General features: G+C 48.1%; 68 protein-coding genes across 68 annotated transcripts; 30 read left to right on the top strand and 38 right to left on the bottom strand.

Moving 5' to 3' along the window:
- Window positions 1-3,710: 3,710 nt before the first annotated feature.
- Window positions 3,711-6,319, bottom strand: H6S33_012794 (uncharacterized protein; the record flags this gene model as incomplete). The annotated part of the gene is made up of 3 exons (XM_044844605.1): window positions 3,711-4,167; window positions 4,228-6,121; window positions 6,181-6,319. The coding sequence occupies 3 exons, from the start codon at window positions 6,317-6,319 to the stop codon at window positions 3,711-3,713; spliced, it is 2,490 nt and encodes an 829-aa protein (XP_044694503.1).
- A 1,557-nt stretch (window positions 6,320-7,876) lies between these two features.
- On the top strand, window positions 7,877-9,363 carry H6S33_012795 (uncharacterized protein; the record flags this gene model as incomplete). The annotated part of the gene is made up of 5 exons (XM_044844606.1): window positions 7,877-8,339; window positions 8,404-8,572; window positions 8,636-8,860; window positions 8,919-9,171; window positions 9,232-9,363. 5 exons carry the CDS (start codon window positions 7,877-7,879, stop codon window positions 9,361-9,363), a joined length of 1,242 nt encoding a protein of 413 aa, XP_044694504.1.
- Window positions 9,364-10,313: 950 nt separating this feature from the next.
- Window positions 10,314-12,866, bottom strand: H6S33_012796 (uncharacterized protein; the record flags this gene model as incomplete). The annotated part of the gene is made up of 1 exon (XM_044844607.1): window positions 10,314-12,866. The coding sequence occupies one exon, from the start codon at window positions 12,864-12,866 to the stop codon at window positions 10,314-10,316; it is 2,553 nt and encodes an 850-aa protein (XP_044694505.1).
- A 4,054-nt stretch (window positions 12,867-16,920) lies between these two features.
- On the bottom strand, window positions 16,921-17,418 carry H6S33_012797 (uncharacterized protein; the record flags this gene model as incomplete). Its single annotated transcript, XM_044844608.1, has 1 exon — window positions 16,921-17,418. The coding sequence occupies one exon, from the start codon at window positions 17,416-17,418 to the stop codon at window positions 16,921-16,923; it is 498 nt and encodes a 165-aa protein (XP_044694506.1).
- A 993-nt stretch (window positions 17,419-18,411) lies between these two features.
- Window positions 18,412-21,092, bottom strand: H6S33_012798 (uncharacterized protein; the record flags this gene model as incomplete). The annotated part of the gene is made up of 3 exons (XM_044844609.1): window positions 18,412-19,230; window positions 19,285-20,700; window positions 20,784-21,092. 3 exons carry the CDS (start codon window positions 21,090-21,092, stop codon window positions 18,412-18,414), a joined length of 2,544 nt encoding a protein of 847 aa, XP_044694507.1.
- A 2,388-nt stretch (window positions 21,093-23,480) lies between these two features.
- Window positions 23,481-24,498, top strand: H6S33_012799 (uncharacterized protein; the record flags this gene model as incomplete). Its single annotated transcript, XM_044844611.1, has 3 exons — window positions 23,481-23,894; window positions 24,006-24,229; window positions 24,357-24,498. 3 exons carry the CDS (start codon window positions 23,481-23,483, stop codon window positions 24,496-24,498), a joined length of 780 nt encoding a protein of 259 aa, XP_044694508.1.
- Window positions 24,499-25,061: 563 nt separating this feature from the next.
- Window positions 25,062-25,856, top strand: H6S33_012800 (uncharacterized protein; the record flags this gene model as incomplete). Its single annotated transcript, XM_044844612.1, has 5 exons — window positions 25,062-25,076; window positions 25,260-25,394; window positions 25,449-25,469; window positions 25,704-25,734; window positions 25,783-25,856. The coding sequence occupies 5 exons, from the start codon at window positions 25,062-25,064 to the stop codon at window positions 25,854-25,856; spliced, it is 276 nt and encodes a 91-aa protein (XP_044694509.1).
- Window positions 25,857-27,882: 2,026 nt separating this feature from the next.
- On the bottom strand, window positions 27,883-30,974 carry H6S33_012801 (uncharacterized protein; the record flags this gene model as incomplete). Its single annotated transcript, XM_044844613.1, has 10 exons — window positions 27,883-27,894; window positions 27,968-28,599; window positions 28,657-29,116; window positions 29,167-29,234; window positions 29,292-29,432; window positions 29,489-29,591; window positions 29,641-29,760; window positions 29,808-29,927; window positions 29,981-30,728; window positions 30,889-30,974. 10 exons carry the CDS (start codon window positions 30,972-30,974, stop codon window positions 27,883-27,885), a joined length of 2,490 nt encoding a protein of 829 aa, XP_044694510.1.
- Window positions 30,975-34,983: 4,009 nt separating this feature from the next.
- Window positions 34,984-37,064, top strand: H6S33_012802 (uncharacterized protein; the record flags this gene model as incomplete). Its single annotated transcript, XM_044844614.1, has 7 exons — window positions 34,984-35,120; window positions 35,181-35,207; window positions 35,264-35,433; window positions 35,495-35,581; window positions 35,636-35,858; window positions 35,910-36,904; window positions 36,964-37,064. The coding sequence occupies 7 exons, from the start codon at window positions 34,984-34,986 to the stop codon at window positions 37,062-37,064; spliced, it is 1,740 nt and encodes a 579-aa protein (XP_044694511.1).
- A 1,239-nt stretch (window positions 37,065-38,303) lies between these two features.
- Window positions 38,304-39,636, bottom strand: H6S33_012803 (uncharacterized protein; the record flags this gene model as incomplete). The annotated part of the gene is made up of 7 exons (XM_044844615.1): window positions 38,304-38,384; window positions 38,460-38,474; window positions 38,533-38,551; window positions 38,622-38,924; window positions 39,157-39,367; window positions 39,422-39,555; window positions 39,617-39,636. 7 exons carry the CDS (start codon window positions 39,634-39,636, stop codon window positions 38,304-38,306), a joined length of 783 nt encoding a protein of 260 aa, XP_044694512.1.
- A 668-nt stretch (window positions 39,637-40,304) lies between these two features.
- Window positions 40,305-41,944, top strand: H6S33_012804 (uncharacterized protein; the record flags this gene model as incomplete). Its single annotated transcript, XM_044844616.1, has 7 exons — window positions 40,305-40,398; window positions 40,495-40,579; window positions 40,627-40,770; window positions 41,047-41,100; window positions 41,163-41,481; window positions 41,540-41,585; window positions 41,670-41,944. The coding sequence occupies 7 exons, from the start codon at window positions 40,305-40,307 to the stop codon at window positions 41,942-41,944; spliced, it is 1,017 nt and encodes a 338-aa protein (XP_044694513.1).
- A 466-nt stretch (window positions 41,945-42,410) lies between these two features.
- H6S33_012805 (uncharacterized protein) lies at window positions 42,411-43,871 on the bottom strand (the record flags this gene model as incomplete). Its single annotated transcript, XM_044844617.1, has 5 exons — window positions 42,411-42,461; window positions 42,536-43,026; window positions 43,080-43,326; window positions 43,478-43,578; window positions 43,697-43,871. The coding sequence occupies 5 exons, from the start codon at window positions 43,869-43,871 to the stop codon at window positions 42,411-42,413; spliced, it is 1,065 nt and encodes a 354-aa protein (XP_044694514.1).
- Window positions 43,872-45,053: 1,182 nt separating this feature from the next.
- On the bottom strand, window positions 45,054-45,854 carry H6S33_012806 (uncharacterized protein; the record flags this gene model as incomplete). Its single annotated transcript, XM_044844618.1, has 6 exons — window positions 45,054-45,061; window positions 45,162-45,200; window positions 45,273-45,321; window positions 45,384-45,464; window positions 45,528-45,548; window positions 45,636-45,854. 6 exons carry the CDS (start codon window positions 45,852-45,854, stop codon window positions 45,054-45,056), a joined length of 417 nt encoding a protein of 138 aa, XP_044694515.1.
- Window positions 45,855-46,579: 725 nt separating this feature from the next.
- Window positions 46,580-47,616, top strand: H6S33_012807 (uncharacterized protein; the record flags this gene model as incomplete). Its single annotated transcript, XM_044844619.1, has 5 exons — window positions 46,580-46,848; window positions 46,938-47,058; window positions 47,217-47,331; window positions 47,400-47,508; window positions 47,565-47,616. The coding sequence occupies 5 exons, from the start codon at window positions 46,580-46,582 to the stop codon at window positions 47,614-47,616; spliced, it is 666 nt and encodes a 221-aa protein (XP_044694516.1).
- Window positions 47,617-48,354: 738 nt separating this feature from the next.
- H6S33_012808 (uncharacterized protein) lies at window positions 48,355-49,884 on the bottom strand (the record flags this gene model as incomplete). The annotated part of the gene is made up of 1 exon (XM_044844620.1): window positions 48,355-49,884. One exon carries the CDS (start codon window positions 49,882-49,884, stop codon window positions 48,355-48,357), a length of 1,530 nt encoding a protein of 509 aa, XP_044694517.1.
- Window positions 49,885-50,289: 405 nt separating this feature from the next.
- On the top strand, window positions 50,290-51,997 carry H6S33_012809 (uncharacterized protein; the record flags this gene model as incomplete). Its single annotated transcript, XM_044844150.1, has 3 exons — window positions 50,290-50,809; window positions 50,868-51,678; window positions 51,766-51,997. The coding sequence occupies 3 exons, from the start codon at window positions 50,290-50,292 to the stop codon at window positions 51,995-51,997; spliced, it is 1,563 nt and encodes a 520-aa protein (XP_044694518.1).
- Window positions 51,998-53,375: 1,378 nt separating this feature from the next.
- Window positions 53,376-55,847, top strand: H6S33_012810 (uncharacterized protein; the record flags this gene model as incomplete). Its single annotated transcript, XM_044844151.1, has 5 exons — window positions 53,376-53,571; window positions 53,924-54,479; window positions 54,552-54,997; window positions 55,054-55,192; window positions 55,256-55,847. The coding sequence occupies 5 exons, from the start codon at window positions 53,376-53,378 to the stop codon at window positions 55,845-55,847; spliced, it is 1,929 nt and encodes a 642-aa protein (XP_044694519.1).
- A 623-nt stretch (window positions 55,848-56,470) lies between these two features.
- On the bottom strand, window positions 56,471-58,548 carry H6S33_012811 (uncharacterized protein; the record flags this gene model as incomplete). The annotated part of the gene is made up of 9 exons (XM_044844152.1): window positions 56,471-56,688; window positions 56,841-57,008; window positions 57,063-57,311; window positions 57,380-57,497; window positions 57,564-57,618; window positions 57,775-58,114; window positions 58,216-58,302; window positions 58,377-58,440; window positions 58,501-58,548. 9 exons carry the CDS (start codon window positions 58,546-58,548, stop codon window positions 56,471-56,473), a joined length of 1,347 nt encoding a protein of 448 aa, XP_044694520.1.
- A 775-nt stretch (window positions 58,549-59,323) lies between these two features.
- On the bottom strand, window positions 59,324-61,083 carry H6S33_012812 (uncharacterized protein; the record flags this gene model as incomplete). The annotated part of the gene is made up of 5 exons (XM_044844153.1): window positions 59,324-59,728; window positions 59,791-59,947; window positions 60,002-60,334; window positions 60,400-60,925; window positions 61,002-61,083. The coding sequence occupies 5 exons, from the start codon at window positions 61,081-61,083 to the stop codon at window positions 59,324-59,326; spliced, it is 1,503 nt and encodes a 500-aa protein (XP_044694521.1).
- A 1,294-nt stretch (window positions 61,084-62,377) lies between these two features.
- Window positions 62,378-64,814, bottom strand: H6S33_012813 (uncharacterized protein; the record flags this gene model as incomplete). Its single annotated transcript, XM_044844154.1, has 8 exons — window positions 62,378-62,838; window positions 62,892-63,081; window positions 63,247-64,194; window positions 64,256-64,313; window positions 64,368-64,447; window positions 64,506-64,578; window positions 64,634-64,650; window positions 64,749-64,814. The coding sequence occupies 8 exons, from the start codon at window positions 64,812-64,814 to the stop codon at window positions 62,378-62,380; spliced, it is 1,893 nt and encodes a 630-aa protein (XP_044694522.1).
- Window positions 64,815-69,031: 4,217 nt separating this feature from the next.
- Window positions 69,032-69,858, top strand: H6S33_012814 (uncharacterized protein; the record flags this gene model as incomplete). The annotated part of the gene is made up of 5 exons (XM_044844155.1): window positions 69,032-69,179; window positions 69,264-69,329; window positions 69,389-69,492; window positions 69,562-69,766; window positions 69,824-69,858. 5 exons carry the CDS (start codon window positions 69,032-69,034, stop codon window positions 69,856-69,858), a joined length of 558 nt encoding a protein of 185 aa, XP_044694523.1.
- Window positions 69,859-71,023: 1,165 nt separating this feature from the next.
- Window positions 71,024-72,410, top strand: H6S33_012815 (uncharacterized protein; the record flags this gene model as incomplete). The annotated part of the gene is made up of 9 exons (XM_044844156.1): window positions 71,024-71,122; window positions 71,192-71,227; window positions 71,280-71,412; window positions 71,501-71,593; window positions 71,647-71,703; window positions 71,753-72,076; window positions 72,135-72,249; window positions 72,308-72,328; window positions 72,386-72,410. The coding sequence occupies 9 exons, from the start codon at window positions 71,024-71,026 to the stop codon at window positions 72,408-72,410; spliced, it is 903 nt and encodes a 300-aa protein (XP_044694524.1).
- Window positions 72,411-72,964: 554 nt separating this feature from the next.
- Window positions 72,965-73,455, top strand: H6S33_012816 (uncharacterized protein; the record flags this gene model as incomplete). The annotated part of the gene is made up of 2 exons (XM_044844157.1): window positions 72,965-73,057; window positions 73,117-73,455. 2 exons carry the CDS (start codon window positions 72,965-72,967, stop codon window positions 73,453-73,455), a joined length of 432 nt encoding a protein of 143 aa, XP_044694525.1.
- Window positions 73,456-73,775: 320 nt separating this feature from the next.
- H6S33_012817 (uncharacterized protein) lies at window positions 73,776-75,909 on the bottom strand (the record flags this gene model as incomplete). Its single annotated transcript, XM_044844158.1, has 3 exons — window positions 73,776-73,993; window positions 74,053-74,464; window positions 74,521-75,909. The coding sequence occupies 3 exons, from the start codon at window positions 75,907-75,909 to the stop codon at window positions 73,776-73,778; spliced, it is 2,019 nt and encodes a 672-aa protein (XP_044694526.1).
- Window positions 75,910-77,148: 1,239 nt separating this feature from the next.
- Window positions 77,149-78,886, bottom strand: H6S33_012818 (uncharacterized protein; the record flags this gene model as incomplete). The annotated part of the gene is made up of 6 exons (XM_044844159.1): window positions 77,149-77,236; window positions 77,290-77,629; window positions 77,690-78,060; window positions 78,117-78,489; window positions 78,545-78,559; window positions 78,619-78,886. The coding sequence occupies 6 exons, from the start codon at window positions 78,884-78,886 to the stop codon at window positions 77,149-77,151; spliced, it is 1,455 nt and encodes a 484-aa protein (XP_044694527.1).
- Window positions 78,887-88,299: 9,413 nt separating this feature from the next.
- H6S33_012819 (uncharacterized protein) lies at window positions 88,300-89,529 on the bottom strand (the record flags this gene model as incomplete). Its single annotated transcript, XM_044844161.1, has 1 exon — window positions 88,300-89,529. The coding sequence occupies one exon, from the start codon at window positions 89,527-89,529 to the stop codon at window positions 88,300-88,302; it is 1,230 nt and encodes a 409-aa protein (XP_044694528.1).
- A 518-nt stretch (window positions 89,530-90,047) lies between these two features.
- H6S33_012820 (uncharacterized protein) lies at window positions 90,048-91,304 on the bottom strand (the record flags this gene model as incomplete). The annotated part of the gene is made up of 1 exon (XM_044844162.1): window positions 90,048-91,304. One exon carries the CDS (start codon window positions 91,302-91,304, stop codon window positions 90,048-90,050), a length of 1,257 nt encoding a protein of 418 aa, XP_044694529.1.
- A 90-nt stretch (window positions 91,305-91,394) lies between these two features.
- On the bottom strand, window positions 91,395-92,519 carry H6S33_012821 (uncharacterized protein; the record flags this gene model as incomplete). The annotated part of the gene is made up of 1 exon (XM_044844163.1): window positions 91,395-92,519. One exon carries the CDS (start codon window positions 92,517-92,519, stop codon window positions 91,395-91,397), a length of 1,125 nt encoding a protein of 374 aa, XP_044694530.1.
- A 3,875-nt stretch (window positions 92,520-96,394) lies between these two features.
- On the top strand, window positions 96,395-98,449 carry H6S33_012822 (uncharacterized protein; the record flags this gene model as incomplete). The annotated part of the gene is made up of 1 exon (XM_044844164.1): window positions 96,395-98,449. The coding sequence occupies one exon, from the start codon at window positions 96,395-96,397 to the stop codon at window positions 98,447-98,449; it is 2,055 nt and encodes a 684-aa protein (XP_044694531.1).
- An 18,507-nt stretch (window positions 98,450-116,956) lies between these two features.
- Window positions 116,957-119,635, top strand: H6S33_012823 (uncharacterized protein; the record flags this gene model as incomplete). Its single annotated transcript, XM_044844165.1, has 1 exon — window positions 116,957-119,635. One exon carries the CDS (start codon window positions 116,957-116,959, stop codon window positions 119,633-119,635), a length of 2,679 nt encoding a protein of 892 aa, XP_044694532.1.
- Window positions 119,636-120,730: 1,095 nt separating this feature from the next.
- Window positions 120,731-123,376, top strand: H6S33_012824 (uncharacterized protein; the record flags this gene model as incomplete). The annotated part of the gene is made up of 1 exon (XM_044844166.1): window positions 120,731-123,376. One exon carries the CDS (start codon window positions 120,731-120,733, stop codon window positions 123,374-123,376), a length of 2,646 nt encoding a protein of 881 aa, XP_044694533.1.
- A 5,218-nt stretch (window positions 123,377-128,594) lies between these two features.
- Window positions 128,595-129,671, bottom strand: H6S33_012825 (uncharacterized protein; the record flags this gene model as incomplete). Its single annotated transcript, XM_044844167.1, has 1 exon — window positions 128,595-129,671. One exon carries the CDS (start codon window positions 129,669-129,671, stop codon window positions 128,595-128,597), a length of 1,077 nt encoding a protein of 358 aa, XP_044694534.1.
- Window positions 129,672-130,711: 1,040 nt separating this feature from the next.
- H6S33_012826 (uncharacterized protein) lies at window positions 130,712-131,680 on the bottom strand (the record flags this gene model as incomplete). The annotated part of the gene is made up of 1 exon (XM_044844168.1): window positions 130,712-131,680. One exon carries the CDS (start codon window positions 131,678-131,680, stop codon window positions 130,712-130,714), a length of 969 nt encoding a protein of 322 aa, XP_044694535.1.
- A 295-nt stretch (window positions 131,681-131,975) lies between these two features.
- On the bottom strand, window positions 131,976-133,831 carry H6S33_012827 (uncharacterized protein; the record flags this gene model as incomplete). The annotated part of the gene is made up of 2 exons (XM_044844169.1): window positions 131,976-132,209; window positions 132,266-133,831. 2 exons carry the CDS (start codon window positions 133,829-133,831, stop codon window positions 131,976-131,978), a joined length of 1,800 nt encoding a protein of 599 aa, XP_044694536.1.
- Window positions 133,832-142,613: 8,782 nt separating this feature from the next.
- On the bottom strand, window positions 142,614-143,283 carry H6S33_012828 (uncharacterized protein; the record flags this gene model as incomplete). The annotated part of the gene is made up of 1 exon (XM_044844170.1): window positions 142,614-143,283. A coding segment is annotated over one exon (670 nt), but the record flags the coding sequence as incomplete, so codon positions are not given.
- Window positions 143,284-143,933: 650 nt separating this feature from the next.
- Window positions 143,934-145,787, bottom strand: H6S33_012829 (uncharacterized protein; the record flags this gene model as incomplete). Its single annotated transcript, XM_044844172.1, has 1 exon — window positions 143,934-145,787. A coding segment is annotated over one exon (1,854 nt), but the record flags the coding sequence as incomplete, so codon positions are not given.
- Window positions 145,788-146,088: 301 nt separating this feature from the next.
- H6S33_012830 (uncharacterized protein) lies at window positions 146,089-151,007 on the bottom strand (the record flags this gene model as incomplete). Its single annotated transcript, XM_044844173.1, has 2 exons — window positions 146,089-149,801; window positions 149,834-151,007. Coding segments are annotated over 2 exons (4,887 nt in total), but the record flags the coding sequence as incomplete, so codon positions are not given.
- A 1,502-nt stretch (window positions 151,008-152,509) lies between these two features.
- On the top strand, window positions 152,510-154,564 carry H6S33_012831 (uncharacterized protein; the record flags this gene model as incomplete). The annotated part of the gene is made up of 1 exon (XM_044844174.1): window positions 152,510-154,564. One exon carries the CDS (start codon window positions 152,510-152,512, stop codon window positions 154,562-154,564), a length of 2,055 nt encoding a protein of 684 aa, XP_044694540.1.
- Window positions 154,565-159,319: 4,755 nt separating this feature from the next.
- Window positions 159,320-161,077, bottom strand: H6S33_012832 (uncharacterized protein; the record flags this gene model as incomplete). The annotated part of the gene is made up of 1 exon (XM_044844175.1): window positions 159,320-161,077. The coding sequence occupies one exon, from the start codon at window positions 161,075-161,077 to the stop codon at window positions 159,320-159,322; it is 1,758 nt and encodes a 585-aa protein (XP_044694541.1).
- Window positions 161,078-161,097: 20 nt separating this feature from the next.
- H6S33_012833 (uncharacterized protein) lies at window positions 161,098-162,788 on the bottom strand (the record flags this gene model as incomplete). Its single annotated transcript, XM_044844176.1, has 3 exons — window positions 161,098-162,020; window positions 162,050-162,457; window positions 162,779-162,788. The coding sequence occupies 3 exons, from the start codon at window positions 162,786-162,788 to the stop codon at window positions 161,098-161,100; spliced, it is 1,341 nt and encodes a 446-aa protein (XP_044694542.1).
- A 739-nt stretch (window positions 162,789-163,527) lies between these two features.
- On the top strand, window positions 163,528-165,579 carry H6S33_012834 (uncharacterized protein; the record flags this gene model as incomplete). Its single annotated transcript, XM_044844177.1, has 1 exon — window positions 163,528-165,579. The coding sequence occupies one exon, from the start codon at window positions 163,528-163,530 to the stop codon at window positions 165,577-165,579; it is 2,052 nt and encodes a 683-aa protein (XP_044694543.1).
- An 11,037-nt stretch (window positions 165,580-176,616) lies between these two features.
- Window positions 176,617-180,174, bottom strand: H6S33_012835 (uncharacterized protein; the record flags this gene model as incomplete). Its single annotated transcript, XM_044844178.1, has 1 exon — window positions 176,617-180,174. One exon carries the CDS (start codon window positions 180,172-180,174, stop codon window positions 176,617-176,619), a length of 3,558 nt encoding a protein of 1,185 aa, XP_044694544.1.
- A 77-nt stretch (window positions 180,175-180,251) lies between these two features.
- On the bottom strand, window positions 180,252-182,303 carry H6S33_012836 (uncharacterized protein; the record flags this gene model as incomplete). Its single annotated transcript, XM_044844179.1, has 1 exon — window positions 180,252-182,303. One exon carries the CDS (start codon window positions 182,301-182,303, stop codon window positions 180,252-180,254), a length of 2,052 nt encoding a protein of 683 aa, XP_044694545.1.
- Window positions 182,304-183,341: 1,038 nt separating this feature from the next.
- H6S33_012837 (uncharacterized protein) lies at window positions 183,342-184,853 on the top strand (the record flags this gene model as incomplete). The annotated part of the gene is made up of 1 exon (XM_044844180.1): window positions 183,342-184,853. The coding sequence occupies one exon, from the start codon at window positions 183,342-183,344 to the stop codon at window positions 184,851-184,853; it is 1,512 nt and encodes a 503-aa protein (XP_044694546.1).
- Window positions 184,854-186,118: 1,265 nt separating this feature from the next.
- On the top strand, window positions 186,119-189,613 carry H6S33_012838 (uncharacterized protein; the record flags this gene model as incomplete). Its single annotated transcript, XM_044844181.1, has 1 exon — window positions 186,119-189,613. The coding sequence occupies one exon, from the start codon at window positions 186,119-186,121 to the stop codon at window positions 189,611-189,613; it is 3,495 nt and encodes a 1,164-aa protein (XP_044694547.1).
- A 1,564-nt stretch (window positions 189,614-191,177) lies between these two features.
- H6S33_012839 (uncharacterized protein) lies at window positions 191,178-192,104 on the bottom strand (the record flags this gene model as incomplete). Its single annotated transcript, XM_044844183.1, has 1 exon — window positions 191,178-192,104. One exon carries the CDS (start codon window positions 192,102-192,104, stop codon window positions 191,178-191,180), a length of 927 nt encoding a protein of 308 aa, XP_044694548.1.
- Window positions 192,105-199,091: 6,987 nt separating this feature from the next.
- Window positions 199,092-200,294, top strand: H6S33_012840 (uncharacterized protein; the record flags this gene model as incomplete). Its single annotated transcript, XM_044844184.1, has 1 exon — window positions 199,092-200,294. One exon carries the CDS (start codon window positions 199,092-199,094, stop codon window positions 200,292-200,294), a length of 1,203 nt encoding a protein of 400 aa, XP_044694549.1.
- Window positions 200,295-212,348: 12,054 nt separating this feature from the next.
- Window positions 212,349-213,612, bottom strand: H6S33_012841 (uncharacterized protein; the record flags this gene model as incomplete). Its single annotated transcript, XM_044844185.1, has 2 exons — window positions 212,349-212,393; window positions 212,452-213,612. The coding sequence occupies 2 exons, from the start codon at window positions 213,610-213,612 to the stop codon at window positions 212,349-212,351; spliced, it is 1,206 nt and encodes a 401-aa protein (XP_044694550.1).
- A 2,670-nt stretch (window positions 213,613-216,282) lies between these two features.
- H6S33_012842 (uncharacterized protein) lies at window positions 216,283-217,199 on the bottom strand (the record flags this gene model as incomplete). Its single annotated transcript, XM_044844186.1, has 4 exons — window positions 216,283-216,331; window positions 216,385-216,816; window positions 216,930-217,101; window positions 217,166-217,199. 4 exons carry the CDS (start codon window positions 217,197-217,199, stop codon window positions 216,283-216,285), a joined length of 687 nt encoding a protein of 228 aa, XP_044694551.1.
- Window positions 217,200-219,888: 2,689 nt separating this feature from the next.
- Window positions 219,889-220,513, top strand: H6S33_012843 (uncharacterized protein; the record flags this gene model as incomplete). Its single annotated transcript, XM_044844187.1, has 3 exons — window positions 219,889-220,054; window positions 220,111-220,195; window positions 220,252-220,513. 3 exons carry the CDS (start codon window positions 219,889-219,891, stop codon window positions 220,511-220,513), a joined length of 513 nt encoding a protein of 170 aa, XP_044694552.1.
- Window positions 220,514-222,334: 1,821 nt separating this feature from the next.
- Window positions 222,335-223,494, top strand: H6S33_012844 (uncharacterized protein; the record flags this gene model as incomplete). The annotated part of the gene is made up of 5 exons (XM_044844188.1): window positions 222,335-222,530; window positions 222,594-222,768; window positions 222,828-223,077; window positions 223,128-223,416; window positions 223,469-223,494. The coding sequence occupies 5 exons, from the start codon at window positions 222,335-222,337 to the stop codon at window positions 223,492-223,494; spliced, it is 936 nt and encodes a 311-aa protein (XP_044694553.1).
- Window positions 223,495-223,729: 235 nt separating this feature from the next.
- On the bottom strand, window positions 223,730-224,794 carry H6S33_012845 (uncharacterized protein; the record flags this gene model as incomplete). The annotated part of the gene is made up of 3 exons (XM_044844189.1): window positions 223,730-224,272; window positions 224,331-224,572; window positions 224,626-224,794. 3 exons carry the CDS (start codon window positions 224,792-224,794, stop codon window positions 223,730-223,732), a joined length of 954 nt encoding a protein of 317 aa, XP_044694554.1.
- A 1,579-nt stretch (window positions 224,795-226,373) lies between these two features.
- H6S33_012846 (uncharacterized protein) lies at window positions 226,374-228,547 on the top strand (the record flags this gene model as incomplete). The annotated part of the gene is made up of 5 exons (XM_044844190.1): window positions 226,374-226,524; window positions 226,626-226,677; window positions 226,841-227,024; window positions 227,083-227,244; window positions 227,327-228,547. 5 exons carry the CDS (start codon window positions 226,374-226,376, stop codon window positions 228,545-228,547), a joined length of 1,770 nt encoding a protein of 589 aa, XP_044694555.1.
- A 3,048-nt stretch (window positions 228,548-231,595) lies between these two features.
- H6S33_012847 (uncharacterized protein) lies at window positions 231,596-232,380 on the bottom strand (the record flags this gene model as incomplete). Its single annotated transcript, XM_044844191.1, has 7 exons — window positions 231,596-231,628; window positions 231,708-231,716; window positions 231,827-231,868; window positions 231,942-232,022; window positions 232,119-232,224; window positions 232,281-232,300; window positions 232,366-232,380. 7 exons carry the CDS (start codon window positions 232,378-232,380, stop codon window positions 231,596-231,598), a joined length of 306 nt encoding a protein of 101 aa, XP_044694556.1.
- Window positions 232,381-233,165: 785 nt separating this feature from the next.
- H6S33_012848 (uncharacterized protein) lies at window positions 233,166-234,050 on the bottom strand (the record flags this gene model as incomplete). Its single annotated transcript, XM_044844192.1, has 7 exons — window positions 233,166-233,189; window positions 233,262-233,327; window positions 233,388-233,441; window positions 233,579-233,648; window positions 233,713-233,775; window positions 233,865-233,884; window positions 234,048-234,050. 7 exons carry the CDS (start codon window positions 234,048-234,050, stop codon window positions 233,166-233,168), a joined length of 300 nt encoding a protein of 99 aa, XP_044694557.1.
- A 59-nt stretch (window positions 234,051-234,109) lies between these two features.
- H6S33_012849 (uncharacterized protein) lies at window positions 234,110-235,255 on the top strand (the record flags this gene model as incomplete). The annotated part of the gene is made up of 6 exons (XM_044844194.1): window positions 234,110-234,117; window positions 234,176-234,189; window positions 234,456-234,636; window positions 234,694-234,764; window positions 234,820-235,002; window positions 235,095-235,255. 6 exons carry the CDS (start codon window positions 234,110-234,112, stop codon window positions 235,253-235,255), a joined length of 618 nt encoding a protein of 205 aa, XP_044694558.1.
- A 342-nt stretch (window positions 235,256-235,597) lies between these two features.
- Window positions 235,598-236,990, top strand: H6S33_012850 (uncharacterized protein; the record flags this gene model as incomplete). Its single annotated transcript, XM_044844195.1, has 2 exons — window positions 235,598-235,671; window positions 235,739-236,990. The coding sequence occupies 2 exons, from the start codon at window positions 235,598-235,600 to the stop codon at window positions 236,988-236,990; spliced, it is 1,326 nt and encodes a 441-aa protein (XP_044694559.1).
- Window positions 236,991-239,026: 2,036 nt separating this feature from the next.
- Window positions 239,027-243,538, bottom strand: H6S33_012851 (uncharacterized protein; the record flags this gene model as incomplete). The annotated part of the gene is made up of 14 exons (XM_044844196.1): window positions 239,027-239,094; window positions 239,150-239,305; window positions 239,376-239,477; window positions 239,573-239,717; window positions 239,799-240,158; window positions 240,219-240,982; window positions 241,031-241,367; window positions 241,421-241,624; window positions 241,688-241,779; window positions 241,829-242,217; window positions 242,300-242,351; window positions 242,409-242,667; window positions 242,716-243,449; window positions 243,502-243,538. The coding sequence occupies 14 exons, from the start codon at window positions 243,536-243,538 to the stop codon at window positions 239,027-239,029; spliced, it is 3,699 nt and encodes a 1,232-aa protein (XP_044694560.1).
- Window positions 243,539-244,356: 818 nt separating this feature from the next.
- H6S33_012852 (uncharacterized protein) lies at window positions 244,357-245,853 on the bottom strand (the record flags this gene model as incomplete). Its single annotated transcript, XM_044844197.1, has 2 exons — window positions 244,357-244,546; window positions 244,607-245,853. The coding sequence occupies 2 exons, from the start codon at window positions 245,851-245,853 to the stop codon at window positions 244,357-244,359; spliced, it is 1,437 nt and encodes a 478-aa protein (XP_044694561.1).
- Window positions 245,854-248,591: 2,738 nt separating this feature from the next.
- On the top strand, window positions 248,592-249,788 carry H6S33_012853 (uncharacterized protein; the record flags this gene model as incomplete). The annotated part of the gene is made up of 4 exons (XM_044844198.1): window positions 248,592-248,612; window positions 248,700-249,095; window positions 249,170-249,308; window positions 249,370-249,788. The coding sequence occupies 4 exons, from the start codon at window positions 248,592-248,594 to the stop codon at window positions 249,786-249,788; spliced, it is 975 nt and encodes a 324-aa protein (XP_044694562.1).
- A 1,242-nt stretch (window positions 249,789-251,030) lies between these two features.
- On the top strand, window positions 251,031-252,294 carry H6S33_012854 (uncharacterized protein; the record flags this gene model as incomplete). The annotated part of the gene is made up of 7 exons (XM_044844199.1): window positions 251,031-251,132; window positions 251,194-251,272; window positions 251,372-251,391; window positions 251,553-251,648; window positions 251,762-251,921; window positions 252,004-252,085; window positions 252,147-252,294. The coding sequence occupies 7 exons, from the start codon at window positions 251,031-251,033 to the stop codon at window positions 252,292-252,294; spliced, it is 687 nt and encodes a 228-aa protein (XP_044694563.1).
- A 715-nt stretch (window positions 252,295-253,009) lies between these two features.
- On the top strand, window positions 253,010-254,192 carry H6S33_012855 (uncharacterized protein; the record flags this gene model as incomplete). The annotated part of the gene is made up of 3 exons (XM_044844200.1): window positions 253,010-253,045; window positions 253,101-253,187; window positions 253,254-254,192. The coding sequence occupies 3 exons, from the start codon at window positions 253,010-253,012 to the stop codon at window positions 254,190-254,192; spliced, it is 1,062 nt and encodes a 353-aa protein (XP_044694564.1).
- Window positions 254,193-255,312: 1,120 nt separating this feature from the next.
- Window positions 255,313-258,989, bottom strand: H6S33_012856 (uncharacterized protein; the record flags this gene model as incomplete). Its single annotated transcript, XM_044844201.1, has 5 exons — window positions 255,313-256,335; window positions 256,387-257,274; window positions 257,336-257,987; window positions 258,117-258,520; window positions 258,570-258,989. The coding sequence occupies 5 exons, from the start codon at window positions 258,987-258,989 to the stop codon at window positions 255,313-255,315; spliced, it is 3,387 nt and encodes a 1,128-aa protein (XP_044694565.1).
- A 631-nt stretch (window positions 258,990-259,620) lies between these two features.
- On the bottom strand, window positions 259,621-262,624 carry H6S33_012857 (uncharacterized protein; the record flags this gene model as incomplete). The annotated part of the gene is made up of 12 exons (XM_044844202.1): window positions 259,621-259,760; window positions 259,825-259,978; window positions 260,033-260,523; window positions 260,568-260,619; window positions 260,683-260,877; window positions 260,939-261,032; window positions 261,093-261,100; window positions 261,211-261,263; window positions 261,462-261,724; window positions 261,776-261,834; window positions 262,462-262,520; window positions 262,621-262,624. 12 exons carry the CDS (start codon window positions 262,622-262,624, stop codon window positions 259,621-259,623), a joined length of 1,572 nt encoding a protein of 523 aa, XP_044694566.1.
- Window positions 262,625-264,611: 1,987 nt separating this feature from the next.
- On the top strand, window positions 264,612-265,546 carry H6S33_012858 (uncharacterized protein; the record flags this gene model as incomplete). The annotated part of the gene is made up of 3 exons (XM_044844203.1): window positions 264,612-265,040; window positions 265,138-265,294; window positions 265,368-265,546. The coding sequence occupies 3 exons, from the start codon at window positions 264,612-264,614 to the stop codon at window positions 265,544-265,546; spliced, it is 765 nt and encodes a 254-aa protein (XP_044694567.1).
- A 4,209-nt stretch (window positions 265,547-269,755) lies between these two features.
- H6S33_012859 (uncharacterized protein) lies at window positions 269,756-270,135 on the top strand (the record flags this gene model as incomplete). The annotated part of the gene is made up of 3 exons (XM_044844205.1): window positions 269,756-269,806; window positions 269,871-270,041; window positions 270,103-270,135. The coding sequence occupies 3 exons, from the start codon at window positions 269,756-269,758 to the stop codon at window positions 270,133-270,135; spliced, it is 255 nt and encodes an 84-aa protein (XP_044694568.1).
- Window positions 270,136-271,066: 931 nt separating this feature from the next.
- Window positions 271,067-272,638, bottom strand: H6S33_012860 (uncharacterized protein; the record flags this gene model as incomplete). Its single annotated transcript, XM_044844206.1, has 11 exons — window positions 271,067-271,150; window positions 271,225-271,348; window positions 271,415-271,450; window positions 271,518-271,745; window positions 271,808-271,837; window positions 271,892-272,039; window positions 272,106-272,179; window positions 272,247-272,325; window positions 272,388-272,411; window positions 272,495-272,525; window positions 272,612-272,638. The coding sequence occupies 11 exons, from the start codon at window positions 272,636-272,638 to the stop codon at window positions 271,067-271,069; spliced, it is 885 nt and encodes a 294-aa protein (XP_044694569.1).
- Window positions 272,639-272,916: 278 nt separating this feature from the next.
- H6S33_012861 (uncharacterized protein) lies at window positions 272,917-273,961 on the top strand (the record flags this gene model as incomplete). Its single annotated transcript, XM_044844207.1, has 4 exons — window positions 272,917-273,045; window positions 273,122-273,306; window positions 273,370-273,757; window positions 273,818-273,961. 4 exons carry the CDS (start codon window positions 272,917-272,919, stop codon window positions 273,959-273,961), a joined length of 846 nt encoding a protein of 281 aa, XP_044694570.1.
- Between the last annotated feature and the right edge of the window lie 2,291 nt (window positions 273,962-276,252).

The raw sequence follows: 276,252 nt of genomic DNA on the forward strand, positions 1-276,252 counted from the left end.
AGTTTTTTGACGTTGCACCATACCCCAGTGAACGCGTAGTCTTTTTTGGACTAGTGGTAGATAGACGCACCCGAATGCGAATCCATGATTCTGAACAACAACCCGCGCGAACCTACCGACCTTGCCTACATGTACCTTGCCTCCTGGGCACCTCTTGGGTAGAACACGGGTACTATCCAGCTAACTTCGGCATCATAGAGCGATATTTCCCTAAAACGCTGGTAGCAGCTCTACACACTAGTACTACGCTACGGAGAACCCAGTCTCACCGCCAGGAATCATGAGCCATCACTCGGTCCTGGCAGTTTTACGGTTTTCAAATTTCTACGGCACCTCTAAGAACTGAAGGGACGGGGCGGGGAGGGGAGAAGAGGGAAGAGGACGGACAGACCTAACGCAACGCAGGCCCCTCCTGGTCCTTGAGCGGAAGGAGCTCGAGGACCAAGAGAGGCCTGAAACGAAGTGGTGGACGAGGAGGAGGAGGGGAGACAAACCTAACGCCAGAAACTACCAGCAAGAACGAGAGGGGAGAAACAGACCTAACGCAATTTAGGCCCCTCCCGATCCCCAGGCAAAAGCCCAGAGACCAGAAGAGGCCAGAAAAAAAAAAAGAGGGAAGAGAACAAAAGGAAAGGAGGGAAGGAAGGAGGCAAGCCGAGAAAACGCCCTAACGCAAATTAGCCCCCCCTGGACCCTCGGGCATCAGCCCAGCGGGTGCCAGAGGAGGCATAACCTACGCTGTCCTGGGGGCAGTTGATGTAGATTTGCACTCACCCCGCTGGCTTGAGACAGGGGGTGAGTGCGGGTGCAGTCGAGTAGCTTGGGGGAAAAAGTTGGGGTGGGGGGGAAACCGTGGTTTATAAAGAAATCGGAACTGGTGCCAAGACTGGTTTTTCGTTTTTCGCCGGCAGAGGGGGAGGGCTGCGCTGGAGAACCCTAGCCTAAGCTAACGCAAATCAGGCCCCTCCTGGTCCCTGAGCTGAAGGAGCTCGAGAACCAAGAGAGGCCTGAATTGATTTAAACGCAATGGTGGAGAGGAGATCGAAACATGTAGACCTAACGCAAAAAAGGCCCCTCCTGGTCCCTGAGCTGAAGGAGCTCGAGAACCAAGAGAGGCCTGAATTGATTTAAACGCAATGGTGGAGAGGAGATCGAAACATGTAGACCTAACGCAAAAAAGGCCCCTCCTGATCCTTAGGCAGAAGCCCAAGGACCAAGAGAGGCCTGAAACTAAGGGGAGAGGGAGAAAGAGAAACTACAGATCACCTAACGTAATTTAGGCCCCTCCTGATCCCCAGGCAAAAGCCCAGGGGCCAGAAGAGGCCAGAAGCAAAAAAGGGAAGAGAGGAAGGAGCAAGGACAATTAATGGCAAAGGGGGGAAGCAGACCATGAAAACGACCTAACGCAAATTAGCCCCCTCTGGACCCTGGGGCGTTATGCCCAGCGGGTGCCAGAGGAGGCTAATCTACGCTGCCCTAGGGCAGATAGTGTAGATTTGCACTCACCCCGCTGGCTTGAGACAGGGGGTGAGTGCGATTGCAGTCGTGTAGCTTGGGGAAAAAAGTTAGAATGGGGGGAAACCGTGGTTTATAAAGAAAAAGTCGGAATTGGTGCCAAGACTGGTTTTTGATTCTTCGCCGCAGCGCTGGGAAAAATTTGCTTGGCCGGAGGCACTGGCTAAGTTATTTTCTGAGCAGGGTGGTGAAAAATTATCTTATCTGATAAGCTGTGCTGATCTGGGTCGCACTGGGTTGGGTCACGGAGTCTCTAGATCTGAGTCCAAGAAGAGACTTGGAATTTTGGGCTATGTAGCTGACTGTGGAAATATAGATATTCCCACTTTAATTTTCGATCGAAAATTACGTGGGTTTAAAAGTAATGACTAAGTTGCTTCTTAAAACTAGTAAAAATTGGTATATTTTAATGCAGTCTACGAAGACGAGCGTCCTTGTGTTCTTCCTTCGAGGACATGGCCTCGAAGTCAAAAATGGAGGGAATTTATCGTAGCTTAGATCATGATAAGATAGGAAGGAAAAAATCATTTTACTGTACCATGCATACTAATTAAACTAAGTGAAAAATCCCTATACCAGCTTATTCAGCTTCCATGGATTGACCATCACATGGCAAGTCTCGAGCTGCCACCTCAAGACCAAACTCCTAGTACTATCTCGGGGCTATGGAGTACAAGCGTCAATGATAGAGAACGAGGCGCCCCAAGGACACCCTGAAATCTCGCCTTGAGTGTCCCCATGCAGGGACCACACTAAGTATCTGAACCACATCTCGATCATGATGATGAACGTGGTGCTAAATAGCGAATGATTAGAGACGTGTGTAAAAAGATTCGTCCCAACCATCAAGTGAAGGAACTTGGAGGCAAGTGACTATAATATATGTACTCTAAGATTGGCAACTGATTTCCGCTGATCCTCAGTCAATAAACCACACACTTTGAGACTGTAGCTCCAGTTGGGAAAGCCAGAGCAATGAGAGTCGAAAGTACTAAGCCGAATATCCCTTAGGCCGTCTGGTCTGATCTCAATCGTGTTATTCAAACCTAATAGGGAAGTTATGATACAAGCATGGCAGAGATATGAACCTACCCAGGCCCTGGCCAGAATTAGGCACCCGTGATAATAAGTACACCATCACTGGGTAATTTATATCTCGGCCTATCTAAATAATTCCTCACACTGGCATCTCTCCTCTCTCAAGCTGGCACACCTTCAGAAGCATTAATCTGTAAGATAACTTGTATCTATACATGTATCGAGTGCTCAAGAGAGCCTAGACACTCAATTTCCCCCATCCGCACACCCCACCGGCCTCACGGTAACGTGATAGAAGAGGAAAGCACATTACTCAAGTTCTATCTTTAATTGGCTCAATCCCAAACCGTGAAGGCAAAACCTCAAAATGTTTCCTCATGGCGAACAACAAAACGCTCATAGGGATGGATAGACACAATTTTAAAAAGCCAGACAGTGCCCGAACCAGCCACGCCCCCCCCCCCCCCCTAAAAAAAAAAAAGAAAAAAAAGAAAAGCCAGCTTCATAAGATGCAGCACTTACGTGTCCACCATGATAGATAATTCCTCGCTACTGCGAACTAAACTCAACCTAATCCCCGACCCAGCCCATTCTATATGCCACCCCGACCCAGAAGCATCGTGGCTGATAAACCCTGATAACATTGAAATTAACGCTTTCTACCCCTCTCTTCATCCTTCAGAGCTTTTAGCTGATGAAAAGATTTATTTCATCGTTTCATCTTCTTGAGACGGCCATCTACGACGAAATGAGGGTGGATGGGCGAGGCGTTAATGCCAAGCCAGGCGAGTGATGTTCTATGATCTACTCGATCATCCTTCATCACTCGCTTCACCACACCACACCACAGCACAGCACAGATTGGTCCCGACTACGGTCGTAGGTTCGATTATGAAGTTTCTGCAAGTAATTATTCCTATTATCAACAACCCGACCATCCCATCTACCTATCATCTCATCGTCTGAAAAGTAGAAGCAAAAGCAGAAGCAAAAACAGAAAAGACAAACTTTTTTGTCGATATCAAGACTATCTTCCCCAATCCTATCCCATTCTAAGGGAATTTCATCTGTTTACCAGCATTGAAAATACACTACTAAAATAAAATACAGCGAAGGAAGAAAAGGAAACAAAAGTATAAAAACACGCCCGTACCATATTAGCCCAGCCCCGCCTTCGAGATCTTAACAATCGCAGCGACAGGAACAACAATCCCCTTATTTCCATCGATACCCAGGGCCATTCCGGTCCTGTACCCCATCTTCTCGAGCATCCTGCGGCCCTTGTTGTCTTCTGCAATCTCTGGGGCCGAGCCACCGACAATGTCACCTTCACGATGGTGTACAACGCCACCTGCACCACCACAGCCACGACCACCACCACCACCACGGCCGCCGCGGCCGGTGTGGACGTCGGGACGGCCAAAGAACCTCTTTTTGGCCATCAAATCGTTAATGGCGTCTTCGTCTTGGGCGAAGCGACCAGAGGTGGATGTTTTATAGAGGGTTGTGTAGCGGGCTCTGGCTTTGCCGGCTGATTTGGACTTGAGCCCGAAGGCGGCGGCAATTGTGTGGGCAATCTTGCGGTCCGGCTTTGACATGGGGGGAAGGGCGATGCTGGGGTTCGTTAGCGTCCGTCCCGCTCTCATTTACAGCCTCGGAAGAAGGGGTAATTACCTTGACAGTTCACTAAGCAAGAATTGTGTGATCTCGTCCCTAAGATCACCCGAACTCATGCCCTCTTTCCACTTCGCCTTCGGGTCGCGTACAGTACGATTGCGTCCTAGGAGTCCTTCGGCTCTCAATGCTTCACGCTCCTGCTTCCGCGCCTTTTTCTTCTCACGGTCCTTCTGCCATGTATTGCGGATATTTTCCTCAATCTCCGAATCGCTGATTCCCAGAACCTCAATCTGCTTCCCTTTGCCCTTCTTGCCCTTGCCCTTCTTTGTCGACAAGCTTGGACGCTCCCAGTCCATCGGGTCAAAGTCGTCATAGGCTTCGGCGAATCGAGTCGCGCTGGGAAACCTGCCTGTGCGTCGGTCAAGAACAATGTCGGCGTAACGGGACTTGCCCTTGCCCTTTGCCTTTTTTTTGCTGCTGCCACCGCCGCCGCCACCAGGGAAGGAGAGCTCCATAAGCTCATCCAACTCAAGGTTCAATTCTAGGTCAGACTCAGTGATCCCCATCTCCTCCTGATGCTGCAGGAACCGTGCTAGCTTCTCGTCTTCATCCAGGTCTTCATCGTCATCCTCGTCATAGTCATCACTGCCATCGTCGCTATCCTCTGAGCTTGCAGCGGCATTCGCAGCGTCAGTAGCTTTCTGCATGAGGATCTTCTCATAAACGGCGATTTTTGCGTCAGCGGCAGAGTCCAGCGTCTCGGCGAGTACCCAGGTTGCGTCGTCGGTCTCGTACCCTTCCCACTTGATGAGATATTGCACGCCACTAGGCCGTTTACGTTTCCCGATCACGATTTTGACGGGCCCGCGTGGACCCTCGCTGGCAGTGCTGAGTGCGTCAAAGTCCTCGAGCTCATGTTCTGACCAAATGGACTTGTAGGCATTGACGGCATCGGAGTCCTCCGCCTCTTCTTCTGAATCTGTAGCGGAAGACCAGGCATCCTCGGGGTCGTCATCACCGCCGAGCTCTCGCACGCTAACAGCAGGAGCAGCTTCGCCGCGTTCCTCGGCGTCCTCGGCGTCCTCGGCACGCATGGTTGCAGCAACGTTCTCGATGTAGTCGCGGATTATTTCCTCTTCCTCATCCTTCTTGCGTTGACGGGCGCTACGACGTTTGTTGCCTTTTGTGGAACGGGTGAACGGTTTGGAGTCAATAGTGGGGGCGACGGGGAGTTTGTCGTTAACGGTTGTGATGGTGGTATGGGATACGACAGTTTCAATGACTTTCACCTCTACTGCCGGTGGCGTAGGTTCTTTTGGAGGTGGCGTTGGCTCCCGCTTCAGGGGTGTGGGGGTCTTCTTCTGCTTTGATGCTGAAGAGGCGGGTTCTTGTGATATTGATAGGTTGGTGCCAGTGCGTGAGAGGCCAGGCCGCATTTTACGTGGAATGAACACAATACGCTCGCTACTAGAGGAGGATGAGGAGCCCGGTCTCTCGGGTGATATTTCGCGGGCCGGGGAGTAGATTGGCATTGTGAATATGCTCTTTCCCTTTGGCTTGAGTGAAGGGTCTCCAACGACGTCTACGACAAACGGTTTCTCTGATGGGGGGTCCAGGTCGAGCTTCTCCATATCCAGGTCCTCTTGCAAGTCTCCGGTGGCGGTGGGTTCAGCAGGTGAGTCGCTCTCGCCATTCTGCATATCGAAGTCCTCGTCCTCTGCCTCTGTTGAGTCAGACGTCGTTCGTTGAGCCCTGGGTTGCATAAGGTTCTGCCCTTCTTCGACGGGTGGGATATTGGCATTTAGGGGCTTTAGCAGATCCGCGGGCTCGAGGTGCCCAGCAGCGACGAAGGAGATCTTGACATGGCGTAGTGAGCCCCCGGCATAGTTTCCATGGTGCCGTTCTGTGTTTTTGGCCTCGTCTGCTAGTGAGAAGCTGTGCTTTTCGTCTCCTGCTACTATTTAGCCCACTGGTGCGGGAGTCAGGGAAAGAAGGAGAGTCAAGATGTACCAGCCATTCGAAAGAAGCCTCCACGACCGCCGCCACGACCTCTACCACCTCTGTTACCTCTGCCACCACCGCCGCCTCCGCGGCCGCTGGCATCGCCGCCGCCTCGGAATTTATTTGCTCCACGTCCCCGGTGGACCATTGGGTGTTGAGAATGTGTTGAGACCAGTGCTCAATTGGATGTGTGGTGATGAAAGGGAGAAAGGTGGAATATGAAATAGCTGGGTGGGAAGGTGAAGAAACGGGGGGTGGGTCGTCATGGTATGGTAGGTTCTCACATAAGCAGGCAGGTTGTGTCCCGCCTTTTTCTTTCACATCCACCCTTATCTTATCAAGAGGCCGCGGGAGGAGCGGTACTTGCTTGCTGCGCGGTTGCCTGAATTGAAGAAGGGTGCGCGGAGAAATGGGGCAGAAATTGTTAGGCATCCAGCTTTTCAGATGCCCTTTTTTCTTTTTAATATGAGATGCTACAGCCTACAGGTAATGTTATCGAGGTTATTGGATGTGTATTTGCAATTGAAACTACAGCATGATTACGGGCTTTGAGTCCGTCTGGATACTACGTGATGGAATATACGCAGCAGGCATGTAACAATCCATGAACAATCTTATCAGATCAATCGATAACTAACGAGGCTGGCGGAACAGCAAGGGTGGAAGCTCTGGCAGGGATTTAGGGTGGGGCCCGAGGAGCTTCAAGGTACCACCAGGAGGGAGGAGAGTGTGTCTCTCCGAGCAGAGTCATCGTGATGATCATGATGAGCCATTTTGAGAACTGGACCAGCTGTGATTCTGATCCAATCTCTGCCAGCGTTTCAGAAACTCAATTACGAGTAGAGATGCTAAAGCAGTTTTACGCAGAAAACAACACGGGACTTGGCTGGGACCCCCGGTAACGAGACCAACCTCCCTCGTGAAACACACAACTGCTGCTATTGCTGTCCACGTTCATTCGTCTTGTGAACCGTGCTCTGCCCTGCCTGCTGTGGGAGATAGATACATGTACTCAACTTAGAGTAGCAGCATCGCGGGACTGTACCTAGATAGGAGTATCTGACATCACAATCGCCCCTCGCCCCTCACCCCTCTCTTCGCTCCCCGGGTCTTGGCTCTCTTCACTCGCGTCAACGGCGCATTCAGCAGCATCACTCACCATCGCAGACTGAAGCTCTGGAGTAGTTACTCTGGAGTTACACAGCTATCCGTACATATCATACTCTGTAGCCATCCAGGACCAAACCAAACCAACCCCTTCTGTCTACTGTGTTTCTGACACAACGATTTCTTGGTATTGCATGCTACTACTGCTGTTGTGCCTGTAGACTTTGAAGGTGAAGAAGAGAGTTCAGAGTTCAGAGTAAGTGACAGAAGGAGCTACACTACCGGCAGCTTCATCTACAAAAAAAAGTTACAGACAGAACACGTCTCTCCCAGCCCCTTCACCCCCTCTCCCTCCCTTCTCAACTCAACTTCCAGTCAGCTATCCCCCCCACACTCCACACTCCACTCCACCCCCCCCCCCCCCTTCTTTCCCTCCTACTTTACTCATCGGCCACCAACATCTCACAAAACACCCTACATCTGCAGCGGACCTTCGATCCATTCCAAACACCCCCTCTCCTCCTTCCTCGCCTTTCCCTCCCAACCGCTGCTGCTGCTGCTGCACCTAGAAAAAGCAGCCGCCTCCCCCGAACAGAACATGTTCAGTTTTAGCAACGAGGGAATCCACCGCCTTGTCCAAAAATTCCTGTGGGACCCCGAACCAAAGAACACCGACGCCATGAACTCCATCTGGCTCCTCGGCCGCGAGTACCCGAGCGTCCTTCCGCAGTGCCCCGGCGCGCCTCCTCCCTCCGCCGAGACAAGCGGCATCTTGAACTCACCCATTCTCACTTCACGTACGGATACAGAGGGGGAGTCGTCGTGGCCAAAACCATTCCTGGATGACTTCGAGTCCCGCATCTGGATGACGTATCGCAGCGACTTTGCGCCCATCGCAAAGTCGGCGGATAACGCCGCAGGCCTCTCGTTTATTACGAACCTGAGAAGTCAAATGCCGAATCAAGCGGCGGGGTTTACTAGCGATAGCGGGTGGGGGTGCATGATACGCTCGGGGCAGTGTGTGCTTGCGAATACGCTGTTGGAGCTGCAGCTTGGTCGGGGTGCGTGTTTGCTTAGTGGTTTAACCTTATATCCACGGATTTGAAAGCTAATAGTAGTGTGTAGATTGGCGACGTGGACAAAACCCGGCGGCAGAGAAGAAGCTATTAGCGCTATTTGCAGACGACCCGAAGGCTCCATTCTCTATTCATCGCTTTGTTAAGCATGGGGAGGAAGCTTGTGGGAAGCACCCGGGAGAGTGGTTTGGCCCGTCAGCGGCTGCGAGGTGTATTCAGTAAGCTCACCGACCGAATAATGCGGCATGTTTTTTCGGAAGGAGTTGTCTAACGGGCCACAGAGAGCTATCAAATAACTACGAGCCCGCCGGCCTCCGCGTGTATATTACCCGCGATGGTGGCGACGTCTACGAAGATGCCTTCCGCAAAGTCGCAATTGTCGATGGGGTCTTCAAGCCCACGCTTGTCCTCGTTGGGATCCGTCTCGGCATCGAGCGGGTTACACCAGTCTACTGGGAGGCTCTAAAGGCCTGCGTACAGATGCCGCAGTCCGTCGGTATCGCTGGGTAATCCTCTGCTCTCCATTTCATCCCCTATTAGCCATATTAACACTCCCTACCACAGCGGTCGCCCATCATCATCGCACTACTTCGTCGGCGTCCAGGGCGACACCTTCTTCTACCTCGACCCACATCAAGCCCGTCCGCTTCTCCCCCACCGTGAAAAACCGGAAAACTACACTTCCGAGGAGATTGAGACATGCCATACTCGCCGCTTACGTAGACTGCACCTCAAAGAGATGGACCCCAGCATGCTTTTAGCGTTCCTGATAAAGAACGAGGCAGACTGGAAAGAATGGCGGCGAGGCGTCAGTGAAGTATGGTCATCCTGCCCAACATGGGGGATTCGGGGCTAATAACCGTGGCGGGGGGAACAGGTGCAAGGCAAGAAAGTCATCAATGTCGCCGACTCGGAACCAAGTGTACATGGGCACACAGGCGGCCCTAGAGACGAGGCAATCGCCGAAGTAGAGGCTTTTGACGACGATAGTGACGAGGGACTGCAGTAGAGCGGACGTAGAGATGCTACTAACCTTACTTGTTTGCTCTTTTTTTTTTTTAACTAAATTGATAGCTGTGGTGTAGAATTGGCGTTTCCTTGTGTGCTTTTTTTTCATTTTTTCTTTCTTTTTCTATGCTTATGTTGTGGGTTTCTTTTTCGTTCGTTTCTTGCTCTCATTTTTTTTCCCCTCCCGTGTGTGTGGTTGAGCTCCGTGGGTTTCCGGGGAAAGCGGGGTGACGGGTGGTGGGGTGACGGTACTTAAGGCTTGATACGGATACGCGGATATGGATGGATAGTGGGGTATGGACTGGATGTGCTTGGTGTAATTGTTATGTCCTTTTTTCTTTCGCATTTTTTTCTTCCCCATCTTTTGTGTTTTTTCTAGCTTTTTATCGTGGTACCATGTCTTACAGCAGATGACTTGAAATGTTATGGATCATTTTCTTGCCGCCACGGCGCACCTTTTGAGTCTCTGCGCGGTTTGGCTGCTAAGGCAGAGGTAGCAGTGTATTGGTTGGTGGCGGATAGCGAGTGAGAGGTAATGATGCATTTGATTCATAGGGTGTCACTCGGGTGGCTTGGCGTACGTGCCATACCTAACGCAGACCTTTGACTAAAGTAGCTATAATAGCTAAATTAATACCAAGATCAAACACCCAATTGCCAACCGTAAGCTTGGTGTGGTTATTTGGCCACTGTGGATCTTTTGTTCTTTGATGGTTGAAGTCTACATATACTTTTAACTATATACATTATGCACAATATTACTACAATGTCCCAAATCTCGCGAGCTCTCCTCTAGCCTGGTCAGCTGGGTGGATGGTTTCCTCCACCGTCACCAAAAGACCTTCTGCAGTTTTCAAGCATTGCCCGGCCCGGATTTCTGCTATAAGAAAGAAACGGCAACCCGCAGGCTATGCGAGAGCCGAGCAGTGTTGGGATGTATTGTTTTTGGTATCACGGTCGTTCCCGATGAGCACGATGATACCCCTTCATCTCACTCCTCTCCACTGCACTCAGCAACACCCTACTCATCGCCTCGGGCCACCACTCACCGCCCACCGCACCCTTGAACCCAACCCGCTCACAGAACTGCTTATATCCATTAACCTCATAGATCTCCTTGATCCCCCTCGTAATCATCGCCGGCACCTCCGGGCCCGCAAACCCGTACTGGCTGTCCATCTGCCGCGTGATATGCTCGGCCGTAAACGTCTCCAGGAAAAACACCTGGAACATCACCAGCCGGAGCGAGGTCCTGCTCGCGTCGAACGACTTGCGGATCCGCTGGCTGGGGTCGACGCTGTACTTGTTGGCGAGGATTGGGTACTTCTGGATTGCCCAGCGCGCGTTGCGGGTGAAGACTTCGTCGGTGAAGGGCCCGACGAGGTCCTTCCGCCATGAGATACTACTCCCTGTTTTCTCGAGCTGGCGCTTTTTCTGCCCGGCGATAATCCAGCCCTCTTCGGCCTCGGCTTTACGCCCGCCGTTGAATGGCGCTAGGGTGGTTGTACCAGCTGAAGCTGACTTGTCGCTGCCTGCAACCACTGCAGCCATTACTATAAACTCCCCAAGATCAGGGACTGAAGACTTTGACCTGTTTTGATCATCGGCGCAGAAGGCCTTTATCCTCTCCACCGCTCTCTTGCGGAGCTCTGGCTCCTGGCGCATGATGCACAGCAACAGGTGGTATATCTGGAGATATCCGATACACGCCTTCTCACTCGCAAACAACAGTGTCTTACCCGCCTTTCCCTCATCCCCCACAGCCCCGCCAGAGTAAAGCTCATCTGTAGCACGCATCAACGACACAACAATGGAGTTACAGAACCTATACAGCACATTCATGCGTCTCTCGGCCCCATTGAGCGCGAAGAGGGTGTTGCCGGGCCCCGAGACCCCCCTCTTCTTTGTATTTTTGGCGTCGATCAGGTCAATGTACTCAAACAGCTTTTTACTACTGTAAGCCCTATCGAAATGAGCTGGGCTGAAGCCGAGTGGGAGAAAGAACTCGAATTCCTTCTTATCGACGCTTTTTCGCACCTTGAACTTCTCGAAGGCGTCCATGGAGAGCCAGTCGAACGAGCTCTCGAGCATGCCCGTTTTCTCGTCGATGTGGACTCCTACGCCGAGTAGATTCGAGGGCGTGTGGAGGGGCGTGCGGAGAAAGAAGCAGCGAAGCTCCCGCTGTAGGAGGATGTGGTGGTGTGTGGTGAGCTCTTGTATGCGCGGGAATGCCTTTCCGAAACTTATCAACGACTCCGAAGGCAGGGTTTCTACGATGGCAAGGAGAACATCATCGTGGAGATCCCCCAGGTAACAAATTTTACCTTTGCTTGGGCTCTGCTTCTTCGCCTCAGGGAGCTTTGGGGGCGGCGGTGGTGGTGGTTCCTTGGCTATATCGGCCTCGACCTTCCGAATCGCCTCGGCGAGATCATCATATGTTGCCAGCTTACAGATCTGGTTCCCTTGTAGATGTTCTCCGGCCAATTTTCTCTCCTTGAGTGCATTGATTGGCCGCAGCTTCCGCTTCAGCTTCACGAGCTCCCTCTCGTTCGCAGATATACACCCCACCATTTCCTCCCTGAACGGGCTGTCTTGGTCCATGTACTCCTTGGGAACCTTGACAGGTACCGTCCTCGACATCGAGGGCGTCCCATACCCGCACTCCTTACACGTAAACTGACGAGACTGACTCCGCGTCTCGAGAAACCTCTTACTCTCCCGGGTGATCTTTACATTCGCAAACGGGCCGTTGGCATTTGGCCGCCATACAGTCACCAGGCTTTCACGCCCCTTACTTGTGTAGAGTCGCTCAAGCACGCGCTCCTTGCGCCCGCCGGCCTCAAATTCTGCCATGTAGGCTGCGTCGTCGTCGAAGCGGCCTGGGGTGCTGGCGGGACTGTCATTGGACAAGACGAAAGTGGCGATTCCGATGCTCTGGAATTCGCCCGTGGGGACAAAGATCTTTTGGAAGCGGCCGCCGATGTAGACGCTGGGACCATGTTCCTGCTCAACCTGTTTGTGGAGAATTGCTTTATCAGCTATATTATTCTTTGATAATATTTCTTGGAGGGAGGGGGGGAGGAAGTTCTCAATTACCTGCTCCGACGAAAAGAACGACAAGAACTGAATAAACAGCCCCTTGAGTGTAAACGCCGGCGTATACCCACCAACATACCCCTCCGGTGCGCCATATTGCTCATGCCTCAACAGATCCGAACAGACATACCGGCCATGGATATTCGGATGCCTTATATAAGCTGAGCTCGTCAACACCGGCGGGTCCGCGGGCCACGTCTCTGGCAGGCGGCCGGCAAAGTGAAGACGCAGCCCCAGGAACGGCCCGCTCTGCGGCGCCAGGACGAGACAGAAATTGCGCAGGTTTTGCTCGTGAGGAATCATGTGGATCCCCGGGTAGGGGTTTTCGACGAGGTCTTTGTAGTCATTGTGCAGGCGGGAGAGGAGGCGAGTGTTGATGGGGGTGGGGACTTTGTTCCGTGGAGCCATAGGGTGTAGATACGGCTTGATCGGGGGGAGCGATGGGGGGAGTGGGAGTGAGAGTGGTGAAGGGTGGTTATATACCTTTCAACCATATCAGGCAAGCTATTGATATAGACTTACTTATCCCTAGCTGCGTAGAGGTCCTTGAGTTATTATTTTTTCTGTTCCTTTTGATACAGGCCTGGCTCTAGCTAGCCCTGAGTACTGCTACGGCGCTGACATGATGCTGGTTGACTGATCTACTAAATATTGAAACCTGTATTGGGACTAGCGCACTTTCGGCATGAGTCAAGCTGCGGCTGAAAGCTGTGCCAGAGTCATACTTTCATATCGTCTTCTAAAAGAATACGCTTGGAGACCGTGTGCCGAATGTAAGCGGCCAGAATTCTTTGTTTGTGGTCTAAACGTTGGCTTGGGGACGTTGCAAAGCTGGCTACGGCGTGCGAGTGCTTGTTGGTGATTGGGATTGCAGTGGTGAAATTACCTAGATAGTATTCTACTAGGTTAAACCACCGACCAACGATGTATCCACAATAACGTCGGTAGGAATTGGTTTTATTGCGCTTGGTATTGGGCACAATTGAAAAGTCTGTTTCCCTTATGACTTGAGGCGTCAATTAGTAGTATTTCCTCGAATCAGAATCAACAAGTAGGTACACTAGTGTCAGTACCTTAAGCTCTACTATTCACCACCACCACAACCACAACCACAACGTACCACAACCACAACTACAGCAACCACCGACGGCCCGCCCTTCAACACGACATGATACACTGTGCCGTGAAAATGTGGCTACTCGACTGGCGATGACACATGCGCAGGCCTGGTCCCCCGACCGCAGCATCACATAAGCTGTGCCGCTACGTTCAGAAGCGCGGGATTTTATGTGTGTCATAAGTAAACGCCCAATTGCGTTAACGTCATCCCGACCCAAACTCCATACATGGTAGGGTAGCCGTGGAGTATATTGGCTCCTAGCTAGCTAGAAGTGTTCCTTACATTCTTCTCTCTGCAGGAGCTGACCCTGAGTATGATGTCGTATGCTTGATGCTCACAAGGCTGAACCAACGGATGTTCGGAGAGAAGAGGTTAGACTGTCGCAATCCCTTGTCCGAGTCTACAACGGTGTCCGTAGATCTAGGGCCTCGCGCACGAACCCATGTCAGCTTGACCATTATATGCTTGATATTCTCAAGAGCTGCTTTGAGTGGTTAATAAATCTCATGAAGACGTTGTGAGCTGCGCTCTTAGTGGGACGTAGTTAATAAGAGACTATACTATATGTAGTTACCACAGAGAAATCGGTGAAAGCTGGTATCTTTTTTAGGTAAACAAGAAACCGCTCACGAGGGGGCGTAAAAACTGGCAGGATACTGCCAGATATCCCGCCAAGCTCATAGGGTATGGGGGAGAGAGTTCTCTGTATTCTTTTCCCTCGAACTTAAGAGCCTCTCCCAACACTCCTACAATGTGCTTTGCCTCCTGTAATCAATTCTTCAGTTAAAACCAAGATATTACCACCAAATATCCTAAAAGTCAGCTCCAGGTTCAATCCTCTTCCCTCTTGATATGCAATAGAGCCATTATAGGAAGGTCTTACCTGAACGTTATAGCCTACATGTATACCTTAAGACGTTGAGCCAAAAGCTCAATAGAAAGCTGTACAATGAATTCCAGCAGTGAATAAAGCCGCTCTCCTGTCGCCCCACCTCGAACCACTGTGGGCGATAGGGTCCTCGCTGAAGAAAAGTGCCGCTTCCCATTACTTCTTCTTCAACTACCGAATCGTGACGATGCTTACTTAGTGGCATAAATACAGTGCCTGGTAAGATCTAGGGTAACCAGCCAGCTGCAGGGTTTCCTTGGAGAATGCTCGCTGCGTAGTTCTGGGCCAGCGTTCTTTCTGGGCCTCGAGCTTTGAGAGAGAACAGTCCTTAGTTCAAAGCCCCATTTCTTCTCATGAAGGTGGTTAGTATTAACCCAAATCTCCGGCCGAAATAATGATGGCACGAGGCTACGGCTATTTTTCTCGTCTCGGGATGTAAATTGTAGGTAGTTGATCTTAAGGCACTCTCCTCCATAGAGCCTCCTTATCCTCTTCATCTCCGATGCCGTGGTATTGAATTCCTTGAGACTGGACATCGTGAAATTTCCCCACCAAATTGGGTGTTGAGCATAAACCCAATGGCTCTCGATAGTTTAAGATTCGTGGAGAAGAAGACTGAAGGTACCCCTATATGCCCGGCGGAATAGCTAGGGGACACGCAGTGATATAAGGGAAGAATAGATATTCCACCGACCACAGTTAGGGGGATATCTGGCTTTTAAGAGCAGGGACGTGGCAGAACACCCACTTGCGAGGCCTTTTCTCAACTAGCAAGAAAAGACGGAGAAATGCGTTATGTATAACCGAGTAAGCCCCTACTCCTCCCCATCTCGTTCAAGCTATGACCTAAGAGCGCTGTCTTGTATTGCCAACGATCCAGACAAATCTTGGGAGCAGCAGCAGGTGTGGTATTCTACCTTCATACAACACTACACATACCTAGGGGGCAGATGGCGAGTGATAGAGGGACTAGATTTGCCTACCAATATGACCAAGATACATTTCCTGAGCTGATGGCTTTTACTCTCTACAGAGTATACCTACCGGGGCCGCGCGGGGGAGCAAAAAAGCCGGCCGTAGATTTAGCAATGTTAGAGACATGCAGTATTACTTGTGAGTGATGCGGGCGACTTCACTCGCCTGTTGTCCTGAGTGGCATATATTCCTAGGTAGCCTGGGGCAGCATTGTTCATGGGAAGTTCACAAATACTCCGTCCCCGACCCACCGGGCATGTAGTAGACCTGAGATTTTCAGCTACACGTATTCACCTCATAGGAACACTCCGCAACAGAAAGTAAGAGAAAAAACACAGCTTAAATGTCCTACACTCACTCATACACGACCCGCACCGGGCATCCCGGGGACCACACAAGCCGCGCAATAGAGGGCAAATAATACGAGTGATAATCCATGATGAAATTACCACACCAGCGCACCCAGCAGAAAGCTTAAGACATACCTAACCCTTCAGATAGTCACACCCCCGACGGACAGATACAGCGAAAGCTTGCTATAACGGTACGCTCGGGACCGGAATTTGGTACCGTTATAGAGAGATTACCCTTATATAAGAGATTACCCTTATAGAAGGTACCGTTATAGCAAGCTTTCGCTGTAGCCACAACTCGCAACCACATCCCGAATACTACAGCCCGTCCGAGGCCTAGGTTTCAGCAGAGACACTACCAATTCACCCCAACCTCACCCCAGCGTCATCCCCCTCCCTCTCCCGCCTAATCACCACACTCAGCTCTCCTGACTACAACCCCACGTCACGTCATATGACCTGACTAACTACACCCCAACTCTATTCCGGGACGGGCCGTCCCCGTGATCATATGACCTGCTGACATGCCTGAATCATGTTATGAATCCCAGCAGATACACTTTTTGAAAAGAGAGGCGTTTAGCTTTGGAGGCTTGTTATTTGTAGATTTAGACGGATGGACTGACTATATGGGCACGTGTCTAGACTGTGTTGATTAAGCATAAACATACCAGGAACGAGTTGGTATGGGATAAAAGTCTGGGAAGGAGATGTGTAGGCACAGGATTACATGGGTGTATGTTTCTTGGGATGATATGGATACTACGCACCGATATTATCCATATAGATGCAATGACCGAAGGCTAGAGGGTCAAGACTCAAAAGGCCAGACAGCGATTTGTGGCGCAATAGGCGAATGAAAAGGTTATAATTCAACCTCGGCGTCCATCACACCGCACCATACCCTATCTATACTCGCCACAAAGTAGTCTTACCAGCGTCCCTACCAGCACTACCAGTACCACAAGTACCCTCTAAAATAAAATACAAGCCCCATCCACGCACACACTCACCCTTGCCACCACAGCACCAAAACACAAAACCACCACACCGAGTGACCAACCATGACCCACCGTCAATGATCACCACCACCACCAGCACCACCCCACACCCCAACAATCTACCCTAATAAACCACCACCCTCCTCCCCACAACCCTCACCACCCCAGCCACCTCCTCCATCCCCACCTCCACCACCCCTCCTACCCTATCCCCGGGACACCAGTCCACCAACCCCCTCACCACCCCCACCAACACCTTACACTGCATCCTGCTCCCAAGCGCCCCACATATCGCGACCCCCCTCGCCACCTGCGTGCACCTACTCCCACCGGGGTTCTCTTGCTCGCACCAGAACTCGCCTTTCTTTGCTAGCAGGTCGTCCATCGCCGCCAGCACTTCCGACGTCAGCGGCGAGGCTACGGACGTCTCGCAGGTGAAGGAGGTGGGGAGGTATTTCGACGGGTAGTAGCAGGTGTTGCTGGTGTGCCATTTGGTACCGAGGGGGGAGGGGGGTACGGGTGGGCAGGAGGGGCTGGGGAGGGTGTGGGGGACGGGGTGGACGGGTGGGGGGAGGAGGAGGAGGAGGAGTAGGAGGAGGAGGATGTAGAGGGCGTAGGACATTGATTTTGATATGTAGTATGGTAAGCTTATGGGTATATATATAGAGGTAAGACCAGAACCCCACGATTCAATTCGATTTGAAACAGGCGACGAGCTAGGCGGCCAGCTGTCTGTTTTATCACCACGTATATAAAGGCCCCGTCCCATCCCATCCATATACCCCCAGCTGGGCCGCGTGTTCCGACAGTAACACACATCTCGGAAGCCCACCGCACACATGATTGAAACTAGGGCAGCTAAGTTACACCACCGGCCAAAAAACCAAACCCTATATGCCCCCCGGAAAACCCTATCTATATCCTCTATAACACAAAAACAGCAAGCAAGCTCTACGGTACAATAATCGACTGCCACTAGTACAAGGGGACAAAGAACCGGACAGACAAAGAGCCTTTGATGCGGAACTAGAACTAGGCTGGCTAGTTTATTTACAGTACTAACAGACAGTTACATACTGAACCCCAAAAAGGAAAGAAAAAAAAAACAGACAAGTATATGAGAGTTTTAGATCTAACGAATGTAGTAGGTATAGTAAGAGAGAGCCAATGAGAGATGGATAAATGAATGAGTGAGTGAGAGTGAGTGAATGAGTGAGATCAGATCTGTGGTATAGTGAGCGTGTGTAAGATGTCGCGATGGGCCACCGATTGTAAAAAAGAGGCGCGCGCATCCGTTCGAGGAGAGTTTCATAGTCGCAGTAGTAGCAGTAATAATAGTAAGAAAAAGAAATGCGGGAAAAGAGAAAAAAAAAATATAAAAAAAAGGTAAAACGCCTCGCAGACCCGCCCTAACAGACTAGGAAAACAAAAAAAAGAAATACCAACCAACCAACTACACACAATACAATAATCACAGGTTACAAGATACGATTGAACGATGACAGACTGTGCCTCCCCGGACCCCTTCCACCAACCACTACGCCTAAAAGAAAAATAACACTAGACTAGGTATATAAGGTCTCATAATAATCCTCCACGTGGTGTCTAGTCTAATCTAGCCTTCCATATCTAGATCAATAGCATCTGGGTTGCTATCAACTTTTGGTGCATTCTTGGGCGCACTTGGGATAATATTGCCCTCCTTTGCAGCCACAAAGCCCTGTGGCGCTCTTGCCTCCCTCTCAAGCGCAGCCATGGCGTCCGCCTTCTCATCATCTTCGTCATCCTCATCCTGTGCGCCCTTCTGCTGCCCTCTTGCCAAGGCCTGGGACGCAATGAAGTTAACGTCGGTATTATACTGTGCCTGCACACTTCTCTTAATTCTAAGCATTTCCTTGAACGTGTCCTCGTTACCATGCTGGATCTCAAAGCTCTCCCACTTGCTCCAGAACTCTGGGCTGATACGGGGATCACAGAACTGGGATGCATGGCCGTAAATGGCTCTGGCACGGTCAATCTCGCCAAGGCGGCGCTCCATCTCGGCGAATTTGAGGCACATTTCCTTAGCCTCCTTGTCGGGAAGTGCTTCGATGGCACGTTCGTAGATGGGTCTCGTAGAAGTAAGACCAAAGTTAGAGGCAGACTTAGTAATATAAAAGTCAAACATCTCAAAGCGATCTTCATCGGCAACGGCGCGGGTGGCGCGTTCGTAGATTCGCATTGCGTGGCGAGCGAGACCGCGCTCCTCCTCGAGATTGCCATACATGAGGTAGAGAACCTTTGCGAACTTGGGTGGAACGCCCTCGACAGCTTGCTCGAAGAGGTCGCGGAGTCGCTCAATATCGATTTGACGGTTGACGGCTTTGGTGAGGTACAAGTTCCATAGTTCGAATGCAACGGGGTAGGAGAATAGATCCAATCCTCGTTCGTAAACCTGGTAAAGATCAGCATACGCCTATTTATAGATCAGACACATCAGAATTCTTACCTTGAAACTCTCCTCAAAGTACTTGTTCTCCTCAAGAAGATTAGCATAATTCACAACAGTTTGTGGTGTCGCAATCCTGAGCTCAAAAATCCTCTCATAGACCTTCTTTGTCTCCTCCAATGAGCTAACACTCTCCACCAGGTCAACGTAGAAACTCCACAGCTTCCAGCTCTTGTGCACCCTCTGCTGCGGAGTCAATGTCTCGTCAAAGTAATCGACCGTGCTTCTCTTCGGCGCCTGAGTGGCCTTAGCCATAATCTTGACGGCCTCGTCGAAGTTATCATTACGGAGCTCCAATTCGGCCCACTCCACCCACATTTCTGCAAGTTCCTGTACCGACTTGAACGGGACCCGAACGGCCTTCTCCATGATCATCCGTGCCTGCCTGATATCCCCGTGCTTCTCGTAGAATTTAGCGTACCCAGCCCAAAGCGAGTGGAATTGTCCCACCGCCTTTTTCGGACTAACGGCTGCCACGGCATCGGTGTATGTCTGCACAATCTGTGTCTTGTTATCACCCCAAAGCGCAACCCGCTTCTCCCACTCAATAACGTTGTTGGGGTTCTGTCTTAGCAACACATCGTTAACCAAGAACGGTCGTCGGTCCATTAGCTGCTCAAAGCGCATCATGCGGATATCAAGGTCGAAATCCGCATCTTCGTCAACCTTCCCCTTTATCTGCCGCTCAGCAGCATCCTCCATTAAAGTCCCAATAACGGACTCCTCAAACTCGGTGTACGAGTCGAAAATCTGCGTAAAGTCGCGCACAGTCATGACGGTGGTAACACCCTCCTCGAACGCATCTCTAGCAGCTTCAAAGTCGCCCTTTGAGATCCAATAAGTTCCCAGCGATGTCCATAATTTCCCCCGCTGGTCGCTGAACTTCCCAATCCCGCTCCGGACAATCTTCTCCACGTCGATGTTCTTGATCTCCCTTGCATTGTCAACGAGGAGATCGCACAGCTCGCTCCACATCTGGAAATGGCTCTTTCCCTGCTTGCTGCGGAAGTTTGGGTTGTCCAGCACCTGGATCCACTTCTGCGCTGCCTCCTCGTATCGCCCCATCTCGACCAACAGTTCGATGAATTCCTCGGCCTCCTCCGGGTGCACCTGCATGTACCGCCTCCATATCCTGATAGCGGTTTCTCCGGAGGCCGAGTTGGCGAACGGGATGTAGAGGGCCCAAATGCGGTTGTGTTGAGTTAGGGGAAGAGCACGGAGGGCACGGTCGAAGGTACGTCTGGTCTTGGTTACATGGCACTGCTTGAGTAAGAAAGAGAGGTAATCGGTCCAGATGCGGGGCATCTTGTTGAGCAGGATAAGTGAGCGCTCAAAGCAATCGTTGACCTTCTCATACTCCGCTCTATACCTAGCCGGGTTAAGGGACGAGACGTGCTTAACTCTAATATCAAGATACTGCCGTGGCCAAGACGCGTCAGCAAAAACAGTTGCAAAAAAAAAAGAGAGAAAAGTATTCCGGGACGTGAAGCAAAACACACCATCTTCCATAATTTATAAGACCTCGGGAGCGTTTTGCAAGCCCTCTCAAAGACAAAAACCTGCTCCTGGATGGTGCCAGTCTTCATCTTGTACTCGATATACCTCATCCACGGCTTCAGCGAGGAGTAGGGATCCCGCAGGATCTCCTGCTCGTAGTGCGCGTCCTCATCGGAGATCAGGTACAGATCGATCGTGTTCTTCGCGACATTTCCGGCAAGCTTCTTTTGGAGCGTGAGCGTTGTAGTGCTGCTGCTGGATGCAGAGTCGACCTCCATTGGCGCGGATGATACGAGGAGCTCTCCGGGCATTGGGGGGTTGCGTGTGGTGGAAATGTTGTTGGAGTGTGAGGGGAGTTGAGTAGTAGTGACACCCGCAGGAGATGCAAGGCCGTGCAGCTCTCGTGCCAGGGACTCTATCTCGCTCGCTCTCGCTCTCTCGTTTCTTTGTGGATTATAGTCCACTGCCCATGGGTTGTTATGAATGAAAAAAATTGCCGTGGGAGGGTAACGATAGCGACCAAGAGAGTGAGGGGAGGGGAGGGGGGCTGGAAATAATGAAAGGAGGGGGATCTAATATTGTTGCAACGGGAGAGAAGATCGGAGAGATGGGGTGGTGGTTATTGAAAAAGTAATGGTGGTGGTGATGGTGGAAGAGATTTGGGGGGTGGACCGTGGAGGGGGTACGAGATGAGATGAGGTAAGTATGTATCTAACTCTACCGTTGCAGTTAGCAACTTAACTCGGGACAAAGATACCGGGGGTGACGAACGAATGAGTGAATCGAACCAAACTATTAAGAAGGGTGAGGAGACGAAGAGTAAGAACTAGAAGGAGAGCCAAAACGAAGAAGAAGAATACGACGAGAGAGATATCTACATGGAGTTTTCAATTCGTGGCAGACCCATAAAGAAAGAAACCCCGCTAGTTACGTCGTGACGTCTACTTTCCCGGAATGTTTCGCAGCTGAATGACGACGTTGGGGGGTTGTTTCAATAAATAAATAAATACAACCACAACAACAACCATGACCCCCGTATCCATCCACACCTTGCAGCTGGGCCATCGCACCCACCCACCCAACAGAACGAGAGCAAAGAGTGAAAGAAAAAATAAAATAAAAAAACGCTTGTGGAGATAACGCTCTCTCCCCTCCCGCGGACCCGTAATCCTGTCCAATTCCCGATTAAGATCTCACTCACTTCTCTTCCCTCTCCCTGGGCCCACCGTCGCCGCTGCTACTCTACCGTATTTACCTACTGAGGAAGCGCCAGGCTGCATAGTACACAGCCTCAGCATATTACTGGTCCCTCCTAAATAACACGGGCCCGGTGCCCAAAAATACCGTTTTCCTGTGGAGAGAGGAGGGGGAAGGGAAGGGAAGGTCTCTACCCAATTGCCAACACCCAATGGGCCAATCGCTTGAAACCTCTCTCTCCATTGCACTGGGTCGGGTTTCGAATGACACCCACTCGACTCACTTTCTGTGACTTGCCTTCCTTCCTCCCCTTCCCCTTCCCTTGCCCGTCCCCGTGGAGCTCAGATCCGACCCAAATGGTTATTACCGGTCCGTGTGTCGCCACTCTGTTCCCAATTGCCGTCGATGGATGGTATGACGGTAAACAAACCTCCTGGTGAGCATTGAGCCCGTGACACATGAATAGAGTAGGCTGTAGGTTAAGTAGGCAATTGTATGTTAAATATTATTAATTGCACAATTGGCGAGAAAAAAAAGAAAAAACAGCATGCGAGGCATCACCACTCAGACTCTGAATCTCGTGTAATGACATATGCTTGAGTCGACCTTGAATCTACCTTATCTCTATCTGCCTGCCACATGCTGCTTGCTGCTGCTATGTGTATGTATATGCAGCCATAGAAAAAAAAGTCAATCTGTGTTGTGAAACGTTTATTAGGCAAAGGCAAATTGAAGGAAACGCCCAGAAGACACAAATACTACTGGCTTCCACCTTAAAAGTAGCTAGCGCTACAGAGAGAGAGTGAGAGCGAGAGAAAAGCTCCGTTACGTCCATGTACGTAAGACTTACAGGCACAACAACAACGCCTCTGCTTCTGCTGCTACGCTGCAACCATAGAGCATTATCCATTATACCATGTCTGTTCGTCTGTCTCTGTGAGGTGATTCATATAATTAGAGCATGGTGGAGCCTGTCGACAGAACACGACACCGGAAATATCGTGGCCTCGCAGCTAGCAAGCATCAGTCAGTCAGAGGTTAGCACTACAATCCTCTACAATCCTCTACAAGCACCTACATGCATACATAATCTACCCTACATATATATATACTCTATACTCTACATATAATTACAGCAAGAGGTACGGTACTATCACACATACATACAAGTCCCAGCTACATAGATAGCTAGCATTCATTCACTCGAGGTACTTGCAGCAGGCATCATTGATCATTGATTACCTGGCCCCTTCGATCCGTTTTCAATTCCACAGCTTTAATCGCCCCCCCTCTTCAAAGGCCCTTCTTCCTCTTTCTTCCTTGTAGCTAATCAAAGAAAGAAACGAAAATCCCCGGCCCCCAAACTCCCGGAGTACCTACAGAGCCAAAATAACCAAAATAACCAAAAAAAGCAAGAAAGAAAAACCTCCATTGAATCTACATCACCTCCCAGCGACATACATCATACCCCTACCATACCATTACCACCCACCGGAACAATCATGAGCACTGCATCAGCCTCATTACCCAGTATTCCCGGCACCATCACCTCCGCCCTCACATGGACATTCCACCGCCTCACCTCCGACGCCTCCACCACCCCCGCCGCCGCAAAGAAGAAGAAGATGCGGCCCGCCTCGCTCCCACCAGCCCTGACGTCGCCCTCGTCATCCTCGTTCTCGCCTCCGCCGCTCGCGCCGCTTCAGCTCACCGGCTACGTACCGTCCACAAACTCTCGGCTGCTCTCCCGCGCCCTCGCCGAGGAGATCCGATTACTGCTGCCGCCGCGCCTGCAGCTGCATGAGAACTGGACGCTGGCCTACTCGCTGGAGCAGCATGGCGTCAGCCTGGCGACCCTCTATCGCCGCGGTATGAAGGGGAGCTTTGTCCTCGTGGTTAAGGATTCTTCTGGCGGGGTAGGTTTCCCCCCCCTCCACGGCATTGCTTTTGATTGTTGCTGCGCGGATGGGTAGCTAGTATAGTAGAGTGAGGTCTTTTATTAACTGGTGTTATATATATATTTGTAGATCTTTGGCGCCTTCGTCAACGAGCCCTTCCACCCGTCGGGACGCTACTACGGCACCGGCGAGTGCTTCCTGTGGAAGGCGTCGATACTGCCGACCCGGGCGTCGGCGTCGGGAACGTCGACGCCGGATAATACGGACAGGATTCGGTTCAAGGCGTTTCCGTATAGCGGTATCAATGATTACATGATCCTGTGCGATAACACGTCGTTATCAGTGGGCGGAGGGTAAATATACCCCCTTCCCCTTCCCCTTCCCCTTCCCCTCCCACCTTTCCCCTCCCGATTTTAATTAACCCCCCTTCTACTCCTCTCCCGGCAGATCCCGAGCTGATATGGGTTTGTTTTATTCTAGTGACGGCAAGTACGGGCTGTGGCTTGACGACATCTTCGAGAAGGGGGTGTCGCAGAGCTGCATGACATTTGGCAACGAGCCGTTATCGGATGACGGGGAGAAGTTTGAGGTTATTGGGGTGGAGCTCTGGCGGATTGGATGAGATCCTCCTTCCTTAGACCTTCCCCCCCTTTACTTTCAATTTCCCCCCTCCTCCTCCTCCGCACCCTCCCCTTTTTGAATATCTTCCCCATCCTCTTACTCATCATCATATCTTTCTTTTTGTGGCTATTCTTGGGTTGTTATCTACAATACGGCGTTATCTGCTTTCTTCCTCTTCTTTTTTATCCCCCCCCTCATCCTTCTGCAGGAGGAGTCTTTATTCTACCTTACAGACGTATATGACGAAACCACGAACCTGACGTGATAAGAGTGACCATGACATGACATGCATCTACCACAGTACAGCTACGATTCATGTATGGCACGCACAGACATAATTATCTGCCTTCATAGACATTACCTTTCTCCCTACTCACCCCAACCATACTTGTTCCCCGCCCCCCTCTCTATTATCTCAGAATTATTCTATTCATTCTTTCCAGAATTCATGTATGTAGGTAGATAATATTTACCAGTCAGCCCAGCCGCTGTACCACCAGCTCATGTAGCTTACAAACGGCCCTGCAGCCCCTCTATGCTTGCCTTGCAGTCCACTCTGCTCATATGTATCTTCCTGACGTTTGTAAAAGGAACCGCTATTGCATACCATGCTAAATTATGGACTTAGCGCGTATTTATATGTATGCAATAGTGGTTCCTTTTTCAAACGTCAGGAAAATTAAGAGTAGAGTAATCAGCAGCACCTGTGATTATTATATATATAGCGCCCCCATGATTATTATATATATAGCGCCCCCATAGCCCCTCCGCGGCTTCCGTAAGTGCAGAACCAAAACATCACTTCCCACAGGGTTAGGGCTCCCACTACCCCCCTCATATCATATCAGATCGGAGGCGTATTTTACACGCGCGGGCGATAAGAGATCGGTGTTAGAGGTGCCAACACCCCCCCCCCCCCAATGCAGGCGACGCTTATTTCCGACGGATCAGGCTTTTGCTCGCAGCGACGACGTATGTAGGGAGGAGAGATGTATGTAGGGAGAGTAGGGCAAGCTGCAAGTCATGCTTGTTTTCTTGCGGATCGGCGGTCATGTGCGGGTGTGGAAGGAGTGGAGAGAGTGGATCGAGTGATGGTCTATGATGCGAGTTATCTGATGGGCCATATGATGAGGGGGGCTCCTGCCGCTGGTGTATGTTAATTCTGGTGCGGGGTCTCAATTCCCCGTGGGCCTGGGTATGTAACAGGCCGTATTTCCCATCGAGTACGATTATTCTGGTGAGCTCGCCCCCCTAATCCTTTGCTCTAGTTTCTTATTTCCCCAAGCGCGGCCTCGCTACCAGCTGCAGAACCACGTTACATTTGCCGTCGAGACCTACCATTGGCGACGGCGGTACTGAATTTCCGACTGCGAACCTACTTGCTACTTAGGACAAGCACTGGCTATCCCCTACGACGCGAGGATGATACTGTCTGGCTCTTGCCATCTGAGAGACCGAACACTTTGCGGGATACTCTAAGCATTTCACCACCTTGAAACAAGATACCGGGCATACGCGTACCCGCGGTAGATCTAAACTCACCTACATAACTTCCTCAATACACAGGGACACCAAAGACGCCTAATATCTAGGTAGTTGGGTGAATAGTTATAGATATTAGTACGTTGTAGTCGCCCACGTCAAGAGTTCGTGATGCGGAGCCCATAAAGATATGTGTGCAGTATTTCCACCTCGACGTTACACCCCCAAGAACGCCCGGCGTTGCTTTACGCGTAGTGCCGGTGAGTAAACACAGCTTACTCCCCATAACCAACAGACACGGGACCAGCGTAGCACAGTGCGCCCCTAAAGCTAGACACAATGAAATTCTCACTCCGGATATGGACCCGGCGCACAAACACTGACACACCGAGATGACATCATCAGAGACGGGTACGATAAGTAAAGATTACATATCACCCTCAGCCACCCGGGTCCAGCAACTCTTGCGGCCGGCGTGGATATAGAATCTATGGATGCGCCGGTGTTTTAATTCTGAAGTGTGAGTGACGAGTGACTGTAGTAACGTTAAGGAGTGACACTCGAGCTCCCGAAGAGGCGCTGATACCGGTAGGTTTTTGTCGTATTAGTCACTGACCTAAGCACTGCGTGAAAGAGGTATATTATAGATTTGATAACCCGTATGGATAACCACCGTAAGGAGTGTCGACGCTTTAGAGCATGGAGAGTCGTGTTCTTGGCAATCGAGTGATGAGATATGATGCGATAAAAGCTACGACTTGAAATGCGCGCAACTTAAGCAAACGTCATAAAGGCAAAGCTCTTATCAACATAGAGAGCCTAAGCGAGAACGCCATATTTGACGCTTTGAATCTGGAAATCTAATCTTACGCAAAACTGAACCATGGGAAGGACTCTAGCATGATAATTACTACGGAAAAGGTCTAAAATGACACAGTTTTCGGTAGACGTGCTCTACAATAACACATGAGATGGCTGAGCATTGACATCGAAGGGTTAGGGGTTCTGCTTTATCTTGGTAGTGTGCCAAGCTTAAGTACCACTTCCAGCGCAGCATCCACTATGGGCGGGTGGTCTAGCGGATAGACTGCTCGTCGGGTTAGAGTTCGGCGCTGGTGTTTGAAAATAATTAAAAATGCTTATGATATTGTCGAAGAGAGGAAATGTGAATTGTATACACAATTACATACTTAATGAGATTGACAACGAAAGTGTAGTTATTGCATCACAAGATATGACTCGGTCACGCTCCGGGCAACAAGTTCAACCAGCGGAAACTACCAAGATGGACACATGGAGGTACATACTATATTTGGTTTTTAAATATTTACAGTGATCATTATAGCCTCCTTTGTTTTCCGTCAAGATTGGTCACGACAGAACAAACTTTAACATTTGCGATTAAGTAATTTTTCCAGTCTAATTATCTCAAAAACTCCATTCTATAAAAAAGGTATTCTTACTGCAAAATGAGAAGGAAAAAAAAGGTAAATGCAATATAAAATCATTGTACATACAGTGAAATTTGGGGGGGGGGGGGGGGGGGAATAACCAGAAAAGAAAAGCAAGATCAGGTACATAATAGTAGCCCACGCCGTTCATTTGATAAAACCATATTTATTTTATTAAACATGGCAAATGAGAGAAATTAGGCGGCAAGAGATGAAGCGAAATTCAATGGGGTGTGGATATAGAATAGGACAAAACAAAGAGAAAGAGAAAGAAAAGAAGATGGGACAAAAACCCATCCGATGGTAAGGCGTCAGAACCACGCTTCCACTCATCATAGATAGCTCTCAAATATTAATTATGCACCGTACAACCAATTCGCCAGCCCGATTTGGGCACAAATACAAAAAACTGGGATGAAAAGGATGGGAAAGGACCGAATAGATAGTTTGCTTCACATGATAATCTAAACACACAGGAATATTAGCAAAGCGCACATTTTTCAATTTATCTAGCTTCTCGAGATAATGGACACTTACGCAATCTCCATCTTGTTTGGGGGCCTGAGGGACGCCCATATCTTCAAAAGTCTTTGGCCCCTTGCCTGGGGGTTTAGGAAGTGGTGCCGAAACTGGTTTTGGTGTCGACTCGGCTGTGGTTGGTCTCTGAGTTTTGTTTGTAGGGGTGGGCGGACCATCAAAAAGTTCATGGCCAGCCTGCCCACCTCCATGTTGAGGCGCCATGGGCTGCTGCTGCTGCTGCTGCTGCTGCCTTGGTGGGGCTGAACCTTGAGATGTTCCCGGCCGACCAGAATTTGAAGTAGTAGAAGGAGGAGGCGCTATTGGCCCACTAGGAGGAGCGGTCTTTGACGGTTTGGGTCTCTCAGGTGCTTCGAACCCAATATTAACGGGAGCAGGGCCTGACGGGAGTCCCGGCGGTTTTGGAGTATGAATGCGGGGAACTGTTTCACCGTTAAATCCTCCAGGATAACCAGCTTCTGGCGAGTGTGGTGGGTATCCTTGTTGTTGTGGAGGGCCGTATGGCTGTCCTCCGGCACCGGATGGTCTTCGGCTAGGGCTGCTGTCGCTCATGGCAGTGAACGGGCGAGGTGGGCCAGCGGGATATGTACCTGCTGGGGGGATCATTCCAGGAGGAGGTCCTCCACCCATAACTATAGAATAAGGTCTGTTAGTCCCATGCGTTCCAGTATTCGGTCGGGGCTGCGGACCAAAAGCACCTGGTCCACGCGGATGGGGTCCAGGTCCAGGTCCGGGGCCGGAGAGAGGGTAGGGGGCAGCGGAACCGGGCCTTGCTTGGGCAGGAGACTGGGGTACACCAAAGGGTTGCAGATGGCTAGCTATTTCTGGCGAAATAAAACCTGGATTGATGTTGGGCATGGTGGCCTGTCTTGTGGGGCGTTGACCGGGTGGGGGACCAGAATTATAATTGTAATTACCTCCAGGAATTGTGGGATCCGGCATATCTACGGCCTCCTCTAACGGACTCATAATGGGGGCTGCAGCCGATTGCTGCCTCTCCGTGAGGGGATTGTTGCGGAGTCTTTGGGATCCGTGTCGTGCTTTAATTTTTGAAATGGCAACAGCCTCGTGGTCCTTTCGGGATAGTGTTTTTGAGCGTGATATACCGTCAATTCGGCCGCTAGCATCCTTGTTACCATGTGCCGCAGCCTGATTCTAAGTTAGCGATGTTTTTATTGTTAGTGTCTGTTTTTGCTTACCTTCGCATACCACCGTTGCGCTTCTTTATAGTCGACTTGGACGTACATCCCGATTTCGTAAAAGTATCCTTCAAAATGTGAGTAACTATTCAGGAATTTTTTGAGCACCTAAAACGGATTTATACCAATTGCAAATTCGGCGGTTCCGAGTCCTGCTGCTGCTGCCCGTTGGGCGTACTTGAATGCTAATTCTTCGTTTTTGTCGAATACACCTTCATGACCACATAGAAACCATTTACTAATGGCCATATCCGCCTCCGGCTCGCCTAGAAAAGTCGTCAACAATTATTCTTAAAGATTCTAGAATCTCGAAGATAATTACCTTGCCTTGCGGCCAGGGCATTGTAATGGAGAGATAGCGCTGGGTTGAAATCACACCCTAATTGACACAACTCATACGCTGTTCCCATCTTAAGTTGCGCACGCTGCGTGACTGTCAGTAGGTAAACCGTTTATAGGAGTTGTACTTCTTACAGCAAACCCGAGAAAAGCTGCTTTCTCGATCATCTCTCTTGCCTGTCTAATATCAAGAGGCAAGAAAAGATCCGGAATTTCTATACCGGGAAGCTCTCGAGCTAACAACATGCCATAAACCTATCACCAAGTTAGAATTGATCATATACCATCTTCCGTAAGCTTACATATGCCCCTTGGGGTGCGTTTTCGTCGGCAGTGTTAGCTGCTTGCTTAATGAGATTAACACCCCTTGCATAGTCTTGCTTTTGGCCATGTTGCCCCAGCAATGTCATCATTCCAAGTCTCTGCCAAGGAGTTAGCAACTATTAAAACCCAATCCATAAAGATATTAACCTACGTAGTTGGATGCTGAGTCGCCCAAATTCGCTCCCTGATTGTAATGCTTAATCGCTTTCATAGGCTCATTAGAATTCTCAAACTGCATCCCCATCCTATACTCAGCGCGAGCAAAGTCTTTTTCCGCTGCCCGGGCATAACACCTGAAAGCCTCCTTTTTATCTATCCTGAATCCAAATTTTCCGAACTCCAGCCAGTTTCCCCTCATAAACTCTGCCCTTGGATGGTGTTGATCAGCTAGAAAGCTTACAACACTAATGGCATCTGTTTTGATTTGATGCTCAAGCGCAGGAGTCATTGGTCTTTCTGAGCCTTCATAGATTCGGTTGTGGTATGCTACCGAAACTTCGACATAGCTCAACGCGTCCTGGGCCCATATCAACTGCATCTCAGGGTCGTTCGATGAGAGCACCTCCAAACGAGCCCCCTCAATCTGCGCTTCCTTCTCTTCATCTGTCGGGGGGATGTTTGGGCCAGGATTGATGAGCCTTGGAAACGGAGAGAATACTGGATCCTCCATTCCCGAAAACCGGTAGTCATCTCCTATCGATGAGTGGTACGACGAAGCATAACTAGATCGAACCCCTCGGTCGTCGCTTAAAGGTCGACCTTGCGATGGTGTAGAATAGGGATCGACATAGTTTCCCTGAGGATAGTTTCCTTGGTTTCGTTGATTCATCATGTTGCTGCCGTCGATTTCAAGATGCTTCAAACTGTCTGTTATGTGTCCAGGAACTTCGGGCATTACTCTGGCGGATATCAGCAAGTTGGCAGCAATAGGAGGTCGGAGGGGTTGCGGGGGCAACAACAGAAAACGTTAAAACAAACTTGACAGTGAATAGTCACCAAATGAAAAGAGAAGACCAAGAAGTATATATGCACTAGTAACAGAACAAAGGAGAAACAAACCTCTGAGGGGCTGGAGACACGATATTGAGTTCGGGCATCATGTAATCATCATTTCCGGGATAGAAAGTGGCGCCCATGCCGGACATACTCCGTCGTGGATCTGTGCGGCCAAAGGATGGTCGGTCAACTCATGAAGAAAAGTCAGGGCGGAGCCCCAAGGCAGATGAAGGCAAAAATGCGCATCAAAGCTCACATTTTTTTACTCACCTGTTTATAAAAAAATTAAGTCTACTACCCAAAGCAGTACTTCCGCACCGGAACTGCGTCTCAGCCGTGCTCCGGAAGACTACCAGAAAAAATAACCCTTGAATTATTTATCTAGAAAAGCGATGCGATGGATGTTTTCACCCCGCAGTATGGCAACCAGGAGGAGCTTTGGTCCTTCCTTCTGCTGTCGGGATGGAAGCAGAAGTGGTTTCGTTGTCCAGGAAAGGAGTGCTGCAACGATTGGATGTGGGATCTCACAAAAAACACGCAGAATCGGGATTCTATTCCGACTAGACTCAAATTATTAGATGACGACTTGCCGACCGGGCCGCAAGGCAAAAGGGCAGTTGTTAGATGTCAGAGTTGCAGTCTGCTGCAGCAGCTGCCGCTGGGATAGTAAAAACTGAGTAGTAGTAGGAAAGACCCGAAGCTGAGCAGCAGGTAGGGGTTTACGAAGTAAAGAAAATAGCACGACAATAATGAGAAGAGTGGCGATGATCACCGGCTTTTGTGGTAGGCTTCCAGTTGAGTACTCGCTATAGAATACAGTCAGTCAGTTGCTGCTGGTTGGCCCTTGAGGGGATGAGGAGCAGGCAGCATGATATTTTTCAACCTTTTCAGGCCCCTCTTCTCTCACACGTGCAAGGGACAATCATCTACTGAGCGGGAGGCTGAGCACAGGAGCACCTAATTTGCCATATTCTTCTGGGTATCCTATTATTACATCTTCTGGGTACACAAGGTTGCATGTGGAGCACCCAAAAGCATGTAGGAGGGGCTTAGGAACAACAAAAAGAGTACATGTATGTACATAATGTATCACACACTACGAGTACAATATACTTTGCTGCGCCTTCTGGCTTGCTTATCACTAGGAGCAAGCCAACCCATCCAAACTTGCCATGTACCTCATCTACATGGGCGTTTCCCCAAGAAGACTGAATACTTCTGCCAGATGTACAGTACATGTATGTACTCGACTAATTACAACTTGAGGATACCTACCAAAAACAGCGTAGTTAACCTCCAAAGGCTTCAAACGTGCGGCGATGAGCCCTGTACAGATGCCCTCCAAATCTCGGAGGGGTTTCTGATACGTACAGTATTACGCGTATGGTAGACATTTTATGGGTTCGAGTCTTCTTGGTTTGCGTATCAGCGGAAAACCCCACGCCTTTGCCCGGTTTGGTGTAACACGTCGACGTCTAACTGAGACCGTAGATGTCATTAATACATATTTGAGTTTTTGAAATGCTTATTCTCAGCCTCAATTCTATTGGAATACATGTACCTATGTCATCTCCGAAGTGCTTTAAAAGGTCGTATCGAGTCTATGGTTGAGTAGCTTAAGCTACAGCGAATGCTGCAGGGTAACTAATGCGGGGAAGAACCCTACTCTACATATACCTACATCTACAGTTTCCGGTAGAATTATTGCGAAAATCAGAGCTAAAAGAGTGGATTTTGTTGGTCTGTGCTCGTAGCAAAAATCTTTTAAGGGCCAATAGGACTATCGGGTCACGGGGAACCCACTTTCGCAATAATTCTACCGGAAACTGTAGATACCGCAACACAAGCATTTAAGAACTACATGTATTATCTACATGATGTACCTATGCATCATCTAGGGAGAGGGCTTGGAGCTCTGATGTGTACAAGGACCACAGCTAAGCTAGATAAGTAATTTACATACAGTCGCAACTCGATATGCCGGATTGCCAAGATTCTAAGGATTTCGTACGGGATAGCAAAAAATCCGGGATAGCAGATTGATTTTGCAGTAGGAAAAATAATATTCTCAGAGGATCTCGTACGGGACAGCAAGGGATCCGGTGTATTGAGTTCCGGCATATCGAGTTGCGACTGTAAAGCACTAATACCGAACTCTAAGTTTACTAATCACCACAGCTAGAGTAGAATATGCTCTTAGTCTATGCACATCTGCATTGGAGCAATCTTAAAGCCGGCAGAAAAGTTGCTAGATCTTTCTGTAATACAACATGGACCCTCTCAAAGATCGCGCTATCCCACAATAGAAACTCTGGAATTCGGAACACTCTTCGGCCCGGCGGTCTGTGAGTTAAGCGGAGTGTGTAGATACAAGATCAGACCGCTGCCTCTTACATACCTACTGCATCATCATTGACTTCAAGTTAAAGCTTGGCGAAGAGCATGTGATGCCAAGATTACCCTTCATGAAACGTGCCAAACCTTATTATTTCCACGTTTCACGGGTCCGCTTTAAATATCCTTAGTGTGATATACGAACCTATCCAAAAAAAAAAAAAAAAAAAAAAAAAAAAAAAAAAAAAAACTTATTGAGAAAGTAAAAACACCATAGATCACGAATACTACTGAAATTCTTCTTGTATAAGCCTATATTCACCGGGTACCAGTGCTGACATTTTCTCTGGTATGTATGTTCCGGCGAGATTTAAGTTTAATGTATTATGTACATACATCCTCGAAAAGTTATGTCATTTCTTGGGGCCCGGGAGACTCTATAATCCTTCGAGCATACGATTTTGGAAAGTAAACGTCGAAATAGTTGGCGCCTCTATACTGCAGTATCTCATGTGTAGGAGTCTGAGGGTAAGATGTACTTTAGTAACCTCGTCATAATGTCTATCTTATCCTTTTAGAGGTTCTTGAGGGCCAGACAATAGGAACTTCTCAGACCTCACAAGACCGGTCATTGTACCCGGCGGGAGAAGCCCATTTCCGCTAAGACTTGAATCCGATTTCTTGCATAAAAACGGCACATTCTGGAGGAACTTTGACGCTCTTATCGTTTCCGTGTCTCAGTGGGGTTTTGTTTGAAGCTGGTTAACAAGTTCAGGACCCCTGATCTCCTCCAGGGATAGTCACGAGCTTTGGAGGGGAAGGTAACACACGTTGTTTTCTCTTGGGAATCAAAGAATGGGTCTAGAAAAAGGCAGGAACGGAGAATTGATTGGAGCTAAAGAGGATGATGACATGTAACCCTCACCTGAGATAAAACCTTTCGCTTAAACTGCTCGTATTGTTGGTGTTTGGGGTCTCATACATGAAACTTCGATTCTTAACCGCCCAGGATTTAATGTAGACATAATAAGCCATTTTCACCGTTTGAATCAACAAAAGCTGATAGGGCAAGCGGTGGAGCGTAATAATCGCCCAGGCATGTAGAAAAGACCCACCAACCAGGAGGTACCGATGGCGATATTTGCAGAGAATGCACAGCATGCCGGATGGCCCCTCCCCTCCTGTCACGGATACAGACAATAAGCCCTGGCCTGAAATATTAGAGCATATACCTAGAGATTTTGGACTGCAACATCAGGCGATTACTTAGAGAAAGAAGCTGATTCCAAAGTTTTATCTCATCACTAGCGCGCAAGCTCGCAACCCTGGCTCAGGCATCTTTTGCGCCTGTGGTAACCGCTACGAAATAACTCCAATAGAAAAACAAACGTAGCCGACTCCCGCTCGCCTCCTTCAGACCATCCCTTACTTGAATCAGTTCATTGGATCCCCTTTTGTCTCTCATTATCCCCACTAGCGGTTCACACTCCCTCTCCCTTTTCTTTTCTTCTCCTACTCCCCTCACTAGTTCCTCATCTCTCAATAATTTCCACTTCTTTCGTTCAAACCTTCGAGTCTCTCCTTTGGCTTCTCGGCGTTTTCCATTTTCACCCCACACGTTCAACTCAACCTAAGATATCCTACCGAGGAGTATCGCGGGCGAGCAAAACCAGCATACATAGATCGCCCCTTGCCAAATACACTTGCGCTTCAGCTGGTCCTGAACGAAATCGCGAAAACCTTATTTGAGGTCTCGTCCTCACGCGTTGATCGCCCAACCCACCAAAAAGTTCTAGACCGGGGCGGAGGGGAAAAGAAGCAGCCATGAGTAGCGGCTTCAAAAAACTAGGCTCCCAGTCAGAGCGGTCTCGCTGGCCAGCTCTGATGGCAAAGATGAGCTCCGCAGATATTAGTAAACATGATGTCAAGCTGCTCACTTTGCAGCAAAAGATCGACCGCTGGTACGTGCACTTTAGAGGAATCTACATTGTTGCCGCATGAAAGAGCTAATAAATTGTTAGGATGGTCAACGAAGGTTACCGACGAATGTAAGTCACAAGTTTAACGCCTTATTGGAATCCCATTGTTTCTGACGTCCAATCAGTTTTGTCGGGCTGTTCATATTGCTACACATGCTGGTGTTCGGGTTTGGTTTTATTCACTATACCCTCAAGGACACTCTCGTTGGGGCTCGAGAGGTGTTTGGAATCACATTACCTATAGCTCGAGCTTCTGCGTTGGTGTTGCATGTAGATGTAGCCCTGATCTTATTGCGTAAGCAAACCCGCCAATCAACCTTTAGATGTCCCTCAAGCTAATGATTTTATCTACATAGCCGTTTGCCGTAATCTTATCTCTATGGCTAGACAAACCGCCCTTAACGGGATTATTCAATTTGATAAGAATATCACTTTTCACAAGAGTATTTGTGCCTCCGCCAATTATGTGAAATACAGCAACTAATAGTCTTTGATAGTGACCGCGTGGTCTATCGTTTTCTTCTCATGGCTTCACACAATTGCCCATTGGAACAACTTTGCCCAACTGGCAATAAAGAATAATCTCGGGTTTGTAGGATGGCTACAAGCTAATTTTGTTTCGGGTCCTGGCTGGACTGGATACATTATGCTTATTTCCCTGATGATTATGGCTGTCACGGCGATGGAGAAGCCCCGTAGGGCCAATTTCGAGAGATTCTGGTAAGTTCTTATTCCTTCAGGCCTTATATATAAAACACTAATAATTTTAAGGTACTCTCACCATCTCTTTATGATTTTCTTTTTTTTCTGGTCATTCCACGGTGCCTTTTGCATGATCAAGCCTGATCGTCCTCCTTTCTGTGACGGTATTGGTGTTTTCTGGAAGTTCTGGATGGTTGGCGGTGTCCTTTACCTTGGAGAAAGGACCATGCGTGAGATCCGTGGTAAACACAAGACATACATCAGCAAGGTCATCGAGCATCCTAGCAATGTCGTTGAGATCCAGATCAAGAAGGATCGCACCGTCACCAAAGCCGGACAATACATTTTTCTTTGCTGCCCAGAAGTATCAATCTATCAGTATCACCCTTTCACACTAACTAGTGCTCCGGAGGAGGACTACATCTCTGTCCACGTCCGTATGGTTGGAGACTTCACTAAACAACTTGGTAAAACCTTGGGCTGTAACATCGATAAAAAGGCTCCCAGCGGCGCTGACGCCAAGGCCGAAAAATCGAAGCGCAGAGAGTCGAGAGTTATTGGTGTGGATAAGAATACCAAGGAGGATGTTGATCCGGCCATTCGCAGGGTTTTGCCCCGAGTCTATATTGATGGGCCTTTTGGATCCGCTTCGGAGGACGTTTTCAAATACGAAGTCTCTGTTCTTGTTGGTGCTGGTATTGGTGTTACTCCTTTTGCATCAATCCTGAAGAGTATCTGGTATAGGAGTAATTACCCGCAGAAGAAGACAAGGCTCCACAAGGTTTATTTCTTCTGGATCTGTCGTGACTTTGGATCCTTCGAGTGGTTCCGCTCTTTACTTTTGGCCATTGAGGCTCAGGATATTGGCCATCTTATTGAGATCCACACATACCTAACAGCCAAGATCAAGCCTGATGACGCTACAAACATCATGATTAACGATGCCAACGCCGAAAAAGATGCCATTACAGGTCTAAGAGCTCCTACAAACTTCGGTAGACCGAACTGGGACACCGTATTTAAAAGTATCCGTGCTATGCACACACCTGCAGATGTTGGAGTTTGTAAGTTTTTACACTTTTGTTTTTAATACCTGGAGCTGTTGTTAACTAGTTTCATTTAGTCTTCTGTGGACCCAAACCCCTTGGTTCAGCACTCCACGTTAAGTGCAATCAATACTCCGAGCCAGGTTTCTCCTTCGTTTGGGGAAAAGAAAACTTCTAAGTTTTCTTTGTGTATTTTTGATTTTAGAGACCCTATACGTGTACGTTCTCAGGAACAGTTGGCATTCGGGCGTCTACTAAATTTTCTATTTGATTTATCGATATATCCATTTGTATTATGCTTTCTTCCTTTTGGGCTGGTTGATTTGCAACGAGGAAAATACGGTGCATTATAGGATGGGACAGGGCAGGACAGGACAGGATTTGACGGCAGGCGATGGCACTTTTTTAAAGTGGGAATCATCCCTTTTCTTTGGCATCATGGCGAAGCATTATCAATTTTATTTCATAATTTTATATTACATTTTCTGCTTGTGCTTTCACCGTTGATATCCCCTCACTCGAAAATCTTTTCTCATTGTACTTCTACATGAACTCAAATTTCCTTCATCAATTATCACTCATATCCGGGGAATAGTATGATTGGTTAATTATCCTATATACCAAGCATTGAACATGTGTACGGCTCTGAGCCTTGTTTTCTGAGTGCTGCCTGTCGATATATTTCTGGCAATGCTAAATAAAACCATTATTTCCACTGCACAGTCTCAAATATATATTTGAATGGATTGATTCGTTGATTGTTTGACCTATGTACTCTACCTACAGCCAGCATATCTTTAAGCCGGGACAAAATATTAACCGCAAACCATTTCAATACGCCCCACGCATACTCTTCTCTACTTGTGGGCGTATAGGTTGCATCCTCAACCCCTCGGACAGCACCCAGAGACGGAGTGAGACCCTCCCCTTAGCTCGTAAGGGGCCTAGCCAGAGCGAGCTGATAACGCAAAAAATCCCAGGTTTTATGGGACGTTCGCGAGTGATATACGAAGTGAGGAGTTGTGGGTAAGTTGTTACCGAGTGATATTTCATGATTCAAATAATACTAGACTAGATCGAGACTCCCAATAGAACTCTGAGAATTTTAATGTCTAGCCAGTAATGCAATATAGGAGCTCTGAGTTAGTCCTCGTTATATCATCATTAGGGCTACCGATATTATCTAGGTTTACTAGCTAGGAATGGCGGGATTTTCGATAGTCCTAATACATATAGTTATAACAGCAATACCCTTAAGCTACATATTATACGATATTTCACATCCACGACTTGACTAATTTGAACACAACTGGCGCTGGAGAATGGCGAAGCAGATTCATCATATAAGCTCCTTCAAATCAGCAACGCTCTAAGTCAAGTCAACTCTAGTTATATCTACAAATCTATCAAGCCACAATTAAGCTTGCGTCAAATCGCTCCCATATCCCCGCGACCTCGAAGGCTGGAGCTGGGCCAAGGCCCATTCATACACAAAGAACTATTCAATTATTTTAGTAAAACCGCAACCGACGAGGGAGGGATAAGAAGAAAAATGCTGATTATCTGAACATACCCCTGCTGCGTTTACCTGTAGATTATAGGTTATCAATAGTGTCTCATTACAGATGGGGGTAGTCGGTACTTACCAGAAAAGCTCTCGCCATGCTATTCCGAAGGGGTGGGTGAATAAGAATCTCATATTATACACTCATCCTGAACAGTGAATAGGACTTACCATATTCCTAGTCCATCGAAGAAAATCTTCCTTCCACCTTCTCTGTACGCCGCTTTCGCGCACTCCCAAGTACTCATCTCGGCGCCCATGGGCGCAACACCCCGGTTCTGATTCGGAAGCAACGGTGCCTCGGAAGCGGTAAATTGCGTCTGATATCGAGTCTTGACGAGATCCAATGGATAGATAGAGGCCCAAGAAATGCACCCTGCCAACCCTCCAGAAAGTAGGATCTTGAAGGCATAGTGGTCGCTCATATCAAAATTGCCGTCTAGGACCTTTTGAATGTATTGGTAAGGCAGGAAGCTACGGTGACTGCGTCAGTAGCTATACAGGGTAGGTGGGTGCATGGTAGGTAGGGTACTAGAAGCCGTATCCAATCGAGTCCCGAAGACTCGTTACCACTCCCCCGAAATATAGTCCCCGAATTCCTTGTGAGCGTAGGATCTGCTTGGTTATACCCCAGGAGGATTCGGCGCTCGCGCTTAACTGGGCGCGGCATTTTACTAGCTATTGTTTTACTACTTGTAAGCTTTACAGTTTGAACATGCTAATAGGTGAAGGCAGGCAGACATCGGTAGGTGAATTAACACAGAAAATAGCCAGTCCTCCGGCTGCTCCTGCAACCCAAATCTTCCAAAGACTAGAGGGGCTTTCAGGCGTATCTCCAAGGAGTTCGAGCGTGCGGTTGTAGGAGACAAAAAGAAGGGCGTTTAGAGCTCCATACCCGACGAGCGGAGCTGCTGCGCCTATGGGTGCGTTAGTGTCTGGTTTGGGTAATTGAGATCATGTCATGATAAGACCTCTAACTAAACTGCCGGCATTCTCGAAACTGTATGTTTGGGTAGGACTAATATTCCGGGGACCGGACTGGAGGCGAACTTTGATTATATCGAGGGGGGACCCAATTATTATAGAAGCTACGCCAGAGATGTAACTGCGAATTGTTAGCAACGTTACAAGCTAGGGCCCGGGTGGGATAGCTGAAGTTATTATACCCGGCCCAAAAGTCTGCCATCCTTTCTGTCTCAGGAACGAAGTTATGAATCTAGGAATCCGGGAATTTAGGAAGAGGCTAAGGGGGACCTTTTAAAGAAAAAACGGTACCTACATGCCTAATTGACAGCTACGCCTCAAGTATTTATCCCATATGCAGGTGAGATGCGATGGCCCCGGGTGTGACAACGCGGGGGAAGCCTAGGCCTACGTACGTTTGCCTAGTCTTATCTGGAGTATGACAATACGCGCAAGAGGGACAGCCTTAGGTACGATCCAAGCTACATCGTATATATCAAAAGTATATTTGAGACATCTTGGGTAACCCTAGCCCTGTGCATATTTACACCCGAATCAATCATTACCGCTACATCATTGGCTAGAACAAACCTCATGTCTCGGATGGTTCCGGTCGCCCGGCTCACGAAAGAGGCACCACTTCGATTCTCTATCAACATTTGTTTCGGGGAACACGATAGATCTATGCCATTTGCCGACAGATTTGTGAGATTTTTTCTTTGCGCTTATCGAGGTACCATTGGCTGTGGCCTCTTCAAGTACCCCCTAGAGCTGGAATCGTCAGATGAACACTTGATCATGTTGAACAAGAAGGAGGGGGAATGTCGATTCGCAGCGCCATGATGGAAGCTTGCAGTGTCAAGGTTTCCTCCTGACGTGTCACTTACCAGAATGGCACATGGCACCGAATACTGTGAAGCAAAGCCTTCAATTCGAAGGCCAACTACATATTATCTGGGTCATACGAGCACTTCAAGGCTTTGCTGTAAGTAAGGAGACGGGCTACCTAATGTAACATCAGGACGAGAAGAATCTAGCACACTAACAGCAGTTGAAACGTATCAATGATTGTACAATCCAGATATTGCCGGTCCTCAACTACCGTCTCCAGCAAGCACCCGTCATCTAGATCAGAACCTTGGAGTATCCAGTAAAGATTTGCTCAAGTATGGTTAGTTAGTTTATCAAGCTTAAACCACTCACGAAGTCTCAGGCACGGCTCCAACTATACCTCACACCGCTGCATTCCTGGTTACGGGAGCTCTAATACTCTACCACCAACTTCCATACCTCCCATAAACAATTACCATTGCCATAACTCCCTTCAGACTACAAACCTGCAAGAGGCTCCGTATTCGTATCTAAATGCCTCAATCTTGCGGCTCAAATAGAAGCATTCTTGGCATCTGCACGGCACAACGGTCATTGACCTGCCCATAGCTCTCATGTGGTACTTGCTCTCCATAGGCCCAACCTCGAGTCACGCAAGCCCCTCTTCCAGCGTACAAGCAAGCTGAGCTCACCTGTACCACCCACTACATGTAACTATACCATGATAATATAACGATACCAACGAAATAATGTAAATATCCACCTACTTAAAGCTTGAACCAGACTAACCTAATAATAATAGGATTGAAGTCTCCATCCGCCTCCGCCACGCCATCCTCGCCGGCGACCTCCTCCTGTCAGTTCCCCTCCCCCACAAAATCCCCCCTCCCCTAGCCGCAACCACTAATACCCCACTAGAACCAAACGCATCCTCAAAAACCACTCCAACGCACTCTACAACCCCGACCACGCCGGCAACACCTCGCTCCACCTCGCCGCCGAAAAGGGCCATCTCAGCATCGTCCAGCACCTCGTCACCGAGTCCCACCACGAGGACGCCGGGATCTCAAAGAATGCGGCCAGCGACACGCCGCTGATGCTGGCGGCTGGCGGCGGCCATGAGCAAATTGTTGTGTTCCTGGCGGGCGCCTTTGAGCGCTGTATTGACTGGCGGAACAAGGCGGGGCTGACGGCGATGATGCATGCGGCACAGAAAGGGTGGGACGAGGTTGTCAATGTGAGTTTTATCATGAACACGGGGAGAGGGGGGAGAGGGGGCTAATTGGGTACGGAAGACATTGATAGACTTGGGCGCAGATATAGACATGACCGATGCGCTGGGTAATACCGCACTACATGTACGCCCCTCCACCCCCGCCTCCTACTTACTCGCGGCCCGGGCCCTTGGTTACTGCAGCTGAACAGAGAACTTCAAGTTCGCCTTCGCCTACGGGCACCACAACACCATCAGCACGCTCGTGGACCGGGGCGCAACAACGGATAAGCGCAACCGCCAGGGCTTCATCCCGCTGGACTATTCGTACAACATCCAGGTCGAGCAGTACTTTGAGAACGTCGTACCCGACAAGCGGTATGTGGCCGAACGGGAGACAACGCGCAGTAGAGCTGCGACGCCGATCTTCGGGAGGAGTGAGAGGACTACGACGCCGCAGAGGCAGAGGGCTAGTAGTGGCTCTTGAGGTGGCGCTGGATAGGGGTATAGATATTGATGTGGAGTACGATATATATATATATGGTAGCTAAGACTAGATAGATTGTACCTTGGCTTGGGAACAATGAGTGTGTCTCTTCTTTGGCTGTTATTCAATGAATTCATTATGTTTTTCTTTTCTTTTCGTGAAGAGAATACCAGTACTCCTCCGCAATTGGATTGGGCGGATAGCAACGCAAGAAAGAAGGATCCGAGAACATAACTAGATAGAGAATCAAAGCACATACACACACGCGCACAAAAAGACAAACACCCATTCATTTTATGTTTTCAAACAGCATGCCAGAATCCCAGAACTAAACATCTCGCTTTTTCTCTTTTCATCAGGGCTCAAAAAAGGAGGAATAATAGAAGATAATAGCAAGTAACAAAATCAATTACACTTGGAGAAGATATGCGCAAAAAAAGAAAAAAGCAATCACTAGAGTCTGCCTCTACAGGAGCGAGTCTAGCCTGGTAAAGACGCTCAAAACAGCTGATACTACCTGTAAATGGTAAAGAAATGATAATTAGTTATAACTCAAAGGGTAATGATTGCAGTGTCAGAAAAATAGCCTACCTCCAACTGGAGCTCTCTGTCCTTATTATTATTCACCTCCTCACTCGTAGCCTGCCCCAAGTTCTGCCCAACGCCGCCGGCCGTATTCCTCTTCCCAAATGGCCACTGGCTGTACTCGGCCAATAGCTCATCAACATGCGCGAACGCTCGTTCCCTAGCCTCATGTCCAAGTGTCGCCAGCGCATTCTCCAGTACGTTCGCAGCATACGCCGCACAGACCATCGCTACGGTGCGCAGGAAGCGGAACTCCATCTCTTCGGGCAGGAAGGGGTTTCCCGGTAGCACGACCGTGCGGGATGTCAATACGTTTCTGACTCTCCGGCGGATCTCGTCCTTGGCGCCCCCGTCGGCGACTGGGTGAGTGGCCATATCGAAAAGCAAAAAGTTGCGCTTTTCGGTGCGGAGGATCCCCTTGTCTACCAGGCCCTTTGCGAGCCGCTCGCGGACCTGCTTAAGCTGGTAGCCGATCTTCATGAGGTTCCATGTTTCACCTGTAATAATAGAGTCAGTAATGAAACAGGGCGAGTGCGGCTTGCGGTCTTACCGCTCATAAGGTCGATCCAGGAGCTTACGCTCATCTTCTCGGATGCCTTCATCATCTTGAGAGCTTCGTCGAGCAGTACCTCGCCGGTTTGCGTGTCGTCGATCACCTCAATGATGCGGTCCGCCAGTGGGAAACGCCGGCGGGAGGAGTCCTTCTGCATAGAGATGCGTCCGCGGAAGGCAAGCTCGAGGACTATACAGCCTCGGAGGGCATACGAGATATTGTCGTTCCAGAATGACAAGTATCCCTATTTGCGCGGCTTCAGCGGTCAGAACTGCAGATACCTCAAAGCCAAGTCCAAACAATACAACATCCTCTACCTCTGAGCAGAACTGTATATAGGGTGATGGATAGAAGGGATTTGGGGGGGGGGGGGGGGGGGCGGAAGAATGTCACACCTGTTTGTCCTTCAGTCCCAGCAGCAGGATCTCCTCCATCAAGGTCAACTTTGGCTGCTTATTCCTCTCCTGATTCTCACTGATATCTCTCGGGTCGAACGCTGCAAATCCCCCCCAGATTCATTCTCCCTGCATTAGCCTTCTGTCTTTGTCGCCCCAAGCCCGCCGCCATCATATATTCACACAAACACACAAAAACGGCGATTCAATTCCGCTCACCAATCTTGTGTCCATTCTCCGTAGTGTACGATGTTTCCCCGCCACTTCTCGCTTCGCTGGGCCTTGTGTTTGTGCTTGGTGATCCGCTGCGGCCCTCCTCGTCATTCCCGGCCGAACCGCTGCCGCCTCCTCCACCGCCTCCTCTCCGTCGTGTCAGTCCTGCAGTCGAAGCCATAGTGCGGGGGTTGGTAGGCGGTGGGGTCTCGTATTCGTCGTAGAGGTTGCGTTTGAGATGTTGGATGTGGGAGAGGTTGTAGGTAGTAGGTTGCACTTTGGTGCAACGCGACGAGGAAGAGTAAGCAAGCGACCGGTGAGTGCTAAGCAGTTGCCTAGGTATGTAGGTAGGTTGAAAGAGCTATGGGGAAGACGTTGGTAGTAGTGGACGCGTGGAACAGGAAGGAAGGAACGGGGAACGGGGGGGGGGGGGATTACGGGGGTATGGATATATGGATATGGGCCAGAATCTATATACCTAGATCGATGAATGAATGGACGGACGGGGGAGGGGGCTGTGCTCTGCTAATCGGCGGAGATATAATTTTGAATCGCGCACTGAAATTATAAGGGTAAGGGAACGATTATCAGATTCTCATGTCTGAAGTAAAGGCACTAGGAATGGGCCTGTAACTCGTAGCCCGTAAGAAAGCTTGAAAAAGGGGACACTCGGCTGCAGCACATTGCGGGATGGTGATGCTGAATGGACCAGTACCTGCTACAATATTAATGGTATTCGGCTGTATTCAATTCACTACGCTCTACTGCTACTGCTGCTCTGATTTCTATATGTGCGCCATGTATGATGATGGCATTCTACTGTGGTTTGTTGACTGGAAGGACGAGATTTGTCAAAGCTCTATTCATGGCACTGCACTCACTCTACAAAGCTGCCCCACGAATAGATACTGGTGATCCTCTACCCCCAATCATCTTTGACGCCGCCAATGATAGGGTGACGCACGTTACTTTTGCTCACGCCGAATACTCACGGACACCATAGCTCATAATCCCACCTTACCTACAAACCCTCACCGCCAAATCTCGGAAATTCGCCTCCTCATCCCTCCCTGGTGAAATCGGACCCTCTACTCGCATCTTAAAAATTAATAAATAACTTCCCATGACGACTACAACCTCAACAAGGAACCTTGCGACTATTTTGAGTAGCATAATATTTTTTGAAGGCTTTTTTTTTCCCATTCCCATCTTCTAAGCAATCTCAACAACATGGCAAAGTTGTCATTGCCTAACTAACAACGACTATCTGCCGGACATGTACAATATGGAGGGGTGTGGAATACAAGAGAGTCAACCAACCGAGCTGGTCTCACCCATTAAGGAAGAACGGACGATCAATGATTTAGTTAGCTAGATTATTGATAGGCGCTGTCAGTAACAACCCACAGGAGAAAAAAAAAGCCGTTGTACGCACGGACGGGCGGGGGGAAACGGCTGGATTACTACTGACCATCGGGCTGAGACACGATGTAGTTGACGGCCTGCTCGACTGTTTTTTTTTAAGAGATAGGTTAGTCTGCGGACACTGGCAGTGTGAGGGTGAACATGGCGGTTCACATACCACTCTGGATAGCATCGGCCTCCTTGTCGGGGATCTCAATGCTGAATTCCTATAAAGGTTGTTAGTTCTGGCAATTCTCCGCAGTGAGATCATGGCCGATGGATCACAAACCTCCTCAATGGCCATGACGACCTCGACAGTGTCGAGACTATCCAGGCCAAGGTCGTTCGTAAAGTGAGAAGTACCAGTGACCTATACATCACAACCAATTGGTAAACTCATCACTGACGTATGTGCAATCATCTAAAAAATTACCTGAGTGTCCTTGGTGGTGACCTATAATATAATAGCCAACAATCAGTGACCCCATTCTACACAAAACCAAACCCCTCCAGGTCCACGCAATCTCCAGAATAAACGAACCTTATCGAACCCCTTGAGCAGTTCAATTATCCTCCCCTCAACCTCGTCCTTGGACAACGAAGCCGGCGCCGAGTAGCACCTGATGGCGGCGAAGGGCTTTGCCGGGAGCACCGCACGCACACATGTTGGTCGGGCAATAGCGATCGGAGTAGAAACCCTGGCACCGAGGACAGCGGTGGAAAATGAGCGCGATGCGCGAGCGGCAGCCGTTCTGAACATTGTGGTTGTGGTTGTGTGGTGGAGGGGTTGTTGAGTGTGGTGTGGGGTTGGTGGTGGTGGTGGGGGGTGGGTAAGTTGTTTGGTTTGGAGGGGAAAGGAAGAGATGGGAAGCGGAGGATGATGGTGTCGGTTGGCTGGCTGGGTTGTTGCTAGTGACGATTATTTTCGCGATGCAGCGTTTCTCGAGTCTCGGCTCTTGATGTAAAGCCCCGGAGGTCCAGCTTTTTACTCTAGCCCCCACCGAAAGAAAGGATCCCCCTAGTCCTATCTACAAGCCTAAGTTCCACCTGCAAGAAAAATAGAAACAAAAATTCTCTCAGGCAGAAAAATGATTTATAATTCTCGATTCTGATGAAATATCACTCGTCTAATTTTCCGTAGGAAAAAACCCGTTGGCCCCCCCAGGATCCCGACGTCGCTTCCAACCAATCAGGGCCCTCCCGTATAAGCAGCAGCAGCAGCAGCGGTCCTAACAACCCCCCCCAAGCACTCCACCCTCCACCGCCGCCTCCCACCGCATCTGCCCGCACCTCCCCAATCTCCACTCTCGGCCCCTACAAATAACCCTCCAGCCCCCCGGGTGTCCATCCACGCCACAGCGCCAATTGCTCTCGAGCACCCAAACCCTCACTTTCTACGGTTCCTACGCTTCACACGGAAACAATTTACCCCACCACCACCCCCAAATAAAACACACACACATATATATATAACCGCACGCAACAATGGCCTCCATCAGAACCCTCGCTCTCGCCGCCGCCGCACGCCCCTCCCGCCCCCTCCTGCAGCGCACTGTCGCCCCCGCGGCCGCCACGCACCTCGCTGCCGTCAGGAACTATGCGACGGCCCGCTCGCCCATCCCGGGCTACCGTATCGGGCGGGCGCAGACCTGGGAGGAGGGCGAGAGTTCGCTGGATAAGGCGGCGAAATTCTTCCTCATGTCGGAGATGGTGAGGGGAATGTATGTGGTGCTGGAACAGTTCTTTAGGCCTCCGTAAGCTGCCCCTCTTCGAGAATATTGAGAATGTTGTGTAGTTTGAGTGTGGGATGGGAGTAGAGTGTTAATGGGTGGGGATGCAATAGGTACACTATCATGTACCCCTTCGAGAAGGGTCCCATCTCGCCCCGGTTCCGTGGTGAGCATGCGCTCAGACGGTACCCCTCTGGCGAGGAGCGCTGCATTGCGTGCAAGTTGTGCGAAGCTGTAAGTGGCCCACGCATTCGAGACACACATATATCTGGTTATGGTGTTTCTCGCCGGATCTGGCAGATATATCATTCACCCTTCCTTGCCACCCCGAATTTGAATTATGTTGTGGAAATAGTATACTAGCAGCGGGCTAACACAAACACACATCCCAGGTGTGCCCAGCTCTGGCCATCACCATCGAGGCCGAGGAGCGTGAGGATGGCAGCAGGAGGACAACCCGCTATGATATCGACATGACCAAGTGCATCTACTGCGGTTTCTGCCAGGGTATGTCTAGCAACACTATTTCTGGGCCCTGTTTGGGAATTTATATTGATGTTGATATAAATGTGCAGAGTCTTGCCCCGTCGACGCCATTGTCGAGTCCCCCAATGCCGAGTACGCCACCGAGACCAGGGAGGAGCTGCTGTACAACAAGGAGAAGCTGTTGGCAAACGGTGATAAGTATGATTGACCCTCTCCCTTCACCCAACCCTGAGATACTAATAACGATACTTTAGGTGGGAACCCGAGCTTGCCGCAGCTATCAGAGCCGACTCCCCGTACAGATAAGCTGTACAAAGACAATTTTTGTTCCGGGGGTTGGTGGGGAGGGGGGGCTATCTTTCTAACCCCCTCCGTTTCTCTCTCTCTCTCGCTTTCTATGTGGATAAATAAATTAACCAGCTCTCTCTCTCTCTCTCTCTCTCACTATCAATCGTTCTGCCATCCATCCATCCCATCCCATCACATCCTTGCCTTACCTTGCTTTGCAATTGAACAAAAAAAGGAGAGCGGTACATATATCTAGCACGTCTTTTTTTTTTTGAGGTTTTTATTTTTGTTTATTTTGTTCTTGTTCCTTGTTTCTTAATCAGTTTGTAGATACAGTTTTCAATCAACCCAGCCTACATATAGCCCCCCAACATATCTAATCGGAAAGCAGTGCATTTCAATGGGGGTTCTGAAAACGAATGGAGATGGATAAAATAAGAGAGGGGCGAGTACTTAGTATACAAGTTAGACCTTTTTTTTTTTTCTTTCTTTTCCTTTCTGCATCCCTATAATACCTACTTGAAGCACCAGGATGCAATTGAAGCTACCACCACCACCTGATACAAAACATGCAAATATGCAAAAAAAAAAAGAGAGAAAAATACAATAAAAAAAAAGAATGATGAAAAAACAGCAAAAGAACTCCATCCCATTTTTGTTCCCGCCACAAGCTTCACCTAATATCCTACCTACTATACACACACACTTATCTATATACACCCCCCCCCCCCCCCCTTTCTTCCTCCCCTCCACCCACTACACCCCCATACTCCTCAACGCCTCCTCAATATTCCCCCACGCAGGCCTCGGCTTCTCCCACACCTCGACCCGTCCCCTCAGCCCGTCCACGACGTCCCCATTCCCCTCACTAAACAGCTCATGCGTCCACATGCCATTAGTATCGACCTTGGCCACATCCTGCATGATCTCCCTAATCGTCTGCAGCGTCTTCGAGTTCCCCTGGATCCCATTCGTGTCCATCTCGTCCACCAGGTCCTTGACCTTATACAGATCCCGCGTGCCCTCCCACTTGGCCGCAATCACCTGGTTGTACACGTCCACGCTGCAGCCCACCACATACGACTCGGCGCCCAGCGTCTTGATCTTGTTGAAGATCGAGAACACGCCCTGCAGGTCGTTGAACGTGCTCCTTAGTATCCTCATCCCCTCCGCAAGCAGGTACGAATACGTCCCCGGCGGGAACGCCCGCTTCTCGGCGCCCCCGCCGCCGACCATGGAGAACACATGCGTCTCCATCCAGCTCCCCAGCTCCAGGTCCGTCTCGCACCGGTTCATCTCCAATATCTTATCGCCCAGCTGCTCCTTGATCTCCTCCATCTCCCTCGACGTCCACACGCTCCCCACCACGCCCGCCGCCTTCGCCGCCGCCGCGCGCACCGCAGGACTAAACTCCTCAAAGTTGCTCGCCAGCGCCAGCCTTGCAATCATGCTATCCCTATCCACACCCTCTCTCGGGCCGAACGAGATCTCGTGGCGGTGCTGCTGCGGGCCCACGGCGGACTCAAAGAGCGCGTTCAGCGACGGGCTGGGGAAGGGCGCGCCGTTGGGCTGCGGCGCGAAGACGGTCTTGGAGGACAGGATCTGCTCGAAGATTTCCTTGAAGACGAGGCGCTCGCGCTCGCAGAGGGTCATGGGGTCCATGAGCTGCTTTGGGTTTGAGTTTGGGAGGGCGCGCGGCGCGGTGAAGGGGTTGGTGGTGAAGGGGTTTGAGGTGCGGGTGAGCGGGGAGAGGGAGGAGGGGTGGCGGTAGGAGGGTACGATGTAGGGTGTCTGGTGCGGCCGCTTGGGGTGCGCGCCTTGCAGGAAGGCCCAGGGGTCCTCGCGGGGGGGCGGGGGGTGCGAGAGGTCGAGGGGGATGTCGTCGTCGGCGGTGGAGGGGGAGGGGGACGGGCTGGTGAGGTGGGTGAAGGGGCGGGTGGGTGGCAATGGCAATGGCAATGGCAATGGCAATGGGGGGAGGGCAGCGGTGAGGTGGAGGGGCCTGCGGGCGGTGAGCAGGAGGGGCCGCTGCTTAAGGAGGCATGAACTCATTGCGGGCTGCTGCTGCTGCTGCTGCTGTGCGGCGTGAATTGGCTGTGCAGTTGGAGAGAGCGAGAACAGCTGTGGTTCGGAATCGTGATATTTTTTCCAACGTCGCAACGCTAGCGCCACGGTGGTGGGGTGCGTGAGGCTCAACGCTGCACGGTGGCGGTGGCGGTGGCGGGTGCAGCTACACACACACACAGCTGTGGCCGTGCAGCCCGTGTTTCTAGAACGTCGTTTCATGCGGCACGGCCATTCAAGCTGTGGACTGTGGACTGTGATTTGTGATTTGCAGTGTGCTTTCATGTGCTCTGAATATCGCGTGTACGAGACTTCAATGGCGGCAAGACGGAGCAGGATTCCCGAAAGTGCTGGTTCGTGTGTCGCTGTGCTCTTCTTACAGTGTTGTCGTCCCTCGTCACGCGCGCGTAAAGAGCACTGCTCAACACCACGCAGGGGATCGCGTCGCCCCGGGAATCAGCCAGAGCGAACATTTCCCCAACGCACCCACCATCCACAACACCGCCCCCAAAAAAACCCCATAATCACGAGTAAACCAATTAAAATAATAGATACATAATAAATAATAAGCACCACATCCACCCACATCCACCCACATCCACATCCACATCCACATCCACATCCACAATGAAGCCCGACCCCGACGCCGCCGCCGAAGAAAACGCCTACGAGCTCCTCCGGCAGCAAAACATCCTCAAGAACAAAGCCCTCCTGCAACAACTCTCCCTCGACGCCGCCAGCGTCTCCGCCAGCCGCCCCCCCAAACCCTCCTCCTCCTCCACGCCCGCCTCCTCCTCCACCCGAAAGCGCGCCCCGCGCAAGCCCGCCGCCGAATCCACGCTCCCGCGGCGCACGTCCAGCCGCCTGGCGGGCCTGCCCGCGGACTCCGAGGCCGCGAAGCGCAAGGCCGAGGACGACGATGCGGCGCTGAGCGCCAGTCTGCTGGAGAATGCGGCGAAGCGCATGAGGGTGCCTGGGGACCTGAGCTTTGAGCTGAAGAAGGGCTTGCTGGATGATGGCGGGGCGAGGGGGGCCCGGGGGAGGACGTTTACGGAGGAGGATGTGAAGGGGACGACGGACAAGGATCTGAGGAGTATGAGGGAGAAGATGAGTGCGCTGAAGCTGTATGATCGGTTTGAGGTCAATGGTGTGTTCCCTCTTCCTCCCCCGTGAAGTGGATTGGAGTGGCTTGGAGTGGATTGGAGTGGAATGGACTGACAGCGGTGATGGTGCGGCGGCAGACATCAAAATCACCCCCGAGCGCATCTACGCCCTCGCCTTCCACCCCACCACCACCAAGCAGCTCCTCTTCGCCACCGACAAGACCGGCAACCTCGGCATCTTCGACGCCACCTCCACCAACCCCACCCCCGACATCTCGACCTACAAACTGCACGCGCGCACCATCTCCGCCTTCACCATCCCCGCCGCCTCCCCCACCACCCTCTTCACCGCCTCCTACGACGGCAGCATCCGGTCCTTCAACCTCACCACCGGCGTCGCCACCGAAGTCCACGCCGGCGACGACGACGACGACGACGACGCCCTCTCCGCCATCGACCTCGCCGACCCCCACACCATCTACTTCACGACCCTCCTCGGCCGCCTCGGCCGCGTCGACACCCGCGCGCGCGGCGCAGAGCAGTGGACCCTCAGCGAGAAGAAGATCGGCGGCTTCGGGCTGCACCCGCGCGCGCCGCACCTGTGCGCCACGGGGTCGCTGGACCGCACGGTGAAGCTGTGGGACCTGCGGCGGATGGTGGGGGAGGGGGAGGGGCGCGCGCCGGCGCTGCTGGCGAGCCACACCAGTCGGCTGAGTGTGAGCTGTGCGCTGTGGAACAGTAATGGGACCTTGGCGACGACGTCGTATGATGATACGGTCAAGCTGTACAAGTTCCCCGACGCGCACACGTGGGCGGCGCCGCCGGCGGCGAGGGGGAAGGGGAAGGAGAAGGAGGCGGAGGTGAAGGAGATCGAGCCGGCGCATGTGATACGGCACAATAACCAGACTGGCCGGTAAGCCCATTTCCAAACAACCCCCCTTTCGCAATACCTCCCTTCCGCCACACATTGACTAACACCCCCCGCCCCCCCCACCGCCAGATGGGTCACCATCCTGCGCGCCCAGTGGCAGCAGACGCCGCCGGGGGGCCAGCACAAGTTCGTCATCGCAAACATGAACCGCTACCTCGACATCTACAGCGAGTCCGGGGAGCAGCTCGCGCAGCTCAGCCACGAGAGCATCACCGCCGTGCCGGCCGTGGCCCAGTTCCACCCCACCATGGACTGGGTCGCGGGGGGCACCGGGAGTGGGAAGATTGTGCTCTTCAGTTGAGGGTGGGTTAGGGTTTAGGGGGGCGAGTGATGGGGGGTGATGGGCTGTGGTGGGCTGTGGGTGGTGGGGTGTATGATGAGAGGATGGGGTATTGGGGATGGGGTGCGGTGGGGTTGGGGGATAGGGGGCATAGAGGGGGAGGGGCCAAGGGGGGCTGTATTATTATTAGAGGAAAAAGTTGTAGAAATAGATAGATGTAGAGTATGTAAGCTAGTAATATCACAGCATTATGATTTCCAGACCACATGCAATTGTAAGTGTCTACCTGTAGTACTTCCGCAACACTGCAGTGTCTGATCAATTGAATACCCACCTGCATCAATTGCAAGTTAATCAGAAGTAGTAGTAGTAGTAGTAGTAGTAGTAGTAGTAGCTGCACCCACGTTCTGTGGCCTCAGCTAATTCTACAGATGTGCATTTGTAAGGATATACAATATTTATATCCAGACGTAAACCCTTTTGTTCTGCGCCCACACAAATGCCGTACGTAAATACCAACCACATACACATCCTTTTATGTGTCCTATTAAAGGAGGCCATGCCGATGATCAAAGTCAGTCACTCACTGACTAGAGTACATGTAGGCCCCACATGAATCACCCATCCATCCATCCATCCATCCATCCATCCATCCATCCATACCGCCATTCCACCCACCCACACGCCCGCCCACCGGTACTTATTAACTCGCCCACTGCACACCAGATCCCAGATCCATGTCACGCAGCAGCAGCAGCAGCAGCAGCAGCAGCAGCTGGCCTCTTGGCAGCCAGGAATAACTCAAGTACTTAAGGTTAACCCGTTACTGTCGTTACACACTCACACTCACCCTACCTGCTTTCCACTTTCCACTTTTCCACTTGCTCTACCTACTTTGCTCTAATCTAGATAACCGCTCCCCCGGACCGGAACAGACGCGACTCACTTTGGGGAAGAGTCTTTTTTTTTCTTTCTTCTCTCTACGCGTGTTCTCCCATCACGCACTACATACATACATACCTATACCTATTACTTATACATACCTATCTATCTACATCTACATCTACTACTTACCACCCTCCTGTCCTTTCCTTCTGGAAATATATTTTCCACAACCTTAACCACCACCGCCGCCGCCCCAGAAACTAAAACTAAAACCTCCTTACCTACCATACATACCCACCCCCCCCCCCCCCCGGGATTAACGATCCAGCAACAACAACAACAACGCGCTCTACCAATAATAGAATATACTAAACTACTATTCTCAATCAATTTTCTCTCTCTCATCCTACCACCCACCGCCCCCATCCCCACCATATCCCACCGCACAACTGCTCCAACCCACCTATAATCCGGATAGATAGATAGATAGCCAGACACAGTATATCACTCAGCAATGGCTGCAACTACCCTGATGTCTCCGCCGCCTCAACAACCCTTGACAGAACTGGGGAGCGCGAACATGATGGATATGGATTTGGAGTTGGCAGCAACAACGCCCCAAGAAAAACCCACAAAAAAACGTAAATCGGAGCTCAATGGCGAGGCCTCAAAGAAAAAGAAGCGCGAGACTGTGCCTGGCACCCCGAGCAGTAAACATTGCCACCAGTGTCACCAGACTAGGGATGTATTCCTGGAGTGTACATATCTAACCACTCGGGGAAAGAAAACTGACAGATGCGGGAAGCTGTTTTGGTATGTGCCATCCAAATATCATGACGGAGATACTCAACCCACCCCCCCTCCCCGCCCAGCATGCCGTTCATCCTTTCCTCCAGTAATCTCGGGATAATCTAGTGACCTGTACTGATATGTACCCGCCCCCCCCCCCCCCCGTATATAGTCAAGATTGTTTAAAACGGCGATATGATGAGGATACGACAGCAATTCTTGCGGCAGGCCGCCCAAAGGACTTTAATAAATTACTCGGCCATGTTCACACAGAGCCATATGTCTGGCTCTGCCCAATTTGTCGCAAGATTTGTAACTGTGCGCCACATCGGAAGCAGTATGGCCTCCCCCCAGCGGGCTTCTTAACCTCCTTTGCGAAGGAGCAAGGACAGTCGGTCGCACAATTACTGCAGGACCCGAATGCTGTGGAGGCGGCCAGGCTCGCAAAGGAGAAGCGAGATGCTGCGAGAAAGGAGAAGGGGAAGGCGCCGGGCAAGGACAAAGATAAAGAAGTTGCGGATGGCGGCGCCGAGAAGGAGAAGAAGGAAAAGAAGGAAAAGAAGGATACGGAAAAGAAGAAACCGGCAGAAAAAAAGGAAAAGGTGGATAAGTCTGCAACGGAGAAGGGAAAGGATAAGGTGGCCAGCAACCCAATCCCCAAACCCTCAAAATCAGCGTTGGAGAAGAAAAAGGATGATAAGCCAAAAATGTTGGCGTCAGCAGCTCCTGTGGTGATCAAGCCTTTTGTGAAACAACCTAAATATGTCTCGGATCCCGAGTTCGAGTTTATTGGAATTTCATACCCCCTGGAAGTAATTGAAAAAAGACTGTGAGCTTAAACCCCCCCGGATTTCGTCATAGCAGCCCGGTAGATGAATCCAGCTAATCCACATCATTGCAGCCGTGTTCGCGAATTCCTTCTTCGTTTCGAGAAGTTGATGTATAAGCTCCCCCCAAAATACTTTCGTACAATCAATGATCCCAATTCAGAATGGACGGATCTCACATACCGTAACCTCATTACCAACTTGCTTGCTATAGTTCAAGCCGATGCAAACCAATTCATGAACGGAGATATGGTCTATGAGGCTATTGACAACGTAAAAAAGGTCACCGCTGACTCTCCGGACGTCTGGAATATCTTGAAAAACTTACTGGAGACGGTATATGAGGCTGAGGACTTGAAAATTGACTGTACTGAGGAGGATGGTAAACTAAATGTGATTATGCTAGTAATGCACTTGGCATTACAGTCTAGTATTATTAGAGCAATGATTGAGGACGACGGAGAAAAGGAAAGGGAAAGGCACAAGTCGTCAATTGCCCAAATAAAAAGATTAAAGTCTGGTATGTTTGTATATGGTGGCGGGGGTGCCGGAATATAAGACTAACTTTGAGTACAGATTGGGAACAGACAAGGGGCGAATTGCAGAAGGAGCGGCTGCTTCTCAAGCCCGGTGATCGGACAGACTGGGATGACCGCTATGCAAGTGCTTTCAATGCGCACAAGAAGCTCGTAGCTCGTGTTGAGGAGAAAGAATGGTAAACTTTATCAGGCCCCTTATGAAGAAAACGAATAAAAACCTAACCGTCTGCCCATCGTAGGTTCTCTTCCCGAAAAACGTCGGTTAGAAATATCCCCCTGGGAATCGATATCAAGGGTAATACCTATTGGCTATTTACCCAGCGTGACAAGCGTGAAGAAGATTGGGGACAATGGATTGTCGTCCAGAAAAACCCTACGCTTCCCCACCCATCTGGCACCTTACCACCATCCGATGAGCCCGCAAACCCACTTGACGATGATTCCTCCCTCCCTGACGCCCCCGAAGAGGATGATGAGGAAATTGCAAAAGCACGGATATGGTATGCCGTCGAGGGTGCCAGTAACATTCGACATCTTGCGAAGTGGATCAGGTATCAAACCGATTTATACTTTTTCAAAAAGGTCAGTGAAAGCTCAGCATTCGCTGCAACCCCGCCAGACACCCCGAGAAAGAAGAAGAAGGAAGAGATCATGCCAGATACACCTAGTAGACAGCTCATGGTGGAGGTCCGCATGCCGCATCGGGCCGCAAGCCCTAAGCTGAGACCCGAGGAACTCGTCACAAAGGAAAACACCGAGGCCTTCTATTCACAACTGCTGAAAATCGCAGGATTCATGGAACTGAACGGAGAAAGCGAGAAGTTGATTTGATTTTGTGGATGAACTTCAGGTCAATAGTTCATTTCTTTTTTTTCTCTTTTTCTCTTTTTTTTTTCCCCTCCGTTCTTCCCCCCTTTCCTTTGGTTTCAATTGATCATAAACATTTTTACTACATTACACTTCTAGCTTCATGATAAACTGTACTAACACATTTCTTGTCCATCCCCTGTTTAAACTTGAGTTTTTTTTTTGGTTTTGGTTTTGGTTTTTATTCTTTCTGCGTGTAAATCGCTCTGTATCATCATGTATCGCCACATTCTTTACCTTAAATTCTAAAGATGAGCTTTATTTGCACAAAGGCAGATTTGAAAAAACAATTGCTTTGGTATATTTTCTGTTGATAGATTACTATCCCTCCTCTCTTGGTAAGTTGAGCTTTTCACAAACCTTCCTATTTAGAGGACAACGGGTGTCTATCTGTCATGGATTTTTCAGTTTGAGAGTCTACATGCCCAGGATGGGATGTTGAAAGGTTGAAATCAACCGGTGCAAAAAAAAAAAAAAATTGAAAAAAAAAAGAACTCAATTACTAAGGTAGAGGTAAGAGGGGGAAAAAAAAAAAAGAGCGGCGTTTTCCAACAGAATCCACGCTTCGCAATATGATCTATGAGACATTATTCGTAGAGTTCAGTCATAAAGGACATGTCTTGGGCATTAAAGGGCCGCGAGAAACCTCCGTGGTGACCCCTTCCGCCTCCCCCACCACCCCGCCCACCCCGTCCCTTACCTCTATGACCCCTTCCGCTACGATTGGAACCGCTGTGGCGACTGGGTACCCCACGCCTTGATTGATGGTGGAATGATCTATAGCTATCGGCTTTATATTTGAAATCTTCGCCCGAATTAAGCTCCTAAAATGTAAGTTTTCATGCAAAAAAAAAGTTGGGGAATATTTATAATTTTGTGTGGATGTGTCCGTTATCTCGGTGGCTGCTGGGCCCCTAGGTTCCAATTCCAACTGGGAAAAGAGCGATTTCTACTCGCCTTCTGGAGTGTTCTCCTCGATTCGAAGTAGCAATTTTTCTCCGACAATTGTGCTTATCCTTAGCACCTGATCTTCGGGGAGTGGCTGCCAGTTTGTGATCTTTTGGGCATCGGCGGGTCTAGCATCCCAGCCGCGTAAAGCCAAAACGATGATTGGTGTTGAACTCTCTGGCATATGTAGTTTAGTATCGGATATCCACACAGGAATAGGCTGAGGCATACCAGTATAGATCGGTATATCACGATCAGAAGGTCTTACACGCGCAGCCCATACTTTATTTTCCCAATATCCCCACTCAAAAACATCGAAATCGACTTTGTTACCTATTCCTCCAACTCTTGAAAGAATTTGTTGATTTGCTGGCCTGGGTGTGATAAGGATATTATTGGCCAGAAATTTCATTCCCGGCTCGTTGGCAAGAGGTAGATTTTTTAGTAGGTTTGATGTTGTAGACGGCGATAGGAGATAACCTTAGCCCGAAGATAAAGAAATGGATTATTTTAGCAATCATATCAAGATGGCGGGTTACTAGACTCACCTGTATAAAAGACATTCTTCTTGATCTGTAGGGGGGGAACGCCTGGCTCCAAGGCGGTATTGTGATCGTCAATGACTTTTTGCGTAATGGTAAGCTCGGCTACGGGGTCCAGCGTTTTCTATAAGATAGAAGGCCACTCTCATTAATATCAATATCTCTCGAGGACGGTGAGGGCAGCAGTTACAGCTATTTCGGCAACTTGGATCACTTCCGCGACTAACGGCTTCTCCCCAGGGCTCCTTGGGCTTGTCAATATATATTGAGCGAAGAATTCCTCAAAAGATCTAACGTGTTTTACTCTATCTTCATAAACTCTTAAATTGTTAATTTCCCCTCAAAGGGAAGGCTAGTGTTAGCCAGATGAGGAGTATGATCCGTCTAGGAATTTGGTTTACCTAATCTCTTCGACACCGTGGTATGTATTGAGAACATCTTCCAAGAACATACACTTGAAAAGTATTGTGCTTCTGATATGTTCCAAATTTGGACCAGTTTCTGGTTTGAGAGCAATCATGTCGAAATTCAGCCTTTTACTTGCGACCATTCGTTGGATAAGATCTGAAAAGCCGCTGACTGAACGGCCGGTAAGTAAAATTGTGAGAGCGTCATTTTGTTTTCTTGAAAGCTCTACAAGATCGACAATTGGTTCGTTCCACCAGCCTTCCCATGCAAGATCCTCTTCAATCAAGAGACCTTTGCCTGTGGCAGCCAGGAAACGTGAATCGTGCCACCATCCTAAGAAATGGGTTAATGAATATTCTTTGAAGTTTCTCTCCGGACCAAAGAGGTGTTCTTTTTTTCTTTTTCTTTTTTTACTGTGAAATTTGGTTTCAAACCTCCACTCATGAAGCACTCTTGCTGCTGCAAAAGACCAAGTGTGGGCGAGGTCCATATTCTTGTATTCGGGAGCGGGCTCATGAACACTGCGGGGCTTGTATTAAAGAACATTAGCTACCTGTTTCGCCGTGCCATGTAAAGAGAAGGAAAGACTCATTACGTGTGTTATCAAAATCATAGACATGGACGGTCTTGATGGTGTCTGGTCTGGGTAGCGACCTATTCTGAATACTCCAACGGGAAAGATTACTGAGGGTATGCTCAGAGGTTCTGCTGAAACCAACCATCGCACGGCTCCCATTGATAGCTGGTCCAGCTTGGGGATTCCTCATGGTATACATGGAAGAAGCCGTTGGTATGTAAGTTTTGGCCTTCGGGAGATGATAGGGCATGAAGATAGCTAGACGCGTTGTCTGGATATTTTGCACGTGGGTACGTACATACATGACTACCACTATGGTAACTAGCCAAGGGATCGTTCCGCAGAGCCGCCATCTTCTAGAATGAAAGTTTACAATTCTGCGACTTGAAGAATACCACACTTTATATTTTTCTTAACACCTGCTTAACCTTTAAACCTTCAGCTGAACACTAAATCAGGAAACCGCATACACTGGGCGATTATACAGAATACGGATAAAGTGAGTTCGGTGTAAATCCTGGCGGAATAGATAAAATCACTATAATTTCAAACTGCTTGCCACAAAAAAAAAATAGATTGTACCTCATCAATCATGTCCATGCTAGCAGAATGAAATCAAGACACCACCGAATACCAATGACCAATGAGATAAGAACGAAGAGAAAATAGATGCAAAAACGACACAAGAGAATCCAGACCCTAAAAGAAGAGAAGAGAAAAGAGAAATAAGCGAGGAAACCAATGGTTCCCACATGTTATTATCACGCTTTATGAAATCGTGCTTTGATTCAGAAGTAGAAAAATCAGAATATAATACGAAGAAACAATCGAGATGTTTCAAGGTATCATTCCTAGCTCTATCCGGAGAAGAAAAATAAATGTTATTATTTCAGATCAACAGAGAATTTCCACCTAATTGCCGAATTAGTCTTACTATTATTCTCTTGAAAGCTCAGGAAGGGAATTTACTCTTCCGCCGCCAAGCTTTTAGCGGTGTAGTCAAGCAGGATCATGCGCCTACTCTTGACGTATGCCGTCTTGTCAAGCATATCATTTTTGGCGGTTGAAAGTTGATCTGTCGGCTTCTCAAAGAGCTCACTTAAATGTTCAACGGCCATTTCCAAATCTTTCTGATTATCCTCGAAGATGTAGGTGTGGTTGTTTCTTTCAAGGTAAAACGCAAAAGCATAGGTCCATTTTAGGGTTTGACGGCACTGTTGGAGAACTTTGGATGCTGCTTCAAGATATTGAACTTCGATCCATGACATTCCAGAAGAAGACTGGAGTGTTGTCATTTTCTTTTCCGTCTTAACATAAAGATCCTTGTCTAGCTTCGCTGAAAGATCGTGGTTGGCATAGCGATTGTAGTACTAATTATGGAGTTAGTCTATCACACTGGACCGCTAAAACCAAAGCACTAATTAGAGCTTACATGAAGATATCGCTCTAATGAAGCACGTGATTTTGCTTGTTGGTCACGGGCTTCCGAGCCGCTCTTTTCCTCAAATCGATTGCAGTTGTACCAGCTCGTTCCGTGTTCTGCCCAGGGCCCCATACAGACCCAACAAAATTCGTGCTTACATTTTCGACTGTATTTTGAGATTTGTTAGCTGTGAAGTGGCGTTGAGGTTCGATGAGCTCACCAGGTCATGTGATTACATCCTCCGTTCTTCTCAATCGTGGAGACACATTTGGGACACTCTTTAGTGTTTGCAGATATCCAGTTCGCAGTCTCCGAATCATCCTCACACTTCTTCAACCACTTTTTGACAAGTGCGCAGGGACAGGGCTGATGTTCGGAAAATCCGCACCCAAAGCAAAAATTATGGCCACATCGACAGTTGACAGACGGAACTATAGTGTGAAGCTGGACCGGTCGTATTGCGCAGTCCACAGCGTATTCGCAGTTGGGCGCTGGGCACCAACGTAGGTTGGGCTTATCATCTACATATGTCCTATTCAATAGCTCCTTATATCTATAACCTCGTGAGCCAATGTTCGACCCGAAAGCGTAGAAATAAGCTTCATGAAGTAAACGAACCTTTTATCTATCTCTACGGGAACCAATAGGTCTACCGTCTTTGAGTCCACTATCATGGAGCAACCCTCGGATGGGCACTGTATACGAGTTGCCTCCCCTTCGTCCTTTATTTTTGATTCCAGATACTGCCGGTAACAGTTCACACAATACCGATGGTTGCATCTCATCGCGTAAGTATCTAGCCCAACTTCATCGTCACAACAAATATCACACACGAAGCCCTGGACCGTCTCTAGCTTTGGTGGTGTGTCGTAACTTGGACCCAGACCAGCTTCTTCAAGTACTTCCTCACCACTGTCCATGTATTTCTCAATAAGGCGGTCCTTCTGCCATTTGAAGTGGCGTAACAAAATTGCGACCTGTTCCCCAGGTAGTCCGAGTATGCTTGCTACCTCCTCGACCTGGTTTTGCTGGCTCTTCCGAATTTGATCATCAGAGTATACTTTAAATTCAACCTCGTAGGACCTTTTCGTTGGTTTTTCCTCTTTCCCTTCATCAATGTATTCACCGCCATCTTCCTCATAATCTGTGCAACAAAAGGTTAAGTCAGCCCTGAGAGCCATAGTGATCTTATAACCCGAAAGCTATTATCCGTCGCATACCTAGCTCGCCTAAGCTATCCTCGTCGTCGTCACCGTACGCATCAGACATCTGGTCAGACATAAGCTCATCGTCGCTGGACATTGTATAGGACGCAGTGGGAGTCGATGGGCCGATAAGATTTAATCGTTTTGAGGCCGGGCTGGAGTCCGGTTCAGTCTGCTCTGCTGCCTTCCGTTTTTTAGCGGAGGCAACCGTTGTGATGACTAAATGGGCAGAGGCTCGTTGCTTGGATCTCTGGCCAAACAACGACACCACTTATATCTGCACGGAATAGCACGGAAGAAGTGGAAGGGAGGCACGTAGGAGGGGTAAGCGAGTAAGTAGTAAAACCGATGGGAAAGGGGGATGTTGAGAGAGAGTAATGAGGTGGAGATTCAGAAGTGAGGAGGGGTGTGTAAAGTGGATGGGATGAGATGGAAGAGGGGAAAAATCGGGGCACAAGGAGGAAGGGGGGGGGGGGGGGGGTAAGAGTAGATAGTAGAGTAATGAGGTTCGGATCCTGAAAGAGCACCGTACAGCAACGAGGAGGAGGAGGAGGAGCGACAGCAATTGCTACCTACACTTCTGGTTGTGGCTGTGGAGGCTGCAGCTGCAGCTGCCTACAACACACCTGGGCATTATGTGGCTTACGGTAGAATGACTCTGAACATGCATACATAGTACTGTAGACATGTGTTTAGCTAGGTACTCTGCATACCTACATGTACATACTATAGACGTTCGTTCCTGTGACTCATGTGAGTAGTAAGAAGTTACCAAGGGGCTTATATTTCCCAAGGTAGGGCAAACATGAGCATCCAACCAATATACTGCATTATCGTCATGAAACGTAATGTACAGAAAGAAATAAGGACTGAGGTAAAAATGGGGGGAAAAAAAGTGTTGTAGCCTCGCCATGGAATGTTTTCCAGACTCATCATCGACATTGGAAGCACTTGTGCAGGCGCTCTCTATTCAGGCCCTAACACCAAAGAAACGACACCTAACCCCGTACAAACAATAAATAGTATGAAAAGAAAAATTACATGTACAGATGCAGGAGTAATATCTAGCCCGAAGGGAATCTCGTCGATCACGAAGGATTGTAATAAAGTTGGGAATTGCACACTTGCCAACGTTTTGGTAAACTCCCCCAAAACTTGAAAGAAAAGACAGAATCCAAGACACTAGTAGTCAAAAATAAACAGAATGAAATGAGATAAAAACCACCCACGCCATATCCGATCCCAGAAAAGCATCCCATCAAATTAAGTGAGTATATGCTGCAAAATAAACAAAAGAACAAAACAAAGCTGAATCGATTCTACGAAATCAACTGAGTCGCGGTTTTAACTAAACAAAGGCGGGTGGCGAGTTGACGAATAGTGAATAGGTTTCATGGCAGGTACCGTGCCTTTTTTATATCAATTCCGCCTAGATGAGATGGATGATCATCCATCTCAGAAGCCCCACGCCGAAGGCCACGTGAAGAATTGGCTGGCGAGGAGTAGTTGCTTGCTTGGTCGTGAGTATTATTATTGTCCACATATGGGCCCATCATGTTGAGGTATGAGTTGTCTAAGGCAGATGCCGCTTCTCCGATCGGGTCTTCATCAATATCGTTAGGCGAGCGCCCATATATGGCAAGGTTAGGGGATTTAGAGGGTGAATGAGAGTATTTCAATGAGTTTGTCGGTTTAACCAATGGCCCGCCGTTATCATTGTCAGGTCCGTTGAAGCTCAACTGATGCGGGATTTGCCCCGTATTTTTGTTTACTTTAAGATGACTTAGGCATCTTTCCAGCAGTTTCAATAGTCCCTCTTTTGTGAAAGGTTTTGGCAAGACATCATTCATACCTAAAGAGTCAACCAATTTTTTCACTATAGTTCTGGGCGGAGTTCGAACTTACCATTGCTAAAATAAGACTGTATATCGTCACGTCGAATGTTCGATGTCATGGCGATGATAGGTGTATCTTTGTCAAATTGTCTGATTAATGCAGCTGCTGATACCCCGTCCAAAAGTGGCATGACAATATCCATGAGCACTAAATCATATTTATTGCTACCAAGCTTCTTTACGGCGCCTAACCCATCAGTCTGAATTGGTTGTCAGCTTTTCAATCATTGTAATAATGTAGCGAGAACATAAGGTCTTGATAATGACTGAAATAGTAAGAGCCTGTCTCGACTGAGAGCTTGATCTTCATAAAACCGTCAAGAAAAACCATCTATGATTGGTAGCAAAAGGTGGGAGAATCTGACCGCCATATCAACCCCGCACTGTGCAGTTTGAAGAAACTTGGTTCCAATCCGTGCGCATGTGGGATCATCTTCGACCAGCAGAACCCTGGGAGGGGTAGCCCAATTGGTGACGAATGATGAGCTCTTTTTACGACCGGCATTTGGTCTTGCAGATGAATTTAATGTCCCATTTTCGGGGTTAGGAGCAGTAATGGGAAATGTGATATTCCCCACCTGCCCACTCCCGTAAACATCGCTCATTCCAGATGACGCCCCTATGTTGTACATATGATTCCCGTCAGGCCCTACACTTTGGATACCTCCATTCTGCATTGAATTCGACCGATGGCCATTTTGTAGATGTCGACCCAGCTGACTATAATCTTCATAACCACCAACAGACTCTGGTTGGTTAGGCTGCCCAATATCACTCATGTTCTGTAAAGAGGAGTTTCCCTTTGTAATTTCCGCAAAACTGCTCATGAGTCTCTGCGCCTGTTGCAATGGAGTCGACGAGCCATTCTGGTCATTTGACGAAGTGGCCGGTGCACCGAACCCTGTGTTACCACCGGTAGGTGAAACAACCTCCGAATGTTCCCCATCCCGTTTCCCACCCACTCCTCTTAACTCTTTGATCTCTGCATCCATCTTCCACAGAAACTGTATCAGTTTGTGTAAATATGAATCATGTGAATGTATCATATGCTGATGGGCTTGAAGCATTTCCTTCGTATTTTGCAGCTCTCGCACGACTGCATGGTTCTCGCTGGTCAAGCTTTGTACCCTGGCATCCATTAAGCTCTGTGACTTTAGAAGATCCCGAACCTGGCTTTGTAGTACTTCAATTTGCTGCAAGCCAGCCTCATCACCCTGTGATTGCTGCTTCCGTGGAGCAGGTGCTTTCCTCCTAATGTTGTCAAGATTGTCTTTATTATGTTTCTGGAAGTCCGGATGTTTAAACTCCCAAGCCTATTTAAAGTTATAACCGATCCAGGACGCTCTTGTCAAAACACAAGGATATAATAAAAACCTGATGCTGATTTCCTCCACCCCCCGCATCGTAATTTCGAATCTTGTGAAAGTCATATCTGTCGAAATATCAGTGCTGTGCCTTGGTTATCCAACATAAAGTGGAGACCAACTTATTTAACTGTCTTACAAAACTAGCAAAATTGCAATGTTTAAAGTGGTTAGGCAGAATCTTTTTCGTGAAATCGTTCGTCTGTCCATAAAAACTGTTAGAGAAGCGTTCTAAAAAGTTCCGGGTGGCCATGTCACACATCAACCACAATAAAGCTATCGCCAGTCTCATTCCATCTAACTATATCCTTGTGCGAAGGGTCCTCAAGCATCCTGGGGGAAACGGTCTCATTAAGGTGTGCTCAAGCAATTGGAGGTCGAGACGTACTTGAAGAGTTTCCGGACCTAATAAATGAATTTATTAGAATACATCGTCTCGCTAGGATATGTACTAACATCCGCATTTACGATAGGAACAATCGCGGGAATTTTCCAAAACTCACAAAATCGCTACTGTTGGAAGATGCTCCTATCCCTCCGTCACCGCCGGCGGAATTGGCAGCATCCATTATAATGTATTTTGTGCGAGGAATGCCGGGAGGAAAGGTTCAAATCAGGGAGCTCAAAGTTTCTCCAAGAATCGACGAACTTAACGTCGAAGGGAGCTTGGTATTACACAGAGGTGCAGTGCCACAGAGCTGTAGTAGTAAAAATAAAAATCCAGAAGTCCGAATGAGGTAGTTATTGAGGATGTGAGTGATGACACAGGGAACAGGATCCCATCACAGCCTGTAAGTGGAGCAGAGGCGAATGGTGGGAGGAGAAAGGGTCGAGAACGAGTTACAGAAGGTTGAGGTAAACGATATTTGGGTCGGACGTAGTCTAGTAAGGTTTCTCTGGGGTGGGGGTAGGGTAAGAGAAAAGAGAAGCAGCAAGGAGGCGTCCGGTGGGGTGGGAAAGGAGACGGGTGGGTGTGTTGAAATAAGCCCAGGATGGGCGACAGAAGCGAAAGATACAGAGCGAGAGAGAGGAAGCCCAAGCCGCTAGTAAGAGCCAATACCAGTGCCAAGTACAAGTAGAGTACCTACTGTAGGTACACTATGTACATGTATGTAGTGGAGAGTTGCTAGAAATGATACCTATTCTGCTCTTTTTAATGACAAACATGGGCGTTCCTCACATGCAGTGGTATGAGCTGCAGAGTGGTACAGGCAGGTATTAGGTTGGTGCTAAGTACAGTTGGTTGTGTATTTTATCCTGGGCAGGAGAAAGAGGAGTAGGTACATGTACCTACACAACCTACAGATGCCTTCTTCTGCTGTGATTTCTGCTAAAGCCCATACACATGTAATGTGCTCTAGATGCCCCCCGATTAGGACTCGAGCGCCATGCCACCATAGAAGAAACATTATAGAGATCGTGAGGGCATGTTCTAATCATCTGGTTGGTCCACTTCGTATGATCCTAGGGAACTTATCATCTCAAATGTCGCGCCCCGGGATTTAAAAGACCAGACCGGGAACAGTCTCAGGGTATTCTGTTGCTATATGCAAGCCTACCGGTAGGATCATAATGTATTTACATGCACGGCCTTAACTACATGTAGAGCATTTAGTTGGATACATGTAGTACAGGTAGCCTTGCTTGGAACACGATGAAAACCACTGTGTAAAGAAAGAACTTAGAGTACTGTGTACATATTCGTCAAGAATTTCTATAAGTTGAAATACCGATATTCCACAGTATTGAGGAAATGGTGCGTATCATCGTCTCCAGTGTTCTTCCACTCTAGGTCTTCCGCTTGGACTCGTGCACAGACAGCATATCCCGCTGTGTTGGGTTTCTTTTTGCAACCCTTGCCTGCCTACCCGCCTAGGGTATCCACGAGACGAGGAAAAAAGAAACCATGGGAACATCGAGATGTGTTGAGCATTTATTCACCATACATCTTACAATTTACAGATTCTTTCTTGTCGAAAGCGTAGACCAAGGCAGGTGAAAAAAGTAACAATCATATCAAGCGCAAAACAATCTAATCGTAAGTGGGTCTTTTTGAGTGTTTTCATGTAGGTACTGTGCGAGCAGATACCATGTTCCAAGCTCGCAAAGTAAGACCTACGATATGAATCTCCGCGGTGTAGGCGCTACAGAACTTGTTGGATCGTTAGCCCATGACGGGAGCGGACCAAGTTGATCTATTGCCCCGGCTTCGTCCATCCCTTCCGTAAGTGTATGTACGCGACTCCTCAGGTCGCCGGCGGGTCCGATTCTGTAAGCAATTTCCCGTTCCATCAGCCGCCACTACAGTTGCAACTCGATATGCCGGATTGCCAAGATTCTAAGGATTTCGTACGGGATAGCAAAAAATCCGGGATAGCAAATTGATTTTGCAGTAGGAAAAATAATATTCTCAGAGGATCTCGTACGGGACAGCAAGGGATCCGGTGTATTGAGTTCCGGCATATCGAGTTGCGACTGTATTCAGATACGGCATGTTCCAGTCCCAAGTGGGTATAGGGTCATGTGACCTCTTATCGATAACTGCCATGTCAATGATGGTGGCTAATTGTTGACAGGATCAGCCACTGACTGATCTGGGTACCTACATGTACATTGGCCCAGACTGTAGGTACATACCTCTACTTCAGGGGCTAGATGCCTGAATCTATGGTACTCCTTACATCTAGATTTAGGGCCTGTTCGGTTGACACAGAAGTCCATAGATTAGGCTCAATAAAACAATTACCTCCAGAGGTGTTTTTTTTAGTCTAATCCAGGATTTTTGTGTCAACCGAACAGGCCCTTACTATTCTACGTGCTGTACTCAGGACTACATGTACCTACATGTTATGGCGCCCAGCGTCTGAAACCCACACCTCGCTCTGGTACTTGTGTATAAACTGCAAATTCCTAAGTAATTACAGTCGGATCTCCTTATAAGGGTAGCCTATATAAGGGTTCTCGCCTTATAGGGGTGCGAGTTGGCGGGCTATTTATTTTAGTATGTAAAATTAAGGGTAAATGACAGAATAACCTCTATCCCTTGGACGGATGAAAGTTGTCAAATTCGCGACCACACTCTTTCAGCTATCACTAGCCTAATATAGCAATTGTTGGAAATTCTTGATTGGTTCTGTTGTTGTTGCCAACCGTAAAAAGCAAGATAATTCCCTTACCAAGTGGTGCACGGTCCAGGTCGCGAATTTGACAACTTTGATCCGTCCAAGGGATAAAGATACCGTAAGGATAGAGGAGTTTCGATTGTATGCATTACCCTTATAGAAAATGTAGGATTAGGGGTTAATAAGGCCAATGACGGGGTAGTATTTTTTTTCTATGCCCGCTTCCCAAACAGTTCAATCAACCAAGAACCTTCAGATGTAATGAATCAGTGCTCTATTCCAACCAGCGCCGCCCCATCAGCAAAAAAAAAAAAAAAAAAATCACCGCTCCCCTTCTCTCCCCTCAACTCCACCATCCTAACCCTAACCCTCAACATCATAAGGGTTCCTTCCTTATAAGAGTACGACTTCGCGCCACTTTTGTACCCTTATCCCTTCGTCTGGCAAAAAATGCTGACCCCCTTAGAAAAAGCAAATTCTTCTGTGGCTTTACTAACAGATCTTGTTATCTCTCTTATCAAATAATAGATCTCCCATACAAATTTCATTCCTCTATTATAGGGTGGTCAGCATTGCCAGACTAAGGGATAGGGAGATCCGACTGTACCACGACTCAAATAATTATAATTGAAACAAAATCTATTTTCTCATGAAGTCAATCTGCCCCCAAGGGAATATAGTTCTTTTTTTCCTCCCTAAAAATATGACTTGCTTCTGAGGAGCTGCTAACTTCAATATTAACTGAATTCTAGTGTTCTCGGCGCCGAGACTCTGATTCATAGAGTTAATCAGGTGTGGGTGTTAGGCTCCGCCATATATATCCGCAGAATCTCAGGAATAGAAACGAACTGGGCTGGAATACTTACTCATTGGTCAAGACAACAAAAAGTTACGCTTTGGGTCAGTCGGATTGAGGCCCAACAAGCATTTGACCAATCTGAAGCCCAATATTCCAGTCCAGTTCGTTTCGTTATTCCTGAGATTTTGCGGTACACGTACCTACACATACTCTCTAGAGTATATGTAAGTACAGTTAGACCAGCTTACCCATCAGCGAGCGCGGCCCATCACCGAGCGTTGCCCGCTATTTTGCCTGCTGCAACGGTTGCTACTCACCAAATTTTGGCTGGACGCTCGCTGAGGGGCCGCGCTCGCTGATGGGCAAGCTGGTCTACTACACTACATTTATCTAGTACATACACACTAGGGGTGTGCCAACTCGCGACCGCGAGTTGTACGTTGAATTATGGGTATCAAATAAAATTTAATTCTCCCTCTACAATCATGAGGGGCCTTCGGTCCCATCCTCCTCCTCTCGTGAGTGCTCAGTACTTTGATGTGTCGTGCTGACTAATCAACATCCCTGCACTCAGCAGCCAATCAGACCGTTCCAATAATAGAAAAAATAGAGACAGTACATTATAGACATCTATGTAGATGTAGGTACATGTACTGACCTAGAGTACTCCGGTGCCTCGAGTACCTGAGTGCATGTATATGTAGCTGTTGTAGATTATACCTTGTTGTCAAGTGAGGAATTAAACATACATGTAGTCAAACCAAGGTGGTGTATACATATATGTAGTGTGTAAATCAAGGCCTAAGGCTAAGATAACATATTTGTCAACCATCCCTTCCGCCCATCATAAAACACAGCCATCAACATGTCCCCCAGATTTATTTTCCGCAATGCATCTCCACAATTCTTTCAAAGAACCTTCTCAGCAGCACGTTCTTTCCATGTTTCTGCGAGTACTTTCATTAAAGTGAACGACAGCATCCCTGAAATTGAGGTCATGGAAGATTCCCCAGGTACGATAAATAAACTTCCTCAATCATTAATACCACTACTACATACCTGATAAGACATCAGTGATTAATGGTTTTGTGCTACAGGTAACAAAATATCAATCGGAAAAGAGCTCAAGGGAAAGAAGGCAATTCTACTCGGGGTTCCTGCTGGTACATTCCTTCGGCCCAAATCGAGAAATTTTATGGCGAGAAATAACTGTGTTTTACAGCCTTCTCACCCGGGTGCAGTACGTCGCATATACCTGGGTATATCTCGGCGGATCGCAAGATCCCGATCTATGTTATTGCCGTTAACGATCCTTTCGTTACAAAGGTAAAGGCCTATGCCCTGAGGCTTAGAGCTTTATGAGATAGTGGAAAGCTCACATGAAATCATACGCAGGCATGGGGTGAATCTTTACAAGGTAGTAAAGAGGCTGGAATTCGGTTTTTGGCAGACCCTGCCTTGAAACTTACAAATGCATTGGATTTAGCCTTTGACGGGACAGCAATATTCGGCGGTCCTAGAAGTAAAAGGTATGCTTTAATAGTGGATGATGGCAAGGTCTTGAAGACATTCATTGAGCCTGATAACACTGGAATCAAAGGTAACACGTTCGAAATATTAAATGATTTCTATCTGCCGATTGCTGACTTAATGACAGTGTCTGCCGCTGAGAACGTTTTACGGGAGTGGTAGTAATTGCGTAAATTAAGAATGCTCTGATGCTCTTACTTTCATTTTTAAAAACAAGTAAACTCAAACAGCCCAGGCTTCTTCTTCTCCCTTTTTTCTCTTCAAGCCCCAGCATAATTCATTCACCGATTCGCTTCCCCTTTCACAATCGCCTTTCGGAGATATGGAATTGGCTTAGTAGTCGAGCAAGACTTTGCTCACTGTGTGCCTCAAACCACCGGAATACGTGTGCTTACCTACGGTCGTGAAAAATGGAGTCTTGCAATTTTAAACCGTGATGATCTGGTGTTTTGAAGAATTCCTGGGAGGTAAAATACATTGGGATCAGACAGTGGTTTTATGAGTAATATTAACGTCTTATTCCCGTTTAATGAGATGTTTCCAGCCTTGTATAATCTTCCCTGAGGTTGAAATACCTTGGTTTGAACTCCTGAGTTGCGCTTGATTATCAAGAAACGTGCGTATTAATAGCTGTAATTCTAAATGGGAAGAATCAGAGAGCTGACCTCTTCTAAAAGAATCATAACTACAAATAATCTAGGAGCTTGAAAATAAGGTCACTTATATGTACACGCGTGTATGCACGTATTCGTATGTGTTTGTGTGAATAAATTCGCATAACTTACTATTTTTTGAGACCTTGAATTTTGGCGGAGTAGCCACTTGTCGCGCGGGGTACAATCAAGCGAAACCGCACCCGCGGAAACGTGAAGACAAGAAGAAGGAGGAGGAGGAGAAGAAGAAGGAGAAAAGGAAGAGACAAAGAACTCTACAGACATAAAAACGATATAGGATAAAAGAGCAACGATAACCTTGGCGAGCTTTACTTTACTTGTGGTTGTTGTCTTGCCTCTTGCAACTCTAGAAAAAAAAAAACTCAACGTTTCCCCCACGAAATTCTCCGTCACCGCCTTTTCACTTCAACTTTCGCCCAACGTCACGTTGCATCTCGCCGCATCTTAGTGACTTTACGATCTCCCTCACTAACAAACTTCCTTACTCCACGATTTTCTACTTATCTCAGTAGGCATTCTACCATCTTAATTCCGGCATTCCTGCTTACCGGATTTCGAACGCAGCATTAGTAAAAAGGAACAGCTTAGTTCCTTGGAAAACCCAACCCGGATCTCCACAAATACCAGTTTAGTAAAAAGCTTGGTCAATTCCTATGGCCGACCATGAACCGCTTCAGGAGATCGAATACGAGGGTCTTCAAGGCGGAAGTCTGGCTTCGAACCTCGTCGCCGGCGCCTTTGCTGGAATAATGGTTTATATACCCTTTATACCAACTTGATTGGATTCTGTCTGGGGCTGACGAATACCTATCTACTCTCAGGAACATGTTGTTATGTATCCTGTGGATGCCATAAAGGTTTACCAGCAAACTTCAAGATCTGTTGCGGCAAGGGTTAACTAGTGTTCAGACCCGAATGCAGATCGTCAACCCCACACCAGCAGCGATGTATTCAGGTATCACAAACGCTGTTGCTCAAATATCATCTACAGAAGGCGTCCGTTCACTATGGAGAGGGATTGCGAGCGTTGCGTTGGGTGCTGGTACGTACACGTCGTTTACATGTCGAGTTTGGGTTATGAGCACAGTGAGAGTTTAATAAGGAACGCCTATAACCGGGTTTTCTCGCAGGTCCTGCTCATGCAGTTTATTTCGGAACATACGAGGCAGTTAAGCAAAAGCTTGGCGGTAATGATGGATCGGAACACCATCCATTCGCAGTTGGTATAGTACCGGTGGCTATCCCTTGCTCGCGCTGTGCTGATTATAAGTAACAGCCACTGCCGGAGCTTGTGCCACAATTGCCAGTGATGCTTTGATGAATCCCTTTGATGGTGAGATATTCCAGTCATTGGATTATACCTTCGCTAAAATGGGGCACAGTCATCAAGCAGCGCATGCAGGTTCACGGATCAACATACGAGTCAATCACCGAATGCGCTCGTACTGTATATCGCAATGAAGGGTTTCGAGCGTTTTACATCTCATATCCGACAACTCTTGCAATGACCATCCCATTCACTGCAATTCAATTCACGGTATACGAAAGCTTATCTAAGGTGTTGAATCCCGTTAAAAGATATGATCCCTTTTCGCACTGTGTGGCTGGTGGAATGGCAGGCGCCGTAGCTGCAGCGATGACCACTCCTTTGGATGTTATCAAGACCTTATTGCAGACCAGGGGAACTTCGACCGATATGCGGATACGTAATTGTGGGCAAACCTACACTTAAACTGGCGTTATAAAGAGTCTGACATGTTGTAGGTGATGGTCTTGTCAACGCCGCAAAGATTATTTACGAAAGGGAGGGGATGAAGGGATTTGCCAGAGGATTAAGGCCTCGCATTGTCACCACTATGCCTAGCACAGCCATTTGTTGGTATGTTTGAAACACCTCCAACCCACGATTTATCACTAGAAAATTAACATCTTGACAGGACATCGTATGAAATGGCCAAGTATAAATTTCGGTTCCCTCTAGTTTTGTGCGCCATTACTAATAACTTAATTTATAGATACTATCTTCTCCGCAACAATTAATTTGTCTTGTCCAATAAGAATGTATAGCGTTAAAAATCCTCGTTCGACGAATTCTTACTTGTCCTTGGTTAGGACCATAGCTGCTCTTTTCAATCATCATAAATTTAGAAGCGGGTAAACTTTTGCCGGGTCGGTGTGAATCAAGTGGAAACCCTTTTTTTTCTTTTTCTTTTCTTGCATTTATACAGGTTTGAACTTATTAGGGGAATTTACCATGAATGATTTGTAGTCTTATGGCCCATGTAAATATGCAATTTTAGGGTTAGGAGAGTACAAAAAAACTATTATTAGATTGAGTCCAAATAATCAATAGCTACATGTACCTATAAGATTGCCATCAAGTTAAGCCTTCGCTGATTGGATAGGAATGCCATCGAAGTAACTAAACTATAACTGCATATAATTACATCCTTATTCGGCTAAGTCGATATCGAGAAAGTGCCGTGGGCGCCCCACTAGTGCATCAACTTAATTTCAACCTCACGTCCTGTCCGATTTCTCACACTGCTATTTGATCTCGAAACCTCACCAAAACCAATCATAATCCTCCTACGATGCCGGTTGGTGTTGTCGTTTCGTGCGGACGGGCTTTAAAGACCATCAGGGTACGCGTGTCTACGCTACAATGGGAGAAGCATATTCGAAAGGTCAGATATCTACATCTAATCTTTCTCCCACACACTGCAATGCTAATAATTTTGTACAGGATTATGTACGACCAAAAATCCTCCTCGTCCATGATGAATATCAAGCATGCACTGAAGGCGACGTCGTTCGTGTCGAGCCCGAAACCTCTTCGAAAATGAAAAAACACATGGTTGCCGAGATTATCTCGCCGGTTCTAACGGCTGAACCCCGAAAGCCAGTTGAGACACACGAGCAATGGCTTGCTAGGATGAAGGAAAAGCGAGCTGCGAAAGAGGAAAGGAGGGTTGCAGCGAAGCCTTGGTTATGGGAAAATTCTCTTGTCTTGAAGGAACTAAGACCAGAGAAATGGCTCGAGGCAAAGGAAAAATCTTCAAGTCTCAAACAAACAGGGGTTTAGGGCGACAGTCTACGGTGGGGGTCACTACCGACATGTAGGCACGGGGTCTTGTACAAATATCATGGGATAGAAACAGCTGCCTTGAGATGTCAGTGTCGCCGCTGAAACATCCAATCTATAACTATAACGCCCATTGCGGAATTTCACGAAAGACTTTTGGCATACTAGCGTAGCAACCAATAGGGCGCGTGCCAGTCCACTCATCATCTTTCAAAGACAGAAAATAATTGTACATTTTCAAATTCATGCCTTGAGTTCTTTCAAAAGTCCTGAAGTTCAGCTGAATTTCAACTAGTGGTCCCATGATAAGGAGTATCGTCTCACACTCGCTCTCCATACTTTTTTGACCAATCTTCAAACAATTGAAGTCCTTCTTTACTTACGCTGGGTCTTATCGAAGTAAGGCTGGCTTCAAAGTCTGAGAAGATTATCGGTCGAATGTCATCTTTCTGCATCTGAAGTAATGCCTCCCCGAGACTCCGTAATGGCCCCATAGCAGCATCCTTTGCCAATGCAGTCAAGTCTGAGCCGGAAAAGCCTTTATGTGGATGTAAGCCCAATGTCTCAAGTCATCGAGAATGCTGTTAACAAACTCACCGTCAGTAAGCCCAACAAGATGCTCCATTTCTTCGTGATTAAGTTTATATTTCTGATTGCTCAATAATCGTAAAAGTTGTTTTTCCCGCGTCAGTCCTTCCGGCAAAGGAATATACTGCCTACGAACGAACCTTCGCCTAGCAGCATCGTCAATCGCCCAAGGTAAGTTTGTAGCAGCCAATACTAAAACCCTTGAGGCATCTCCTATTTTAGTGTCATTCCCGGCGGCAGCTCTTGTTAAATCAGACCACTGGATCAAAAATTCCGTCTTGATTCGTCGGGTGGCCTCATGTTCACCGCTTCCATTCCTAGAAGAAAGAAGGGAATCTATCTCATCCACAAATATGATACTTGGTGCAAGTGCTTTGGCTAGAGCGAAGAGAGCTCGAACAAGCTTCTCCGACTCACCAAGCTGCAAGACCCATTTAGATAGCTGGCTTCCTATGTGAGGAATAAGGTAATGCTTACATATTTAGACGTCAAAGAAGATGCCGATATCGAGAAGAACGTGGACTTCGATTCTGTTGCAACAGCTCTGGCAATCATTGTTTTACCAGTGCCTGGAGGGCCGAACAGTAGCATCCCTCTCACAGGCTCCCTTAGGCCACTAAATAGGTCAGGTCTTAAGAATGGATAGACGACGGCCTCCTTCAAGGCTAGTTTTGCGGCGTCTAGTCCGGCAATGTCATCCCACTTGACCTCATCCCCCTGAATGACTATCTCATTGGCTACTTGTAAGGCAGCCTGCATATCGACCCCTTTACCAATCATCTTAAGTGCATTAGCTATTCGATTACCCTCTTCTGTTGCGGCGTCATCTTGGGATACAGTCTCTTGGGAAATATTCCCGGCACTATAAGTATCGTTATCTCTCTCGGGTATTTGGCCAAACTGCTGAGAGCTCGTTTGATGGAGATCATCTTTGAGAGTTGGCAGGTTTCGCTGGTTGTTCCGCTCGATTGGAGCTATCTTCGGAGTATGATGAACTGGCTGTCGGGGTAGAGGTGAATTCACGTTCGTTATCATTGAACGTTTAACGCTAGATTTAAAGAGGTTCGGTTCTGGCGTAGTGGTAGTAATGGGTACTGGGAGATCTAGGTCTACCTGATGGTAATGTTTGGAAGTGTGGACATCTCCCAAGCCCATAGGGAATTCATGAGATGAAGTCAAGGATCTACCTAGGGGACACTTATGTGGCGGAGGGGGTGGAGGCAAAGGACCAAAGGAGGATTGACCAGAATCTCCGAAAGGAACCATCGTATTATAAGAGTGGTGTTTTTCCTTGGGTGGTATAAGACTAGGCAGGCTACGCTGTTGATAGGATGTGATAGATGGGATATGTAGGCTGTTAGGAAGATCAGATGTTGATGCAGAAGCCCCATCATGATTTCTGGTATGGTGCACAGTGTCCGCTAATGGGACTGAAAGCGAACGAGCGAGGGATTCTCCCTCGGCTCGCGATAGAGAGTTCCAAGCAAGGGCAGCTGCTTTCACAGCTGTAACGCCCTCTGGTTTAGGTGAGATCTCACTTTTCCTTTCCTTTTTGGAAGATCGTAGGGTTGATAAAAACGTTCTTTTTTCTGGGCTAGGTGTTCGAGATAATCTTGAGACACCCACGAGGGGAATCGTTCTGGTCGAATGAAAGCTACGCGTAGAATGCACCCCAAGTGACGACGGAGAGATCGTAGTAGAAGCCCGAGGCGCATGTGGCCGCTCTGGTAGTGCCGGCGGGATAAGAGAAGGTGTTGCACATTCTGTGGGGTTTGTAGGTAAAGATTTAGTAGGATCAGTCCTCTCCAGATAGCCACCAGTATTTCTCATTTGATTATTCTCGATATTTGTTTTGCTCATCAACATTGTTTGCAAAACGTCAACCTTTTCCTGACAATGATCTTGCATTATTTTTAGCGAATGCAGGAGTGTTCGCTCAGTTTCGGTGCAAGGTCGATAGCCTGCAGTATTATGACCTCGGAGTTGAGAAAGACACTCGCGCCAACATCTCAGAGCCTCGTCGTCGTTTCCCTGGCTTTCGTAGTATACCTAACGCCTCGCCATCAATAGATACACAAGGAAAAGAGCTTGATTAAGCGGGGAAGTCTTTTGGGTAGATGGGATATTTACAGCCGTGGAACATATAAGGTGCGACTGGTCATACGTCTTCTGTAATGTAGAATATGCTTTGGCCTTCATGGCATGTAGTGAAAGGTTCTGATATTTCCGATGGCTAGTTTTGTATATGAAAGTATTGGTTTGGGGGGTAATATAGCAAAAGAGCTCCTTAAAGCCAGAGTAGGGATGAAGTAGAGTAGTGGGTGCTAGAAACTACATGTACTCTAGACGAATTTCATCATACATACTTCTAATTTTGGATCTGAGCCGGATTACTGGTTAGTACGTGCGTGTGTGGTTATATATGTAGAGTACCTACTCTCCTCTACTGGTGCCTTACCGTACCTACATGAGTACCTACATTTCTATTTATATGTACATATCTCATCCTAAACCGTAGCCAATCTTTCAAACGGAGATGAAACGCTGCACTCCTGACCATACTTAAGAGCATGCTCGGCTATAAAATTAGGTGTGGTAGAGGCCAGGGTTAGGTTTTAATGTCCGCTGTCGTTGTGGCGCTGAATATTTGGAGTAGGGCCAAGCCACGCCCAACTTTGCCAAGAACCACACTCTGTGGCTTGCTTGTGAAAGTCGTTTTGTAGTGCCATTCTCATGATGGCATCTGCAAGTAGTCTTCAACTCGCATTTTGGAAGCGTTTGCTTGTGTGCTCCTTGAAAATTTATTCGTGGAGTTAATAACCCATGTGTAACAGCATTGTTGAATCGATAACGCCCGAACTGGTCTCACCGTTCTAAGCTATTTCCCCCTCTTCTCTCTATCAATTTGAAGTTGCAAATATGGTTCGGCTACATAATTATCAAGTTTGTACTTAGAAATCGGGACAGTATCTACTCCTTCACATGCCCTCCATCCTGGGTCTGAAAAGAATGCTGAATAACTTTATCAGAGATGAGGACAAAGCAGAAAAAGTAAAAGAATAAAAAAACTAGAACAGGTGAACAGGTGAACACATTTTCCTAGGGTCATGTACTTGCATCCACTTGGGTCGATTTATCGGCTTGTTCAGAAATGGCAGTAAGCTCGCCGACAAAGGATTGACCCCAGAATGAGCTTATTTCTCCTTGTTAGTATGTAGTTGATAAGGCAGTGGCAAGAAAGCTCACCTTGTATACTTTGTAACATACTCATAAAGCTTTTTATGATTTGCCTCTCGCAGATCAGGAGGAAGTGTTATAGCCTCGTGTATAGCGTTTGCCAATTCCTCTGTGTTCCATGGGTTGACAACGATACTTCCGTTCAAACTTTGAGCTGCGCCAGTGAATTCGGAAAGAATCATGACTCCATGTCGTTTTTGCTGAGTCGCGATGTACTCGTAAGAAACGAGATTCATGCCGTCCCGAGTGGAGCTAACAAGACAAACATCGGAAACGGCGTAAAGGGAGATAAGTTCTTCAAAGTTGACGCTCTTGTGCATGAAGTGAATAGGCATAAATTCAACAGAGCCTTAGGTTGAAAGAGTTAGCACCTATTATGAAGGATTTCTACTTGGACGTTATATCCTACCGAATCGGCCGTTGATACGGCCCACAAGCTCGTTTACAACTGCTCGAAGATTTTGGTATTCTTCCACATCGCCTCTACTCGGGACGGCGACTTGAACAAGAACAACTTTCCCAATCCATTCCGGGTGCTCGGTCAAGAATACCTCCAATGCATGCAGTTTTTGAGGAACGCCCTTAATATAATCTAACCTATCGACGCCCACGATAAGTTTTACACCCTGGAATTTTTTTTCGAGTTGAGCAATTCTATCTTGGACTGATTGTTTTTGCAAGCCTTCAGTGAACTTGTCGGGATCTATGCCAATGGGGAAGGCGCCTACGGTTCGTAGTTTCCCTTTGAATTCTACCCCGTTTGGAGTGGTTGTCAACCCTCTAACAGAATCAGTATGGAGCATTCAGATATTGTGCGCTTGAGGTAGGAAACTTACAATATACGAGAGCAGGATGATAGGAAGTGTCTGGCGTAGTCAAAAGTATGAAAACCTAGCAAATCGCAATGCAAAACTCCTTCAAGAATTTCCTCCCTGACTGGCAAAATTCTATATATTTCACTGCTTGGGAATGGTGTATGCAGGAAAAAGCCAATCTTCACATTCTTGACCGACGTCCCGATCTCCTCCCTTAGCATAGCAGGGAGCAGCATCAAATGATAATCGTGGACCCATACTAGGTCGCCATCCTTAACAGACTTGGCGACAGCCTTGGCAAATAGTCTATTCGCATCTCTATAAGCGACCCACGCATTCTCATCGAAGCTGATTTCGCCGGGATGGTAGTGGAACAATGGCCAAAGAATGGAGTCTTTAAAAAAACTTATTAGGAACAGCTGTGATAGTACCAGTTGTGACTGACTTACTTGAAAATCCGTTATCTTGAGAAGTGTTAGTTACGGTGAAAGGTCAATAAAGATGTACAAAATGAAAAACTCACAATGTCGATCGGCCATCTCATCAGGAATCCAAATAGGTACCGCTTGATATTTTTCTTCCAGCTCTTTCGTGACCTTATCTACATCTCCCTCTGGGACCTCTAATCCTGGCCAGCCAAACCAGTGGAAAGTTGTGTCTTTGGTCATCCCAGACAGGCCACTGACCAGCCCCCCGGAGGACATGTTGTAGGAGTATTCACCATTGTCTTTTTTCTTTAGTGATATAGGCAATCGATTGCTCACCATAATCAGGTTTGATTGCGTAGCCATAGCGGTGTGGTGCTATATGAGATGACGTTTTACAAGTAGGTGTAGTTCCCTTGAGTGTTGCGGGGTGAATAATGACTGTTGCGGGTTGAATGATAAGACTCAACAGCTGCTTCAGTCGGAACGAGGAAACAGACTGATTCCCAAGAAGTAAATAAATATGTGAGAAGTGGAGAGAGGTGGGAGGGAGGAAAGATAAGTGAAGAGAATCAGGGAGGGGTAAATACGTCAGATATGTACACAGGTACCTAGATGGACGTACTACTTCCCTACTCTAACCATGAGGGTGTTCTACCGAAAGAGTGCAGCAAACAAATCTCTAAGCAAACAATACAACCGAAAACAGGGGTCTGAATTTTTGACTAGCGCGTGCTTTAGCTGTACATAGGCTATGCCATGCAGTGAAGTCGGGATTAAAATAGTATGTATGAGGCCTTACAAAAACCACATACGTCATGAGTATGTATACCTAAGGCGGAAATAAGTTTCCGCGAGAAAACTCGGCTGTAAAACAAAAGTACATGTAGTATTAAGTAGATAAGTAGGGGCTTTCAAGTATTAGTATTCTCAACTGGGTTAACACCCATGAGTAAGATGTAAAATTCGTCGAGTGCCGTCCACTTTCAGAATCATCACTGGCTCGCGACGTTACAAATATCAAATGAGATAAGATCGAGTGACACCTTGTGAAGCCTAACATACTCGGCTTGCTGAACATTGAACTGCAGATAGTCTACACCGGAGGACGAGTGATGTTTCATGACCACATAAATTCGTCATGGAGATAGAGCACACGTACACTTTCGCCATCCATTATACTCCATTCTGGAACACCCCGATATCACGATGTTTGGCTGAATATCGTGATATCGAATATTGTTCTAGTGGTAGCGTCCTAGCCACCTCGACATTTAGATCTGCTGTCCGCCCAATATTGCGAGAAAAAATATTGGGCTCAAACGTAAATAATTGAACTGACACTTTTAGAAATGGCTCAACTCACCAAATGCACACCCGTAACACCCAGCTTGTGGTTCCAGCCGAACATATTAATTGTAATAACGATATTCACAAATATAGTGGCTCAAAAGATCAAATATTTGTTTTTAGTTAAAATAGAGTCTATCTAACAATTTGCTGTTGTAAGGCAGTGCATTCTTCTTGTGATGGGTAAACAGTATCAGCACTAGAATCGATATGGAAGACTAAAGAATTAGAATTACATTCTTCGGTAGCTACAGTAGCAAAAAAGAGTGTGTTATTCGTGCCATAGAAATACCGTAGGAACGCCGCATTTTGCCAAGCTATGTTAATTCAAATTTATGTATTTATTTATAATTCATACTACTTCCACCCGAATCCGGGTATGGCATATAAAGAAAGAAAATCCAAGATCTGCAGCTACAAACATGGGTAAATGCAAAATAAACTAAAACAACCAGAATGCCAAATAGATATAGGAAATTCTATGTATATCTGTTACGGGCATGCCAAGCATTTTATGAGAATCAAGAGAAAGGCTAATAGACACTCCCCATACCCTCTAACACTGACGGGAACACCAAAATCAACTCTGATTCTGTAACGGGGGTCTCTTCTAAGAGAAATAGAATAGGATAGAATAGAGATGGCCGTGCAAGATAGACAATCAGGTTGCAGATTATTCAAAGATACTATCGCTAGAACTCAATAATCTTTAAGGGCTCTGCTACCGATAAGAACTTGGTTTTCTTTCTGATGAAGACTCGAGAGAACAGGACTGAAGAGCGAGAATGAACCTGAGTACTTATACTCCAAAGGCCTCTATTCTCTGCTCCTAACTCCTTACTAAGTTCCGGTGAAGCCTTTCCTCGGTCCGGGAAACAATACCACCGCTATCCGGCTTTTCTCTAAGCATCAGCAGGTGTTTCCGATACCCAAGGCAACTACCCTTAGTCAAAGCCTTTGGAACACCTGCAGCCTTGGTTGCCACACAACCGGGGCCTGCATGAATGAGCTGCCGATGAGGTGTAAGCATAATCGTTGCTGTAGAGCTTTCGCTTATTGTAGACTTCCCTAGCATAGTCCCTGCTCTTCGGTGGACTTACAATGCTCAGAGGATACAGAGGATCACCGGACAATCAGAGCTTCACTCTGGCCGGCCTTCTAGTCACTGGCGAGGCATAGACTCGTCAGTCATTGCTCCCATGAATAGATCCCCTTCCTAGCGCCCGGAATGTAGTTACTCTAACAGCTGGTAGCTAACCACACTGCCGGTACTTGCATACCACCATGCAAATGGCTTCTAACAATAACTCTCAGCATGTAACCGGGCCCTGTGTGTACTCATACACCAGACAGTTGACATGGCTCCGTTACTGTGAGGGATGCGTACCAGACCACAAGAGTACACTACGCAGAGCTCAGAGTTCGGCTAACAGCTACAAAGGTAGAAGTTGTAATGGGGATCCTTTCTAAGAGAAATAGAATCGGATAGAATAGAGACGGCCGTGCAAGATAGACAATCAGGTTGCAGATTATTCAAAGATACTATCGCTAGAACTCAATAATCTTTAAGGGCTCTGCTACCGATAAGAACTTGGTTTTTCTTTCTGATGAAGACTCGAGAGAATAGGACTGAAGGGCGGGAATGAACCTGAGTACTTATACTCCGAAGGCCTCTATTCTCTGCTCCTGACTCCTTAGTAAGTTCCGGTGAAGCCTTTCCTCGGTGCCGGAAACAATACCACCACTACCCCGCTTTACTCTAAGCGTCAGCAGGTGTTTCCGATACCCAAGGCAACCACCCTTAGTCAAAGCCTTTGTAACACCTGCAGCCTTGGTTGCCAAACAACCGAGAGCCTGCGTGAATGAGCTGCCGCTCAGGTGTAAGCTTAATCATTGCTGTAGAGCTTTCGCTTATTGTAGACTTCCCTAGCATAGTCCCTGCCCTTCGGCAGACTCATAATGCTTTAGAGGATACAGAGGATCACCGTGCAATCAGAGCTTCACTCTGGCCGGTCTTCTAGTCACTGGCGAGGCATAGACTCGTCAGTCATTGCTCCCGTGAATAGATCCCCTTCCTAGCGCCCGGAATGTAGTTACTCTGACAGCTGGTAGCTAACCACACTGCCGGTACTTGCATATCATCGTGCAACTGGCTTCTAACAATAACTCTCAGCATGTAACCGGGCCCTGTGTGTACTCATACACCAGACAGTTGAAATGGCACCGTTACAGAAGTCTCCAAGGTCTCTTCAGTCAACGCCGAGTAGGAGTCTCCTCGATCCGATACGGGCCCCGCGAGCTACGTTATCAACAAAGATTCACTAGAGTTAGCGGATGGTAATCGATCGTCTTCGACGTAATAGTTCAGGTAGAGTATGAAGTCACAATAGAGTAAAGTAGTTCAAAAAGTATAGTCAAAAAGATAGAGTTGTAACTCGCGTATCAACGATTTATATTGTTAAGACTCTGATTTCGCTGATGATGGTTTGGCTAGTCAGTGAATGACACCGTATTTATATCCCTCGCATATGTCTCGAGGACCCAGTCTACTAATAATACAAAATACGCTCGGGGCCTGCCCGAGACCCTGAAAAACAACCAAGAATATTTAACTCCTAAGTCCGTAACCCAAACTCCTAAGTTCGCTGAAACCCCTCAACCTATTTACCCATTCTAATGCACGTTTCCCTGTCGATGTTTCTTCTCCATCGGCCCTCTGGTGGATAATCGTCAGCGTCGGCTACTCGTAGGTCTCAGACGGCAAGCCTACCTACTCAGGCCTCTTCCCACATCGCTTTCCCACATAGCAGAGTCCTCTCATGCCCACAGGTACCGCCAACAGGTACCGCCAAAACTCGAAAAATTGGCTATCTCCGCCCCAGGATTCTGGGGATGCCTTGCATGCCGGAAGCCAATTTTGGGCGAAACCGAGTGATTCCTCATGGTTGTTGGCACTCCCAACATGAGTTTAATTTAGAAGTTGTTGGTTTCAGATTGCAAGGATAAAAAGACGTAGTTTGACCTCCGTTTGTTGTGTTGGTAACAAAATGAACATTGCCGTTTGCTTAATTTTTCCGTTTGACTCAGAGGATCCGATGTAAAAGAATGAAAATTGTCGTGAATTTGAATGATCAGGAATGCGACTACAATGCCTAACGCGATACTACAACAATTGACTGACAGTAAAGTCAATAGCAATTGTCAATCTCTTGCCACTCAGGTTGCTATTGCACCGCACGCTAGACGGGGTCCTAAACCAAAAGCCATCAAGGACCGTACCCTCATTTTGAAAGCAATTAAGCGAGCAGAAAGGACATGGAGTCAAGGACAAAAAATACGGGTCCTAGTATTTCTTTTCCACCACCGAATACCTGTACACACCGAAAAAGAATCATATCTACGGCAGCCAACACAGCAGGAGGCATCTGAAATATTTGGTGTCCCACAGAGAACAATCAGCAATTGGGTTCGGAAACAGGAGGAAATTGAAAAGTTAGGGTTTGCAAGCGGGATTCGGAGTAGGCGGACGGAAGCTGCAGTAATCTGCAAGTGGCCCGAGTTGGAAACAAGACTTTACCATCTATTCCTATCCAGAAGAGAGAATGGTCAACCAATACGAAGAGGCTGGTTTCGAATTCATTCCAATCAAATATTCCGTGACATCTACCCCAATACCAACGTCAACCATTCCGTATTCCGATTCTCAAATGGATGGTTTGAAGCGTTTTTAAGACGGTTCCGTGTTAGTCTACGATGCATTACAAAAAAGGCTCAGAAAGTGCCAGAAGACTACCGAGTACTGGTAGTAGATTGGATGCAATTCAACCGCCGCAATTCACAGATACCAGGTGGTAGTTGGATGGAAATTTTGCTTAATAGAGCTCTTGGAAGATTTCTATTAAGCAATATATGCAACCTTGACGAAACACCACTGCCTTTTGAATATCTCAATGGCCGGACATACGAATCAATCGGTGCAAGGACTGTTTGGGTTAAGGAGACTAGGAGCGGTTGGGATAAACGACAGGCTAGTTTAGTACTATGCATCTTTGCAGATGGCATCAACCGGATACCACCCTTAATCATCTTTCACTGTACCGGCAGGGGGAGCCTTGTTCTACGGGAAGCACCTGAATACCACACTGGTGTCATTGTTGAATTCAATGAAGAGGCATACATGAATGATCAACTATTTCTCAAATATATTGAACAACACCTACTACCTACTCTCGGTGGACAACCAACTCTATTTGCCATGGATCATTGCACATCACATAAAACGCCCGCGGTACTAGAAATGCTAAAAAATCATGATGTCGTTCCGAGTCTAATCCCAGCTGGATGCACAAGCCTACTTCAACCTTTAGATATATCAATTAATAAGCCTTTAAAAGATAAAATAAGAGATTTGATGTACAAGGCTATTATTACTTCAGATATCGATAAATAGACGGTACGGGAAAGGAGAATACTCACAACTTGGTGTGTCGGCGATGCTTGGTATGAATTTCCTTTGGAAAAGGGAGATATTATTAGGAGAGCATTTCGGAATGTAGGACTGTCATTAGCAGTAGACGGTAGCGAAGATAATCAGTTGGATATTAAAGGGTTTGATGGAATAGAGGTTGGAGATTGGTATCGAAGAGGTGATGGAGGTGAATTAGATAGGAAAATATCTCCCTCAAGCGCGTACGAGGATATTGGATTTGAACATGACAACAATGAGGCTGTTGAATTTGTAGCATATGGAGAATAAATATTGGATTATATTTGTATACCAACTTGAACGCTCGCGAAAAGTAATAAGAGTTTTCTTCACAGGTTACTAATTTCTTATGGTTTCTTCAACCGTGACTCTAATTATTCAAATCCCCTTCCGTCATCTTATCATCAACTAATTTCTTCAATGCCTCCTCGGAAAATTCTCCAGCTCTTCTCAACTGAATTTCACATTTGCGCTTTGCTGTTCCCATAGCTGATGACCGCTTTGCTTTCCTAGCATTCCTTGCTCTCCACCTAGCCGAATTTCTTTTCTCCCGGGTTTGCTTATCACCTATCATTGTAAAACAAGTAATTAGTAAATATTAAAAAAAAATAGAACATTAAATCATACTCACCGGCTTCTGTCTTTCTTTCTTCTTTGATAGCAGCATGTGCAGCCTTGTGGGCTGAGTCTCCTACAAACCTGAAGCTATTTGCATGATGCAGGAGATGTTGCCAAACAGCTTTGTGGGGATCCTTCCGGTGCTGTGTAACGGGGGTCTCTTCGAAGAGAAAATAGAATAAGATAGAATAGAGACGGCCGTGCAAGATAGACAATCAGGTTGCAGATTATTCAAAGATACTATCGCTAGAACTCAATAGTCTTTAAGGGCTCTACTACCGATAAGAACTTGGTTTTTCTTTCTGATGAAGACTCGAGAGAACAGGACTGAAGGGCGAGAATGAACCTGAGTACTTATACTTCGAACGCCTCTATTCTCTGCTCCTAATTCCTTACTAAGTTCCGGTGAAGCCTTTCCTCGGTGCCGGAAACAATACCACCACTACCCCGCTTTTCTCTAAGCGTTAGCATGTGTTTCCGATACCCAAGGCAACCACCCTTAGTCAAAGCCTTTGTAACACCTGCAGCCTTGGTTGCCACACAACCGAGGGCCTGCATGAATGAGCTGCCGCTCAGGTGTAAGCTTAATCATTGCTGTAGAGTTTCCGCTTATTATAGACTTCCCTAGCATAGTCCCTGCCCCTTCGGCGGACTCACAATGCTTAGAGGAAACAGAGAATCACCGGGCAATCAGAGCTTCACTCTGGCCGGTCTTCTAATCACTGGCGAGACATAGACTCGTCAGTCATTGCTCCCGTAAATAGATCCCCTTCCTAGCGCCCGGAATGTAGTTACTCTGACAGCTGGTAGCTAACCACACTGCCGGTACTTGCATATCACCGTGCAACTGGTTTCTAACAATAACTCTCAGCATGTAACCGGGCCCTGTGTGTACTCATACACCAGACAGTTGAAATGGCGCCGTTACGTGCTGAAAGTCTTTGTTGCAGGTGGTAACAGGACACCTAACAAACTTTTCGGGTTTTTGGAGGTTATCTACTGGAACTGGTTGCGGGGTAGGAACTGCTAGAGGGGCAATTCCTTTGATAGGTTTTTTTCTGATCCTACCAGTCGCTGTATAGCCATAAGGAGCTTCCATTTTGTAGGGGCGGTTGTGGTTGTGGTTTGGAACCGCAACCAACCCCGGGTTATAGGGTCATCCGGTCAACTACCAGTGATTTGCAATCAACATCAGTTGCCCGGGTCAACCAAAAATGATTTGCAACCTACAATCAGTTGGTCGCGTCAACCAACACTGATTTGCAGTTCATCGCGTCCGCTACCAACTCTCTCAACTCACCAAACCTTCAAACCCAACCTAACCCTATAGTACGCCACCACTTCGCCTACTTCGCAACGCTGTGCGGAGATAGCCAATCTTTCGAGTTTTGGCGGTACTCGGTCGGCTGGTAGCTTGCGCCGATTCGCTCTGAGTGATCCGATCTTCGATCCGATTGCTTCCAGCTGTCCCTCGTATATCCACCGGCCCAAAAGCACTCCCCTCTGGCGGCTTGACGCTGCGGGAGTTATTATTAGGGTCGAAAACATGTTTTTTACAACTCCGTATTTTGGTCGTATATTGATCGCACCACACCTCGTGGGTGCGAACCAGAGTTGATAGTGGTGTTCCCATTAGTATTGGAGGGTATTGGTGTCTCTCCTAGTCTTTCTCTCACTCCCGTAAATGCTTGGCATGCCCGTAACAAATACAACCTAGTCCCCAACCCGAAGAAATCTTTCTTCAAGCTCACCGAAATCGAATTCCTCGGATACATCCTTGCCCCAGCAGGCGTCACTATGGCACTGGATAAGGTCATGTCTGTTATGAATTGGCAAGCCCCGCACAGCGTTAAGGAAGTACAGATCTTCATGGGCTTTGCCAACTTCTACAGAAGGTTCATCCACAATTTCTCCGGAGTCTGTAAACCCATTACCGATTGTCTCAGGGGTGATGCTAAGAGCTTTGTCTGGTCTATGACGGCCCAAGCAGCCTTCGAAAAACTTAAAACCCTATTTACGTCTGCGCCGATCTTGGTCTACTTCTCTCCAGATCGCCAGACTATCGTGGAAACGGACGCAAGTGATTTTGCTATTGCCGCAATTCTATCCCAGGTTATTGACGGAAAGACTCACCCTGTGTTACGGGCATGCCAAGCATTTACGGGAGTAGAAGAAAAGCTAAGTAGATACCTTAATACCCTCTAATACCAATATCAACTCTGGTTCGCACCCACGAGGTGCGGTGCGATCAATATACGACCAAATGCGGAGTTGCGGTTTTCCTAGTTAAAAAACACGTTTCGATCCCAATAATAACCCCCGGAGCGTCGAACCGCCGGAGGGGAGTGCTGTTGGACCGGTGGATATATGAGGGACAGCTGGAAGCAATCGGATCGAAGATCGGATCACTCGGAGCGAATCGGCGCAAGCTACCAGCCGGTCGAGTACCTGTCGGCGGTACCTGTGGGCATGAGAGGACTCTGCTATGTGGGAAAGCGATGTGGGAAGAGGCCTGAGTAGGTAGCCTTGCCGCCCGATACCTACTAGCAGCCGAAACTGACGATTATCCACCAGACGGCCGATGGAGAAGAAACATCGACAGGGAAACGTGCATTAGAATGGGTAAATAGGTTGAGGGGTTTCAGCGGACTTAGGAGTTTGGGGTTACGGACTTAGGAGTTAAATGTTCTTGGTTGTTTTTCAGGGTCTCGGGCAGGCCCCGAGTGTATTCTGTATTATTATTAGACTGGGTCCTCGAGACGTATGCGAGGGATATAAATACGGTGTCATTCACTGACTAGCCAAATCATCATCGGCGAAATCATGGTCTTAACAATATAAATCGTTGATACGCGCGTTACAACTCTATTTGACTATACTATTCTTTATACTTTACTCTATCGTGACTTCGCACTCTACCTGAACTATTACGTCGAAGACGGTCGAATACCATCCGCTAACTCTAGTGAATCTTGGTTGATAACGTAGCTCGCGGGGCCCGTATCGGATCAAGGAGAATCATACTCGACATTGACTGAAGAGACCTTGGGGACTTCTACCTTTGTAGCTGTTAGCCGAACTCTGAGCTCTGCGTAGTGTACTCTTGTGGTCTGGTACGCATCCCTCACAGCACCACACCCCACGGGTGCGGTCCAGAGTTGACATTAGCGTACAGAGGGTATTGGGGTATCCACTAGCCTTTTCTCTCACTCCCGTAAATGCTTGGCATGCGCGTAACAATTTCCATCCATTTCCTCCTCTGATACCGAAAAACCAGAAATACACATCCTAGAAAAATCCTTAAATGGTCCCTGTGCTAAGCCACTTAGTGCAGGGACAAATCTTTTGCCGACTCGTTATCACTTCCGGCATTTTCTTCCACCGTCAATGCCGCTCCTCTCATCACAGGCCTCCTTGGTTGATTTCCAGTTGCCCTTGCTCGGGGGCAATCCCTAACCATATGTCCAACACCTCCACAATAGAAACATCGGCCCTCAACTAAGCGGGTATTTCTTTCGGCAGGGGTAGGGCGACGACGTCCTCCAGATGGATCCATTGGTACATCACCTCCTGAGCGGAACGAGAGATGATTTTCAGTAGCAGGTACATTGGCGACTGGGGCGGCGGCACGTGGAGCAGGGACAGGGTTCGCTGGTGGGGGACGAGGGGCCGGAGTAGTAGTAATATTCCAAAACTTTTTATTTCCTCGTTTAGCTTCTGCCGCTCGATGGCGATTATCCAACCGTTGCAAAAGTGTCGCACAGGCATCTACCGTCGTAGGAGTTTCATGGTGTATGATTGATTCATCGAGTTCCGCATTAATACCTTCCATCAAAGCCTCAATTCGAGAGGTTTCATCCATGCCCGACTCAGCAGCATACCGTTGAAATTCAGCGAAATAGTCGGCGAAGGTTCGAGTTCGTTGACGGATATTCCGGAGGTTCCTTCTAGCTGTACGCATTCGATCGGGGTCCCCAAAGGCTGTATCCAAAATTTCATAAAACCGTAGCATAGAAGGTAAGGCAATACCTTCTTCTCCGACATACTGTAAGAACTGACTGGCAGCAACGCCTTCCAATCTGCTGAACGCATAGGATAGTTTAGACTGTAGTGTAGGATAGCGATCGGTGTTTCCCAGTAGCTTAACTTTCATTTGTTGCTTGAATAAGTGTAACCTTTCTCGATCACGATCCCCCCTGAACACCTCAGGATCTGGAAGTTTCTCCGACCGATAGATGGTGCCTGTAGCTGGTGGTACTGGGGGTACAGGTGGGGCATTATCTCCAATGGGTTCTTCATCAGGGGCCACAACCTGAACAGCAGTTCGTTGAGCTCGGGCAGCAGCAAGATCTCGTTCAAACATTCCTCTTGCCCTCTCAGCCTCCGCTTCTACCTCCTGTAAATCCGTTGCATATTGAGCAAGGCCATGTTGACACTGCTGGAGAAGCGCATAGGCTTCAGTTCCGACAACATCATCGACCTGTGGGTGCGCTTGAAAAAACCTTTGAAGGTTATCGTTGAGTTGTTGATAATCAATAGAGACGTGTTCCGACATTGTAGACTAAGGTGTTGTATTGGTTGGCGATAAAGGACGCAACCTACGTATAACGTGGGTCTATGGACGATGGACTATAGTGCCAAGGAATACAACCAACACGAAGACGTAGTAGAAGATGTTCGTGACTATGGACTATGGGGCGGCTCTGTTTGGGTCTGCTCACCAAACTGAACCCTATGACGTAGCATAGAACAAGAATAATATTCGTGGAGTAGAATACAGAGGAAGAAGAAGAATCTTATATTGCTTTGAAGTACAAGACTTATCGCACGCCAAACCAACCGCCTAAACGAAACCGAACAAAACCAAACAAAACAAAGGAAAGAAAACAACGAACAAAGCAAGAAATAAAACAAACACGAACAACGGTAAGGAAATTCAAGAGCAGAACACAACCGGAAAAGCCCAACAACAAGGAAAAATAACATATCTCAGCGAACTCGGGCACTGGATCCATCAAAACAACGAAACAAGAAGTAAAAGGTAAAAGGAAACTATCCTTCCTAATCCCGCCTCTAATCATTTTCTTCCATCCCCTCTTCCAGGTCCGCCTCCACCTCCAACGACTCGTACCATTTCGAGAGTTGAGATTTCTTTGCAAATTGTAGGATAAGGTCCGTTTTCAGGTTTGTGAACATCCAATTTTCCCAGGTCATCGCTCCGGGGATTTCCTCTATCAAGGGGGCGCGGATTCGAGCCCACGCTGGGCATTCCATAAGTATATGTTTCGCTGAGTTTTCCATCCCACACTGGCATGGTTCGGGGTCTGTGTGTGCTGCATATTTGTCGATCCGGGTGGTTTGACATCGGATTCGAAATACCTTCTTTGCTTCTGTAAGGGTGAGTTTTGCAATCTTGGGAGGGGGGCGAAATTCCCCCCGATGGTGGTAGTTAGGTATTGGTTGTATATTCCATTCTTCTAACAGTTGGTCGCGTAATAGTTTGTTTTGGTTCCACTTGTCTCTCATATTTCCGGGGGTTTGGTATGGAAGTAAGAGGGAGGCGATTCGGTGTAGGCCTGTTCCTTTGATGTTTGTTTCTCTGTATGGGAGGAGCTCGATCAGGGATTCATTGTTGGGGTGGGTTGCCTCGGAGCAGAGTATTCTGGTTCCGTACTTTCTTGAGCGATATGTCAGGAGGTATTCTAGGGGGGGTAGTCCTGCTTCTCGGAGGAGTTTAGCTCTTTTGGTCCATCGTGGTAGGCCGGTGATGACCCGGGCCGCTTCATTGTATAGTGGTTCGAGGGATCTTATAATGTGGTCTGCACCAGTCCACCAAGCCTCGGATCCGTAGAGCAGGCTTGGAAGGAAGCCTTGTGTTATTAGGTGGTGGATTGTCTTAACTGTTATGCCTGTCAGGCGGGCAGTGTTTCGGATTTGGTGGAGGGCTTTAAGGCCTTTCGCGATCGCTGCTTCGATATGGGGCCGGAAGGAGAGGGTCAGATCTATCCAGACTCCTACGTATTTCAGCCTCTCCTTGGGGTATATAGTGGTGTTATTGATTTTGACTGGAAGTCGTGGTTGTTGTATGGATGATGTGGTGGGGCGGAAGAAGATCAGGTCGGATTTATCCGGATCGTATTTAATTTGGAGTGGCTCGGCTTTTATTAGTCTTTCTCTCATACGTTCCTCCATTCTTTTAATTATGAAGCCTGGTGTTTTGGATATTTGCACCAGCACATCATCATCGATGTATGTAGTATCCATCTCTTTCGGGCTGTGTGTTGGGTCCAGGATTACTCCGGCATAAATCATGAATAATACCGGGGACATGGGGCTACCTTGCGGCACTCCAGAATCATAGGGCTGTGGTTCCTCTAGCTCATGGTTGAATTGGAACTGTAGTTTTCTACCGGTGTTGAATTACTTGCACCATTCTGTTAGGTAGGTGGGGAATTTTTGCTGGTGCATGATCTCTGCGAGAAGTAGGTGATCTACACAGTTAAATGCTCCCTGGATGTCGTTGGTTAGGATCGCTGGTCTGTCCCGCCGGGCGACTCCGGTGCTGTTTTTCAGTAATAGGTTTTGTTGAATTGGTGTTAGGGTTCTCAAGAGGGCGTCGACTGCTGAGATAGTTGGTCTTCCTTCAAATTGATTCGCTGAGAGTGTGCCTAGGATTTCTCCGGAGGTGCAGAGTCTTTGAGCCACTATTTTCTCCAGGATTTTGCTGAAGCATTGTAGGAGGGAGATGGGCCGATATGCTTTCGCTTCTTGATAGTTTGCCTTGCCGGGTTTCGGGATCGGGATGCACTTTGCAATTTTCCATTCCGCTGGGTGTACTCCGTGCCGAAGCATGGCGGAGAACATGTCTTGGATTAGAGTTGTGTTCGCTTTAACTATTGCTTTGATAAAGGTATAGGGAATGCCATCCGAGCCGGTCGCCAAGTGCGCTGGGCAGGAGTCGATTGCTTTCTTGAGTTCTTCAGGGGTAACTGTGTCGAAAGTATTGCTTAGGTCAAAAGAGGGGGGTCTAATGTTCAGGGGGGGATGGTCGGGGGACGTCCGTTTCGAGGGGAAAAGTTGGGCTCTTAGAGCTTGACACTTCCCCGCAAACGTTTCTTCACCTTGTATGATTGGTATGATTGTGTCTCTTCTCCTTCCTGCATTAAGGACTCTCCAGACCTCACTACCTTTCGCTTCGTTCATCGTCTTTTCCCGCTGGTCTGCTTTTGCTTTCCGGATCATGACTGTCCATTCTCTGCATGCCTTCCGGTGCTCCTCCACATGGTTTAGGTTCTTTGTATTTCTCGCCTTCCTTCCTGCCGAGTTTACTTTTGCCTTCATTTGTTTCAGTTCGTCTGACCACCAGGAGTTAGCTCTTACCCCCTCCTTCGAGAGTGGCGTAACTATGTTGATTGTTGACTTGATCAGCTCTAGGAAGAATTTAACCGTTTGTTCCGTGTGTTCCTTGGTTTCCCATGCCTCTGCGGGGAGGGAAAGGTTTGATATGTGGTTATCCAATAGCTTCCAGTCTGTTTGTCGCCACATTCGTCTTGGTACAAAGGGTGGTTTTTCCAAGTGTAGATGGACAGAGTGTTACGGGCATGCCAAGTATTTATGAAAAGGCTAGTAGATACCCCAATACCCTCTGCACGCTAACGTCAACTCTGGACCACACCCGCGGGGTGTGGTGCGACCAATATACGACCAAAACACGGAGTCATAAAAAACACGTTTTCGACCCCAATAATAACCCCTGGAGCGTCAAACCGCCGGAGGGGAGTGCTTTGGTACCGGTGGATATATGAGGGACAGCTGGAAGCAATCGGATCGAAGATCGGATCACTCGGAGCGAATCGGCGCAAGCCACCAGCCGACCGAGTACCTATCGGCGGTACCTATGGGCATGAGAGGACTCTGCTATGTGGGAAAGCGATGTGGGAAGAGGCCTGAGTAGGTAGCTTTGCCGTCCGAGACCTACGAGTAGCCGACGCTGACGATTATCCACCAGACGGCCGATGGAGAGGAAACATCGACAGGGAAACGTGCATTAGAGTGGATAAATAGGTTGAGGGGTTTTAGCGGGTTTAGGAGTTTGGGTTACGGACTTAGGAGTTAAATGTTCTTGGTTGTTTTTCAGGGTCTTGGGTAGGCCCCGAGTGTATTCTGTATTATTAGTAGACTGGGTCCTCGAGACATAAGCGAGGGATATAAATACTGTGTCATTCACTGACTAGCCAAACCATTATCGGCGAAATCAGAGTCTTAACAATATAAATCGTTGATACGCGAGTTACAACTTTATTTGAATATACTTTTGGAAATACTTTACTCTATTGTGACTTCGAACTCTACCTGAACTATTACGTCGAAGACGGTCGAAGCATCATACGCTAACTCTAGTGAATCTTTGTTGATAACGTAGCTCGCTGGGCCCGTATCGGATCAAGGAGATTCATACTCGACGTTGACTGAAGAGACCTTGGAGACTTCTACCTTTGTAGCTGTTAGCCGAACTCTGAGCTCTGCGTAGTGTACTCTTGTGGTCTGGTACGCATCCTTCACAGTATATTGTTACTCACAAGTTCACTTGGAGTAACGAAGTCACCTCAAAAAAAAAAAAAAAAAAAAAAACTATCATCATTATCCCCTATTACAATGACTACCCGAAGGGATAATTATTTCATAGATACCTCGGCCGTAAATGAGGAGGCCGGGGAAGATTCTATGGTAATATCGAGGGCTGCTAGCCCAGATCCCCTACTCCAGGGAGGACCCTCTACACAAACTAGGCAATCGAGTAAACGCTCTGCTCATGCCCAGTTTACGAGGAATATGCAGGAGTTTTTGGATACCCATGAGGCACAAATGAGGTATCTTGGTACAGCTGGACAGGCCATGTGGCAGCAGCTACAAAACCTCCAGGAACAAGTGCAAGGGGGCGGGCAAGTCCTGGACAAGAAAGTACGACAAGAAGCCATTGCACACAAGCAACATCTCGAATCGCTCTTCGAACTCGTCGCAAATGTCCGACAAGTACACGAAGCTGCACGAGCCGCCGACCATGAGGTTCTGGACCGAAGTCATCAGCAAACCCAGACCCAGCTATTGGAGGCGGAGCGACAACTGAGGATGGTAAGAGAAGAACGGGAGCAGGAAAAAGGGGAACAACGAGCGCTATTTGGGCAATTCAAGCGGTCCGATGAGGAAAGAAACCAACGGATAGCCGAGATGGAGGAACTACTGCGACAACATTTGTCCGTAGCACCTTCTGTGGCTAGTGCTCCTTTGGACCCCAATGCACCTCGAACGGTTCCTGTTGGCAATGGCAAGAACCCCCAAAATGCTGGCCCCCAAACATCAGGGAACGGCAAGCAACCAGAAGGAGCTGGCCCAGTAGGAGGAAATGGAGGCAAGCAACCGGAGGACGCCGGCCCAGTGCAGGGAAACAGTGGCAGGCGACCGGTAGGAGCTGCTCCAGTAGGAGGGAATGGTGGAAATCAACCTCCCTGAAACCCACCGAGAGGTAATATTGGGGGAGACCCAGAACCTTCCGACGACGATGACGATGATAATAGCGAATGGTCGTATGGTCGGAAGAATTGGAGAATGAACCGAGGCGGGAACCGGAATTCGGCGCCGCCTGAAGACGACGATATGGTAGACTCGCTCGCCAAAATACACTTTGAGTTCGATAATGCCAGAAAGCATAATCTGCGGCATTGGCTCATGGAGTGCGAGATCTACTTCGAGCAGAAGCCAAAGAAATTCCGAACGGACAGGAACAAGGTACTGTTCGCTGGAACGTATACGTGTGGGTTGGCAAAAGAATGGTTTATGGAATATATCGAGACCAAGATGCTAGGCCCGGCCGCCGCGGACTACGCCACTTGGACTCGGTTCCGTCAGGAGATCAGAAAACGGTTCCTAAGCACTCAGGAAGCTATGGAAAACGCAATGAAGATGCAGCAGTTTAAGTACTCTGCTAACATTGGGGACTACTTGACGAGAATGGAGATTATGAACCAGCATGCTCAGATGAAAGGGGCATCCTATCGCGCCGCCTTGCTCCAAGGGCTACCAAATGAAATCCGGGAGCGCCACTCACGCTTCGATCCAACAGAGGACCACTCCGAGTACATCCAACAGTTGGAACGAGCCGGTAAGGCTCATGAGGCTTATCAGGAGCAGATGAAAATGTTGGGGAAAGCGGAGTCGAGAGGAAAGGAGTCGAACCATGGTGGGAACTCGCGGCAGAAGGAAAAGGGGTTTAAGATCAAGGGAAGGGCTCAGACTGAGGAGAAGGAAAAAGGACAAGATAAGAAGAGCACTAACAAGAACAAGTCGGGGAATAAGCCAATATACCACTGTTACGGGCATGCCAAGCATTTACGAGAAAAGGCTAGTAGATACCCCATTACCCTCTGCACGCTAACGCCAACTCTGGACCGCACCCGCGGGGTGTGGTGCGACCAAAATACGACCAAAACACGGAGTCATAAAAAACACGTTTTCGACCCCAATAATAACCCCCGGAGCGTCAAACCGCCGGAGGGGAGTGCTTTGGTACCGGTGGATATATGAGGGACAGCTGGAAGCAATCGGATCGAAGATCGGATCACTCGGAGCGAATCGGCGCAAGCTACCAGCCGACCGAGTACCTATCGGCGGTACCTATGGGCATGAGAGGACTCTGCTATGTGGGAAAGCGATGTGGGAAGAGGCCTGAGTAGGTAGCCTTGTCGTCCGAGACCTACAAGTAGCCGGCGCTGACGATTATCCACCAGACGGCCGATGGAGAGGAAACATCGACAGGGAAACGTGCATTAGAGTGGGTAAATAGGTTGAGGGGTTTTAGCGGGTTTAGGAGTTTGGGTTACGGACTTAGGAGTTAAATGTTCTTGGTTGTTTTTCAGGGTCTCGGGCAGGCCCCGAGTGTATTCTGTATTATTAGTAGACTGGGTCCTCGAGACATAAGCGAGGGATATAAATACCGTGTCATTCACTGACTAGCCAAACCATCATCGGCGAAATCAGAGTCTTAACAATATAAATCGTTGATACGCGAGTTACAACTTTATTTGACTATACTTTTGAAATTACTTTACTCTATCGTGGCTTCGAACTCTACCTGAACTATTACGTCGAAGACGGTCGAAGCATCATACGCTAACTCTAGTGAATCTTTGTTGATAACGTAGCTCGCGGGGCCCGTATCGGATCAAGGAGAATTATACTCGACGTTGACTGAAGAGACCTTGGAGACTTCTACCTTTGTAGCTGTTAGCCGAACTCTGAGCTCTGCGTAGTGTACTCTTGTGGTCTGGTACGCATCCCTCACAGTATATTGTTACTCACAAGTTCACTTGGAGTAACGAAGTCACCTCAAAAAAAAAGAACTATCATCATTATCCCCTATCACAATGACTACCCGAAGGGATAATTATTTCATAGATACCTCGGCCGTAACCGAGGAGGCCGGGGGGGAAGATTCTATGGTAATATCGAGGGCTGCTAGCCCAGATCCCCTACTTACGGGAGGACCCTCTACACAAACTAGGTCAACGAGTAAACGCTCTGCTCAAGCCCAGTTCGTGAGGAATATGCAGGAATTTTTGGATACCCATGAGGCACAAATGAGGTATCTTGGTGCAGCTGGACAGGCCGTTTGGCAGCAGCTACAAAACCTCCAGGAACAAGTCCAAGGGAGTGGGCAAATCCTGGATAAGAAAGTACGGCAAGAAGCCATTGCCCAAAAACAACATCTCGAATCGCTCTTTGAGCTCGTTGCCAATGTCCGACAAGTACAAGAAGCCGCACGAGCCGCCGACCATGAGGTTCTGGAGCGAAGTCATCATCAAACCCAGACCCAACTACAGGAGGCGGAGCGACAACTGAGGATGGTGAGAGAAGAGCGGGAGCAGGAAAAAGGGGAGCAACGAGCTTTGTTTGCGCAATTCAAGCGGTCCGATGAGGAGAGAAACCAACGAATAGCCGAGATGGAGGAACTACTGCGACAACATCTGTCAGTAGCACCTTCCGTGGCTAGTGCTCCGCTAGACCCTAATGCACCCCGAACGGTTCCTGTTGGCAATGGCAAGAAACCTCAAAATACTGGCCCCCAAACCTCAGGGAATGGCAAGCAACCAGAAGAAGCAGGCCCAGTTGGTGGAAACGGAGGCAAGCAACCGGAGGATGCCGGCCCAGTGCAGGGAAACAGTGGCAGGCGACCGGTAGGAACGGCTCCGGTAGGAGGGAATGGTGGAAATCTACCTCCCCGAAACCCACCAAGAGGAAACTTTGGGGGAGATCCAGAACCTTCCGACGACGATGACGATGATAACAGCGAATGGTCGCATGGTCGGAAGAATTGGAGAATGAATCGAGGCGGGAACCGGAATTCGGCGCCGCCTGAGGACGAGGATATGGTAGATTCGCTTGCTAAAATACCCTTCGAGTTCGATAATGCCAGGAAGCATAACCTGCGGCATTGGCTCATGGAGTGCGAGATCTACTTCGAGCAGAAGCCTAAGAAGTTCCGAACGGACAGGAACAAGGTACTGTTCGCTGGGACGTATACGTGCGGGTTGGCAAAGGAATGGTTCATGGAATATATCGAGACCAAAATGTTGGGCCCGGCCGGTGCAGACTATGCCACTTGGGCTCGATTTCGTCAGGAAGTCAGGAAACGTTTCCTAAGCACTCAGGAGGCTATGGAAAACGCGATGAAGATGCAGCAGTTTAAGTACTCTGCTAACATCGGCGACTACCTGACGAGGATGGAGATTATGAACCAGCATGCTCAGATGAAAGGGGCATCCTATCGCGCCGCCTTACTCCAAGGGCTACCAAATGAAATCCGAGAACGCCACTCGCGCTTCGATCCAACCGATGACGACTCCGAGTACATCCAACAGTTGGAACGAGCCGGCAAGGCTCATGAGGCTTATCAGGAGCAGATGAAGATGTTGGGGAAAGCGGAGTCGAGAGGAAAGGAGTCGAACCATGGTGGGAACTCGCGGCAGAAGGAAAAGGGGTTTAAGATCAAGGGAAGGGCTCAGACTGAGGAGAAGGAAAAAGGACAAGATAAGAAGAGCACTAACAAGAACAAGTCGGGGAATAAGCCAATATACCACGACTACGACGAAGCCACCAAAGGAGTTCCACAGCCGGTCCGAGAACAGCGAAAGACCGATGGCGTCTGTGTACGATGCGGCCGAAAGGGTCATCTTTGGAAATGGTGTCGTTCAGATGTTAATAGTAGTGCATCTATCTCCTCCTTCTCCCGAAAGCGTACCCGCGATGACGATGGCGACCACGATATGGAACCACCGGAACCCCAACCTCAGAGAAAGCGAATGAGGCACCGTGCTAGAAAGCCGGCTGCTACGGCTGCTGCGGAATACACCACTGGGCAAGCGTTTGTACGAGAAAGCGGATCGGACTCGGAGATGGATTTCGATATGGATTTTCAGTAGGGGACTCTGATGAGTCAGGTCAGGAGTATCCCCAGATTGCTATGTTATCACTGACGGAAAACAACAAAAAAAATATGAAAAGAAAAAGGCAGGAAGGGAGAGCGTCCCAACCGGAGAAAAAACAGAAAATTTTGGAGGAACCCATTCACGGTCCTCGACCTATCGTTAATCAGTTCCTTTGTTTTGCGGAAAAATGTTTACCCTGTAAGGTGTTGTTGGATACTGGTGCAACTGGTCCTGTTTTGTCTGCTGTTTTTGTTGATAGTTTTGAGGTCCCGAAGGTGAAACGAGACGTCCCGGCCCGGGTATTTGGATTTACGGGAGAAGTTATGAAGGGCACGGGACACGCCTTTACACAACCATTAATTATAATGTCGAGGGGGCATCAAACACAGTTGTCATTCGAGATCGCCCATCTCCCACTTGGTATCGATGCAATACTACCGAACTGGTGGTTGAAAGAACATAGGCCGGTTATAGGGGCAAACGGGGAAGTTTCCTACGATGGCGAGAACTGTAAGAGCCGATGCTTCACTGACAAGGAACCTCAAATAGAAATGGACGAGGGTGTATTGGACGATCCGGAGGCCCAATTCATCGGTAGCATTTGCCTTTTGGAAGATGAATCGGTCAACCTCCGTGAAACTCTTCCCTCTTGGCTCCATGGGTTTCTTAAAGTCTTCCTACCATCGGAAGCAGATAAATTACCACCGCATCGATCTTACGACCATGCGATAGATCTCGAACCAGGGAAGCAGCCACCATGGGGACCCGTTTACTCCCTATCCGAAGTCGAGCTGAAGGTGCTTCGGGAGTACCTGGACAAAATGTTGCGATTGGGAAAAATTAGGCCAAGCAAATCCCCGGCAGGAGCCCCAATCCTATTTGTGAAGAAGAAGGACGGTAGTCTGCGACTTTGCTTTGACTACAGTGGACTTAACCATGTTAACATTAAGAACAGGTATCCTTTTGTGAGGGATGCGTACCAGACCACAAGAGTACACTACGCAGAGCTCAGAGTTCGGCTAACAGCTACAAAGGTAGAAGTCTCCAAGGTCTCTTCAGTCAACGTCGAGTATGGTTCTCCTTGGTCCGATACGGGCCCCGCGAGCTACGTTATCAACAAAGATTCACTAGAGTTAGCGTATGATTTCGACCGTCTTCGACGTAGTAGTTCAGGTAGAGTTCGAAGTCACGATAGAGTAAAGTATTTCCAAAAGCATAGTCAAATAAAGTTGTAACTCGCGTATCAACGATTTATATTGTTAAGACTCTGATTTCGCCGATGATGGTTTGGCTAGTCAGTGAATGACACAGTATTTATATCCCTCGCTTATGTCTCGAGGACCCAGTCTACTAATAATACAGAATACACTCGGGGCCTACCCGAGACCCTGAAAAACAACCAAGAACATTTAACTCCTAAGTCCGTAACCCAAACTCCTAAACCCGCTGAAACCCCTCAACCTATTTACCCACTCTAATGCACGTTTCCCTGTCGATGTTTCCTCTCCATCGGCCGTCTGGTGGATAATCGTCAGCGTCGGCTACTCGTAGGTCTCGGACTGCAAAGCTACCTACTCAGGCCTCTTCCCACATCGCTTTCCCACATAGCAGAGTCCTCTCATGCCCATAGGTACCGCCGATAGGTACTCGTTCGGCTGGTAGCTTGCGCCGATTCGCTCCGAGTGATCCGATCTTCGATCCGATTGCTTCCAGCTGTCCTATAATGTGGGTCTATGAACGATGGACTATAGTGCCAAGGAATACAACCGAGGCAAGAACGTAGTAGAAGATATTCGTAACTATGGACTATGAGGCGGTTCAATCCTGATCTGAGATCCAAGATGAGCCCTATGACGTAGCGTAGAACAAAAGTAGTATTCGTGGAATAAATACAGAGGTTGCGTAAAGAAAGAAGAAAAAAGAGAAAACATATAAAGACACAAGACAACGCCTCCTTATATACCCAACCATAGTCCAACGATGACTAATACCTTCGCATAACAGAAACTAAAAGAACATAACAGAAACTCCAATTACAAATCCTAATCCCACTGCGCAATACCTCCCCTTCCCGTTCCAATTCATCACCTAACCGAAATCCATAGTTGCCGTTACAGACCACGCCCCTCTCTAAGGCCTACCTCCTGGTAGGCTTAGGCTTCTCTGGATAACGCTCATGGAATCGTTTGACAATGTTAGGTGAATGCTTAAGGTCCGATAATGGTTGCCAGGAGGCTTCATCATATCCTGTATATCGTACCAAGTACTCAAACCTCCCTCTTCGTTCCCTCGAATCCAAAATATCTTCGACTTCCCATTCTTCCTCCCCTTCGATCTCAACCGGAGGTGGTGGCGACTGTTGTTGTCCAGGTAGAGGATTACCTGCTTCAGGAGACAATAATGAGACATGAAATACTGGATGTATTTTCATTGACCGGGGAAGTTCCAATTCGTAAGCATAGGGGTTAACAATCCGCTTAATGTTATAGGGTCCAATACGTTTCCAATCGAACTTCTTGGAAGGTCGCTTCGTGAGAATATAGCGTGTCGATAGGAATACTTTATCTCCCAAATTGTAGCGAGGGGCTGGAGTTCGGTTCGCATTGGCGGATTCTTCTTGTATTCTTTGCGCTCGGAACATCTCGTCCTTTAGGAATCCCACTATCTCTTTCATTTCCCGTGCAATGCTATTAGCTTGGTCTTCCGCTGTCGTTCGACCATGTTCCAAAGGACCAAAAGTCATCCTTGGATTTCTTCCCGAATTAGCATAAAAAGGAGAGACTTTTGTTGTTTCCGAAGCATGGTTGTTTGTCGCGAATTCGGCCATTGGTAACAATCGAGCCCAATCGTTCTGTTGATAAGATACATAGCTTCGGAGGTATTGTTCCATTACGGCGTTAATTCTTTCCGTCTGTCCATCTGTCTGAGGATGAAATGCGGTAGAGAATTTCGGCGATATTTCCAACCGATCACAAAGCGATTTCCAAAGCTCCGCAACGAACTGTGTCCCTCGATCAGATACAATAGTATCAGGTAATCCATGTAGCTTCCAAACATTATCGATGTATAGCCTTGCTACTTCCTTTGAATCTACCTCTTTAGTCATCGGTATTAAATGTCGCATTTTAGTTAATCTATCCACCACAACCAAGATTGCATTGTATCCATCGCTCTCAGGGAGATCAGTAACAAAATCCATCGATATATCCATCCATGGTCCCTCAGGTATCGGCATAGGACGGAGTACTCCATAAGGTGCATTGCGTGGTGCCTTGCTACGGATACATACATCGCAATTCTTAACGTACTGGTCGACATATTTTCGCATTTGTGGCCAATAATATTCTCGGTTCAGAAGTCCCAATGTCTTTGCTCTACCCGGATGTCCTGCGGATGGTTTGTCATGATGTTCTTTTAAAAGCCTTAGTCGAAGGTCATTGTCGTCTGGTACATATAGCGCGCCTCGATAAAGTAGCCGACCGTTGTTATCTTCCGTACATTCGGCAAGTGAAATTTTATTCGAGTGGCGAACGCCGTTCCGAAGCATAGCGAGGATCTTGTTTGGGAAACTATCAACTTGGTAAGCTTTTGAAAATAATTCCTCTACAGTGAACGCTCCTTCAGCGGATTCATTTGACAAAGAACCCGCGAACAAACTTAGCTTGGTATCCAAATTTTTTCGCTTCAAAATCACCTGACTCTGATGCGTCAACCGTTAATCCCCCTCTTTAGGTAGGTCACCTGACTTTCTAGTCAATGCATCTGGTTTCGCTCCTTGTTTTCCTGGCCGAAATTGTATAACGAAATCGAGGCGTGAAAGGAATTCGGACCACCGCGCTTGTCGACGATTTAACAATTTTGTTGTCATAAAATATTCAAGATTTCGATGGTCGCTAAAAACTTCGATTGGAAATTGAGCTCCCTCCAGGTGATGTCGCCATTCTTCAAAGCATCGTATGATTGCTAAAAGTTCTTTATCATAGATTTCATAGTTGCACTCTGCAGGAGAATGTTTCTTAGAGAAGAAAGCAACTGGATGTAGGATTTCTTCGTCGTCTCGTTGAGATAGGATTCCTGCTGAAACATAATCAGACGCATCGGTTTCTATCACAATCTTTCGGTCCGGATTAAAATGAACTAGTGTCGGTGCCGTGGTAAACATCTTTTTCAAAGTTTGAAATGCTTCCTCCCTATCATCCGTCCATTCAAATTTAACGTTTTTCTTGGTCAAGGCTGTAAGTGGAGCAACAATTTTCGAATATCCTAGAATGAATCGTCGATAGAAATTTGCAAATCCTAGAAATACTTGAACATCATGGAGATTCGTCGGTGTAGACCATTCCAAAACATCGATAACTTTCCTCGGGTCCATTCTATTCCCATTCGGGGTAAGAATCAAACCAAGATATTTCGTCTCTTGAACCATAAATTCACATTTTTCAGGTTTAAGGTGAACATGATTCTCATCAAGTACCTTTAGAACCTTTCGAATATGTTCTTTATGTTCCGATAGAGTCTCGGAGTAGATAAGGATATCGTCTAAATATGCCGTTACGAATTGATCGAGGTAGGGACGTAAGATATCATTGATCCAATGTTGAAAGGTAGCAGGGGCGTTAGCTAATCCAAACGGCATTACTGTATATTCAAAATGTCCATATCGAGTCCGGAATGCCGTCTTCCATTCGTCCCCTTCCGCTATTCTGATTTGATTATATCCCCAGCGCAAATCCAACTTAGTATAGTATTGTGCTCTTGACAACTTGGCTAGAGTTTCCTTTAACAATGGTAGTGGGTATCGATTCTTGATTGTAATTGCATTTAGACCTCGATAATCAACACAAAGTCGAAGGGTTCCATCGTCTTTCTTTACAAACAATATAGGTGCTCCCGCTGGTGACTCACTAGCCCGAATAAATCCTTTAGGTAAATTTTCATCAAGATATTCCCGTCGTGCTTTCAACTCGATTTGAGACAACCCATATATAGGTCCATATGGTGGCCGTTTGCCTTCTTCTAATACTATTTCGATATCATGGGATGGTCGATGTGGTGGAAGAATTGAAGCGTCATATTCTTCGAACATATGGAGATGACGGTAAAATTCCTTTGGTACTAGTTGTTTAATGTCAATGGTAGATTTCTCGGTTGCTGAAACGATAACTGTATGGTGTTCCGGTAAAGGAATTGAGATGCCATGAACAATAACTGTAGTCCCATCAAGTGAACAGTATTGACAACAGCTTCGAGAATCAAAAATAAGTAGGTTTTTCTTTGGTTGAATCGTAACGTCATGACGTCGCATCCAAGGTATCCCCATCACAATCGGATAATGTCCTAACTTTGTTACAAAACATGGCGCAGTCTCCCTATGACCATGAATGTCCAGCGAGACATCGACAATATGGGTAATTTTTCCTGATTTGATAGGTCTTCCGTCTATAACGTCCACATGGCGAGGTATTTTGAGGGGGGTCATTGTAAGATTATTGTGGCGTACAAAAGATTCATCAATGAAAGCGTATCCTGATGCTCCGGTATCAATAAGAGCGTAGGTGGGGATGAAAGAATTTTTATTTTGTGAAATCGAACAAGTTACTACAAGTTGATTTCCATCCATTTCCTCTTCTGATACCGAAAAACCAGAAATACACATCCTAGAAAAATCCCTAAACGGTCCCTGTGCTAAGCCACTTAGTGCAGAGACAAATCTTTTGCCGACTCATTATCACTTCCATCATTTTCCTCCACCGTCAATGCTGCTCCCCTCATCACAGGTCTTCTTGGTTGATTTCCACTTGCCCTCGCTTGGGGGCAATCCCTAACCATATGCCCAACACCTCCGCAATAGAAACATCGGCCCTCAACTAAGCGGGCATTTCTTTCGGCAGGGGAGGGGCGACGACGTCCTCCAGACAGATCCATTGGTACATCACCTCCCGGACGGGACGAGGGATGACTTTCCGTAGCAGGTACATTAGCGGCTGGGGCGGCAGCACGGGGAGCAGGAACAGGATTTACTGGTGGGGGACGAGGGGCCGGGGTAGCAGTAACATTCCAAGGCTTTTTATTTCCTCGTTTAGCCTCCGCCGCACGACGACGATTATCCAACCGTTGTAAGAGTGTCGCACAGGCATCTACCGTCGCAGGAGTGTCATGGTGTATCATTGATTCATCGAGTTCCCCATTAATACCTTCCATCAAAGCCTCGATCCAAGAGGCTTCGTCCATACCCGACTCAGCAGCATACCGTTGAAACTCAGCGAAATAGTCGGCGAACGTTCGATTTCGTTGGCGGATGTTCCGGAGGTTCCTCCTAGCCGTAAGCATCCGATCGGGGTCCCCAAAAGCAGTGTCCAAAATCTCATAAAATCGTATCATAGAGGGCAAGGTAATCTCTCTTTCCCCGACATACTGTAAGAACTGATTGGCAGCAACGCCTTCCAATCTACTGAATGCATAGGATAATTTCGACTGTAGGGTGGGATAGCGATCGGCATTTCCCAATAGCTTGATTTTCATTTGTTGCTTGAATAGGTGTAGTCTTTCTCGATCACGATCTCCCCTGAACACCTCAGGATCCGGAAGCTTTTCTGACCGATAGGTAGTATCTGTAGTGAGTGGTACTGGGGGTGCAGGTGGAGCATTGTCCTCGACAGGTGCTCCCTCAGGGGCAACAGCTTGGACAGCTGTCTGTTGGGCTCGGGCAGCAGCAAGATCCTGTTCAAACATTCTTCTCGCCCTTTCAGCCTCCGCTTCTATCTCTTGTAAATCCGTTGCATACTGAGCAAGACCATGTTGACACTGTTGGAGAAGTGCATAGGCTTCGGCTCCGATAACATCATTGACCTGTGGATGTTCTTAAAAAAAGGTTCGGAGGCTGTTGCTGAGCTGTTGATAATCAATAGTAGCGTGTCCCGACATTGTAAACTATGGTGTTGTATTGGTTGGCAATAGGGGACGCACCCTACGTATAACGTGGGTCTATGAACGATGGACTATAGTGCCAAGGAATACAACCGAGGCAAGAACGTAGTAGAAGATATTCGTAACTATGGACTATGAGGCGGTTCAATCCTGATCTGAGATCCAAGATGAGCCCTATGACGTAGCGTAGAACAAAAGTAGTATTCGTGGAATAAATACAGAAGAAGAAGAAGAAGAAACTTATATTGCTTTGAAGTACAAGACTTATCGCACGCCGACCCGACCGCCTAAAAACACGAACCAAACAATAGAACGAAAGGAAAGAAAACAACAAACGCGAACAATCAAACAAGAACAAAAGCGAACACGAACGAACATCAACAAGAATAAGGAAATTCCAGCACGACACTCAACCAGAAACAACCCAACGACAAGGAGAAATAACATATCTCAGCGAACTCGGGCGCTGGATCCATCAAAAACAAAGTAAAACCAAAGTTAAAAAGGTAAAAGGAAACCGCCCTTTCCTAATCCCATCCCTAATCATTTTCTTCCATCCCCTCTTCTAGGTCCACCTCCGCTTCCGCCGACTCGTACCACTTCGAGAGTTGAGAGTTTTTTGAAAATTGTAAGATAAGGTCCGTTTTCAAGTTTGTAAACATCCAGTTTTCCCAGGTCATCGCTCCGGGGATTTTTTCTATCAGGGGGGCACGGATTCGAGCCCACGCTGGGCATTCCATAAGTGTGTGTTTCGCTGAGTTTTCCATACCACACTGGCATGGTTCGGGGTCTGTATATACCGCGTGTTTATCGATTCGGGTAGTTTGGCACCGGATTCGAAAAACTTTTTTTGCCTCCGTTAGGGTGAGATTCGCAATCTTGGAGGGGGGGCGGAACTCCCCCCGGTGATGGTAGTCCGGTATTGGTTGTGTATTCCATTCTTCCAACAGGTGATCGCGTAGTAGTTTGTTTTGGTTCCACTTGTCTCTCGCATTTCCGGGGGTTTGATGTGGGAGTAGGAGGGAAGCGATTCGGTGTAGACCTGTCCCTTTGATGTTTGCTTCTCTGTATGGGAGGAGCTCAATTAGGGATTCATTGTTGGGGTGGGTTGCCTCGGTGCAGAGTATTCTGGTTCCGTACTTTCTTGAGCGGTATGTTAGGAGGTATTCTAGGGGGGGTAATCCTGCTTCTCGGAGGAGTTTAGCTCTCTTGGTCCATCGAGGTAGGCCCGTGATGATCCGGGCAGCTTCGTTATATAGTGGTTCTAGTGATCTAATGATGTGGTCTGCGCCAATCCACCAGGCCTCAGATCCGTAGAGCAGGCTTGGAAGGAAGCTCTGTGTTATTAGGTGATGAACTGTCTTGACTGTTATCCCTGGCAGGCGGGCGGTGTTTCGGATTTGGTGGAGGGCTTTTAGGCCTTTTGCGATTGCTGCTTCGATATGGGGCCGGAAGGAGAGGGTTGGATCTATCCAGACTCCTACGTATTTCAGCCTCTCCTTGGGGTATATATCGATGTTGTTAACTTTGACTGGAAGTCGTGGTTGTTGTGTGGATGATGTGGTGGGCCGGAAGAAGATCAGATCGGATTTATCCGGGTCGTATTTGATTTGGAGTGGCTCAGCTTTAATTAGTCTTTCTCTCATTCGTTCCTCCATTCTCTTGATTGTAAAGCCTGGTGTTTTGGATATTTGCACCAGCGCATCGTCATCGATGTAAGTTGTGTCCATCTCTTTTGGGCTGCTAGTTGGGTCCAGAATTACTCCGGCATAGATCATGAATAGTACCGGAGACATGGGGCTACCTTGCGGCACTCCAGAATCATAGGGCTGTGGTTCCTCTAGCTCATGATTGAATTGGAACTGTAGTTTTCTGCCGGTGTTGAATTCCTTGCACCATTCTGTCAGATAGGTGGGGAATTTTTGTTGGTGCATGATTTCCGCGAGGAGTAGGTGATCGACACAATTGAATGCTCCTTGGATGTCGTTGGTTAGGATCGCTGGTCTATCTCGCCGGGCGATTCCGGTGCTGTTTTTTAGTAGTAGGTTTTGTTGTATTGGTGTCAAGGTTCTCAGGAGGGCATCGATTGCCGAGATGGTTGGTCTTCCTCCGAATTGGTTTGCTGAGAGTGTGCCTAGGATTTCTCCAGCGGTGCAGAGTCTCTGGGCCACTATCTTCTCCAGGATTTTGCTGAAACATTGTAGAAGGGAAATGGGCCGGTAGGCTTTTGCTTCATGATAATTTGCTTTACCGGGTTTCGGGATCGGGATACACTTAGCTATTTTCCATTCCGCTGGATGTACACCGTGCCGGAGCATAGCGGAGAACATGTCTTGGATTAGAGTTGTGTTTGCTTTGACTATAGCTTTAATAAAGGTATAAGGGATGCCATCCGGGCCGGTCGCTGAGTGCGCTGGGCAGGAGTCGATTGCTTTGTTAAGTTCTTCGGGGGTGACTATGTCGAAGGTGTTGCTAAGGTCAAAAGAGGGGGGTCTAATGTTCAAGGGGGGATGGTCGGGGGACGTCCGTTTCGAGGGGAAAAGTTGGGCTCTTAGAGCTTGACACTTCCCCGCAAATGTTTCTTCACCTTGTATGGTTGGTATGATTGTGTCTCGTCTCTTTCCTGCGCTTAGGATTCTCCAGACTTCACTACCTTTCGCCTCGTTCATCGTCTTTTCCCGCTGGTCCGCTTTTGCTTTCCGGATCATGACTGTCCATTCTCTGCAAGCCTTCCGGTGTTCCTCCACGTGATTGGATTTCCTTGTATTTCTCGCCTTCCTTTCTGCTGCATTTACCCTTGCCTTCATCTGTTTCATCTCATCTGACCACCAGGAGTTGGCTCTTACCCCCTCCTTCGAGAGTGGTGTTACTATGCTGACTGTTGACCTGACCAGTTCTAGGAAGAAATCGACAGTTTGTTCCGTGTGTTCCTTGGTTTCCCATGCCTCTGCAGGGATGGAGATGTTTGACATGTGGTTCTCCAATAGCTTCCAGTCTGTTTGTCGCCACATTCGTCTTGGTACAAAAGGTGGTTTTTCCAGGTGTAAGTGGACGGAGGTTCTCCCGTGGTCTGAGCCCGCTCCGTAGGGTTCAGTACTCCATCGTAGGTTGTGGTCGAGTGTTGGGCCTTTTACAAATGCAAGGTCGATGGTTGTGGGCCTTTTCCCTCTGTCTCTGGGGAAGTGCGTAAAGACGCCTGGTTCGTTCAGGAGGGTCAGTTTCTGTCGGGTTATCCATCGTTTTAACCGTGCGCCATTGACGCGGTCTGCTCGAATGTTGTTTCTGTATTCATGTGAATTTACTCCGTACCACATCTGATGGTGGCAGTTGAAGTCTCCCATTACTAGACAGTTATCAAGAGTTTGGATTGTACTTGCTATTTGAGCGAAGGGGCCACTTCGGCCTGGGGAGTATATGTTTAGGATTTGGGTTTTTTTGGTTTGGATTTCTACCGTGATCGATACTATAAAATTATCGTGTGTGTAGTGGTGTTTTGGTTTGAGATTAGCATGTTTGCGGACGTATGTTGCACATTTTGTATTGGTGTTGCTGGCCGTAAAAATATAAAAGAGATTTGATTCTGGTGGGTATCCCTCTGCTGAGGTCCATGGTTCTTGTAGTAATAGGAAATAAATACTAGAGTCTGTTTCCGCTTCTTCTACCGCCGCCTTGGTAATAAGTTCGCTCCGTGCACAATTGAGTTGGTGTGCGAGCGCGGTGGTTCGAGGCCTAAGCATTATTTGTCATGGGTTGGTCGTCTTCGGGAACGGGTGTGGCTCCGACTGGGGCGGTGGCTGGTACTTGAACTATCGGAAGCAACTCTTGAACGGGTGCGGCCGGTGGGTCTTGAGCGGGTGGGGCGTTTTCCTTTCCTTTGTTGAGGAATCGGCGTTTAACTCTCTCGGGGCATGCTGGGTCGGAGGCCTTATGGATTCCTTTACAGTTCAGACATCTGATTGGGGTGTGGGTGCATCTATATCCTCCCTGGCATTGATTGCATGGGTGGAAGCTGGTGAGGTGATCTCCGGCACAGTGACCGCATCTCCCATTGTTTTTGCATTTCTCCTGGCGGTGACCGTATTCGAGGCACTTCGCGCACTGGGTGTCTGGGAAGGTTGGGAGGAAGGCCTCGATGTGGCAGCTTCGGTTAAAGAGGGATAGGAACTTAACTCCTAATGTTTCCATTGTGACTTGTCCTGGGAGCGCGATGACCATTGATGAGTGGGTTTTCTCCATTCGTGTCTCTGCTCTGGAGATCCAGCGGGGAATCTGGGCAAGTTGGAAGTTCTCTCCATAGTTGCTTCTAATTTCGGATGCTACCAGTTGTCCTGCCTCGGCGCCTTCTCCGACCGTTGTGGGGATTCCGTGAATGAGGAACTTTGACCATTTGGAGTTTGCCCGGATGATGGCGACTGGTACTTGTAGGGTGAGGAGAGCCTCCTCAATTTCTTTGGCGTATTCCATTGCCTTTGTTGCTGGGGTGACAAACTTAGTTTCCAGGATAAAATTATCCTTGGGTGTTCTCCTTGCTGAGATGAAGTGGCAGGATTCGTCCTGAATTCTTGCATTGACTAGGGTCCTGATCTCGGAGGGATTGACGTCGGATGGAGCAGTGGTTTCAACAATGATTTCTCTGTTGATTTTGGTATATTCTGGCTTGAAGAGAGGGTCCGCTTTTGGCTTTGCGGACTTCTTTCTTCTCTCGACAACCTGGAAAGTTCCTTGAGCAGGACCGGGTGCCGAGGCCACGGCAGCCCAGGTGCCTGCTTTCCATCCACGGGGTGGGGCTTGTTGGGGGGGTGCGGGTGGGGGGGCCTGAGGGGCTGCCTGAGGCGCTGCTTGGGGAATTATTTGAGGGACCGCTGGAGGGGGCATTCTCTGTCCCTGCGGTTGGTGTTTTCGCTGTTGTTGCTGTTGTTGCTGTTGTTGGTTTTGTTGTGGTTGTTGCGGTTGCTGCGGTTGTGGTTGTTTGTTGAGGAGAAGATGGATCGCCGAGTGCATACTGGTGATCATAGTTGTCTGCGCCTCGATTTGATGCCTCAGTGTATCCACTGTTCTCCGGAGTGTGGTCGTTTGCTCTTCGAGGGTTTCAATCCTGTCGGTGGGTGGGCAGATTCGGCTGGTGGCATGTCTGATGGCCCAAGTAATATAGTTCAGGTCCGTCTGGGTGTGAGTATCCTGGGGGACAATGCTCGGGTAGAGGTAGTCGACTCTCGGTTGGTAGGGGTCGTTGTAGTCGGATTCTGTTGCAAAGGTCGAGGAGAATTCCTGTTCTTGAGCTCCGGATGGGATTGGGTCGGGAACCTGAGTGTTCCTGATCTGCGAGGGGGCTGTCCCTTGCTGGGAAGACTGAGTGAAAAAGGACTGGAGCGAAGCTTGCTGCGACATGATTGAATGTCCAGTTCTCCTGGCGGCGTAGAGTGACGTTTCGGAAAGGTTTCTTTTCCTTCCTTTCGGGAGGTCAAGGCTGGAGAATTCTTCGCTAGAAGCCAGTTTTCGTGGTGTTTCTTTCGCTAGGAACAACAAACGCGACCGTACGATCGGGGGCGAAGTGGCTCAACCTGGTATGGTATACCAGGGTAAACCGAGGGGAGTAAAATAAAAGTGTTTTTGAAGCGAGGTTTGATATCAGGAAGTTTTGCGAGCCTTAGCGAGCAAGGAGAATACAGAAGAAGAAGAAGAAACTTATATTGCTTTGAAGTACAAGACTTATCGCACGCCGACCCAACCGCCTAAACACAAACCGAACCGAACCAAACAAAAAGAAAGAAAGAAAGAAAAGAAAAACAACGAACGCAAACACAAACGAACAAGAACAAGAACAAAACAAGCACAAGCGAACACGAACAGTAACAAGGAAATTCCAGAACAATACTCAACCAGAAGACCCAACGACAAGGAGAAATAACATGTCTCAGCGGAATCGAGCGCTGGACCCATCAAAACAGAACATAAAAACAAATTTAAAGAGTAAAAGGAAACTGCCCTTCCTAATCCCGTCCCTAATTATTTTCTTCCATCCCCTCTTCTAGGTCCGCCTCCGCCTCCGCCGACTCGTACCATTTCGAGAGTTGAGATTGTTTTGCAAATTGTAGGATGAGGTCCGTTCTCAGGTTTGTAAACATCCAGTTTTCCCAGGTCATCGCTCCGGGGATTTTTTCTATCAGGGGGGCACGGATTCGAGCCCACGCTGGGCATTCCATAAGTGTGTGTTTCGCTGAGTTTTCCATACCACACTGGCATGGTTCGGGGTCTGTATATACCGCGTGTTTATCGATTCGGGTAGTTTGGCACCGGATTCGAAAAACTTTTTTTGCCTCCGTTAGGGTGAGATTCGCAATCTTGGAGGGGGGGCGGAACTCCCCCCGGTGATGGTAGTCCGGTATTGGTTGTGTATTCCATTCTTCCAACAGGTGATCGCGTAGTAGTTTGTTTTGGTTCCACTTGTCTCTCGCATTTCCGGGGGTTTGATGTGGGAGTAGGAGGGAAGCGATTCGGTGTAGACCTGTCCCTTTGATGTTTGCTTCTCTGTATGGGAGGAGCTCAATTAGGGATTCATTGTTGGGGTGGGTTGCCTCGGTGCAGAGTATTCTGGTTCCGTACTTTCTTGAGCGGTATGTTAGGAGGTATTCTAGGGGGGGTAATCCTGCTTCTCGGAGGAGTTTAGCTCTCTTGGTCCATCGAGGTAGGCCCGTGATGATCCGGGCAGCTTCGTTATATAGTGGTTCTAGTGATCTAATGATGTGGTCTGCGCCAATCCACCAGGCCTCAGATCCGTAGAGCAGGCTTGGAAGGAAGCTCTGTGTTATTAGGTGATGAACTGTCTTGACTGTTATCCCTGGCAGGCGGGCGGTGTTTCGGATTTGGTGGAGGGCTTTTAGGCCTTTTGCGATTGCTGCTTCGATATGGGGCCGGAAGGAGAGGGTTGGATCTATCCAGACTCCTACGTATTTCAGCCTCTCCTTGGGGTATATATCGATGTTGTTAACTTTGACTGGAAGTCGTGGTTGTTGTGTGGATGATGTGGTGGGCCGGAAGAAGATCAGATCGGATTTATCCGGGTCGTATTTGATTTGGAGTGGCTCAGCTTTAATTAGTCTTTCTCTCATTCGTTCCTCCATTCTCTTGATTGTAAAGCCTGGTGTTTTGGATATTTGCACCAGCGCATCGTCATCGATGTAAGTTGTGTCCATCTCTTTTGGGCTGCTAGTTGGGTCCAGAATTACTCCGGCATAGATCATGAATAGTACCGGAGACATGGGGCTACCTTGCGGCACTCCAGAATCATAGGGCTGTGGTTCCTCTAGCTCATGATTGAATTGGAACTGTAGTTTTCTGCCGGTGTTGAATTCCTTGCACCATTCTGTCAGATAGGTGGGGAATTTTTGTTGGTGCATGATTTCCGCGAGGAGTAGGTGATCGACACAATTGAATGCTCCTTGGATGTCGTTGGTTAGGATCGCTGGTCTATCTCGCCGGGCGATTCCGGTGCTGTTTTTTAGTAGTAGGTTTTGTTGTATTGGTGTCAAGGTTCTCAGGAGGGCATCGATTGCCGAGATGGTTGGTCTTCCTCCGAATTGGTTTGCTGAGAGTGTGCCTAGGATTTCTCCAGCGGTGCAGAGTCTCTGGGCCACTATCTTCTCCAGGATTTTGCTGAAACATTGTAGAAGGGAAATGGGCCGGTAGGCTTTTGCTTCATGATAATTTGCTTTACCGGGTTTCGGGATCGGGATACACTTAGCTATTTTCCATTCCGCTGGATGTACACCGTGCCGGAGCATAGCGGAGAACATGTCTTGGATTAGAGTTGTGTTTGCTTTGACTATAGCTTTAATAAAGGTATAAGGGATGCCATCCGGGCCGGTCGCTGAGTGCGCTGGGCAGGAGTCGATTGCTTTGTTAAGTTCTTCGGGGGTGACTATGTCGAAGGTGTTGCTAAGGTCAAAAGAGGGGGGTCTAATGTTCAAGGGGGGATGGTCGGGGGACGTCCGTTTCGAGGGGAAAAGTTGGGCTCTTAGAGCTTGACACTTCCCCGCAAATGTTTCTTCACCTTGTATGGTTGGTATGATTGTGTCTCGTCTCTTTCCTGCGCTTAGGATTCTCCAGACTTCACTACCTTTCGCCTCGTTCATCGTCTTTTCCCGCTGGTCCGCTTTTGCTTTCCGGATCATGACTGTCCATTCTCTGCAAGCCTTCCGGTGTTCCTCCACGTGATTGGATTTCCTTGTATTTCTCGCCTTCCTTTCTGCTGCATTTACCCTTGCCTTCATCTGTTTCATCTCATCTGACCACCAGGAGTTGGCTCTTACCCCCTCCTTCGAGAGTGGTGTTACTATGCTGACTGTTGACCTGACCAGTTCTAGGAAGAAATCGACAGTTTGTTCCGTGTGTTCCTTGGTTTCCCATGCCTCTGCAGGGATGGAGATGTTTGACATGTGGTTCTCCAATAGCTTCCAGTCTGTTTGTCGCCACATTCGTCTTGGTACAAAAGGTGGTTTTTCCAGGTGTAAGTGGACGGAGGTTCTCCCGTGGTCTGAGCCCGCTCCGTAGGGTTCAGTACTCCATCGTAGGTTGTGGTCGAGTGTTGGGCCTTTTACAAATGCAAGGTCGATGGTTGTGGGCCTTTTCCCTCTGTCTCTGGGGAAATGCGTGAAGACGCCTGGTTCGTTCAGGAGGGACAGTTTCTGTCGGGTTATCCATCGTTTTAGTCGTGCACCATTGACGCGGTCTGCTCGAATATTGTTTCTGTATTCATGTGAATTTACTCCGTACCACATTTGATGGTGGCAGTTGAAGTCTCCCATTACTAGACAATTATCAAGGGTTTGGATTGTACTTGCTATTTGAGCGAAGGGGCCACTTCGGCCTGGGGAGTATATGTTTAGGATTTGGGTTTTCTTGTTCTGGATTTCTACCGTAATCGATACTATGAAATTATCGTGTGTGTAGTGGTGTTTTGGTTTGAGGTTGGCATGTTTGCGGACGTATGTTGCGCATTTCGTATTGATATTGCTGGCTGTAAAAAGGTAAAAAAGATTTGATTCTGGTGGATATCCCTCTGTTGAGGTCCATGGTTCTTGTAATAGTAGGAAATAAATGCTCGAGTCTGTTTCTGCTTCTTCCACCGCCGCCTTGGTGATTAGTTCGCTCCGTGCACAATTAAGTTGGTGTGCGAGCGCAGTTATTCGCAGCCTAGGCATTATTCGTCATGGGTTGGTCGTCTTCGGGAACGGGTGTGGCTCCGACCGGGGCGGTGGCTGGTACTTGGATTATTGAAATTGGCTCCTGGGCGGGTGCGGCAGGTGGGTCTTGGGCGAGTGGGGCATTTTCCTTTCCTTTGTTCAGGAATCGGCGTTTAACTCTTTCAGGGCATGCTGGGTCGGAGGCCTTATGGATTCCTTTACAGTTCAAACATCTGATTGGGGTGTGGGTGCATCTGTATCCTCCCTGGCATTGAATGCATGGGTGGAAGCTGGTGAGATGGTCTCCGGCACAATGACCGCATTTTCCATTGTTCTTACATTTCTCCTGGCGGTGGCCGTATTCGAGGCACTTTGCACACTGGGTATCCGGGAAGGTTGGGAGGAAGGCCTCGATATGGCAGCTTCGGTTGAAGAGAGATAGGAATTTAACTCCTAGTGTTTCCATTGTGATTTGTCCCGGGAGCGCGATGACCATAGATGAGTGGGTTTTCTCCATTCGAGTTTCTGCCCTGGATATCCAGCGGGGAACCTGGGCAAGTTGGAAGTTCTCTCCATAGTTGCTTCTGATTTCTGATGCCACTAGTTGTCCCGCCTCAATGCCCTCCCCGACCGTTGTGGGGATTCCATGGAGGAGAAACTTTGACCATTTGGAGTTTGCGCGGATGACAGCGACCGGTACCTGTAGGGTGAGGAGGGCCTCCTCAATTTCTTTGGCGTATTCCATTGCCTTTGTTGCAGGGGTAACGAATTTTGTTTCCAGGATGAAGTTGTCCTTAGGTGTTCTTCTTGCCGAAATGAAATGGCAGGACTCGTCTTGGATTCTTGCATTGACGAGGGTTCTGATCTCGGAGGGGTTAACGTCAGATGGGGCAGTAGTTTCCACGATGATCTCCCTGTTGATCTTGGTATACTCTGGTTTGAAGAGGGGATCCGCTTTTGGCTTTGCGGACTTCTTTTTCCTCTCGATGGCCTGGAAGTTACTTTGGGCAGGACCGGGTGCCGAGGCCACGGCGGCCCAGGTGCCTGCCTTCCATCCACGAGGTGGGGCTTGTTGGGGGGGTGCGGGTGGGGGGGCCTGAGGAGCTGCCTGTGGCGCTGCTTGGGGAGCTGTTTGTAGGACCGCTGGAGGGGGCATTCTCTGTCCTTGCGGTTGCTGTGGTTTTCGCTGCTGTTGCTGTTGTTGCTGTTGATGCTGTTGTTGCGGTTGTTGCGGTTGCTGCGGTTGCTGCGGTTGTGGTTGTTTGTTGAGGAGCGCGTGGATCGCCGAATGCATATTGGTGATCATGTTTGTCTGCGCCTCGATCTGATGCTTCAGTGTATCCACTGTTCTCCGGAGAGTAGTCGTTTGCTCTTCGAGGATTTCAATCCTGTCGGAGGGTGGGCAGATCCGGCTGGTGGCATGTCTAATGGCCCAGGTGATATAGTTCAGGTCCGTCTGGGTGTGGGTGTCCTGGGGGACAATGCTCGGGTAGAGGTAGTCAACTCTCGGCTGGTAGGGGTCGTTGTAGTCGGATTCTGTTGCAAAGGTCGAGGAGAATTCCTGTTCCTGAGCTCCGGATGGGGTTGGGTCGGGAACCTGAGTGTTCTTGTTCTGCGAGGGGGCTGTCCCTTGTTGGGAAGACTGGGTGAAAAAGGACTGGAGCGAAGCTTGCTGCGACATGACTGAATGTCCAGTTCTTCTGGCGGCGTAGAGGGATGTTTCGGAAAGGTTTCTTTTCCTTCCTTTCGGGAGGCCGAGGCTGGAGAATTCTTCGCTGGAAGCCAGTTTTCGTAGGTTTCTTTCGCTTGGAACAACAAAACGCGACCGTACGATCGGGGACAAAGTGGCTCAGCCTGGTATGGTATACCAGGGTAAACCGAGAGGAGTAAAATAAAGTGTTTTTGAAGCGAGGTTTATTGTCAGGAAGTTTTGCGAGCCTTAGCGAGCAAGGAGAATACAGAGGTTGCGTAAAGAAAGAAGAAAAAAGAGAAAACATATAAAGACACAAGACAACGCCTCCTTATATACCCAACCATAGTCCAACGATAACTAATACCTTCGCATAACAGAAACTAAAAGAACATAACAGAAACTCCAATTACAAATCCTAATCCCACTGCGCAATACCTCCCCTTCCCGTTCCAATTCATCACCTAACCGAAATCCATAGTTGCCGTTACATGTCCCTCATATATCCACCGGTACCAAAGCACTCCCCTCCGGCGGTTTGACACTCCGGGGGTTATTATTGGGGTCGAAAACGTGTTTTTTATGACTCCGTATTTTGGTCGTATTTTGGTCGCACCACACCCCGCGGGTGCGGTCCAGAGTTGACGTTAGCGTGCAGAGGGTATTGGGGTATCTACTAGCCTTTTCTCATAAATGCTTGGCATGCCCGTAACACCTTTACCGCTTATGGACGAGCTGCGAGACCGAGTGACAGGCGCGGTTATCTTCTTGAAGATTGACCTGAAGGAAGGTTACAACCTCATCAGGATCAAAGACGGCGACGAGTGGAAAACAGCATTTCGTACACGGTACGGGCATTTTGAGTACCTCGTCATGCCTTTTGGGCTGGCAAATGCGCCGGCGACCTTCCAGAACATGATGAATGATGCGCTGAGGGAATTCCTGGATCAGGGTGTAGTAGTATACCTTGATGATATCCTAATATATAGCAAGTCTCGAGAGGAGCACAGAGAGCTGGTCGGCAAAGTACTTAGTAGGTTACAAGAATACAACCTAGTCGCCAACCCGAAGAAATCGTTCTTCGAGCTCACCGAAATCGAGTTCCTCGGATACATCCTTGCCCCAGCAGGCGTCACCATGGCACTGGATAAGGTTATGTCTGTCACGAATTGGCAAGCCCCGCGCAGCGTTAAGGAAGTACAGATCTTCATGGGCTTTGCCAATTTCTACAGAAGGTTTATCCATAATTTCTCCGGGGTCTGTAAACCCATTACCGATTGTCTCAGGGGTGATGCTAAGAACTTTGTCTGGTCTATGACGGCCCAAGCAGCCTTCGAAAAACTTAAAACCCTGTTTACGTCTGCGCCGATCTTGGTACATTTCTCTCCAGATCGACAGACTATCGTGGAAACGGACGCAAGTGATTTTGCTATGGCCGCAATTCTATCCCACGTTATTGACGGAAAGACTCACCCTGTTGCCTTTTATTCTCGAAAACTTAACCCAGCGGAACTCAACTACGACGTCTGGGATAAGGAGATGCTAGGAATTGTGTCAGCCTTCAAGCAATGGCGTCACTACCTCGAAGGACCTAGCCGAACGGTCCTCGTTTATACGGATCATAAGAACTTGGAATATTTCTCAACAACCAAGGTTCTTAACCGACGACAGGCAAGGTGGGCTGAGTCTTTGGCGGAATTTGACTTCAAGATTATTTACCGCCCGGGAACCAAAAATGGGAAGGCAGATGCACTATCGCGACGGCCGGAGTACCGTCCTGAAGGGGGAGGCACGCTTGGGAAACAGTCGGTAGACAGGTTCTTTAAGCCCGGAGAATTGGCGGAGGAAGAGTTTGTGGTATCAGCGGTGTCGCTTGCCTCCAAGGGGGTGATTGACTGGTCTAAGAATTTTCTGGATCATGTCAGGCAGGCGGCATCGGGAGACCCGACATGGGTAGGATTGAAAGAGAGAGTTGAGCAGGGAGAGAAGCTGGGGGAAATGAAGGATATCGTTGAGAAAAACGGGCTACTCTTCTATAAAAACCGACTCTATATTCCGGCAGACGACCGTATCAAGATCCGAATCGCACAGGCAGAACACGACTCGAAAGTGGCAGGACACTTTGGACAAGACAAAACCTTGGAACTCATCACGCGCAACTTCTATTGGCCAAAAATGAACGAGTGGATTGATGATTACGTTCGGTCATGTGACGAGTGCCAGCGCAACAAACCCAGCCGCCATAAGAAATACGGTGCGCTTCTACCACTGTCCACACCACATTCTGTCTGGCAATCGATATCGATGGACTTCATCGTGCAGTTACCGGAATCAAAGGGATACAATCAAATTTGGGTAGTAGTCGATAGGTTCTCGAAGATGTCGCATTTTATCCCCTTAGTAGCAGAAACGACCGCGCAGGATCTAGCGAAGATATTCCTCGGTCAAATCTGGCGACTCCATGGGCTGCCTCTTGATATAGTTTCCGACAGGGACGCCAAGTTTACTTCAAGCTTTTGGGCATCCCTTATGGAATTATTGGACGTGAGGATAAGAATGAGTACGGCTTTCCACCCTCAGACCGATGGGCAAACAGAGCGGGTCAACCAAACCCTCGAGCACTACCTACGAGTGTTCTGCAACTACGAGCAAGATGATTGGGCAGAGCTACTTCCATTGGCGGAGTATGCTTACAACAATTCGGTTACCACCGCCACGGGTCAATCTCCGTTCTATACTAATTACGTTTACAACCCAAGAACCAACTGGCCGACAGAAGCCGAAGTGGTCAACCCAACCAGTGACCTGTATGCTCACTTTATTCGAGGAGTTCACGACTCTGCTCTTGCTCGTTTAACAGACACCAGGGAGAAGATGGGGAAATACTATGATCGGAAAAGGGACGAACCGCCTAACTTCAAGGTGGGAGACATGGTTATGCTTAATGCGACCAATATCAAGACACGTCGCTCTACTAAGAAACTCGATCATAAGAAACTCGGCCCGTTTAAAATCATTCGACTAGCTGGAAAACGAGCCTGCGAATTGGAACTGCCACCACAAGTCAAAATCCATAACGTGTTCCATATTGAACTCTTGGAACGTTACCGACAAAGCAGTATCCCAGGCCGCGAACAACGTCCCCCGACTCCCGAAGAAGTCGATAAGGAAGGAGAGGTTCTGTATGAAGTGGAAAGTATTGTGGGAAGCCGGAAAAACAGAAGAGGATTAGTGGAATACCTGGTGAAATGGCGGGGCTATTCGATGAGCGACTGCACGTACCAAATTATGGACGCTATGAATGAGGAGGTACTTGATGTAGTCCGCGACTTTCATCGAAGGAACCCCAAGGCCGTGAAGGATCAACGCCTGAGACTATAGAGGTACCCTACGGGGCTAAGTCCTTCCCCTCCACAGACACCGCGGGTGATATGTGGAGCAGGTTTACTGGAACCATAGTCTGTCAGAAGATGTCCCGAGACGTGACACCCTGGAAGGGGGGTAAGCTGTTACGGGCATATTAAGTATTACGAGAAAAGGCTAGTAGATACCCCAATACCCTCTGCACGCTAATGTTAACTCTGGACCGCACCCGCGGGGTGTGGTGCGACCAAAATACGACCAAAACACGGAGTCATAAAACACGTTTTCGACCCCAATAATAACCCCCGGAGCGTCAAACCACCGGAGGGGAGTGCTTTGGTACCGGTGGATATATGAGGGACAGCTGGAAGCAATCAGATCGAAGATCGGATCACTCGGAGCGAATCGGCGCAAGCCACCAGCCGACCGAGTACCTATCGGCGGTACCTATGGGCATGAGAGGACTCTGCTATGTGGGAAAGCGATGTGGGAAAAGGCCTGAGTAGGTAGCTTTGCTATCCGAGACCTACGAGTAGCCGGCGCTGACGATTATCCACCAGATGGCCGATGGAGAGGAAACATCGACAGGGAAACGTGCATTAGAGTGGGTAAATAGGTTGAGGGGTTTTAGCGGGTTTAGGAGTTTGGGTAACGGACTTAGGAGTTAAATGTTCTTGGTTGATTTTCAGGGTCTCGGGCAGGCCCCGAGTGTATTCTGTATTATTAGTAGACGGGGTCCTCGAGACATAAGCGAGGGATATAAATACTGTGTCATTCACTGACTAGCCAAATCATCATCGGCGAAATCAGAGTCTTAACAATATAAATCGTTGATACTCGAGTTACAACTTTATTTGACGATACTTTTGGAAATACTTTACTCTTTTGTGACTTCGCACTCTACCTGAACTATTACGTCGAAGACGGTCGAATACCATCCGCTAACTCTAGTGAATCTTTGTTGATAACGTAGCTCGCGGGGCCCGTATCGGATCAAGGAGAATTATACTCGACGTTGACTGAAGAGACCTTGGAGACTTCTACCTTTGTAGCTGTTAGCCGAACTCTGAGCTTTGCGTAGTGTACTCTTGTGATCTGGTACGCATCCCTCACATGAGTGAACTCAGAGACAGGTTGTTCAAGGCCAAGATCTTCACAAAGATAGACCTGAAGAACGGCTTCAATTTGATCAGGATAGCTGAAGGTGATGAGTGGAAAACCGCTTTCAGAACCCGCTATGGACTGTATCAGTATAATGTGATGCCTTTTGGTCTATGCAATGCCCCTTCCGCCTTCCAGGCAATGATCAATGATGTGCTAAAGGAACTACTGGATGAAGGAGTGGTAGTCTATATCGACGACATCCTCATCTACTCGGAAACTGAGAAGGAGCATGAGCTACTGGTCAAGAAGGTTCTACAGAATCTTAGGGAAGGAAAGCTCTGTGCCTCGATCAGTAAGACATCCTTCCATGTCCGAGAAGTAGAATACCTAGGTTATCACATCTCGGAAAAGGGAGTATCTATGTCAGAAGATAAGGTGGAGGCAGTTAAGGAATGGCCGGTCCCTGAAAATATCAAGGCTGTACAGGCATTTCTCGGATTTGCAAACTTCTATCGCCGCTTCATTGAAGGCTTCAGTAAAGTTTGCAAACCATTAACTGATCTCTTGCAAAAAGACAAGAAATGGTATTGGACGGCAGCACATGAGCAGGCCTTTGAAGAACTCAAGAGGCTGTTCACAAGCGCTCCAATCCTTCTTCATTTTGACCCTAGTAGGAGAACGGTGGTCGAGACAGATGCCAGTGATTTTGCCAAGCGAGCGGTGCTCTCTCAGTATGGGGACGATGGAAAGCTACATCCGGTGGCATTCTATTCTAAGAAGTTCTCCCCTGCTGAGATCAACTATGACATTCATGATAAGGAAATGGGAGCTATTGTAGCCTCTTTCCGGGAATGGGAACATATGCTCAAATCTTGTGAGCAAGAGATCACGGTTTTTACAGACCACAAGAACTTGGAGTGCTTTAATTCTACCAAGGTTCTCACTAGGCGGCAAGCTAGATGGTCTGAGGACCTCGCAGGCTACAATTTTAAAGTTGTCTACAGACCGGGAGAAAAGAATGGCAAGACTGATGTGCTATCTAGGCGCTGGGATCACCGCCTTGGAGAGGGAGGTGAAACTCTGCAGCCGGAGCCACAGATCTTTTTTAGGCCAGGTCAATTGGTTTTGGATCCTGCAAAGCTAGTGGCTGTCAGGGTGAATCAATTGCAGAATACATTCTTAGAGTGCCTATATGCGGCAGCTAAAGAGGATAGTTTCTGGCAGGAACTGCACCGCTCCCTGGTCGAAAGGAAACCAAATTTGGACCAGAACTTGTCGGTCAAGAACGGTCTCATCTTCTATAAGAATAGATGGTATATACCCAAAGACAAGAAGCTTCAGATGGAAATACTGTCCGATACCCATGACTCTAAGGTGGCTGGTCATTTTGGCCAATTTAAGACACTAGAGCGGGTGAAAAACAACTTCTTTTGGCCCAACATGGATAAGGATGGTGAGGAATATGTCCGGAGCTGTAACAGCTGCCAGAGGAATAAGACCTCAAGACACAAGAAGTTTGGTATGCTCCAACCGTTGGAGATACCCTATCGGCCATGGACTTCCATCTCTATGGACTTCATTGTGGGATTACCGGAATCTAGTGGGTTTACAAAGATCTGGGTAATAGTGGACCGTTTTTCGAAAATGGCACACTACATCCCTCTTTCTACCCTCAATAAAACGGAAGATTTGGCCAAGTTGTTCTTGAAGGAAGTTTGGAGACTCCATGGTTTACCTGATGACATAGTCTCGGACAGAGATAGCAGGTTCATCTCTCACTTTTGGCAATCTCTCATGAGTCTCCTCAATGTGAAGCTGAAGATGTCCACATCTTTCCACCCCCAAACGGACGGTCAAACAGAAAGAGTTAACCAGACCCTGGAACATTACTTGCGGAGTTATTGTTCATATCAACAGGATGACTGGGCAGAACTCTTGCCTTTGGCAGAGTATGCATATAACTCGGCGGTCTCTGAGTCTACCAAAGTATCGGCTTTTTATGCCAACTATGGTTATGAACCCAGGACCAACTGGCCGGCCCCAAAGGAAGGAGTAGAATGGAACAATCCAGCAAGTGAGGTCATGATATCTCAATGGGAATCTATCTGGCAGGCTATGAACGCCAGCTTAGGTAAAGCTAGATTAAGGATGGCCCGGTGGTATGATGCTCATGCCCTGGCACCGCCCAAAATCAAGCCCGGAGATGAAGTAATGTTGGACCGGCGCAATGTGCAAACAAAGCGGCCTTTGGGAAAACTGGATCAGAAGAAGATGGGACCCTTTAAGGTCTTAGAAGCTATTGGTACTCGTGCCTACAAGCTCTCTCTTCCCCCTCAAATGGGAATCCACCCGGTCTTTCATGTCTCTCTTCTGGAACCTTACAGAGAACCAGTAGATCCTGAGAGAAGAGTTCCACCACCGGAACCTGAAGAGATTGAAGGAGAACAGAACTGGGTTGTCCGAGAAGTAGCTGATAGCCGGGTCAATAAGAAAGGGAGACGAGTGGAATACTTAGTGCTGTGGGAAGGTTATGAGAACGAAGATGCTACATGGGAACCTTGGGAGCATCTCCAGAAGAGTGCTGAAGAAGCCCTTCGGGATTTCCATATGAGGTATCCTAAGAAACCCAAGGACAAGCGGATTGTTGGGGTGTAGTTTTCTTTAGGTTTTCATTCCTTGCATATCACGGAATTTCTTGTCACATAGAATGGATGGTAATAGAATGGTTATAGACCTCGGAGACCAAGATCCTGGAAGAGGGGAGTGGTGTAACGGAGCCATTTCAACTGTCTGGTGTATGAGTACACACAGGGCCCGGTTACATGCTGAGAGTTATTGTTAGAAGCCAGTTGCACGGTGATATGCAAGAACCGGTAGTGTGGTTAGCTACCAGCTGTTAGAGTAACTACATTCCGGGCGCTAGGAAGGGGATCTATTCATGGGAGCAATGACTGACGAGTGTATGCCTCGCCAGTGACTAGAAGACCGGCCAGAGTGAAGCTCTGATTGCCCGGTGATCCTCTGTGTCCTCTGAGCATTGAATGTCCGCCGAAGGGGCAGGGACTATGCTAGGGAAGTCTACAATAAGCGAAAGCTCTACAGCAATGATTAAGCTTACATCTGAGCGGCAGCTGTTAGGGATGCGTACCAGACCACAAGAGTACACTAGGCAGAGCTCAGAGTTCGGCTAACAGCTACAAAGGTAGAAGTCTCCAAGGTCTCTTCAGTCAACGTCGAGTAAGAATCTCCTTGATCCGATACGGGCCCCGCGAGCTACGTTATCAACAAAGATTCACTAGAGTTAGCGTATGACGCTTCGACCGTCTTCGACGTAATAGTTCAGGTAGAGTTCGAAGTCACGATAGAATAAAGTATTTCCAAAAGTGTAGACAAATAAAGTTGTAACTCGCGTATCAACGATTTATATTGTTAAGACTCTGATTTCGCCGATAATGGTTTTGGCTAGTCAGTGAATGACACGGTATTTATATCCCTCGCTTATGTCTCGAGGACCCAGTCTACTAATAATACAGAATACACTCGGGGCCTGCCCGAGACCCTGAAAAACAACCAAGAACATTTAACTCCTAAGTCCGTAACCCAAACTCCTAAACCCCCTGAAACCCCTCAACCTATTTACCCACTCTAATGCACGTTTCCCTGTCGATGTTTCCTCTCCATCGGCCGTCTGGTGGATAATCGTCAGCGTCGGCTACTCGTAGGTCTCGGACGACAAGGCTACCTACTCAGGCCTCTTCCCACATCGCTTTCCCACATAGCAGAGTCCTCTCATGCCCATAGGTACAGCCGATAGGTACTCGGTCGGCTGGTAGCCTGCGCCGATTCGCTCCGAGTGATCCGATCTTCGATCTGATTGCTTCCAGCTGTCCCTCATATATCCACCGGTACCAAAGCACTCCCCTCCGGCGGTTTGACGCTCCGGGGGTTATTATTGGGGTCGAAAACGTGTTTTTTATGACTCCGTGTTTTGGTCGTATATTGGTCGCACCACACCCTGCGGGTGCGGTCCAGAGTTGACGTTAGCGTGCAGAGGGTATTGGGGTATCTACTGGCCTTTTCTCGCACTCCCGTAAATACTTGGCATGCCCGTAACAGCTTACCCCCCTTCCAGGGTGTCACGTCTCGGGACATCTTCTGACAGACTATGGTTCCAGTAAACCTGCTCCACATATCACCCGCGGTGTCTGTGGAGGGGAAGGACTTAGCCCTGTAGGGTACCTCTATAGTCTTAGGCGTTGGTCCTTCACGGCCTTGGGGTTCCTTCGATGAAAGTCGCGGACTAGGTCAAGTACCTCCTCATTCATAGCATCCATGACTTGGTACGTGCAGTCACTCATCGAATAGCCCCGCCATTTCACCAGGTATTCCACTAATCCTCTTCTGTTTTTCCGGCTTCCCACAATACTTTCCACTTCATACAGAACCTCTCCTTCCTTATCGACTTCTTCGGGAGTCGGGGGAAGTTGTTCGCGGCCTGGGATACTGCTCTGTCGGTAACATTCCAAGAGTTCAATATGGAAGACGTTGTGGATTTTGACTTGTGGTGGCAGTTCCAATTCACAGGCTCGTTTCCCGGCTAGTCGGATAATCTTGAACGGGCCGAGTTTCTTATGATCGAGTTTCTTGGTTGAGCGACGTGTCTTGATATTGGTCGCGTTGAGCATAACCATGTCTCCCACCTTGAAGCTAGGCGGTTCGTCCCTTTTCCGATCATAATATTTCCCCATCTTCTCTCTGGTGTCTGTTCAGCGAGCGAGAGCAGAATCATGAACTCCTCGAATGAAGTGAGCATACAGGTCACTGGTTGGGTTGACCACTTCGGCTTCTGTCGGCCAGTTGGTTCTTGGGTTGTAACCGTAATTGGTATAGAACGGAGATTGACCCGTGGCGGTGGTAACCGAATTGTTGTAAGCATACTCCGCCAATGGAAGTAGCTCTGCCCAATCATCTTGCTCGTAGTTGCAGAACACTCGTAGGTAGTGCTCGAGGGTTTGGTTGACCCGCTCTGTTTGCCCATCGGTCTGAGGGTGGAAAGCCGTACTCATTCTTATCCTCACGTCCAATAATTCCATAAGGGATGCCCAAAAGCTTGAAGTAAACTTGGCGTCCCTGTCGGAAACTATATCAAGGGGCAGGCCATGGAGTCGCCAGATTTGACCGAGGAATATCTTCGCTAGATCCTGCGCGGTCGTTTCTGCTACTAGGGGGATAAAATGCGACATCTTCGAGAACCTATCGACTACTACCCAAATTTGGTTATATCCCTTTGATTCCGGTAACTGCACAACGAAGTCCATTGATATCGATTGCCAGACAGAATGTGGCGTGGACAGTGGTAGAAGCGCACCGTATTTCTTGTGGCGGCTGGGTTTGTTGCGCTGGCACTCATCACATGACCGAACGTAATCATCAATCCACTCGTTCATTTTTGGCCAATAGAAGTTGCGCGTAATAAGTTCCAAAGTTTTGTCTTGTCCAAAGTGTCCTGCCACCTTTGAGTCGTGTTCTGCCTGCGCGACTCGGATCTTGATACGGTCATCTGCCGGAATGTAGAGTCGGTTCTTATAGAAGAGTAGCCCGTCTTTCTCTACAATATCCTTCATTTCCCCCAACTTCTCTCCCTGCTCAATTCTCTCTTTCAATCCTACCCATGTCGGGTCTCCCGATGCCGCCTGCCTGACATGATCCAGAAAGTTCTTAGACCAGTCAATCACCCCCTTGGAGGCAAGCGACACCGCTGATACCACAAATTCTTCCTCCGCCAATTCTCCGGGCTTAAAGAACCTGTCTACCGACTGTTTCCCAAGCGTGCCTCCCCCTTCAGGACGGTACTCCGGCCGTCGCGATAGTGCATCTGCCTTCCCATTTTTGGTTCCCGGGCGATAAATAATCTTGAAATCAAATTCCGCCAAAGACTCAGCCCACCTTGCCTGTCGTCGGTTAAGAACCTTGGTTGTTGAGAAATATTCCAAGTTCTTGTGATCCGTATAGACGAGGACCGTTCGGCTAGGTCCTTCGAGGTAGTGATGCCATTGCTTGAAGGCTGACACAATTCCTAGCATCTCCTTATCCCAGACGTCGTAGTTGAGTTCCGCTGGGTTAAGGTTTCGAGAATAAAAGGCAACAGGGTGAGTCTTTCCGTCAATAACCTGGGATAGAATTGCGGCGATAGCAAAATCACTTGCGTCCATTTCCACGATAGTCTGGCGATCTGGAGAGAAATGTACCAAGATCGGCGCAGACGTAAACAGGGTTTTGAGTTTTTCGAAGGCTGCTTGGGCCGTCATAGACCAGACAAAGTTCTTAGCATCACCCCTGAGACAATCGGTAATGGGTTTACAGACCCCGGAGAAATTATGGATAAACCTTCTGTAGAAATTGGCAAAGCCCATGAAGATCTGTACTTCTTTAACGCTGCGCGGGGCTTGCCAATTCGTAACAGACATAACCTTATCCAGTGCCATGGTGACGCCTGCTGGGGCAAGGATGTATCCGAGGAACTCGATTTCGGTGAGCTCGAAGAACGATTTCTTCGGGTTGGCGACTAGGTTGTATTCTTGTAACCTACTAAGTACTTTGCCGACCAGGTCTCTGTGCTCCTCCCGAGATTTGCTATATATCAGGATATCATCAAGGTATACTACTACACCTTGATCCAAGAATTCCCTCAGCGCATCATTCATCATGTTCTGGAAGGTCGCCGGCGCATTTGCCAGCCCAAAAGGCATGACGAGGTACTCAAAATGCCCATACCGCGTACGGAAGGCTGTCTTCCACTCGTCGCCGTCTTTGATCCTGATGAGGTTGTAACCTTCCTTCAGGTCAATCTTCGAGAAGATAACCGCGCCTGCTACTCGATCTCGCAGTTCGTCCATAAGCGGTAAGGGATACCTGTTCTTGATGGACACACGGTTAAGTCCACGGTAGTCAACGCAAAGTCGGAGACTACCGTCCTTCTTCTTCACAAATAGGATTGGGGCTCCTGCCGGGGATTTGCTCGGCCTAATCTTTCCCAATCGCAACATTTTGTCCAGGTACTCCCGAAGCACCTTCAGCTCGACTTCGGATAGGGAGTAAACGGGTCCCCATGGTGGCTGCTTCCCTGGTTCGAGATCTATCGCATGGTCGTAAGATCGATGCGGTGGTAATTTGTCTGCTTCCGATGGTAGGAAGACTTTAAGGAACCCATGGAGCCAAGAGGGAAGAGTTTCGCGGAGGTTGACCGATTCATCTTCCAAAAGGCAAATGCTACCGATGAATTGGGCCTCCGGATCGTCCAATACACCCTCGTCCATTTCTATTTGAGGTTCCTTGTCAGTGAAGCATCGACTCTTGCAGTTCTCACCATCGTAGGAAACTTCCCCATTTGCCCCTATAACCGGTTTGTGTTCTTTCAACCACCAGTTCGGTAGTATCGCATCGATGCCAAGTGTGAGAGAAGCGATTTCGAATGATAGTTGTGTTTGATGCCCCCTTGACATTATAATTAATGGTTGTGTAAAGGCGTGTCCCGTGCCCTTCATAACTTCTCCCGTAAATCCAAATACCCGGGCCGGGACGTCTCGTTTCACCTTCGGGACCTCAAAACTATCAACAAAAACCGCAGACAAAACAGGACCAGTTGCACCAGTATCCAACAACACCTTACAAGGTAAACATTTTTCCGCAAAACAAAGGATCTGATTAACGATAGGTCGAGGACCGTGAATAGGTTCCTCCAAAATTTTCTGTTTTTTCTCCGGTTGGGATGCTCTCCCTTCCTGCCTTTTTCTTTTCATATTTTTTTTGTTGTTTTCCGTCAGTGATAACATAGCAATCTGGGGATACTCCTGACCTGACTCATCAGAGTCCCCTACTGAAAATCCATATCGAAATCCATCTCCGATTCCGATCCGCGTTCTCGTACAAACGCTTGCCCACTGGTGTATTCCGCAGCAGCCGTAGCAGCCGGCTTTCTAGCACGGTGCCTCATTCGCTTTCTCCAATTCTTCCGACCATGCGACCATTCGCTGTTATCATCGTCATCGTCGTCGGAAGGTTCCGGGTCTCCCCCAATATTACCTCTCGGTGGGTTTCGGGGAGGTTGATTTCCACCATTCCCGCCGACGGGGGCAGTTCCCACCGGTCTCCTGCCACTATTTCCCTGCACTGAGCCGGCATCCTCCGGTTGCCTGCCTCCATCTCCTCCTACCGGGCCAGCGTTTCCTCCTACTGGGCCAGCATTTCCTCCTACTGGGCCAGCATTTTCGGGTTTTTTGCCATTGCCAACAGGAACCGTTTGGGGTGCATTAGGGTCCAAGGGAATACTCACCATGGAGGGTGCTACCGACATATGTTGTCGTAGTCGTTCCTCCATCTCGGCTATTCGTTGGTTTCTTACATCATCGGACTGCTTGAATTGCGCCAACAGTTCCCGCTGTTCCCTTTTCTCCTGCTCTCGCTCTTCTCTTGCAACTCTCAGCTGTCGTTCCGCCTCCAGCAGTTGGTTCTGGGTAATCCGATGGTTACGATCCAGAACCTCGTGGTCGGCGGCTCGTGCGGCTTCCTGTACTTGCCGAACATTTTCGACGAGCTCAAAGAGTGATTCGAGATGTTGCTTCTGGGCGATGGCTTCTTGCCATACTTTCTTATCCAGGACTTGCCCGCCCCCTTGCACTTGTTCCTGGAGGTTTTGTAGCTGCTGCCACATGGCCTGTCCAGCTGTACCAAGATACCTCATTTGTGCCTCATGGGTATCCAAAAACTCCTGCATATTCCTCGTAAACTGGGCATGAGCAGAGCGTTTACTCGATTGCCTAGTTTGTGTAGAGGGTCCTCCCTGGAGTAGGGGATCTGGGCTAGCAGCCCTCGATATTACCATAGAATCTTCCCCGGCCTCCTCATTTACGGCCGAGGTATCTATGAAATAATTATCCCTTCGGGTAGTCATTGTAATAGGGGATAATGATGATAGTTTTTTTTTTTTTTTTTTTTTTTTGAGGTGACTTCGTTACTCCAAGTGAACTTGTGAGTAACAATATACTGTGAAGGATGCGTACCAGACCACAAGAGTACACTACGCAGAGCTCAGAGTTCGGCTAACAGCTACAAAGGTAGAAGTCTCCAAGGTCTCTTCAGTCAACGTCGAGTATGAATCTCCTTGATCCGATACGGGCCCAGCGAGCTACGTTATCAACAAAGATTCACTAGAGTTAGCGTATGATGCTTCGACCGTCTTCGACGTAATAGTTCAGGTAGAGTTCGAAGTCACAATAGAGTAAAGTATTTCCAAAAGTATATTCAAATAAAGTTGTAACTCGCGTATCAACGATTTATATTGTTAAGACTCTGATTTCGCCGATAATGGTTTGGCTAGTCAGTGAATGACACAGTATTTATATCCCTCGCTTATGTCTCGAGGACCCAGTCTACTAATAATACAGAATACACTCGGGGCCTACCCAAGACCCTGAAAAACAACCAAGAACATTTAACTCCTAAGTCCGTAACCCAAACTCCTAAACCCGCTAAAACCCCTCAACCTATTTATCCACTCTAATGCACGTTTCCCTGTCGATGTTTCCTCTCCATCGGCCGTCTGGTGGATAATCGTCAGCGTCGGCTACTCGTAGGTCTCGGACGACAAGGCTACCTACTCAGGCCTCTTCCCACATCGCTTTCCCACATAGCAGAGTCCTCTCATGCCCATAGGTACCGCCGATAGGTACTCGGTCGGCTGGTAGCTTGCGCCGATTCGTTCCGAGTGATCCGATCTTCGATCCGATTGCTTCCAGCTGTTCCTCATATATCCACCGGTACCAAAGCACTCCCCTCCGGCGGTTTGACGCTCCGGGGGTTATTATTGGGGTCGAAAACGTGTTTTTTATGACTCCGTGTTTTGGTCGTATATTGGTCGCACCACACCCCGCGGGTGCGGTCCAGAGTTGACGTTAGCGTGCAGAGGGTATTGGGGTAGCTACTAGCCTTTTCTCATAAATGCTTGGCATGCCCGTAACAACTCATGATAGGCAGCGGGTACTTGTCCTTGACAGTGACCTTGTTCAAACCTCTGTAATCCACGCAAATTCGCAATGTCCCATCCTCCTTAGGGATGAACAATATGGGCGCCGCAGCAGGGCTGTTGGATCTAGAGATCTTTCCTGAAGACAATTCTTTGTCCAGGTACTCTCGGAGGGCCTTCAACTCTGGAGCGGAACATGGGTACAGCGGGCCAAATGGGGGAGTGGTGCCAGGCAAGAGTTTGATTTTCAAATCATTATGGGAATGCGGCGGCATTTCCCCAATCTTCTCTTGACTGAACACATCTGCCCATTCCCGATATAGGTGGTGTACTTTCTCAGCAATATCACCTCCGTCCTCATCATGCCATGCTGAAGCAACCAATTGATAGACTGTCTCTTCTTCTTCCAACATCTGGTATGGAGAGATCAGTTCAATCTTGGTGGCCGCTGGGAGACAATTCTGCTTGCAGTAGTCACTCCTCCAGCTCATGGTGTTGAGTTCCCAATTGATGTCCGGGTTATGCTTCCTAGCCCAACTAATTGGCAGGTAACCGGTCATTCCTTCTTCCAAAGTAGCCACTTCCCATCGGAGTGTCTCCTTATGATCTCCCATAGTCATGCGGACCGGGTGAGTGTAATACTCGCCTCCTCCCATCATGACATCTCCTTGAGCATCAAACATTGTCAGAGGTTGATCCCGCCGCACTAAGGGAATCCCATGTTTTCTGACAAAACTCTGGTTGAGGATAGCTCCTGTACAACCGGTGTCAAACAGGAAAGACCCTTGGGCGCCTTCATCTTTTCCTTTGACCATCCATGACAGTCCTGCCTTCAATATAGGTCTTTTTCCATGTACTGGTAAGGAGGGAAGCCTCTGTTCCAACCTTCTTTGCTTAACAGCGGATTCTAAACTCGTTTCTCTTTGTCTTTTCAACATAGCTAATAGCTTCGGGCACTACTAAGATCAAGGATCCTTTGGTTCTATTCCCAAGCGATAATATAGCAGGTATGATGTGTAGTAGTCTTGGTAGCGGTTGGAAGTGTCTTGGTAGCAAATGTAACTTTGGTAGAGCACTGACAGACCAGCTGTTTCGGGTCTTAAACCCATCCTCAGAGTACTTGAAGCAATCAAATAGGCAGAAACACAATCATAATTTATTCAAGAGAAACATAGAAACCGAGAAACCCATATAAAAGAAAACTAGTAAACATAGACTCAAACAGACACTTTTCTACCAGATGATTTCATTGTCCGAGTCTTGCTCAGGCTGGAAAACAAAATCTTCTGTAACCTCCGGGAGTACAACAAGTGGATTTTCTGCTACAACAGCAGCCACTTTAGCCTTCTTTTGAGAGCTGGACTTGCCATTCCCTCTTTTCCGCTTTTGTACTCTCACTGCTGCCACTCGGACAACAGTAGGTTCCTTGGACCAACAATCGGTCCATTTGTGTCTGGACTTGCCGCACTATTGGACAAGTCAGTCTATGCACTCTACCAATAGGGAGTACCAAAAGGTCATACCTTCAAGCATACTTCTGCTTTCCTTCTTTCTTCTAGAATATCCCCCGGGATACCCTTCAGCTCCACCGCTCTGTCCTTAGATCCAGGGGCCTTCTGAGGACCGGAGGAGCTTGCAGCTTCTCTTTTCCTCTTGGGCTGCTGGTCCTTCTGAGCGGGAGGATCTTTCTTCGTCCGAGGGGGCGCTTTCTCAGCTGCCAACCCTTGGTACCTCTCATGAGTGTGCCCTAACTCTCTGAGAGCAGCTATCCGCTCCATTAAGGACTTTGGCTTGGGATTAAAAAGAGCCCAACTCATGCCTAGGTCCGGAAGGAGGGAATTGTTGATCTTATCATCCACCAACTGACCCTCATAGCCAGTCTTCCACATCAGCTGAATAATAGTATTGAGGAAGAGGTCTATTCCTCCTCGAGCCGTGTGGGTAAGGGTATTCCATTGGGCTACAGCATTGTCTCTGGAGATGGCTTCACCGAAGGCTGCTCTAAAAGCATCCACAAAGGAATCCCAGCGCTTCCATCTCTGTTCTAACTTCACCGGCATTCCAGCAAGACGGTTGGCAGAGGTTTGATCGATTGAGTTGTGGTATGCCTCATACCATCGGATCGCTGTCTCTCCTTCCATCAAGTTGCCTGCATATCGGATTTTAACCTCCTCAGAGGTGAATGATAGGCTCTCAATGGAGAACACATTCTCACATTGACGGATGAAGGTCTCCACTTGCTCCGCTTTGCCCTGGAACTTGGAGGGTGGTGGTGCCTTTGGTTCTCGGGCCCTGGTTGATACAGAAGGGGGAGAGGCGGCCGGAAGTCGGTACTGCTGGGACATCATAGCCAACAGATTTTTCTGCTGCTTCTCCAACTTCTTCTTGAGGTATCTTCGCCAACCTCTCCTGTCACCACCTTCTGGTTCCGAGTCTGAACTGTTAGAACTGTCTGGATCTCCTGGAGCGGGAGCGCGGGCCACGGGAGGTGGAGGGTTCTGGTTTCCACCACTTCCGCCTTGGGCAGCAGCTGGAGGGGCCACAGGTGCTACTGGTGCCGGGTTGCTAGCCAACGGTGAGGTTGGTGCTGCTTGAGCGGCCCCAGGCATAGTGAACCTTCCTGGGTTCCTGGCTAGTGGACTGGGAGGTCCTCGGCCTACACCCGGGAAGAGCTCTCCTTCATAGTCGAAGGATCGGTCGACTCCTCCAAGATATGGGAGTACTCCACTAAAGCGACTGGGAGGTAAGGGAGATGCTCCCACTGCTGGCTGCACAATAGGGATAACTCTCCTAGAGGATCGGACCGGAAATGCTGCGAAGGGACTGGTCTTTCGCTGCATTGTTCTGGTGGCTGCCCTAGAAGAGGATCTGGAGTGAGGATTTGGTGCCGGAGTTCCTGGCCTAGCCACCACCAGCCTTCCTTCATCGAGTGCTCTTTGTATCTCGGCAACAAAGTCTGGTGGGGTGGCCGGATTTTTCCACTCGATCTCCATGGCATCATTATCCAGTTCATCCCTTTGCGCATACTTCCGGAGTTCTTCCTGAACAGAGTTGACCTCCATCTTCATATACTCGAGAGCTTCTGCCATAAGCGCATTCTGTGCTGCCTGGCGCTCTTGAATAAGGAGGAGTGCTTGACTGCCCCGGTGTTACGGGCATGCTAAGCATTTACGAAAAGGCTAGTAGATACCCCAATACCCTCTGCACGCTAACGTCAACTCTGGACCGCACCCGCGGGGTGTGGTGCGACCAATATACGACCAAAACACGGAGTCATAAAAAACACGTTTTCGACCCCAATAATAACCCCCGGAGCGTCAAACCGCCGGAGGGGAGTGCTTTGGTACCGGTGGATATATGAGAGACAGCTGGAAGCGATCGGATCGAAGATCGGATCACTCGGAGCGAATCGGCGCAAGCCACCAGCCGACCGAGTACCTATCGGCGGTACCTATGGGCATGAGAGAACTCTGCTATGTGGGAAAGCGATGTGGGAAGAGGCCTGAGTAGGTTGCTTTGCCGTCCGAGACCTACGAGTAGCCGACGTTGACGATTATCCACCAGACGGCCGATGGAGAGGAAACATCGACAGGGAAACGTGTATTAGAGTGGGTAAATAGGTTGAGGGGTTTTAGCGGGTTTAGGAGTTTGGGTTACGGACTTAGGAGTTAAAGGTTCTTGGTTGTTTTTCAGGGTCTCGGGTAGGCCCCGAGTGTATTCTGTATTATTAGTAGACTGGGTCCTCGAGACATAAGCGAGGGATATAAATACTGTGCCATTCACTGACTAGCCAAACCATCATCGGCGAAATCAGAGTCTTAACAATATAAATCGTTGATACGCGAGTTACAACTTTATTTGACTATACTCTTTGAAATACTTTACTCTATCGTGGCTTCGCACTCTACCTGAACTATTACGTCGAAGATGGTCGAATACCATCCGCTAACTCTAGTGAATCTTTGTAGATAACGTAGCTCGCGGGGCCCGTATGGGATCAGGGAGATTCATACTCGACGTTGACTGAAGAGACCTTGGAGACTTCTACCTTTGTAGCTGTTAGCCGAACTCTGAGCTCTGCGTAGTGTACTCTTGTGATCTGGTACGCATCCCTCACACCCGGGTCAACTGATTCTGCAGGCTGTGCTGAAGGTAGGTCTGGAGCTCTGTGAAGAACTGCTGAAGGGAAATCTCGTCGGTATCTTGCCAGGCAGGCTCACAACCGGGAATATAGGTCTGTAGAGCGGTCCTGGGCTTCTTGACAAACTGTGTCTGCCCGTTGGCATCAAGCTGGAGGGGCACCGGCTGCCATTCAATCTGAAGGGGCACATCCGGAGCTGGGAGGGCGGACATTTTGTATAGAGGAAGAATAATCTGAAGCTGACTTGAGCCTTAAAGATTATCTGTAACGGGGGTCCTTTCTAAGAGAAATGGAATCGGATAGAATAGAGACGGCCGTGCAAGATAGACAATCAGGTTGCAGGTTATTCAAAGATACTATCGCTAGAACTCAATAATCTTTAAGGGCTCTGCTACCGATAAGAACTTGGTTTTTCTTTCTGATGAAGACTCGAGAGAACAGGACTGAAGGGCGGGAATGAACCTGAGTACTTATACTCCGAAGGCCTCTATTCTCTGCTCCTAACTCCTTACTAAGTTCCGGTGAAGCCTTTCCTCGGTCCCGGAAACAATACCACCGCTACCCCGCTTCTCTCTTAAGCGTCAGCAGGTGTTTCCGATACCCAAGGCAACCACCCTTAGTCAAAGTCTTTGTAACACCTGCAGCCTTGGTTGCCACACAACCGAGGGCCTGTATGAATGAGCTGACACTCAGGTGTAAGCTTAATCATTGCTGTAGAGCTTTCGCTTATTGTAGACTTCCCTAGCATAGTCCCTGTCCTTCGGCGGACTCATAATGCTTTAGAGGATACAGAGGATCACCGGCAAATCAGAGCTTCACTCTGGCCGGTCTTCTAGTCACTGGCGAGGCATAGACTCGTCAGTCGTTGCTCCTGTGAATAGATCCCCTTCCTAGCGCCCGGAATGTAGTTACTCTGACAGCTGGTACCTAACCACACTGCCGGTACTTGTATATCACCGTGCAACTGGCTTCTAACAATAACTCTCAGCATGTAACCGGGCCCTGTGTGTACTCATACACCAGACAGTTGAAATGGCTCCGTTACAACATGGAAGGATGTCTTGCTGATCGAGGCACAGAGCTTAGCTTCCCTAAGCTTCTGTAGTACCTTCTTGACCAGTAGCTCATGCTCTTTCTCAGTTTCCGAGTAGATGAGGATGTCATCAATATAGACAACCACTCCTTCATCCAGTAGTTCCTTTAGCACATCATTGATCATTGCCTGGAAGGCGGAGGGAGCATTGCATAGGCCAAACGGCATCACATTATACCGATACAGTCCATAGCGGGTTCTGAAAGCGGTTTTCCACTCATCACCTTCGGCTATCCTGATCAAATTGAAGCCGTTCTTCAGGTCTATCTTTGTGAAGATCTTGGCCTTGAACAACCTGTCCCTGAGCTCACTCATGATAGGCAGCGGGTACTTGTCTTTGACAGTGACCTTGTTCAATCCTCTATAATCCACACAAATCCGCAATGTCCCATCCTTCTTAGGAATGAACAGTATGGGTGCCGCAGCAGGGCTATTAGATCTAGAGATCTTTCCTGAAGACAATTCTTTGTCCAGGTACTCGCGAAGGGCCTTCAATTCTGGAGCGGAACATGGGTATAGCGGGCCAAATGGGGGAGCGGTGCCAGGCAAGAGTTTGATCTTCAAATCATTATGGGAATGCGGCGGCATTTCCTCAATCTTCTCTTGACTGAACACATCAGCCCATTCCCGGTATAGGTGGTGTATTTTCTCAGCAATATCACCTCCATTCTCATCATGCCATACTGAACCAACCAATTGATAGACTGTCTCTTGTTCTTCCAGCATCTGGTATAGAGAGATCAGTTCAATCTTGGTGGCCGCTGGGAGACAATTCTGCTTGCAGTAGTCACTCCTCCAGCTCATGGTGTCGAGTTCCCAATTGATGTCCGGGTTATGCTTCCTAGCCCAACTAATTGGCAGGTAACCGGTCATTCCTTCTTCCAAAGTAGCCACTTCCCATCGGAGTGTCTCCTTATGATCTCCCATAGTCATGCAGACCGGGTGAGTGTAATACTCGCCTCCTCCCATCATGACATCTCCTTGAGCATCAAACATTGTCAGAGGTTGATCCCGCCGCACTAAGGGAATCCCATGTTTTCTGACAGAACTCTGGTTGAGGATAGCTCTGTTACGGGCATGCCAAGCATTTACGAGAAAAGGCTAGTAGATACCCCAATACCCTCTGCACGCTAACGTCAACTCTGGACCGCACCCGCGGGGTGTGGTGCGACCAATATACGACCAAAACACGGAGTCATAAAAAACACGTTTTCGACCCCAATAATAACCCCCGGAGCGTCAAACCGCCGGAGGGGAGTGCTTTGGTGCCGGTGGATATATGAGAGACAGCTGGAAGCGATCGGATCGAAGATCGGATCACTCGGAGCGAATCGGCGCAAGCCACCAGCCGACCGAGTACCTATCGGCGGTACCTATGGGCATGAGAGGACTCTGCTATGTGGGAAAGCGATGTGGGAAGAGGCCTGAGTAGGTAGCTTTGCCGTCCGAGACCTACGAGTAGCCGACGCTGACGATTATCCACCAGACGGCCGATCGAGAGGAAACATAGACAGGGAAACGTGCATTAGTGTGAGGGATGCGTACCAGATCACAAGAGTACACTACGCAGAGCTCAGAGTTCGGCTAACAGCTACAAAGGTAGAAGTCTCCAAGGTCTCTTCAGTCAACGTCGAGTATGATTCTCCTTGATCCGATATGGGCCCCACGACCTACGTTATCAACAAAGATTCACTAGAGTTAGCAGATGGTATTCGACCGTCTTCGACCTAATAGTTCAGGTAGAGTGCGAAGTCACAATAGAGTAAAGTATTTCCAAAAGTATAGTCAAATAAAGTTGTAACTCGCGTATCAACGATTTATATTATTAAGACTCTGATTTCGCCGATGATGGTTTGGCTAGTCAGTGAATGACACAGTATTTATATCCCTCGCTTATGTCTCGAGGACCTAGTCTACTAATAATACAGAATACACTCGGGGCCTACCCAAGACCCTGAAAAACAACCAAGAACATTTAACTCCTAAGTCCGTAACCCAAACTCCTAAACCCGCTAAAACCCCTCAACCTATTTACCCACTCTAATGCACGTTTCCCTGTCGATGTTTCCTCTCCATCGGCCGTCTGGTGGGTAATCGTCAGTATCGGCTACTCGTAGGTCTCGGACGACAAAGCTACCTACTCAGGCCTCTTCCCACATCGCTTTCCCACATAGCAGAGTCCTCTCATGCCCATAGGTACCGCCGATAGGTACTCGGTCGGCTGGTGGCTTGCGCCGATTCGCTCCGAGTGATCCGATCTTCGATCCGATTGCTTCCAGCTGTCCCTCATATATCCACCGGTACGAAAGCACTCCCCTCCGGCGGTTTGACGCTCCGGGGGTTATTATTGGGGTCGAAAACGTGTTTTTTATGACTCCGTGTTTTGGTCGTATATTGGTCGCACCACACCCCGCGGGTGCGGTCCAGAGTTGACGTTAGCGTGCAGAGGGTATTGGGGTATCTACTAGCCTTTTCATAAATGCTTGGCATGCCCGTAACAGCTTACCCCCCTTCCAGGGTGTCACGTCTCGGGACATCTTCTGTGTAACGGGGACTATGGGCGTAGGAACTATGAAGCCAAGGAATACAACCGAGGCGAAGACGTAGAGGTAAGGAGGTTCGTGGACTATGGACTATGGGGCCGAGGTATGCTACCAAGTCGGGAACGTGGACTATGGACTATGGGGCCGAAGGGTACACCTAAGGCAAGGACGGGGACTGTGGACTATGGACTATGGATGGTTGTACCTGGTCTAGTATACCGGGTAAACCCTATGACGTAGCGCGAACCAAATAGTATTCGTGACTGTAAAGAACAGAGGTTGCATAAAGAAAAAAGAGAAAGAAAGAGAAACAAAGAATCACGAGACAACGCCCCCCTTATATATCCATACCCTATCCCAATGCTGACTCATACCTTCACATAACAGAAACAGAAAGAACATAATAGAAACCCGCTTCGCTAAACCCAACCACACTGCATAACCCTTCCTCTTCGTACCGCAACACCTCGCATAACCAAACCACATGGCTGCCGTTACAGACCACTCCCCCCTCTAAGGCCTATCTCCTGGTAGGCTTAGGCTTCCGTGGATATCGTTCGTGAAATCGTTTGACAATATCGGGCGAATGTTCGACATCCGACAATGGCTGCCACGAAGCTTCGTCATAACCGGCATACTTAACCAAGTATTCAAATCTTCCCCGACGATCCCTGGAATCCAAAATATCCTCGACTTCCCACTCCTCCTGTCCTTCAACTTCGACCGGCGGTGGTGGTAACTGTTGTTGTCCTGGTAAAGGATCGTTTGCTGCAGACGACAATAAAGAGACATGAAATACGGGATGAACTTTCATAGAACGAGGAAGTTCCAACTCATAGGCATAAGGACTAACGATCCGTTTCACGACATACGGTCCAATGCGTTTCCAATCGAGTTTCTTCGATGGTCGTTTGGTGAGGACATGGCTCGTTGATAAGAAAACTTTATCCCCCACACGATAGTGAGGTGCTGGAGTCCGACGTATATTGGCGGACTCTTCTTGAATCCTTTGCGCTCGAAATAATTCATCCTTTAAAAAATCCAATATATCCTTCATCTCTCTTGCAATACTATTGGCCTGATCCTCCGCTGTCGTTCTACCATGTTCCAAAGGACCAAAAGTCATTCTTGGATTCCTCCCTGAGTTGGCGTAAAATGGAGAGATTCTCGTCGTTTCAGAAGCATGGTTATTTGTTGCAAACTCGGCCATTGGCAACCATCGAACCCAGTCGTCCTGTTGATAAGAAACATAACTTCGAAGGTATTGTTCCATCACAGCATTGATTCTTTCCGTTTGTCCATCCGTCTGGGGGTGAAACGCTGTAGAGAACTTTGGCGATATTTCCAAACGATCGCAAAGGGACCTCCAAAATTCCGCAACAAATTGTGTTCCTCGATCAGATACCATAGTTTCAGGGAGTCCATGTAATTTCCAAACATTATCGATATATAGCCTCGCTACTTCCCTCGAGTCTGCCTCCTTAGTCGTTGGTATTAGATGTCGCATTTTGGTTAGTCTATCTACCACAACTAGAATCGCATTATACCCATTGCTTTCGGGGAGATCGGTGACAAAATCCATTGACACATCCGTCCACGGTCCCTCAGGTATTGGCATGGGACGGAGTACTCCATAAGGCGCATTACGTGGTGCCTTACTACGGGCACACACATTGCAATTCCTAACATACTGGTCGACATACTTTCGCATTTGTGGCCAGTAGTATTCTCGATTCAAAAGCTCTAGGGTCTTTGCTCTACCAGGATGTCCTGCTGATGGTTTATCATGGTGTTCTTTGAGAAGTTTTAGCCGAAGGTCGTTGACATCTGGTACATAGAGTGCGCCACGGTAAAGTAGCCGACCGTTGTTATCTTCCGTACATTCGGCAAGCGAGATCTTATTCGAGTGACGGACGCCATTCCGAAGCATCGCGAGTACTTTGTTCGGAAAACTGTCAACTTGGTAAGCATTTAAAAACAACTCTTCTACAGTGGACATTCCTTCAGCGGATTCATTTGAAAAAGAACCCGCGAACAAACTTAGCTTTAAATCCAAATTTTTTCGCTTCAAAACCACCTGGCTTTGATGCGTCAACCGTTCATCCCCCTCCTTAGGTAGGTCACCCGACCTCCTAGTCAATGCATCCGGCTTTGCCCCTTGTTTCCCTGGTCTAAATTGAATGACGAAATCGAAACGTGAAAGAAATTCCGACCAACGGGCTTGTCGACGGTTTAATAACTTTGTTGACATGAAATATTCAAGGTTCCGATGATCGCTCAAAACTTCAATTGGGAATTGTGCCCCCTCTAAATGATGTCGCCATTCCTCAAAACATCGTACGATCGCCAGGAGTTCTTTGTCATAGATCTCATAGTTACATTCCGCAGGGGAATGTTTCTTAGAGAAGAAAGCGACTGGATGTAGAATTCCTTCGTCGTCACGTTGGGACAGGATTCCAGCAGAAACATAGTCGGATGCATCGGTTTCTACCACGATTTTCCGATCCGGATCAAAATGCATTAGTATGGGTGCCGTTATAAACATCTTCTTCAATATCTGGAATGCCTCCTCCCTCTCATCCGTCCATTCAAATTTAATATTTTTCTTGGTCAAAGCCGTAAGCGGAGCAACAATTCTTGAATATCCTAAAATAAACCGTCGATAGAAATTCGCAAATCCCAAAAATACTTGAACATCATGAAGGTTCCTTGGTGTAGACCACTCCAAAACATCGACAACTTTCTTCGGATCCATTCGATTCCCATCCGGGGTGAGAATCAAACCAAGATACTTTGTTTCTTGAACCATAAACTCACACTTCTCAGGTTTAAGATGGACATGATTCTCATCAAGTACCTTCAAAACCTTTTGAATGTGTTCCTTGTGTTCCGATAAAGTTTCGGAATAAATCAGGATATCGTCCAAATACGCCGTTACAAATTGGTCGAGGTAGGGGCGTAGAATATCATTAATCCAATGTTGAAAGGTGGCGGGGGCGTTGGCTAATCCGAACGGCATTACTGTATACTCGAAATGTCCATATCGAGTTCTAAATGCTGTTTTCCATTCGTCTCCCTCCGCTACCCTGATCTGATTGTATCCCCAACGTAGATCCAACTTGGTATAGTACTGTGCCTTCGAAAGTTTAGCCAAAGTTTCCTTTAACAGTGGTAACGGATACCGATTTTTGACCGTGATCGCATTGAGACCTCGGTAATCCACACATAGCCGGAGAGTCCCATCACTTTTCTTTACGAATAGTATAGGTGCTCCTGCCGGTGATTCACTAGCTCTGATAAATCCCTTTGGTAGATTTTCATCGAGGTATTCCCGTAGCGCTTTTAATTCAATCTGGGACAGGCCGTATATTGGTCCATATGGAGGTCGTTTACCTTCCTCCAATACGATCTCAATATCATGGGACGGTCGATGTGGCGGCAGGACAGAAGCATCATATTCTTGGAACATATGGAGACGATGGTGGAACTCCTTTGGTACTAGTTGCTTGACGTTGACGGTGGATTTCTCAACTGCTGAAACGACAATAGTATGATGTTCTGGTAGAGGGATCGATATTCCATGGACAGTGACTGCAGTTCCATTGAGTGAACAGTGTTTAACACAGTCCCGAGAATCAAAAACAAGTAGATTATCCTTTGGCCGAATGGTGACATCGTGCCGTCGCATCCACGGTATTCCCATCACGATCGGATAATGTCCCAACTTTGTAACGAAACATGAAGCAATTTCTCGGTGGCCATGAATATCTAGTGAAACATCGACAATGTGGGTGATTTCTCCTGACTGGATAGGTCTTCCATCCATAACATCTACCTGGCGAGATTTCCTAAGGGGGGTCATTGCAAGATTGTTGTGACGTACGAAAGATTCATCGATAAAAGCATATCCTGATGCTCCAGTATCAATGAGAGCGTAGGTGGGAATAAAAGAGTCGGGATTCTGAGAGACCGAACAGGTAACAACAAAAGAGTCTTCGGACATCTTATCCTCAGACACAGCAGCAGCAGGGAGAACAGAAACAGGTGGCGGGGCTGGCCCCTTTGGTTTGCCATTTTTTACCAAAGGGGCTGACCTTTTAACGCCGGCTTTGGGGACCCATTTTCAAGTGGCCTCTCTCGCCAATTGCTAATGGAACGGGGATCTTGGGCGCGAGGACCCAGGTAACGAGGCTTGGAGACATGGCGAGATTGGGTTTTAACTCTAGCGGCAGAGACGGAGACACGGGAGCGAAGATCAGCAATGGTGGTATTGGCTTGAACTTCCCAAGCTTTTGCAACAGAAGTGATGTGAAGAATCTCATCTTCAGCATCAGCGAGGTTCTCGTCGGCAATGGCGAGACTTTCCTGGTGTAGTGCCAGACGGAATCGAAGCTCTTCTTCTTCAGCCTTCGATTCCTCCAGCTCAATCTTCAAAGCAACGATAACCTCGTCGCGACCTCGGATGATCTCGGTAGAATCTTCCTGGTTATCGCACAAGGTTTGCCAAAAATCGGCAGCCTTTTCGTTGGCTGCTTCTAGTTCTGTGGTGAGGCCGGCAATGACCTCTTCCTGAGCCGTATCAATAACGGGTTCTAGTGGCGCGGGGGTTTCAAGAGGCTTGGTGAGAGCCTCCAAACACTCAGCAATAAGACCATGAGCCTCCGTAAGTTCTTCGCCGAAGTCTATATCGGCTGGGAGGGGACCATAGGTAATCAGAAATTCTAAAAGACGCTGCAACAGCGTATCCTGAGTGGTGTCGGACATAGTCACGACCAGAGCTAAGCAAGGTGGTGTTGTATCGGTTGGCTGTAGAGGATGCAACCTAAGTGTAACGGGGACTATGGGCGTAGGAACTATGAAGCCAAGGAATACAACCGAGGCGAAGACGTAGAGGTAAGGAGGTTCGTGGACTATGGACTATGGGGCCGAGGTATGCTACCAAGTCGGGAACGTGGACTATGGACTATGGGGCCGAAGGGTACACCTAAGGCAAGGACGGGGACTGTGGACTATGGACTATGGATGGTTGTACCTGGTCTAGTATACCGGGTAAACCCTATGACGTAGCGCGAACCAAATAGTATTCGTGACTGTAAAGAACAGAGGTTGCATAAAGAAAAAAGAGAAAGAAAGAGAAACAAAGAATCACGAGACAACGCCCCCCTTATATATCCATACCCTATCCCAATGCTGACTCATACCTTCACATAACAGAAACAGAAAGAACATAATAGAAACCCGCTTCGCTAAACCCAACCACACTGCATAACCCTTCCTCTTCGTACCGCAACACCTCGCATAACCAAACCACATGGCTGCCGTTACATTCTGACAGACTATGGTTCCAGTAAACCTGCCCCACATATCACCCGCGGTGTCTGTGGAGGGGAAGGACTTAGCCCCGTAGGGTACCTCTATAGTCTCAGGCGTTGGTCCTTCACGGCCTTGGGGTTCCTCCGATGAAAGTCGCGGACTAGATCAAGTACCTCCTCATTCATAGCATCCATGACTTGGTACGTACACTCGCTCATCGAATAGCCCCGCCATTTCACCAGGTATTCCACTAATCCCCTTCTGCTTTTCCGGCTTCCCACAATACTTTCCACTTCATACAGAACTTCTCCTTCCTTATCGACGTCTTCGGGAGTTGGGGGACGTTGTTCACGGCCTGGGATACTGCTCTGTCGGTAACGTTCCAAGAGTTCAATGTGGAACACGTTATGGATTTTGACTTGTGGTGGCAGTTCCAATTTGCAGGCTCGTTTTCCGGCTAGTCGGACAATCTTGAACGGACCGAGTTTCTGATGATCGAGTTTCTTGGTGGAACGACGTTTCTTGATATTGGTCGCATTAAGCATAACCATGTCTCCCACTTTGAAGTTAGGCGGTTCGTCCCTTTTCCGATCATAATATTTCCCCATCTTCTCCCTGGTGTCTGTTAAGCGAGCGAGAGCAGAATCGTGAACTCCTCGAATGAAGTGAGCATACAGTTCACTGGTTGGGTTGACCACTTCGGCTTCCGTCGGCCAGTTGGTTCTTGGGTTGTAACCGTAATTAGTATAGAACGGAGATTGACCCGTGGCGGTGGTAACCGAATTGTTGTAAGCATACTCCGCCAACGGAAGTAGCTCTGCCCAATCATCTTGCTCGTAGTTGCAGAACGCTCGTAGGTAGTGCTCGAGCGTTTGGTTGACCCGCTCTGTTTGCCCATCGGTCTGAGGGTGGAAAGCCGTACTCATTCTTATCCTCACATCCAATAATTCCATAAGGGATGCCCAAAAGCTTGAAGTAAACTTGGCATCCCTGTCGGAAACTATATCAAGGGGCAGGCCATGGAGTCGCCAGATTTGACCGAGGAATATCTTCGCTAGATCCTGCGCGGTCGTTTCTGCTACTAGGGGGATAAAATGCGACATCTTCGAGAACCTATCGACTACTACCCAAATTTGGTTATATCCCTTTGATTCCGGTAACTGCACAATGAAGTCCATTGATATCGATTGCCAGACAGAATGTGGCGTGGACAGTGGTAGAAGCGCACCGTATTTCTTGTGGCGGCTGGGTTTGTTGCGCTGGCACTCGTCACATGACCGGACATAATCATCAATCCACTCGTTCATTTTTGGCCAATAGAAGTTACGCGTGATGAGTTCCAAAGTTTTGTCTTGTCCAAAGTGTCCTGCCACCTTCGAATCGTGTTCTGCCTGTGCGATTCGGATCTTGATGCGGTCATCTGCCGGAATGTAGAGTCGGTTCTTATAAAAGAGTAACCCGTCTTTCTCAGCAATATCCTTTAGTTCCCCCAGCTTCTCTCCCTGCTCAACTCTCTTTTTCAATCCTACCCATATCGGGTCTCCCGATGCCGCCTGCCTGACATGATCCAGAAAATTCTTAGACCAGTCAATCACCCCCTTGGAGGCAAGCGACACCGCTGATACCACAAACTCTTCCTCCGCCAACTGTCCAGGCTTAAAGAACCAGTCTATCGGCTGTTTCCCAAGCGTGCCTCCCCCTTCAGGACGGTACTCCGGCCGTCGCGATAGTGCATCTGCCTTCCCATTTTTGGTTCCCGGGCGGTAAATAATCTTAAAGTCAAATTCCGCCAAAGACTCAGCCCACCTTGCCTGTCGTCGATTAAGGACCTTGGTTGTAGAGAAGTACTCTAAGTTCTTGTGATCCGTATAGATCTCAAGGGGGTGAGTAGCGAGTGTTCCGCAGGGTACGAAGAGGGTAAATAGGGGACGGTATGGGAACTCGCAATAGGGGTACTACGGGACTCTAGCGTCGATAAGGTTCGACGGGGCACGAAGGAAGCGAGGCGGTGGTCTTCTTTAAAGAAAGAAGAGGACGATAATATTGTATAGCAATAGACAGCGGAGATACAGAAGACGTTGCGTAAAGAAAGAAAGAAGAAGGAAAAGAACGAGAAATACAAACAACCCCCCTTAATATACTCAAGGAAATCCCAGCGATGACAAATCCAACATAACTCATACATTAACAATCAACAGAACCCGATAGAACCCAATAGAACCTTTCTGACTAATCCAACTCTTCGTAACCCCGTACCTCCACTAGTCGATCCATGAAAGTAGCCCCTCCCTTCAAGCGCGAGCTCCTGCGAGCCTTAACCTTAATCTTGCCTTCCAACGGTCCAGGTTTGTCGGGGTAATGTGTATGGAAGATATCGACGGCGGCGGTATTATCGTGGTATGCGGCGGGTTCCCAGGTAGGGTCGGTATAGCCTGTCCATTTGACAAAGTATTGCAGGCCACCATTCCGTGTTTCTCGCGAGTCCAAGATTTCCTCAACTGCATACTCCTCCTCTTGCTCGACGATAACCGGTGGGGGTGGTGGTTGAATTTGCCCCGGTACAGGATCGTTTGCAGCGGGGTCTAGCAATGATACGTGAAAGACAGGGTGCATCTTCATACTCCTAGGCAGGTCGACTCGATACGCATAGGGCGATATAATTTCTTTAACGGGAAACGGTCCCAGCTTCTTCCAGTCCAGCTTCCGGGAATTACGCGTGGTTCGGATGTTTTTTGCTGAAACAAACACCATATCGCCGATATCGTACCGTGGAGCCGGCGTTCGTTTGGTGTTGACGGCCTGCTCTTGCTGATCTTGTGCTGTGCGGATGTTGGAACGTAGGTGCTCATGGAGTTCTTTCATCTTCAAGGCGAAGTCTTTAGCATTGAGACTCGGTGGTGTCCTATCAAGCGATTTAATCGTCACTGTAAACCGGGGGTGGAATCCATAGTTCGCAAAGAATGGTGTAGCTTTAGTGGATGCGGAGACCTGATTGTTGGCGGAGAATTCTGCCATAGGAAGCCATTTTACCCAATCGTCCTGTTGATAAGAGACATACCCACGTAGGTATTGCTCCATCACAGCATTCAGCCTTTCGGTTTGGCCGTCGGTCTCCGGGTGGAAGGCGGTGGACATCCTTGCCTCGATGTTGAGGTGTTTACAAAGGGCCTTCCAAAACTTAGCTGTAAATTGCGTACCGCGGTCGGAGGTGACGTGTGTGGGTAGCCCGTGGAGCTTCCATATGTTTCGCAGGTATAGTCGGGCGACGTCTTCGGAGTTGACAGTAGTATTGCAGGGCAGGAGATGTCGCATCTTTGTTAGCCGGTCAACTACTACCATAATTGCATCGTACCCTTCACTTTCCGGTAGGCCAGTAACGAAGTCCATCGATACCTCCTGCCATGGTTGTTCGGAAATCGGTAAAGGTCGAAGTACGCCGAGTTTTCCATGGGTGTTGGGTTTGCTTCGTTGACAGGTGTGGCAGTTCCGAACGTAGCGGGCAATATAATTTCGCATGAGGGGCCAGTAGTAGTCCCGACTGACGAGTTCGAATGTTTTTTCGCGTCCCGGGTGTCCAGCAGAGGCAGCGTCATGGTAAAGTTGGAGGATTCGAAGCTTAAGGGGGTCGTAATCAGGGACATATATGCTGCCTCGGTAAAGCAATCGGCCTTCAACCTCGGTGCATTCGGCTAGTGATATGTCCTTTGACTGTCGATCGCCTTTATCCCGCATATCCAGTATCTTTTGGGGAAACGGGTCAGCACTATATCCTTCATCGAATAATTCCTGCAGTGAGGCGTTCTTTTCAGCGGGCTCGTTTGAGAAAGAACCCGCCAACAAACTTAGCTTTGCATCGAGATTCTCCTTCTTCAACACGACTTGACTCTGATGTAATTGTCTTTCATCCCCCTCTCCAGGGAGATCTCCTGATCTTCTTGTCAACGCGTCCGGTTTCCCTCCTTGTTTCCCTGGTCGGTATTTGATAACAAAATTAAACCGTGACAGGTATTCTGCCCACCGTGCTTGTCTCCGGTTGAGTTGTTTGGTACTCATAAAGTATTCGAGATTCTTATGATCGGATATGACGGCGATTGGGTGTGCAGCCCCTTCAAGTTCCGGTCGCCACTCCTCAAAAGACCGAATGATTGCCAGTAATTCCTTGTCGTAAATCTCGTAGTTGCATTCGGCGGGGGAGTGCTTTTTCGAGAAGTATGCAACAGGTCGGAGGATACCATTGTCATCATATTGGGAGAGTACACCGGCGGAGACATAGTCAGATGCATCGGTTTCCACAGTAATTTCCTTCTCCGGGTCGAAATGAGTAAGAATAGGCGCCGTGGTAAAGGCTTCTTTCAGGGCGTTGAAGGCGGTTTGGGCTTCGGATGTCCATCCAAATGATATGTCCTTACGTGTCAGTCTGGTAAGAGGAGAAGCCAGTTCCGAGAACCCGCGTATGAATCGGCGGTAAAAGTTAGCAAAACCTAGGAATGCTTGTACATCTTTAACTGTTTTGGGGACGGTCCAATTCTTCACCGTCTCCACTTTCCTTGGGTCCATTTTAATACCATTGGGTTCGATAATCAGGCCGAGATAGATGGTGCTTTGTGTATGAAATTCGCATTTCTCCGGTTTCAGCAGTACTCCATTTCTTTGTAGGGCTTCCAGGACCTTTTCGACGTGTATTTGATGTTCCTCGAAGGTATCGCTGTAAATAAGGATATCGTCAAGGTAGGCTGTGCAGAACATATCAAGGTAATCACGGACGCAATCATTAATAAAATGTTGAAAGGTGGCTGGTGCATTGGTAAGGCCGAAGGGCATTACGGTGTATTCGAAATGTCCGTAACGCGTTCGGAAGGCTGTTTTCCATTCTTCACCCTCAGCCATTCGGATCTGGTTGTACCCTTGGCGAAGGTCAAGTTTGGTGTACCACTTGGCTTTGGAAAGGCGGTCGAGAGTTTCCCGGATGAGTGGCAGCGGATAGCGATTTTTGACAGTAAGTTCGTTGAGGCCACGATAGTCGACACAGAGGCGGAGTGTTCCATCGGCCTTTTTAACAAATAGGACAGGGGCACCGGCAGGCGAAGAGCTGGCCTGAATGAACCCCTTTTGAAGGTTGTCCTGTATGTACTGTTTCAGCACAATGAGTTCCTCGCGGGACATACCATAAAATGGCCTAAAAGGGGGCTCTTTCCCTTCCTTGAGCGGTATCTTATGATCATAGGGACGGCGAGGTGGCATCTCGTTAGCGAATTCTTCATCCATCATTTTATGAAATCTCTTATACCGGGTTGGGACCCGGTTCCTCCAGTCTTGCTTAGGGGCCTCGCCCGTTGCTTGATCTATTTCCTCAATAGTTTTACTAAAGATTTGGAGTTTGTCTCTCCGGGCAAAGCGGCAAAGGGCAGCTGAACTGACAAGGTGAAAACGAGACGGTGGTGCAACCCCTCTAATAGGAACGGGTATCGGGGAAGAGTTGCACTTGCGTTTACAGTACTCGGAGTCGAATAGTATGCTATTGTCCTTGAACCGTAATGTTGCATCGTGCAATTGAAGCCAGGGGATTCCGAGGACGAGTGGGTACGAGCCGAGTTTGGTAACAAAGAAGGGGGTAGTTTCATGGTGGGAGTCAATGGATAGCGACAGATAGCAGAGGTGGGTAATTTGTCCAGAAGATATGGGCCGACCGTCGATGACTTCAAGAGTGCGGGGTGATTTAAGGGGGAGAAGTGGGAAGTTGTTATGGCGCGCGAATGTTTCATCAATGAATGCGAATCCGGAGCAACCGGTATCGATCAGTGCGTGAGTTTGAATGGGTGTTTTATTGTTTATAATTTTACAAGAAGCAACAAGATGATCCCCATCCAATTTATCCTCCACAGACGATACCGAGAAGCCAGAGATAGAAAACGCAGACAAAGGAGAAACATTGAAAGGTCCCGGGCAGGGGCCATTAATCAAGCCCGGGACTACTGAAAACCTGACTCAGAGGAGGCGGGACTAGCGACCGGTGGAGCAGCGGGGTCGACGGCCGTATGGCTGGGTGCGAGGAGGGCGCCTCTCATAACCGGTTGGTTACCGCGCGGGCGATTGGCAGAGGGGCAGTTGGCAAAAACATGACCGGGATTGGCACAGTACATACAGAGATTGTTGTCCCTTCGCCATTGCTTTTCAGCGGCAGAGGTTTTGCGTTGTCCATTGACAAAAGTGTATCGTTGTTCAATGGCAGGACGTTGAGTGGGGCGGCTTTGGAGAGCGGAAAGATCCATTGGGGCGAGGCCTCCGGCGGTATGAGATGGGTGTGCGACAGCAGCGGGGGCGGTGAATTGTCCCATTGTATTCCGAATGGCCCTTTGTTCAGCTTTGCGGCCCCGTACCTGGTTATCGATTGTCATCAACATGGTGGCATAGGCTTCGACAGTGTTAGGCCTGTCTGTCCGGTAGGTCATAGCGTCCTTCAAGTCTTCTGACAGTCCTTCGGCCAGGGCATCGATCTTGGCTCCCTCGTTATAGTCCAGGTATGCCACGATGCGGAGGAACTGCGAATAATATGTAGCGAAATCCCCTTTGCCTTGCTTCAGGGCAACGAGTTGGCGACGGGCGGTACCCCGGGGGTCCGGGTCTCCAAACGAGGCTTCCAGGTGGGCAACAAAGGCAGTGACGGAGGAGAAGGGGGCGGCAGGGTTAGCGTTGACGAGTGGAACGACCTGGTCAAGGGCCCTTCCTTCCAAGCGACTGACTGCATAGATAACCTTTGCTGCCTCGTTTCGGAACCGATGGTGGTTGACTTCAAGTTTCATTCGAAGTTGGGTGGTGAATCCGGGGAGCTTGGTGCGGGTGCCATCGAATTTTTCAGGGTCTGGAAACTTTTCGGACCTGAAGGCGGGGGCAGGAGCAGGTGGGGGAGCAGCGGGAGCGGGGACAGCGACGGTAGGGGCGGGGGCAGCGCGGGCGACATTGAGGTCGAGGTTGAGCCGGTTTATCTGCTCCTCGAGGTTGTCAATGGTTTCATTAGCGGCGGTGAGTTGTGCATGGAGGGTGTCCCTTTGGAGGCGGACGCGCTGGACGAGGGTGGCGATGTTATCGAATAGTTCAGTAGAGTCGTCCTCATACATCTGTCTGAATGCTTCTACGTCGTTGGGTGCGGCCCATACAGGTGGGTCGGGGGTGGACATGTCGTACGGTGCGGATGACGACGCAACGTAATCTCAAGGGGGTGAGTAGCGAGTGTTCCGCAGGGTACGAAGAGGGTAAATAGGGGACGGTATGGGAACTCGCAATAGGGGTACTACGGGACTCTAGCGTCGATAAGGTTCGACGGGGCACGAAGGAAGCGAGGCGGTGGTCTTCTTTAAAGAAAGAAGAGGACGATAATATTGTATAGCAATAGACAGCGGAGATACAGAAGACGTTGCGTAAAGAAAGAAAGAAGAAGGAAAAGAACGAGAAATACAAACAACCCCCCTTAATATACTCAAGGAAATCCCAGCGATGACAAATCCAACATAACTCATACATTAACAATCAACAGAACCCGATAGAACCCAATAGAACCTTTCTGACTAATCCAACTCTTCGTAACCCCGTACCTCCACTAGTCGATCCATGAAAATAGACGAGGACCGTGTTACGGGCATGCCAAGCATTTATGAAAAGGCTAGTAGATACCCCAATACCCTCTGCACGCTAACGTCAACTCTGGACCGCACCCGCGGGGTGTGGTGCGACCAATATACGACCAAAACACGGAGTCATAAAAAACACGTTTTCGACCCCAATAATAACCCCCGGAGCGTCAAACCGCCGGAGGGGAGTGCTTTGGTACCGGTGGATATATGAGGGACAGCTGGAAGCAATCGGATCGAAGATCGGATCACTCGGAGCGAATCGGCGCAAGCCACCAGCCGACCGAGTACCTATCGGCGGTACCTATGGGCATGAGAGGACTCTGCTATGTGGGAAAGCGATGTGGGAAGAGGCCTGAGTAGGTAGCTTTGTCGTCCGAGACCTACGAGTAGCCGATACTGACGATTACCCACCAGACGGCCGATGGAGAGGAAACATCGACAGGGAAACGTGCATTAGAGTGGGTAAATAGGTTGAGGGGTTTTAGCGGGTTTAGGAGTTTGGGTTACGGACTTAGGAGTTAAATGTTCTTGGTTGTTTTTCAGGGTCTCGGGCAGACCCCGAGTGTATTCTGTATTATTAGTAGACTGGGTCCTCGAGACATAAGCGAGGGATATAAATTCGGTGTCATTCACTGACTAGCCAGACCATTATCGGCGAAATCAGAGTCTTAACAATATAAATCGTTGATACGCGAGTTACAACTCTTTTTGACTATACTTTTGAAAATACTTTACTCTATTGTGACTTCGAACTCTACCTGAACTATTACGTCGAAGACGGTCGAAGCATTATCCGCTAACTCTAGTGAATCTTTGTTGATAACGTAGCTCGCGGGGCCCGTATCGGATCAAGGAGATCTCTACTCGACGTTGACTGAAGAGACCTTGGAGACTTCTACCTTTGTAGCTGTTAGCCGAACTCTGAGCTCTGCGTAGTGTACTCTTGTGATCTGGTACGCATCCCTCACAGTATATTGTTACTCACAAGTTCACTTGGAGTAACGAAGTCACCTCAAAAAAAAGAACTATCATCATTATCCCCTATCACAATGACTACCCGAAGGGATAACTATTTCATAGATACCTCGGCCGTAACCGAGGAGGCCGGGGGGGAAGATTCTATGGTAATATCGAGGGCTGCTAGCCCAGATCCCCTACTTACGGGAGGACCCTCCACACAAACTAGGCAATCGAGTAAACGCTCTGCTCAAGCCCAGTTCGTGAGAAATATGCAGGAGTTTTTGGATACCCATGAGGCACAGATGAGGTATCTTGGTGCAGCTGGACAGGCCGTTTGGCAGCAGCTACAAAACCTCCAGGAACAAGTCCAAGGGAGTGGGCAAATACTGGATAAGAAGGTACGGCAAGAAGCCATTGCCCAAAAACAACATCTCGAATCGCTCTTTGAGCTCGTTGCCAATGTCCGACAAGTACAAGAAGCCCAACGAGCCGCCGACCATGAGGTTCTGGAGCGAAGTCATCATCAAACCCAGACCCAATTACAGGAGGCGGAGCGACAACTGAGGATAGTGAGAGAAGAGCGAGAGCAGGAGAAAGGGGAGCAACGAGCTCTATTTGCGCAATTTAAGCGGTCCGATGAAGAGAGAAACCAACGGATAGCCGAGATGGAGGAACTACTGCGACAACATCTGTCAGTAGCACCTTCCGTGGCTAGCGCTCCTTTAGACCCTAATGCACCCCGAACGGTTCCTGTTGGTAATGGCAAGAAACCCCAAAATGCTGGCCCCCAAACATCAGGGAACGGCAAGCAACCAGAAGAAGCTGGCCCAGTCGGAGGAAATGGAGGCAAACAACCGGAGGATGCCGGCCCAGTGCAGGGAAATAGTGGCAGGAGACCGGTAGGAACTGCTCCAGTAGGAGGGAATGGTGGAAATCAACCTCCCCGAAACCCACCAAGAGGAAACTTTGGGGGAGACCCAGAACCTTCCGATGACGATGACGACGATAACAGTGAATGGTCGCATGGTAGGAAGAACTGGAGAATGAACCGAGGCGGGAACCGGAATTCGGCGCCGCCTGAAGACGAGGATATGGTAGATTCGCTCGCTAAAATACCCTTTGAGTTCGATAATGCCAGAAAGCATAACCTGCGGCATTGGCTCATGGAGTGTGAGATCTACTTTGAACAGAAGCCTAAGAAGTTCCGCACGGACAGGAACAAGGTACTGTTCGCTGGAACATATACGTGCGGGTTGGCAAAAGAATGGTTCATGGAGTATATCGAGACCAAAATGTTGGGCCCGGCCGGTGCAGACTACGCCACTTGGGCTCGGTTTCGTCAGGAAGTCAGGAAACGTTTCCTAAGCACTCAGGAGGCTATGGAAAACGCGATGAAGATGCAGCAGTTTAAGTACTCTGCTAACATCGGCGACTACCTAACGAGGATGGAGATTATGAACCAGCATGCTCAGATGAAAGGGGCATCCTATCGCGCCGCCTTGCTCCAAGGGCTACCAAATGAAATCCGAGAACGCCACTCGCGCTTCGATCCAACCGATGACGACTCCGAGTACATCCAACAGTTGGAACGAGCCGGCAAGGCTCACGAGGCTTATCAGGAGCAGATGAAAATGTTGGGAAAAGCGGAGTCGAGAGGAAAGGAGTCAAACAATGGTGGGAACTCGAGGCAGAAGGAGAAAGGGTTTAAGATCAAGGGGAGGGCTCAGACTGAGGAGAAGGAAAAGGGGCAAGAAAAGAAAAGCACCAGCAAGAACAAGTCGGGGAATAAGCCAATATACCACGACTACGACGAAGCCACCAAAGGAGTTCCACAGCCGGTCCGAGAACAGCGAAAGACCGATGGAGCCTGTGTGCGATGTGGCCGAAAGGGTCATCTTTGGAAGTGGTGTCGTTCAGATGCTAATAACAGTGCATCTATCTCCTCTGTCTCCCGAAAGCGTACCCGCGATGACGATGGCGACCACGATATGGAACCACCGGAACCCCAACCTCAGAGAAAGCGAATGAGGCACCGTGCTAGAAAGCCGGCTGCTACGGCTGCTGCGGAGTACACCAGTGGGCAAGCGTTTGTACGAGAACGCGGATCGGAATCTGAGATGGATTTCGATATGGATTTTCAGTAGGGGACTCTGATGAGTCAGGTCAGGAGTATCCCCAGATTGCTATGTTGTCACTGACGGAAAACAATAAAAAAAAATATGAAAAGAAAAAGGCAGGAAGGGAGAGCGTCCCAACCGGAGAAAAAACAGAAGATTGTAGAGGAACCTATTCACTGTCCTCGACCTATCGTTAATCAGTTCCTTTGTTTTGTGGAAAAATGTTTACCTTGTAAGGTGTTGTTGGATACTGGTGCAACTGGTCCTGTTTTGTCTGCTGTTTTTGTTGATAGTTTTGAGGTCCCGAAGGTGAAACGAGACGTCCCGGCCCGAGTATTTGGATTTACGGGAGAAGTTATGAAGGGCACGGGACACGCCTTTACACAACCATTAATTATAATGTCAAGGGGGCATCAAACACAGTTGTCATTCGAAATCGCCCCTCTCCCACTTGGCATCGATGCGATACTACCGAACTGGTGGTTGAAAGAACACAAACCGGTCATAGGGGCAAATGGGGAAGTTTCCTACGATGGTGAGAACTGCAAGAGTCGATGCTTCACTGACAAGGAACCTCAAATAGAAATGGACGAGGGTGTATTGGACGATCCGGAGGCCCAATTCATCGGTAGCATTTGCCTTTTGGAAGATGAATCGGTCAACCTCCGTGAAACTCTTCCCTCTTGGCTCCATGGGTTCCTTAAAGTCTTCCTACCATCGGAAGCAGATAAATTACCACCGCATCGATCTTACGACCATGCGATAGATCTCGAACCAGGGAAGCAGCCACCATGGGGACCCGTTTACTCCCTATCCGAAGTCGAGCTGAAGGTGCTTCGGGAGTACCTGGATAAAATGTTGCGATTGGGAAAGATTAGGCCGAGCAAATCCCCGGCAGGAGCCCCAATCCTATTTGTGAAGAAGAAGGACGGTAGTCTCCGACTTTGCGTTGACTACCGTGGACTTAACCGTGTGTCCATCAAGAACAGGTATCCCTTACCGCTTATGGACGAACTGCGAGATCGAGTAGCAGGCGCGGTTATCTTCTCGAAGATTGACCTGAAGGAAGGTTACAACCTCATCAGGATCAAAGACGGCGACGAGTGGAAGACAGCATTCCGTACGCGGTACGGGCATTTTGAGTACCTCGTCATGCCTTTTGGGCTGGCAAATGCGCCGGCGACCTTCCAGAATATGATGAATGATGCGCTGAGGGAATTCTTGGATCAAGGTGTAGTAGTATATCTTGATGATATCCTAATATATAGCAAGTCTCGAGAGGAGCACAGAGAGCTGGTCGGCAAAGTACTTAATAGGTTACAAGAATACAACCTAGTCGCCAACCCGAAGAAATCGTTCTTCGAGCTCACCGAAATCGAGTTCCTCGGATACATCCTTGCCCCAGCAGGCGTCACCATGGCACTGGATAAGGTTATGTCTGTTACGAATTGGCAAGCCCCGCGCAGCGTTAAAGAAGTACAGATCTTCATGGGCTTTGCCAATTTCTATAGAAGGTTTATCCACAATTTCTCCGGGGTCTGTAAACCCATTACCGATTGTCTCAGGGGTGATGCTAAGAACTTTGTCTAGTCTGTGACGGCCCAAGCAGCCTTCGAAAAACTCAAAACCCTATTTACGTCTGCGCCGATCTTGGTACATTTCTCCCCAGATCGCCAGACTATCGTGGAAATGGACGCAAGTGATTTTGCTATTGCCGCAATTTTATCCCAGGTTATTGACGGAAAGACTCACCCTGTTGCCTTTTATTCTCGAAAGCTTAACCCAGCGGAACTCAACTACGACGTCTGGGATAAGGAGATGCTAGGAATTGTGTCAGCCTTCAAGCAATGGCGTCACTACCTCGAAGGACCTAGCCGAACGGTCCTCGTCTATACGGATCACAAGAACTTAGAGTACTTCTCTACAACCAAGGTTCTTAACCGACGACAGGCAAGGTGGGCTGAGTCTTTGGCGGAATTTGATTTCAAGATTATTTACCGCCCGGGAACCAAAAATGGGAAGGCAGATGCACTATCGCGACGGCCGGAGTACCCTCCTGAAGGGGGAGGCACGCTTGGGAAACAGCCGATAGACAGGTTCTTTAAGCCCGGACAGTTGGCGGAGGAAGAGTTGGTGGTATCAGCGGTGTCGCTTGCCTCCAAGGGGGTGATTGACTGGTCTAAGAATTTTTTGGATCATGTCAGGCAGGCGGCATCGGGAGACCCGATATGGGTAGGATTGAAAGAGAGAATTGAGCAGGGAGAGAAGCTGGGGGAAATGAAGGATATCGCTGAGAAAGACGGGCTACTCTTCTATAAGAACCGACTCTACATTCCGGCAGATGACCGTATCAAGATCCGAATCGCGCAGGCAGAACACGACTCAAAGGTGGCAGGACACTTTGGACAAGACAAAACTTTGGAACTTATTACGCGCAACTTCTATTGGCCAAAAATGAACGAGTGGATTGATGATTACGTTCGGTCATGTGATGAGTGCCAGCGCAACAAACCCAGCCGCCATAAGAAATACGGTGCGCTTCTACCACTGTCCACGCCACATTCTGTCTGGCAATCGATATCGATGGACTTCATCGTGCAGTTACCGGAATCAAAGGGATACAATCAAATTTGGGTAGTAGTCGATAGGTTCTCGAAGATGTCGCATTTTATCCCCCTAGTAGCAGAAACGACCGCGCAGGATCTAGCGAAGATATTCCTCGGTCAAATCTGGCGACTCCATGGGCTGCCTCTTGATATAGTTTCCGACAGGGACGCCAAGTTTACTTCAAGCTTTTGGGCATCCCTTATGGAATTATTGGACGTGAGGATAAGAATGAGTACGGCTTTCCACCCTCAGACCGATGGGCAAACAGAGCGAGTCAACCAAACCCTCGAGCATTATCTACGAGCATTCTGCAACTATGAGCAAGATGATTGGGCAGAGCTACTCCCATTGGCGGAGTATGCTTACAACAACTCGGTTACCACCGCCACGGGTCAATCTCCGTTCTATACCAACTACGGTTACAACCCAAGAACCAACTGGCCGACAGAAGCCGAAGTGGTCAACCCAACCAGTGACCTATACGCTCACTTCATTCGAGGAGTTCATGATTCCGCTCTCGCTCGCTTAACAGACACCAGGGAGAAGATGGGGAAATACTATGATCGGAAAAGGGACGAACCGCCTAACTTCAAGGTGGGAGACATGGTTATGCTCAACGCGACCAACATCAAGACACGACGTTCTACCAAGAAACTCGATCATAAGAAACTCGGCCCATTTAAAATTGTCCGACTAGCCGGTAAACGAGCCTGCGAATTGGAACTGCCACCGCAAGTCAAAATCCACAACGTTTTCCATATTGAACTCTTGGAACGTTACCGACAGAGCAGTATCCCAGGCCGTGAACAACGCCCCCCAACTCCCGAAGACGTCGATAAGGAAGGAGAAGTCCTGTATGAAGTGGAAAGTATTGTGGGAAGCCGGAAAAGTAGGAGAGGATTAGTGGAATACCTGGTGAAATGGCGGGGCTATTCGATGAGCGACTGCACGTACCAAGTCATGGACGCTATGAATGAGGAGGTACTTGACCTAGTTCGCGACTTTCATCGAAGGAACCCCAAGGCCGTGAAGGACCAACGCCTGAGACTATAGAGGTACCCTACGGGGCTAAGTCCTTCCCCTCCACAGACACCGCGGGTGATATGTGGGGCAGGTTTACTGGAACCATAGTCTGTCAGAAGATGTCCCGAGACGTGACACCCTGGAAGGGGGGTAAGCTGTTACGGGCATGCCAAGCATTTATGAAAAGGCTAGTAGATACCCCAATACCCTCTGCAAGCTAACGTCAACTCTGGACCGCACCCGCGGGGTGTGGTGCGACCAATATACGACCAAAACACGGAGTCATAAAAAACACGTTTTCGACCCCAATAATAACCCCCGGAGCGTCAAACCGCCGGAGGGGAGTGCTTTCGTACCGGTGGATATATGAGGGACAGCTGGAAGCAATCGGATCGAAGATCGGATCACTCGGAGCGAATCGGCGCAAGCCACCAGCCGACCGAGTACCTATCGGCGGTACCTATGGGCATGAGAGGACTCTGCTATGTGGGAAAGCGATGTGGGAAGAGGCCTGAGTAGGTAGCTTTGTCGTCCGAGACCTACGAGTAGCCGATACTGACGATTACTCACCAGACGGCCGATGGAGAGGAAACATCGACAGGGAAACGTGCATTAGAGTGGGTAAATAGGTTGAGGGGTTTTAGCGGGTTTAGGAGTTTGGGTTACGGACTTAGGAGTTAAATGTTCTTGGTTGTTTTTCAGGGTCTCGGGCAGACCCCGAGTGTATTCTGTATTATTAGTAGACTGGGTCCTCGAGACATAAGCGAGGGATATAAATTCGGTGTCATTCACTGACTAGCCAGACCATTATCGGCGAAATCAGAGTCTTAACAATATAAATCGTTGATACGCGAGTTACAACTCTTTTTGACTATACTTTTGAAAATACTTTACTCTATTGTGACTTCGAACTCTACCTGAACTATTACGTCGAAGACGGTCGAAGCATTATCCGCTAACTCTAGTGAATCTTTGTTGATAACGTAGCTCGCGGGGCCCGTATCGGATCAAGGAGATCTCTACTCGACGTTGACTGAAGAGACCTTGGAGACTTCTACCTTTGTAGCTGTTAGCCGAACTCTGAGCTCTGCGTAGTGTACTCTTGTGATCTGGTACGCATCCCTCACAGACCGTTCGACTAGGTCCTTCGAGCTAGTGACGCCATTGCTTGAAGGCTGACACAATTCCTAGCATCTCCTTATCCCAGACGTCGTAATTGAGTTCCGCTGGGTTAAGTTTTCGGGAATAAAAGGCAACAGGGTGAGTCTTTCCGTCAATAACCTGGGATAAAATTGCGGCGATAGCAAAATCACTTGCATCCGTTTCCACGATAGTCTGGCGATCTGGAGAGAAGTGTACCAAGATCGGCGCAGACGTAAACAGGGTTTTGAGTTTTTCGAAGGCTGCTTGGGCCGTCATAGACCAGACAAAGTTCTTAGCATCACCTCTGAGACAATCGGTAATGGGTTTACAGACCCCGGAGAAATTGTGGATAAACCTTCTGTAGAAGTTGGCAAAGCCCATGAAGATCTGTACTTCCTTAACGCTGCACGGGGCTTGCCAATTTGTTACAGACATGACCTTATCCAGTGCCATGGTGACGCCTGCTGGGGCAAGGATATATCCGAGGAACTCGATTTCGGTGAGCTCGAAGAACGATTTTTTCGGGTTGGCGACCAGGTTGTATTCTTGTAGCCTGCTAAGTACTTTGCCTACCAGCTCCCTGTGTTCCTCTCGAGACTTGCTATATATTAGGATATCATCAAGGTATACTACTACACCTTGATCCAACAATTCCCTCAGCGCATCATTCATCATGTTCTGGAAGGTCGCTGGCGCATTTGCCAGCCCAAAAGGCATGACGAGGTACTCAAAATGCCAGTACCGCGTACGGAATGCTGTCTTCCACTCGTCGGCGTCTTTGATCCTGATGAGGTTGTAACCTTCCTTCAGGTCAATCTTCGAGAAGATAACCGCGCCTGCCACTCGATCTCGCAGTTCATCCATAAGTGGTAACGGATACCTGTTCTTGATGGACACTCGGTTAAGTCCACGGTAGTCAACGCAAAGTCGCAGACTACCGTCCTTCTTCTTCACAAATAGGATTGGGGCTCCTGCCGGTGATTTACTCGGCCTAATCTTTCCCAATCGCAACATTTTGTCCAGGTACTCCCGAAGCACCTTTAGTTCGACTTCGGATAGGGAGTAAATGGGTCCCCATGGTGGTTGCTTTCCTGGTTCGAGATCTATCGCATGGTCGTAAGATCGATGCGGTGGTAATTTGTCGGCTTCCGATGGTAGGAAGACTTTAAGGAACCCATGGAGCCAAGAGGCAAGAGTTTCACCGAGGTTGACCGATTCATCTTCCAACAGACAAATGCTACCGATGAATTGGGCCTCCGGATTGTCCAGTACACCCTCGTCCGTCTCTATTTGAGGTTCCTTATCAGTGAAGCATCGACTCTTGCAGTTCTCGCCATCGTAGGAAACTTCCCCATTTGCCCCTATAACCGGTTTGTGTTCTTTCAACCACCAGTTCGGTAGTATCGCATCGATGCCAAGTGGGAGAGGGGCGATTTCGAATGATAACTGTGTTTGATGCCCCCTTGACATTATAATTAATGGTTGTGGAAAGGCGTGTCCCGTGCCCTTCATAACTTCTCCCGTAAATCCAAATACCCGGGCCGGGACGTCTCGTTTCACCTTCGGGACCTCAAAACTATCAACAAAAACAGCAGACAAAACAGGACCAGTTGCACCAGTATCCAACAACACCTTACAAGATAAACATTTTTTCGCAAAACAAAGGAACTGATTAACGATAGGTCGAGGACCGTGAATGGATTCCTCCAAAATTTTCTGTTTTTTCTCCGGTTGGGACGCTCTCCCTTCCTGCCTTTTTCTTTTCATATTTTTTTTGTTGTTTTCCGTCAGTGATAACATAGCAATCTGGGGATACTCCTGACCTGACTCATCAGAGTCCCCTTCGAAAAATCCATATCGAAATCCATCTCAGATTCCGATCCGCGTTCCCGTACAAACGCTTGCCCGCTGGTGTACTCCGCAGCAGCCGTAGCAGCCGGCTTCCTAGCACGGTGCCTCATTCGCTTTCTCTGAGGTTGGGGTTCCGGTGGTTCCATATCGTGGTCGCCATCGTCATCGCGGGTACGCTTTCGGGAGAAGGAGGAGATAGATGCACTGCTGTTAACTTCTGAACGACACCATTTCCAAAGATGACCTTTTCGGCCACATCGCACGCAGACACCGTCGGTCTTTCGCTGGTCTCGGACCGGTTGTGGAACTCCTTTGGTGGCTTCGTCGTAGTCGTGGTATATTGGTTTATTCCCAGACTTATTCTTGCTGGTGCTCTTCTTATCTTGCCCTTTTTCCTTCTCCTCAATCTGAGCCCTTCCCTTGATCTTAAACCCCTTCTCCTTCGGCCGCGAGTTCCCACCATGGTTCGACTCCTTCCCTCTCGACTCCGCTTTTCCCAACATTTTCATCTGCTCCTGATAAGCCTCGTGAGCCTTGCCGGCTCGTTCCAACTGTTGGATGTACTCGGAGTCGTCATCGGTTGGATCGAAGCATGAGTGGCGTTCTCGGATTTCATTTGGTAGCCCTTGGAGCAAGGCGGCGCGATAGGATGCCCCTTTCATCTGAGCATGCTGGTTCATGATCTCCATCCTTGTCAGGTAGTCGCCGATGTTAGCAGAGTACTTAAACTGCTGCATCTTCATCGTGTTTTCCATAGACTCCTGAGTGCTTAGGAAACGTTTCCTGACTTCCTGACGAAACCGAGCCCAAGTGGCATAGTCTGCTCCTGCCGGACCCAACATTTTGGTCTCGATATACTCTATAAACCATTCCTTAGCCAACCCGCACGTATATGTTCCAGCGAATAGTACCTTGTTCCTGTCCGTTGGAACTTCTTCGGCTTCTGCTCGAAGTAAATCTCACATTCCATGAGCCAATGCCGCAGGTTATGCTTCCTGGCATTATCGAACTCGAAGGGTATTTTGGCAAGCGAATCTACCATATCCTCGTCCTCAGGCGGCGCCGAATTCCGGTTCACACCTCGGTTCATTCTCCAATTCTTCCGACCGTGCGACCATTCGCTGTTATCGTCGTCATCATCGTCGGAAGGTTCTGGGTCACCCCCAAGGTTTCCTCTTGGTGGGTTTCGGGGAGGTAGATTTCCACCATTTCCTCCTACTGGAGCAGCTCCTACCGGTCTCCTGCCACTATTTCCCTGAACTTGGCCGGCGTCCTCCGGTTGCTTGCCTCCATTTCCTCCAATTGGGTCAGTGTTACGGGCATGCCAAGCATTTATGAGAAAAGGCTAGTAGCTACCCCAATACCCTCTGCACGCTAACGTCAACTCTGGACCGCACCCGCGGGGTGTGGTGCGACCAAAATACGACCAAAACACGGAGTCATAAAAAACACGTTTTCGACCCCAATAATAACCCCCGGAGCGTCAAACCGCCGGAGGGGAGTGCTTTGGTACCGGTGGATATATGAGGAACAGCTGGAAGCAATCGGATCGAAGATCGGATCACTCGGAACGAATCGGCGCAAGCTACCAGCCGACCGAGTACCTATCGGCGGTACCTATGGGCATGAGAGGACTCTGCTATGTGGGAAAGCGATGTGGGAAGAGGCCTGAGTAGGTAGCCTTGTCGTCCGAGACCTACGAGTAGCCGGCGCTGACGATTATCCACCAGATGGCCGATGGAGAGGAAACATCGACAGGGAAATGTGCATTAGAGTGGGTAAATAGGTTGAGGGGTTTCAGCGGGTTTAGGAGTTTGGGTTACGGACTTAGGAGTTAAATGTTCTTGGTTGTTTTTCAGGGTCTTGGGTAGGCCCCGAGTGTATTCTGTATTATTAGTAGACTGGGTCCTCGAGACATAAGCGAGGGATATAAATACCGTGTCATTCACTGACTAGCCAAACCATCATCGGCGAAATCAGAGTCTTAACAATATAAATCGTTGATACGCGAGTTACAACTTTATTTGACTATACTTTTGGAAATACTTTACTCTATCGTGACTTCGAACTCTACCTGAACTATTACGTCGAAGACGGTCGAAGCATCATACGCTAACTCTAGTGAATCTTTGTTGATAACGTAGCTCGCGGGGCCCTATCGGATCAAGGAGATTCATACTCGACGTTGACTGAAGAGACCTTGGAGACTTCTACCTTTGTAGCTGTTAGCCGAACTCTGAGCTCTGCGTAGTGTACTCTTGTGATCTGGTACGCATCCCTCACAGTATATTGTTACTCACAAGTTCACTTGGAGTAACGAAGTCACCTCGAAAAAGAAAAAACTATCAACATTATCCCCTATTATAATGACTACCCGAAGGGATAATTATTTCATAGATAACTCGGCCGTAACTGAGGAGGCCGGGGAAGATTCTATGGTAATATCGAGGGCTGCTAGCCCAGATCCCCTACTCCAGGGAGGACCCTCTACACAAACTAGGCAATCGAGCAAACGTTCTGCTCAAGCCCAGTTTACGAGGAATATGCAGGAGTTTTTGGATACCCATGAGGCACAAATGAGGTATCTTGGTACAGCTGGACAGGCCATGTGGCAGCAGCTACAAAACCTCCAGGAACAAGTGCAAGGGGGCGGGCAAGTCCTGGACAAGAAAGTACGGCAAGAAGCCATCGCCCAGAAGCAACATCTCGAATCGCTCTTTGAGCTCGTCGAAAATGTTCGGCAAGTACAGGAAGCCGCACGAGCCGCCGACCACGAGGTTCTGGATCGTAACCATCGGATCACCCAGAACCAACTGTTGGAGGCGGAACGACAGCTGAGAGTTGCAAGAGAAGAGCGAGAGCAGGAGAAAAGGGAACAGCGGGAACTGTTGGCGCAATTCAAGCAGTTCGATGACGTAAGAAACCAACGAATAGCTGAGATGGAGGAACGACTACGACAACATATATCGGTAGCACCCTCCATGGTGAGTTTTCCCTTGGACCCTAATGCACCCCAAATGGTTCCTGTTGGCAATGGCAAGAAACCCGAAAATGCTGGCCCAGTAGGAGGAAATGCTGGCCCAGTAGGAGGAAACGCTGGCCCCGTAGGGGGAGATGGAGGCAGGCAACCGGAGGATGCCGGCCCAGTGCAGGGAAATAGTGGCAGGAGACCGGTGGGAGCTGACCCCGTCGGCGGGAATGGTGGAAATCAACCTCCCCAGAACCCACCAAGAGGAAACCTTGGGGGAGACCCAGAACCTTCCGACGACGATGACGATGATAACAGTGAATGGTCGCACGGTCGGAAGAATTGGAGAATGAACCGAGGCGGGAACCGGAATTCGGCGCCACCTGAAGACGACGATATGGTAGACTCGCTCGCCAAAATACCCTTCGAGTTCGATAACGCCAGAAAGCATAATCTGCGGCATTGGCTCATGGAGTGCGAGATCTACTTCGAGCAGAAACCAAAGAAGTTCCGAACGGACAGGAACAAGGAACTGTTCGCTGGAACATATACGTGTGGGTTGGCAAAAGAATGGTTTATGGAATATATCGAGACCAAGATGCTAGGCCCGGCAGCCGCGGACTACGCTACTTGGACTCGGTTCCGTCAGGAGATTAGAAAACGGTTCCTAAGCACTCAGGAAGCTATGGAGAACGCAATGAAGATGCAGCAGTTTAAATGCCCTGCTAACATTGGGGACTACTTGACGAGAATGGAGATCATGAACCAGCATGCTCAGATGAAAGGGGCATCCTACCGCGCCGCCTTGCTCCAAGGGCTACCAAATGAAATCCGGGAGCGCCACTCACGCTTCGATCCAACCGATGAGGACTCCGAGTACATCCAACAGTTGGAACGAGCCGGTAAGGCTCATGAGGCTTATCAGGAGCAGATGAAAATGTTGGGGAAAGCGGAGTCGAGAGGGAAGGAGTCGAACCATGGTGGAAACTCGCGGCAGAAGGAGAAAGGGTTTAAGATTAAGGGCAGAGCTCAGACTGAGGAGAAGGAAAAAGGACAAGATAAGAAGAGCACTAGCAAGAACAAGTCGGGGAATAAGCCAATATACCACGACTACGACGAAGCCACCAAAGGAGTTCCACAGCCGGTCCGAGAACAGCGAAAGACCGATGGCGTCTGTGTAGGATGTGGCCGAAAGGGTCATCTTTGGAAATGGTGTCGTTCAGATGTTAACAGCAGTGCATCTATCTCCTCTTTCTCCCGAAAGCGTACCCGCGATGACGATGGTGACCACGATATGGAACCACCAGAACCCCAACCTCAGAGAAAGCGTATGAGGCATCGTGCTAGAAAGCCGGCTGCTACGGCTGCTGCGGAATACACCAGTGGGCAAGCGTTTGTACGAGAACGCGGATCGGAATCGGAGATGGATTTCGATATGGATTTTCAGTAGGGGACTCTGATGAGTCAGGTCAGGAGTATCCCCAGATTGCTATGTTATCACTGACGGAAAACAACAAAAAAAATATGAAAAGAAAAAGGCAGGAAGGGAGAGCATCCCAACCGGAGAAAAAACAGAAAATTTTGGAGGAACCTGTAACGGAGCCATTTCAACTGTCTGGTGTATGAGTACACACAGGGCCCGGTTACATGCTGAGAGTTATTGTTAGAAGCCAGTTGCACGGTGATATGCAAGTACCGGCAGTGTGGTTAGCTACCAGCTGTTAGAGTAACTACATTCCGGGCGCTAGGAAGGGGATCTATTCATGGGAGCAATGACTGACGAGTCTATGCCTCGCCAGTGTCTAGAAGACCGGCCAGAGTGAAGCTCTGATTGTCCGGTGATCCACTATAATCCTTTGAGCATTGTAAGTCCGCCGAAGGGCAGGGACTATGCTAGGGAAGTCTACAATAAGCGAAAAGCTCTACAGCAATGATTAAGCTTACACCTGAGCGGCAGCTCATTCATGCAGGTCCTCGGTTGTGTGGCAACCAAGGCTGCAGGTGTTACAAAGGCTTTGACTAAGGGTGGTTGCCTTGGGTATCGGAAACACCTGCTGACGCTTAGAGAAAAGCGGGGTAGCGGTGGTATTGTTTCCGGTACTGAGGGAAGGCCCACCGGAACTTAGTAAAGGAGTTAGGAGCAGAGAATAGAGGCCTTCGGAGTATAAGTACTCAGGTTCATCCTCGCCCTTGAGTCCTGTTCTCTCCAGTCTTCATCAGAAAGAAAAACCAAGTTCTTATCGGTAGCAGAGCCCTTAAAGATTATTGAGTTCTAGCGATAGTATCTTTGAATAATCTGCAACCTGATTGTCTATCTTGCACGGCCGTCTCTATTCTATACAAATCTATTTCTCTTAGAAAGGACCCCCGTTACAGATAATCTTTAAGGCTCAAGTCACCTTCAGATTATTCTTCCTCTATACAAAATGTCCGCCCTCTCGGCTCCAGATGCACCCCTTCAGATTGAATGGCAGCCGGTGCCCCTCCAGCTTGATGCCACCGGGCAGACACAGCTTGTTAAGAAACCCAGGACCGCTCTACAGGCCTATATTCCCGGCTGTGAGCCTGCCTGGCAGGATACCGATGAGGTTTCCTTACAACAGTTCTTCACAGAGCTTCAGACCTACCTCCAGCACAGCCTGCAGAGTCAGTTGAACCGAGGCAGTCAGGCACTGCTCATTGTACAAGAGCGCCAGGCAGCACAGAATGCTCTGATGGCAGAAGCTCTAGAGTACATGAGGTCGGAAGTCAACGCTGTTCAGGAAGAGCTCCGGAAGTATGCAGAAAGAGATGAACTGAATGCCGATGTTGATGCCATGGAGATTGAGTGGACAAATCCGGCCACTCCACCAGACTTTGTCGCTGAGATACAGAGAGCCCTTGATGAAGGAAGGTTGGTGGTGGGTAGACCAGCAACTCCGGCACCACTTTCAGTCTCCAGGTCCTCTTCCAGAGCAGCTACCAGGACAATGCAGCGGAAGACCAGCCCCTTTGCAGCATTTCCGGTCCGATCCACTAGGAGAGTTATCCCTATTGTGCAGCCAGCGGTGGGGTCTTCACCCTTACCACCTAGCCGCTTCGGTGGAACACATCCACTCCTTGGAGGAGCCGACCGATCCTTTGACTATGAAGGAGAGTTCTTCTCAGGTGCAGGCCGAGGACCTCCTAGTCCGCTAGCCAGGAACCCAGGAAGGTTTACCATGTCTGGGGCTGCTCAACCAGCAGCAACCTCACCACTGGCCAGCAACCCGGCACCAGTAGCACCTGTGGCTCCTCCAGCTCAGGCACAAGGAGGAAGTGGTGGTGATCAGAATCCTCCAGCTCAGGCACAGGGAGGAAGTGGCGGAAATCAGAACCCTCCACCTCCCGCGGCCAAAGCTCCTGCTCCTGGAGATTCAGACAGTTCAGACTCGGAACCAGAAGGTGGTGATAGAAGAGCCTGGCGGAGATATTTTAAGAAGAAGTTGGAAAAGCAGCAGAAGGATCTGTTGGCTATGATGTCCCAGCAGTTCCGACCTCCGGCCGCCTCTCCCCCTTCTACTTCCACCAGGGCTCGAGAACCAAAGGCACCACCACCTTCCAAGTTCCAGGGCAAGGCGGAGCAAGTGGAGACCTTTATCCGGCAATGTGAGAATGTCTTCTCCATTGAGAGCCTATCCTTTACCTCTGAGGAGGTTAAGATCCGATATGCAGGCAACTTGATGGAAGGTGAGGCAGCGATCCGATGGTATGAGGCATACCACAATTCAATTGATCAAGCCTCCGCCAACCGCCTTGCCGGGATGTCAGTGCAGTTGGATCAGAGATGGAAGCGCTGGGATTCCTTTGTGGACGCTTTTAGAGCTGCCTTCGGTGAAGCCATCTCTCGAGATGATGCTGTAGCCCAATGGAATACCCTTACCCATACAGCCCGAGGAGGAATTGATCTCTTCCTGAATACTATTATTCAGCTGATGTGGAAGACTGGCTATGAGGGTCAGTTGGTGGATGATAAAATTCATAATTCCCTTCTCCCGGACCTAGGCATGAGTTGGGCTCTTTTTAATCCCAAGCCAAAGTCCTTGATGGAGCGGATAGCTGCTCTAAGAGAGTTAGGGCACACCCATGAGAGGTACCAAGGGATGGCAGCTGAGAAGGCGCACCCTCGGACCAAGAAAGATCCTCCCGCTCAGAAGGACCAGCAGCCTAAGAGGAAAAGAGAAGCTGCGAGCTCCTCCGGACCTCAGAAGACTCCTGGACCTAAGGACAAAGCGGTGGAACTGAAGGGTATCCCGGGGGATATTCTAGAAGAAAGAAGGAAAGCAGAAGTATGCTTGAAGGTATGACCTTCCGGTACTCCCTATTGGTAGAGTGCATAGACTGACTTGTGCAATAGTGCGGCAAGTCCAGACACAAATGGACTGATTGTTGGTCCAAGGAACCTACTGTTGTCCGAGTGGCAGCAGTGAGAGTACAGAAGCGGAAAAGAGGGAATGGCAAGTCCAACTCTCAGAAGAAGGCTAAAGTGGCTGCTGTAGTAGCAGAGGATCCACTTGTTGTACTCCCGGAGGTTACAGAAGATTTTGTTTTGCAGCCTGAGCAAGACTCGGACAATGAAATCCTCTGGTAGAAAAATGTCTGTTTGGGTCTATGTTTACTAGTTTTCTTTTATATGGGTTTTTTTTGGTTTCTATGTTTCTCTTGAATAAATTATGATTGTGTTTCCGCCTATTTGATTGCTCTAAGCACTCTGAGGATGGGTTTAAGACCCGAAACAGCTGGTCTGTCAGTGCTCTACCAAAGTTACATTTGCTACAAGACACTTCCAAACCGCTATCAAAAAATTACCACATATCATATCCGCTATATTATCGCTTGGGAATAGAACCAAAGGATCTTTGATCTTAGTAGTGCCCAAAGCTATTAGCTATGCTGAAAAGACAAAGAGAAACGAGTCCAGAATCCGCTGTTAAGCAAAGAAGGTTGGAACAGAGGCTTCCTTCCTTACCAGTACATGGAAAAAGACCTATACTGAAGGCAGGACTGTCATGGACAGTCAAAGGAAAGGATGAAGGCGCCCAAGGGTCATTCCTGTTTGACACCGGTTGTACAGGAGCAATCCTCAACCAGAGTTTTGTCAGGAAGCATGGAATTCCCTTAGTGCGGCGGGATCAACCTCTGACAATGTTTGATGCTCAAGGAGATGTCATGATGGGAGGAGGCGAGTATTACACTCACCCGGTCCGCATGACTATGGGAGATCATAAAGAGACACTCCGATGGGAAGTGGCTACTTTGGAGGAAGGAATGACCGGTTACCTGCCAATTAGTTGGGCTAGGAAGCATAACCCGGACATTAACTGGGAACTCAATACCATGAGCTGGAGGAGTGACTACTGCAAGCAGAATTGTCTCCCAGCGGCCACCAAGATCGAACTGATCTCTCCATACCAAATGTTGGAGGAAGAAGAGACAGTCTATCAATTGGTTGGTTCAGTATGGCATGATGAGGACGGAGGTGATATTGCTGAGAAAATACACCACCTATACCGGGATTGGGCTGATGTATTCAGTCAAGAGAAAATTGAGGAAATGCCGCCGCATTCCCATAATGATTTGAAGATCAAACTCTTGCCTGGCACCGCTCCCCCATTTGGCCCGCTGTACCCATGTTCCGCTCCAGAGTTGAAGGCCCTCCGAGAGTACCTGGACAAAGAATTGTCTTCAGGAAAGATCTCTAGATCTAACAGCCCTGCTGCGGCGCCTATACTGTTCATTCCTAAGAAGGATGGGACTTTGCGGATTTGTGTGGACTACAGGGGATTGAACAAGGTCACTGTCAAGGACAAGTACCCGCTGCCTATCATGAGTGAGCTCAGAGACAGGTTGTTCAAGGCCAAGATCTTCACAAAGATAGACCTAAAGAACGGCTTCAATTTGATCAGGATAGCAGAAGGTGACGAGTGGAAAACCGCTTTCAGAACCCGCTATGGACTGTATCAATATAATGTGATGCCGTTTGGTCTATGCAATGCTCCCTCCGCCTTCCAGGCAATGATCAATGATGTGCTAAAGGAACTACTGGATGAAGGAGTGGTTGTCTATATCGACGACATCCTCATCTACTCGGAAACTGAGAAGGAGCATGAGATACTGGTCAAGAAGGTCTTACAGAAGCTAAGGGAAGCTAAGCTCTGTGCCTCGATCAGTAAGACATCCTTCCATGTCCGAGAGGTAGAGTACCTAGGCTATCATATTTCAGAACAAGGAGTATCTATGTCAGAAGACAAGGTGGAGGCAGTTAAGGAATGGCCGGTCCCTAAAAATATTAAGGCAGTACAGGCATTCCTCGGATTTGCAAACTTCTATCGCCGCTTCATTGAAGGCTTCAGTAAGGTTTGCAAGCCATTAACTGACCTCTTGCAAAAAGACAAGAGATGGTATTGGACCGCAGCACATGAGCAGGCCTTTGAAGAACTCAAGAGGCTGTTCACAAGCGCTCCAATCCTGCTTCATTTTGACCCTAGTAGGAGAACGGTGGTCGAGACAGATGCCAGTGATTTTGCCAAGGGAGCAGTGCTCTCTCAGTATGGGGACGATGGGAAGCTACATCCGGTGGCATTCTATTCTAAGAAGTTCTCCCCTGCTGAGATCAACTATGACATTCATGATAAGGAAATGGGAGCTATTGTAGCCTCTTTCCGGGAATGGGAACACATGCTCAAATCTTGTGAGCAAGAGGTCACGGTTTTTACAGACCACAAGAACTTGGAGTATTTTAATTCTACCAAGGTTCTCACTAGGCGGCAAGCTAGATGGTCTGAAGACCTCGCAGGCTACAATTTTAAAGTTGTCTACAGACCGGGAGAGAAGAATGGCAAGACTGATGTGCTATCTAGGCGCTGGGATCACCGCCTTGGAGAGGGAGGTGAAACTCTGCAGCCGGAGCCACAGATCTTTTTTAGGCCAGGTCAATTGGTTTTGGATTCTGCAAAGCTAGCGGCTGTCAGGGTGAATCAATTGCAGAATACATTCTTAGAGCGCCTATATGCGGCCGCTAAAGAGGATAGTTTCTGGCAGGAACTGCACCGCTCCCTGGTTGAAAGGAAACCAAATTTGGACCAGAACTTGTCGGTCAAGAACGGTCTCATCTTCTACAAAAATAGATGGTATATACCCAAAGACAAGAAGCTTCAGATGCAAATACTGTCCGATACCCATGACTCTAAGGTGGCTGGTCATTTTGGCCAATTTAAGACACTAGAGCGGGTGAAAAACAACTTCTTTTGGCCCAACATGGATAAGGATGTTGAGGAATATGTCCGGAGCTGTGACAGCTGCCAGAGGAATAAGACCTCAAGACATAAGAAGTTTGGTATGCTTCAACCGTTGGAGATACCCTATCGGCCATGGACTTCCATCTCTATGGACTTCATTGTGGGATTACCGGAATCTAGTGGGTTTACAAAGATCTGGGTAATAGTGGACCGTTTTTCGAAAATGGCACATTACATCCCTCTTCCTACCCTCAATAAAACGGAAGATTTGGCTAAGCTGTTCTTGAAAGAAGTTTGGAGACTCCATGGGTTACCTGATGACATAGTCTCGGACAGAGATAGCAGGTTTATCTCTCACTTTTGGCAATCTCTCATGAGCCTCCTCAATGTGAAGCTGAAGATGTCCACATCTTTCCACCCTCAAACGGACGGCCAAACAGAAAGAGTTAACCAGACCCTGGAACATTACTTGCGGAGTTATTGTTCATATCAACAGGATGACTGGGCAGAACTCTTGCCTTTGGCAGAGTATGCATACAACTCGGCGGTCTCTGAGTCTACCAAAGTATCGGCTTTTTATGCCAACTATGGATATGAACCCAGAACCAACTGGCCGGCCCCAAAGGAAGGAGTAGAATGGAACAATCCAGCAAGTGAGGTCATGATATCTCAATGGGAATCTATCTGGCAGGCTATGAACGCCAGCTTGGGTAAAGCTAGATTAAGGATGGCCCGGTGGTATGATGCTCATGCCCTGGCACCGCCTGAAATCAAGCCCGGAGATGAGGTAATGTTGGACCGGCGCAATGTGCAAACAAAGCGACCTTTGGGAAAACTGGATCAGAAGAAGATGGGACCCTTTAAGGTCTTAGAAGCTATTGGTACCCGTGCCTACAAGCTCTCTCTTCCCCCCCAAATGGGAATCCACCCTGTCTTTCATGTTTCCCTTCTGGAACCCTACAGAGCACCGGTAGATCCTGAGAGAAGAGTTCCACCACCGGAACCCGAAGAGATTGAAGGAGAACAGAACTGGGTTGTCCGAGAGGTAGCTGATAGCCGGGTCAATAAGAAAAGGAGACGAGTGGAATACCTAGTGCTGTGGGAAGGTTATGAAAACGAGGATGCTACATGGGAACCTTGGGAACATCTCAAGAAGAGTGCTGAAAAAGCCCTTCGGGATTTCCATATGAGGTATCCTAAGAAACCCAAGGACAAGCGGATTGTTGGGGTGTAGATATTTCCTTTTGGGTTTTCATTTCCTTGCATATCACGGAGTTTCTTGTCATATAGAATGAATGGTAATAGAATGGTTATAGATCTCGGAGACCAAGATCCAGGAAGAGGGGAGTGGTGTAACGGAGCCATTTCAACTGTCTGGTGTATGAGTACACACAGGGCCCGGTTACATGCTGAGAGTTATTGTTAGAAGCCAGTTGCACGGTGATATGCAAGTACCGGCAGTGTGGTTAGCTACCAGCTGTTAGAGTAACTACATTCCGGGCGCTAGGAAGGGGATCTATTCATGGGAGCAATGACTGACGAGTCTATGCCTCGCCAGTGTCTAGAAGACCGGCCAGAGTGAAGCTCTGATTGTCCGGTGATCCACTATAATCCTTTGAGCATTGTAAGTCCGCCGAAGGGCAGGGACTATGCTAGGGAAGTCTACAATAAGCGAAAAGCTCTACAGCAATGATTAAGCTTACACCTGAGCGGCAGCTCATTCATGCAGGTCCTCGGTTGTGTGGCAACCAAGGCTGCAGGTGTTACAAAGGCTTTGACTAAGGGTGGTTGCCTTGGGTATCGGAAACACCTGCTGACGCTTAGAGAAAAGCGGGGTAGCGGTGGTATTGTTTCCGGTACTGAGGGAAGGCCCACCGGAACTTAGTAAAGGAGTTAGGAGCAGAGAATAGAGGCCTTCGGAGTATAAGTACTCAGGTTCATCCTCGCCCTTGAGTCCTGTTCTCTCCAGTCTTCATCAGAAAGAAAAACCAAGTTCTTATCGGTAGCAGAGCCCTTAAAGATTATTGAGTTCTAGCGATAGTATCTTTGAATAATCTGCAACCTGATTGTCTATCTTGCACGGCCGTCTCTATTCTATACAAATCTATTTCTCTTAGAAAGGACCCCCGTTACAGAACCTATTCACGGTCCTCGACCTATCGTTAATCAGTTCCTTTGTTTTGCGGAAAAATGTTTACCTTGTAAGGTGTTGTTGGATACTGGTGCAACTGGTCCTGTTTTGTCTGCGGTTTTTGTTGATAGTTTTGAGGTCCCGAAGGTGAAACGAGACGTCCCGGCCCGGGTATTTGGATTTACGGGAGAAGTTATGAAGGGCACGGGACACGCCTTTACACAACCATTAATTATAATGTCAAGGGGGCATCAAACACAGTTATCATTCGAAATCGCCCCTCTCCCACTTGGCATCGATGCGATACTACCGAACTGGTGGTTGAAAGAACATAAGCCGATTATAGGGGCAAATGGGGAAGTCTCCTACGATGGCAAGAACTGTAAGAGACGATGCTTCACTGATAAGGAACCTCAAATAGAGATGGACGAGGGTGTATTGGAGGATCCGGAGGCCCAATTCATCGGTAGCATTTGTCTTTTGGAAGATGAATCGGTCAACCTTCGTGAAACTCTTCCCTCTTGGCTCCATGGGTTCCTTAAAGTCTTCCTACCATCGGAAGCCGACAAATTACCACCGCATCGATCTTACGACCATGCGATAGATCTCGAACCAGGAAAGCAGCCACCATGGGGACCCGTTTACTCCCTATCTGAAGTCGAACTAAAGGTGCTTCGGGAATACCTGGATAAAATGTTGCGATTGGGAAAGATTAGGCCGAGTAAATCACCGGCAGGAGCCCCAATCCTATTTGTGAAGAAGAAGGACGGTAGTCTGCGACTTTGCGTTGACTACCGTGGACTTAACCGAGTGTCCATCAAGAACAGGTATCCGTTACCGCTTATGGATGAACTGCGAGATCGAGTGGCAGGCGCGGTTATCTTCTCGAAGATTGACCTGAAGGAAGGTTACAACCTCATCAGGATCAAAGACGGCGACGAGTGGAAGACAGCATTCCGTACGCGGTACGGGCATTTTGAGTACCTCGTCATGCCTTTTGGGCTGGCAAATGCGCCGGCGACCTTCCAGAATATGATGAATGATGCGCTGAGGGAATTCTTGGATCAAGGTGTAGTAGTATATCTTGATGATATCCTAATATATAGCAAGTCTCGAGAGGAACACAGGGAGCTGGTAGGCAAAGTACTTAGCAGGCTACAAGAATACAACCTGATCGCCAACCCGAAGAAATCGTTCTTCGAGCTCACAGAAATCGAGTTCCTCGGATACATCCTTGCCCCAGCAGGCGTCACCATGGCACTGGATAAGGTTATGTCTGTTACGAATTGGCAAGCCCCGCGCAGTGTTAAGGAAGTACAGATCTTCATGGGCTTTGCCAACTTCTACAGAAGGTTTATCCACAATTTCTCCGGGGTCTGCAAACCCATTACCGATTGTCTCAGGGGTGATGCTAAGAACTTTGTCTGGTCTATGACGGCCCAAGCAGCCTTCGAAAAACTGAAAACCCTGTTTACGTCTGTGCCGATCTTGGTACATTTCTCTCCAGATCACCAGACTATCGTGGAAACGGACGCAAGCGATTTTGCTATCGCCGCAATTCTATCCCAGGTCATTGACGGAAAGACTCACCCTGTTGCCTTTTATTCCCGAAAGCTTAACCCAGCGGAACTCAACTACGACGTCTGGGATAAAGAGATGCTAGGAATTGTGTCAGCCTTTAAGCAATGGCGTCACTACCTCGAAGGACCTAGCCGAACGGTCCTCGTCTATACGGATCATAAGAACTTAGAGTACTTCTCTACAACCAAGGTTCTTAACCGACGACAGGCAAGGTGGGCTGAGTCTTTGGCGGAATTCGACTTTAAGATTATTTACCGCCCGGGAACCAAAGATGGGAAGGCAGATGCACTATCGCGACGGCCGGAATACCGTCCTGAAGGGGGAGGCACGCTTGGGAAACAGCCGATAGACAGGTTCTTTAAGCCCGGACAGTTGGCGGAGGAAGAGTTTGTGGTATCACCGGTGTCGCTTGCCTCCAAGGGTGTGAGGGATGCGTACCAGACCACAAGAGTACACTACGCAGAGCTCAGAGTTCGGCTAACGGCTACAAAGGTAGGAGTCTCCAAGGTCTCCTCAGTCAACGTCGAGTATGAATCTCCTTGATCCGATACGGGCCCCGCGAGCTACGTTATCAACAAAGATTCACTAGAGTTAGCGTATAGTATTCGACCGTCTTCGACGTAATAGTTCAGGTAGAGTTCGAAGTCACGATAGAGTAAAGTCTTTCCAAAAGTATAGTCAAATAAAGTTGTAACTCGCGTATCAACGATTTATATTGTTAAGACTCTGATTTCGCCGATAATGATCTGGCTAGTCAGTGAATGACACAGTATTTATATCCCTCGCTTATGTCTCGAGGACCCAGTCTACTAATAATACAGAATACGCTCGGGGTCTACCCGAGACCCTGAAAAACAACCAAGAACAGTTAACTCCTAAGTCCGTAACCCAAACTCCTAAACCCGCTGAAACCCCTCAACTTATTTACCCACTCTAATGCACGTTTCCCTGTCGATGTTTCCTCTCCATCGGCCGTCTGGTGGGTAATCGTCAGCGTCGGCTACTCGTAGGTCTCGGACGACAAAGCTACCTACTCAGGCCTCTTCCCACATCGCTTTCCCACATAGCAGAGTCCTCTCATGCCCATAGGTACCGCCGATAGGTACTCGGTCGGCTGGTGGCTTGCGCCGATTCGCTCCGAGTGATCCGATCTTCGATCCGATTGCTTCCAGCTGTCCCTCATATATCCACCGGTACCAAAGCACTCCCCTCCGGCGGTTTGACGCTCCGGGGGTTATTATTGGGGTCGAAAACGTGTTTTTTATGACTCCGTGTTTTGGTCGTATATTGGTCGCACCACACCCCGCGGGTGCGGTCCAGAGTTGACATTAGCGTGCAGAGGGTATTGGGGTATCTACTAGCCTTTTCATAAATACTTGGCATGCCCGTAACAGCTTACCCCCCTTCCAGGGTGTCACGTCTCGGGACATCTTCTGACAGACTATGGTTCCAGTAAACCTGCCCCACATATCACCCGCGGTGTCTGTGGAGGGGAAGGACTTAGCCCCGTAGGGTACCTCTATAGTCTCAGGCGTTGGTCCTTCACGGCCTTGGGGTTCCTTCGATGAAAGTCGCGAACTAGGTCAAGTACCTCCTCATTCATAGCGTCCATGACTTGGTACGTGCAGTCGCTCATCGAATAGCCCCGCCATTTCACCAGGTATTCCACTAATCCTCTCCTACTTTTCCGGCTTCCCACAATACTTTCCACTTCATACAGGACTTCTCCTTCCTTATCGACGTCTTCGGGAGTTGGGGGACATTGTTCACGGCCTGGGATACTGCTCTGTCGGTAACGTTCCAAGAGTTCAATATGGAAAACGTTGTGGATTTTGACTTGCGGTGGCAGTTCCAATTCGCAGGCTCGTTTACCGGCTAGTCGGACAATTTGGAATGGGCCGAGTTTCTTATGATCGAGTTTCTTGGTAGAACGTCGTGTCTTGATGTTGGTCGCATTGAGCATAACCATGTCTCCCACCTTGAAGTTAGGCGGTTCGTCCCTTTTCCGATCATAGTATTTCCCCATCTTCTCCCTGGTGTCTGTTAAGCGAGCGAGAGCAGAATCATGAACTCCTCGAATGAAGTGAGCGTACAGGTCACTGGTTGGGTTGACCACTTCGGCTTCTGTCGGCCAATTGGTTCTTGGGTTGTAACCGTAATTGGTATAGAACGGAGATTGACCCGTGGCGGTGGTAACCGAGTTGTTGTAAGCATACTCCGCCAATGGGAGTAGCTCTGCCCAATCATCTTGCTCGTAGTTGCAGAATGCTCGTAGATAATGCTCGAGGGTTTGGTTGACTCGCTCTGTTTGCCCATCGGTCTGAGGGTGGAAAGCCGTACTCATTCTTATCCTCACGTCCAATAATTCCATAAGGGATGCCCAAAAGCTTGAAGTAAACTTGGCGTCCCTGTCGGAAACTATATCAAGAGGCAGCCCATGGAGTCGCCAGATTTGACCGAGGAATATCTTCGCTAGATCTTGCGCGGTCGTTTCTGCTACTAGGGGGATAAAATGCGACATCTTCGAAAACCTATCGACTACTACCCAAATTTGATTGTATCCCTTTGATTCCGGTAACTGCACGATGAAGTCCATCGATATCGATTGCCAGACAGAATGTGGCGTGGACAGTGGTAGAAGCGCACCGTATTTCTTGTGGCGGCTGGGTTTGTTGCGCTGGCACTCATCACATGACCGAACGTAATCATCAATCCACTCGTTCATTTTTGGCCAATAGAAGTTGCGCGTGATAAGTTCCAAAGTTTTGTCTTGTCCAAAGTGTCCTGCCACCTTTGAGTCGTGTTCTGCCTGCGCGATTCGGATCTTGATACGGTCATCTGCCGGAATGTAGAGTCGGTTCTTATAGAAGAGTAGCCCGTCTTTCTCAGCGATATCCTTCATTTCCCCCAGCTTCTCTCCCTGCTCAATTCTCTCTTTCAATCCTACCCATGTCGGGTCTCCCGATGCCGCCTGCCTGACATGATCCAGAAAATTCTTAGACCAGTCAATCACCCCCTTGGAGGCAAGCGACACCGCTGATACCACAAACTCTTCCTCCGCCAACTGTCCGGGCTTAAAGAACCTGTCTATCGGCTGTTTCCCAAGCGTGCCTCCCCCTTCAGGACGGTACTCCGGCCGTCGCGATAGTGCATCTGCCTTCCCATTTTTGGTTCCCGGGCGGTAAATAATCTTGAAATCAAATTCCGCCAAAGACTCAGCCCACCTTGCCTGTCGTCGGTTAAGAACCTTAGTTGTAGAGAAGTACTCTAAGTTCTTGTGATCCGTATAGACGAGGACCGTTCGGCTAGGTCCTTCGAGGTAGTGACGCCATTGCTTGAAGGCTGACACAATTCCTAGCATCTCCTTATCCCAGATGTCGTAGTTGAGTTCCGCTGGGTTAAGCTTTCGAGAATAAAAGGCAACAGGGTGAGTCTTTCCGTCAATAACCTGGGATAGAATTGCGGCGATAGCAAAATCACTTGCGTCCGTTTCCACGATAGTCTGGCGATCTGGAGAGAAATGTACCAAGATCGGCGCAGACGTAAATAGGGTTTTGAGTTTTTCGAAGGCTGCTTGGGCCGTCATAGACCAGACAAAGTTCTTAGCATCGCCCCTGAGACAATCGGTAATGGGTTTACAGACCCCGGAGAAATTGTGGATAAACCTTCTGTAGAAATTGGCAAAGCCCATGAAGATCTGTACTTCTTTAACGCTGCGCGGGGCTTGCCAATTCGTAACAGACATAACCTTATCCAGTGCCATGGTGACGCCTGCTGGGGCAAGGATGTATCCGAGAAACTCGATTTCGGTGAGCTCGAAGAACGATTTCTTCGGGTTGGCGACTAGGTTGTATTCTTGTAACCTACTAAGTACTTTGCCGACCAGGTCTCTGTGCTCCTCTCGAGATTTGCTATATATCAGGATATCATCAAGGTATACTACTACACCTTGATCCAAGAATTCCCTCAGCGCATCATTCATCATGTTCTGGAAGGTCGCCGGCGCATTTGCCAGCCCAAAAGGCATGACGAGGTACTCAAAATGCCCATACCGCGTACGGAAGGCTGTCTTCCACTCGTCGCCATCTTTGATCCTGATGAGGTTGTAACCTTCCTTCAGGTCAATCTTCGAGAAGATAACCGCGCCTGCTACTCGATCTCGCAGTTCGTCCATAAGCGGTAAGGGATACCTGTTCTTGATGGACACACGGTTAAGTCCACGGTAGTCAACGCAAAGTCGGAGACTACCGTCCTTCTTCTTCACAAATAGGATTGGGGCTCCTGCCGGGGATTTGCTCGGCCTAATCTTTCCCAATCGCAACATTTTATCCAGGTACTCCCGAAGCACCTTCAGCTCGACTTCGGATAGGGAGTAAACGGGTCCCCATGGTGGCTGCTTCCCTGGTTCGAGATCTATCGCATGGTCGTAAGATCGATGCGGTGGTAATTTATCTGCTTCCGATGGTAGGAAGACTTTAAGGAACCCATGGAGCCAAGAGGGAAGAGTTTCACGGAGGTTGACCGATTCATCTTCCAAAAGGCAAATGCTACCGATGAATTGGGCCTCCGGATCGTCCAATACACCCTCGTCCATTTCTATTTGAGGTTCCTTGTCAGTGAAGCATCGACTCTTGCAGTTCTCACCATCGTAGGAAACTTCCCCATTTGCCCCTATGACCGGTTTGTGTTCTTTCAACCACCAGTTCGGTAGTATCGCATCGATGCCAAGTGGGAGAGGGGCGATTTCGAATGACAACTGTGTTTGATGCCCCCTTGACATTATAATTAATGGTTGTGTAAAGGCGTGTCCCGTGCCCTTCATAACTTCTCCCGTAAATCCAAATACCCGGGCCGGGACGTCTCGTTTCACCTTCGGGACCTCAAAACTATCAACAAAAACAGCAGACAAAACAGGACCAGTTGCACCAGTATCCAACAACACCTTACAAGGTAAACATTTTTTCGCAAAACAAAGGAACTGATTAACGATAGGTCGAGGACCGTGAATAGGTTCCTCCAAAATTTTCTGTTTTTTCTCCGGTTGGGACGCTCTCCCTTCCTGCCTTTTTCTTTTCATATTTTTTTTGTTGTTTTCCGTCAGTGATAACATAGCAATCTGGGGATACTCCTGACCTGACTCATCAGAGTCCCCTATTAAAAATCCATATCGAAATCCATTTCTGATTCCGATCCGCGTTCTCGTACAAACGCTTGCCCACTGGTATATTCCGCAGCAGCCGTAGCGGCCGGCTTTCTAGCACGGTGCCTCATTCGCTTTCTCTGAGGTTGGGGTTCCGGTGGTTCCATATCGTGGTCGCCATCGTCATCGCGGGTACGCTTTCGGGAGACAGAGGAGATAGATGCACTGCTATTAGCATCTGAACGACACCACTTCCAAAGATGACCCTTTCGGCCACATCGCACACAGACTCCATCGGTCTTTCGCTGTTCTCGGACCGGCTGTGGAACTCCTTTGGTGGCTTCGTCGTAGTCGTGGTATATTGGCTTATTCCCCGACTTGTTCTTGCTGGTGCTCTTCTTATCTTGCCCTTTTTCTTTCTCCTCAGTCTGAGCCCTCCCCTTGATCTTAAACCCCTTCTCCTTCTGCCGCGAATTCCCACCATTATTCGACTCTCTTCCTCTCGACTCCGCTTTCCCCAACATCTTCATCTGCTCTTGATAAGCCTCGTGAGCCTTGCCGGCTCGTTCCAACTGTTGGATGTACTCGGAGTCGTCATCGGTTGGATCGAAGCGTGAGTGGCGCTCCCGGATTTCGTTTGGTAGCCCTTGGAGCAGGGCGGCGCGATAGGATGCCCCTTTCATCTGAGCATGCTGGTTCATAATCTCCATTCTCGTCAAGTAGTCTCCAATGTTAGCAGAGTACTTAAACTGCTGCATCTTCATTGCATTCTCCATAGCTTCCTGAGTGCTTAGGAACCGTTTTCTGATCTCCTGACGGAACCGAGTCCAAGTGGCATAGTCCGCGGCTGCCGGGCTTAGCATCTTGGTCTCGATATATTCCATAAACCATTCCTTTGCCAACCCACACGTATACGTTCCAGCGAACAGTACCTTGTTCCTGTCCGTTCGGAACTTCTTAGGCTTCTGCTCAAAGTAGATCTCGCACTCCATGAGCCAATGCCGCAGGTTATGCTTCCTGGCATTATCGAACTCAAAGGGTATTTTGGCGAGCGAATCTACCATATCCTCGTCTTCAGGCGGCGCCGTATTCCGGTTCCCGCCTCGATTCATTCTCCAATTCTTCCGACCATGCGACCATTCGCTGTTATCGTCGTCATCGTCATCGGAAGGTTCTGGGTCTCCCCCAAAGTTTCCTCTTGGTGGGTTTCGGGGAGGTAGATTTCCACCATTCCCTCCTACAGGAGCAGTTCCTACCGGTCGCCTGCCACTGTTTCCCTGCACTGGGCCGGCGTCCTCCGGTTGCTTGCCTCCGTTTCCACCAACTGGGCCTGCTTCTTCTGGTTGCTTGCCATTCCCTGAGGTTTGGGGGCCAGCATTTTGGGGTTTCTTGCCATTGCCAACAGGAACCGTTCGGGGTGCATTAGGGTCTAGCGGAGCACTAGCCACGGAAGGTGCTACTGACAGATGTTGTCGCAGTAGTTCCTCCATCTCGGCTATTCGTTGGTTTCTCTCCTCATCGGACCGCTTGAATTGCGCAAACCAAGCTCGTTGCTCCCCTTTTTCCTGCTCCCGCTCTTCTCTCACCATCCTCAGTTGTCGCTCCGCCTCCTGTAGTTGGGTCTGGGTTTGATGATGACTTCGCTCCAGAACCTCATGGTCGGCGGCTCGTGCGGCTTCTTGTACTTGTCGGACATTGGCAACGAGCTCAAAGAGCGATTCGAGATGTTGTTTTTGGGCAATGGCTTCTTGCCGTGCCTTCTTATCCAGGATTTGCCCACTCCCTTGGACTTGTTCCTGGAGGTTTTGTAGCTGCTGCCAAACGGCCTGTCCAGCTGCACCAAGATACCTCATTTGTGCCTCATGGGTATCCAAAAACTCCTGCATATTCCTCACGAACTGGGCTTGAGCAGAGCGTTTACTCGTTGACCTAGTTTGTGTAGAGGGTCCTCCCGTAAGTAGGGGATCTGGGCTAGCAGCCCTCGATATTACCATAGAATCTTCCCCTCCGGCCTCCTCAGTTACGGCCGAGGTATCTATGAAATAATTATCCCTTCGGGTAGTCATTGTGATAGGGATAATGATGATAGTTCTTCTTTTTGAGGTGACTTCGTTACTCCAAGTGAACTTGTGAGTAACAATATACTGTGAGGGATGCGTACCAGACCACAAGAGTACACTACGCAGAGCTCAGAGTTCGGCTAACGGCTACAAAGGTAGGAGTCTCCAAGGTCTCCTCAGTCAACGTCGAGTATGAATCTCCTTGATCCGATACGGGCCCCGCGAGCTACGTTATCAACAAAGATTCACTAGAGTTAGCATATAGTATTCGACCGTCTTCGACGTAATAGTTCAGGTAGAGTTCGAAGTCACGATAGAGTAAAGTCTTTCCAAAAGTATAGTCAAATAAAGTTGTAACTCGCGTATCAACGATTTATATTGTTAAGACTCTGATTTCGCCGATAATGATCTGGCTAGTCAGTGAATGACACAGTATTTATATCCCTCGCTTATGTCTCGAGGACCCAGTCTACTAATAATACAGAATACGCTCGGGGTCTACCCGAGACCCTGAAAAACAACCAAGAACAGTTAACTCCTAAGTCCGTAACCCAAACTCCTAAACCCGCTGAAACCCCTCAACTTATTTACCCACTCTAATGCACGTTTCCCTGTCGATGTTTCCTCTCCATCGGCCGTCTGGTGGGTAATCGTCAGCGTCGGCTACTCGTAGGTCTCGGACGACAAAGCTACCTACTCAGGCCTCTTCCCACATCGCTTTCCCACATAGCAGAGTCCTCTCATGCCCATAGGTACCGCCGATAGGTACTCGGTCGGCTGGTGGCTTGCGCCGATTCGCTCCGAGTGATCCGATCTTCGATCCGATTGCTTCCAGCTGTCCCTCATATATCCACCGGTACCAAAGCACTCCCCTCCGGCGGTTTGACGCTCCGGGGGTTATTATTGGGGTCGAAAACGTGTTTTTTATGACTCCGTGTTTTGGTCGTATATTGGTCGCACCACACCCCGCGGGTGCGGTCCAGAGTTGACATTAGCGTGCAGAGGGTATTGGGGTATCTACTAGCCTTTTCATAAATACTTGGCATGCCCGTAACAAAGGGGGTGATTGACTGGTCTAAGAACTTTCTGGATCATGTCAGGCAGGCGGCATCGGGAGACCCGACATGGGTAGGATTGAAAGAGAGAATTGAGCAGGGAGAGAAGCTGGGGGAAGTGAAAGATATTGCTGAGAAAGACGGGCTACTCTTCTATAAGAACCGACTCTATATTCCGGCAGACGACCGTATCAAAATCCGAATCGCACAGGCAGAACACGACTCGAAGGTGGCAGGACACTTTGGACAAGATAAAACTTTGGAACTCATCACGCGTAACTTCTATTGGCCAAAAATGAACGAGTGGATTGATGATTACGTTCGGTCATGTGACGAGTGCCAGCGCAACAAACCCAGCTGCCATAATAAATACGGTGCGCTCCTACCACTGTCCACGCCACATTCTGTCTGGCAATCGATATCAATGGACTTCGTCGTGCAGTTACCGGAATCAAAGGGATATAACCAAATTTGGGTAGTAGTCGATAGGTTCTCGAAGATGTCGCACTTTATTCCCCTAGTAGCGGAAACGACCGCGCAGGATTTAGCGAAGATGTTCCCCGGTCAAATCTGGCAACTCCATGGGCTGCCTCTTGATATAGTTTCCGACAGGGACGCCAAGTTTACTTCAAGCTTTTGGGCATCCCTTATGGAATTATTGGACGTGAGGATAAGAATGAGTACGGCTTTCCACCCTCAGACCGATGGGCAAACAGAGCGGGTCAACCAAACCCTCGAGCACTATCTACGAGTGTTCTGTAATTACGAGCAAGATGATTGGGCAGAGCTACTCCCGTTGGCGGAATATGCTTACAACAACTCGGTTACCACCGCTACGGGTCAATCTCGGTTCTATACCAATTACGGTTACAACCCAAGAACCAATTGGCCGACGGAAGCCGAAGTGGTCAACCCAACCAGTGACCTGTATGCTCACTTCATCCGAGGGGTCCACGATTCTGCTCTCGCTCGCTTAACAGACACCAGGGAGAAGATGGGGAAATATTATGATCGGAAAAGGGACGAACCGCCTAACTTCAAGATGGGAGATATGGTTATGCTTAACGCGACCAATATCAAGACACGTCGCTCCACCAAGAAACTCGATCATAAGAAACTCGGCCCGTTTAAGATTGTCCGACTAGCCGGGAAACGAGCCTGCGAATTGGAACTGCCACCACAAGTCAAAATCCACAACGTTTTCCACATTGAACTCTTGGAACGTTACCGACAGAGCAGTATCCCAGGCCGTGAACAACGTCCCCCAACTCCCGAAGACATCGATAAGGAAGGAGAGGTTCTGTATGAAGTGGAAAATATTGCGGGAAGTCTGAAAAGTAGAAGAGGATTAGTGGAATACCTGGTGAAATGGCGGGGCTATTCGATGAGCGACTGCACGTACCAAATTATGGACGATATGAATGAGGAGGTACTTGATCTAGTTCGCGACTTTCATCGAAGGAACCCCAAGGCCGTGAAGGACCAACGCCTGAGACTATAGAGGTACCCTACGGGCCTAAGTCCTTCCCCTCCACAGACACCGCGGGTGATATGTTGAGCAGGTTTGCTGGAACCATAGTCTGTCAGAAGATGTCCCGAGACGTGACACCCTGGAAGGGGGGTAAGCTGTTACGGGCATGCCAAGCATTTATGAGAAAAGGCTAGTAGCTACCCCAATACCCTCTGCACGCTAATGTCAACTCTGGACCGCACCCGCGGGGTGTGGTGCGACCAATATACGACCAAAACACGGAGTCATAAAAAACACGTTTTCGACCCCAATAATAACCCTCGGAGCGTCAAACCGCCGGAGGGGAGTGCTTTGGTACCGGTGGATATATGAGGGATAGCTGGAAGCAATCGGATCGAAGATCGGATCACTCGGAGCGAATCGGCGCAAGCTACCAGCCGACCGAGTACCTATCGGCGGTACCTATGGGCATGAGAGGACTCTGCTATGTGGGAAAGCGATGTGGGAAGAGGCCTGAGTAGGTAGCCTTGTCGTCCGAGACCTACAAGTAGCCAACGCTGACGATTATCCATCAGACGGCCGATGGAGAGGAAACATCGACAGGGAAACGTGCATTAGAGTGGGTAAATAGGTTGAGGGGTTTTAGCGGGTTTAGGAGTTTGGGTTACGGACTTAGGAGTTAAATGTTCTTGGTTGTTTTCAGGGTCTCGGGCAGGCCCCGAGTGTATTCTGTATTATTAGTAGACTGGGTCCTCGAGACATAAGCGAGGGATATAAATACCGTGTCATTCACTGACTAGCCAAAACCATTATCGGCGAAATCAGAGTCTTAACAATATAAATCGTTGATACGCGAGTTACAACTTTATTTTGACTATACTTTTGGAAATACTTTACTCTATCGTGACTTCGAACTCTACCTGAACTATTACGTCGAAGACGGTCGAAGCATCATACGCTAACTCTAGTAAATCTTTGTTGGTAACGTAGCTCGCGGGGCCCGTATCGGATCAAGGAGAATTATACTCGACGTTGACTGAAGAGACCTTGGGGACTTCTACCTTTGTAGCTGTTAGCCGAACTCTGAGCTCTGCGTGGTGTACTCTTGTGATCTGGTACGCATCCCTCACACTCCCCTACCCTTCCGGCCGTACCTCACCGGGTTGGGACCCTACCCATCACCGGTTAAAGTCTTGAACACCCTCTACCAGCTAGGAGCCCCACTACTCCCCGCACTCGTCACCCTTCACGGTGGTACAGCCCATGTCGAGAACGGCCCCGGCCCCCATACTGCTATGCGACTACTACGGTCAAGACGGATAGGTGCCAAACTCAAGATTGGGCAACTCCACCACCCAGGCGACTGTGAACCCTTTGAGATACCGATACTGCTGTCTAGGAACAAGGACAATCTCCACGCCCTAGTCGACACAGGAGCCACCGGGTATGGATTTATCGATGCCTCATTTGCCCACTCCCGCGGCTACACCACCGAGCCGCTTCCCGCGCCTAGGCAGTTACAGGTAATCGACGGCCGACCTATCGCCTCTGGAGATATCACTCATTTCTGCAAGCTCCGCCTCGAAGTAGGCATCCATGTAGAAGGGATCTCCTTATTCGTCACCCAACTAGGTGACTCTAAGGTAGTACTGGGTCTCCCCTGGCTCCAACACCACCCTGCCAAAATTCAATTTGCCGATCGATCCCTTTCCTTCCACGCCGACCGATGCAGACAACATACCGCTGCCTCATGGACCTCCACCCTCACTTCCTCCCCGCTGACTGCCGCCGCCGCCACCCTGCCGCCACCACCAATACCTCCGAGATCTACCGCCGCCGCCACCTCGCCACCACCCCCGATACCCCCAAGGCCTACCGCTCCTCGCCGTACCATCACCCTGTCGGCGGCCCGCTTCCGTAGGGAAGCACAACAGCCCGAAAACCACCTATTACTCCTGGCTGCTCGCCCCGCCGGTCCGAACCCAACGCAGTCTAACTCCACCGAAGAATTGGTCCCTACCACCTACCACCCGTACCTCCACCTGTTCCAAGAGTCAGAGGCCCAAGCGCTCCCTATCCATCGGTATATTGACCATGAGATCCCTTTGCAAGAAGGCAAGCAACCTCCATTTGGCCCATTATACGGCATGTCGTCAGAAGAGTTGAAGACCCTTCGGGAATACCTTGATGACCAATTGACTCGAGGTTACATACGCTCTTCTTCCTCCCCTGCCGGAGCCCCGTTCCTATTCATCAAGAAAAAGGATGGCTCCCTACGACTATGTGTGGATTATCGCGCCCTCAATGCCCTCACGGTCAAGAACCGCTACCCACTGCCGCTGATTAACGACACCCTGGATAGACTCAAGGACGCCAAGATCTATACTAAGCTGGATCTCCGCAATGGGTACAACCAGATAAGGATAAAGGAAGGGGAGGAATGGAAAACCGCTTTCTGGACTCGGTATGGATTGTTCGAATACTTGGTGATGCCCTTCGGACTCACCAACGCACCCGCCACCTTCCAAGCCTTCATGAACGATACCCTCCGGACCCACCTCGACGACTTCTGCACGGTGTACCTCGACGACATCCTGATCTACTCGAACATGGAGGAGGAACACCAGCGACATGTCACTACCATCCTGGACAAACTACAATCGGCGGGGCTCCACTGCAAGCCGGAGAAGTGTGAGTTCCACGTCGATCGTACGGAATACTTAGGGTACATCATATCGGGCGAAGGGGTTACCATGGCTACCGACAAAACCAAGGCGATACAGGAATGGAAAACACCTACCTCGGTACACGACATACAAGTCTTTTTGGGATTCGCCAATTTCTATCGGAGATTCATCCGCGATTACTCCAAAGTGGTATCCCCGATGACGAACCTGCTAAAGAAGGATACCCAGTTTGTATGGACCTCCGCCGCGGACCACGCCTTTACCCAACTAAAAGAAGCTTTTACCACGGCCCCAATACTGAAGCATTTCGACCCCGAACGGGCCTGCATATTGGAAACCGATGCCTCCGATTTTGTCGCGGCCGCCGTGCTCTCCCAGAAAGACGACCAAGGAATTCTACACCCAGTGGCCTTCTACTCCCATAAGATGACACCAGCCGAATGCAATTACGACATCTATGACAAGGAGCTGCTGGCGATTGTTCATGCGTTTGAGGAATGGAGAAAGTACCTGGAACCGAGCAACCAGGAGATTACGGTATACTGCGACCACAAGAACCTGGAACACTTTATGTCCACGAAGATTCTTAACCGTCGCCAAGCTCGCTGGTCCCTAATGCTGTCTTCCTTCAACTTTGTGGTTACCTGCCGACCGGGGATGAAGAATGGAAAACCTGATGCCCTTACACGTCGATCTGGAGATCTCCCTAAGGAAGGGGATGAAAGACTGACCCAACAGCATCAGGTTATACTTAAGCCAAAGAACCTCCGTCTAGCCGCCGTACTAGAGGTCCCCCGACCCGCCAAGGTATCACCCGACCGCCACGATGAACTGCAGGCTGCGTTAGCCAACGACCCGCTGTCCAAACAATTGATGAAGGACATCATCGCCAGGAAGAAACACTCTCGCTTCCTCCCCATCGGGGAATGCACCATTAAGGATGGGTTACTATACTATCAGGGCCTACTATATATCCCCGATGACGCCGCTATCAAGCTGGAGATCCTCCGCACCAACCACGATGCACCTTCGGCCGGACATCCGGGACGCGCCCGCACGCTGGAACTCCTGTCACGGAACTACTACTGGCCCCAAATGCGAAAGTATGTCGCCCGCTATGTGGATCACTGTGACACCTGTACCCGGATCAAGCCGGCCCGACACGCCCCTTATGGCCTCCTTAAACCCCTCGTTCCCCCAGTTAAACCCTGGTCCTCGTTGTCAATGGACCATGTTACCGGCCTACCAGAGTCCCAAGGATCCAACGCCATCCTCGTAGTGGTTGACCGACTCACCAAAATGGCCCACTACATCCCCACTAGAGATACCGCGGACGCCCCCGAACTGGCCCACCTATTCCTACAACACGTCTGGAAATCTCACGGGCTGCCAAAAGACATAGTATCGGACAGGGGTACGACCTTTACCTCGCAGTTTTGGAAGGCACTGTGCAACCAATTGGACATCAAACCGCGATTCAGTACCGCTTTCCACCCACAAACCGATGGACAGACCGAAAGAGTAAATGCAATTATGGAACAGTACTTACGGGGATACGTCAACTACCAACAGGACAACTGGGCAGAGTTTCTCCCGCTGGCAGAGTTCGCGCACAATAACGCCACCACGGAGCCCTTAGGGGTTAGCCCCTTCTTCGCCAACTATGGGTATAATCCCCAATTAGAGGTCCTACCCGCCGAAGAAAGACACGAAGCCACGCCGAAGGAAGTAGTAGAATTTGCCGACTCGATCACCACCCTACAGACCGCATTGCGATCCGAGATCCTGTACGCCCAAGCCGCCGCTGCTGATAGCGCCAATACCGCCCGACTCCCCGAACCACGACTAGAGGTAGGGGATTTGGTATGGTTGTCGCGAAAACATATACGAACTACTCGGCCATCAGACAAATTGGACCATAAACCCTTAGGGAAATTTAAAATACTCGAACGCATTGGATCTCACGCCTACCGACTGGAACTCCCTTCATCGATGAAGTCCCATCCGGTGTTCCACGTCTCCCTACTAGAACCCGCCCGAACGCAGCCTCTTCCTGGCCACATACAACCACCCCCGCCACCGGTAGTCGTCGAAGGGGAATAGGAGTTTGAAGTGCAGGAGGTGCTAGGCTCGCGGATACGTCATCGGCAACTACAATACCTGGTCAAATGGACAGGCTATGAACAACCCACCTGGGAACCCGCCCGGAACCTCGATGCGGAGTTAGGATCGCTGCAACGCTTTCACTCCCTCTACCCCACCAAACCCGCCTTAGTTCCTAAGAGGACCCAACGTGGGAAATGGTAATCTTACGACCCTCGGTGCCGGTCTTCTCTATGTGTTTAGTTAAATTTTTCTTTTCTTTCTATTTCTTCTTTTCTCTTCTTTTCTTTTGCCTTCTCTTTTTTATTATTACTTTGCTTTTGTCTGTCTGCTCGCAGGAGCTCGCCCTTTGGGGGGGGGAGCTAAACTGTTACGAACTATGTTGCTGTATTAAATGTATGAGTTATTAGGAAGTCTGGAAGGTTCCGTGGGATTAGTAATCGGTTGTTATTTCCTTACTATAAAGAGTCGCCTGTGTCTTCTGTTGTCTTTCTTTCTTTTCCTTACGCAACATCTTGTATTCTACTTTGGGTCATTACTTTGGGGGATTTACTTCGCTTCAATACATTACTTTACTCCCAGTTCACGTTACGTCTGCTGCCCCTCATGCCCTGTGCATCCGCTGTTATGATCTTCGCCGCCTCCCTGTTCATCGCCGCGTCCCTCTCGGCCCTCGTCGCTGTCCTCTCCTCTGTCCTGATACAGATCGCTGTCCCTGCCTTCGGGTATACCACTGCCCCATCTCTCGCCCTCGCGCGAGACCTATCCTTCCCCTTGGGGAACCAAGTCATGTCCCTCGACCCCTCAGCTTTCGCCTCGCCCATGGTTCTTTACAACGTATCGGCATAGGACGGAGTACTCCATAAGATACATTGCGTGGTGCCTTGCTACGGGCACACACATTGCAATTCCTAACGTACTGGTCGACATATTTTCGCATTTGTGGCCAATAATATTCTCGGTTTAGAAGTCCCAATGTCTTTGCTCTACCCGGATGTCCTGCGGATGGTTTATCATGATGTTCTTTTAAAAGCCTTAATCGAAGGTCATTGTCGTCTGGTACATATAGCGTGCCTCGATAAAGTAGCCGACCGTTGTTATCTTCCATACATTCGGCAAGCGAAATTTTCTTCGAGTGGCGAACGCCATTCCGAAGCGTAGCGAGGATCTTGTTTGGAAAACTATCAACTTGATAAGCTTTTGAAAATAACTCCTCTATAGTGGACGCTCCTTCAGCGGATTCATTTGACAAAGAACCCACGAACAAACTTAGCTTTGTATCCAAATTTTTTCACTTCAAAATCACTTGACTCTGATGCGTCAACCGTTCATCCCCCTCTTTAGATAGGTCACCTGACCTCCTAGTCAATGCATCTGGTTTCGCTCCTTGTTTTCCTGGCCGAAATTGTATAACGAAATCGAGGCGTGAAAGGAATTCGGACCACCGCGCTTGTCGACGATTTAACAATTTTGTTGTCATAAAATATTCAAGATTTCGATGGTCGCTAAAAACTTCGATTGGAAATTGAGCTCCCTCCAGGTGATGTCGCCATTCTTCGAAGCATCATATGATTGCTAAAAGTTCTTTGTCATAGATTTCATAGTTGCATTCTGCAGGAGAATGTTTCTTGGAGAAGAAAGCGACTGGATGTAGGATTCCTTCGTCATCACGTTGAGATAGGATTCCTGCTGAAACATAATCAGATGCATCGGTTTCTATCACAATTCTTCGATCTGGATTAAAATGAGTTAGGATTGGCGCCGTTGTAAACATCTTTTTTAAAGTTTGAAATGCTTCCTCCCTATCATCCGTCCATTCGAATTTAACATTTTTCTTGGTCAAGGCTGTAAGTGGAGCAACAATTTTCGAATATCCTAGAATAAACCGTCGATAGAAATTTGCAAATCCTAGAAATACTTGAACATCATGAAGATTCGTGGGTGTGGACCATTCCAAAACATCGATGACTTTCTTTGGGTCCATTCTATTCCCATTCGGGGTAAGAATTAAACCAAGATATTTCGTCTCTTGAACCATAAATTCACATTTTTCAGGTTTAAGGTGAACATGATTCTCATCAAGTACCTTTGGAACCTTTTGAATGTGTTCTTTATGTTCTGATAGAGTCTCAGAATAAATAAGGATATCGTCTAAGTATGCCGTTACGAATTGGTCGAGATAGGGACGTAAAATATCATTGATCCAATCTTGGAATGTAGCAGGGGCATTAACTAATCCAAACGGCATCACTGTATATTCGAAATGTCCATATCGAGTCCGGAATGCCGTCTTCCATTCATCTCCCTCCGCTATCCTGATTTGATTATATCCCCAACATAAATCCAACTTGGTATAGTATTTTGCTCTTGACAGCTTAGCCAGGGTTTCCTTTAACAATGGTAATGGATATTGATTTTTGATTGTAATCGCATTTAGGCCTCGATAATCAACACAAAGTCGAAGGGTTCCATCGCTTTTCTTTACGAACATTATAGGTGCTCCCGCTGGTGATTCACTAGCTCGAATAAATCCTTTGGGTAAATTTTCATCAAGATATTCCCGTAGTGCTTTCAACTCAATTTGAGACAATCCATATATAGGTTGTGAGGGATGCGTACCAGACCACAAGAGTACACTACGCAGAGCTCAGAGTTCGGCTAACAGCTACAAAGGTAGAAGTCTCCAAGGTCTCTTCAGTCAACGTCGAGTATGAATCTCCTTGATCCGATACGGACCCCGCGAGCTACGTTATCAACAAAGATTCACTACAGTTAGCGGATGGTATTCGACCGTCTTCGACGTAATAGTTCAGGTAGAGTGCGAAGTCACGATAGAGTAAAGTATTCGAATAGTATAGTCAAATAAAGTTGTAACTCGCGTATCAACGATTTATATTGTTAAGACTCTGATTTCGCCGATAATGGTTTGGCTAGTCAGTGAATGACACAGTATTTATATCCCTCGCTTATGTCTCGAGGACCCAGTCTACTAATAATACAGAATACGCTCGGGGCCTGCCCGAGACCCTGAAAAACAACCAAGAACATTTAACTCCTAAATCCCTAACCCAAACTCCTAAGTCCGCTGAAACCCCTCAACCTATTTATCCGTTCTAATGCACGTTTCCCTGTCGATGTTTCTTCTCCATCGGCCGTCTGGTGGATAATCGTCAGTCTCGGCTACTCGGCGGTCTCGGACGGCAAGGCTACCTACTCAGGCCTCTTCCCACATCGCTTTCCCACATAGCAGAGTCCTCTCATGCCCACAGGTACCGCCAACAGGTACTCGGTCGGCTGGTAGCTTGGGCCGATTCGCTCCGGGTAGTCCGATCTTCGATCCGATTGATTCCAGCTGTCCCTCATATATCCACCGGTCCAAAAGCACTCCCCTCCGGCGGTTTGACGCTCCGGGGGTTATTATTGGGGTCGAAAACGTGTTTTTTATGACTCCGTGTTTTGGTAATATATTTGTCGCACCACACCCTGTGTGTGCGGTCCAGAGTTGACATTAGCATACAGAGGGTATTGGGGTATCTAGTAGCCTTTCTCTCACTCCCGTGAATGCTTGGCATGCCCGTAACACTCGCGTATCAACGATTTATATTGTTAAGACTCTGATTTCGCCGATGATGGTTTGGCTAGTCAGTGAATGACACCGTATTTATATCCCTCGCGTATGTCTCGAGGACTCAGTCTAATAATAATACAGAATATACTCGGGGCCTGCCCGAGACCCTGAAAAACAACCAAGAACATTTAACTCCTAAGTCCATAACCCAAACTCCTAAGCCCGCTAAAACTCCTCAACCTATTTACCCGTTCTAATGCACATTTCCCTGTCGATGTTTCTTCTCCATCGGCAATCTGGTGAATAATCGTCAGCGTCGGCTACTCGTAGGTCTCGGACGGCAAGGCTACCTACTCAGGCCTCTTCCCACATCGCTTTCCCACATAGCAAAGTCCTCTCATGCCTACAGGTACCGCCAACAGGTACTCGGTCAGCTGGTAGCTTGGGCCGATCCGCTCCGAGTGATCCGATCTTCCATCCGATTGCTTCCAGCTGTCCCTCATATATCCACCGGTCCAAAGGCACTCCTCTCCGGTGGTTTGACGCTCCGGGGGTTATTATTGGGGTCGAAAAAGTGCTTTTAACTAGGAAAACCGCAACTCCGCATTTGGTCGCATATTGATCGCACCGTACCTCGTAGGTGCGAACCGGAGTTGATAGTGGTGTTCCAGTTAGTGTTAGAGGATGTTGGGGTTATCTACTACCCTTTCTCTTACTCCCGTAAATGCTTGGCATGCCCGTAACAGACTCGTCAGTCATTGCTCTCATGAATAGATCCCCTTCCTGTCGCCCGGAATGTAGTTACTCTAACAGCTGGTAGCTAACCACACTGCCGGTACTTGCATATCACCGTGCAACTGACTTCTAACAATAACTCTCAGCATGTAACCAGGCCCTGTGTGTACTCATACACTAGACAGTTGAAATGGCGCCGTTACAGCCAGGACGAACTTGAAGGGGCTACGCCCTGGGTAATACCTGAGCTTGCTGATCTACCGGCAGTGTAGTTAGCTATCAGCTGTTAGAGTAAGTACATTCTGGGCGCTAGGAAGAGGATCTATTCATAGGAGCAATGACTGACGAGTCTATGCCTCGCCAGTGACTAGGAGACCAGCCAGAGTGAAGCTCTAAATGCCCGGTGATCCTCTGCATCCTCTAAGCATGCAGTTCCGCCGGTAGCGGCAGGGACTATGCCTGGGAAGTCTAAAATAAGCAGAAGCTCTACAGCAACGATTAAGCTTACACCTGAGTGATAATTCATTCATGCACACCCCGGTTGTGTAGCAACCAAAGCTGCAGGTGTTACAATGGCTTTGACTAAGGGTGGTTGCCTTGGGTATCAGAAACACCTGCTGACGCTTAGAGAAAAGTGAAGTAGCGGTGGTATTGTTTCCCCAACCGAGGAAAGGCTTCACGGGAACTTAATAAGGAGTTAGGAGCAGAGAATAAAAGTCTTCGGAGTATAAGTACTCAGGCTCATTCTCGCCCTTCAGTCCTGTTCTCTCCAGTCTTCATCAGAAAGAAAAACCAAGTACTCATCGGTAGCAGAGCCCTTAAAGATTATTGAGTTCTAGCGATAGTATCTTTGAATAATCTGCAACCTGATTGTCTATCTTGCACAGCCGTCTCTATTTTATCCTATTCTATTTCTCTTAGAAGAGACCCCCGTTACACTACTCAATCGTGACTTCATACTCTACCTGAACTACTTCGTTGAAGAAGATCGATTACCATCCGCTAACTCTAGTGATGTAACGGCAACTATGTATTTCGGCTAGGTGATAAAGTGGAACGAGAAGAGGAGGTATTGTGTAGTGGGATTAGGATTTGTAATGAGGATTTCTGTTATGTTCTTTTAGTTTCTGTTATGCGGAAGTATTAGTCATCATCGGACTATGGTTGGATATATAAGGGGACGTTGTTTCGTGCTTTTGTTTGTTTTCTCTCTTTCCTTCTTTCTTTACGCAACCTCTGTATTCTCCTTGCTCGCTAAGGCTCGCAAAACTTCCTGACAATAAACCTCGCTTCAAAAACATTTTATTTTTTATTCCTCTCGGTTTACCTTGGTATACCATACCAGGCTGAGCCACTTCGTCCCCGATCGTACGGTCGCGTTTTGTTTTGTTGTTCCAAGCGAAAGAAACCTACGAAAACTGGCTTCTAGCGAAGAATTCTCCAGCCTTGACCTCCCGAAAGGAAGGAAAAGAAACCTTTCCGAAACGTCACTCTACGCCGCCAGGAGAACTGGACATTCAATCATGTCGCAGCAAGCTTCGCTCCAGTCCTTTTTCACCCAGTCTTCCCAGCAAGGGACAGCCCCCTCGCAGATCAGGAACACTCAGGTTCCCGACCCAACCCCATCCGGAGCTCAAGAACAGGAATTCTCCTCAACTTTTGCAACAGAATCCGACTACAACGAACCCTACCAACCGAGAGTCGACTACCTCTACCCGAGCATTGTCCCCCAAGATACTCACACCCAAACGGACCTGAATTATATTACCTGGGCCATTAGACATGCCACCAGCCGAATCTGCCCACCCACCGACAGGATTGAAATCCTCGAAGAACAAACAACCACACTCCGGAGAACAGTGGATACACTGAGGCACCAAATCGAGGCGCAGACAACTATGATCACCAGTATGCACTCGGCGATCCATCTTCTCCTCAATAAACAGCCACAACCGCAGCAACCGCAACAACAACCACAACAACAGCAACAACAGCAACAACAGCGAAAACAACAACCGCAGGGACAGAGAATGCCCCCTCCAGCGGTCCCTCAAATAATTCCCCAAGCAGCGCCTCAGGCAGCCCCTCAGGCCCCCCCACCCGCACCCCCCCAACAAGCCCCACCCCGTGGATGGAAAGCAGGCACCTGGGCTGCCGTGGCCTCGGCACCCGGTCCTGCTCAAGGAACTTTCCAGGTTGTCGAGAGAAGAAAGAAGTCCGCAAAGCCAAAAGCGGACCCTCTCTTCAAGCCAGAATATACCAAAATCAACAGAGAAATCATTGTTGAAACCACTGCTCCATCCGATGTCAATCCCTCCGAGATCAGGACCCTAGTCAATGCAAGAATTCAAGACGAATCCTGCCACTTTATTTCAGCAAGGAGAACACCCAAGGATAACTTTATCCTGGAAACAAAGTTTGTTACCCCAGCAACAAAGGCAATGGAATATGCCAAAGAAATTGAGGAGGCTCTCCTCACCCTACAAGTACCAGTCGCCACCATCCGGGCAAACTCCAAATGGTCAAAGTTCCTTATCCACGGAATCCCCACAACGGTCGGAGAGGGCGTCGAGGCAGGACAACTGGTAGCATCCGAAATTAGAAGCAACTATGGAGAGAACTTCCAACTTGCCCAGGTTCCCCGCTGGATCTCCAGAGCAGAGACTCGAATTGAGAAAACCCACTCATCAATGGTCATTGCGCTCCCAGGACAAGTTACAATGGAAACACTAGGAGTTAAGTTCCTATCCCTCTTTAACCGAAGCTGCCACATCGAGGCTTTCCTCCCAACCTTCCCAGACACCCAGTGCGCGAAGTGCCTCGAGTACGGTCACCGCCAGGAGAAATGCAAGAACAATGGGAGATGCGGTCATTGTGCCGGAGATCACCTCACCAGCTTCCACCCATGCAACCAATGCCAGGGAGGATATAGATGCACCCACACCCCAATCAGATGTCTGAATTGCAAAGGAATTCATAAGGCCTCCGATCCAGCATGCCCCGAAAGAGTCAAACGCCGATTCCTTAACAAAGGAAAGGAAAACGCCCCACTCGCCCAAGACCCACCTGCCGCACCCGCCCAAGAGCCAATTTCAATAATTCAAGTACCAGCCACCGCCCCGGTCGGAGCCACACCCGTTCCCGAAGACGACCAACCCATGACGAATAATGCCTAGGCCGCGAACAACCGCGCTCGCACACCAACTTAATTGTGCACGGAGCGAACTAATCACCAAGGCGGCGGTGGAAGAAGCAGAAACAGACTCGAGCATTTATTTCCTACTATTACAAGAACCATGGACCTCAACAGAAGGATATCCACCAGAATCAAATCTCTTTTACCTTTTTACAGCCAGCAATACCAACACGAAATGCGCAACATATGTTCGCAAACATGCCAACCTTAAACCAAAACACCACTATACATATGATAACTTCATAGTATCGATTACGGTAGAAATCCAGACCAAGAAAACCCAAATCCTAAACATATACTCCCCAGGTCGAAGTGGCCCCTTCGCTCAAATAGCAAGTACAATCCAAACCCTTGATAATTGTCTAGTAATGGGAGACTTCAACTGCCACCATCAAATGTGGTACGGAGTAAATTCATACGAATACAGAAACAACATTCGAGCAGACCGCGTTAATGGTGCACGGCTAAAACGATGGATAACCCGACAGAAACTGACCCTCCTGAACGAACCAGGCGTCTTTACGCATTTCCCCAGAGACAGAGGGAAAAGGCCCACAACCATCGACCTTGCATTTGTTAAAGGTCCAACACTCGACCACAACCTACGATGGAGCACCGAACCCTATGGAGCAGGCTCAGATCATGGGAGAACCTCCGTCCACCTACACTTGGAGAAACCACCTTTTGTACCAAGACGAATGTGGCGACAAACAGACTGGAAGCTATTGGAGAACCACATGTCAAACATTTCCATCCCTGCAGAGGCATGGGAAACCAAGGAACTTACGGAACAAACTGTCGATTTCTTTCTAGAACTGGTCAGGTCAACAGTCAGCATAGTAACACCGCTTTCGAAGGAGGGGGTAAGAGCCAACTCCTGGTGGTCGGATGAAATGAAACAAATGAAGGCAAGGGTAAACGCAGCAGAAAGGAAGGCGAGGAACACAAGGAAACCCAATCACGTGGAGGAACACCGAAAGGCTTGCAGGGAATGGACAGTCATGATCCGGAAAGCAAAAGCGGACCAGCGGGAAAAGACGATGAACGAGGCGAAAGGTAGTGAAGTCTGGAGAATCCTAAACGTAGGAAGGAGAAGAGACACAATCATACCAACCATACAAGGTGAAGAAATGTTTGCGGGGAAGTGTCAAGCTTTAAGAGCCCAACTTTTCCCCTCGAAACGGACGTCCCCCGACCATCCCCCCCTAAACATTAGACCCCCTTCTTTTGACCTTAGCAACACCTTCGACATAGTTACCCCCGAAGAACTTAATAAAGCAATCGACTCCTGTCCAGTGCACTCGGCGACCGGCCCGGACGGCATCCCTTATACCTTTATTAAAGCAATAGTCAGATCAAATACAACTCTAATCCAAGACATGTTCTCCGCCATGCTCCGGCACGGTGTACACCCAGCGGAATGGAAGATAGCTAAGTGTATCCCGATCCCGAAACCCGGTAAAGCGAACTACCATGAAGCGAAAGCCTACCGGCCCATTTCCCTCCTACAATGTTTCAGCAAAATCCTGGAGAAGATAGTGGCCCAAAGACTCTGCACCGCTGGAGAAATTCTAGGCACACTCTCAGCGAATCAATTTGGAGGAAGACCAAGCATCTCGGCAATTGACGCCCTCCTGAGAACCTTGACACCAATACAACAAAACCTACTACTGAAAAACAGTACCGGAGTCGCTCGGCGAGACAGACCAGCGATCCTAACCAACGACATCCAAGGAGCATTTAACTGCGTCGACCACCTACTCCTCGCGGAAATCATGTACCAACAAAAATTCCCTACCTACTTAACAGAATGGTGCAAGGAATTCAACACCGGCAGAAAACTACAGTTTCAATTTAACCATGAGCTAGAGGAACCACAGCCCTATGATTCTGGAGTGCCGCAAGGTAGCCCCATGTCTCCGGTACTATTCATGATCTAAGCTGGAGTAATCCTGGACCCAACAAGTAGCCCGAAAGAGATGGACACCACATATATCGACGACGACGCACTGGTGCAAATATCCAAAACACCAGGCTTCACAATCAAGAGAATGGAGGAACGAATGAGAGAGAGACTAATAAAAGCTGAGCCACTCCAAATCAAGTACGACCCGGATAAATCCGACCTGATCTTCTTCCGGCCCACTACATCATCCACACAACAACCACGACTTTCGGTCAAAATTAACAATACCAACATACACCCCAAGGAGAGGCTGAAATATGTAGGAGTCTGGATAGATCCGACCCTCTCCTTCCGGCCCCACATTGAAGCAGCGATCGCAAAAGGCCTTAAAGCCCTCCATCAGATTCGATACACCGCCCGCCTGCCAGGAATAACGGTTAAAACAATCCATCACATTATAACACAAGGCTTCCTCCCAAGTCTACTCTACGGATCCGAGGCTTGGTGGACTGGCGCAGACCACATCATAAGATCCCTTGAACCACTATACAATGAAGCGGCCCGGGTCATCACCGGCCTACCACGATGGACCAAAAGAACTAAACTCCTCCGAGAAGCAGGCTTACCCCCCTTGGAACATCTCCTGACATATCGTTCAAGAAAGTACGGAACCAGAATACTCTGCACCGACGCAACCCACCCCAACAACGAACCTCTGATCGAGCTCCTCCCATACAGAGAAGCAAATATCAAAGGAACAGGCTTACACCGAATCGCCTCCTTACTACTCCCATACCAGACCCCCGGAAATGCGAGAGATAAGTGGAACCAAAACAAACTACTACGTGACCACCTGTTGGAAGAATGGAACACACAGTCAATACCGAACTACCACCATCGGGGGGATTTCCGCCCCCCTCCTAAGATAGCGAAACTCACCCTTACGGAAGCAAAGAAAGTATTTCGGATCCGGTGCCAAACCACCCGAGTCGACAAACACGCAGTATACACAGACCCCGAACCATGCCAGTGTGGGATGGAAAACTCAGCGAAACATATACTCATGGAATGCCCAGCATGGGCTCGAATCCGCGCACCTCTGATAGAGAAGATCCCCGGAGCGATGACCTGGGAAAACTGGATGTTTATAAACCTGAGAACGGACCTCATCCTACAATTTGCGAAACAATCTCAACTCTCGAAATGGTACGAGTCGGCGGAGGTGGAGGCGGACCTGGAAGAGGGGATGGGAGAAAATGACCGGGAACGGGATTAGGAAGGGGAGTTTCCTTTTACTCTTTAAAAAAAAATTGTTTTATTCTTTGACTTGATGGATCCAGCGCTCGAGTCCGCTGAGATATGTTATTTCTCCTTGCCGTTGGGTTTTCTGGTTGAAGTGTTGATCTAGATTTTCCTTGTTATTGTTTGTGTTCGTTTGTGCTTGATTTGTTCTTGTTCTTGTTTTTGTTTGTTTGCGTTTGCGTTTGTATTTGTTGTTTTCTTTCGTTCGGTTCGGTTTGTGTTTTAGGCGGTTGGGTCGGTGTGCGATAAGTCTTGTACTTCAAAGCAATATAAATTTCTTCTTCTTCTGTATTCTCCTTGCTCGCTAAGGCTCGCAAAACTTCCTGACAATAAACCTCGCTTCAAAAACACTTTATTCTACTCCTCTCGGTTTACCCTGGTATACCATACCAGGCTGAGCCACTTCGTCCCCGATTGTACGGTCGCGTTTTGTTTTGTTGTTCCAAGCGAAAGAAACCTACGAAAACTGGCTTCTAGCGAAGAATTCTCCAGCCTTGACCTCCCGAAAGGAAGGAAAAGAAACCTATCCGAAACATCACTTTACGCCGCCAGAAGAACTGGACTCTCAGTTATGTCGCAGCAAGCTTCGCTCCAGTCCTTTTTCACTCAGTCTTCCCAGCAAGGGACAGCCCCCTCGCAGAACAGGAACACCCAGGGTCCCGACCCAACCCCATCCGGAGCTCAGGAACAGGAATTCTCCTCGACCTTTGCAACAGAATCCGACTACAATGACCCCTACCAACCGAGAGTGGACTACCTCTACCCGAGCATTGTCCCCCAGGACACTCACACCCAGACGGACCTGAACTATATCACCTGGGCCATCAGACATGCCACAAGCCGGATCTGCCCGCCCTCCGACAGGATTGAAATCCTCGAAGAGCAGACAACTACACTCCGGAGAACAGTGGATACACTGAAACATCAAATCGAGGCGCAGACAAACATGATCACCAATATGCATTCGGCGATCCACGCGCTCCTCAATAAACAATCACAACCGCAGCAACCGCAGCAACCGCAACAACAGCAACATCAGCAGCAACAGCGAAAACCACAACAACCGCAAGGACAGAGAATGCCCCCTCCAGCGGTCCCACAAACAGTTCACCAAGCAGCGCCACAGGCAGCTCCTCAGGCCCCCCCACCCGCACCCCCCCAACAAGCCCCACCTCGCGGATGGAAGGCAGGCACCTGGGCCGCCGTGGCCTCGGCACCCGGTCCTGCCCAAGGAAATTTCCAGGTTGTCGAGAAAAGAAAGAAGCCCGCAAAGCCAAAAGCGGACCCCCTCTTCAAACCAGAGTACACAAAAATCAACAGGGAGATCATTGTTGAAACCACCGCCCCATCCGACGTCAACCCCTCCGAGATCAGGACCCTGGTCAATGCAAGAATCCAAGACGAGTCCTGCCATTTTATCTCAGCAAGAAGAACACCCAAGGACAACTTCATCTTGGAAACAAAATTCGTCACCCCTGCAACGAAGGCAATGGAATATGCCAAGGAAATTGAGGAGGCCCTCCTCACCCTACAGGTACCAGTCGCCGTCATCCGTGCAAACTCCAAATGGTCAAAGTTCCTCCTCCATGGAATCCCCACAACGGTAGGGGAGGGCATCGAGGCGGGACAATTGGTAGCATCAGAAATCAGAAACAACTATGGAGAGAACTTCCAACTTGCCCAGGTTCCCCGCTGGATCTCCAGAGCAGAGACTCGAATGGAGAAAACCCACTCATCAATGGTCATCGCGCTCCCAGGACAAATTACAATGGAAACACTAGGAGTTAAATTCCTATCCCTCTTTAACCGAAGCTGCCATATTGAGGCCTTCCTTCCAACCTTTCCGGATACCCAGTGTGCGAAGTGCCTCGAATACGGCCACCGTCAGGAGAAATGTAAGAACAATGGGAAATGCGGCCACTGCGCCGGAGACCACCTCACTAGTTTCCACCCATGCAATGAATGCCAGGGAGGATATAGATGCACCCACACCCCAATCAGATGTCTGAACTGCAAAGGAGCTCATAAGGCCTCTGACCCAGCATGCCCCGAAAGGGCAAAACGCCGATTCCTCAACAAAGGGAAGGAAAACGCACCACCCGCTCAAGATCCACCGGCCGCACCCGTCCAAGAGTTGCTGCCAATAGTTCAAGTACCAGCCACCGCTCCGGTCGGAGCCACACCCATTCCCGAAGATGACCAACACATGACAAATAATGCCTAGGTCCCGAACCACCGAGCTCGCACATCAACTCAATTGTGCACGGAGCGAACTTATTACCAAGGCGGCGGTAGAAGAAGCGGAAACAGACTCTAGTATTTATTTCCTATTATTACAAGAACCATGGACCTCAGTAGAGGGATACCCACCAGAATCAAATCTCTTTTATATTTTTACGGCCAGCAACACCAATACAAAATGTGCAACATATGTCCGCAAACATGCCAACCTTAAACCAAAACACCACTATACATACGATAATTTTATAGTTTCGATCACGGTAGAAATCCAGAACAAGAAAACACAAATCCTAAATATATACTCCCCAAGCCGAAGTGGCCCATTCGCCCAAGTTGCAAGTACAACCCAAACCCTTGATAATTGCCTAGTAATGGGAGACTTCAACTGCCACCATCAAATGTGGTACGGAGTAAATTCACATGGATACAGAAACAACATTCGAGCAGACCGCGTCAATGGTGCACGGCTGAAACGTTGGATAACTCGACAGAAACTGACCCTCCTAAACGAACCAGGCGTCTTTACGCATTTCCCCAGAGACAGAGGGAAAAGACCCACCACCATCGACCTTACATTTGTAAAAGGCCCAACACTTGACCACAACCTACGATGGAGCACTGAACCCTACGGAGCGGGCTCAGACCACGGGAGAACCTCCGTTCACTTACACTTGGAAAAACCACCTTTTGTACCAAGACGAATGTGGCGACAAACGGACTGGAAGCTATTGGAAAACCACATGTCAAACATTTCCCTCCCTGCAGAGGCATGGGAAACCAAGGAACATACGGAACAAACTGTCGACTTCTTCCTAGAACTGGTCAGGGCAACAGTCAGCATAGTAACACCGCTTTCGAAGGAGGGGGTAAGAGCCAACTCCTGGTGGTCGGATGAAATGAAACAAATGAAGGCAAGGGTAAACGCAGCAGAAAGGAAGGCGAGGAACACAAGGAAACCCAATCACGTGGAGGAACACCGAAAGGCTTGCAGGGAATGGACAGTCATGATCCGGAAAGCAAAAGCGGACCAGCGGGAAAAGACGATGAACGAAGCGAAAGGTAGTGAAGTCTGGAGAGTCCTAAACGTAGGAAGGAGAAGAGACACAATCATACCAACTATACAAGGTGAAGAAACGTTTGCGGGGAAGTGCCAAGCTCTAAGAGCCCAACTTTTCCCCTCGAAACGGACGTCTCCCGACCACCCCCCCCTAAACATTAGACCCCCTTCTTTTGACCTTAGCAACACCTTCGACATAATCACCCCCGAAGAACTTAACAAAGCAATCGACTCCTATCCAGCGCACTCAGCGACCGGCCCGGATGGCATCCCCTATACCTTTATCAAAGCAATAGTCAGAGCAAACACAACTCTAATTCAAGACATGTTCTCCGCCATGCTCCGGCACGGTGTACACCCAGCGGAATGGAAAATAGCTAAGTGTATCCCGATCCCGAAACCCGGTAAAGCAAACTATCATGAAGCAAAAGCCTATCGGCCCATTTCCCTTCTACAATGTTTCAGCAAAATCCTGGAGAAGATAGTGGCCCAAAGACTCTGCACCGCTGGAGAAATTCTAGGCACACTCTCAGCGAATCAATTTGGAGGAAGACCAACGATCTCGGCAATCGACGCCCTCCTGAAAACCTTAACACCAATACAACAAAACCTACTACTGAAAAACAGTACCGGAATCGCCCGGCGGGACAGACCAGCGATCCTAACCAACGACATCCAAGGAGCATTTAATTGTGTCGATCACCTACTCCTCGCGGAAATCATGCACCAACAAAAATTCCCCACCTATCTGACAGAATGGTGCAAAGAATTCAACACCGGCAGAAAACTACAGTTCCAATTTAACCACGAGCTAGAGGAACCACAGCCCTTTGACTCTGGAGTGCCGCAAGGTAGCCCTATGTCCCCGGTACTATTCATGATCTATGCCGGAGTAATCCTGGACCCAACTAGCAGCCCAAAAGAGATGGACACAACTTATATCGATGACGATGCGCTGGTGCAGATATCCAAAACGCCAGGCTTCACAATCAAGAGAATGGAGGAACGAATGGGAGAAAGACTGATCAAAGCTGAGCCACTCCAAATCAAATACGACCCGGATAAATCCGATCTGATCTTCTTCCGGCCCACCACATCATCCACACAACAACCACGACTTCCAGTCAAAGTTAACAACATCAATATATACCCCAAGGAGAGGCTGAAATACGTAGGAGTCTGGATAGATCCGACCCTCTCCTTCCGGCCCCATATCGAAGCAGCGATCGCAAAAGGCCAGAAAGCCCTCCACCAAATCCGAAACACTGCCCGCCTGCCAGGTATAACAGTCAAGACAGTTCATCACCTAATAACGCAAGGCTTCCTCCCAAGTCTGCTCTACGGATCCGAGGCTTGGTGGACTGGTGCAGACCACATTATTAGATCCCTCGAACCACTATACAATGAAGCTGCCCGGGTCATCACAGGCCTACCTCGATGGACCAAGAGAGCTAAACTCCTCCGAGAAGCAGGACTACCCCCCCTTGAACACCTCCTGACTTACCGCTCAAGAAAGTACGGAACTAGAATACTCTGCACTGATGCAACCCATCCCAACAATGAATCCCTGATCGAGCTCCTCCCATACAGAGAAGCAAACATCAAAGGAACAGGCCTTCACCGAATCGCCTCTCTCCTACTTCCATATCAAACCCCCGGAAATGCGAGAGACAAGTGGAATCAAAATAAACTACTACGCGACCACCTATTGGAAGAATGGAATACACAGCCAATACCGAATTATCACCACTGGGGGGAATTCCGGCCTCCTGTCAAGATTGCGAAACTTACCCTTACGGAAGCAAAAAAAGTTTTTCGAATCCGGTGCCAAACCACCCGAATCGACAAACACGCAGTATATACAGACCCCGAACCATGCCAGTGTGGTATGGAAAACTCAGCGAAACATACACTTATGGATTGTCCAGCGTGGGCTCGAATCCGCGCCCCTCTGATAGAGAAGATCCCCGGAGCGATGACCTGGGAAAACTGGATGTTCACAAACTTGAGAACGGATCTCATCCTACAATTTGCAAAAGATTCTCAACTCTCGAAATGGTACGAGTCGGCGGAGGCGGAGGCGGACCTGGAAGAGGGGATGGAAGAAAATGATTAGGGACGGGATTAGGAAGGGCAGTTTCCTTTTACCTTTAAAATTTCGGTTTTATTTTTCTGTTTTGATGGATCCAGCGCTCGAGTCCGCTGAGATATGTTATTTCTCCTTGTCGTTGGGTTTTCTGGTTGAGTGTTGTTCTGGAATTTCCCTGTTATCGTTTGTGTTTGTTTGTGTTTGCTTTGTTTTGTTTTTGTTTGATTGCGTTTGTGTTTGTTATTTTTTTTTTTCTTTCTTTTGTTCGGTTCGTGTTTTAGGCGGTCGGGTCGGCGTGCGATAAGTCTTGTACTTCAAAGCAATATAGGTTTCTTCTTCTTCTTCTTCTGTATTCTACCGGCTCGCTAAGGCTCGCAAAACTTCCTGACAATAAACCTCGCTTCAAAAACACTTTATTTTACTCCTCTTGGTTTACCCTGGTATATCATACTAGGCTTAGCCACTTCGTCCCTGACCGTACGGTCGTGTTTGTTGTTCTAAACGAAAAGAAACTCCTACGAAAACTGGCTACTAGCGAAGAATTCTCCAGTCTTGACCTCCCGAAAGGAAGGAAAAGAAACTTATCCGAAACATCGTTATACGCCGCTAGAAGAACCGGACATTCAGTTATGTCGCAACAAGCTTCACTTCAGTCCTTTTTCACCCAGTCTCCCCACAAGGGACAGCCCCCCCTCAGAACAAGAACACTCAGGATCCCGACCCAACCCCATCCGGAGCTCAGGAACAGGAATATTCCTCGACCTTTGCAACAGAATCCGACTACAACGACCCCTACCAACCGAGAATTGACTACCTGTATCCGAGCACCGTCCCCCATACTATTCACACCCAGACGGACCTGAATTACATCACCTGGGCTATTAGACATACAACCAGTCGGATCTGCCCAACCTCCGACAGGATTGAGATCCTCGAAGAGCAATCGATCACACTCCGGAGAACAGTGGAATCACTGAAGCATCAAATCGAGGCACAGACAATGATGATCACCAACATGCACTCGGCGGTTCATTCCCTCCTAAACAAGCCCCAACAGCAGCAACAACAACAACAGCAACAACAGCAAAAACCACAACAACCGCAGAGACAGAGAATGCCCCCTCCAGCGGTCCCACAAACAGTTCCCCAAGCAGCGCCACAGGCAGCTCCTCAGGCCCCCCCACCCGCACCCCCCCAACAAGCCCCCCCCCGTAGATGGAAAGCAGGCACCTGGGCCACCGTGGCCTCGGCAGCCGGTCCTGCTCAAGGAAAATTCCAGGTTGTCGAAAGAAAGAAGCCTGCAAAACCAAAAGCGGACCCCCTCTTTAAACCAGAGTACACCAAAATCAACAGAGAAATCATTGTTGAAACCACTGCCCCATCCGATGTCAACCCCTCCGAGATCAGGATCCTGGTCAACGCAAGAATTCAGGACGAATCCTGCCACTTGATTTCAGCAAGAAGAACAGCCAAGGACAACTTTATCCTGGAAACAAAATTCGTTACCCCAGCAACGAAGGCAATGGAATACGCCAAAGAAATTGAGGAGGCTCTCCTCACCCTACAAGTACCGGTCGCTAACATCCGGGCAAACTCCAAATGGTCAAAGTTCCTGCTCCATGGAATCCCCACAACGATCGGGGAGGGCATCGAGGCAGGACAATTGGTGGCATCCGAAATCAGAAGCAACTATGGAGAGAACTTCCAACTTGCACAGGTTCCCCGCTGGATCTCCAGAGCGGAGACTCGAATGGGAAAAACCCACTCATCAATGGTCATCGCGCTCCCAGGACAAATCACAACGGAAACACTAGGAGTCAAATTCCTATCCCTTTTTAACCGAAGCTGTCATATCGAGGCTTTCCTCCCAACCTTCCCAGATACCCAGTGTGCGAAGTGCCTTGAGTTCGGCCACCGCCAGGAGAAATGTAAGAATAATGGAAAATGCGGCCATTGCGCCGGAGATCACTTTACCAGCTTCCACCCATGCAATGAATGCCAGGGAGGATATAAGTGCACCCACACCCCAATCAGATGTCTAAACTGCAAAGGAATCCATAAGGCCTCCGACCCAGCATGCCCCGAAAGGGTCAAATGCCGATTCCTCAACAAAGGAAAGGAAAACGCCCCTCCCGCCCAAGACCCACCAGCCGCACCCGCCCAAGAGCTACTTCCAATAGTCCAAGTACCAGCTACCGCCCCGGTCGGAGCCACACCCGTTCCCGAAGACGACCAATACATGACGAATAATGCCTAGGCCCCGAACCACCGCGCTCGCACACCAACTCAACTGTGCACGGAGCGAACTAACCACCAAGGCGGCGGTGGAGGAAGCGGAAACAGACTCTAGCATATATTTTTTATTACTACAAGAACCATGGACCTCAACAGAGGGATATCCACCAGAATCAAATCTCTTTTATCTGTTTACAGCCAGCAATACCAATACAAAATGCGCAACATACGTCCGCAAACACACCAACCTCAAACCAAAACACCACTACACAAATGATAATTTCATAGTATCGATTACGGTAGAAATCCAGAACACGAAAACCCAAATCCTAAACATATACTCCCCAGGCCGAAGTGGCCCCTTCGCCCAAATAGCAAAAACAATCCAAACCCTCGACAATTGCCTAGTAATGGGAGACTTCAACTGCCACCATCAAATGTGGTACGGAGTGACCTCACATGAATATAGAAACAACATTCGAGCAGACCGCGCCAACGGTGCACGGCTAAAACAATGGATAACCCGACAGAAACTGACCCTCCTGAATGAACCAGGAGTCTATACACACTTCCCTAGAGACAGAGGGAAGAGGCCCACAATCATCGACCTTACGTTTGTAAAAGGCCCAATACTTGACCACAACCTACGATGGAGCACTGAACCCTACGGAGTGGGCTCAGACCACGGGAGAACCTCTGTCCACCTACATTTGGAAAAACCACCCTTTGTACCAAGACGAATGTGGCGACAAACAGACTGGAAGCTGTTGGATAACCACATGTCAAATCTCTCCCTCCCTGCAGAAGCATGGGAAACTAAGGAACATACGGAACAGACTGTCGAATTCTTCCTAGAACTGGTCAAGGCAACAATCAACATAGTAACGCCACTCTCAAAGGAAGGGGTAAGAGCCAACTCCTGGTGGTCAGATGAACTGAAACAGATGAAGGCAAAAGTAAACTCGGCAGAAAGGAAGGCGAGAAACACAAAGAAACCCAACCATGTGGAGGAACACCGGAAAGCATGCAGAGAATGGACAGTCATGATCCGGAAAGCAAGAGCAGACCAGCGGGAAAAGAAGATGAATGAAGCAAAAGGTAGTGAGGTCTGGAGAATCCTAAACGTAGGAAGGAGAAGGGACACAATCATACCGACCATACAAGGTGAAGAAACGTTTGCGGGGAAGTGTCAAGCTCTAAGAGCCCAACTCTTCCCCTCAAAATGGACGTCCCCTGACCATCCCCCCCTAAACATCAGACCCCCCTCTTTTGACCTAAGCAACACTTTCGACATAGTCACTCCCGAAGAACTTAAGAAAGCAATCGACTCCTGCCCAGCACACTCGGCGACCGGCCCAGATGGCATCCCTTATACCTTCATCAAAGCGATAGTTAAAGCAAATACAACTCTAATCCAAGACATGTTCTCCGCCATGCTTCGGCACGGGGTACATCCAGCGGAATGGAAAATAGCAAAATGCATCCCAATTCCGAAACCCGGAAAGGCAAACTATCACGAAGCAAAAGCCTACCGGCCCATCTCCCTTCTACAATGCTTCAGCAAAATCCTGGAAAAAATAGTGGCTCAAAGACTCTGCACCGCTGGAGAAATTCTAGGCACACTCTCAGCGAATCAATTTGGAGGAAGACCAACCATCTCAGCAATCGACGCCCTCTTAAGAACCCTAACACCAGTACAACAAAACCTACTATTGAAGAACAGCACCGGAGTCGCCCGGCGGGACAGACCAGCGATCCTAACCAACGATATCCAGGGAGCATTCAACTGTGTAGACCACCTACTCCTCGCAGAAATCATGCACCAGCAAAAATTCCCCACCTACCTAACAGAATGGTGCAAGGAATTCAACACCGGCAGAAAACTACAGTTCCAATTTAACCATGAACTAGAGGAACCACAGCCCTATGAATCGGGAGTCCCGCAAGGTAGCCCCATGTCCCCGGTACTATTTATGATCTATGCCGGAGTAATCCTGGACCCAACAAGCAGCCCGAAAGAGATGGACACTACATACATCGACGACGATGCGCTGGTGCAAATATCCAAAACACCAGGCTTCATAATCAAAAGAATGGAGGAACGAATGAGAGAAAGACTAATAAAAGCCGACCCACTCCAAATTAAATACGACCCGGATAAATCTGACCTGATCTTCTTCCGCCCCACTACGTCATCCATACAACAACCACGACTTCCAGTCAAAATCAACAACACCGCTATATACCCCAAAGAGAGGCTGAAATACGTTGGAGTCTGGATAGATCCGACCCTCTCCTTCCGGCCCCATATTGAAGCAGCGATCGCAAAAGGCCTGAAAGCCCTCCACCAAATCCGAAACACTGCCCGCCTGCCAGGCATAACAGTTAAGACAGTCCATCACCTAATAACACAAGGCTTCCTTCCAAGCCTGCTCTACGGATCCGAGGCTTGGTGGACTGGCGCAGACCACATCATAAGATCCCTCGAGCCACTATACAATGAAGCTGCCCGGGTCATCACAGGCCTACCACGATGGACCAAGAGAGCTAAACTCCTCCGAGAAGCAGGCCTACCCCCCCTAGAACACCTCCTGACATATCGTTCAAGAAAGTACGGAACCAGAATACTCTGCACCGACGCAACCCACCCCAACAATGAATCTCTGATCGAGCTCCTCCCATACAGAGAAGCAAATATCAAAGGGAGAGGCCTGCACCGAATCGCCTCCCTCTTACTCCCGTACCAAACCCCCGGAAATATGAGAGACAAGTGGAACCAAAACAAACTGTTACGCGACCATCTGCTAGAAGACTGGAATACACAATCAATACCTAACTACCGCCATCGGGGGGAATTCCGCCCCCCTCCCAAGATTGCGAAACTCACCCTTACAGAAGCGAAAAAGGTATTTCGAATCCGATGTCAAACCACCCGAATCGATAAATATGCAGCACATACAGACCCCGAACCATGCCAGTGTGGTATGGAAAACTCAGCGAAACATACACTTATGGAATGCCCAGCGTGGGCTCGAATTCGCGCCCCCCTGATAGAGAAAATCCCCGGAGCGATGACCTGTGAAAACTGGATGTTTACAAACCTGAAAACGGACCTTATCCTACAATTTGCAAAGAAATCTCAACTCTCGAAATGGTACGAGTCGGTGGAGGCGGAGGCGGACCTGGAAGAGGGGATGGAAGAAAATGATTAGGGACGGGATTAGGAGGGGTAGTTTCCTTTTACCTTTTATTTTTGTTTGTTTTTTTAAAATTTTGCTTTTCGATGGATCCAGCGCCCGAGTCCGCTGTGATATGTTATTTTTCCTTGTCGTTGGATTTCTCTGGTCGCGTGTCGTCTTTGAAATTCCTTGTCCTTGTTTGTGTTTGTTTTGTTCTTGTTTGTTCGTGTTTGTTGTTTTTTCCTTTTCTTCTCCTTTTGTTTTTGTTCGGTTTGGTTTTGTTTTAGGCGGTTGGTTCGGCGTGCGATAAGTCTTGTACTTCAATGCAATATAAGTTTCTTCTTCTTCTTCTTCTGTATTTATTCCACGAATACTACTTTTGTTCTACGCTACGTCATAGGGCTCGTCTTGGATCTTGGATCAGGATTGAACCACCTCATAGTCTATAGTTACGAATATCTTCTACTACGTTCTTGCCTCGGTTGTATTCTTTGGCACTATAGTCTCTCGTCCATAGACCCACGTTATCCCATAAACCGTAGCTCGTTGAGGTCCCAATCGGGTCCTTTACAACGGGTGCCCGCGCGCGTATCACAACCACGGGTTCGAATTATATAGAGTTTTATTCAACGAATTACATAGTTACAGAGGAATGAAAGGTAATAAAACAATTGCGATCACTACTAAGACAAAGAGGCTCATCACATGTTAAGCATTTATATCTAGTTCTACCAACAACCCTTTTCTTTGAGTCCTTTTCTAGTCTACTGGACCACCTGCACTGAACGCAGTCTCTCCGCTCATCAACATGAACAGGAAGGTGTTCACCATGCTGAAAGGGACGGGGTGCATCAGTAGAGTGTTCGCTTATGCGCCGAGTCTTTTTCTGGTTTTGCTTTTGGGTTGTTGGCGGTTCCTTTCTCTTCTGCACAGCGCCTTTCAATATCAAATCCCAACCAACCCGCATCCTAAATTCCTTATGAGATAAGTCCTTTTCCGCACTTGCATGATCTCCGTATATGATATAGGAATTAATAAGTATTGTATCCAATACCCAGAAGAAAATTGGATACCAAGTTCTTCTTGATATCATATGTGTAGTATAATAGGACCGGAGTTGGTCTGCAATATCAACACCATTCATATTGAAATTATAATCATATATGCATAATGGAATTGGAAGATTTGCTTTCCACTGCCCCTCTGCCGGCCAGAAATTCGAGGTTTTTACACCTGCCGCATTGGTGCTTTTCGGACCGGGTTTTTTTCGATCTGTGAATATTTCAGAGGAGCGGCCAGTAGTAGGATGCATAGTAGTCATGACTAGTACAGGCGCTGAATCCATCCAAAGCATGACAGCAACGCCATTGACAACAAGTGATGTCCTCCAGTGATATGGTAGTTTCGAATTTTTAGGTATTGATAGTTCGGTAGGGAAGTCTTTAGAGTTGGAGCGGGCCGTTCCACATGCTCCAACTCCAAGGCGTATTCTGAGTGCGGAAAAGAGGGGTAAATTTGTATAGAAATTATCCATAAAAACATCAAAAGATTGATCCAGGCCGTACTCATCACAATTGCGTTGCATGAGGTGAAAAACTAATCGGCTAGTAGCGCTTATCTCATCCACCTCGGGAAACCCAGAGGACGGTATTGGGTCAGGGCCAGAATGGTTCGATGTCGGGAAAAAATCATAAACATAACCGGCAGCTGCATAGCAATGGAACTTATAACCTTGATCAATCGGCTTACTAGGCATTTTGTACGTGTCTTTAGAATGACCAGTGCATTGTATCATAGCTTCGTCAATTGACACCTTTATTGGTGGGCGTCGGTACTTCCGTGATGCAGCCCGTAATTGATTCAAGAGGGGGTCAACTTTTGAGTGCCAAAGACGTCGTCCTGACGTAGTTTCCTTTGGTGCCTCGGGATGTGCAACGTGGAAATATCTCCGGATTTGTTCGAAGCGCGTAAGAGACATGTAATCTCTAATATGATGCAACGGATAAAGACCACTATTTTTCCAGTAGTCTTCCACGGCTGGCATACGGCAAACTCCCATGTAAATAATGATTCCGAACCATGTCTTCATTTCTTCTAAAAACACTGGCCTCCACCCACGTCCCTCTAGTCCAGCATCCTTCGTTGTAGCATAGCAATTGGTATTGAATGCAATTTCTGACATCAAAGTCTCGGTGAGGAAAAGATTGACAATTGTACTGGGCTCAATAACTTTTGACTGTTGCAACCGGCGTGGCAGAAGATTCTGTGCCACTCTAGGAGGTTTTGAGTGTCTAATAGGTGAGAAGGGGGTTGATTTAGGGAGTGTATTCTCCAATGGGGGTGGTGAGCGAGATCTGGTGACCGGGATTTTGGGTATCTTTGTAGGCTTATATCTTTTCCCTTTGAAGGCGGGTACTTCTGGGTCTTTCTCAGGTGTCTCTAGCGAGTAGGAAAGATTAAGATTACGGGGGCTTAGAGCTCTAGAGGCCATGGTGGGCAAATTGAATGATATCGCTGCTGTTCAATTATTTTGTATGGAAAATCACCCTTCCCAACTGTTCAATTTATACACTCAAGAACCCCTCTAATTTCGAACTCTTATTATTATTATTATCATTGCTACCTACTCCATCATACATACAGTATAATGACATAACTTTCTTGTGGTGCTGGTTGACAAAGTGCGAGGGAGAATAGGGCCGTTGATATCATCACCCGATTGGGTCCTCAACTCCGTTGCTACGGTTCATGGGATAAGTGAATCTTTGTTGATAATGTAACTCGCGGGGCCCGTATCGGACTAAGAAGATTCCTACTCAACGTTGACTGAAGAGACCTTGGAGACTTCTACCTTCGTAGTTGTTAGCCGAGCTCTGAGCTCTGCGTAGTGTACTCTTGTGGTCTGGTACGCATCTCTCACATTGGCGCTCGGGGCGCAAAATGTGCGTCAGGATGTAGGGGCTGCGCTCTGGGTAATATTTGTGCTTGCTGATGTACAAAAGATCACCAGGCATTCAGAGCTTCACTCTGGCCGGTCTTCAGTCATTGGCTAGGCATAAACTCGTCAATCATTGCTTCCATGAATAGATCCTCTTCCTAGCGCTCAGAATGTAGTTACTCTAACAGCTGGTAGCTAACCACACTGCCGGTACTTGCATGTCAATTTGCAACTGGCTTCTAACGATAACTCTCAGCATGTAACCGGGCCTTCTGTGTACTCATACATCAGACAGTTGAAATAGCTCCGTTACACTATCATGGGCAAGTTCCAGACTCGTCAGTTATTACTCCCATGATAGTTCCTCTTTCCTTAACAACTTAGAAAGTAGAGGTCTTGTAGCTGGTAGTGAACCACTACTGCAGATACTAGCATTCCATAAGCTGTTGATCTTCTATAATACTTCTCAGCATATAACGTGCCCCTGTATGTACTCATATATCATGTAACGGGGGTCCTTTCTAAGAGAAATAGAATCGAATAGAATAGAGACGGCCGTGCAAGATAGACAATCAGGTTGCAGATTATTCAAAGATACTATCGCTAGAACTCAATAATCTTTAAGGGCTCTGCTACCGATAAGAACTTGGTTTTTCTTTCTGATGAAGACTGAAGAGAACAGGACTGAAGGGCGAGAATGAACCTGAGTACTTATACTCCAAAGGCCTCTATTCTCTGCTCCTAACTCCTTACTAAGTTCCGGTGGGCCTTTCCTCAGTACCGGAAACAATACCACCGCTACCCCGCTTTTCTCTAAGCGTCAGCAGGTGTTTCCGATACCCAAGGCAACCACCCTTAGTCAAAGCCTTTGTAACACCTGCAGCCTTGGTTGCCACACAACCGAGGACCTGCATGAATGAGCGACCGCTCAGGTGTAAGCTTAATCATTGCTGTAGAGCTTTCGCTTATTGTAGACTTCCCTAGCATAGTCCCTGCCTCTTCGGCGGTCATACAATGCTCAGAGGATACAGAGGATCACCGGACAATCAGAGCTTCACTCTGGCCGGTCTTCTAGTCACTGGCGAGGCATAGACTCGTCAGTCATTGCTCCCATGAATAGATCCCCTTCCTAGCGCCCGGAATGTAGTTACTCTAACAGCTGGTAGCTAACCACACTGCCGGTACTTGCATATCACCGCGCAACTGGCTTCTAACAATAACTCTCAGCATGTAATCGGGCCCTGTGTGTACTCATACACCAGACAGTTGAAATGGCTCCGTTACATATCAGACAGTTAGATAGCCTTCGTTATAATTTAAATCTATAAAAAGTCCATCTTTTCTTCCTTGACGCCGTGTCACCCCCTTGGTTACAGGCCACCTCCCCATACAGTATCCTTCTCTCCCTATACCGTCTAGCAATGAAAATTCCACATACTCTCTATTGACTTGGCTCCAATCGAGTGATAAGGCATGAAGATATTGTTTTTTTTGTATTTTTTTTGTTTAATTCAGCATGAAGATATTATCATCAGCGCCAGGGAACCGATTGTCTAGGACTAGTTAATCTCTATTGCGAGAACCCTTTCAATTATTGATCTGGTGGGGGACTTCCGACTTTTTATCACCCTGATACAGTGCTCCTGTACACATTGAAGCCCCGTGTACATCTGATACTGTGATTGGTAGATTGGCACCACTTAAATCACCCTAAGGCGAGTGGCCTTATTTGGATTACTGCATTCACCTATATACATACGCCAACGATATCTCTCTCCATAAATACCTACATCTAGCCATCGTGAATAGAGAATCGGGCCCTTATTCGAAATATACCTATCCCCACCGTAAAAGCGCACCTCTCGCTTTCCAGCCAATGTGTAAACCCTTCCCAATTCCCCCATTCCTCCGAAACCAAAACCGATATCGTTAAATGAACTATGTAAAAGTTGACCAAGGCAAGTAAGTGGAACCCTTTGTCATCCGAAAACCATACAAGTGAAAAAATAGGTTGCCCCAAACTAGACTGGTAGGAATGAGAGAAATAGGAAAAGGAAAGGAAGCAAATAAAGGGTATCATCAAGTGGACATATTCGTGCTCTAAGATCAAATCGTAAAACTCGTTCCTTCGTTTTTCTCTTAATAGAGAGGTATCGCGCTGTCTGAGTAGTGCAACTCGCCCACATTTGGCTACTCAAAAAACCTTCGCTGGAAAGATCAAAGTTAGATCCCTTCATCTGTGAGTTTCTCGACAAGATGCATTGATAATATCCTGTAGAGTGTTAGCCGAATCTATAAGAAATGCAGTGTGATCATCAGACTTACATTACTAATAATCCTATGGTCACAATAATCAGTAGTGCAAAGCCGAACCAGCCCAGGACCATAGCCGTTACGCCAACGCCTGTTGCAACAGATCCATTGCCCATGGTTTCGGCAATAGTCGCCGCGGCCACACTCGCAGTGTGTTGCCATAATACCGAAACTAGCACAAAGATAGCTGCGACAAATATTACTGCTAGTGCAATTTGGGACACGGCCCGACTTGGGAGTCGTCTCATCTCAGGACCTCCGTCATACTCTTCTTCGTATCCCGGGAAGGTCGCAAGGAGAAGCAGCGTAACTGCGGCGAGAATAATAGCGATAATCAATAGGTACGGGAAAACAATGCTCTCTTTGAATGTCTGGGCGACCCATATCAGGTTCAGTGGGTCCTGGTCGACGCTTACTTGCGCGGCAAGGGAAGAGGCGTTGGCGCTACACAACCAGGAAGATCCGTCAGGATTTATACAAATTCCAAAGTATCTGGTATAATCCCACATTAGTTCTCCCCTCGCTCAGGTAATCTCGAGAGGTACAATTCCAATTACCCAACTCTTGCCTCTAACTGTGCATTTCCAACAATGTTTCCAATAGCTCTTGATGCGCCTGGGTCGACTTGCGCAGGGTCGTACTGAGGCGACGACCGGTCATACCATAGATTTATTAAAAATATAGAAGGTATGAGTGGACTTGAAGATGAGCATCCCGCTAATAAAAGAGCTAAAAACCAAGTGAATGTCAGCAAATTGATATATTAGCAACTATTGTCGGCGGCTATTCTTACAGAGGAGTATAATCGCGACGAGGATAAGTACCATTAGTACATGATGGTAAGCGAGGAAAGGCACAAGCCCTAATCACGATCCAAGTTAGTGAATTGTACGCAAAATCATGGCTACATAACTGAGTTACAAGAAATTCTTATAACAGAATCCTTGACAGAAAACAAATGGTGATAACGTACTCTCAAACCCGAAAACGAATCGAATTCTTCTTTCAACCATCGTTCCCTTTGACAAACAGCCGTGATGTGAACTTCTCGTAGGCAGACAAGCGCGTTGTTAGATTGGCTACGTAAACTATCCAGGCGTGCCTAAGCAATGTCGCAGAAATTATAACGGGTCTCACTTTCCCGCGAGAAACGGTTCGGAATCCTGCCAGGAATGAAGTGGAGGGGTATCGATTAATGGTCACTGTAAGTAATGAGGAGGGGTGAGGGGGAACGTGAAAACGAGGTGAGCAAGATCAGTGGATGAGTATTGTGCGAGAGAAAGGGACAAACGTAGTGTGACTAGATCCAGTGAAAAGGGGAGGCTGGACCAAGTGAGTGACGCCGCAAAACAACATACATACATAATCGCCCAAAATGTATGTGTGTATATGTATATTTAGCTTGTCCTCACATCTCTCTGCGAGGTGATACTGCGACAACTTGTAAATATACGGCTGCTACGGCAACGGGCAAGAATCACACCAATCAACTTCAAGCAGCAACCATGTCTCCCAGCCACCCAGCCACCCGCTTATGTAGGCCAAGCTTTTATTCCAGCCACGCCCAAACATCTTCGAGTTCCTGCGTTTTTGACACATGTCCCTGCGCATACGAGTCAAGTGTGCCTTTCTCTATCTGTAAGTCGTGCAGATTGCACGGCCAAAATTCCTTCAGTGGGGTTCGATGGCGGGGTACGATTCCCCACAATGTAAATGTACCTAATTACATTTAGTCCGTACATGCATGTATTCTAGTAAAATAGTATGTACATGTAATTTAGGCCCGTTTGGCTGTCCTGTCGAAACGGAGTTTTGTGGATTTATAAAGTATGGCAACGACATAACTCCGTTTCGATTTTCGTATGCGTTCGACTGCCTTTTTTTTACAACTCCGTTAGGGCCTTTAAACGGAGTTTTTGAAGTTTTAAATCCACTTGGCAGCCAAACGGGCCCTTACCTACGTATTAAGTAATGATGTAATAGGGCGCGTTTACTAAAGTAAAGGGAAGCGCAGTTTAGAAACTCGTGCAAACGTTAAGGGACATTTTTTGTATAACCCCATTTTACGAAACACTTTGTGTTCGGCGTGCCATTTTGTAATGCACCAAAACTAAGAAGTAGATCCAGTTCGTGTTTAATCAAATCTCCGTTTATGCTCGTTGTACTTATTTACACTAGAAAGTCCATTAATTGACGAGCTGGCCGGGCGACATTCCTATCCATAGGGTTACGGAAGTGATTTGTTTGTAACTTACATACATGTAGCTAGCAGATGTGAAAACTTACACTCCGTTCTGCAACACCCCAATATCATTATCCAATATTGTTTCTAGCGGTAGCATTCTAGCAGCCACAAAATGTCAACATTTTCAATCTGCTGTTTGCCCAATATTGCGAACTGACACCACTAGAAGCGGCTCAACCCATGGCCACCAAGTACACCCACAACGTCCCAGCTTGTGATTGCAGCTGAACATGCCAATACAGTCGAATCTCCCTATAAGGGTACGGAAATACCGCGATGTCGTACCCTTATAGAGCAGTTACCCTTATAGATATTTCAGGGTTAGGTTTGGCAGAGTAGAAAGTTCACTTTTGGGAGTAAAGGGTTCGCGCAACACTGAATTCGGCAGAGTGGGAAGTTCGCGGAACTTCACTTTTGGCGGATAAACCATCACTCTTTGGTGACGGAACTTTCAGTTTTTGGCAGTGCAACTTTCAATGTTGTTAGCAGAACATTTTTCACTTTTTGAGGGCAAAGTGCCCCAACTTCCACTCAAAAGTTACTCTCTCTATAAGGGTAATACACCAAAAAGTTTGAAAATTTACTAAGGGTATTCTTATAGCAAGAATATGAGCATTTACCCTTAGCACTACATACTAAAAAAAGTAGCCTGCGGACCGGGCTCCTTATAAGGCGAGTATTCTTATAGAGGGTACCCTTATAGCGAGATTCGACTATAACAGCATTCACAAATATACTACATGTAGATCACAAAAATCACATATTTGGTTGTAACCTTGCCAGGTTGCAACCTCGCCATGTTTATATCACAGTTTTGCAGAACGGAGTGTGATTCTTTTATAAATAGTATATGTAGTAATTAATAGAACGAGCTTCCCACCAGATTACAATTATTGTGCTATCTTCTCATTGCTACCTAACCAGGTCGCAATAGAGCGTATTTACTAACCGTCAATTCTGACAATTGGCGCTTCGCCACTCTCAAAAGCGGAATCCACAAGTGTCATTTTGCGGCTTGCGCATTTCATATCCTTATGGAGGGGAAGTGTCAATTTTGCATTTTGCAACCGTCAATTTCGAAGTGTCAATTGTCAAAAATGACACTCAGTAAATACGCTCTAATACGTCCACCACACAGGTAACTGTACCGTGTGTAGGTACCTGCGTCGGCGATATTATGTACTCGTATAGTTACCCGGATAGTCAGAACCTTCTAACTAGAAGACACCCAGAAACAAACGTACATCCCAATCGCCAGTACTTCTAACAAAATGCCAATCGCCCTCCACAAAGTACAAAAGAAAATCAAGGCGAAGAAAGATGGGAAGCTAGATTCCCTCGGCCGCCGTGATTCGAAAAAGCTCAGCCGAGCAACTCTCCGGGACGAAAAGTTAAAAAAGCTAGGATCAGCAAGATCTAAGTTGAAGGAACTTGAGCGTTAGTCGCTTTTCATAATTTCTTTCAGTGTATACAGTTAACAGATAATCATGCAGTGATCCGTGTGGGATACTTTAAAGTGGCGACAAAAGATGTGAAGGTACCATTGAGTACCCAAGAAATTCGGGACTTGATAGAGAAGTACATCTGCTCATTGTCGACAAGGATGATACTACTTTGACGCTAATAAGTTCTAGGTGGGTGCACCGCGATGATGAAGAGTTATTCGAAATGCGGAGTGAGCGCCGCCCTGGACGACCTACATCGACGAAGGAAGATCTTTTGAAGCAACGGATTGATCGCGAAATTGAAGAGTTCAGGACAGGCTTTTACATTCCGGACTTGCAAAATTCTGAGAACATTGAGCGACTACGACGGTGGGACGGGACTGTGGGCTCTCTGGCACAGGTCAAGTTCACAAGGATATCCAAAGAAGATGCATCGATGAAAATCAATTGAGGATGTTGATCAAAAGTCAATAGCTATACCGATTCTCATCACTATGATGCTTGTGTAGTGATAATTAAACGACTTACCGGTCCCTAATTTTATGTATGGGTCTTTGGTGATATTCTGATGCAACGGATATGTTCACTTGGGCGGCGTTTTATTGCAACGTAAATATCATGACGTTTGGCCCTTTATCACGATATTCAATTGAAAACCAAACCACATTACTTATCTACGTATACCTGTCGAACACACCGCAACATTGTATTTCATTTCAAGGCGGCAATCTAGCATATTCTTTTCTTATAAACCTTCAACCAGCGCCGAACAGTTATCTACCTCAGTTTTTTGTCCAAATTGTAATGAGCGTAGAGACTATGTACATATACATGTACATACAACACATGCATGATGCATACATACATACAATACCAAAAATCGTGATGTTCTCCTTGCTACAGGGCAACAGTACCACTGCTGCATCTATATGAAATGCAATGATCCTGATATACGTCTACATTTTCCAAATTATAGTGAGAATGACAAGACAGTACCTATAGTATAGTGTACTCTTCACAAATATGTTGTTTATTACAGTCTGTAGTGATACTGTAGTGTAGTGTTCTTTTGGTTAAAGATTAATATTGCAAGAATACGGTATACAGCGATACCATAGAACACGAGAAATACAGTCGACTCTCGTTATAGTGATACTGCATATAGTGATACTGCATATAGTGATACTCTCGTTATAAGGACATGTAGAAATCGACGGTCGATCCCGAAATACCTTTTTACCCGTACCTCCTTGCTTCTGATAGTGATACTCGCATTTAATACAAATTTTCGGTCTCGACCGTATCCTTATATCGAGAGGCGACTGTATCGTCTATTAGTAATGTTTAGTCTACAGATGAATAAATATATCCTATATCTATAGGACCACAAATAGTTGTTTGTTATATTATTATTGAGTTCCCCAACGCTTTGAACGGGCTCTCGCTCTAGCAACTTTTCTCCCGGCTTTATACAAGATAGTGCATTCGTCAGCAAGCTATTTCTACATATTTTTCCAGTTCAACAGAGTTATTAGATGCTACCCGAGTACATGCTTCCGTTTCAATCACTACATGTACATGTATTATATAAATTATATGACGGGTTGCACACTTGCTTCTATGTATGTACGTACTAGTAGAGCTAGAGTAGGTACATCCCAAGTCGATACTATTAACGGTGTTGGAATGTCATCCAAAATTCACAATAGGTTATTTAGAAGGTGGTACCTTTTACCAACACCAATCCAATGCCTGAGTAAACAACGAAAACGTCCAAAAGTCTCAAAAAGAATTATTAGGAGTTTTGCTATCCCCAATATCAGTTCCGCTTATACTTGTAGTTCTAATTTATTTGTGCACGCGTACCGATAAGCTGGCCGAATCTGCGGATAGAGTCCATGGGCCTACATTTAGCTTGATGGCACTGATACATGTAGTTATCCTCATAAACTGGCTGTTTAGATAGAGTACGAACTTGCACACATGTACCTACGTGTAGAGTAGGTACCCAGGCCTACATACTCTACATACTTGTATCTACATGTACTACCTACTCTAGAGTACATGGTGTCAGACTGCAAAAGGATCTACCTTCAGAACACACGTGTGAATGTGATTCCTGCACGTTCTCTTTTTACATAAGCAGCATCTCATGCACGTAATTTTTCCCCCACCATAATTTTCAGAAAGTTTCACCCCCCCACTATACACACTCTCATCTCATCATCTTCCAACATCTAATTCAAACCTACTTCTAGTACAAAGCTTTACCATGTTTGCTGTCAGAGCGATCTCCCGTATTGGGCGGGTTCCCTTCACCCGTTTTCCAGCTTCCTCGCCCTTTGCCCGCTCCATCTCAACCAAATCGCAAGCTTTTCGAGTTTATGTGCCAGTAACCATTCATAAAAATCCTCGCTTGAATGCTCAGTTTTCAACTTCGTTTCGTTGTTTTGAAAAAGAAGGAACGGGTAAGCTACTTCTATCTATGTCGAACGCTTGAACCGCCCTAACCCTACCAATTACTACTGTAGTTGACGAGGAATTGTCTGCCAAAATTCAGGCCGAGCTGGAATTGGAGAAGATGAGAGATGTGGATGATGACATGCCACTCAGCGTTAAAGAGTTCCTAGATAACGGTCCATTCAGGATCGTAGACAAGCCCGGCGAAGAAGAAGTTGAATTGATTCGTCAGTTCGGTGATGAGACGTGAGTTTTCTAAAATATAAATTTTTTGGATAAGTATATTCATATCTTTAACCTTGCAGAATCCGTGTCGAATTCTCAATCGCAGATTTGAACGCTACATCTCCCGACGAGTTAGATGAAACAAACTTATTCAACGATGGCACAGAAGAAGATATTGCTGCCGGTCAATCTGGTGGCGCTCAATCAAAAGCTGCAAAGGCCGAGGGACGTGTTCAAACTGCGAATGATGAGATGGATGAGGAGGATGAGGAGTTTGATGATGAGACAGCCGTCAGCTTCCCATCACGCGTGAATGTTACCATTGAGAAGGTTCGGTTGGCAAGCTCCAAATAATTTCTGTATACTGATAAAAAGGACAGGCCAATGGTGGGGCACTTCAGTTCGAAGCCGTTGCTCAGGATGGCATGATTGTCATTGATAACGTCTTCTATCACAAGTCAGCGCAACTAGCTACGGCTAAGACCGCTAACGCCGACTGGGAGAGGAGAGGACTATATGCTGGGCCTCCATTCGGAAATCTAGACGAGGATCTTCAAGTCCTTTTGGAGAGATACCTTGACGAGAGAGGCATTAACACTGCTCTGGCTCTTTTCATCCCTGATTACATTGACTACAAGGAACAAAAGGAATATGTCTCGTGGTTGAGCAGTAAGTCCTAAATCAAACACTCGAGAGTAGTATCCTGACTAACGGGTTGCAGATGTCAAGGACTTTGTTGAGAGCTAAGCAGTCTTATTCTTCCTTCTCGGTAATCCCCTTCTTAAAATTTCATTTGTTGTACAATAGGCTTTACACGGTCATACTCCACTCGCTGTCTACATCATCATATGTAGCAGAAAACAATTGCACTTGTTTTATCCTCATGGCAAAAAAACTCTATGGCATTTCAAGACCTCTTTGGTGTAATATAAAGGTGAAATGTTAAGATGAGAAATCCTACTAGTAAAATATGTCGATAAGTTTACCCCTCCCTAGGACCTATTCCCAATGACAATCCTCTAGCCAATCCTGCCCAATTAACACCCTCCAGTTCCGGCTCGTTTTGATAGTGAGCACTTCTCGCGGCAAGCAGGGCCTCGGTGAGTTGACCCTGGTGCATTTGCCTTGTTATCAGGGTATCATGTGCAGCCGGAATGCTGGAATCCTGAATGTAACTTTCAAATATCTCTTGCTCCTCGGGCGTGAAAGGAAGGTTTATGAGTTTGAGGGCGTTTGATTCCTTTTTGACTGTAAGACAATAGTCGATCAAACTCTTGAATAGGTCCGGCTGAATTCGCAGGGGAACAGTCCGCTGATAAAGAAATGCTGACTCGATTGAAATGGCCCTCAACGCGCGAAAATAATCATTGATGGAAGTGTCTGTGTCCAGGACTGGCTGAACAGTTTGTACAAATGTAGTTGCTAGTCTAGGGCCGTTGGGACCTGCATGTGACACAAGGGTAGAGAGGACTTTGTGAGGTTCGACCGGGATGACGGAAGGTTCCGTAAGATGACCTACAGCATCCTAGATGTATCTTCTTGTCAGATAGGTACACACAAATAAGAGAATGGAGAAACCAAACCTCAAAATCAAAGTTGTCCAATGCATAGAGGCCATCCATCAAGCTACAGAAATTCGGTGGGATCAACACCTTGTTTGCGTATTGAGTCGCGAACCCATTTCCGGGGTGCGCACGATCAAAATCCTTTAATAGGTAATACACAAAGGACGACTTTTTAAGACGGTCGAGCTCCTCCTTCTCCTCAATAGTGTGAATGAGTAGGCGTAGACCTGTGACATTCTTCGGGGGGTATATTTGGTTGACTAGCAATGTGTGAGACGCATGTAACAATAGCTAAGAAGGAGAAAGGTCTTACTATCGTCAACGTGGGCTATGGTAGAGAGGACGATGTCAAAGAACAATTTTCCATCAAGAAGGGAGCGATTTCGCAAAATCCTGGAGATACGCTCCTTCGAAAAGGGGAATTTCTTGTCATCGGGGAAGATTGAGCGGTAATGGTTGAAAGTGTTATGATCGATGTCCATAGTAGTTATGATAGATATGCCTCGGACCGATTAGTTTTCTGGTAGATCCGCCTGGAGTGATTGAGCGCGAACCAATATTATTCACGCGAGAGTGACTATATTAATGTCGTACTTATTCTAGAACGTGATATGTGGTCTAGTCGGGCTTCATTCACGTGATCGTGCTTAGTCATCTCAAGCTTGGCTAAATTGAGTTTCGGCATGTCGCGGCTTCGCTGGTTTTTATCTTTAAATATATGCAATCCCACTAGATACCTGATCACACAAAGTTAATTGAGATTGTTTTCCTGCTCGGTTGAAGTATGTGGTTTCGTCCTCAGCCTCATAGCAATCTTTTATGGCGCTGGTCGCCATAAACCTAACCTATTCCCTCATCAAAGTACTCGACTCCCGTGCCAAATCTATCTAGCCCATCGAAAATAAGAAAGTCGAAACTCTAAGACAGACAGGATATAGGAAATCATAAGGACTATAAATTATCTGTTCAAGTTACCTCTATCTTCATTTTTGGAACGAGCGGTTAGGTTTACAAGTACATACGTAAAATACGTACCTAAAACCAGATATATACCTCCGGACAAGTATCCAAGTTAGATTAATAAATCGTTTTCTCATGCTCATCTAGGCAAATGGCCGGAAAAGTACATAGTACACCGCAAGAGTTTAGGGCCTGTTCGGACAATCAAATAATTCGAATTATTAGACAGATTATGGACCTTTAAATTATTGTAATAACCTGTATGCAGCTGTTCGTGCAACTGAACAATCTGATTATCCCAAGAAAATAATCACCTTCGGAGGTACAGGTAAGTAATTATTCCCAAACAACACAGATGTCCTAACACACACCATGTATGTACTCTAAATCTTAGATCTGGTATGCCTGCTGCAACGTTGTCCGAATATGTATAGCCCGAACAGACCCTTATAATTAAAGTACCATGATTACTAAGCAATGCCTGAAGTTTGATGCCAAAATAAACTTGAGGTCAGCACGATGACAAAGGAAATGCTATGCGAATAGTAGCAAGTAAACTTCAGGGCGAGGCTCAAACACTAGCCAAGCCAAGGATCCTCCTAGTATGAACCTATCACGATTCATGAACGCGTCTTCCCGGGACGTTCGCCCAACACGATACTTCTTTTGCCCCATACTGACCAACACCTCTTCGATCTTCAATGTCACTGAGTGCGCGAAGGTACATATCAGCATACATGTACTCGTATTTTCCTAACGTTTGTAAAAGGAACCGCTATTGCACACCATACTAAATTGTGGACTTGGCGCGTATTTGTATGGTATGCAATAGTGGTTCCTTTTACAAACGTCAGGAAGATACGAGTACTTATACTTGCTTGAAGTACATGTAACTACATGTACTTGTACTTAACACCCCGCCATTGTTTGCCCCACATTCTTCACTCATCTGCCCATACAAAGTAGGTACAGATAACGGTGCGCATCTCTTCTCAGCCTATATCTGGCCGCCGTTACCCTGCCCACCCCCGGTCAACTTACTACATCGATTTAATTGTCGACATTATTTCACACCAGATCTAATACTACCACACCTTCGATATGTCGCAACAACTCTGTAGATATTATCAGAATGGCTCCTGTCATTTTGGCTCAAACTGCCAATTTGTTCATCCTGGAGAAACTCGTCTTCCGGCCTCGTCTAGCGCGAGTAGTTTTGGTAACAACACGTTTGGAGCTACCCGTCAAATAGGTAAGATTGTATCCAAACTTCTCCTTTTCTTATTCTCCCGACCCAAGTGACGCCTCACGGTGTCCGAAACAAATATAACTTACATTTGGTTGCCTTCATAGGCTATGGAAACAATAATACTAGCGGCGGAACCCAGTCAAAGTTAGGTGAAGGGTGAGCTTCTCTTCTTTAAAGTAACCGCCTGCACAACATCATTCTCTTACCTCCGATCGTTCCTAACCGCTCTTTGATGGGGGGAGGGTTCAATCTCATCCCATTCTCTCAGTGCCCACTTACTATCCATCATATACGCTTGACCTAATTCAGTTCAACTCAGCTTTAATCTTCCGACCCAAGACTCCATCAAGACGGATTTGACGGAGCGACCAACGTGGCCACTTTCTAGCTATGCCCCCGGAAAAGACCCGCCTTCACAACTTATCGATGCAAAAGATATATCGCCTGAAGAAGCTCGGGTTTTAGCGTACAAGTGTAGAGCAGATGGAAACCCTGGCGCTTATGTATATCACTTATCCTAACTAATTATCTTCCCACCTAGATATCCTGACGTCTCTATAGGAAGTAGAATGGCAGAGATTAACTTTAGAAGCCGATGTCCAAATCAAAAATATCTTAAATGATCTTCCAGGAGCTGTGAATTTTATGAAGAAGGCTTATGAGAACAGAGCCAGCTCACGCTACAGCTCAAATAATGTACCCTCATCAACCTTCGGCACCACGGTATGTTATTAGTTGGATTTCTTATGCTGCAAAACGATCATTCCATCTATCCTGACTGTATATATGCTGATATCCAGCTCAGGCCTCCCAAACATCGCCCTTTGTGAACTCGGGTCAGACTGCTTCTACTTTCGGTCAACCAGTACAACCAACATCTGCTTTTGGCCAACCGTCACAGCCAATATCTCCCTTCGGCCAACCATCACAATCAATTTCCACGTACGGTCAAACATCTCAGCCAGTCTCTGCCTTTGGTCAACCACCACAGCCAATTTCTGCCTTCGTTCAACCGTCACAGCCTACTTCTTCCTTTGGTCAAGCGCCGCAATCAACATCTGCGTTTGGCTCCCCTTCACCTTTTTCTGCTCGTCCAACTCCAGCATTTGGACAAAGTGCATTTGGTCAACCCTCACTCCCACTTACACCTGCCTTTGGTCAACCAGCATTTGGTTCAGTTGTGCCCTCTGTCCCTCAGCCCCAAAATGTGTTCGGTCAACCGGCATTCGGTCAGCCAGCTCTTCCTAAGCCAGCGTTTGGTCAGCCAGCATTCGGTCAACCGACGTTTGGCCAACCTGTAGCTCTAGGGCAATCCTCTTCCTTCGGGGCTCAACCTTCTGCTACACAGGCTTCCGCGTTTGGACAATCTACCACACAGCAGCCGATATCGGCTTTCGGACAGCCTTCCCCTTTCGGGGCAGGAAGCGCAGCAAAGCCTGCCTTCGGCCAGCCTGCTTTTGGACAACCAGCTATCCCCCAAAGCTCGCCATTCGGGGCTTCTAACGCTGCCCCGCAAGGGCAACTTCAAAATCCGTCGCCATTTGGGCAACCTCCGCAGACTAACCCTGTGAATACGCCCTTTAGTCAACAAGCCTCTAACTCAAACATTGGTACGACAGCAAGTGCCTTCCAACAGACTTCTGCTTCTCCTTTCTCAAGCGTCAATCCATTTCAAGGTCAGCAAGCTACTACTGAGCAGGCACAATCAACATCGGCATTTGGTCAGCCACAGCACCAAGTACCTGCTTTTGGGCAACCTATCACTCATGTTTCTACTTTTGGGACTCCCGTGCAGCAAAATTCATCGTCATCTAATAATCTGAACCCTTTCCAAACCGCGCAGCAGCAGATACAACCAATAAGTCACCAGGTTAACCCCCAACTACGTGAAGCCCAGAAAACAAAAAAATGGGATGATCCTATCATCGATTATCTGCGAGTAGAAATCGAAGCCTTCGCAGCCCCGACCTTCACCCTCGGAAGTGTGCCCACTGTAGCGCCAAGTAGGGATATGTGTTGGGCGTAAGTAGCGGGAGGGACATGGGGGTTTTAAGGACCTGTTTCATATTTTCCGTGTATATCTGCTGTTATCCACGGGCGTACAATATCTTGGGAGTTAATTTTGCTTTGTTTTTGTCGTTCAATCACGTGTGTATCGTACATCTTCGTCTGCACGGGCAATCAGCCGGCCTCGTTTAGGGTAAAGAGGAGCAAAGACTCCGTACCCTATCCAGTCCATAAGTCAGAAAATATACACCACCTACACACCATTTCTCACAAGATTTGTTGGTGGATTATATTTGGCCAATTAGAGAAGGGCCGGAAGTGAGGTAGGTGAAGTGGACAGACGTACACGAATTTATCCGGCAGTTTTCTTCAGACTTCACCCGTCATGCAGGGTGCAATGGCCCATAAACTCTCATCACACTGTCTTCCTATTGGAAGCACGTCTACTCAGGCGCATATAGATGGGCCACTTCTTGTGCAAAGAAATGCTTCTGATTCAGGACACTACCAGATGGGCCAAGGCACGTAATAACTACAATACATGTACTTGCTCGGGTGTTTCATGAAACAAGCACACCAGAGAACTCTTTCCTCCAACCAACTGCAAGTTCATTAAAGTTTAGATGGTACTTCCCTCAATAGTAACAACACATTATCCCGGGTGAAATAAAAAAAAAAAAAAAAACATGTATGCCGGGTGTCCATCCCACCCCACGTCAATATCGTATCTGTACCTACATTGTAAAAGTAGGTAGATATGGGTCTCCAGTCAGCCTAATATGCTATCCATTTACTCCAAAACAATAAACGTCAATGCTAGGCAACATGGACCTATGATTTTCCTTTTCTTTTTTTCTAGGCGTGCATCAGAGCGGTTGAACGGGATGTCGCGGCTGTTCGGCCAATCATGTCTTATCACTCGACTACGCTATGCACCATGCCCAACATGGTCGAATTCCAATGTTTACAGGGAAAGGTAGAATAAATAAAATTAAAAAAAAAAATTAAAAAAAAGGGTAAGGGGAACGAAGAGAGTATAACTATGGGTAAGGAGGCCATACAAGTTTGGCCTTATTCTTTATTTACCTACCCTTTGCTCCTTCCAGGCGGTTAGGTTATTGGGGGGGGGGGGAACATGTGTTTTGGCGGAGAGCTATGCGGGACTTTCTTTATCATGTTCCAACAAATTTAGCCAGTTAGATAGACCCACGAGAATAATCACTAGAACCCGTATATACGTATCTTGAACTACCTGAGGGTTATGTATGTGCTGTTGTGGGACCAAAGGGCTCTTTGTTCTAGTCTTACAAACCAACATTGATTTATTTTCCTAACTTGAACTGGTCACAAGATGGGTTCAATACTAAAGCATTAACGAATGTGTGTCCATTTCTTGTTCAAAATATCATTGACATTGAGCTGATATATCTTAGATTCAATTTGTATTGGTATTGCCCCCGGTCACGCAATCCCCGAGCCAGCTGCTACAGTTAAAATCAAACAAGACGAACAAAGATAGCTAGAGATATAGGAAGCTTAGCGAGAATGGATTGGTGCTACGTCATGTACTTGTCAGGATAGCTACCTACATGTAGAAAATTCTCTGTTGAATTAAACCCAATCATACACACATATTGGATCCCCTTTGGAGTGTCTGATTGGGTAGTTTCCTCAGCCATTCTTGTAGGACACGACGCCACAGAAAATAGATAACGTTAACATCCTTGTTGATGTCTGAAACAAGACGAGAGTCGTTAGGCAGGTATTCTGGTACCTGAGCTAGGACAGGGCTGAGGACCATGGCTGATATTTCTTCTGCCCCGTTCCAAATACCAAGAGAATATAGCGACCCGAACCAGACCCCGAGAGCCACACCTGAGAAGTTTGAGGTGCGTCAAATTTCCATCGAGCTACAAACTCAGTCATTTGGGCTTTCAATTGTCTCGGCAAACTGAGCCCAAGGAAATGGCTCCGTAGCAGTAAAAAACTCTCCGACGGTGGACTTCCAGAAACAAATTCATATGTCTGCGGACCCACTGTAAATGCCACGTTTCCAAACGTGTCACTCATGTCTTGGATTGTGCTGTGATCCAGTGCATATATCTCAGAATAGAAAGGACCTTGCACCGATACCAAAGGGAGAAATCTCTCGATATACTGGAAGTGACCCCCATTGACGAACCTAGAAACGGTTTCTAGCTTCCTTCAATTGGGTCACCGGGTAGAAAAAATGGCATGAATGGTTTTGAAGAAATCCTGATCTCAGTTTCTGCTCAAAGCTCACGAAATTCCTTGGGGAAAGGAGACAGCAATCATTTCCGGTGCCTAGCCAAAAAAGTCAGAGTATTGTGAAGGGTTTAAGTTATTAATTAGATTGACCTTGATATTGTTAATACTATTTATGGTATGGTGAAGGTCACGATGAGAACACCCTAAACTAAAGTACCTTCGACCATTGGACAGGTGCGATCATAAAGATCGTTTGGCAACCCCGAGAAAACCATTGGGCAGAGCACAATAAACCTCGAGGCAGCCCTTTATCTCTCGTCAAGGATTATCGACCAGTGTAACGGTTGGTTTTCATAGAGCACTTATTCCCACCCAGTTCGCGCCATGTGATTTTGAAAGTCCGTGTCTTTAGAAAGCAACTGGTAGAGAAGAGACTGCTCAGAACATCCCTCGTTTATGCACACCTCTGCCCTTACCTCTAGAATAGGTACACCTCAATAGACCCGATGACTCCAGATGAGGTGTGAGTGATAAAGTATGACTCGTCTGATTTAAGTGAATTGGGTTTTGCTAGCTTATTTATGGATTTGCAAACAGGCCTATCGATCTATATGTATGATACGCAATGAGCAGTTAAGGAAGGAAGGAAGGATCGCTTATGTATCACTGTTGAATGTAATAGAATTAACGGATGTTACAGTACTTGAGTAGGGCTATCCATCGCAAACTTTCCTCAAAATCTTTAGGCTAAATATTTTGCGATGGATTGTGCATACATGTAGTTTCCGGGGTGCCTACAGTGTATTTCAAAATATCGGCTGTAGATGAACTGGGGTGACTATGTAGTATGGTAAAGTAAGAAATAGTCGAGCTGTGCACGTTATCATCGTTCCCATTAACCCTTAACACACTAGGACCTGTTCATCAACAGACGGCACTCGTGTACTTACTCTAGGTACCTACAGTTGCCCTCCGCTATACCGAATGCCAAAAAAGCTACAAATCTGCTATAACGAACGGGTTTTGGTGATCCGAATCCGAATTTCACATAGAAAATGATAGATTTTACCTGCTGTACTGGAATATGCAGGTTCGTTATAACGGAGGGCGACTGTAGGTACAAGGCTCTGGCATTAAGTGAGCGAACTAAATGGGTGTTGACAGGTGAGGATCCGTTCACTCACTAAATCCCAGAGCCTTGTATAGTCTGAGTACATGGATACACCATTCTCCACATTATTATTCCCACGCCTAGAAAATGCCTCCTATGTATCCCGCACGCCACACGCTTAGAAATACCCCCTAAATTACTTCTTTCCCGCCCTGTGCAGAAGGAGGAACAGCATTGGCTGTGCACTAACCAAATAGCAGCTAGCTGTTAGTCTATGTGTGACGTCACATCCACCTATCTGTTCAGTGCGCCAATCTCCAAGACTTCCCTGGTGGAGTTTCTGCCGAGCTGCACACCTTAATATTGGTCCAGTCCAACAGCTGCCCCAAGTCTTTGCAGTACAGTCACTCACGGGGTGAAGGCGGATCCTGTCTGATGGCGGTCAGGGATTTGAGGCCAATAACAGAGTTAACTTTGGGACGCCAAGGGGAAATTACTGCAAACACAACCATCAGACAGGATCCGCCGTCACTAGGTGAGCGACTGTAAACAAAATCTGAGCGTTCTTCTCACGGGAACCCAAGATCAGGGTACTGTTTAAGATACCACCCGACGTAAATCATCCGTGCACATTTCATGAGATCCAAGTTCCAGGAAGTTAGAGTATTTGTCAATCCCGATCTTACAAGATCAGGGGGTCGGAGTATGATACATGTCTCACTTGAGGAAAGTTAAGTCTAACTAGCGATTTCACGGAGAGGGCGGATGTTCCCGCCGTTCCACTCATACTCTGGGGATAGCTTGTCTCAATTCATCCCAGATCCTAGACCCTTGGCGCTTAAGGACAGATGAAGAAGTGTCAAAGCAACAACCAAAATAATAAAAAGCCACCCACCGATCATTATGCCCTTCCCCTTTGTGGAAACATTGTATAATGGGGCATGTAACCAGAGAAGTGTAACTACATGTGTGTGTAGACTGTAGTTGCATGTCGGTAAAGGAACACCTTTTTTGGCCGGTCCAATGTATGCAGGCAAGAAAGTCATTTGAGGATATGGCGATAAAACTAACAAAGTCACAAAAGCCCTGGATCAAGACCTCCAAGACTGTTGCTGAGAAAGTATAATCCAGTTAGTTGATATACTGGTCCATGATCCTTTTTTAGTAGTATCCGTAGTAGCGGTTGTGCACGTATATTGATACGATTCAAAAAAACTCAATACACCCATCTGAGACCTCCAGATCAATTATTGGGTTACCACCAAAGCTACCCGGGTAATCCTAGCTGGTAAAAAAATCAGAGGCTTGTATGAAGCCCTGTCTAGGAACTTGTAAAAACTTAGTTGCAACAACCTCGTTCATATAGGTAACCATTGATCTAAGGTATGCATACATGTAGTTTATGTCTCCAGGTAGGAGATCTTAACATGAAATCCCCTGAAGGTAAGATTTCGGGAACCTGCTCAATTATGATCGGCCTGAAACAAACCCTGGAATTGAAAGAATACGCGTGACGAACCTTTTGTACTTCTAAATTCTGGAAAGAGGTCCCTTGGTTATAGCTCCCGCTGGCCTTGAGAATCAAAAGCTCTCCAGATCGAAGGCAACCAACAAAGACAAGGATCTCTCAGCAAGATACGCGAGGAGGAGCAGGACTCCCGAAGCTGAGCAAAGATCCATTGTGTACCAACATATAAGTAGTTATAATACCCTGACTGGGACAAATTTTCCCATGTCCAGGTTAGCATTCTCGAAGCCAGAAACAAAATACGGGTATTGACTGCACAACACCCGTCCGTCGGCTAGAAGTAAAAGGGTCTGCTGTAGCTTTGGAGACGTTATACCACAAGATAGAGTGCCAGAGCCCCTGTCTTGTCGGTGTTTCTAGGCTTCGCAGGCAAAAAAAACTTAGTTGATAGAAAGAAGAAAAGACGTCAGAACTCATGGTCTTTGACACCAAATTCATAGTGCTCTAATTTCTAATGGGGGGCCTTACGTCGGCGTACAGCCAAGACACTAGATGTTTTTAAACATGTGGATCTCAGTTCATTGAGATCGATCTAGGGCCCTAGCGTGGCACGCGAATCGGTTGCCTCCTAGATCTCGCGTATCGGCACGAGCAGGGTTTGGACTCCGGAGGTGAGATCCAGCTTGACCGATCTGGGACACTCTATGTTACCATCGGGCCCACGGGGAATATTTTGTGTATCCACTTTCTCAGTGCCAAATCTTATAAATTCAATGTTTACGTAGCCGAGACGTGAGTATCGTTAGCGGATTCCTCAACTCTCACAAAAAACTACGTAGGACCAAGCTTGTAGGTTTCCCTCGGATAAAGCCGGAATAAATGTGACGAGTGTATAAGGGTGCGCTCGCCCCAGGGTACAACACCAAAGTAAAGAATTTATTCCCGAAAAAAATATATATATAAAAAATAAAAAAAACCACCTCAAACAGCAATATACTGATTATCGTATCTACTGTGGTAGTGTCCTCCTCAATTTTTTTTACTTAACCCTCCCAGTAACGATATCTTTTTCTCTTTCTCTATTGATTGAGGTGGATATTGGCTATTGCTTTATCCTAGAGGCAACCTCAGGCTCTGTTACTACTGGCCGACACCCGCCCGGACCGGATAGATACACGAAGCAGACAAGCGAGAATAAGACGCTGCCAAGGATTAACAGCTTTGTGATCCGCGTTATCCAGCCCAGGCACTCGGCATCGACCAAGCAAGCGAGCCTGGCGTTCGACGAAAGCCGAAACTTGTGAGTGAGAGAAGTGTGAGTGGGTGTGTGAGCTAGGGGACTGATTCGTGACAGCAGGCAGCAAGCAGGAAGCAGTAAGAACCAGCAGCAAGAATTCAAACACAGCACACCTGGCCGAATTCTCCCCAGTCCGTCCTTTTTTCCCGAACATTAGTGGGTGGTCTCAAGGCTAAGGGTCTCAAGAAAAAATAAAGAAAGGGTCTCTCCAAGGACCACCAAGCCGGCAATTTCCCTTCCCCGAACAGGTTTCCGAAGAGACAGCTGTACTAGCGTCTTCTAGGATCACAGTGCGTGTTGTACTAGTTAGAACTGCTGAACAGAATCCCACGGCTCTCTCCCCACCCCTCTCTTGGGATTCTTGGGATTGTCTGTGCCCTCACCCCCCCCCCCCCCCCCCCACACACACACCACCTCCTCTCCTCACTTTCTAACTCCTCCTCCACTACCTCCTCCTCCAGGTCCCCCTACCTGTTCAACCCACTCCTCCTTTTCATCATCCTCCTCCTTCTCCGCTCTCAAAGTTTCCCTCACCCCACGATCGTTCCCTCAATCTCGATCATCATCTTCATCCAACACTTTTACCTACTCACCCTACATTTTAACTCTGCATCAATCATAATACCAATCAATCTCCTACGTATTATACACATTACCAGCAGAAGCAGTTGGAACAGCCCATCATCACATTTTGTAACACGTTTACTGTCATTGCTGGTCTTTTCTTGGACACTCAGTCCTCAAATAGCTATTCTCGCTTGTCTATTCTGAGAAAACCTTATCTTGCTTCTTTGCATCCTTCTCTCCCTTCGCCTGCAAATCCTCCTTATCGATCGATCCACGATCCTCACCACTTTTTCGATCCTCTTCCCCCCATCGCTACCTAGCTTCCCCAGATTTACAACTGGAACACCAGCCATTGATTCATTTAATCTACTGGAATCCTGTGCGGTGATCAGTAATTATGCCTCCTCAACGGACAAACCCCCCAACCAAGGCCGTCAAAACCGAGCGCACACATGAAGAAAACCAAGAAAGGTAAGTCGTTTAGATTCAATAAATACTCATCTCAAGGTTCCCATTATCTAACTAGTTGCGCGCGCAGGGCGTACATTGCGGCTTCCCGGCGAAGTGATCGCAGCTTAGAGGCTCGCATCGAGTCGGCCCGTCGAGCCTCAGAGATACACAAGAAGAGGACTGGCCGCGCGCTGCGAGTGACAGAACAAGATGTCGTCAACGAGGAAATGTACTCGGAGGAGGATGACGACTATCCAAACGTTTACAGAGGACTCACTCGGAACCTGGCTGCAGGTACAAACGAGTGGAATCGCCGCCTCAATGCTTATCTTGTAAACCAAGTCGCCGTGCGGAGCGCTCTTCACTTCGATCCAGCGTTCATGCAATATAACCGCGGCGGCGGTGCTTATCCTCCAAACACCATTTATCCACCTGGGTTCATGACTCAAAATCCCCAGATGATGCAGCATCCCCAGATGATGTCGCATCAACAGCTGATGCAGCCAACACCATTGATGCATACTCCTCAAATGATGCATTCCCAAGGTGTTCCCTCGCCGCAGATTCAGACTACACATGCTTCCCTCCGCCAGCAACCGTACCCTTCTCCTAACGGTGGTCAAAGGCTTTATGCAAGACAAATGCAGGTGCATGTTCCCCAGGGAATACAAATGCCACAGTATCGACAGGAAGGAGCAGGTATCCGACGCTCGTCCATTGCGGTCCCACCCGCTGCGTCGCCGGCTTCTACATCGTCAACCACCAGGAGAATGAGCTCCCCCCCGACGAACTCTACAAGTCAAATGAACTCAACTCAAATAGTATCGCCACAAGCAACACCTCAGCCACCTCAGAACCGTGTGTTACAGCCTACATTCGAGCAGACAGCCTCCCCTGAGAGTGTGCATACACCATATATGCCTCACAACGACTTTCCCTTCGGATTCCCATTGACTGCTGAATTGCCACCCGAGACACAGCAATTCCTGCACAGCGCGCTTGATCCCAATGATACTTTATACCCATCATTGATGAATGGCTATACAAACCCGACTTTTATGTTTAATCCCAGCGCAACAGGACTGAAGACACTCGCTCCAGATGCATCCTCTAACTATAGTGCTTATGATTTTAATGATTTGTGTGGGATCAACCAATATTCCCTTTGCGGAAGCTCTGATGTGGATGTACCATATTGTTCACCAGACCCCAGCGCACCGCAGATGATGCCTTCACCTCTAAAATCGTCGCCAGTATCTCCTCTCGGCACTGATGATGGTCTAGGGTTGGCAGATGGGCCGTGGTATCAATACATCAACACAGAAGATGTTGCTAAATAATCCTGAAACACTGGGAAACGAATATATGGAATGATAGGGAAACGTAAATTGTACAGGCAGGGAGGGCGTTGGTCAGGTGTTTTCGTTTATTTCTTGATCATTTATCTTTATTTTCATTTTTGGCCAGTATTGGAAGATGGCGTTCGGTTTTTATGTTATTTTTTCTTTTTACCCGGAATCTCACCAGCGAGGTTCTAGCTGTTCCGTTACTTGCCATGTTCTTGTTAAATTTTTACCTAGGAGTCTATTTTCTAATGTCAGTTTCGTTGGTTGCCTTGCTCTATTTCAAGTTTGTGGCAATTGCCCATGGGTATTGACTACTAAACGGGAGAGAAAAAAAACCGTCCTGTCGCTTATCTGTCTGAGTGCATCGTACCTCGATAACTCCGCATTACATCTACTATTTCTAGAGGGTGTTGGGGAGACTTTTCTTAATTTCTATTCTTGCTGCGGTTATTATGCCTTCTTGAGTTCTCCATTGCAAACTCAAGTGTACCTACGTATTACATATTACCCGAGTGATGGGCATCAATAAACAAACAAAAATACAAATTTTGATTAAGCCTTAGCATCTCACACGTAGAGGTTTTTTGGTAAAAATGAGATGGACGAAGAAAGAAAAATAAGCCCTACCAGGAATCAGCGGTCTGGTTCACAGCTAATAATATTATCAAGTGTCCTACTTAGCTGCCAAGCAAATATCAGATCCGGATCGATCTCGAACCTGGTACCCGCAATTGGTGCTTCAGACGACTTTGAGTATCGTGAGGTACCTGATGCCAGTGTAGGGTAAGGTGTATACGTACCTACATAATTACTTCATATCTAGAGTATCTCGGCTCATAGCTGGCATCATCTAGTGGCTATCCGCCAACAGCAGCTCCATGCCTGAGCCCGCAACCCTTAATAATTTATATGTGTACTTGGAGGGCCGTATCACAAAATCATCAGCAGAAATGTCACAGGCCCGCTCCCAATGCCTGCTCCTATCATTTCTCGACCTGCTTGGGGGTTTTTATTTTTTGCAAAATTTGCAAAATGCCTCTAAAAAATAAAATAAAAAGCAAGAAAGAAAAGAAAGAACCCCTCCTCAAACACCCAACCTCCCTTTGAAAGAGGACAGAAGTGGAGAGGGAGAGAGGGAGAGAGAGGGTTATTTGCGTTCCGACCAGCTCATATACCCCTACCTAAACCGGTATTCGTTTTTGAGCAGTAACAGCAAAAAAGAAAAGAAGAGAAAAAATACTCTTTCTGTTTCCATTCTACCCAGCTACACGTTGCACGTGGACAATGACCTCGCTGCTCACAAAAAAATAAAGTAAAAAGAAGGCAGCGACGAGTGCAGAACAACACCAAGTGGGATGCAACGTGCAGTCGTTCTCTTTTCTTTTCTTTTTTCTACGTGCTGCCAGTTTCCCGTTCCTCTCGGGCTCGCTTTGCGGTTGTTACGATACCCACTTTATTCATCACAAAGGGAGGCTTCACTTTTGTTGATGGCAGCGGCGGTTGGGAGGGATTTCCCCATGTGGGAAAACCCCGGATTCTGATTCTCGGCCCCCACATGCTTCACGAACGAACGAAAAAAAACTCCGGTGTGTTGTCTTGAAATATTCCTCCGCGGCTGCCGTGGACGATCTTTTGAAAAAAAAAATAACGAGGAAACAATAGCCTGGGGAACCACCTCCACGGCCTGTGACCTTCAATACCGTCGCCCAGACCTGTGCAGCCGGGTGTTCTGTAGGTGTTGTGACTTCAAGGTGACTAGATATGCATGCAGTGAGAGTTGAGATGGTTTTGAACATTCGTCTGCGCACGGCCCCATTACTATTGGCCTGGCCAAGCGTGGCCAAGCAAGAATGGCCATTGTTTTACTTGACTCTCGAATCACAGGCTCACACTCACTACTGTGGCACGGAAGTAAGTGCCTTTCGCAGACAGGCATTAAAGAAATGTAGTATTTACAATTCGACGGGACAAAAGTTAAAAAAGATATTGATAAAAGAAACCCGACTTCTCCAAGCCCAAAAAGTTCGAGATCATCCCATAATAATTTCCCGTCTGACTGCCTCCATAAGGGTTGTACACTCCTCTTCTTTCACAAAGACTATACGAAGCTGTCAGCATTCACATAAATGGCATCCCACCCTGGAAAAACATACCGAGAAAATATGGAGTTGGCGGATTATTATTGCTATCGTGCGTAAATACCTCTGATACATTACTAACTTCTGTAACATATCCATCGTTATACTTGCGGAAAACCTTTTTTTGATAGTCGTAAATATAGATCCAGTAGTGGCCGAAAGTGGCCGAACCTATTTGACGCTCATTAGCTTTCATGGTCCCTCCTATCTTTTTTCTTGACGCAGAAATTTGCAAACTTACCGCGGTGGATGAATACGGAGTGGATACGGTAACCATGTTTACGCATGTCCGTGAACTGCGAATTGATACGAGATTCGCGGTCTTTGATATCTTGTTCCAAGACTACAAAAAATGATGATTAGTATTTGTAACAGCAATACCCCCATTCCACCCCAAAGGAGAGCGGGATAGGCTAGTAAAAGAAAATGTGACTTTACCCTCAAGTTCTCTTCTCATTGCTTTTGATCTCTCCTCAAGCTCAGCCAAAACAGTGGGATTTATCTCCATGTCATCCTCTGTGCTATCAATCCCAGAAAGCCATTCCCTCGTAAGGTCTAGAGCCTCCGATAACTTAACACCGGCCTTCATATACCATAATTAGCAATAGCTTTAGTAAACACAATGCCATTTTTTTTTTTTTTTTTTTTTTTTTTAGATATTTACCTGTGTTTTCGTCATCGAAACTTTCCGTCTCTCCAGAATTTTCAATTCCTCCTTCCATTGCCAAGACTTCTCGCGCCTCTCCTTGAGGTCCTGGTTATCTGTATCGATATATCTGTCCAGGTAGATTGTCTCGTCAAACTTCAGGTGCGAATTTGATTTATATGCTGCAGATCTCGCTCGGTCAAACTGAACTCTCTGAACTTGAATCTGAAGAATGGGTGGGAGGTGGCTAATTGAAAGGTAGCGCCTAGCCTCACGACCCTCAAGATCAACTTGTTCGATATCAAAACTACTGTCAAGAGCCGAGTAAATATCTCTATCACCCTCAGCAACGTTAACCAGCAAATGCGAAAATAACTCCTACTCGTAATTAGCCCATACCACAGTGAAACAAGACACAATTTCTTTTTATATACTAACCTCTTTAATACGTGTTTCGGCAGAGTTTGGGAAGGTCAACGTCTGTTTTGTTTTTCCATAAAAGAGGCGCTTAACAATGTCAATTTGTTCCCCATTCTCATCAATCTCCTCGGGCTTAATTGCCGCCTCAAGTTGGAAAAGTACATTCCCAATGCATTCTGTGACATCCTGTTGTTTCCCGAACATCATCATATCCACTTTGGAAGAGTCCTCCCGTTTTGGCCGCGGTGGAATCGGCGGCGGCGGCCTATTTGGCACCTCCGGTGGTGGGGTTAATGGCGCCTCAACTTCTTTCCCTTTTTGAAACCCACTAGATCCTTCGTTGAGATCTACCCCCTGGAGAGGAGGCCTTAGAGGGCCAACAAATCCAAAGGGGCCTTGTGTTCTTGGCGAGTAGTTCTCCTTATTATCCATATGGGTTGGCTTGATGTCCATATTTACCATAACATAATCTTCTTCATTGGGGCCAGAATAGGGAGGTGGGGGGTCATCGTTAACCAAAGTGGCTTCACTGGCGTCATCATCACCAGTGGCTTCCGGAGTAGACATTGATTTTTGATCAATTTCCATTTTATCACTTTCATCAGTAACGTTGATGAGAGGTAGCGCCGGGCCCATGGCAGTCATTGACCCACGTCTCACCTCGTCCTCGGCCTCATCTTTAGAGCTCACAAGCGCTAGATAAGCCAACTCGCGTTCCGGGGTGACAGATGATTGTGCGGATACGATTAGATTCTGATATAGGGTACGAAGGCAGCGAACAACTATTAAAAGTCAGATTTTGAAACTTCTAATCATGAGAAATCACTCACATCTCTTCGCTCTCTCAACCTCCTGTGCAGTGACTTTCCTTCCACCAACTCGTTTCCGTTCAATCACTTCATCGGTGATTTCCATCTCTTGGAAGTTATCGATATCTAGAATCATGTCTCGTAGAGGCCTGACGGTAAAATAGAATTGTAACAGGCTATTCAGGTAACATGTATTTCCGATATTTTCGATACCAACCGGTGAGTCAGCAGAGCCCATGATAGGCTGATCAGACTGCCCTGTTTCCAAGAAGTTCTTGATTTTGGCACTATCACGACTACTCGCAATAGCTTTGAGAGCTGCTCTCAATTCTTGCATACGCTTTGGATCATCTTGCAGCTGTGCTACTTAAGTATATGGCTTCTAGAAAGAATCGGTCGGTTTAAGCTTACCCTGAAATTGAAGACTGATATGACCAGATCATCGGGAATCGATCTATCGTCGGTTCCCAACCGAGCGTACGCGGCGCCAGTTTCCATAGGAGTTTCAATTGTGCCTGTCTCAAGAAACGTGAGCAGGACATGGCTCTGCCGAGCTTCCGCGATGATTTTCAGCGCCTCCCTTCCCGTACTCTCATCCACTGCATTATCACCAATCTTGGTGACCCATTAGAAACATTCATACGAGAAACTTGAGCTATAATGAGGTAGAATCCTTACTCTGACTTTGTACGCCGACAAAATGAAGTCGTCTGGCGTTGCTGACGTGACGTTAAGCCAGTCATAGGCAGTATTGATATCCCGAATTGATACTTTTCCCACGTCAGAACAGACCACCATCACTCTTCTAGAAGATATCACCTTTATCTGACGCATTTAATATCCTCTGGCTCTTTAACGCATGTCCAATGATTCTTAAGTTGGCTCTTGCTTGATGCTCATGTACTGGAGCATCTCTCACACGACTTTCAAACGACCCGATAATAAATGCCTCATCGCTATTATATTTACCTGGGTCAACACCAAAATATTCGTAACTTGCTGATAATTCGACGAGAGTATAGGCTCCTTCGGAGCGTGCCTTGGCAACTTCGATATTCAGCATTTCGCTATGACGCCCTGCAGCAATGTTTTCAAGACATTGAAAATAGTAAGGTTTATTATCAGGATCGCATGCGCTCTGTCGTTCGAATGCCCAGAAAACTAGAGGATCTGCGAAATCTCCTACTGCTCCAATGCCTGCATAATATCTGCAGACGCGGAAACGAACATTTCAGTTAGATGGGCTGGTTGTAAGCCTTTCATGCTTGAATGATTTTAGAAAGCACTTACGGGTGTTCGGGGATGGTAAGGTCTATAGTCCAATTACTAGAAGTGCAAGGGTCTAAACCGCAAGAATCAGCTATAACATATGTCGATATAGACCTCAAAAGGCCCTTACATTTCTCGTTTCCAAAAAGCCTTTTTATTTCTTTATTTGCTCGTACAATTTGCTGGCGTACATTCGCTTCAAATCTTGTCATTAGCTCTTTGATCCTAAGAATTCTGAGATGAGGCCTGTTACGCTTGGTGTAATCATGATCAGGCTTGCGCTGATCCATAAGAATCATAATCTCTTCTAGCATATCCTGCATGTTTTTAAAAACACCTGACTCTGGATTATCCAACATCTCCAAACTTGGCGGTTTCCAGGTTTCACCCTGTTGCCCGTCAGCCCAACCCCACCACTTTCCGCACTTCACACATACCTCCTCGCTGCTCGTAAACCCGGCTAGCTTCAGCAGCACTGCTGCGTCCCTCCCAATGCTCGTCACAAACCTCAGGTTCTGTGAGGGTATAGGCCTCTGATCTCTCTGCTTTGCATTTTTGATATACGTGAGCAATGTCCCAAGTGCAACATATGGCTGGGTCGGCGCGATCTCGCTTTCTTCGGCGAACAAATATGGAAAGCTTTCTTGAGCATTCTTCATTCGTGCTCTCAAAGTCTCTGGATCGACAAGCAAAGACGTCAACTCTGGACTCAAGATTGGAGCTTTCGTCGTGATTGTAACAATAGTCGGGCATGTTGGTCCCGAGCAACTGAAGACTAACTTATCCACCCATCTCCCTTGTGGGTATTGATTAATGAAATCTACCGGCTCCGAAAGTTCTATCTCATATCGAAAGTGGTGAAGTGGATCCCCCGCTGGGCAGATGCTACAATCGTCGTACTTCTTGTTTTTCGTGAATTTCACTTCGATATCGAAATGCAGCCGGCACTCGTCACAGATGGCAGCGACGTTATATGCCTTGGAAATATCTAGTACGTCCGAGAGCGGGAGGACACAGTCATCTGTGAGCTGCGAGAGCATGTGCTTATGCCCGGGGGTGCTTAAGGCTTTGCCTTCTTCGAATTTTGGAGGTTGTCTCACGAGGATATTTGCGCCCTTGATTTGCGGCGAGTATTGCAGTAGATCCTCCCATAATCGGGGCCCGGTTTTACCTGGAGCTCAAACCATAAGTACGGGAGACATCAAACAGAGGTGTAGACAAACCCGGAGCGAAAGATGGATTTGGTAGATCTTCTAGCATCTCGTCTATAGCTTGTTTAATAGGAGGAGGCTGTCCTCAAGTGTCAGAAACTTTACAGGTCAAATCAATGAGGGGTTTATAGGAGAATGAAGACGAAAATGATGATGAAAGCAGATGAGATTGAGTGGATCCAATGTTGGAACGTTTCTATGTACATGGCATGGTATGTATCCTTCTCTCAGGTAAGCATCACTTACATAGATGTGTAGGTAACTCCCCGCTGCTGCTGTTCTATCGGGATTGGAGTTGAACCGATAGCTGTTTGATTAGGGCTGGCTTGCAGTGGATGTGGGGGCTCTGCTCTGACGTGCGGTGAGCGGTTGTAGTACAATAGCAGGGGCGGCTGCTGCGTCTATCCGTGACACCAGGTGTTGGTCGCTAAAGGATGTTCTCAGGAACCCAACTTCTAATGATGTAGGTACCGCACATGTGGACCGCACGGTTCCCGAATCCACGAAACATCACTCTATCTCCCCTGATTGTGACCCCTTCAATCCCACATCAAATCCCTTCCAGTTGCTATTATAGGTATCTAGGTATCCACACATTCGACCCTCTCTTTAAAGATATGAATAATCTTAAACGCCTATCAGTAGTATCGTCTCGTATCTAGTTATACAAATATCATCCACATTCCTCCATTCCTCCCACCTCCCACCTTCCCTCCCAAAGAACTAGGAATACAGAATTAAAAATAAAAGAAAAGAAGGGCTTGGCCAAGTATTCACTCGAAGTGAAGAAACAAATAGCGAATGATGAGAAAAAATGACATTCGAAGAGTTGGGAAATATTAAGGCCACATTTGTAGGAGCTTCAGCTTATTGCCCAGCAGTAGCTTTCGCAGCAAGTTGTGAGAATTTCTCCCTCTCTTCCTTCTCCTTCTCCATTTTCTCTTTATCCTTCTTGGACATGCGAGGCTTCCGAATAGTTGCGCCGCGCGTAGATGTAGTTCCACGGGCTGTGGTACCACGAGCGCGGCCCCTACCCCTCTTTACAGTTCCATCGGCCCTATAATAAATGTCAGTACGGTTCTCTGTGATATTGATATTGCGTGCTTTAAGATGTTACCTTTCAATTTGAGGCTTCTCCCCTTCTGGAACCAGCGGTCCGCTATAGACGAAAAACCCATCTTTGGATGCAGCAGCCTGTTCTTCCCACAGCATCTCCGTGTCGTCGATGAACGGGTCATTCTTATCGTAAATATCCTGGTTCTTCCTCTTCTTTCGCATCTTCTTTCCCTCTGCCGCAGAATCAACACCTCCCATAGGTTTGTCAACCTCCATGTTCGATTCTGATTCTGACCCATCCATCATCATTTCATCTCCACTATTATCCCCTCTCATCATTCTCTCCCTGGCTTTTGCAAGCCTTGGGTTTAAAGCGGCCCATCCATAACGCTCTTCTGCCAACTTGGTAAAGTTGATATACTTGTTGTTCTCACCATTGAGCGGGACATGTATATGAATGTTTGGAAGTTGTGGCTCTATTTCCTTGCTTCCCGATGCACCCGGTAGAACACCTCCAAGCAATCCGTTTCCAGATGTTGAAGCGGGCACTGCACGATGAGGTTTCGGAGACGGTGCAGCTGAAGGAGGAGCAGTCCCGGGCTTGGATTTTGGCGAGCGGTTCAAAGGTTCGCCAGCATCGGCTGATCTGGAGATATTTTCAACTTTCATTACATTCTTTTCGGGGACACCAGTAACATATGCTAATGTCGGTGAATTGGTAATTGGGTTTTCGGTAGGCGCTGTACTCAATTGGGGCGGGGGTGGTTGGGGATCGATTAAAGACGCTATAGAAGGAGATGCGGAAGCACGGTGAGCAGATTTTGTAGAGGCGCCAGTAGAACCACGTGGGATCGGGTCGTAAGGGGGCTGAAGACTCTGTCGATTTCTTGCAGACGAAAGAGATGGGTTGCTATTTTTTTTAGAAGAGCTGCTCGTTTCCGTGTCGGAGTCCAGATTGATAACTTCGTGGCGTGATTGTTCTGATTGGCCAGTTGAGTGACGATATGTTATAGTTTTTTTGTTACGGGGAGCAGTTGTCGATGTTGGATTTGTAGTTGCAACATCTTGAGGATATTTAGGTTGACGATGTGGGTGAGATGACGACGGGGATATAGTTGTGGAAGAGGACGACAACGGCGAGTTGTTATTAGTACTTCGCGAAGCAGAAGCAGTAGAAGAAAGGGTTGTTGACGTTGACTTGGGATCCGCGGTCGTGACAACACCATGGGTTGAATTGGACTTTGACGACGACGACGGGTGAACACGAGGGTGCACGGAAGAAGAGGGACTCCCAAACGACGCTGACATGAAGGGCTATTCCTTCGTCCAACGGATCAAGAAGAGTTGTTTGGGGGGTGGGGAGGGGATTTTCGGGAGTCCGGGAGTCCGGGATATTTTCTATCTCTGTGCGTCTCTCTCTCTCTCTCTCTCTCTCTCTCTCTCTCTCTCTTGGACTTCTTTATTTTTGGTTGACGCCTTTTTTTTTTTTTACTTAATTTCTTGATCTTGCTTTTAGAGTTATTTTGAGGACAATCCGTGGGAGATAAAAAGGGTGATCTGGGATTTGATTGCAACAGAGATACGATGGCGACTGAGAAAAAGGGTTGTTGTGTTGTGATGGGAGGAGAGAGATGAAGAATGAGGCGAGGGGAAACGGACGAAGAAGAGGAAGCGAAAGAATAAAAGACAAAGACAGGCAAGAGAAAGGAGATGGAGCTCGTACAAGAAGGAAAAGAAAGGGTTTGGGTTGCGTGGCCGGGGAAATTCAGGAGCAGTAGAGCAGAAGCAGTAGGACCTTCAGAACATCGGAGGCAGAGAGGGAGAGAGGAAAAGAGAAAGGGAAAAAAAATTAGGGAATGACAACGGCCTCTTCCTAACCAACGCTCATTTGCTTTGCACTGACAAAAGGTAAATAAATTTGTGTTCATGGATGGCAACAGAAAGCAACACCAGATGTGGGTACTTGGGATGATAAGTGGCCGTGGGACGACTCCCCACGAAGATAGACCATACTACAAAGCCTCTGTAGCAATAATAACCCACAGCCTTGGGGTGAGATGCTCCTTCTCCCCTCCTCCTCCTCCTCCTCATTCTCATTCTCATTCTCTGCAACTCCCACCCCCCATCCTCATCTTCAGTCATCGATGGGAGGTCCAGTTGAAGGTGATGGCATGGCATGGCATGGCCTTCTGACCTGACCTCACTCATTCACCTACTGCCTCTTTATCTGAAAATAAATAAATAAATACAAGGTCCTTTGGTAAACACGGCTGACTGGAAAACGCCAATATGTGTTCCCTTGCTGTGTCGGTCTGCACTGACGAGGTGTGTACACGTCCTTTAAAATACCCCCCTCTAGAGCCTGCAGAACCCTAAAGTGTTGTCCCAGAAATCTTAAACGGAGTTGTTTAACCGGGACTGCACCTACTCAGGCCGTGTATAAATCCCTGTCCCCATGCCAAAGAAACCAGTGGCTCAAGCTCATGCTTATTCTGCGTGAGTGTGGCCGCTGTGGCGATGAAGCAATGCTCCCTGGAGTGATCTGTAGCTCAGTTGAAACCTCCTCAAGGCCTGTATCGATAATCCGATGACGGAGTATGTTATGAAAGTCAAGCTTCCGCAGTGCCCAATTTGCGTGATTTCGATATCGAACTGAACATCGGTTAAGCTTTGAGATTGTCGAAGGGATTTGCTTGATGTTCTTCAGACGACCCAGGTGCAAGTTGATTTGACTCCGCTGTTCGAGACAAACGAGGTTTCGTGATTCTAGGTGGTCCGTGCACCTGCCAAGTCTCCAGCTGCATTAGTGTAAGTGCGGGATGCGCTCCAACCCCACGTCACCACGCTACAACGTCGCAATCTGATCTCCCAAGCAGCCGCATCCGTTCCTGCAAACCCTCCCCATCTTCTAGAAATTTGGTGGAACGCCCCCTCAAAACAGATGAGAGTATTTAGCTTGATAGACACCGCGATTCGGAAAAACTTTTATTAACCAGTAGGGTTTCTCTAATCTTGGCGAATCAAGCAAAGGGTTTCGAGAAATTTAGCCCGACTTCGGGTTTAAATATCAGCGGACAATATGAATGACGCTATCAATAGCGTGTAACGAGTCCTTAATTATCTGAGTAACATACTTCGGCAACTCACGAGTTCAGATAATATGCCATTACTCCGTAGAGGTAGTAATTATTGATTTTAAGTGTGAAGAAGTTTCCATTGATGAACATACATGTAGTAAATTGGAAGAAGGTTTTGATGTAAAGAGGTGCTGAGCTAACACTGGGTCGACCGTGTGCTACTTCTTGAGCACCTCGATCGGTGCCTCTTACAACCAGAAATATCATCGTTTTGCAGAAATGCGTGTGAGATTGTGCATAATGTGGTTATAAATTGTTAACTACTCAAAACTTCGGGTATCTGTTGAGTGAAAGAGCTTGCGAATATACGGGATTAGAGAGAAGCAGTCTGCATATCTCATTGGCGACACCAATTATCACTCGGAGATCGAGTTCCATCATGCAGGCAAGAAACTGGCAAATATATCATAGATCGCACACCTTGGATCATAGCCTGTGCGAAACAGAGTCCCAGTCATAGCGGGGGTCCAAAGGATTTAAGCACTGAACACAGTCGGGGCGGAGGAATTCAGTTTGGCGGAGAATCTTCCAGGAGGTGTGGCGGAGCATCTTGAAAAATTGCTTGGCTGAAGGCACTTGGTCTGTTTCAGGAAACGCTCAGGGTTACTTTGGTTATATAATCATGGCATGTATTGTATGTAAAGCTCCACCCCTCAACGCTTAGACGTTTCACCATCGCTCCACTGGACTTCAACCCTTTCTATACCCTCCCTCATCTTGCTCCCCGGTCAGTGTGAGGCTTCTTCTTAAACTCTGCTTTGCTACCACCGCTACTACTACCATTCCTCCTGCTATAGCTGCCGCCCGACGTACATTCTATCCCTTCGCCTTCCATAAGCTTCTCACCAGTCGTTGTTTATCTCGCTCCTCGTCTCCTTTCTAGCACATAAACCCATTTCACTATTTCTCATGGGTCCCAGATACGAGAGAGTAGGCGCCCCCCTGAGATCACATGTTCGTGTGTTGCAAGCATGCGCGTCCTAATGTTGCTAACACCGCACTTCAACTCCCCACTAGCTTGCTCACCAAGATGAGGATCTCGATGTCCACGGCAACATAACAAGCTCTCGGGCAAATGCCTCATCAACTCGCGCCGTAACTTCGATTCCGAACTCCGCGCCCCCCTCGTTCCGGTCCCTTCCGGAAATATCGGAACCAAATACGGAGCTCTCTGATTCGTTCGATAGCCCGAGCGATGACGAGGACGATATGAGAAATGTGCGCGGGTCGCAGAATGCGAATTTCCGAGAATCGATACCTTTGGTCTCAACGAACTCGAGTACCACACAGGCTAGCTCGGCAGCCGGGGGGATACCAGGAGGAAGGATTTTTGGTGGTGGACAAACAGATGGAGTGTTCGCTAATATCAGCGCGAAGCCTACAGTCGGAGAGAAAGTTGAGGAGCATCCACCGGTAGGTTCCAACTGGGCAAGGATCATGCAGATAAAGAGTTTTAGAGTCAACTGACGGTTCTGTGTTTTTGCTAGTCATATGAACAAGCTGCCGCCGATGCCACTCCTCCATATTGGGAAACTACTATCCTTGCTCCTGGGATGGCTAGTGATGAAGTTTTTATCGACGGATTGCCCGTAGGCTCTGTGTTTGCCTTTATCTGGAACGCTATGAGTATGCCATTTCCCCAAGCTCCCCAATATCACTTAATATAGACTCACTAACGTCGTTCAAGTTTCCATGTCGTTCCAATTTGTCGGATTCTTACTCACATACCTGCTTCATACGACTCACGCGGCTAAGAACGGCTCACGCGCAGGTTTGGGTATCACGCTGATCCAATATGGATTCTATATGCGCTCCCGGAGTGATGATTTTGGAGGAACCTCCCCGCCAGCTGAGAGCGAACCCCAATCACCAAACTCATACGATTTAAGCGCGCAAGACATGGTCGACACTGGTTCTAGCGACCGCATTGGCAAGAATGAGTATTTGAGCTATATTTTGATGATAGTTGGATGGTTTATCCTCATTAGATCGGTACGAAACTTTCTACAGGCCCGGCAAATGGAGCAAGTGGTGTTGTCAAGCCCAGATCGTGGGCTTGGTACGGCCATCATTGCCGAGAACGAGGATTCTGCAAGAGCAGTATAGAAACGATACGCTATCTTGATTTCTTCTACTCTTATTTTATAAACGAGCATAGAGAGGATAGCCAAAGGTACTACTCACCGGGCTTTCTCACTCCATGCATCCAGGCTGTTCTTGGGCACAGGGTTCTTTTCCTTTTTATTGCTTTTATCTTTTTTTTCCCCCCAATTTTTTTTTGGTGCAGTATGGGTTTAGGTTGGGTCTGGGTTGGTATAGTTTTTCTCCAGTTTCGTAACTGTTTTTTTTCTTCCTCTCTTCCTTTCCTTTGTTCCTTGGACTAGTCAGTGCTCCTTTATCGCTACATAAGCATTCTCTCCACCTCTTCTTCCTCTTTTTTGCCCCCCCCCCAAACCTCTCCTCCCCTTAACTACGTATTTCAAGCTCTCTCTCTGTTCTGTGTGGTGTTCTTCGTAGACATTTGAGCTGTGACGGAATATATATCTGTATTATAAGAGGACTTTTTTTCTTTCTCTTTTTTTTTCTTTTCCTTGCTTTCTCGGGCAAAAAGACATGTAATTGGAGAAATAACGATTGTCTTATCAGCGATTATAAGAAAAACATATAAGATGTAACATGTACATGTAGTTAGAAAAAACATCTAGGTACTCTACATATCTCACACCTCGTATATATCTACATAACACATCATGTAAGGCAAAAAACGCATGCTAGAGTACCTACTCCAGAGCAGAGTACATGTACCCACTTTCCATGTAGGTACCGCAATATCTGCTACGATGCAGCAGGGGTCCAAAACTTGCATCTGGTTGGCCGACGAATATCCTCAATTTTTTTTTTTACTCTATGCACCTAATCCCGGAGCGCATCACCACCACCAAGGCAGGCGGTGGTGTAGTGCAACAATGACGCTGTGAGCCCGTCACCACCCACCACGGCCTGGTGGGCAGAGGAGAGGGTAGGTGCGGATGGAGGATATGTACCCCGCCGCCGTCCGCCCCGCGGGGTTGTGGTTGTTATCGTGCTGTGGGGTGCAGTGGAGTGGAGTGAGGAGGGAGTGGTGCTATCTTTATCTACCTACACTGTACATGTCTCTAGCTAGCTAGCTGCATGACATCTACATCTCCTACTTACTGAATGAGAACGAAACTAAAAGCTTCCACCTACATACGTGCGCATATCTGCCATCCATTATCGTCATTGCATACCCCCAGCTTTCCTCCTCCCCGCTCCAGAATCCTCACAAACAAAACCGCCCACCACCACGCCCCAAACACCAATCGTACAATGAGCTGGCGCTGCTCCTCCACCACAAACGAAGGCCTAGTCGCCAACCTCTGGCGCCACGGCCTCGTCAAGAGCCCCGTCGTGAAGGCTACTCTACTGAACGTATATCTACTCCACAGCCTGCTCCCCGCCAGTGGTTGTTCATGGCTGAGTGAGAGCTTAGGTCGATAGAGCCCATTTCAGCCCCATCATGCCGTACGAGGACTCGCCACAGAGGATTGGGTATGATGCTACTATATCTGGTAATTGTTTTCTACTCATCTTTCTAGTGTTGGGGGTGCGGGTGGGGATTGGATTTGGATTTGTGGCTAACAGTGGGTGCGGATGGGGTTGGGATGTAGCTCCGCATATACATGCGAATGTATGTTTGCCCGTCCCTTTCTCTGCTTATCACTAGCTGCTACTGGTCTGCCTTGTGGGGATTGGGAGGGGATTGGTAGATTATTTTTTTCAAAGAAGTGGTAACTACAGTTCTACGGGGTACAGTTCTAGTCCTAACATTGAAGCTCTGTATGTGAATAGGCCGCAGAAACGCTCCTCCCGCTCTTAGGGCCCGGGAAGAAAGTTCTTGATATTGGCAGCGGTAGCGGGTACCTCACGGCCGTGCTTGCGCATTTAGTTAGTAGTAGTCCTCTCTGCCTTACCTACCAGCCAATTCGTTCTTCTACGATCCTATTGCCCCCAAAGAGCTGTATTAGGAGCTCCATATAGCTAAATAGCGTCAATCCCAGGTGTCCCCCGGCGGGCTAGTAGTCGGCATCGACCACATCCAGCAGCTCTGCGATATGAGCATCAACAACCTCCGTAAAGACCCCGTGCACGCGCAGATGCTCGACAACGGCAACATCAAGATCATCAAAGCCGACGGACGACTCGGGTGGGCCGAGTGCGGTGCGCCTTTCCCTCTTTCTTACGGGCTTTCAGGTGTGATGATGGTGTGCTAAAGGATGAGGTGGGAGATGGGGGAGGATAGGCCCGTATGATGCAATCCATGTTGGCGCCGCGGCGTCAGAGATCCACCAGTGCTTGGTTGACCAGTTGAATTCGCCCGGAAGGTGGGTTATTTAGAGCCGGTTGCGGTGATGGTTGGAGCTGTGGCTAATGGGGGTGCGGTAGGATGTTCATTCCGGTCGATAATGGCTTCGCGGGGCAGTATATATGGGTGGTTGATAAGGACAAGGACGGGAAGGTGACGAAGGAGAAGCAGTTTGGCGTGATGTATGTCCCGCTGACAGACGCAAGGGTGTATAAGGATGAGTTGTAGCGGTTTGAGTTTTTTTATGGTGTTTGTGGTGTTTTTATGGTCTTTTCTGTCTGGGTAATGTAGGTACTGTAATAGGTAGCATTCTGAGATTTCAGTTGGGAGCTTATATTTGCCAGATTTTGATACTGGATGGCCTCCCACAGGCACCGAGCTTTTGCCAGATGTACCAGGGCCGTCAGTCTCATCGTAAGTACATGTAAGGTGGCCCATTACGGTGGCACCACGGAGAGCTTATGTGCAATGTCTGTACTCTGGCTAGAGCTAGCACTTGCAACGGTGGCATGCACTGCTGGCATTTGAGTGTGTATGTATCTCGCCACACCTTAGAGCCCCCCGCGCCCCCCCCCCCCCCCCACTATAAAAACCCCACAACCACGTCCCATCTGCCTACCTGGGCTCACTGCGTGGCACAACAGCTAGATACATACATACCGCACTGCACTCTTCACATCAGCCAGCCCCACACCCAACAGCCGCGTTCCCAAGCTCTCCTCAGATTGCATTGCTGCAGCCCAATCATTCCCCCAGTCCCTCCCCAGCAGGGTTAGGTCTGTCCAGTGTCTGCAGCACCCATTCCATCCCCAAGCCCCGCTAGCGCCTTGGCACACCACACGCAATGTCTCAATCTTCAATCTTTAATCTTCAAATCCTCACCAACGTCGAGACTTCCGGCGAGAAAAACACGTTCCCTCACCGCCCTGGCCCGCATTAAACAATGGCATCTGTCACCGCGACCGCCGTAGAACTAGAGGTACCTTCACAAGTAAAAGTAAAAATACTCGGGAAAATTAGCTCATATAGAACAGGAGCGACTCCGCAAACACTCTGCAGCATTCACGCAACTGCTCAACCTCATCCCCGCAAAGAACTACTTCAGCGTCGGCGACGGCAGCGTATGTTCTCTGCCCCGCCCGCCCTTCTCTGCCCTGCGCTATGCTAGCTAACTCTACGCCCGCGAGATCCTACAGACGCAATGGAATAAGCGCAAACAAACCAAAGAGGAATCGCAGCGCGCAAAGAAAGCCAAACTCGACCCTGACGCCTTCATCACAACCTCAGACTTTGGGCGCCAGCAGCAGCAACAGCTCGAGGCCGATGACACCACGGTGCTCGAAGTCCGCGGCGGCGAAGACGTAGCAGTAGTAGCGCCGGCGGCCGACGAGCCACTGACGAAGAAGCAAAAGAAACAGCAAAAGAAAGACGCAAAGGCCGCCGAAGCAAGTAGCACACCCAAACATGCAAAAGGCAGCAAGTCCAAGCCCGCCACACCCGCTAAAAAAGAAACCGACGCCGCCCCCGACTCCGACGACGACGGCGGCGAAGCCGAAGAAATTCAGCTCTCAGGTTTCACCTTCAGCACAGACCTTACCGCCACGCCGCCTCCCGCCCCCTCCACACCGATCTCCAAAAAGACCGCCGAGATCTCGCCCGAAAAGCGGCTGGAGCAGAAGGCCCGCCTCGAGGCGCGCATCCAGCAGCTGCGCGCAAAACGCAACGCCGACAGCCCCGACGGCACGCCAGCGCGCAACCGCAACGAGCTCATGGCCGCGCGACGGAAGGAGGAGGCGCAGACTCGGAAGGAGCGCAAGAAGGAGCAGCGAGTGAGGCAGCGGGTGGTGAAGAGTGCTGCACGGCCCGGGAGTAGTAGTGGTGGTGTAGTTGTGGGGACACCAAGGGGGACGCCGGTGCCGACATCCGCGCCCGCTCCTGCGGTTACTACTCCGGCGCCTAAACCTGCGTCTACACCTACGCCTGCGTCTGTTGCGGCGCCGGGGAGTAACAGTGCCGGTAAAGCGGCGGAAAAACAGAAGAAGAAGAAGGCCGGAGCAAAGAAGAGCCGGCCCGGGTTCGAGGGGAGCATAAAGGCCGGCAAGGGCGGTAGCAGCAAAATAAAATAGCGTATATGTAATATTAGAAACAAAAATAATACGTAGTTACATGTCGTGTACCTACAAAACAAAACCCAATTGCAAGTGCTCTACTCACATGCTACTACTATAATGTCGCTGTCTTTGGCCCGAGCGGAGATGAAGGCCAGCCAGCCAGCCAGCCACTGCAGATTGAGGTCTCTTGACAGGAATAGTCTTTTGTTCACTACAACCGCTTGTCTTTCTGCTTGCCCCCTTCCCCAGACCCGGAACACGCGGGAAGGTTGGGGGTGCTGGGAGGGTGTCTGCATCCCCACTCAATGGTCACTGGCACCTAACCTACATACCTAGCCTTTGTCCCCCATCCTTTCTTTGTGCACCAAACAATGCCGTGCTTCGCGCTGAAACGAATAAAGCAATCTCCGCCCGTACCTGGGAAGAAGAATGGACGTCCATTCATTCAGCACCACAGCCAGACTCGAACCATCCATTGTGTTGCAACACACCAGCCCACGCCACACACATCCACGCAAGTACACAAGCAAAAAAAGGGCCAATGATCAAAATTCCCAGTATCACCAACACCGTAAAAAAGATCTATTGTAACTAATACTCCACTCCGCTCCACACACAAACAAGAAAGCCAGACCACATCTTTTTTTCCGAGTAATGTACATTACAGAAAAAACGATTATCTTTTTCTTTCCCTCCGCTTCGGAGTCATTCAGTAGTGAGTGAGTGATGAACCGAACGAACCCTAAAAAAACAAAAAAAACACAAGAAGGTATAGAACATCATTTAGGAAAAAAATAGGAAAAAAATAGGAAAAAAGTAGGGGGAAAAGGATGTATAACTCCTAGGACACTCTTGTTTTTCATCACACCTACCAACCCTCCCAACGACAGCCACCTAACAATAACTTTGCTCTCTCCTTCTTTCTCTCTCTTTCTTTCTATCCTGTACGTTATTGACAGGTAACAATTGGCCGTAAAAAAAAAACAAAAAAACAACGAAAAACGTGAGTAGGAAACAATAGTAAACCATTAAATGTAAAGCGAAAAGAGGTAATAGAAGACAAGAAGAGTAAAAGAAAGTAAAAGAAGAAGAAGCCCTTAGAATTCACCCCCCACACCCCACATACACCGCGCGCCTAGGCATCAGCGGTCAACTCATCTTCAATGACCTCGTCCAGGTACGCATACCTGATGGCCAGGCCCCACGCCAACGCCACACTCCTCGCCACACTGTTGCCCACAATCTTGAACGCCTGAGACGCATTTCCCAGCAAGATCTCATCGTCGGGGAAGCTCTGCGCGCGCCTAGCCTCCAAGATGGTGATGAGGCGGTCCTGGTCATAGTGCACCCATTGACCCGTGTACGAGCACTGCGGTGTCAATGTAGTAGTGACGGTCCTGCAGAGGCCGTCGCCCAGGATGCGGGACCAGGTCTTGCATCCGTCGCGGACCTTGTACTCCGAGATTGACATTTCGTAGCCGCAGCCCTTGGGCATGCGGCCGGCCTTCATGGCGGCGCGCCAGGAGTTCTGGTGGACGCTGACGCCGTGCTTGGGGACGTTGGCCATGATTGTGCGTGTTCTCCATGACTCGATACGGGAGATACGATGGTCGGGAAAAGGGATACAGATTCCAACGTGGTTGTTGCCCAGGAAGGGGAGGTCGTCAAAGCCCTCCCTGGAGGTGGGAGCTGGGTAGGTGCATGGGCCGACAAGCTCTCTGCCGCCAAACTTCAGTCCGTTGGGAGCCTTGAAGAGGGAAAGATCTCGAATTGACGAGGGGTGCTCGTGACTGCGGGGAGGGCGCGGTGGGAGCCTCTGGCCAGGTGCGGCGATGCTGAGGAATAGACGTGTGCGTGATTGCGGGCTGCCGAAGGACCAGGCGTCGAGTGTTAACTGCTGGCACTGGTATCCCATGCCCACGAGACAACACAGGAGCTGCGAGAACACGTTGATTTCACGTTTGTCTGGCATGATGCGGGTAGCTGCCATGCCGTGGACATTTTCTAGTAGTGCATACTTTGGGCGGTAGAAATCTACAGCAGTGGCCACAGAGGCAACAAGTGAACAGTTGCGCAGCGATTTCTCACTGAACTTGTTGCGGTTTGCATTGGAGAAACCTTGACAAGGTGATCCGGCGCTAATAAAGCCAACCTCCCCCTACGTTGTGTTAGAGATTGCGGGGGAAAAAAAGGAAAATGGGGTTCTTACAGCTCCAGCAATAATGTAACTGGTTTTCCCCAGGATTGCATCACGCAGATAATTGTTAATACTTCCTAAGTAAAGCGCAGTTTCACCTGGTGTTCGCAGATTCGCTCCATACGTGTGCATCGCAGGTACGTCAATGTCGACTCCCCATTTCATATTAATCACACCGCCTTCCTCAATACCTCTTCCGAAGTTTCCTCCTCCGCAGAACAAGTCCAGCCCATTGAGAATTGGGGCACTGGGTGGAACATCTGGGTCAAACCCTTGACGTAAAGTTTGGGGAAACTTATCTGACTCGAAAGGTTGGATACCCTGCTCGCCGTCCGGGCCGTACAAATACGACGAGATAAAAAAACAGTCGCTGGTGCCATTACGGTCGTACGGAAGCGGAATATTCCCTGCGTTTACATCCTCTTCGTAGACGAAGCGTACATGGCAGCGCCTATGTATGAACTGAGGATTGATAGGCACTATTTTTTCGGTGTACAAAAGCTCGTTTGGCCGAGCTTTACTTGCGTCTTCAAGCGCAATACGACGTCCCAAAACCCTGACGTGGACTTCGCTTGTGAAATCGTCAAAATAAAAGATTTCGACTGGCTCTAGGATATCCTTCTTTCCATGAAGAACAGCCCCGACGAGAACTGTGTCCCCTACTTGGTACTGCGATACTACAGTCTGATATGGAGATTTCAGTATCCTCTTGTGCCTACACCCTGTAAGGTCCTCCTTGGACAATGTCAAGAATGCTGGATCACCAGTACGATATTTCTGTCGAATGAAAAACTCCTTCCCATCATTGGGTCCTTCGAAGAGCCTTACAGCAAGCGTAGTAATGACATCGCTGGCGTACAACTTTTCTTCACTACAATTGCAGTGGTCCGAGAAGAATAGCTGTATCAATTAGTCAAACTGAACGCCACCTATGCACAGTCTTTGAGGGGAATTTTCTCACTTCGTTTTTGAACGGATATCTTTCCTTTGCAAGAGTTGTGTCTGAAGGAGCATAAAGCCAGATAACATCCAACGCATATGGCTCTGTATCGTCATTTTTGCTGTACTGGATAGACTGGACGTAGGCATACCAGGTATTACTTGTGCTCTGCCACTCCGTGCCTTCGTCTTTCTGGATAGCGATGACATCTCCAACCTTGACTTGTACATCCACCAACTTGACAAGATTACCATTTTCGTCACGTTTTGCTCTGATTGGGCTTGGAATGTGGACGCCCGAAAACTGCAAAGATTCAACGTTCTGTGGGGGGTTGACAACCATCATCTTATCGCCAAACATGTGCTCAAAACATTCGTGTACATAAGGTGTGACCACGGTTTTTTCTATCCAGGCCCCTGGTGCCTGTTTAACGGACTTGAGGTGAAGTACCTCATTCCAGACGTGTCTAGTAGTAAGGTTTTGTGAGTAGCAGCATGTTTGATTCCACAGCCAGTCTCTGTGAACAGCTACAGGTTGTCGAAAATCATCTTTGCCATATTCATTAAACCACCTGTCGAAGCTCTCATGGCCTGCATGGTGTGTCTTTATCCATTTAGAGAACTTGTATTTAAAGTCCAGCAGCACCACAAATTCATGCTCGCTGAGGTAGTCTCTGATACGCACAGATCCATGTCAGAAAAATAGACTTCGGACGAAAGCAGGGGGATAGAGGATGGAAGCAGGGGGATAGAGGACGAAAGCAGGGGGATAGAGGACGAAAGTAGCGGGATAGATGACGTACACAAAGTGTTTAGCGAAATTGGCTAGCCACACAAAGGGAGTCCAATAGTGTGCGTAGGCACCCGACGGAGTGCCCAACGCATACCAGATATTACTGTGGGAGTTCAGCGCGGACTGTATCCATAGGCTCTGTGATACATCGTGCTTTGTCAAGTCGGTATAATTTCCCACGGATAACACCTTGAACGGGACCTTTTCTACGTATCGCCGCTGCTGTCCGTCGGACAGGACCCCATCAAAGAGGAGGTCAAACCCTCCCCGGGTACATATATTCGACACGCAAGTGAGTTCGCCGCTAAGTCGTTTGTCATTGAGCGGATGGTATATAGAAAAGTCGTCTAGGCGGTATTGATGAAAGAAGTCTGGATCGTCAGAGAGATCGATATCACTCTTTTGCTCGTTACTCTGCAATGAATGTTAGCAGGCAGACACCTTATGATTACAGGTAATTTACCTGGAAGAACTGGATAACAGTCCTCTCCTTCTCTTTAGGAAGCTCATGACGATACCCTTCGTATTGAGATCTTGGATACACCAGATAAGGCGGTCGGATTCCGCTAAAAGCCCGTTTACTCTGGCAAATGGAAATATCCGCGGCCGCACCCAATCCATCACCAACCTCTGCAACTGCTTCAAGGTTGAGACTCGGTTCGACTTCATCCTCGAAATATGTATCGTTTATCTCATCAAAATTTCTCTTCCTGCTTCTTTTGGCAGCAGCGGCGGTCTTTTGAACTGCGTCCGTGTCGCTGGAGTCGAGCGCCTTGGAGCTCCGCTTCGACGGTATACTTGATCCGACACCACTATCGTTCGCTACGGGAGGTTCGAAACTGAAGGGACTCGGAGCTGTGTCCTGTATTTGCTGTAGAGACATTGTGATATTCCCGAATTAAAATCTTGGGTCGCATCGATTGATGCGCAAACACTCAGCTTTAAGTATAACGCGTCGAGGAAACGCGCCAGAAAAACAGGGCGCGACGTGAGAGCCTCAGGGGGAGGGGTGCGGCCCCCGTACTTTTCGCCCACACCGAAACTACATTTTGCACCCATTCGGGTTACCGGTCACACGATTGTACAAGGAACACCATTGCTATGTATACGGTTTAAACAGAGAGACATTTATGGTTAATTCTTTGTCCTATGGTAAAAATTGGTTACAAATGAATAGCAATCGGGTTTCCTTGCCCAGTATTTCCGCGAATGTCGCGATTAAAGATACGCTGCTTCAAAGAACAAACGACCGCCTCCGTAATATCCGGATACTTTCGTCCTTACCCCCCGTTTTCTCCTTCCCCAATTTTTTCTGACGCAAGGTAAAAAAAGCTAGAAACACAAGACTATGAATTGGAATACAAAAAAAAGACAAGGCAGCGCCGGCCTGGAAACCCTGACACATGATTTTCCCATTTGGCAAACTAGAACAAGCGAAGATACAGAACCAATGAACAAACAATATTGATGCAAGCCTTGAATTGAAGTCAAATCAAGTTTCACCAAGTGCCCGCTTACATGATTTGGTCTTGAGTCAAAGCTGGCTCAGTTACCTCCATGGCATCCCCGCCGCCGTTGTTATAAGTGTTGGTGGTGTACTTAACAAAGGTTAGGCCTAGGGGGCGACCACCATACAGGTAGCCTGAGAACTTGGCTGTAGATTTTATCAGCAAGATTGTCTTAAAGTAGGATGAGTATGCTAGATAGGAGGATCATACTGATTGCTGTCTCGGCATTCTCTGCACTATCGAACTGAACGACACCAGTTCCTCTGGAACGGCCATTCGGCTCGTATTGGATCTCGGCGCGTTCAACCTTGCCAATGGTATTGAACAACTCGACCAGATCGTCGTTGCTAGTTGACCAAGGAAGCTATGTAATGGTGAGTGTATGTAAATAGCGAGAGAATAGAGGAAGGTATCTCACATTGCGGACGTAGATAGTAGGGCTGCGCTCCCCTCCGCTCGTAGCATGGTCCGTGAAGTCGTTGGGAGGTACTGAAGCATAGCTACTATCGCCCACTCCTGCGGTAGGTGCTCCACCATAACCGCCCCCAGCACCACCTCCAAAGCCTCCACGACCTCCGCCGTAGCCCCCTGTGAACCCTCCACGGCCTCCGAAGCCACCACGGCCAAAGCCGCCGCCGAAGCCACCACGAGCACCAGGGAATCCGCCACGGCCTCCAACGAACCCACCAGACGAGCCAGCAAAGCGGTCCTCTCTGACCTCCAATTGACGTCCTTGCCATTCATAGGTGTTGAACTGTTGAATGGCTTGGCGTGCATCTTCTGGTGTCTCAAAAGCTACGACTCCACTGCCCTTGGGACGCCCATCGGGGCCAATGTGAACATCAGCACGAACAACAGGCCCTGTGAAATCTGGATCAGCGTATGACCAAGAGGGCCCAATTGTTGCAACTGGAATTCAATGTAAAATTAGTGTTTTACGGGGGAATACTGACCAGATTGACGGAACAAGTCTTTCAAGTCCTGCCAGCCGACTGTATACGGGAGCTTATTATTTTTATTAGTTTGAAACTTGGGGGCCAGTGGTTACATTCATCTATCATTACTCACATTAGATACGTAGATCTGGCGACCGCCAGCCCCAGGAATACCGCCAGGAGGGGGGCCGCCTCCGGGAGGGCCGTTGTATCCGCCGCCGCCGGGGTAACCACCAGGTCCGCCGGGTCCGCCGGGTCCTCCGGGCCCACCGCCATAAGGTGGGCGGACACTCTGCTGTCCGGTAAAACGAGGTTCGGCTTCACGATCCTGTCCCCGAAGTTCCGCTGTGAGTAGTTTTTATTATCAAGGGGAACCCGCCTGAATTTACCTCGCGAACGTATACTAATCTACCCATTAAATTTTGATTGCTGAGGGTGTTAACAGCAGTTTGCGCTTGATCCCTTGTGGCATATTCCACAATCCTGATAAATATCATCAGTGAGAGTCCTTTAAATATAAAAAAATATTGGAGGAAAACATACCCGCATCCCTACAATAACCCGCGGACGACCGTGTCCTTCCCCGTCAATCCACATCCGTCAAGAAGCCCACAAAAGGAAATAAACCAAATCATCCACTATCGTTCACAGTAGTTCCCACCTTTGACATTCCATTCGGGAGTAACAAGACATCTGCGAAGAGTACTTCTCCAGCTATGGGTATTGAAAACACGAGTCAGCATTATGACAACCACCTAAAACCCGGCACAAATGACAGTGACGGATGCTCAATGGTGAAATCACTAAACCGCCAGTAATGGACCCCATGCTTGCTGATAAAGGTGATAATATCGCTCAAAATGGTGACCAAAAGGAGGGCTTAAGTTGATGGATATCAAAAACTGGACTCACCTTGTCGCATGAAGTCTTTGAGATGATGCCATTTGACATCGTATGAAAGATTGCCGACGTAGACGCGGCGGTCTTGCTGGGAGCTGTCACGGAGACTCTGCATCATGGCGTCTTTGGCAGCGGCGCGTTCTTCGTAGCTTCGGCGAGGCCCACCGACTCCTCCACTACCTGCGTATCCTGAACCAGTGTATCCGCCTGGATGTCCACTGCCACTCATAGGCGAACGAGAGGGCCGCCTTCTATAATCGTCCCGGCTTCGAGATCTGCTTCGAGGTGAGTACGATCTACGACGTTGGCGAGGACTGCGAGGTGACCTTGCACGATCACGATGGTCTGGCGAACGACGACGCGGAGAACGAGATCTATCGCGCTGCTGTATTTGTGCAGATGAGGGGTGGTCCATCAGCATGATGTACCTAAATGGTAGAAACGTCCAGACAGGAAAAGGACAGAGAGATGTTAGGGGGGTGGGGAAGGGAATGGCGTGTGGTGCGGGAAGACAGACGGAGGGCGCGCCAGTCAGGAAGATGCGAACGGCTGCGACCTTCCCACAGCGGACGTAATTCGGGTGGGGGAGACAGCAAAATCACAGGGATAATGACGAGGGGCAGAACGGCCGGCAATGGCAGAATTATTTTGTTTCTTTTTGCTCTTGTGCTCTTTTCTTTTCCCAGACTCAATGTCACTCATCCCACGGAACAGGGAGAGTAAACAAGAGGGAAACAATAACAAACAAAAACAAAACAATTGTATACCGTCACTTTGCTCAACAGCAGCAGCCCCGGGCAAAGATAGCAACAGCCGACTTGAGAGCAAACACAGGGGTGCAGCAATCAAGCAGTGGTAACAACAGCAACAGCAGTGGGGGGCAGCAACTAACGACCGGGAAATGTACAGACATACAACCAACACGCAGCAGTATTAAAGCAAGGGGCACAAGAGGCGAGGGGTGTGTGATAAAAAAACGATGAGCATATAGAAAAACCGGTATGTAACGTACATGTCTATATTCACTTGTTCGTCCACCTTCTAGTGGTCCGGGGCGGTAAGAATCACTCTCTGCGAGTAAGTATATGTATGGTTAGCCTGAGGAAACTTTAGAGAGTGCAAAGGCCTTGATTGGGCGAGGGGGGGTTCAATCGAAGAAGGGGGAGCAGACCCATAGGTGCTCTCCTTTTTATATATAAAGGTTAGGTGGGGATAGAAGTAACGTTTCTCGCAAGTCAGTCCTTATAGGGAGGGGTGTGTGATCGGTGTGCAGAGTGTGTTTTCTGGCTGTCGATGAGAAAAAAGTTTGGAGCGATTGGGGTAGGAAAGGTGTGATAGAAACAAACCAGGGGGCTGGATGATTTTGGTCACTTTGGAAAGGTTGCTAGGTTGTTGGTTGCGTGAACCTCTCCTCCGGGTCGTTTGGCAGTTGCAGCGGATAGAGGGAAAAAAAGATGGAGGGTAAAAAAAAGATGGGAGCCTTGTCTTGTGTGTGTTATCGCGCGGGCGGGCGGAGACAACGGGACAAATATCAATTGGAAGCAACCAACAACAGGTGTCAACAACACTAAAATGGACGACGCGTGCTCCCAGTAGACATTGGTTGTCGGTTGTCATGAACCTCTGGTGGTAATTGATGACGTTCCAGCTTGTAGAGAACCATGAAACAATGTTTATGAGTACTTGAGGCGTGGGGGTTCTACATATATTCCTCTAAAAATCACTTTCAGCTGTCTTTTGAGTACCTACACTTTCACATTTCTTTTTCCTCCACCCCAGCTTTCTGTATTACGGATTTACTGGCCAGCTGCGGCCAAACGAAAAAAAGCCAACCGAGGAAATTACAAGGTTACAGCCGGGAAAAATTACTCTACTTTACATGAATGGCTGATGTTGGAATTTGCCAATTTTCACAACTGGGGCCTGTTTTGCTAACGGTTTAGGTAGATTGAACCTTTGAGATTTCGAAATGCAGTGTGCAAGAGGGGTGAGCGGCACTCTCCTCGTAACTTATTACTAGGCTCCGGCGGCAACGACCAGGCCACACTGTCACATTCTATACGGGCCAATCGTTCCCGGCGAGACGAGAAGAGTGACCGATATCACTTGATATGGAAATCTAACCATTCTGTCCTCGGAAACAGGGCCGAGGGCAGACGTTTTGTGCAATATATTAGGACCGGCGAAGACACATATATATCTACCGGAGACAGTTTTGACAATTGAAACAGTATACGAACCGCATACCGCTCCCTTCAATTGTCGGGTTTCAATAAAAGGAAGAAGCTTAAGGTATTTTATAGGTATGGGGGAGAGGTGGGGTTTTTTGGTATGATATGCGAAACTTCAAGCAGTGTGGGCAAATCGAAGCGAGCACTTACATACATTCTCACAGTGGATGTGAAGAGCTGATATCCGCAACGGCTATCGTACGACATCAGTGGGGAACGAGGGGCTGCCTGCTGCATGACATGCACTGTTACGCACAGAAAATGCTGCTTTGTCGACGATCAACCTGGATTATGAGGTTCCGAAGACGAAACAAGTCGAAATGGCGCATAATGCGCAGTTCCAAGCTTAACTACTCTTACTTATCTCTATTTGTATGATTTATAAGTGAAGCATCAGCCCTCCATGTCAGGCATCTAAAGACATTATCAATGGCGGCCTCTCAAAGGACACCGTCTTCTAACCCTCTCGACCTCTGCAGTTATGCTTTTGTTCGTCCCTGTGATTGAGACCGGTGTCTTCACAATCCCTATATCTTCCGTGCAACACTGAGGATTAGACGAGTGAGCGGATTGTATTTCGTGCATGTTTTACTAAATAGCTTACACGTTTCTATTGGTTAACTTCAACTGCCGGGGCAATTGAATACGACTTGATCACTATTCGTTTTTAGGGTTCACTAGGAAGTCAATTGTAGAGCCGGCTTACTGATCGTAAGCAATTGGTTATTTGTTATGTAATTCGGCTTGGAGTGTCAACTCTTTGAATCACCTTGGTGGTTGATAGGTACATACATGTGTGCGGCTCAACACGAAGCTGGTGGGGAAAAGAGTGCTCGGTGCGATGACCGACCTCAACTACCAAAAGATAACGATAACGCTACACAGTCAACCTACCTCTGCCCCCACCACCAAGCATAAGAAATAATTCACGATGATCAGCACATTGAGAGTATCCCCCATTGGCCTTGCCACTGCCTCCAAGGCCATATTTTGCTTTCCACCACATCGCCATTACCACTCGCACCAACATCCGTCACCTGCGCCCCCATTCACCCCAACAGAATCATCAATACTCGCTGCCGCTCTCCGCCATGTCCCTTCACATGGGTTTTCGACCACGACATTGTCTCTTGGTGCTCGTGATGTCGGATATCTCGACATTTCAACTAACTTGTTCCCCCGGGGTGTATTCGACCTTGTAAACTACCACCTCGTTACCGAACGGCTACGATTAAGTCAGAAAATCGACTTTAGTAAATTTGAAGATGGCACAAAGCGTCTCAGTACTCCAGCAAAGATTCGAGTTCTCTGTGTGGAACGACTGAGAGCAAACTCCCCGTTAATAAACCGATGGCAAGAGGTGCATTTCCCCGTTTCTACGGCAATTTACCATATTCATATTATACGACCGACATAATATCTAATTAAGCTAACAACATGGCTTGTTATTGAGAAAGGCGTTGGGACTCATGTCGCTAGCAGGAAACATACCCGCTTCCGTCTCTGAATTAGCAAAGCTGTCCGACGAGATGTGGTTTCTTGCCGGAGATGATAGTCACGACATGAATTGGTATACTAAGAGAGCAACACTCTCCGGAGTCTACGCCAGTACTGGTGAGAACGAAGACTATCTAGTATTACCGAATGTTCTTCCAGTCTTTTAATTCTAACAGTATTCCTTGCGCAGAGCTTTTTATGACGCAGGATACGTCGCCAGATTTCGAGGAGACCTGGAAGTTTCTCGACCGGAGGTTAAACGACGTAAAGTCGCTCGGGAGCTCTGTTTCTAACATCAGCTCGTACCTTGGTTTTACCGCCCACGCTTTCTCGAATGTTCTCCGCTCGAAAAGCGTCCCTTTCTTTTAAATAGGAATGCTTTTATCGGCTCACCCACTAAAGGGCCAAAATAAATCTACTTGGAATATATACCATACTTGCTATTATTCACTCGTGGTTGCTGGTCTGTAGTGCTCATAACGGCTACCCGCAGCTAGCACATAGGCCTGAATTCGAACCTGAAGCTTTAATTAATTTATACCTCTCAAACGGTACATGATACCGCGCAACTATACAACTTCAGATTTTTAAAAAGTCTTGTGCATGGCATGTCTAGTAGATACCCCACATCTTACATGTGGCACAACAATGAATACAGTGTCTCACAATCCCACATACTGATTTGTGCACGTGTTGTATGTTTATGCTTCATGCCGCATCTAGCTAGACGTTACCCTACCGTCGACGTCAAACGACATAACCTACCACCGAGTGATGGTCTATGAACTAAGCTTGGCATTGATGAAGTGTCAACCTCATAAACAGTTGAGATTCTTAATCTTTGGAGTAGATGTTAGCAATGAAAGAACCGGAATAAATATAAGGTAAGCGTTGACGCTGACGGGAAAGAATAATAGGTTTATCCCGTCCTTTGCTGAGTTGCGACCCACGAAAAGGAGACTGTTATGTTATCAAAGTACTATAGGATCAACTAACTCCTCGTCTTTATTTTATAACGAATCAAAATGCCGGTGGATTATGCATACATCCTAGACACAATTTCTCATACGAAAGCGGTGCATTTTATTGTACAGCTAGCACTTAACTATACCTTTATGCACGTTCATACGAGGTGAAAGTGATAGAGAAATCATGAGATAGCGTTTCCAAAGTCTTACAATATGGCTGCCATTGGTAACTTCCGATACATGTATCTTCACTCTGTGGTAAGTCTCTTACAAGTACCATCGGTATGAAAGTAAACTTAAATACATCTAGTACAGGCATATCATATCAACTTTCTGGCTGAGCAATAATTATAAACATCAGCAAACAGAGACCAATGTGAACACCTCGTTTTATCAACTGGCGGTAAATCCAGACATTACATCAGATTTAGCTTTAGTACAAACTAGTTGCGAGGCCCGCGCCGGGGTCTAGGGATACATGTAGTTAGATAGACCATCTGGCAGCGAGAGAAATAACAATAGCCATATATATTGATCACCATCCTACTTGAGGGAGTATAATAGCTATGAAAAAAGTGTTCATGGCAAGTCTTACTAGAACCTAAATAACTAATCAACTATCTTAAACAACCTGTCCTGGGTTGTAAACCACGACCACGCTAGCTTCTCATATTGTAGTCAGACTATTTATACTCCATCTCCCGGTTAGTATCTTCTAAAATTTACTATCGACTGGAGAGCTTTGATTGATTGGTTTGTTAAGTATATGATGTAGCCTTTTCAAATTCTAGTTATAGTACTCGCTTAGAGAGCATAATATATATGACCCAGTCGATAAAAATCATCACAATTCACGTTCAAGATCTCATAGATTCATCTCCTGTAGGATTATAACTACAAGAGCTAAATATATGAATATGATAGGTCAGAATATGGTTCCTTGGAGGAAAGGATCTTGTTGACGGTGATAATATTCCTAACCATATTATGTGGATATCATGATGTTACATAGATTGGGGGGATCCGGATAAAAAGAATGAAGAAGTGAAAAAAAGTAAATGGCTTGAGCGGTGAGCAGTAATCCCAAGAGCGGTGAGTCCCATGAAGCCAATCTGTAATATGGGAAATGGCGAGAGGTGTAATAGGCAACTTGGAATGTGCAGCTCGGTTATTTCACCGTTCGTCAAATTAAAGTCGGTTTTTATCCCGATGAGATGGGCTGTCAAAAGGTATATTAAGAAAAAACAGGGTGAAATCACCACTATATGGGTACAGAATTTAGTGAAGAATACGGAATCAAACCGGCGAGTTCTGACTGTATTACTAGCGCATTAAAGAGAATACTGTATCGAATCCACACCATTTTTTGTACAGTTTCATCTCATAAAGTATAAGCCCAAATGTTCCTACGGGCGGGTCCTAAGATGAAGCTTGATCTTCTGGGCTATCCTACTAGTGTACGTGTATCTTTGTCTCCAACCCTAATAGCGGGTACATGTATGCGTAGCCATATATGCGTGTTTCTCAAGACAGTTACACGCATACGTATATGATATGACTACCCACAAGTGGGTACTCCCTCGAGATACCAAGAGTATTTCTCTTCCCGTATATAGGTGCTCCCTTGTATCCATGAAGAGGTCCTTTTAAATATCAGTCTCCATCCATTGGGGCGCGCATATTATATTGCTCAATGATCGCTACAAGCTGTAGCGGCTTAAGAGCTGACAGTTGATTCAGTACCCTTCCTACATAATCGATACTTAGAAATCTCGTCTTCGTCTCTAACCCTTAGGGGGGTGAAGTAACTTTGTTATCCATGAGAGTGGTAATTTCCTGCTTAATACATGTACCTATCCAGCTCTTATCTTACTAGTTACCGGCTGGTAAGAAGCATATCTAACTCCTGTACCTATGGTTTTTATACGTTATGCACAAATACACACTTCCCGCGCCTATCAGGACCCAACACATACTCGTAGTTTTTTTGGCGTTTCCGGACTGGACTGGGTCTGCATATGGGCGTAAATCGTGCTTGAAAACCATATTTTGGTGTTATATAGACCCAGTCCAGTCCGGAAACGCCAAAAAACTACGAGTAGATAGCATGATGATCTTGGAACATGATACCTCAAAGGATACCATAAATAGATGCAGCTTTTAACCAGGAGATAGATATAGATCAAAGATTGCCTCTATCTCGACACCACACAGAGAGCAAATACTGCAGTAAAGCTCGAAAACTAGTTTGTGACAATATTATTAGTGAAGAGTGAAGGCTCAAAGGTATAACCCGGAAGGATGGGACGAGAGATAGCCGGGATTGGGCTGTGGACCCGTCAAGAGCGCATCAACGCCGAAGTTGTACTTACTCGTCCGAGAAGAGATCCTGCCGATCAAGAGATAAGGATGGGGTCCCGGCCGATGATGCAGTAGATAATAACTAATTCTGAAGCATACGAATATATTCTAGACCTAATTACCCTCCCCGAAGTCAAGAACTCTAGATCTGCGATGTTGTTGTCGGCTTGTAATTGGCGGAGGTGACCGGGTAATGATCGATAGTGACTGAAAATTCAAACCACAATTCCAGTCACAGAAGTCTCGACTCTGGGGAGAGACCAATCGAGTAGATTGGAAATATTCTTTCTAAGTCGTCCGGATAGCACTCCCGTTACCTGCCTCTTCAAGTTTGCGGACTCTAAGGTACGTCTCAAATGGTGTCACACGACAGTCAGACTACCCCGTCTAGTAGAGGTACAGCGCCGGATTGGTAGAATAGAGTGGATTGTTCAAGTAAGAACTCACTCGGCCTCTAACATGAGCGAGTGGGCATGTAATGCAGAATCTTGTCAAACTTCCTTCCTTGCTCGAGTAGAGTAGGTAGGTCTGTATGTTCCCACTTCTGTAGAGCAGTGAATCATCAATCACAAGCAAATCCACTTGGACAAGCACGTTCAAATGAACTGGAGGCCGAGGGACGAAACAGCTATCTGCAGCGTCGATTATTTGTCTATCCAGCAGGGCCGGGAGATCTAGAGCACCGCCGCATGGGATATGCGTAAATCCTTCCTGTGGAGGAGGCTGGTATTCATCGGCATACGCACGCATGCGTACCTACCGGTATGTCGATATCCATCATATTGCGAGGTCGAAAACAAGATTTCCTATGGCATTTGAATCTTTCCCTGTATCTAATTTAGTAGTTGTGGTTGTTGTCCAAACAGGCAGTAATGACATAACTTAATTAGGCGCGCCAAGGCGGAACCTGTCCAGGGTTATTAGCATCAGCTAACCGAAAGCGGCTACCTTTATTCCTTCCCCACAAAAATCGTTGCTACCAAGGAGGTGATGTCACATATCGTCACTCGCACTGGACAATACAATAACGTCATAGTAGATTTGAACCCTTTGGCTAGGACGTGTCCCTGAAGATCAGAACAGAGTAGGCCATGAGGATGGAGAGAAAAATATCTATATAAACTGCCCAATTCCCCGCTGGAAAGCAATTCCTTTTCAGTATCATCACACTCAAGCATCTTCACACTCCAGATACCAAACAAACAACTACTTTTTTAAACCAAACCACCCCAAAACCAAATATTTCAACATGTCTGATCTCGGCCGCAAGGACTTCTCCACCAAGGCTAAGGAGGAGATTGTAAGCCCACCTCTCTATCTTCACAGCCTCTTCGAAGTTAGATTTACTAACATCGTCATTTTAGACCCCCGACAACTCCAAGTCTACCGCCCAGAAGCTCAAGGAGGGAGTCACTGACACCGCTGACCGCGCTGCCGGAGCTGTCAACCCTGACGAGAACAAGTCCACCACTCAGAGTGTCTTCGACAGTGGCCGTCGCGAGAAGGATGCTCACACCGAGGGCCCAATTGACAAGGTTAGAACTCAAGAACAGCAGTCCTGGTTGATCTATGAACGAGTATTGACAATTGGAATAGGTCAAGAACGCTCTCGGAATGAACAAGGAGTAGAGGAGGGTTTCTTTATTCATTTCCTTATTACTTCACAGTCTTTACGAATGTTATGGATACCAATGATTAATTAATGCAATCGTTTTTAATCAACCAATCAAATATTCTTCTCTGCCGAGTGATAAGTTGTGATTCATGATAAGTATCAGTGCCAGTCAACGCCATGCCAAATGATTTGGCAATTCGACTATTTCCTAAAAAATAGTAACATGATGTTAATAACATGTGAATCTGGCTGCTCAGTGTTTTTCTACTCAACGTAGATACAACTAATTGTCCGAGTCACCGCACTCGAGGACATGTTGCTTCAGGTCTTGCACTTGGCGTCTGAAATCTCCTTGCACAATATCCATCCTATCACCAGTGCCGTGTCTCACCATCAATCTCCCATCTAAATTGCGCACAATCCACTCACCCGGTGTAGAGTATTGGTTCGCCCGTCCTCCTTCTGTCTCGGACTGGCTTGCAAGGCAACTATTGCCCTCACCCATAATTAAATTGTGGGGTAATAATATAGCACTCCGCTCCAGACCTGGTGCCTGCACAGCACATCTCAACATAACGCTCTACTCTATAGAGGCAGTGTTTGTGACCAAGGCTCGAAGATTACTATTCACACCCACACTCGAACACAGACCCACACGCCGAGTGAGGATCACGCCTTATTCATCTCGGCTGCGGGAGAGCAACATGTTTGCTTATTTCTGCTCCACCCCTCTTCGCGTGTCTGTCTGGTGCGGGGTATGTAAATACCAACCACAACATTGGGCTCATAGACACGCACTCGCCAAGGAAGGCTGCGTTACACCGCTCACTACTCTACTCTCGGGTTATGCAGATATGCAGACCCGTGACCAGAGTCCTGAATAAGTCAAGAAAGAAGTCTACAATCTGCGTCTCAATTCCCACCCTTCTAGAGTACTTCTAATATCTAAATATAGACCCTCTTTGGGTCCACCACATCAAATAACTCCATGGTCTTCTCGTACATCGTAAATACCAACCCACCACTTATCTGCACAGCGTATTAGCACATCATCCACACTCATTTTCATGGTTATTCAAGATATTAAGGTAATGTTAACTCACCATAAGTCTAGATAGTCGGGGTAGAGCCCCAGCCCAGAAGGCGCGGATTCCCTCTTCAGTATATATCCGGTAGGCACAGTGGAAACTGTTCCTGTACTCTGCACGTGCCTCTATCGATTGCATTCTACCCGGGGTTAGTTAGTAGGCTAGCATAGTACTAGTGGTCTAGGGTAGGGAGAAGGGAAAGTACCTAGTCTTGACCACATCCAGAGGTTGTGTGAAGTAACTGTCACCCACCGTTCATCATTAGCAATCCCACTACCTCACATCCAACTCTCGAACTAAAAACCTACACAGTAATCAACCCAGCCGTAGCTCCAATCCCGAACGTCGACAATGGGCCCAGCTTCTCTCCCGGCGCAACGTAGCCCTGCGCGACCTGCTTCAGTGTTGTATAGGATCCGAATCTCGTCGCGGAGTTTGCGGCCTGGCGTGCAGTCGTTGGAACAAGACCCTGGAAAAAGCCGCGGTAACCCTTCTCGCGGAAGATCATTGCTGATCCATGGAGAAATCCGCGCATTCTGTGAGGTGGGAGCTTTAATATGATGGGCGCACGTTTGGGATTAGGAATTGCTCTACAGACCTTGGTTTGCCAGATTTGCGGTCATCGATTCTGTTGGTGCTCCGTTAGCAGGGCCCTTTTTTTCAGCAAAGAAGGAGGGCATACAATTGCGTCTTGATACTCTCGAAGGGCGTCACCGCGATGAGTGACTCCGTAGCACCAGCTCCTAGACCAGCGAGGACGGTTTTGGGTCCACTGATCTTACCATCCTCGTCCTGAAGGGCGTGCTTGAATGCGTCGAATGACCAGAATCCTAATATCCACACGTTCAGCCCTCAAGTCCATTTACCTTTAAAATAGATGTGTATATCAAACTTACGGACTCCTGCCTTGACTGAGTTTCCTATGACTGCTGTTGTGCAGCCTGCATACCATTCAGGCCCGAATTTCGGCCTAATGGGTATGAGCCTTTGTGATCCATTGTAGCTTGACAGATAGCCTAGTAGTCAGTAATTCTCACCATGGTAGTTTCTGGCTATCCGCCAGACGGCGGTTGAGTTGCGAGCGGGTCTTTGCGAATTCAGCAGGATAGGTAATTGCTAGAGGGCGCACGTGAGGTGTTAGTTGGGCGAATGATAGTTGGGACGGAATGGCAGCATACCGATTTCTGTCGCGCCGGCGAAGGCTGTGGTTTAGGCGGAATATGTTAGCTTAAGAAATAATTTTGAGACTAGACATGTGTGGGGCTGAGTAGAATTGTAGAATTACCTCCTGCGATCAGGGAACGAGCAACACTGGGCTAGATTGTAGAGTTCTGTTAGATACAAGGTTCATAAGGTCCTAAAAATTGAAGCCAGGAGGAATTAGGTCTTAAGAAATACATACCTTATCCTTCTTCCTGTTTACCGACATTTGGCAAAATCCTCACAAAAAAAGTTGTTTCGGTGGGATGTGGTGGGGGAGGAACCGAAACACAGGGCCAGTGATGGTCGCACAATCCGCGAGGGAAGGGATCAACCATCCTCTGTGGCTTGTGCTCTTGGCGCTGCGTGGGTTGTGGGACTCAACCTCCATAGTAGCTATCTCCACTACTAACTTACCCCCCCACAGCAGCTACATTCGACGACGTTCCCATCCCATAGTTTATCGTCCGCCATCACAGTCTTGCTCCCCATCGAAATAAATACATCATGGATGACCTCATCGCCAAATACTCGACCCCTCAGGACGACTTCTTTGACGAAGACGAGAACTCGGTGCAGTTCCAGTCGACAAAGCCATCGCTGGACCTGAAGTTCTCGCTGCCGCCCATCTCACAGGTATGCATATAGTGCTACAGCAGATTATTTGTAATAGAGAAGAAGGTCGGCGCTGATAATTGGGATGGATATATAGCCAACCGCCTTCCTCCGTGCTGCAACAGACGACCATGCAAACCCAGAATGCCCCATAAAGATTGCCCACGGAACCACAACGCTCGCATTCAGGTTCCAGGGTGGTATCATTGTCGCCACCGACTCCCGTGCTACATCTGGAAGCTGGATCGCATCGCAGACTGTCAAGAAGGTCATCGAGATCAAGTAACTACCTCTTCCCCCAGGTACTACTACCTTCAAGGTACTAACACTACAAACCCAACATAGTGACAAGATGCTCGGAACAATGGCCGGAGGCGCCGCCGATTGTCAGTACTGGCTCAACTACCTCGGTATCGAATGCCGTCTCCACGAGCTCCGCCATAAGCGCAGAATCTCGGTCGCAGCCGCCTCAAAGATCCTTTCTAACCTTGTATACTCTTACAAGGGGATGGGATTGTCTATGGGAACCATGATGGCCGGTGTGACGGCTCTTGAGGGCCCAGCTCTGTACTATATCGATTCGGACGGCACTCGTCTCTCTGGGAACTTGTTCTGTGTAGGGTCCGGTCAGACCTTTGCATATGGTGTGTTGGATCGGGAGTATGACTACAACCTTAGTGTTGAGGATGCATTGGCGCTGGGTTCTAGATCCATTTTGGCTGCCACCCACAGAGTAAGTATTCCATATACTACTACTTGTGTATAGGCAGATTCTGACAATAGCTTTCTCTAGGATGCGTTCTCTGGTGGTTCGATAAATCTGTACCATGTCAAGGAGGAGGGATGGACCAAGCACGGTTTCACCGACACCAACCCTGTGTTCTGGAAGACAAAGCTGGAGAAGGGTGAATTCTCAAACGTGGCGACAGACTTTTAGATGGTTATGCGCTCTACTCTAGAGATGCAGGCTTAGCGCTAATTTGAACATGGAGTCCTGTTTGCATATCCTTTTTTGTAGTTATTCAAAAACGTGATCTCGTGATAGAGATTCCCGTGAAATTGACTGACCATCACAGTGCTACCAGCTCTAGGGAGGTGAGGCCTGAATTGACGAGGTGTTCTTGGAGGTGAAAATCGGGCCATTATATCTGGCTATTTTTTTCCCTCCCGTCTTCTGGCATATCCATATTTGATTCTGTTACATTGTTGAAGTAGGAATGTGCAATTTGGAACTTGGCTCTACCAGTCTTACCACGGAAAAGAAAAAAATAAGGACTCGCACACTTTAATCATAGGCGATCACTCGCATACTGAGGATCCCGCGAATAAAACACTTCTAGAAGCCTTTATTAGGTCAGAGGGAACATTTTAGAAAAAACAAACCATATAAAGAATATTTACAAGTAATATGTGCCACGAATCGTATGCTTGCAACTTTAAGTTCGTCAGTAATTAACTTTCATAAACGAGTGATCACATATGATCACATAAACACGTAAGTGGGGGAAACCTTCGGAAAAGTGATACAAGCTTCGAGACAAATATTATGATGGTACTAGTAGGGACAGGGGCCAGAGTGATAACTCCGCACAGAGGGCGCCAAACCAGGGCCCCACCACCTGGCTCGCAGGAGCGGGTAATTTCGAGATCTGGTACAACAAGCAATGGGCTGTTTTTGGCACAACGTGAAGTTCCCAGTAACCTGGGCTACTCAATGCATAGATGGAGACGGAGGCGTTTGACTCCCGGCGGCTCGGGAGTCCTGCGTTCTTACCGCCACGGGGTATTGCCGTACTCAATGCCCTTGCTCGACGCAGCTGAAGACATGGGGGTATATTACGCAGAAAGGCTCGAGATTTAGGCAGGGACTCCATACCTCTTTTGCCGATAGAGCCATTCCAATAGCTTTGTTGAAGTTACGATGCTTTATAGAAAGAAACGTCAAATGCTGTGCCTCATGTCACTGGGGACTTGCAAATCCCCGTCGCCCGATAAAGCTACGATTGGGCTTGATTACAGAGCCTTGACGTATTTCAAGGAACAACTACTGCTTCTGTATCTGAAAAATACCTCCGATGGTTTTGGACTAGTCCTCCAGCTCCAGGGTAACTATACATGGCGTCAACCAGTCTCTAGAGAAAGGTAGACGTGGTCCGCGACCTTGGAGTACAAACTCCCGCCACGCCGATCACTAACGTTTTCACAGGGTAACTTTATGTGTTGACCTGTCATGATGGGCGGTAACAAATATGCCATCTCCATGCGGGCTGGAGTATAATCATAGACTATCACTCGGTAATTTGTGCAGAAAATCGAAGTATAGCTCCCAAGTCTAACCCTCCCAACGTTAATAAATTTCATATGGATATGGGATATTTAGTTGTAGGGCAGTGTGATATGTTGTAGCTGTATACGCGTGAAAATCTGGCCTCGCGTTGAAAATTTACCAGGAGAAACTGAAGCGTAGCTAAGGCCACCAAAACATCACAATCATCCGGGAGAGAACGGATTAGTGGTATGGCCTCTCACGAAGCGAATATATCATTCATACTAATGATTATAGTACTCGCTAGAATCTAGTGTTTATCTCGAGGTGTCTTAGGTCTATGTTTTTAGATCTGAATCACCCCTTCCCCAGGTGGAACATATGGAGAAACATCTGGCGTCAGATAAAAGAGAGCATCAAATATTATAAACATACATGTACATGTAGTTTATACCACAGAACTAGAATATAAATAGAGTGAAAAACAGGTAATTCCATGAATTATCACTCGATTCGGGAAAGTACGGTACTGTGGTTACCCCGATCCCTGAAATCACCACCCACAAACCGATGTGGTGAAGCAGTAAAGGCCGTTAAGCAAGAATGCGGCCTTCGAAAACAAAGATTTGCGGTATTATAGACGAAAAAGATTGCGAATAGAGGCGGTTATTTCAATTGATGCGCTCCATATACTAGATACTACAATAGAGCGTTATGAAAACCCATAACATGCACCATACTAACCGAGGATTTCCACCATTGATACAAAGATCAAACAAATACATAGAACAGGAGAATAAATAGAAAAAATATGACGGAACCACATTTTTCTCCAATCCCCACACCCATCAATTTGCTTAGACTTTGGATAATAAATAGTATCCGGAATGCCTCGTCTCCGTTCGTCCCATTTTTTTTCTTTTTTCTTTTCGGAATCCTTCGATCGAGTATTTTTTCTCTCT

The sequence above is a fragment of the Morchella sextelata genome (assembly GCF_020137385.1).
Source record: "Morchella sextelata strain SCLS chromosome Unknown scls_9, whole genome shotgun sequence".
Classification (NCBI taxonomy): domain Eukaryota; kingdom Fungi; phylum Ascomycota; class Pezizomycetes; order Pezizales; family Morchellaceae; genus Morchella; species Morchella sextelata.